At 44.2% G+C, this 288358-nt stretch overlaps 1 protein-coding gene across 1 annotated transcript; it reads left to right on the top strand.

Moving 5' to 3' along the window:
- Positions 1-147909: 147909 nt before the first annotated feature.
- Positions 147910-281045, top strand: KCTD3 (potassium channel tetramerization domain containing 3). The gene is made up of 18 exons (XM_082249836.1): positions 147910-148108; positions 158975-159028; positions 160051-160096; positions 172743-172816; positions 181793-181851; positions 184849-184929; positions 195168-195305; positions 212207-212297; positions 221100-221290; positions 228691-228806; positions 239318-239405; positions 240035-240151; positions 240615-240785; positions 246282-246437; positions 266899-266995; positions 274705-274889; positions 275238-275376; positions 280093-281045. Exons 1-18 carry the CDS (start codon positions 148002-148004, stop codon positions 280643-280645), a joined length of 2463 nt encoding a protein of 820 aa, XP_082105962.1. The 5' UTR covers positions 147910-148001; the 3' UTR covers positions 280646-281045.
- The last annotated feature ends 7313 nt before the right edge of the window (positions 281046-288358 follow it).

Below are 288358 nucleotides of genomic sequence, written 5' to 3'. Positions count from 1 at the left end.
TAGTTAGACCCAGCAGGCTGATTTCAGAGGCGGATTGATACAAAGCCACTCTGCTGCTTCCAAAGCCAACGAGAAAGCATTGTACCCACCCCCTTCCTCAGCCTGCCTGACTTCTAAGCTAAGCTGTATCAGGAGGAGGTGCTGGCAGATTTATAGGAGGGGACAGGAGAGGAGTGGAGAGAACACAGCCTGCTATGGAGGATGGATTACAAGAGGCAGACAGATCATTTCTCAGCCTCTGCAGTGAGCCCCTGAGTCTAAAGAAACAGCTTCTGCCAGCAATGAGAGAGCAGAGGCTTTTATTCACAGTGTGTGATACAGAAAGTTAGAAGAGCAGCACCAGGACAGGATGTCTGTGTGTCCTATACCTCCAGCCATCCATCCATTCCTCTATCCATCCCTTCCTTCACATATCCCTCTCTCCATCCATCCCTGCCCCCTTCCCTCCTTCCATTTCTTCTTCCATCCATCCTTCCCTCCTTCTATCCCTCCCATCATCCATTCATCCCTCCTTCCATCCATCAATCCCTCCCTCTATCCATCCTTCTATATAACAATCCCTCACTCTATCCATCCATCCCTCCCTCCCTCTATCCATCAATCCATCTCTCCCTCTATTTAACCATCCCTCAATCTATCCAACCATCCCTCCCTCCATCCATCCATCCCTTCCTCCATCCATCCAACCATCCCTTCCTCCATATATCCCTCTATCTAACCATCCATCCATCCAACTATCCCTCCCTCCATCCGTATTACTATCTATCCCCTCCAACTATCCCTCCCTCATAAATCCCTCCATCCATCCAACCATCCCTCCCTCTATCCATCCCTCTATCCATCCTTCCCTCCATCTATCCCTCCAACCATCCCTCCCTCATCCATCCATCCATCCAAGCATCCCTCCCTCCATCCAACCAGCCCTCCATCCATCCAACCAGCCATATCTTGGTCCATCCATCTAACCATCCCTCCCTCCAACCATCTCTTATTACATCCATCCATCTATCCTTCCCACCATCTATCCCTCCATCCAACCATCCAGGCCATCATGCCAGGACTCTTGCACACAGGTGGCTGAGCCCATTCAGTGTACTTGCAGCCCAGGTACAATGTACAGCCCGTCACTGACATCAATATTTGTACGCTGCTGTATTACAGCCCATTCACACTGATCCGACTTGGACCGCGACTTGTCAGGCTGACAAGTCTCGGTCCGTCGCATCCCATAGTGTAGTACTGGAACGGTTCTAATAGGAGTGACACAAGTCGCTCCGACTTAGAAAAAGGGTCCTGTACTACTTCGGGGCGACCTGGAGCGACTTGCATAGATATTCATTTTATGAAGTCTGTGCAAGTCGCGCCAAAGTTGCGCTGCACCCGACTTCACAGGTCGCCCCGAAGTCGGATCCGACATAGTGTAAATGGAGTCTTACTCTACAGTGATCATAAACATGAGTACAGCAGCGTATAACTATTCATGTCAGTAACAGGCTGTACATTGTACCTGGGCTGCAAGTACACTGAATGCCAGAACCCTGAATCTCAATAAAAGTAATGTGGCTTTTCTCTCTGTACTCTCTCTCTCTCTTCTCTTATTAGAGAAAATTACAGTATATCCCATATTGAGTTTGGTGGTCAGTGTCTTCACCAAATGCAATCTTTTCAGGAGAATCAGCTAGTTTGCAACTTTGCACTCTTTGTAGTGCATGCCTGAATGCTACACTCTGTTTATAGCACACGCCTGAACCCCACACTGTGTACATAGTAATATAAATATATATATATATATATATATATATATATATATATATATATATATATATAGCATATATATTTGCAACACAGACCATATTGTAATTGAATGTTATTAAAAATTACCATTTCTTATCAATCTGCAGCTCTGTAATTTTCTGTAAAATGCAATGCAATATGGCTACCTGGAGGAGTTCTGTAGATAGACTGTGTACAGAACACCCCCAGAAACAATTTTACCTGCTTGTGTGATTGGCTCACTGATTTTCCCAGAAGTCTGCAATAAGATACAAGTCAGATTTCAGGCATCCCCTGCAACAAAAATGTCATTTTTGGTGTGGTCCTTCCGATATCTAAAGGGATGCAGGCCCTGCAGCTTTCCTCATTAGAGCCCTGCAGGTGCAGAAGCTAGTTGATAATTATGAAATCATCCCCCATTGGACTCACGCAGCAGAGGGGCACAGAGAAACAATTTCTTCAGAATAACAAAAGGTGAGAATCTGCAACAAAGTTTGTTAAAATCCTTGTAATGTACAGAGATCACCCAGAGAGGAATGTTTTTTTCTCATCAAAAGTGTAGTTACCCTTTAGGTATTAGATGGAGTTTGTCTGTCTGTTCAAAGGTGCTCCCTGTGCTCCTTCATCCAGAGTGGAGGCACTCTAATACTGTACAGGAGGCCTGTTACTGGCCAGATCACCAGGTGAAAACAGAAGAAGAAAAACGAATGCAGCCACCAAACCCAATGACTGGTAAGCTGCAATATATTATGTTTTTGGTTTGGGGTTTAAACAGGCGTGTGCTCCATCGCACCTTTGGTTGATAGAAATTATACTATGATCCATGTTGTCATCAAGAGTACGGTACAACAGGACCAGGTTTGTATTAATATTATGAGGAACAACATTTTTTCTTTTATTTGGGAGATAAGATTACATATAAACTTATCAAAAATGTTAATTTTATTCTGCGATTTTATAAAGGCGTTAAAATATGTTTCTGGTGCAAAGCATGGTGACGTTATATACCAGTGAGATAGAAGAATGTTAACATATTTTGTACAATTTTGTTTTAAATGGTGCTACAAAAACGAATGCAAAGAGTAGAACATAAAAAATTAAACAAAACATAAAATAAAAACCAGTAAAAAAAACTGGAAGTCAGTAAACAAGTTACTGTGAGCTAATAGGCTAGTTAACTAAGGGTTAATAAGAGGAATATTAGGATTATTAAGAATATTAGGAATAATAACATTTCTTTAGAGCTTGTTCACACCAGCAATCGTGCTGATTGCACAGCTGCTGGTGTGTGCTTGGAGAAAACAGTGCCCTTTCCTAGCGCATTTCCCTGTTTTTTTTTTGTTTTGTTTTGTTAGAACTTTATTGAAATGCCACAAGTGCCATTCTATTCAGTTTTATTCACCACAGCAGCGTTGCTGGTTTTGCATGGGGTGCATTTTTTCACAAAGCTCCAATGCAAGTTACCTTGTCCTTGTGTTAGGACTGAGCTGTGCAGGTGTACACAGCCCAGCCCATGCAAATGCTGTAAATGGGCCCTTGGAGTAGAACTATAAGCAAAACTTTTTTAATTTTGTTCAGGGTTTTGCCCAGTTAGTGAAGATGCCTTTCAAAGTGGACTATATTGTCAACAGTATTGGGACACCTGCCTTTACACACACATGAACTTTAATGGCATCCCAGTCGTAGTCCGTAGTCTGCTTCTGTTTAGGCTGCACTGATGAGGCAGCAGGGGAGGACTGGGCCAGGGGGCAGGGGGCAATTGCCCCCCGGGCTGCTCTGATTCCCTGTAAAAAGGCTGCACTACTTCTGCCACAGACACGCCTAAAGGATTCCAGGTGAAAAGAAGTTAAAAGTCCCCACCGCTGGCCTACTGTGTGCGGGATGAAGACAAGGACAGAGCACAGGCCTCCCCCCAGCATGGATGGTGTAAACTGTGTCTGAGCAGAGGCCGGTTCCATGCCCCACTGGAGACTCTTCTCCCCTAGCCCCTAGCTAGCCCCAACTGAGCTGTCACAGCTCCCACAAACCGCCCCCTGCTGGCTAGGTCGGGAACCCGTATTCGGCCGTTAAGTAGAGAGTACCTGGAGTGGAGCTTCAGCCTGGTATGGGGGTCAGGAGGAGGCCGAGAAGAGGGAGAATGGAAGGGGGGCCAAGTCACTGCACAATGGGCCTCTGGTTTGTACTTGCCTCCTGGGCTGAAAGTTGCCAGTCAGCCCCTGTGAAGCAGCATTGGTAGGCACTGACCTGGAGGCACGGATGGGCACTGATAGGCTGCACTGGTGGGCACTGATCAGGTGGCACTGGTCGGTGGCACTGATGATGAGGCATTGACTGGCAGCACTGATAGGTGGCACTGGTGGCACTGATTAGCAGTACTGATGGGCACTAATAGATGGCCTTGATTAGCAGCACCGGTAGGCACTGATTTGCAGCACTGGTGGGCACTGAGGGGGCCGATGTTCATCTAACAAAAGTCGGTTAATGGCTTTCTTTTTTCCAATAACTGGCTTCTGTTTATTTCAGTGATCAGCTGTCAATGGCTGACAGCTGATAACATGGTAAATGGCCCGCTGTAATTGGCCCTGTACCCCGATCTGTAATCAGCCGGGTCCCAAGGACTCTGCGATCACAGAGCGCACCGCCCGTGCTCTGCAGGAGGCGAGGGGGTAGTGCGAGAATGGGAGGAAGTCCTGGCATTTTAAGCCTGCGTTATAAACGTCTTTCGGCTATAGCGTGGGCTCCAAGTGGTAATCATCCCTCTGGTTCCACTTGCCAACCGCCAAGCAGAACACAAATTGGCCTACAAGAATGAAAAATGTTTTACATTTTTTTTTTTGGGAAATGTTGTATAGCAGAATGTGAAAAATATTGTTTTTATTTTCAGAATTGTTGTTTTTTTTTTTTTTTTTGTAGCACTACTCCCTTGGGAGCTGCTGATTATGGGTCCCCCTGGGTTACCATTAGCAACAATATGACAGTCTGACATTTTCCCAAGTGTTTTAGCTCAGTCAGGAAACAGTCCAGTAGCTTTGGTTTTTGTGTTTTTTTTAGAACTTGGATGGGAGAAGGGAATGAGTGGAATACTCCAACTTTATACACTATGCACAATAGGCTGGGACGACTTGAAAATGCTGAGTAGCGCTGAGTAGCGCTGAGTAACGCTGAGTAACGCTGAGTAACGCTGAGTAACGCTAGTCACGGCTAGGCCGCTGTTTCACTTTGCCCTTGGCTTGGAAGTAGAATAATTGAGCTTCCTGAGGTAAACTGTAATCTGAGGTAAACTGTACTGTACTGCAGAACAACTTCAGGGCCCTTCCTGGCACCCCCTTTGTTCCTAATCTTCAGGGTCAACTACACCGCACCCCCTTTACTGATACACTCCTTGTGTGAGCTGGCTCCTTGATCCCCTGACTTCTCTGGAGTGGTCCCCTCTACTAGGCAGACCCATAGTCAGATCTCCTGGTACTCATGATACTGTTTTTCCCAAGATTATTCTGCCAGCAGCTTCATTGGTCAGCACTCTGGATCCTCTGCAGCTCAGCTCCACACCTGGTTCACTAGGCCAACCGCCTGAACCACCTTCCTCACACCTACAGGAGGAGAGACAGCTGTCCACCTCCTCCTGGGACTTTGCTCCCGCCAAAAGACACCCTGTCACATGCTCCCTCAGGATTTAGTGCCAATCCCAGGATGTATTGCAGCAATGCCCACCCACTGAGACAGCCATAAACCCTGATGTGCTACTGGTTAGGTTTCCTCCACTGTCCAACAAGTTCCCTTATTGGATCCAGTGGGGACACTCCCCCAGACCCAGTAAATCACACCTGGAAACAGGCAGAACTAACAGATCAGGCTCCCCTGATAAGCAGAAGGAGCCACTTGATGCTTTTACCTAGCACCTACCTAGGAGGGTGCTACATTTTCTTTATAGCGCAAAAAATAAAAATTGCACAGGTGATCAAATACCACCAAAAGAAAGCTCTATCTATAAATTTTATTTTGATACAGCGTTGCACGACCGCGCAATTTTCCTTTAAAGTAAAGCAGTGCTAAATCGCAAAAATGGCCTGGTCGTTAACTGCTTTAAGACAGCCCGCTGCACATTTACTGCGGCGGGCTGCCTTTCCTGCGTGAGCCGGCGTAGCCCTACGTTGGTTGCGCGCCTGGTGCTGGGGAGCGAGCGCGCGGCGGTGGCGGTGAGCTCCTGCCTCCACTAGGCAGCAGGGATGCTGATGCACATGGCCGGCGCCTGCGATTGCCACCGGGCACCCGCAATCGCTCCCAGCTGTTGTAAACACTTCTATATAGGAACACAGGTCTCTATGATCATTTCACAAGCCCATCCCCCATACAGTTAGAAAACACTCCCCTAGGCTCACATTTAACCCTTTGATCACCCCTAGGTTAACCCCTTTCCCTGCCAGTGTCATTACAGTAACAGTGCATATTTTTAACACTGATTACTATAATAATGTCACTGGTCATCCCAAAAGTGTCAAAAATGTCAGTTAAGGGTCCAATCTGTCCGCCGCAATGTCGCAGTCCCGCTAAAAATCGCAGATTGCTGCTATTACTAGTAAAAAAAAAAATACTAAAAATTACACAAATCTTTCCCCTAGACGTGATAACTTTTGCACAAACCAATCAAAATACACTTATTGTGATTTTTTTTTTTTACCAAAAATATGTAGCAGAATACAAAATTGGCCTAAAAGGATGAAAATTTTTGATTTTTAAATTTTTTTTTTGGAAACGTTATGTGGCAGAATGTGAAAAATAGTGTTTTTTTTTTTTTTTTCAGAGTTGTCACCATTTTTTTGTTTATAGCGCCAAAAAATAAAAATCGCACAGGTGATCAAATACTAATAAAAGAAAGTTCTATTTGTGGGAAAAAAGGGCATCAATTTTATTTTGGTACAGTGACGCACGACCGTGCAAAGTAACGCAGTGCCGAATCACAAAATATGGCCTGGTCATTAAGGGGTGTAGCAATATTTCCAGGCATTGGGCCTGATGTGGGTCTGCCATGGTCACCGGTAACACCAACAGCCCATTTAAGCTGATTTCCCAAGTGTGAGATCTGAGTCAAAGACCAGTCCGGCATCTTTGGTTTGTTTTGTTTATTTTATATAGGGATGGGAGAAGGGAATGAGTGGGATACTCCTCTGGCTCAACTAGGTACAAATTGGGACACTTGAGAGAGAAAAAAGGCCTTTCAGCGCTGACTTGATGCTGGCTGGATGCCGACCAACGCTTGCTGGCGCTTGAAGTCACTGACTTGCTTGTACTTTACTGAAGACTGACTTCTGATACTCTGGTTAGCTGAAAAGTCCTTGACACTGTTTCTCCAGTCCTTCCTGACTGAGGTAGTCTTTTGTAACACTGCTGCTGCTGCAACTCTCAACACTGTACACTTCCACTGTACACTGAATACTTCAGGGCCCAACCACTGGCACCCCCTTTACTCTTCAGGGTCAACACTGGCACCCCCTTTTACTCTTCCTGCACCGGCTAGCTGGCTCCTGGGTCCTGGGTCCCTCTGACCTTCTCCGGAGTGGTCCCCTCTCACTAGGCAGACCCTCAGGGGTAGTTTGCATTACTCACGACTGGGAATGCTTTCCTGAAACTGGACCCCTCTCAGCTCTGCTGGTCCTCAGCACACCGGATTCTCTCTGCAGCTCAGCTCAGCCCTCTGTCCCTTCAGGCAAGCAGCCTGGGACACCCAATTCCTCTGACAGGAGGAGATACAGCCACACTCTCCCTCCTGGGACTCTGCTTCCCGTCAAAGACGCTGTGTAATGTCCTCCCCTCAAACTTATACCCCCTCCCAGAATGCTGTGCGGCAGAATCTGCCTTTCTGGGGTAGATACAAGCCTGGGTGTGCCATTGGCCGGGTTTCCTCCATTGCCCAATGAGAACCCTCATTGAGCACAGTGGGGAGACTCCCCAGTCTCAACAGCCACACCTGGGAACCATGACAACCTAGCTGAAAATCATGGCCCTGCTGATAAGCAGACAAGACCTACTACACTTAGAATATATGACTCCTACGCTTGAGGGGTTATCTTGAAACCGGTATCCTGAGAATGCGATTCAGGTTGAATGGACGTAGTCCCGGCTGTGTTGCCACTCTCAACAGGTCGTGGTAACCCAAACAAACTCTAAAAAAGGAATGGGCAGAGGACGCACCCAGCCTAGCGCATTATCTTTAAAACTATTTATTTAAAAAAAATAGCATACACATTTTACTCACAAAACCAGTTGGAACACCGGCAAACATGTGCAATCAGGGACCACCAAGACTCTCCACTGGGCTTCCTCTACTGATGCAGGCCGTGGTTGGATGTGGACCTCCAAAGAACCGCTTACGCGTTTCGGGGTGTCCCCCCTTCATCAGAGCTCATATCATATCATATCATTCTTTTGCTATTCTGAAGAAATCCTTGTTTGTTCCTCTGTTCTCCTGTGCTGAGTGGGTCTAATGGGAGTGGTTTCATAATTATCAACCAGCTGTGGCAGTTGCAGAGTACTAATGAGGAAATCTGCTGGACCTGCATCCCTTTAGACGTGTTCCTATTGGGAGTATCTCACAAAAAATTACAATTTTGTTGCAGGGGATGCCAGAAATCTGACTTGTATCTTAGTGCAGACTTCTGGGAAAATCAGTAAGCCAATCACATTCTGTGTAAAGAACACCTCCAGGTGGCCATATTGCATTGCATTTTCAGAAAATTACAACGGCAGCAGATTGAAAAGTAAAGGTAATTTTTAATAATATTCAGTTATGACATGATCTGTGTCGCAATTGTATACGCTACATTATTTTTTCTTTATTTGCTATTTTTTCCCCCCATGAAAGTGGAGTTACCCTTTAAGAATGAACTTGTCAGTTTGTTGTGTCCCCCTATAGCCTAATCATTGGCTGGATTAGACCAGGGTGTATTACTCAGCTGCAGTGTAGCCAGAAATGTAGTCCTGAGTCAAGCTGTCCTGTATAGTAGGGGTGATCAGATCACAAGAATGAGCAGAATTATCACTCTTTTGACAGTAATGATGGTTTACATGTATGTCAGCTTTTGTGTTTAGCTAGTTGCTTGATATCAACATATCAACTTGCCTTTTCTTCTTGTACTTCTTTCTGTTTGGAGGAAGAATAAAGATTCCATCACACACATGAATATTATTTTGATATATTAAAGTGGTTGTAAACCCACTTTAGAGACTTTACCTATAGGTAAACCTATATTAAGGCTTACCTATAGGTGCTATAAATATCTCCTAAACTTGCACCGTTTAGGAGATATTTACAGTGCATGCAGCCGATGACATCACCCATGCCGTTCCTTCAGAGCCCTGTGCCGTGAACAGGAAGCAGGAGGGTTGAACATGTCGGCCGTCCTGTCACTGAGCGGGCGGCACTGTGGGGGCTTCGTTTTAAGGTAAGTATTTCATAATGAGCTAGTATGCGATGAATTATGCCTTTGTCTTTACAGGTTTTTTTTTACTCATTTTTTTTTCAGAGGGTTTACTTCCTCTGTAACACATTTATATATTTTAGTTAATCTAGTTTACTGAATGTGAAGAGTGCTGACTACTGTGCAGGGTTAGCGTAGGCGCTCTGATTAACCTGCATACATACGTTCTGCCTCAGAGGAGAAGCGCTAAGTGCCTTGCTTCTAAATAGAAATCCCACAGTAAACGTTCCTTCTGACCTTCTAAAAGTAATTTTATGTACTAGTGCCAGAGGGAATATACTAAACCTGAAAACAGAGACCACCAAAAAAATACAGACACTTCTGTGTGACTAGACTTTGGAAAGCACCAAAAAGCCATATTTTATTGTCCATTACATAGTAAATAATACTTAATCCTTGTCTGGAAAACAAATACATCATTTTTTTTTTTTATTTATTTAAAATTTTGTAATATAACACGTGAGTACCAACAACGGAAAAGGTACAATTAAATATAGATAATATGCATATTGGGTCGCTCAGAAAATGGGTAACCTGAACTGGGGAAGGGCAGGGTAGGAGAGGGGGAGGGGGGTACAGGGTCAAAAAAGCATGGATTCGGATAGGGAATGAGACGTGCGGGGGTGATCTTGGGCGAGTCCTGAAACGTCAACGTGTATTGGTCCACAGAGAGGTCGGTCTTGAGGGAGGAACAATTGAGGTAGGTGTCCCATTTCTGAAGAAAGGCTTTCCGTGAGGATGGGGCTGAAAAGTCCGTGTTAAGGCGGTCGATGGAAAGAAGTGTGGAGAGCTCTGATCTAACCCGGGAAACTAAGGGAGGAGTCGTGGAAATCCAATTGGTCAGGATTGTCCTTCTAGCCACAAGTAAACAGGTTAGGATCCACAGACGATGTGGCGAGGCAGGGGTGCTCGACCACTTTTGAAGGCGTTTGTCCCAGTATCCGAACAGGAGCAATAAGGGGTCTTTGGGTACGCTGAGCTTCGTCACTTCCCTGATGAGAGACAGCACCTGATCCCAGAATAGCGAAATGGAGGAGCAGGGCTAGAACTTGTGGCAGAGAGAGGTCTCTCCGCAGCGCATAATGGACATTTATGAGCATCGGGAATCGTTTTGTCCGAAAGGAACGGGACATAAGCTCGGTGAAAGATTTTTAACTGGGTCTCTTTCCATGTTGAGTTAGGTGTGAGTCCGAGGGTGGTGTTAAGACCACTGATTATGTTGGGTAGTGTATCTTCTCCAGGGAAATCCTTGAGCCAATTAGAAGCCGTTGAGGTGAAAAGCGCCGGGGGACACTGCTTCAGGAGAGGCTTATAGATCGCTGAAATTGTGAAGTTAGCAGTGTCCAATAGAGTATCGATGAGGGATGACTTGAATCGGGCAGCCGGTTTGCCGGCGACAGTAGTGAGGAAATGTAGGCATTGCGCCAAGAAGAAGGTGTCCTTGTCCTGTAGATCAAATTTAGCCTTGATGGTTTGGAGGGGATAGGGAATACCAGATCCCAAATCGCATAGGTGTGCAAAGTTCACCAGACCCTTCCTTTCCCAGAGTTGATATACTGAATGAGCCAGGCCCGGAGGGAAATTGGGATTGCCCCGGATCGGGAGAAACTTGGAGAAATGCAAAGGTAACTTCAGGAGTTAACAAATACATCTTAAAGTGGAACTACAATGGTGTGAGTCAATTTTAGTTAAAATGCTAGTTACCTGCCTAAAATACCAAATTGAAGGGTTTATTCCCTCTTCACAGGGCTCCACTGCCCCTCCATTTATTTGCAGCTTGGGTATGGAGGAGCATGGGACCTTCTCTCCTTTCTCCCAGAATTCAGTGCTCTGGCCTAAGTGACCAATTCATTATTAGGGAGGAGCTTTGAATTCGAGTCGAACGTAAGTTCGACTCGAACAACGGGCATTCTTGTGTTCGCTGAAGTTCGCCTGCCGATGAGCGCCCCATAATGCACTGCGCTGGTGCATTTATTTATCAGTTATTGCAGGATATATATCAAGCAGTGCAGTGTAGTGTAGGGTTGATTCTTATGACATTTAAACTTGCTTGCGGCAGAAATGTATTGTCGGCTCCTGGCAATACAGATAAAAAAACATGTAAAAAAAGGGGTACGGATTTTAAGGGGAACTGGGGGAAAAATGGCATGGGGGTCCCCTGAAAAATCCATACCAGACCCTTATCCAAGCAAGCAGCCTGGCTGGACAGGATAAGGGGGGGGGGGGGTGCTCATACCATACCAGGACACTTGTATGGGGACAAGGCCATGTTGAAGGGCACAAGGGCCTCTTCATGGACAACCGTGGGCTGTGGTTGTTGGGGTCTGCAGTTGGGGGGCGTATCGGAATCTGGAAGCTCCCCTTTAACAAGGGGGCCCACAGATCCCAGCCCCCCCCCCATGTGAATGGATATCGGGTACATCGCACCCCTACCCATTCGCCCAAAAAGTGTACAAAAAAAAATAAAGACAAAAGCCAGTTTTTGACAAGTCCTTTATTAAAAAAATAATAATGATAATAAATCGAGATTGCAATTTTTTTTTTTTTTTTTTTAATGATTAATCGTGCAGCTCTTCTGCTGAACATGACAAAGTTCCCTGGAGAGTCTTAGTATCCTTTTCATCATCACTAAAAGTCCACACCAACATTCTTAAAGCCCTGATGAAGGGGAGCCATGTGGTCCCCAAAATGTGTTGGCTTATTTATTGAACAAAAATTTGAAATAAAATTCAGCTTTTTGAACTCTGAGGGCTCATGTACACAGGCTGCTGCTGCTCTCTGTTCTCTCACAGAATGGCTGAAATAGGTAATAATGTACTTGTTTTTCATGCATTGTGGGCATTTAGGACCTTAAATATTGCTTTTACTTCCTGAGATTTCTATAGAATGTCCTTGGCATATGGAAGGGGCCCACATACCAAGTGATTGCCCAGTTGTCTCACCACCAGTACAGTTTTTATGAAATCAAATTCAAGAAGGTAAGCTCTGTTCACCTAATGTTTCAGTGCCTTCAACCTCTCCAAGTACTTTGTCCTGAAGGGTGGGTTCTTTTTAAAGGCCAATTGAACTTGTAAAATTTAAATTCACTACTTTCAGACTTCCAGTCTGTTTCCTTTAAAGATCCTAAATTCACTACTATCCAGACTTCCAGTCTGTTTCCTTTAAAAACCCTAAATAGAAAAGCCTCTTTCTTGCCAGCCTGCTGCAAAGAAGGACCCTAGCACTTTATGTGAAAGCAGTGGTCTCTCTGCAGAGGTTCAGCATTCCCCTTGCTGAGTTCGAGCTCCAGCCCTCCAAATTGCAGGCAGCTTAAACTTTGCTTATGGTGCTGCATGATAGCCAGATTTGGTAAATCCAACATGCTTATCTATAGAAAGAATCCATGGCAACCGAACATCTTTCATCTGAGCCAGTTCACACATGAATAGCACAGTAACGCGCTGATCCAAGTGCAGTGCGATTTCATCCCATTAATTTAAATTTGGCTGAAATTGCGCTGGACTGAACCAGATGTAGTGCATGCATTGCTTTACAAAAAGCACAGCAAGCAGATCGCATTGTACTGCTGTACCATGCAAGCTGGTGCAGATAAGCGTACTGCATTTGGGGTGTCTTTATGTTAACACTGAGACCCACTGCAGAATGCAAATGCAGTGTGTTTTAAATGTGGTGTGGGAATAGAACGCGGGTTTCCCGCACCTCATTCTGGTGTGAACTGGCCCTCAACGCTCTGAAGGTTCTGAAGAAATCAACATCAAGCTTCACTGGATTCTCCCTCCCAAAATTATTTAATCCTTTAAGAGCAAATCTGTGTCTACATAAATTAATTTTCTGCAGTAAAAATATTGCCAGTATACTTTTATCAGAGCATTTAATAAGATGAATTATCTGCTCTAATTAGGAACCAGAAACCTATTTATTTTTCCAGACTCCAGCAGATTGATCCTCTCCTCAAGCCAAGTGTAAATTCCCTATAATTTTCCAAGAAGACACAGATGGCTCTTTTTTTTTTTAAAGGGAAATAACCATATCTTATAAATTAAAACTCCACTAACACCCTCCACAATGGGCAAGTTTGACAGGTGGCTCCACCTTTTAAACTAAACAAGACATTCTAAATTGGCAAAGCATTGTGGCCACGCATTTATATTACTCCCTCTGGCTGCCTTGTTAGGCTTTTGGTGAGCACTAGCAGCAAAAGAACTGATCATTTTTACTGCCTTTGTAAATGTGGCCTTATATATCATTCTTGCTAATCTAGTTTACTGTTTTTTGATTCTTGTGCCTCACATTGGCTAGCAACATTTATATGCCTGGAAATGGAAATGTATAGCCAGTAAAGGCGCTAAGAGAGCTGCAGGTCTGTAGCAAATATCGGGTTAATGTTTAGTAAATGTGAAAGAATAATATTAAAACCCGCGCTAAATAAATATGTGTAAATACTACCTGCAGTTGCTGTACACTTAGATAAGAACTAAGAAAACAATAGATTGCAATATTAAAACAGCGCTACCAGGTAGATGAGAAAAAATAAATATAAATATAAAGTGCACTAATGTACTCTAAAATGTTAATATAAAGGTGCATCAGTGCTGAGAAAAATTATATGCTCATAAACTCACAAAGATATGTGCTAATAATGTGCCACATATATGGTTAAAAGTCCAGATAAATATGCAATAAATATAAAGTGCCAAGATGTGCAAAAAAGTGCAAAAATGTATATAAAATAAATAAAGTGCAGTCCAAAAAAAGGTGAATAGTCCACTTATAGATAAAGTGCTGAATATCGTGCTCCACACAAGAAAAGTGCCAAGTGCTTCCAACAAGCCCTCTTGGGGATCCACTCACCAGACTTAGGAGAGTCAAGAGCCTTATGTATGACAAGCAAACACCTCCAGATCAGCCTCCAGCCTCAGAAATATGATGCTATAAAGCCTTGGTGTCCCCCAGGATAACAATGGAAATAAGCCTCCAAGGAACCTTCAAATTCCTCCAAGATACCTTTGCACACAGGGTCTCAGACAAAAGAAGGGGAAGGAGCCGAAAATAGTGAAGCCCGTAGGATAATTTTATTATAAAAAGGTATAAAATGTTACTCACAAACATACAAATTTTCTTAGCATTGTAATAATCGGTAGTCACAATCAGCCGATACACTTCCGGGTACGCTGCCGGCGTGCGTTCCACGGTGGTTTGCGGAAGTGACGTGGTGTGACAAGTAGCTAACAGGAAATTACGTCAACCCACTTCGCCCGCCTATCATGTGCGTTGCGTCATCAAGGACATCGATGGTAGCGAATGTTTAGTAAATATTTACTATTTCCTGTAGGCAGATCCCTGCTGGAACTAATAGAATCAGCAGTTTAATAGGGGAAATGCAATTAATGAATCCCATCAGAAGTGAGCAGCTGTGTTAGTTATAAATGAGTGAACTCAACCAGATAGGAAAATGGTTAAGTGAAAATGCAACCAACTAGCCTTTTCATAATAGGAACAGACAACCCTGCCATCATCTTCACCTAGGCAAGAATGGCGAGTAGCCTGCTAGAGAAGGGTAGACTTGTGCCTGGAGGAGAGCGGACCTAGTGCTACATCATCAGGGGCCAGCTGCGAGAACCAGAAAGAGACGGCTGGTTCCTGATGACATCAGAAAGAAAGAAGCTGGCATGAGACCCAGCTTACGGCAGCTGGATCGGTGGATAACAGCAGGATAACTCTAGATTTTCTGGGAGGTGTAAGTTTTATTTTGGATACCCCCAGTGAAAGGACAAAGGTAAGAAACAAGAGACAAATGGGGGTAAAGTTTCTCTTTAAAAGCTAAGTACCTTTTAAAGGAGAAGAATATGTATTTTTCTGTACCTGCAGGGCCTTATGATGCAAAGGTTTATATGTTGCAAAAATGTACTGCCTATGGCTTTTCTTGGCGTAACATACTCGTCATGGACAGCACATTTGTGTGTTATTTTCACTTTAACCACCTCTACACCGGGCCAATTCTGGCACTCCGCTCCTACATGTAAAAATCATCATTTTTTTTTGCTGGGAAATTACTCAGAACCCCCAAACATTATTTATATATTTTTATATATATATATATATATATATATATATATATATATATATATATTAGCAAAGACCTTAGGGAATAAAACGGCTGTGAATGCAAATTTGTTATGTGACACGGTATTTGCGCAACAATTTTTCAAACGCATATTTTTTTAAAAAAGAAAACTGTTTTATGAATTAATAAAAAACAAAACATTAAAGTTAGCTGAATTTTTTTTGTATAATGTGAAAGATGATATTATGCCGAGTAAATGATACTGAATATGTCACGCTTGAAAATTGCACACACTCGTAGAATGGCGCCAAACTTTGGTATTTGAAAATTTTCATAGGCAACGCTTTAAAATTTTTTACAGGTTACCAGTTTAGAGTTACAATGCAGATCTTGGGCTAGAATTGTTGCTCTTGCTCTAACGCTCGCGGCGATACCTCACATGTATGGACTGAACGCCGTTTACATATGTGACCGCGACATAGGTATGCGTTCACTTCTGCGTGCGAGGACGGGGACACTTTATTTTTATTTTTTTTATTGTTTGTTTTATTTTTATTTTTTTATTTTTACACTTTCCCTTGAATTTTTTATTTTTTTATCACTTTTATTCCTATTACAAGGAATGTAAACATCCCTTGTAATAGAAATAGTGCGTGACAGGTCCTCTTTATGGAGCTATATGGGGTCAATAAGACCTCAGATCTCTCCTACAGGCTGAAAAGCCTGAAATACAAAAAAAAAACCTCTCAGCAATGCAGCCAAGATCTCAGCAGTATCGACAACTGCCAGATTATGATGTCACGGCCTCGAAGAGTCAAAGAGACGGCCGGGGACCATCTGGTCCCCAGTAGTCTCTCTATGGTGTACTTCTGCCACCGGCGGATACCTTCTCCGGCTCGCCGATCGCACGGGTGAGTTGGTAGAAGCACCAGAGGGTGGCAGGTGGGGGGATGTCCCCTCCTGCCACCTGTAAGTCCGATCAATCAGCTGAACAGCCGCTATTATTGTTCTTACTGTGCAGGTAATCGCCAGCTAAAAAAAAAATTACATCTGAAAGATGCCTGCAGCTGCAGGCATCATTTAGTTACCCCACTTAAGGCCCAGGACGTCATATGATGAACATATGATGACATCCAGCGGTAAGGAAGTGGTAATAAAGTTGCTGTCAGTACGGGTGTAACCCCCCATGGTAGTCCTGGATCCTCTGCTTTTGCCCTTGGCCCTAGGCGGAACCTCTTTCCTACTGACACCACCAGAATACCCTTGCTGGGGCCTCCCACCAGTTGCTCAAGTAGGGTACACACTGATTGTGGTAAAGCAAACTGGTTGTATTGGCAAAACTAGCATGGCAGGGCAATACAGCGATTCAAAATGTAATTCACAAGGAATCAATAACAATACAATGCAATTAATATTAGCACCTTCAAAATGAGGCTATATATGTACTGCAGTACCCAGAGCGTAATCAATAGCTCTCTTACTGGGAGATAATGCTCTATGTCAGTGTTTCTCAACTCCGGTCCTCAGGGCACACTAACAGGCCAGATTTTAAGTATTACCTTGGTGAGATTCAGACTAGAATACTGCAATCACTGAGCAGCAAATTATATCACCTGTGATGTATTTCAGTTTTCTTGCAAACCTGGCCTGTTATTGTGCCCTGAGGACCGGAGTTGAGAACCACTGCTCTAAGTGACTTGAAATTGCAAACAAAGAGAAAACAGGCTAGTTCACGTAGGAGCTCTCAGGAGAGTCGGGAGAGTCTAGGCTTAGGCCTGAAAAGTCTGTCAAGTCTCCTGCACACAAGTGCTACTACCAGATAGACCTATGGATCTGCCGTCTTAGTTGGGGCCCTTTATGTTGACGCATAAAACAGGGGGATTCGCTTTAAGATATGGAGTCAACAAAGAAGTTCACTTAGTAGTGAAGTTCACTTTAAAATAGTAAGTCAATGGGAAAGCTCCATAAAGAGGGTATATCTTAGTCAGTTGGAATGCCCCTTTATGGCTAAGCAAAGGTAAATGCTGTTGAAGCATGGGGTCTGTTAAGGAATAAAAATGTGAATCAGTTTCAGCTATCCTGGCTCAATGTCAGGTTTAGTGTAAAAGGGCAGCAGCAATAAAATTTGACTCTGATCAAAGACAGTGTGCATAAATGACTATGGTCCAAGTAGGCCTGCGAAATAGCAAGAATTACTTGGTATGAGCAGCAGTGAAGTGTGGGTCAGTGACCCTTTCACCCAGTTCACTTGTGGCAGCCAGGGAGGGATGCAGGTGGTCATGTAGCGAGGGCCCCATAAATGGTGATGCAGCTTTGGTGATCTGCGAGAAGGCTCTTCACAGCAGCTCCAGACAGTGATAATTTTGGCAGCGAATTTTGATTTAGTTTTAGTCATGTCTTTTGACTAAAAAGCCATTTTAGTTTTAGTCGTATTTTGGTCATCTGAAGTGTTTTAGTCATATTTTAGTCAACTAAATTCTCCATTACATGTTAGTCGACTTAAATCTCATACATTTTAGTCAACTACAAATTGATTGGGTTTAGGTAAATTGTAATGCATTATTTAAACATTTCTCTAGAATTTCCAAGCTAATTATATAACCCTGGAGAAAAAAAATTGAATAATATGTTATTATTTATGGTATTAACCACTTCCCGCCCGCAATATAGCAGAATGACGGCCAGAAAGTGGTTAAGTTATCCTGACTGGGCGTCATATGATGTCCAGCAGGAAAAGCCGGTCGTGCGCTCCCGTGAGGGGGCGCAGAGCGGCGATTGGTGGTGCAGTGTGTATCTCTGACACACCGCATCTCTGATATCCGTAAAGAGCCTATGACGTAGACTCTTTACTATGTGATCATCTGTGACCAATCACAGCTGGTCACATCATAACCAGGAAGTGCCGTTGATCAGCTTGCATTGATTATCTGTGCAGACCCACCAGGGATGCCCACTAGACCCCACCAGGGATGTCAATCAGTGCTAATTAACCACTTGCCTACTGTGCACTTAAACACCCTTCCCATTCAGGCCAATTTTCAGCTTTCAGCGCTTGCACACTTTGACTGACAATTGCGCGGTCATGCTACACTGTACCCATATGAAATTTTTATCATTTTTTTCACACAAACAGAGCTTTCTTTTGGTGGTATTTAATCACCTCTGGGTTTTTTATTTTTTACAAAAAAAAAAGAAAAAAGACAGAAAATTTTGAAAAAAAAAAAAAAGTTTTTCTTATTTTCTGCGAGTAAATTTTGAAAATACATTTTTCTCCCTCACTGATGTGCGCAGATGAGGCGGCACTGATAGGCTGCACTGATGGGCACTGATGAGGTGGCACTTATGGGCACTGATGAGGTGGCACTTATGGGCACTGATGAGGTGGCACTTATGGGCACTGATGAGGAGGTACTAATATGCCGCACTGATGAGCACTGATAGGCGCCATTGATAGGCGGCACTGATAGGCGGCACTGATAGGCGGCACTGAGAGGTGGCACTGCTGGGCACTGAGAGGTGGCACTGACGGGCGGCACTGATGGGCACTGATAGGCGGCACTGGCGGATGGCACTGATGGACACTGACGGGTGGCACTGATGAGCACTGATGGGCGGCACTGATGAGCAGCACCATCAGTGCCCACACTCAGTGCCCATAGTGCTGCCAGTCAGTGCTCATCAGTGCCTAGATGAGCAGGCACTGATGGGCACTGACTGGCAGCACTATGGGCACTGATTGTGGGCATTGATGGGGGCACTGATGGCGGGCACTGTGGGCACTGATGGGGGGGAAATGTGTGTGTTTTTTTTACCTTTTAGTAATCAGGGCACTGGTGATCAGTGCCCTGATTACATTCCTGTGTGTCCCCAGCGGCTGTCGGCTCCCCCTCCTTCCTCACACTGCAGTGTCTGTGTGAGGAAGGAGCGCCGGCGATGAGAGATGATCTCATATGTTTACATATGAGATCATCTCTCATTGGATGGCTTGATCACGTGGTGAATGGCCGCTGTGATTGGCCATTCACCAGGATCTGTGATCGGCCGTGTCCAAGGGACACATTCTCCCCGATACGCGTTCGCGGGAGCGCGCGGGGGGCGTGTCACTGGAGGCTGTTTAAAAACGGCCTCCCGAAAATTCAAGTCCGCGCTGCAGCCGTATATAGGCTGTAGCGTGGATGGGAGGGGGTTAAAAATGCCTATGAGTGCCGCCCATCACTATTGCATATAGGTGCCACCTATCAGTGCCGTCTATCAGTGCCCATCACTGTTGCATATAGGTGCCACCTATCAGTGCCGTCTATCAGTGCCCATCAATGTTGCATATTAGAACCATCAGTGCCACCTCATCAGTGACTATCAGTGCCCGTCAGTGCAGCCTCATCAGTGCTCCTCAGTGAAGGAGAAAACTTACTTATTTACAAAACTTTTTTTTTTCTTCAAAATTTTAGGTCTTTTTTTATTTGTTTAGCAAAAAAGAAAAAACCCAGAGGTGATCAAATGCTACCAAAGTTAAGCTCTATTTGTAGGGAAAAAATGATAACAATTTTGTTTGGGCACAGCGTTGCATGACTGCGCAATTATCATTCAAAGCGTGACATCGCTAAAAGCTGAAAATTGGATTGGGCAGGAAGGGGGTGAAAGTGCCCTGTATTGAAGTGGTTAAGGTTTAAACATGCACTACAGACAAAGATTTAGCCCCCGTTCACACTGGGGCGACCTGTCAGGCGACCTGGTCGCCTGACAGGTCGCCGTAGGTCGCCTGCCATACAGAAGCTATGGACCCGTTCTAATAGGAGCGACCCGGAGCGACCTGCATAGACTTCAATGTTATGAAGTCCGTGCCGGCTGCTCCGAGGTCGCGGTGCGAGTAGCGCGCCGCCACCTGTGAGGTCGCCCGGCGAAGTAGCGTCGCCCCAGTGTGAACGGGCCTGAGCAATTGTAATATATAAAGTCTTTATAAATAAACCAAGTTTCAAAAAACAAACAAATATTGCTTTTTGACAAACAAAAGTGCAACTTTAAAATACAAAAAAAAAAAACTTTAAACTCTATTGCTGTAATGTCATTGCACATATTACCTGAATATATTACCAACATTTAAATATTAAGAAAAAATATAAGAAAAGTCTTTGTCTTAATTTTTTCTCTTTCAGCAGCTTAGTAGATGCCCCATACTTATGCTTATGCGGTGGCACAATACATGTTTAAACTTTAATGTGCCATTATTACAGGCTCTGGATGGAATTGTGTTGCTGATTTAGAAATAGCCAGCAATGCAGTGTTAAATTTGATGTAAATTTTCAATTTAGTTTTAGTCATAGTCTTTTGACTAAAATGTTATTTTAGTTTTAGTCATATTTTAGTCGACTAAAATAGTGTTAATTTAGTCAAGGAAAATATTTTAATCTACGAAATTAACACTGGCTCTGGATGATGAAGGATCTCCTTAAACAATCTCTTCAGCTCAGCTCAACAGTTTGCATCTTGGCTCTCCAGCAGCTCTATAAAATGCAGCTTGACCCGGCCCGGTACAGAAAGCACAGCTCGGAAGAATCACAAACACTCCTTTTGGTTGGCAAGTCTCCCCCTAACTGCAACTGCCCGACTCCTTCCTGGGCTTTTCCTTTTTTAATGTCCCTCCCCTTGGCTGGTGCTTGTGTGCTTTGTAGTTGTAACTTCAGCATTACTGTGTAGAAAGTCCTGCTTCCAGACTACATCTCCCAGAATGGAAAGAGGGCACAAGTATTGGTGCCCTCGAACATGGGACTGGGGATGCCAGTATTTAAAAAAAAATAAAACATTTCTTGAGGTGTTTTTTGAGGGTATGCGGCTCCTTTAAGAGCTTAAGCCGCCCCTCACGTGTTTTGTGACGGGAGTTTCAAGTTACATGTGACTCTCCTGAACCTTCCGTACCCCCCTTTATATAAGGGGGTCCGTGAGGTCATCTCCTCAGTTGGCTGGTGACTGCTGGGCGAGCTCCCCCTCCCTCCCACCCGTCGTGGGCACTTTATGTGGTGACGTCACCCTTGAATCAAGGGGGGACTTTGTGGTTGGAAAAATATGGATTTTATTTCGCTTGAGTTCTGGGACTAATGCCCCGTACACACGTGCAGATTATCTGCAGACTTTTGTCTGCAGACTTACCTTTTCTATGTAGTGCAAGGGCCTGCCGGATTGCATACAAATTGAAAGTGTTTAGGTTTGACCTCATATTATATGGTTTTGGTAAGTCTGCAGACAAAAGTCTGCAGATAATCTGCACGTGTGTATGGGGCATAAGCGAGACAGATGTATGTTTTATAATTTTGTTCGGTTTGAAAGATTTTTTGGATGGAATTTTTGAATAAAGAATTTAATTTTTTTATTTAAACCAATAAAGTGCTAAATTACTTATGCCAAAAAGAAATTGTGTTGGATTTTTATTTCTAAGTTAGATATTATACTATCTAAGACAAATGCATCCTTCTGTCCCATGCTCTTTGTAGTTACAGTAGACGTACATGGTTTGATTATCACTGTGTAGTCCAATGGGCATCAGAAACGAACCAGTTCTCAGTAGCACACTTGCTCAGACATATCCCCTCCTCTTCTCTGCAAAACAAGCCTCTGTGAGGACACTTGAAATTGGAAGTTGCTACTCAGCTATGCCAGCACAGCGCACCGCAGGATGAGAGCAGGACGCAGATTCTTCACAAAGAGAAAAAAGTTATTTAAAACCATGTTCAAGCAAACATCAATGTTAAAAAATAACATGCTTACAGGACTATAGAGACCTAAACGGTTTGAGACCCAGGATCTCTGTTGCGTCTGGCAATGGTTCTTCTTACTGTGCCAGTTGAGATGCTGGAAAAGCGCTTCCTTACATTGATAGTCGGTGAATCTCCCTGTCTGATTCCTTGCACAGCCTTACTTTATATATTGTTTCTGGTGAACCTTGAACTGCTTACTCCTCCCATGAACTCCCTTTTTAAGCCATGACTTTTCACTTCATGTTTGCCAGATTATTGTGCTCTTCTCTAGCTAATATCTTGCCCCTTGTGCTCTTGCTGCCATCTGTATCTTCACTACCACCATCAGCTCTGGTGAAGTGCTTAGACCTTGCGCCTCGGGTGAGCCTGCGTCACCCGCCAGGGGGTCCAGCTTGTCTAATTATCCTGTTGGTTTCAGTGTGAACCTTTCTACTGTGGTCTAGCTGCTGGCCTCCTAACCTGATTGTGACAGAACTACTGTATGACTAGTAATGTAAGGGTCAACCAATGTGAGGAAGCACTTCAATTTGGTCAGTGTTTCTTTTATTCATTATCATTTATTTCATTATTATTTCTGCAAATAATGTTGTTGTATTGAGCAGCCCTGGGTGTCAAATTCACCAAACGCCCTATTCTTTGATTTATTAATTTATTCACAACTTACTGTTCACACTAATGTCCTGTTAGTTGTATGTATAAAAACTATTAGCAGGCTATACCTGAGACTGAAACCCTCGCTCACACTGGTGTGATGTGTCATGGAATTTGGCAGTTCCAAATCGCATGACAAGGGGCACCCCATTTTCAATTATGGAACCATTCAAATTGCAATGACTTATGTCGCAACGACTTCGAAAAAGGTTCCTGCACTACTTTTTCCCAATTTCATTGCAACGTGCAGACACTATAAAGTCACAAGCTGCTAGAAAGAGAATTTGAAATGTGTCGGGGGCTTCTCTACCTATAGGATCATCAAGAGGCCATTTATGTGGAAACGGAAAACATGTAATATCTGTGTACAATGGGATTAAGGCATGCCAAAAGTGCATAATATCATTTCTTACATCCATTAACCACTTTACCACCGGAGGATTTTGCTGTCTTACGTCCAGGCCACTTTTTGCGATTCGGCACTGTGCGACTTTAACTGACAATTGCGCGGTCATGCAACGCCGTACCCAAACGAAATTTACGTCCTTTTTTTCCCACAAACAGAGCTTTCTTTTGGTGGTATTTGATCAACTCTGCGCTTTTATTTTTTGCAGTATTAATAAAAATATGCGAAAATTTTGAAAAAATAACAATATTTTTCTAATTTGACAGTTAAAAAATATCTAATATATTACATTTATGTCAATTATTTAGGCCAAAATGTATTTAGCTACATGTCTTTGACAAAAACGCTTTATGGCTGGAAGGTTTTACCCCATTCCTGACCAGGCCATATTTTGCGATTCGGCACTGCATTACTTTAACGGACAATTGCGCGGTCGTGCAACACTGTACCCAAATTAAATTTATGTTCTTTTTTTCCCACAAATAGAGCTTTCTTTTGGTGGTATTTGATCACCTGTGCGATTTTTACTTTTTGCGCTATAAACAAAAAAACAGCGACAATTTTGAAAAAATAACAATATTTTTCACATTTTTTATAAGAAATTCCCCCCCAAAAAAATTTAAAAATCTAAATTTTTTATCATTTTAGGCCAATTTGTTTTCTGCTACATATTTTTGGTAAAAAAAATCGCAATAAGTGTTTGCGCAAAAGTTATCGCGTTTACTAACTAAGGGAAAGATTTCTGTCATTTTTGGTGTTTTTTTAACGAGTAATGGCGGCGATCTGCGTTTTTTTTTTTTGCGGGACTGTGACATTGCGGCGGACAGATCGGACCCTTGGCTGACATTTTTTACACTTTTGGGGGTACCAGTGACATTACTACAGTAATCAATGCTATACATATGCACTGTTACTGTAAAAATGACACTGGCAGGGAAGGGGTTAATTTTTATTGGAGAGGGAGGGGTTAATGTATGCCTGGTGCTTACTAACGTGTGTGGGGGGAGGTGACTGAGTGACACAGGGACAGATTGCAGGTTCAGCTAAGCTGAACCCTGCAATCTGACCCTGCCTGTCACAGAGGAGATCCGCCCGCTTTGTTTACACAAGCGGGCGGATTTCCACACTAGATCCCTGACGATCGGGGAAGAGCGGCGGTGATCACCGCCGCTCCTCCCCTGGCCCAACTCCCGCTGTAACTGAATACAGCGGGAGCAAGCTTCCGGCGGCACGCGAGCGCCGCCGAGAGAGGGGAATGTCTGGTGACGTAGGTCTACGTCGCCAGGCGATAACGAGCCACTTTGCCGCAGTACAGTCAATGTGACTGGTCGGCAAGTGGTTAAAAAATAATAAGCTGCCTGTAACTTATTTTTATAAACTTCCACATTCTTGGTTTTAAAATTGTTGCAATAACAATTGTTTACAAAACTTTTTAAATCAAACAATATGTTGTGTTTACAGTCCCAAAGGAGTACTCTATCCATATATAAAATGTGATAACAGTAGAGATTGGTTTGGGGCTCCCTACCATCAGTTCACATCAAATCCCAGTGTTTGCCAAGTCATTTTTGGGCTACAGGTTTGCCTCCAGAAAAAAAACGAATATCACTGCTGCCTCGATCTGACTGAGTCCCCTGATTGGTTCTCCCCTAGTGTCATCTCCCGACTGCTGGCCAGTCTCAGGGACGGAAACACCGCGGACCCAGAAGGATGCTGAGCTATGAAGATAGACACTTACCTCCATGTACGTTTTTTTTAATATGTTTCAATAAAATTATTTACATCTGCTACACTGAGTGGCGCCTTTCTCTCTTTTCTGCCTGTTCGTGGGACTGTTGCTTTGGCCTAACAAAGAGCTGCCCTCGATGTAAGCAACGCATTTGTGCATCTGTGCCATCCATACCAGTCCAGCTGCACCATATCCATCATGACTGCCTGAACTGAAGCTTTATCCCCAAGCAGGAGCGCCCATCAAATCTTTTTCTTTCTCCAGTATATTTGAATATAGTTGATAATATTGGTTAAATTACAATAGTTAACTTTCATGAGATCCGTCATGTGACGTTCTCTGTGTGGGGTAACCTTTTTTACAGTCTATGGGGGTAACGCAGTTTCAGCTAATGTTAGTGTGTAGCAATACCAGGGAAATGGATTTCTTCTTAATTAACATGTATACATAGACATTTCATGAAACATTAGGTCAGGAATATTTACTTGAAGTCATGGAAAAGTCATGGAATTTTATTGGTAAAAATGTGTATGAACCCTGCCTGTAGGCAAGTGGTAAATTGGCTCCTCTCTAAATTAGCCCTAGTATGTGTATGTATGAATGTGAGTTAGGGACCTTAGATTGTAAGCTCCTTGAGGGCAGGGACTGATGTAAATGCATAATAAATACGTGTAAAGCGCTGCATAGATTGACTGTGCTACATAAGTACCTATAATAAAATAAATATATACATTACATAATGAAATCCATTGATGGATACACATTAGGTGTTCCAGAACAATAGCTATTGGTACTTGTGCCCCATGGCAGTGCCCGGCTCCTCATGCCTTTTGACAACAGCTTTCTTATTAGCCTTACAAATTGAAGGAAAGATTTGCCTCTCCCATACACTTCAATGGAGTTTGAAGCAAATTCACAAACTTTGTGCAAGATTTGTAAAACTTTTGGCCAACCAAACCCAGGCAGATTTGCTCATGCCTACTGATAGCGGTAGAAAGCAGAATGAGAGAGACAAGCTTATCAGTGTGCTGCTTCTTCTTTCATTGTTCAGTCACAGGCTGGGGGAGGGGCAAAACCTGGAAGTGTTATTAAACAGCAGCATAGAAAAAAAATCAGGTATTCTGCCTTGCCAGACAGGGCTGTGCTGTGTGGCGGAGCTGAGTATATCTCAGGACTGGATAGAGAGAAATACAAATCTTTCGCAGCTAAAACAGATCGCATGTATGTTTTTAATCTGGTATTTAGCGGTTTGCCTGGAGTTCCACTTTAAAAATAAAAATGCAGCTAATGTTGAAATGTTCTGCTATACAGACATTAGACAGTTTCTTTGTTTCTTTAATTCCGCAGCAGATGTTTCGAAGTTCTATGGAACACCTGACATTTCTCTCTGCAGCCTTATTAGAGGAAAAAGCGCACAGTATGTTTGTGTTTACCCCGTTTCCTTCACCCCCGATGACACTTTGCTTTCTGTGTATTATGATATTTTCAGAGCTGCTGGAACAAATCATTGCTTACTTGTAACAGAATTATCTGTCATAAGACACATTATGAATTTGTCAGGAGATGACAAAAAAGGAAATAAAGAACGGAGAACATACCATATGGCCCGGATAATAGGAGAACGAAGAGCACAGATGTCTATAAACATATTGCTCATTGCGTGGAACTGTTTATACAATTGCAGGCTTAAAAACAATCACTTGGAAGTTAAGAAAGTTTTTGAGGTTATGATCTGATCATTGTAGGAAATAATATTGGAAAAAAGGACCTGCTGTTCATTCTGGGTAAAAGAACCTTCCTAGCAGTGGCGGCTGGTGCTTAATTTACTTGGGGGGGCAGCCCACAGCCCCCTTATCCAGCCAACCACATAACCCCCCCCAATCGCTTGATCGATCGCCTATTATGCCCCCCGCCAGCCCCTGCACTTACCCCATGCAGGTGGCCTCTTCACCCCTGCATCTCCTCCGGAGTCCTGCCAGTCGATTCTCCTCCCGGCCAATCAGGAGTTAGGACTCGTGGCCAATCTGGTCTTAGGACTCCCGGCCATTCGGGACTCAGGACCCGCTTTCTGATTGGCAGTGAGGAGAAATAGGGAGACATTAGCGAATATTAATTCGCTAATGTCACACAACTGGGTGGGCTTTGGGCGCAGTGCTCTGTACCCTGAGTCCATCCTTTTTTGAATCCTCTGGCTCTAATCGTGTGCTTCTAAAAAAAATAGACCCATTGGAATCCATGCATTCAGCGCCCTGCATGAAGATTAGGGGCCGGGCCCCTGCGCCCTGTATGGAAGGGCCGCCACTGCTTCCTAGCCCGGGCTATTGTTTGTTATCAATAAAGTGATTGTAAACCCCATTCATGAAAGTCTAACTAAGCCCATATACAGTATACTACCAAAAATATTGGGACACCTGCTTTCACACACACACAAACTTTAATGGCATCCCAGTCTTAGTCTGTAGGGTTCAATATTGAGTTGGCCCACCCTTTGCAGCTATAACAGCTTCAACTCTTCTGGGAAGGCTGTACACAAGGTTTAGGAGTGTGTCTATGGGAATGTTTGACCATTCTTCCAAAAGCACATTTGTGGGGTCAGGCACTGATGTTGGAGAAGAAGGCCTGGCTCTCAGTCCCCGCTCTAATGCATTTCAAAGGTGTTCTATTGGGTTGAGGTCAGGACTCTGTGCAGGCCAGTCAACTTCCTCCACCCCAAATACGCTCATCCATGTCTTTATGGACCTTGCTTTGTGCACTGGTGTGCAGTCATGTTGGAACAGGAAGGGGCCATCACCAAACTTTTCCCACAAAGTTGGAAGCATGAAAATGTCCAAAATGTCTTGGTATGCTGACGCCTTAAGACTTCCCTTCATTGGAACTAAGGGGCCAAGCCCAACCCCTAAAAAACAACCCCACACCATAATCCAAATGATTTGATAGACGTTATAAGCAAGCCATAGATTATACAATTTTCTCTCCTGGAAGAGAAGAAAATCGCTTGATTTCCCCATCAGCACATTCGGTGTTGATGGGGAATCCCTCCCGCAGCGCTATTATATTCTGCTGGCAGGGGGACACAGGGAGGCTTCCCTGCCAGCAGAACACAATGATCACTGCTATAGCCACCGGCAGAAATAACATGAAAAAAATCTGACAAGCTGGTTGAACTGAAGTCAATCTTTGGATCGACCAGGCTGCCCATACTAGGTGAAATTTTGCCTTGTCGCTGCTGAACCGGCTGAGATTTAATTAACCTATGACCGGCTTAATGCTGGCCATACACGTATAGAATTTAATTTGGGAATTTTCATTTGATTTTCTAATTGTTAGTGGGGTCAACTAGATGTCCGTTTTCAACTGCAGTGACGGGAAACCTTGAAGGGGCAGAAAGGAAAACTTTTCTCGATCTAACAAATTTTTGGGCAGTGGTATGTGGTTATTACTCAGAATTTACATTCATTTTCAAATTGAATGTTAACCACTTCTGGACCGGAAGGATTTGCCCCCTTAATGACCAGGCCATTTTTTGCGATTCGGCATTGTGTTATTGTAACAGAAAATTGCGTGGTCGTGCAACACTGTACTGAAATAAAATTGATGTCCTTTTTTCCCAACATACAGAGCTTTCTTTTGGTGGTATTTGATCACCTCTTCACTTTTTTTTTTTCCGCTATAAACAAAAAAAAAAGCGACAATTCTGAAAAAAAAAAAAACAATATTTTTCACATTTTGCTATATAACATTCCCAAAATAAAACATTTAAAAATCAAAAATTTTCATCCTTTTAGGCCAATTTGTATTCTGCTACATGTTTTTGGTAAAAAACAATCGCAATAAGCGTATTTTGATTGGTTTGCGCAAAAGTTATCGTGTCCTACTAACTACGGGAAAGATTTATGTCATTTTTAATTTTTTTTTTTTACTAGTAATGGCGGCAATCTGCAATTTTTTTTTTTTTTAGCAGGACTGGGACATTGCGGAGGACAGATCGGACCCTTAACTGACATTTTTTGACACTTTTGGGGGGGACCAGTGACATTACTACAGTAATCAGTGCTAAAAATATGCACTGTTACTGTAATAATGACACTGGCAGGGAAGGGGTTAAGCTAAGGGTGATCAAAGGGTTAATTGTGAGCCTAGGGGAGTGTTTTCTAACTGTATGGGGGAGGGATTTGTGAAATGATCATAGAGACCTGTGATCTTATATAGAAAGATCACAGGCGCTCTGTGATCATTTCAGAGAGAACGGTCAGCTGTGTTTACAACAATTGACCGTCCTTCTCTCTCAGCGGGGAGCGATCGCGGGTGCCTGGCGGCAATCGCGGCCGTCAGTCCCATAGATCTGCATCCCCGCTGTCTAGTGGGGACAGGAGCTCACTCACCCCCCAGCACCACACCGCGACCGACGTACCCCTACGTCGTTTCGCGCAGCTGAGCCAGCCTGCCGCACTAAAACTGCGGCGGGTGGTCGGCAAGTGGTTAAAAGCAAAAGACAATTTTCGAATGCCCAATAAAAATGCTGCAGTGGAGGCTCTCCTCTCACTGCAGTGTCATAGAAGGGGGCATGTGTCTAAAAAGCCCTGCCCTCTTAGCTACAAGGAAAAAACATGGGTTTATGGGTATAAGTTTTACTCATATTCCCATGTTTTCTCATGCAGTTAAGAGGGAGAATCTGCTGAAAAGGTTCTTTTTTATTCAAGCAAAATAATATATTATTATGCTATATGTTATATAACATAATAATTTATTATTTATCTATTTACTGTGAAATTACTGGTTTGAAGTTACAACTTCAAACTTCAGTAATTTGTCCGTTAAGCCACCTGCTTAACAGTTTGAGTACAGTTTTTGAAAATATAGTAAATTACCTTAAAAACAATATATAATAATAATTTGTACATTACTTACTTATGGTAATATACCACTTGCCTCCGAGGCCAATTCAGACACATCTCTCCTACATGTAAAAATCCTAATTTTTGTGCTAGAAAATTACTCAGAACCCTCAAACATTTTATATATATATAAAAATCTATATATTGTTTAGTTGGACTGTTTCACTGTTTTACGGTTTGTTTTAAATTCTCCTGCATTTCACCTTTTAGTAAATAACCCTGAACCCTTTATTGTTGACTTGTTTATTACTCAATATTACTGTTCTATTTCTGGCTTCAGAAAAGAAAGAGACATGTTTTATTTTTTTCTACAATCTTTATTGCCATCTTTCCAGCATCAACAAAAAGAGTGACTGAAAACATCTTAAAGGGACAGCGTTTGTAAATATTTTTTTTAAATGAGTAGAACTGCAATCGCCTACATAATGAGAATCAAATACGTAACTTGTGCATATGTAACCTGTGTGTATCTGGCTCTGATACTAGCCAGTGCCTCACCAGCCACTGACCCCACCGCGTGTCCCAGCACTGCCTGCATTGTACATGAGAGGGGGAGTCTGTGACTGTTGCTTGAAACGCTTTAGAGAGAAGGCTGCAGGTGATTGGTTGCATGGTTTGGGTGACCCTGCCGTAGCCAGGAGTAGGGTAGGTAATATACCTTATCACTGCACCCCTAGTCTAAACTAGCACTTAACCCTTGCAGCAGTGCAGGTGGGCCCACTGCATTGGTATATTTTGTCTCATTTCTGAAGTTTAGCTTTAAAATCCATCAGCAGTCAATGCAGGTGCTCACCAAACACATGTGTAGATTCACTTCTCAACTTAAAGTGATACTAAACACACACTGTTTAATTTACATTGTCCCTTCTATTTCTGTACTTGGATGATGGTAATTATTTTAATTAAAAAAACATCTAAGTAACTTTTTCCTAATTGTTATACAGCTGTCACATGACCAAGATCTTTCCCAGCCTGTCTGCAGGAAAACATAAACAGGAGGAGCTTCTAGTCCTCTGCTGCTGGTCACGTGTCCAAAATAAAAAAACAGCCTTTGGAGTACAGAGTAAAAATAAATAATTAATATAAATAAACTGTTTTAAATCATCATACAAATATATATTTGAAATCAAATCTTAATTAGTTTTGGCAATAACATGGTGTGGGCAGATTTCTGCCAGTCACAGGCCTCCAGCCAGTGTCTTAGAATAGGAGGGAGGTGAAGCCTCCATTATTCTACATGTAATATCCTGCCCCCATTTTGTTTAGCCGGCTAGTGGGCATGGAGGATGGGCTGTCATTTACCACTGTGTATACAACCACATGTGTGATTTCAGAGTAACATGGGCTGCTCAGATGTGATAGGGAGGAAAAGCTCAGCATAGAAACTCACTGAAAACTGAGCATGTGCAGAGTTGCCACCACAGCTGCAAAATCCTTAGCTGAATTGGGACATGGACAGAAGGTGGAGAGAGCAGCAGGATCAACTGAGTTTTTTGCAGAATACAGAAAACGAATCTCATAGTGACTGAGTATGAATAGCATGCAATACACCATTTATTGATAGTTTTTTATGATGTGGGTTTAGTCACACTTTAAGGAATCATCGTAAGGTCTTATGCTCGGTTTGCCTGTTCTTCAATTATTAGTTGGAGACCCTAGCTCACGCCAGTCTCCATGATCACTAAATTGGAACAGCTCTGATTCCAAGCAATTGTCATGCTTTATTTTTAAAGCTTGGCAGCATGTGTGTAATCCTGCTGTGCAGCTGGACTTTTGCTTCTACAATAGTGAAAATGCAGGAAATTAACTGAAAGAGGAAATACTTTGTGTAACGGGTTTATTAAAAGTTACAAATTCAAAATATCCTCAGATGATAAGATAAAAACTAGTAGTACGTACGCGTTTCGTCAGTTTAGCCTGCAAGCAATCCTGTAAGCTGATACCTTTCTGTGATTTCTTTCTGTACTGCATTGTTATCAATTAGCGTTTTTCCTAGTTCTGCCTGTTGACTACAAAACACTTCATCCCTATGAAATGGAGAAGAGGAGGGGGGTGCATTCCAAATACACATCCTCCCTGAGGTTGACAACCCTGCCAGTACGTGGAATGAACATTGTCACCTTAGCACTGGAAGTGTGTTACTGGCAGGATCCCCAGTTGAAAATAAAGGAAAAAATGATAAGCCTGAAAAAGAAAACATAAAGCCACCACATGTAGGGACTGGTGCGTCACAATAGGTTACATCTTTGTTCTTGGGTTTAGATGCATGTTAACGTGTTTAATTATATCTACGCCAGAATAATGATTTGCCAGATTACCTTTCTATCTCAAGGACTGTACAAAGAAGACATGGGGGAAAAAAAAAGATTTTATAAGGAAGAGTTTTTTTACAGTAAGAGTAGTTAAGCCATGGAATGGCAAATACAATAATAGAATATAAAAAAAAATAACCCTTTATTAAATCTCATTTAATAAAACTTTAGCACATTTCCCATCTGTAGAGAGAGTAATGTGGGGTATGACCTGTACCAGTTTTATGCCATGAGAATAAAGCAGGTGACAAAGCTGTAAAATTGTCCACGGCTTTCAAATGAAACGTATAATGGAACAGGTGGCAACGCTTAGCCGGTGAAAACCTTTAATGAGATTTATTATGTCACTTTCACAACTTAGAATAAATGCTCTGGAACCAACGCACTTATAACATGGCGTGATAAGAACTCGCTGGCTGTTTGGGAGCTATTATCAGACGTTTAGAAGAAATCCTGGAGCTTTTCGCCTCTACAATAATAGTGTCAGAGAAAAAGGATACTTCTGATTTATTATTAGCTTTATAATAAGCTACATAGCACTCTGATAAATGAAATCAATATGCACTGTCACCAAATAACAAGAAGGTGTTGGGATGCACCCAACAATCACAGCTGCCCAAATTCTCTGTCATTTGAACTCTTCATAAAAGAGTTATCACGATGTAGACTTTATTTAGAAGGGGCTGTATTAAGTGACCTGCCCCTTTTGTGCACACTATTGTGACATGACTATCCTCAGCAGCTTAACCCCCAGGCCTTTTCAAGGGGACAAATGATGTACATTTTACTGACCATAGGTGACGCTTTAAAAGCCTTTAAAGGGTTACCACTTTAGATTTACACAGTAGGACTGGTGCTAAAATTATTGCCCACGATCTGACATTGGCAGTGATACCTCACATGTGTGGTGCAATTGCTGTTTGCATGCATGCAGGACCGACACATGTGTTCGCCTTTGCGAATGAGCATGAGGGAGAGAACCACTTTAATATTTTTTTTACATTATTATTATTTGTTTTTAATTTTACCCTGTCACTTTTTAATTAATTTTTTTGATCATTTGATCATTTTTATTGCTGTCCCATGGAATGTAAACATCTCTTGTGACAACAATAGGCATGTGACAGGTACTCTTTATGGAGAGATCTGGGGTCTATAAGATCCCAGATCCCTCCTCTGCCCTTAAAAGCATTTGATCACACCAAGATTGGTATGATCAAATGCTTTTTATTTTAAAAAATGGTGCTGTTCACATCCGCCAAAACTGTAAGTGATGTAAGGTTTACAGAGCTGTTCTTTGTTTGTCTCTATGATCAGCCATCTGAAGTGGCATCTGGTCCATTGGGTGTCTGGGTGGGACAGGACAGCCCAGTGAAGCCACAGAAGGCAGGCAGGAGGTTGCTTGTAAAAGCAATCCAGCTAGTTAGCCGCTAGGATTGCGTTTACAAGGGAGCTGACCCTTGGTTCTAAAAAACTGTAGGCTGCAGGCATCATCCCGGTATAATTACTTGAGGTCCAGCGACATACTGGTATGTTGCTGGTCATCAAGTGATTAAAGCCCTTACTCTAAAGCCCTAGTTACCCTCCTCCCACCAGTGTTTTTTTATGCTTTTCTTATACTTTTTGAATTGTTCTGACCAGTCACATGACTCACTGTGGGGGGGGGGGGGGTTACTAAAACAAAATCTGGTGCAGCTATACATTGTAACCGATCAGCTTCCAGGTTTTATTGTCAAAGCTTAATTGAACAAGCTGAAGGTCGAAACTGATTGGTTGATTGGGACAGCTGCACCAGTTTTAGTCTTCTTGAGTCCTCTTTGGTTTTCTTTTCTTGGGCAAGTCTACATAAGGCAGATGGTGGTTCTGATGGAAAATCTGCATCAAACAAGCACACTGTGAATGCAAGATGCCATGGTTAGGAGGCAGGACAATGGCTTTATGCAGTCGCAATTTAGTCCAGGACTGTGCTGATGCCAACCTGTCACCCACCCCCTATTGTGGGTTTCTGTGATCCTGGCAGCCAGGCCACACAGCTTCATTGATTGCTAGAATGCTGGTGGCTGGGCCACACAGTGCCTTTGGTTTCTAGTACTCTGGCAGCTGGCACATTAGTGGTATTGGTTGTTAGGACACTGGTAGCCAGTTTGTGCAGCATCAATGGTTGCTAGGACATAGGCAGCCAGGTTGCATAGTGTCATTGGATGTTATGGTGATTCATCAACAGAGTTTTTGGTTGCTAGGACACAGGCCGCAGTCCCCCTATGTTGTAGGGGCTGCCCCAGCCTGGTCATCTGCATCCTAGTAACCAATGACAGGTGTTGAACATGCAATGGGGGCAGAATGCCTTGTATGGGCACTCCAATCTTACTGCCATCTCCACTGTGCCTTCATGAGTGTTGTTTTCTGCCTCAATTGGTCTCATGCTTGGAAGGGCGCTGGCTTACTCTTCCAGGTGCACTGAATATCAATCAATCTGGAAGACAAGAAGAGATACAGCGGAGGGCCGCTTAGATTTGAAGGTGAACCTTTTAATACCCATGGAGACCATTTGAAAGTGTAGCCCCGAAATTGGGATTTAAAGGGTATTTGCAAGAAATCCTGAAACCTTTATTTGATTGGGGCTCCAAGATACATCACAATAGTAAAAAAAAAAAACTATTTCCACAAATTTAAAGCAATTTTAATATTCATGACTACCTTCTCTGCAGCTTTCAGGTCACATGAGTTGTGGAATAATCGTGTATTCTGTTAGCAGCTCATCTTACCGTCTTGCAATGGAAAGGATCAGTGTCAAATAGTTATGACAATGGAAAAAAAAACAATGGAAGTTAAATCACTGAATTATAACGCATGTGTTGATTTCATTACTGTGTTTTATTACCATATTTTACCATTGCAAGTGATGTTTTCAGTTAACTACGGAGCTTAAATTTAAAAAGTGTGCTAGCAATGGAATTTATTATCATCTTCCAGCTGCCATTACTGCAGTCCCAAGTTTGAAAATAGAACAAGAGTTGTGATTGGCTGCTCTGGGTCCCAAGAAACTTTTTCTGGTTTGCACAGTTTTGCATACTTGCTAATTGATTTTTCTTAACATGCCAGTATTCAGTTATCATTTTTACGCCTTAAGGCTCTCAACAAAGATACATTTACCTCAGTGGGGGCTTCTGTTTGCTAAACAAAATATAATAACAATATAATCTTGTGTATGGTTTATTAATATAATGATTATTAAATTATATATAAGATAGATCAGTGGCACTATGTTTTATAATGTAGTTGCTTGAACATACATATGAGAATGTGTAATAAATGTTATATACAATTAGTTAGTCCAGTTAATTATTGTATACATGTCGAGGACTACTTGATGAACCACACCAGGCGTTACTTCGTAAACTCTTGCTGTTATAAAGGCATATACATTTTGAAGCCAGTTTTCAGCTAAAAACATTCCAGTTGCATCAAAACTAATAGTTTTTAAAGAGGTTGTAAACTCCGCTAAAATTTTTTTTTTTTTTTTTACACCCTGAAAGATAAACACATAATGAGCTAGTATGCATCGCATACTAGCTCATTATGAAATACTTACCTTAGAACAAGCCCTCGTCATGCCGTCCGCTCACCTCTATGACGGGCGACATGTCCAGTCGCCCGTCTTCCGGGATCGCGGCATCCGGCCATCTGATTGGCCGGAGCCGCGGTGACGTCACTCCCGCGCACGCGCGTGGGAGCCGACAGTCACGGCACGGGTCTCTGAAGAAACGGCACCATCGGCCGTTCCTTCAGAGCGCATGCGCCAGTGACGTCACTGGCGGTATGTAAGGTAAATATCTCCTAAACGGTACATGTTTAGGAGATATTTACAGTACCTATAGGTAAGCCTTATTATAGGCTTACCTATAGGTAAAAGTGTCAGAGGAGGGTTTACTTCCTCTTTAAAGTCTTTAGGCTTGGTTCACACTTGGTCACGCTCCATTTAGTGAAATGGAACCGTTGTAATTGGAGCGATTTAAGTAGCTTCAACTTAGAAAAAGGTTCCTGCACTACTTGGGGTGACTTTGGAGTGGCTTGCATTGACTTCTATTAAAGAAGTAATTTGCAAGCTGCGCTGAAGTCCCGCTGTACGGGGCGGCTTTAGAGTCGGGCGACTTTGAAGCTGCCCCAGTGTGAACAGAGCCTTACAGTTTGTTCTGTTTAAAAACAACCACAACATTAAAAACCTGTCCCCTGCCAGCATGCCACAGTAGGACTTTTGCTGCCTGTGTGTAAGCAGTGGTCTCTCTGCAGAGGTCCAGCATGCCCCCTGCTGAGTCAGAACTATAGCTCTGCAATAAGAAAGGTTCATGCTCCTTAAAATACAAATCATAAATCATAATTTGTTTTAAAATCTTTTTATTAATTTTACTTTAGAAAAATAGACATTACAAGACATAACATTCAAAATCACATATAAATGTAATATTCCTAGATTATGCATACTACAAAAAAATATTGGATACCCCTTAATATACATATAGTTCCATAAATCTCTCAGTCCCCACCAAAAAATAAAAAATAAAGGAGGTGGGGGCGGAGATGGGGAAAAAAAAAAGAGTGAAAACAATCTTAATGTAGAAGGGAGGACCTGGAAGGCCCCGACACTGGACATCTCCCCAGGTTCCATCCATCAGAAATACCCATTCCCTCCCCCCTAAAACTCAAACCAGTGAGCCTTTTACAAACAAAAACATTCCCCCTTATTTACCATAAAATAAAAAGCAAATACCCAAAAATTGTGAATTATTTATTTATTTCATAATGAATAAGGGGTGTATCCCGAGATACCTGCATACAGCCATTTCCCTGGTTCTACCCTAATTACCATGTTCCTTTCTTAAATATTGGACAACAATTACACTACTCTGTCCTAGTAAAAAAAAAAGTGGGAAAAAGGGAGGGGGGGGGGGAGAAGTGGTAAGCGATGGGGAGGGGGGCAGGGGCGAGCAGGGGTCACTGATTCCCTACTGATCCTTTCCTTGGTACATCCTAACTACCAGATAAGCGAAAGCCTTCCCTTCTCTTTCCCCATAGACTAGAGACGGTGACGTCATTCAACACACAGCGTGTCGCTAGGGCGATTGGTGCCATTTTTCTGGTAGGAACAGTCACATGATAGCACAGCTTCAGGTCCTGGGCTGCTAATGCAGCTGTGAGGGGGAGATTTCGACAATATCCAAAGCATTGGCACTGGTTGGGTGAAGTAACTGCTGCAGGAATTGAGCATCATTGTCGATTTTCACCAAGCTGCTTAGGACCCAGAATTGTGCGGACACATGACTGCTAGGTGAACATTGGTGGAATAACACGGAGGAGTGCAGGAGCCAAAGGTGTTCGTATATGAGACTATCCATACTGATCTGCTGGTTTTGGAGGGAAGGAAGCCCTAAAGGGATAAATCCATGCAGATTGCTAAATCTGGTAAGAGGCTTGGATCATTTGTTCCTAGCACGTGGTGAGTTATAGCACTGGATGATCTTTTCCACACAGCGATCTATTTTGGGAGTTTATTGCACTAACTTTCATCCGTCTGGTAAGGAGGAAACCCTACAGGTGGTGGGATTCACAGACACTTCTTTTGGAATTGTATTGAGCATCACTTGGTTCCCATCCTGGATCCATCATTAATTTTGCAATATGTACTTTGGATAATATGGATTTATGGACATTAGTCACGTTTTATATGTATTATTGAACATTTTCTTTAAATTTTTTTATTCATCATCACGCCATTTTATATACACACACAGGTTTGTTTGTGTTCACACAAGAGATTCTATTTTTTTTTATAGTGCACCAGACTTTTTATTCATAATCATATCTGCCATGTCTTGCTTTGTGGGAACTTAGTGTTTGTAAATTTTCTGAATATTTTTACATTATTGTTTATTATTATTATTCACTTTTATTGTTCTTAGGTTGTGGAGACTGGGATTTATTTATCCTTTGTATGTCTTCTGACAACATTTTAGCCCCAATTTCTACTTCCTCTTCTCCCATACTGGTCCTATTTTTTGTTTGCTCTACTGGAGGTGAAGTTACCTCTACTTCACTCCCCGCTTTTTGATCTACCTTATCTTGGATCAGGTATGATTTCATAGAATTATGGATTCACACCTTCCACTTGGTGTGTTTTGGCTCCTTTCCTCCCCATTACTCCTTCAAACCGAATAATCAACAACAGCCCGACAGCCGTACAGCTGTCAATGTGCTTGATGTGACCTGTTCGGTTAATAAGTTAATATACTCAGCCAGAGACATCTAGCACAAAAAATGGATCAGGGAGCAGCAGGGCGACAAGGCGCAGAGACCATACAAGCTTAGGAGGAGTATGCAGAGACAATTGTACGAATATGCAGATTACAATAAAAGATCTTACTATTTGGAATCTTTTTTTGGCTTGCTAGTCTTTCTTCTGATTTTCTAAAAGATTACAGCTGAAGAGGACTTACAGGGCAAATAAGCAAAAAAGCAAAGAATCTTTAGGTACTTGGCTGTCCTTGTACTCAGGTATTTTGCCATAATGAATGCACAGCAAAATGTACTTATTTCAAAATTTTGGAGATAAAGACCTCCCAGATAGTCACAGAGGGACACACAGGTTTACAAAAAGGAACTTTATTAAATATAACAATTGAAAAATTCACACCAATATGACCTTCACCAGACAATATAAAAAAAAGAACAACGTTGTCATTAAAAACTAGGATAGGGCAGCTGAGCATACGCTACCCTCCACATTCACACAAACATTCGGCATTAATGGGCTCATATGAGCAGTCCTGTATGGGTGTAATACACCTGTAGAAGTGACCAATGCTGACAAAGGTGAATCCTAACAGACCACTGTGGGTAAAGGCAAGCATGCATGCAGTGAAAATAGGATGGTCCACCCTTAAACTGGCAATAATGGAGCTGAGTTGGCAGTACTAGCCGATAGTCCGGTATAAATCACTGATATAGAGCATAGTTCATATATAGCCTAATAAGGCATGCATTATCAGGGAGATGTTTTGCATAAAAGTTCCAGCAATTAAGTAAGGATGAATATCTCACCATTTGTTAAACATCTCTAACCCCATTAGTTGCTCTTAAGGTTCAGCTTCTCAGCGTTGTGGGGGAGATGTACTGCATAAAATTTCCAGCAGATAAATTGGAATGAATGGCTCACCGTTTATTGAACATCTCTGACCCCACTAGTTGCTCTTAAAGTTTGGCTTCTCAGTGTCTGTATATGCCGCTCCGTTGGGTTGAAAGTCCCGCTACCTCGGTTACTTCATCACCTCAGCCAGCTGAATGGGTGTGAATCCGTCAGGTTCCATCCGGTGTGTCAACGTGTGTTATGAAAGAACGCTGACATGTTTAGTTGGCCAATCGCCAACTTCTTCAGAGCAAGGAGGAATTCACGGGGCCATCTTTATATAGCTTGCTTGTTAATGAGTAACTTTGTTCACAGCTGTGTATATCTCTCCAGACATTTGAGATTAACCCCGCAACTCCGATATGTTTCCACTTTGATCCATGTGTTTCTCTTGAGCATGATGAATCTGGGTACTAAATAGGCTATAGGCAAAATGCAACAAAATAATATAATCTAATATGCAATATATATGTGTTTTTTGGCTACATTATTACCTTCCATATTGAATTGCAGTTGGTGGTATATTTAAATCCTGATGTTTGTGATGTATGTTTCGGGAGGTTATTCACCTACATGAATGTTGTGAGAGACAGATGAGTTTGTGGAAGCTGTGGGGTTAATCTCAAATGTCTGGAGAGATATACACAGCTGTGAACAAAGTTAATCATTAACAAGCAAACTATGTAAAGATGGCCCAGTGAATTCCTCCTTGCTCTGAAGAAGTTGGCAATTGGCCAACAAAACATGTCAGTGTTCTGTCATCAAACACGTTTACCCACCAGATGGGACCTGACGGATGCACACCCATTCAGCTGGCCCAGGTGATGAAGTAACTGAGGTAGCGGGACTTTCAACCCGACGGAGCGGCATGTACAGACACTGAGAAGCCAAACCTTAAGAGCAACTAGTGGTGTCAGAGATGTTCAATAAACGGTGAGCCATTTATCCCAATTTGGTGAAAATACAAGTACGGAATATTAAAAGTTAAGCGAATATGTTTTCATATTTGAAGTGTGATACTTAATAATCTTGCAATTTGAATGTACTCACTTCCATGCCTAACTTTGTTCACATAAAACCAACAAAAATATTGAAAATAAAATACAAATAATGACAACATTAACTGTGACATCACATGGTTTTACTCTGAGAACTATGAAATGAAAGTAAGAGCTATGCTGATTGTAAAGTTATAGGCTTGACTCAGCAGGAGGCATATTGGACCTCTGTAGAAAGACCACTGCCCACCCAAAGCAGGTAAGCTATGCATTTTTCTTCCTTACATTTTCATTCCAATGTCTTAAATCAAGGTCTAAATAAAAAAAAAAAATAATAATTATACACTACTATAATCAAAGAAGAAAATTGTTTAAGCTCTTTGGAAAATCATGAAATCATTTTGACACAATTTCCTATTTTGATCAGTCACAAATTGTTGTTATATTAAAATCCTGATGTTTGTGATGTATGTTTCGGGAGGTTATTCACCTACATGAATGATGTGAGAGACAGATGAGTTTGTGGAAGCTGTGGGGTTAATCTCAAATGTCTGGAGAGATATACACAGCTGTGAACAAAGTTAATCATTAACAAGCAAGCTATATAAAGATGGCCCCGTGAATTCCTCCTTGCTCTGAAGAAGTTGGCGATTGGCCAACGAAACATGTCAGCGTTCTGTCATCAAACACGTTGACCCACCAGATGGGACCTGACGGATGCACACCCATTCAGCTGGCTGAGGTGATGAAGTAACCGAGGTAGCGGGACTTTCAACCCGACGGAGCGGCATATACAGACACTGAGAAGCCAAACTTTAAGAGCAACTAGTGGTGTCAGAGATGTTCAATAAACGGTGAGCCATTCATCCCAATTTATCTGCTGGAACTTTTATGCAGTACATCTCCCCCACAACGCTGAGAAGCTGAACCTTAAGAGCAACTAATGGGGTTAGAGATGTTTAACAAATGGTGAAATATTCATCTTTACTTAATTGCTGGAACTTTTATGCAACACATCTCCCCCATAATGCATGTCCCATAATGCATTCCTTTTTTTAAACCTGTGTGTCCCTCTGTGACTATCTGGGAGGTCTTTATCTCCAATCTTTTTTATACAATTTATTTAGTCACGGGACTGCACCAATTTTCCTTGTGGTGAATTTGGGGATAATGTGCATTAGGGAATGGAAATACCAGGTTTGCTATTTCCAAATTACTGTAGTTGAACGGGTGGAAAATCCCTTCTTTCTTTCTAGAAAATGTACTTATAGTTCAACCAATGGGCCTGGTGCATCTAGTGCACTGTATTCAAGGCTAAAAATGCCAAATTTCTGACTCCATTTACCTTTAAATACCTCTGGAGCAGGAAGAAGCTTGTGGTCTATGGCTCTGACTGAGCCCTCAGTCCGTGGCTCCAGCCGTCCCTGCTGACCCAGCTGCCTCTGCTGTTTCCGTTCCCTCGAGTATCTTCATCCCTGCCCGCACAGCCGCTTCCACTGTTCAGTGCCTTTGGGTATCTTCCGAGGCCCGCATCAAGGCTCACAGCAAATGTGGCTGTTACCTCTGGGCCCGTCACCCGAGCCCTAAACCACTCCGAGTGGCTCAGATTAGCTCATTCTGCTCTCGCCGCTCCGTGATGATCTACCGTTCTGGTCTTAGCAGTCCCAGGCACCTGCATATCTTTCAGACACCTTTTTGGGAGTTCCCAGGGCCCTAGACCACTCGTAAACACTGCTTTTCTCAAGCCACCACCGCTCACACGACTCTTCAGGTTTTAGTCTGACCAAGCTAGGACATACCAGGTAGGTGCAGCTTACTGATGGAAATGAGAATTCGGACCAAGGTTCGTGTAGAAGTTTAGTACACTCCTGGCTTACTCACTCGGAAGAACACACGGAGCTCACAGCTACATGCTAAAATTAGCAAAATGTGTAGTTGAAACACTCTAGTTAAGTTTTTTATTTGCTGGGTAGTTTGAACATGTGCCATAAAATAAAATTAATAAAAATAAAATACAAAACATGACAGCATTAACTGTGAAATCACATGGTTTTACTCTGAGAACTATGAAATGAAAGTAAGAGCTATGCTGATTGTAAAGTTATAGGCTTGACTCAGCGGGGGCATATTGGACCTCTGTAGAAAGACCACTACCCACTCAAAGCAGGTAAGCTATGCATTTTTCTTCCTTACATTTTTATTCCAATGTCTTAAATCAAGGTCTAAATAAAAAAAAAAAAAGTATACACTACTATAATCAAAGAAGAAAATTGTTTAAGCTCTTTGGAAAATCATGAAATCATTTTTACAGAATTTTCTATTTTGTTCAGTCACAAATTGTTTTGGTTTTTGCAATCCTTTGATTACTAAAAAGCAAAACATAGCTTTGTGTGGAGCATTGCAGTGTGTCTTTTGTTTGGGATGGTACCCCATCCAGGATCATCTTTAATGCGGGGCAAAAGGGGGCAGCTGCCCCAGGCCCAGTAATTTTTTTTGGCCCAATGCAGCTGAGCTGCCCCATAAGCCTGCGCTGCCCACAAATAGTTGGTAAGTGGAATTGACTATCACTTAGGAGATAGGGGCACTGGTGATCGGATGGGTGTTATGTCTGCAGCCTATGCGGTGATTGGCCATGGTGAGCGCCTGTCTGCCCCAGGCACAGTCACACTGACTCCTCTCTTTCACCATGTATGACAAGCCACAGACCATTGGCCCGCGGAAGAACTTCTTTGACACTATCAAGGTGGGACTGCCGGTTGAAGGGAGCAATCAGGGGTCTGTGGAAGGAGGGTGTCCTGTGTAATGAAGGGGGTAGTATGGGGGGGATCCTGTATATTGAAGGGGGTAGTATGGGGGAGGGGATCCTGTTTAATGACGGGTCCCTGATCCCTTGGTCTGGCAGGCAGAAGTAACTTGTGAGAGACTAGCTACTCTCGTGACTTGATGAGCAAGTTCTCATGTTTATGATTGTGAGTAGACATCTGTTTGGTTTTAGCAGATATTTAAAAAAAAATTGTTGGATAATGCACTAGGCCAGCACGCCCTCTCTTTTCTTATTTTTCTACAATAGTAATTAATTTACAGGGTGAAGATAAAGCAAACCGGGGAAACCCGCCTGTGGCCACCAGCTTTGGAATCCAGCTGGAGTGAAGCATTAGGTCCACATGTTATGAAATATACTAGACTCTAAACAGGCAACAACGCTTGCTCATAAACTAAACATAACTATTCACTTTATCAGCATAAACCACATTAAGGCATATCACACAAAAATATGTGAAATATTAGTGCAACGCAAAACAGAAAAAAAGAAGAAAAAAAGAAACAATAAAAAATATATATATAATAAATAGTGCCGGTGCCCAGTGCATAAAAAAAGTCCAGTGACAGTAGTCCATATATATACTTCTGTGTCCTATTAGAGAGAGATGCTTTCTCCTCTTGCCGTACTGTATTAGTGCATCCCAAACGTGAATAGGTATAATCAAAAAGAATGACACCCAGTGCGACCAGTGAGTGTAAAATTGCCCACTCACCAAACGTTGTTGATCCTCCTTACCATATGGCAATAGAATCAAAAGAGCTTGGATGGTCTCTTTAACCCGAGTGGGGTATCCCACCGATCTTTCACCTTCTCTTTCTTCCAGTAGATCAGAGCTTCAGGGATGCTTGGCAGGAAACAAAAATACTCCACATCGTGTAAAAAAGTCAGTAACCTTGATTTAAAATACCCCATTGGGCCAAAACATAGGTAAAACTTCTCTCCTGTGCTTATTCCCCCAGTATGGAAAGAGATTAAACTGCCGAACCCGCCAAGGAACGGCGTGCGTTCCAACTGCGGTGTATTGCGTCGCAACGTGCGTTCCAGCTTGACTCGTTTCGTCATCAACCTGACATCTTTAGAAGCTTCACAAGCACATAAAATCCCCCCACCCCCCTGCCAGAGTGAGTGCAATAATTCTAGCACAAGACCTCCTCAGTAACACTAATATGATGACCTATAGAAGCATCACCTATAGAAAATATAAGGTACTGAAGTATGTCGCCATTTCACAGCCACACACACACACACACATATGTTGGGTATCTGTTTACTCAAAGAAAACATTGTCTTTTTTATTTATTTTTTTTAAATGTGGGTAGTTTTTTGTTTTTCTTTGCCCTAGCATTCACTTTAGTGTGTTTTTACTGAAATTATGCATTTCCTAGATGTTTGTGTTACCTTATAAAGGGGGGGGGGGGCACTTCAGAATATTCTGCCATTAGGCTTCTGAAATGTAATTCAGCCCTGGGTAGCAGTTGCATGTTTTGTCTTATGGAAAAAGCACAAAAACGCAAATTGCCAAACACCCATGGCTCAGTGCCAAAAATTGGTACTTGAAATTCCGTGGTGCATTGTTTGCCCAGTAGGCAGCTCATGCCAGTCAATGGGCTTTTGCATGACAAACACACCAAAAACTCGCTAAAATGCACAACACAATACAAAACATGTCGCTCAGGTGTAAATTCAACCTAAAAGAATACTTGCTACACTATGCCAGTGGATTTTTGATACAAAATGATAGATCTGCACACTATTATCCAATTATCCAACTACTGCAATCTGCTCCTGATTATCCCGCACTTGTCTGCAATTCACACAATCCTCTATAGAGAAAAGTAAAATATCTCCAAGCAATAACAAGAAATCATAAGGTTCATAACTGCCTCCAAAAGAAAAGAAATGTGGAAGCACACACTGGAAAGCAACTCAGTTCTAGGTGTTTTATAAAGGATTCAGCTTTGCCACCTCCAAAGCCCTTCCCCGCTAACGCTTTTCACCCACTCAGTCATAGAGGTGGAAATGTCTGGTTTTATGCATCATCAGCCCACTGAACACATAATCAAACTCAGCTGAAACATCAAGAATCGACCAGTCTTTTTGGAGTTGATTTCGGCCAAGACAGGCCCCTGGGAGGGCAGCACCTGGTGGGGTTGGAATCACTGAGTGATCTTGATGAAGCTTGGATCGCCACTTTGGGTTGATCGTGTTTTATCTCATAACTGCCTGTCATTACTTGCATAGGGCTATACCAATATTAAAAGTGTTGCTCAAATCTGTTATTAAAGGACAAGTCCACCCCAAATTGACATTTCACTTACCTGACATTGAGGTCCTGCTGCCTCCTGAATGCCTGTTTTTTTTTTCTTTTTTTGTTGAATGCCACTTTATTATGGGGCTAATGCACCCCAACTGAATGGCTACGTTTGACAGGTGGTGTCCCCGTCAACTTGACCTGTTGTGTTAAATTTGCGGTATTGTGGTCCATGGCATGCAAACAGCCTCCTCTGGCTGTATTTTAGACTTCAGGTGGGCAGCCTCAGGGTGGTAAAACTGAGGCTCAGGTGCCTGTATTTAAAGCCCCCCCGGGTGAAAGAGGCCTTTATCCTGGGCTCAGCCCAACAGGCTTCACCTCTAACCAAAATATCACTTTTGCATGAACTGATCTCTTAATTCTCTTTGTCACTTTATAGAATACAAAATATATTATTCATGACTGAGTAAGTTGTTTTTAGATATGATATTTAAATAATTTAAATAAGAATAGCAATGTTTGTACTAGGCTAGGCATTTATACTCCAATAACATGATTTGGCCTGCAGGAATAGAAACAAGTCATTTTATCTTCCTGTCTAACATAATTTACTGTATTCAGCAGTGTAATTCGTTGAATCTTAAGTTACATTAATGGGCACAGTACAATTAAATACTTCACAATTACATAACGATTTCCTGATTTCACTGAGTTTCCACTGTGGTGCTTTGCACAGAGCATTAAATCAATTTTAATGTGATTATGGCTTAATTGAAAAAAAAAGTCTTGATCAACAGTAATTTCCTTAAAAGCAATATCGATAAATGAGAAGGCAAAAGGCTCATCCTTTACAGAAATGTTCAAAAAGTATAAGAGATCTAAGGTCAATTAATGGAACAATAAAAATCCATTGCCCTAGAAGCCATTAGTGGGCGGATCACCAGTTTTAGGTGCTGTGATTTCAGTGACAGTCCAGATCAGGACAGGACAGTTATGGGAGTTATTGATTAGGTTAGTACGAGCACGGTTCAAAATTTAGGGTTAATGTGCACAAGCCTAAATGAATACATTCTTTACCTATCATTAAAATAAAATATTCCTCAAGATCCAGCCCAGTGACTTTTGCTGCGTAGATGTTATCAGTCTGCTGCAGGCAGGTGGAAGCATTTTCTAAGTCTCCTCCCTGCCAGTGATCAGACTGCAACATTGTAACTTTGAAGTAGCCAAGGGGCTTCTGCAACGGCTGATCTGCACAGAAACCAGAACTAACATCACTGTGTCATCTCTAAGCTGGCATCTCAGTCCGCAAAGTAGATACTTACCTTGGATGATGGGGAAAAAAAAGATGGCACTGTCCTGCTAAAAAAGTAAAGCAGATGCAGTCATTCTCAAGGAGGAGTATTGTGATCTCTAGTGTTATACATTACAAACCATACACATGCTTAACAGGAAAAAAAATTATCTGATGCCATGTCCACTTTCTTTGCCGGAGCCATATTTGTGATTTTGTACACATGTTAAAATGCACATTTTAAACCTGAAGATTAGCTAAGGCCCCTTTCACACTTGTGCGACTTGTCCTGAGATTTGGGACTGCAAGTTAGGATGACAAGTCGTACTCCATGATTTCCAATGAGTACCATTCATATCTGTACGACTTCAAGTCGCAACAACTTTAAAGAAGTCCCTGCACTACTTTGGGACAGTTTTAATGTGTTTTGAGGTCCAAGGATATAGGCATTGCTTCAAGTCCAGTCAAAATCACAGTAAAATGGTGGCAGCAAAATCGTGGTAAAATCGTGCCACTTTTAGGTCACATAAGTGTGAAAGGGGCCTTAAATACCAACACATTATCCACTTGACCTCCGGAAGATTCCCCTTCATAACCAGGCCATTGTTTGCAATACAGCACTGCTTTATTTTAAATGACAATTGCCTGGTCATGTGACGCTGTACCCAAACAAAATTTATGTCTTTTGTTTCCCACAAATAGAGCTTTCTTTTGGTAATATTTGATCACGTATACAGCTTTATTTTTGCCCTATAAACAAATAAGAATGACATTTTGAAAAAAATATATATATTTTTTTTACTTTCTGCTATAAAACATACCCAAAAAATTAAAAAAATCTAATTTCTTCATCAATTTGGGCCAATATGTATTCTGATACATATTTTTGGTAAAAAAAAAAAAATCCCATGAAGCATATATTGATTGATTTGTGCAAACGTTATAGCGTCTACAAACTATGGGATATTTTTTTTTTTTGTACTAGTAATGGCGGCGATCAGCGACTTATAGTAGGACTGCAATTTTGCGGCGGACGGTCGGGACATTAACTGACACTTTTGACACTTTTTGGGGACCAGCGAAACTAATACAGTGATCAGTGCTAAAAATATGCACTGTCATTGTACTAATAACACTGGCTGGGAAGGGGTTAACAATCAGGGGTGATTAAAGGGTTAACTGTGTGCCTAGCCAGTGTTCTCTTAATGTGTGGGAGGTGCTTTTACTAGGGAAAGGGGTGAAACACAGGATCAATGCCTTCCCTACTGACAAAACGGCGATCTACCTTGCTTACATTCAGATTGCTGTTCTGCCTCTGTACTGAATAATCAGCAGGTGCCGGCAGACATTGAGTCCCCAGGACCCACTGATCAGCTCCCGCTGTGTAGAATCACAGTGAGAGCGAATTTCTAGTGGCGTGCACTCATGCCCGATACCCGGAAGTGCAGAATCACGTATATAATCATGATCCTGCACAGTGTGGCCGGGCCGCCCTGGTGCAGTAAAATTGCTATAGGGCAGTCGACAAGTGGCTATATATCATCTGAAAGGCCCAGGAGAAAAAAATGGCAGTAGTTATGTACCAATATTTTAAGTAAAAAATACACTGAAGTTAATTTTAGTGTGCAAAGGCGCAATGTATTACTCAATTATTGGTAAAATATAATTTTGCGTCAAGTAAATAGATACCAAACATGCCAAACCTTAAAGGGATTTTAAAGGCAGAAGGTTTTTTTTTTATCCTAATGCATTCTATGTGTAGCACCCTCCTATGTAGGTGCTAGGAAAACCATAAGGGAAGCCCTGTCTGCTTATCAGGGAGGCCTGATTGTTCAGCTAGGCGGTCATGTGTTCCCAGGTGTGTCTGTTGAGCTTGGGGAGTCTCTCCACTATGTCCAATGAGGGCTCTTATTGGACAGTGGAGGAAACCTGACCAATAGCACACCAGGGCTTGTATCTATCCCAGAGGGCAGAATCTGCCGCAATGCATCCTGGGATGGGGTATAAGTCTGAGGGGGGCACATGACAGAGTGTCTTTTGGTGGGAAGCAGAGTCCCAGGAGGAGGGTGATGGCTGCCTCTCCTCCTGTCAGCACGAGGAAAGTGTCCTGGGCAGTCGGCCTGGAGGACGGAAGGTTAAGCTGAGCTGCAGAGAGGGATTCAGTGTGCTGTGGGCCGAGTGGAGCTGCTGGGCAGAGGTTTCCAGGAAAGCAGTGTCGTGAGTACTGAAAACTGCCCAGGGGTCTGCCTAGGATAGGGGACCACTCCAGAAGGTCAGAAGAATCTGGGAGCCTGCTAACCAGTAGAGAAGGCTTAGAAAAAGGGGGAGCCAGTGTCTAAGCCCTGAAGATAAGTGTGTGAGAGAGGGTGATAGTGCAGGCCCTGAAGCGTACAAGTGTTCAGCAGTGCAGCAGTGATAAAGTAGCTACCTCAGCAAGGAGTGCAAAAGGGAGCTTCAAAAGGACTTTGAGTAACAAGGAGGTGATTGGAAGTCAGTTCAGTGTTAACAACAGGCAGCAGGCCAGCGTTAACCGGCATTGACCGGCATCAAGTCAGCGCCAATAAGCATTTTTCAGTTGTCCCTAGCAAATTGTGCATAGTTGAGCCAAAGGAGTATCCCACTCATTCCTTCTCCTATCCAAGTTCTCAATAAATATAAAAACCCAAAGATACTGGACTGGTTATTGTCTCAGTGCTCACACTTGGAGAACATGCCTAAATGTGCTGTTGTTGTTAGCGGTAACACAGGCGGACTCACAGCCAGCAAAATGGCTGGGAATCTTGCTACATATGCATTAGGATAAAAAATCTTCTATGTGCAGCAGGATCTGGGCCACTCTGCAAAACCAACTGCACAGAGCATATAACACGTTTGTTATTTTTTTGTTTTGATTGTGGAACTTGGATGGGAGAAGGGAATAGTGGTAGGGATACTCCAACTGAACTTTTCACAGTTGATAAGGACAACTCTCACTTGGGCTCACCAGAATATTTATGGAAGCAGACACACTGCTTTGTCCATACTTCCACTTGTATGGAAGAATCAAGTCTTCTTGCTCTCTTTAGCAGCAGACTTGATATAACTACTTTAACTTCAGTACACTTTCTAACATCCCCTTGACTGACACCCGTCCACTGACACTTCGACCTGAAGGGATGGCCCTCACATTAAAGGCCCCATGACACAGATCTGTATTCACTGTAGGCAGAATCAGATCCCTTTCAGTGTCTCCCTTCCAGTCAGCTCTGCAGGACATCTGGGTTCAGCTCCTATCTGTCTTTCAGGCCCTCTGGTCGACTACCCAAGGCCACATGGCAGCTTCTACAGAGGAGGGGCAGCTGCCCCCTCCCTCCGGGACGCGGCTCTCAAGCCGAAGACCACGAGCACTTGTGCCTTTGGCATTTATACAGTATCCCAGCATGCAATGAGGCACTTTCCTCTGTCAATCACCAGGGCTGCAGTATATGCCCGTGCCCTCATTTGTCAGGTTTCCTCCCTCTGTCCAATACTGTATACTGCCCCATTGGACCAGTGGGAAACATTCAGACAAGCTGAGCTGCACCTGAGCACCATGAGCAGACCCTACCAATGGATCCTGCTCTCTGGTAGGCAGAGAACACTATAAATTTACCTGGCAATCTTCCAAGTAAGCAGAAAGACCCAAAAACTATACTCTCTTCTAGCACCTACCTAGGAGAGTGCTACATTACAATCACTTTAAAACTACACACCCCTTTCAAACAGAGGCAAACTTCAAGTGTAACTCCACTTTTGTTGAGAAAAAAACATTCCCCTCTGGGTGATCTCTGTACATTACAAGGATTTTAACAAACTTTGTTTTAGATTCCTCCCTTTTGTTATTCTGAAGAAATCCCTGTGTGTTGTCCGTAACCGTAATGTGGGAAAGTGAGTCTAATGGGAGTGGTCTCATAATTATCAATCAGCTGTGCACCTACAGGGCCCTAATGAGGAAAGCTGCCTTTAGATGTGATTTCTTATTGGGAGTATGTCACCAAAAATGACATTTTTGTTGCAGGGGATGCTAGAAATCTGACTTGTATCTTAGGCAGACTTCTAGGCAAATCGGTGAGCCAATCACACAAGCAGGAAATGTTTCTGGGGTGTGGTCAGTATACATGTATACTGTGTACAGAACACCTCAAGGTAGCCATATTGCATTGCATTTTCAGAAAATGACAGAGCTGGAGATTGAAAAGGAAAGGTCATTTTTAATAACATTCAATTACAATATGATTTGTGTCGCAATTTTATATGCTATATTATTTTTTCTTTATTTGCTATTTTTTTTCCCCACGAAAGTGAAGTTACCCTTTCAGTACACAAGTTTCCATAGACAACACTTTAAAAGCCTTTACAAGTAATCAGTTTAGAACTATAAATGATTGGCCTGGGATTGTTTCACCCACTCCGACATGTGTGGTAATACCTAACAATCAATGTTTCCATACATAGGCGTCTGTGTTTGTATGGACCAACAACTGAATGAGCTATTGTAAAAATAAAAAGAAAGAGAGAAAAGTTCCACTACCTAAGTGTAGCATTTATTAAAACATATTTATGAAATAAAAAAAATAATAAATATGCAGTCACATTTACAAGATATTAAAAAGCGCTTTGATAAGCCTCCAGAAGGTGTCGCCCTTGCAGATGGGCAATGGTGAGTCAGCCCCTCCGGGTGGATATATATGATGTAAGGTTCCTGGAATCAGGCGGTAAAAAAGGAACACCAGGATGTTCCAACAGAAGCAGCAGACTGTCAATTGTATATCACATAGATGAAATCCACTGTGGACCGCCAGGAAGTGTTTTAGGCCCACAAGATAACTGGCATTATGTCATGTGTCATAAATGAGCGTAAATATGCATTTTGGGGCCTGGCCAGTGACCTCATTGGTGCCTTTTTTATGAATCATTTCCACAACAGCCAGGACTCGGGAGGACTGGATGGGGAGGTGGGAGAGCCATCTGCCGGCGTTGGGAGTTTCTCAGAGTCTGTCAGTGGCAGTACCAGGCATGAAGAACTACATGCTGCTGCAGAGGAAAGGAGGCACAGGCATGGCAGCCAGGCAAAGGCAGTGGTTACTGACTGGTGGTGAGCTTTTACCCGTATCATGTTCGCAGCCTCTAACCATCTCCTGTACCATACTCGCAGCCTCTAACCATCTCCTGTGCCATATCTGCAGCCTCAAACCATCTCCTGGACCATGTCCACAGCCTCTAACCATCCCCTGTATCATGTCCGTAGTTTCTAGCCCTCTCCTGTACCATGTCCGGGACCTCTAACCATCTCCTGTACCATGTCTTCAGCCTCTAATTATCTCCTGTACCATGTCCGCAGCCTCTTACCATCTCCTGTACCATGTTCGCAGCCTCTTACCATCTCCTGTACCATGTTCGCAGCCTCTAACCATCTCTTGCATCATGTCTGCAGTCTCTAACCATCCCCCTTACCATGTCTGCAGCCTCTAACCATCTCCTGTACCATACCCACGGCCTCTAACCATCTCCAGTTCCATGTCCGCAGCCTTTAACCATCTCCTGTACAATGTCCGCAGCCTCTAACCATCCCCTGTATCATGTCTATAGCCTTTAATCAGCTCCTGTATCATGTCCACAGTCTCTAACCCTCTCCTGTATCATCTTTACAGCCTCTAACAGGGACACCTGTTGGAGGACCCTAAGGACCAGTTAGTGCAATAGGGTGCATTTTTTGTTTTAAGGCGTGGATATGTTTTAATTAATATCTATATCAGAAAGATTGTTACTTTAACTTTAAAGTAAAGTATTAAACCCAAAAACAAAAATGTGTTGCACCAATTTATACATGTATAACTGCATTGTTTTTCTTTTTTAAGGTTTTTTTCTTTTATTTTCACTTGGTGATCCTGCCAGTAAGACTGCTATTTTTTCAACTTCCTTTAACAGACGAAGCTGTCCAGCAAAGGTGACAATGGAGCTGCAGTTAAGCTTTAATTTGTTAGTCAAGTCCATCTAAAACTTCCAGTGCATTGGTGTCCGATCTGCGGCCCGGGGGCCACATGTGGCTATTTGGCGCATTTTGTGATGCCGTCTGGGTCCCTCCAGACCTTTTTTGTTTTCCCTATTGCTCAGTTATCATGATGTCTAATTATCTTATGCAATGTGTCTCCATTCTATTGCTGTCTCTGCAAGCATGTTCCCTGTCTACAACAATCCTTAAATCATGTTCACAGTGTTTGACAGTCTCCTGCAGCACATATGCAGTATTTGACTATGTCTTGCATCATGCTCATAATTTCTGACCATCTTTTATCTTGCCTGTAGTCTCTCACCATTTTTTTGTAGCATGCCTATAGTCCCGACCATTTCTTGTATGATGTCTACAGTCTCTGACCATCGTATGTTTCATATCCACAGTCTCCAACCATCTCTTGTATCATTTCCACAGTGGTTGATCATCTCTTGTATCATATCCACAGTCTCCGACCATTTCTTGGATCATATCCACAGTCTTTGACCATCTTTTATCATACCCAAAGTCTTGGACTTTATCCTGTTGAATGTCTTCTGTCTCTGGGACTTAAAATGTACTTAATTTATTGTGTGGCCCTTTGATGATGTTGACACCACACTTAAGGTGCCCCATATCAAGAATTTTGACCACCACTGATCTAACACTACCCTCTCCGCAGTGGACAATGCTGCTGTCCAAGAGTGACTCCGTTGCTCCTCCTACCAGAGTGGAAACACCCTAAGACAAGAAATGTATAATTGGATGGATCACCAGATGAAGATAAAGGGGAAAAAAAAGACTGAAAAAGAAAACCAATGCAGTCACCACATCTAAGGATATTAGAAGATATCTGTAAGATATTACATTTTTGTTTTTGAGTTTATTACCACAATTATATTTGATTATCGGTCTTCCTTATTCTTATTTCTCTCTGTCATATCACCTGTTTTAGATTGCTCTATCTTTGTATTTGTTCCTGGAAGGGATCAATTTAGTTTCCAGCGTCTCATTTTCTCTGCTGGCACTTTGTAATGTAATGCCTGGACAGTAAACAAATACAGAAAATAGTCAGATCACGACAAGCCAGCATGTGCTCCAGCAGTTGCTAGTCTGCAAATACCTTGTGAAATTTTACAGGAAAGTGTGATGGAAGTTGCATAACAAGTGCATCTGTCACCACTGGGGGGCATGCTGAAAACAGGACATGAAAGATGATAACACAACATACTCTTAGTAACTGTGTAGGTGATAGAATAGCGTGGATTACCCATGGAGTGCAAAAGCCTTTGGTGACAAGTCAGTCAGTGCATATCAGTATTAAAATAAACTCCTGCTTTGTTGAGAGAAAATAAAATAAAACAAAACCAAAAAAACTTCAGGTCAGCTATGCACAGTTACTAACCCTTTGTACAGGAAATACACCGATCAGCCATAACTCTATGGCCACAGACAGGTTGGGCGTGTAAGAATTTGAGGGACTTTTACAAGGGCTAAATTGTAATGACTAGACTACTGGGTCAGAGCACCTGCAAAACTGCAGCTTTTGTGGGATGTTCCCAGTCTGCAGTGGTCAGGACCTACCAGAAGAGGGCCAAGAAAGGAATACTGATGAACCGGTGTTTTGCCGAAAACTCCAACAACGTGGCTTCCAATTATTCACCAGGAATAATTGGGGATTTCGGCCACTTGGTGTTTTCACAGAACACCAGCAGTCTTTACACTCCGGTAATTAGTAGAGATTGTTAGTCCGCCCGCTAGTAACCAAAAATATGGCCGCCTCCAAGGCGGCGACAACTAGTGGGCAGACAAACAATCTTCACTAATTATAGCATGTACCAGACTGTAAAGGCTGCCGGTGTCATGTGAAAACACATAGTGGTCAAAATCTCCAATTATTCCTGGTGTACACGCACCAGAAGTAACGTCGTTGGAGAATTCGGCAAGTTGGAGTTTTCGGCAGGACACCGGCAACAGGGTGGCCAAGACTCATTGATGCAAACCTCCCAACTTTTTCATTTGGGAGCAAGGGACACCTATTAACAAAAGTATGTAGGCATAGGACACACACCCCTGCCACACCCCGTTAAAGGAGAATTTTACAAAAACATTATTAGTTAAACCCACAGGTGCTTTTTTACTACCATTACTATTTCTTTACAAAACCAGCAATATAGAAATTGGATGAAAGGTTTAGCACTGGCAAACACTTTTTGAAAGATAAATAGCGCATTTTTTATTTACAGCTATACAGATCGTACCAAAATGAGGGACAAGTGAGGAGGAAAGAGGGACAGAGGGACTGTTTTCCAAATCAGGGATAGTCCCTCAAAATCAGGGACAGTTGGGAGCTATGTTGATGAACACATTGAATGAAGGCTGGCCCGTCTTCTCTGATCGAACAAAAGAGCTACTGTAGCTCAAACTGCCAAAAAAGTTAATACTGGTTCTGATAGAATGGTGTCAGAACACCCAACGTGCATTGCAGTTTTTTGTGTATGGGGCTGCCTAGCTGCAGACTGGTCAGGTTGCCCATGCTGGCCCGTGTCCACAGCCAAAAGTGCTCATAATGGGCACATGAGCATCAGTCTTAGACCATGGACAAATTATACAAGATGGTCTGGTCTGATGAATTCAATAATGGTTTCAGGAACACAAGAATTCAAGGTGTTGACTTGACCTCCGAATTTTTCTCATCTCAACCCTGTCAGAACTATTGGGGCTAAAAGGAATCATATAAGGCCCATACATATTATTTTATACATATTGTTATATTGGCATCCTGGCAGCCATTTTGTCATGAGGTGAATGTAAGTTCATTGTCCTTGGGTAAACATTCTTACAGAAAATCTTAGAGTCTCAGCAAAGACCTTCTCAAGCAATAAATTAAAGGGGCCCAGACAACATGCCAAGATAAGGGCTAGCCATGGTGCCAGGCTAGGTTATAATGAGAGTGATGCCATTCTTGTCTGGATTTCAACAATGAACAAGATATCAGAATGTTTAATTTTTTTAGGGCTCATTTAAAAATCTGGTTGAGGAAACATTATCATCATTTGTAGTAATTGTATTAGCATCATTATTATTATGTTGCTGTATTATATAAAGCATATACATAGTAGGGATGTAACGATATCAAAATCTCACGGTACGATACAATTTCGATATTGACCTCACGGTACGATATTTATTGCGATATTGTGGAAAAGCTCACGGTATTGTTAAATAGCTCATGATAGTGTTTGTGATGATAATAGCGAAAAAATACCGACATTTATTCTGCTATTGCCAGTCAACAGGCAATTTATTGTTGTATTTATGGATCCATGACAACATAAAACACTGATCACATAGTGCTTTTAAAGTGCAAGTCGTAGTCAGGAACATCAATATTCTGTATAGTAATATTTGGTTGCATAACTGATTCTTCTGTGCAATGTTCAAGTTAAGAAGCAGCTAGAACAATTGTAAACAAACAATAGGCAATTCCCTTTAAGTGCAAACAAAGATCAAGTTAAGTCAGGTTTAAATGTGCAAGGCAAATAAAGGCAGCCTTTTAAAACTGGTATTTAGGAACATAACTTAAAACTTAAAAAAAAAATAGTCAGTCAAAAAGCCTTTAAAAAAAACACTGACCTATCATTTAGCTTATGTTCACGTTTTTCATCAGAAAGAATAAAATATCTACATTGCAAGAAAAAAAAAAAAAAAAAAAAACAGTAAAAAAAAATCCTTAAACTCTGGTCTATGTAGTTAACAATGATTTGTTCCGTGGGACTGTGTTTATTCCTCTTGCTTTTTGACGGACACCTGTCCTTTTAATATTGTAACCCAACCACGACGATATCGAGACACGACCACGACGATATCGAGACGACCACGACGATACGATATCGCGATATCTTCGATATCGTTACATCCCTAATACATAGGCCTACTTAATTGAATACGTTCTAGGAACGTTTTATGAATATTTACTTTTATAATATTCAACTGATATTCATTATACATTGGGGAGAGGTACTCCATGAATTATATGTGTATTATCATTGATAGTGTAGGTATAAGCTTCAAATATATAGAATAGGGTGATATGTATACCATTATTTATTTATTTATTTATTTTTTTTGTAAAGAGCTAATCCCACTTAAGTTATTTCAATTGCTCACTTACAAGGAATGTTAATTGCAGTGGTTTTAAAATCCTATAAAGGCAATATAAATCCTACAAGGTAGACGCTATTCTTGACAGTAAAGTGACATGGGGGGTAAACATACTAGGATTTAAGTTTTTCTTCAAGGCTTAGGTCAGAAGGTTATCTTTGAGAAAATAGTTGAATTAAAACCATTTTCCCCAAATTGTTATATAGACAAACAGTGCTCCCTATTGATAATGCAAGTTAGAGCCAGATAGAGGATGAGCCCCTATCTGGTATATTTTCATGGGGAAAACAATATCCACGCCCACATTCTGATAGGATAAATGTTTAGTGTAAGTGAGAGATGGGGGAGGATTGAAAAGATCAGGTAGGAAGTAAGATGCTCTGATGAGGTTCTGACACACTGATGGGAGAGATTGAAAACTAAGGCAGGCTATCCAATAGTGCCACCCCAGACAACAGACATAGAAGTCTTTGGTAAAGTATACATTTCTATATTTTCTATAGGCAATTTGCTTGCCATATACATCTGACTGAACCATTATTATCCTTATAGCATTAAGATTTGATTTCAGATCATTCTAACTGCAGTATGATCTGTCTATTTTCCAATCTTGGGGTAATTATTCAATTTTAGGTAGGGTGTATGTAGTTCCGCGCTTAGGATGAGGGGTATATATGTACAATAGAACACCGCACCTAGCTGCTGCCCACTTCAAAAATGCGACCCTAAAAGGGGAGCACTTGAAGAAATAAAAGGGGAAGGGAAGTGATTGGCGCTGCCTGGTGGGATGTTATGGGAATGTATATGTAGGATACTATACTTCTAGTAAGATATCCTATAGAGACATGTGTAGTGATTTGATATTGGAATCAGTGACTCATCAACTTAAAGTCTGATAAATGACAAACCTGTGTAAAACCAAAGTGGGTCTATGTATAAAAAATAATATAATAAAACCCTATATACATAACATCAATAAATAAATTTCATACGTACAATAATGTGCAAAGAGAAGTGCAAAAAGTGAATCAAAAAGTGAAGTGCTAAAAAAATAAATAAAATTAATCCAATGAAATCCAGTGGTAAATATGTGACCATAAAATAACAATAGGTAAGTATGCTATAAAAATTCTTAATAAATATAAGTAAAGTAATAAATAGCGTATATATGACCCTAAAATGACAATCGATGGGTATGCTCTTAAAGTGCCAGTAAATACGAGTAGAAAAAAAAGGATAAATAATTCTCAATAAATAAATAAATAGGTGCAAACGGTGCAAAAGGTGGACCAATTAATTGGTGAAAATATCCGTGCCGAACTAGCGGTACATAAATGAAAAAATGCAGACTAAAAAGTCAATACAAATAATCCCACAAATAAATCCAAGTAAATGTGCGGCACATTTACTTGGATTCATTTGTGGGATTATTTGTATTGACTTTTTAGTCTGCATTTTTTCATTTATGTACCGCTAGTTCGGCACGGATATTTTCACCAATTAATTGGTCCACCTTTTGCACCGTTTGCACCTATTTATTTATTTATTGAGAATTATTTATCCTTTTTTTTCTACTCGTATTTACTGGCACTTTAAGAGCATACCCATCGATTGTCATTTTAGGGTCATATATACGCTATTTATTACTTTACTTATATTTATTAAGAATTTTTATAGCATACTTACCTATTGTTATTTTATGGTCACATATTTACCACTGGATTTCATTGGATTAATTTTATTTATTTTTTTAGCACTTCACTTTTTGATTCACTTTTTGCACTTCTCTTTGCACATTATTGTACGTATGAAATTTATTTATTGATGTTATGTATATAGGGTTTTATTATATTATTTTTTATACATAGACCCACTTTGGTTTTACACAGGTTTGTCATTTATCAGACTTTAAGTTGATGAGTCACTGATTCCAATATCAAATCACTACACATGTCTCTATAGGATATCTTACTAGAAGTATAGTATCCTACATATACATTCCCATAACATCCCACCAGGCAGCGCCAATCACTTCCCTTCCCCTTTTAATTATTCAATTTTATGTATAGATCCCCTTTAGGCTGATTTCAGTATTGTGTAAGTGGGGCAGTTGTGATGTATTCTTAAAATAAATTAACTTAATAGTTTATTTTACCAAAAACTATCTAGACTATCTGGTCTTCTAGCAAGTCTTGGTGCATGGTATAACAATTTTTTTCCATGCATTTTTTTTTAAACATTGAGTTGTGAACATCTGTTGGCTGAGAGAGGCCACGTGCCAAATCTGTCAAATTTTGTTTCCATATTTTGTGAGCTCATGAGAAGCTATTAGTCACATTCCAGAAGTTATGGGTTTTGGTTACCTTGATATTTTGTAATAATATCCTTTGATTAAATTTCTCACATTACCTGTGTGATACATTTTATTGAATTTTGTTCTGCATTTTGTGTTTATTACCTATTATATTTTTTTACATTCTGCACTGATTTTATTTAATAAAAATATATATTTTTGCACAAAATTGTATTCCTCTTATCTTCAAGTTAGCGCCAACAAGCGATCTCGAGTTTTTGTTGATTTATGGAAATAAGTTGAGAATCTCCTTACTTATAGATCCTTGCTTATTTGCATAAATAGACACTGTTTATCAGAGCAGTATAAACATTCTGACAACCCAATCAAGCATGGGATGTGCTGAAAAAACAAGTCTGATCTATGGAAGCCCCACCTCACAACTTACAGGACTTAAAGGATCTGCTACTGTAGGCTTGGTGCCAGATAACACAGCATACATTCAGAGGTAGTGGAGTCCTTGCCTTGATAGGTTATCGTTGGTGGTCATAATGTTATGGCTGGGCAGTGTATAATGTAGAGGTAGGTCATGCCACTGTAGAAGTATTAGTTGTAAGATGGATCTGCTATTTTATTCACATAATCTCTTTTGCAAAAAGATATCGATAAGATAGTTTAACCTCTTAACACCAGTACCTTCTGGCCTTTAAATGGTTTCTGATGTCAGGAGGCAGGGCAGGGTTTCTGATCATGTGACCGCTGTGATTGGATGTCACAGTGGTCACATGATTGGAAAGTTCCCAATCGCAAGCAGAGATTGGGAGCTTTCGGTTGCTCGCTACTAAATGTGCCGGCAGTGCGCAGAGCGCACCCTCTCAGCACAGCTCTTTTAACATTCTGGTACACATATATATATTGCCATAGAGGGATAAATCATATCAGAAGAGACATAGGGATCGATGCATAAAACATTTCCTGTGTGGATATTTTAATCATTTGCAAAGGGACCATGAATGTTTGCAGTATTGTTTGTAAGAAGATCTCCTACGATCTAGTGGCCATAGTGCTATATAATCCAGTGGTTGCCACTGCACACCTATCAGAGAGAAAATGGGTCTGGGTTCACAGCACAGCCTGTAGTATATATAGCCCAAAAAAGAGAGTGGCACTCACGGGTTTTAAGAGGTGAACGCACAGTGAAGATTTTATTTCAACATTTCAACTAGGCACAAGCTCATCCTTCTCAGGACCATAATACAGTCAATTTTTTGATTCAGGTAATTCAGAAAAATACAGCAATATGGCCACTAGATGGAGCTTTCAATTATAGGGGATAATCACATTACAAACAATATACCAAACATTTGTGGTGCCTAAGACATCCGAACAGCCAGTGTTTTGTACCATAGACGCTTTACTGTGTACAGTCTGCAGAAATAAAGAAAAAGGGGGGGGGGCATTCTGTTGTAGTTGCTTGAACCAGAGCGGTGCATGATGACATAACAAGAGGGCTGGCTATTGTTATTTTTTTTAATAATTTGTATTTCTATAGTACTTTTCTCCCTGGGGACCTGACTTAAAGTGCTTCACCTTCTGTTGAGGCATCCATCTTGGACACACTCAGAAAAACATCATACTAGGGCCAATTAACCCACAAGCATGTCTTCAGAGTGTGAAAGAAAACTTACACAAGCACGGGAGAGCTTGCAAATACCATGCAGATAGTGTCCTGACCAGGACTCAAACTGAGGACCCTAGTGCTAAAATGCAGGGGTTCCAGCCACTAAGCCACTGTGCTGTCTAATGTCCTCAGCTACTGATAGCACACTATCTTTCTTTCAATTGTTTTTTATTGAAGATTAACAGTTGTCAAGGTACAGAAAGCATCTTACATCTTCAAAATATTGATAATAGCAGAGTGGTCATTCAAGTTGTATTGAAAATACAAAAAAACTTATGTGGTATGGATATGCCTACATAGTACTTGTCAGCGAATAAGTAAGACTTGTCATTTAGTTAAAGTTTAGGAAAGGTTGGTTTTTATATTTTTATATAGACAGAGAGGTGCAAACTTAGGGGTTTAACAGAGAAGCCAGAACCAGAGAAACAAAAACATAAATATATATATATATATATATATATATATATATATATATATTCAAAAGGTTGGTGAGCAGCACAACAGCAATGGTTTGTTGAGGTCGTGTGCAAAGCAATCAAGCCATCCCACAGGCTATATATATAAGAAAAAAAGTCCACAGGGATTGCTGCACAATTCTTTCTTTATTGGAAAGATATCCAAAGTACATACCAGTACAATATCATAGTATTTCAATCGTAACGTTTCGGACTCAAAGGTTAACGTCCTTCCTCATACAGAAATACATCTAAATCTCTATACAAGTACAAAAGCTTATATATGTTCAAGCATCAATTAAGAATCCACGAGTCGTCAATCATTGATTAATTCACACAGTGGTCTCCAATGTATCATTAGGAGGACTGAGACAAAGTTACAAAACACAGATCCTTCTCTATATGCAATTAGTCATATCCAGTGTTATCCTAATGATAAAGGAATAAAAAAATATTTGTCAATAAAAAAGACTCTACAAGAAACATATATTTCGATCGATGAAATATCATAATCAACTATATGTTGCGGTGTTGAATCAGTGTTATCCTAATGATAAAGGAATAAAAAAATATTTGTCAATAAAAATATATATGCTATTACTACCATTGTTTTTGTTGTAAGTTGTCATTAAGCATTATACTGAGCTGGAAGTGAGTGTTTTACAGAGAGGTTTCTGGAAATTTGAATACCTATAGTTGCCATCTAAGAATTGGGGAATTGAGTTGGAGGATATGCAAAAAAGATTTTTTAGAGATGTTGGGCATTGATTCTACCTATCACTTCTGATACATTGGGTGCATTGGAGGCCCTCCAGTTTGAGATAATGGTTAGGCGGGCTGCTATAAGGATATGGGTGACTACGCATCTATATTGTATAGATATATTTTTGATATATAAATTTAGCAGGGCTAGTGATGGTTCAGGAGGGGAAATATCTCCAGTGACTGATGCCATCAGGGAGGACACTGATTTCCAGAACTCCTCAGGCATTTGCATTCCCACATTAGATGTATTAGTGTACCTTTGGAGCCACATTCTGTCCAGCAAAGATTAGGTGCGTCTCTAAAGATGTGTGATAATTTTACAGGGATAATTTTACAGGACGGTATTTACCATTGCCCTGGTGTCACAAACTCTAAATGAGTGGGCTAAGCTCCTACGCTGTGACCTGGAGGGAGAACAGCTCCCTCCCTGCCTTTGCTGAACCAATTGGTCCAGGGGCAGCAGTTTATCTGTGATGCCTCTTTGGATGTGGCTCTTCTGATGGCTTGCCTTTGTTTTGGTGGTGCTCCTTTGGCATGTCTTTTGGCTCAAATTCTGGTTTGGGGAACAGACTTCTAAAAAAGGCCTTGACTGATCTTCCCTTTCAAGGAGATCACCTGTTTGGAGCTACTCTGGATGACATCATTAAAGGTCTCACAGGGGGGGAAGAGCAAGGAACCTCGTCTTAGACATGGACCTTCCTTCTTGGCTCATAAGAAGTTTTTTCGTCCCTCAGGAGCGACTGACTAGAGCTCGAAGCCTTTCAGGGCCTCCTCTGGTGGATCCAAACGAACCTGGTCTGGCAAGCTGAGAGCGGGCTTCTCCAGACCCACGGTCAAGGCTTCTTCTGCATGAAGGTGCACCCTCACCTATATCATGGGTGAGGGACAAATTCGCTGGTTTCCAGAACCGTGGACTTCCCGGGTGCAAGACAAGTGGGTCCACAAAGTCATTCGGTCCGGCTACAAGATCGAGTTTCGCTCTTGTCCACTGGCAAGGTTTTTTTACTTCCAACCTGCACCTGTCCCCAGACCGGTTACAGGGTCTGTTTGGAGCAGTACAAGACCTGTTCCTTAAAGAGGGGATTGTCCCGGTTCCGACTTTGGAACGTTTTCAGAGTTTTTACTCAAACCTGTTCACAGTCCCCAGGAAAGAAGGTAAGGCGCGTCCAATCCTGGACCTCAAGGCACTAAACTGCTTTGTGTGGGTACAGAAGTTCAGAATGGAGTCCATTCGAACATTGGTGGCATCCCTGCATCAGGGGAATTTTCTCATCTTTGTGGATATCAAGGATGCCTATCCTCAGATTCCAATATTTGCCAGTCACCAGTGTTTTCTCCACTTTGCTGTGAGAGAGGAGGATTATCAGTTTGTGGCGCTACCCTTTGGTCTTGCCTCCGCTCCTCGGGTCTTCAGAAAAGGGTTGTCTCCGATGCCAGCCTTGCTAGGCCAAAAATGGATTGCGGTACTGGACGATCTCCTTCTGCGAGCGGAGTCTTCCTCTGCTCTAGTGGAGAACGTGGAGATCACAATATGAACTCTGCGGGAGTTCGGCTGGATTCTGAATTTTCAGAAGTCTGCCCTTGTTTCGTCCAGAAAGCTGGACTATTTGGGCAAGACCCTGGACTCGGCTATAGCCAGAGTGCTCCTTCCTCTGGACAAACTCCAGAAATTGCAGACTGCAATTCGCTTCTGCTGTCCAACAAATAGTCATCCCTCCGGGACTTACATGCGGGTGCTGGGCCTGATGGTATCTACCTTGGAGGCTGTTCCGTTTGTACAGTTCCATACGAGGTCCCTGCAAAGGGAGATTCTGATCAAGTGGGACAAGACTCTGCAGTCTCTGCACAATCAAATCCAGCTGAGCTCTCCGGCGCTTCAGCTGGGAAAACCTTTTCTCCCCCTGTATTGGACAGCGGTCATCAAGAATTCCACTCAGGGGATCTGGACACTTGGAAGAGTCCAGACTACTGATCAAGGTCCTGGAACTCTGAGCAATCAGACTGATCGTCTTCAGGGATGCCCAGTGCGCATTTAATTGGACAATGCCCCATTCATGGCTTATGTCAATCACCAAGGGGGCACAAGAAGTGCCCTGGTGGCTCTGGAGGTAGCCGGCATTCAAGGTGAGGAGAACGGTTCGTTCTAGCCCTCTCCGCTGTACACATTCCTGGGGTGGAAAATTGGCAGGCGGATTACTTCAGTCAGCAGGTGTTGGACCACGGGGAGTGGTCCCTTCATCTAGAGGTGTTTCATCAGCTGTGTCTCTGGTGGGGCACCCCTAAGGTGGATCTGCTGGCATCTCGACTCAACAGAAAGGTGCAGAGGTTTGTGGCTCAGTCAAGGGATCCACTAGAGGACGCGCTGGTGGCCCTGTGGGGTCAGTATCCTCTGATCTATGCCTTCCCTCCTCTCAAGCTTCTGCACAGACTCCTACGCAGGATTGAGGCAGAAGGGATTCCGGTCATTTTAGTGGCCCCAGACTGACTTTCGTACGCCGATTTGGTGCGGCTGTTTGCCAACATTCCTTGGAAGCTTCCTCTCAGGGAGGATCTGCTGTCCCAAGGACATGATCGACCGACGACCGATATAGTTTTTTAGTACCGATACCGATATTTTGGTCATCTGATATCGGTATCAGGCGATATTGGCCAATATTTTCGGACATTTAAAAAAAAAAATTTTTTTATTTTTCACAGGTACTCTGGTGGAGGGATCTGGGGGTCTAACAGACCCCAAACCCCTCCTCTGCACTTAAAAGCATTCAAAACGCCAAGTTTGGCTGTTTTGAATGCTCACATTTTTTTTAATATTGCCGCCGAGTACCCGGAAGTGATGTCATGACATCATTTCCGTTTTTTTTATATGGAGACCCAATCAGAACCTAATGCGGCTTTGATCGGGTCTTCTCTTCGGCGGCCGTGCAAGTAGGATGGCCGGGTCTCCCGGTGGGACGGGAAACCTGGGCGAGCCGCGGGAGGGGGCAGACGTCCCCTCCCACTCCTTGTAATGACAGCCGAGAGGCTTCTCAGCCGCATCGGTTATCATTACAAGACAGCCGACTGTTGGCTATGGATGCCGGTACTGGGGTGATGCCTCTAGCTGCAGGCATCACTCCGGTACAGCACTTTACCAAAATATCGGCAATATCGGTAACCTCAAGGGCTGATTCCGATATATCGTGGAAAGTGCATATTGGTCCCCGATATATCGGCATTGCCGATAATCGGTCGATCCCTAGTTCTAACCTTTCCCCACTCGGTCTGAAAATTAAATAAAGTTTTTCCTGGAGTTCAGCCTTGACCTTCTTCTGTAAAATTAAGCACAGAATAGAAAACTTGCTGTACTAAGCATCACAAAAAGAACAGTGTATGCAGGTCTATATCCACCCCATGAGACACACATGTAATAATGTCCTAGAAAGCAAACTTTGCTGATCAGCCACATTCATTATTAAAGCGGGGCCTTAAGTAATAAAATATGTGCGCTTAACATGTGAAAGATTACAAGCTTGTTTAGCTTGGAAAATATTTTTCAGAAGTAAATCATGACCTGGGGAAATACTGAAGCTAGCATCATTGACCTCTCCTTCTAAAAAGCTCCCTGTCTGGCTGTTACTGCAATCCAATGACTTCAATACATCTGCTGTATAAGTCCCACCAAAAAATATGCAGATTTGAGTTTTGTCTTTACATACGGCTTGCTGCTTATTCGGTGATTCAGAATATTAATAATATACAGGACTTATATAGCGCCAACAGTGTACGCAGCGCTTTACAAACATCAGCTGTTCCTGTGTTCACTGAACACACAAACAAATGGGGCACTCAATGGAAAGTTCCCCCGCCGATGGGCGCCCCATAATGCACTGTGCTGTTGCAGTGCATTGATTGCTGTTGATTGGCCAAAGCATGCACCTGATCTGTATGCTTTGGCCAATCACAGCACAATGTACTGTGAAAGCCATGAATGTCCAAAGGCAGAGCGCCTTTGGCCAATCATGGCTCAGGGGATAAGTCCACTCCCCACATGGTATAAGGCTGCTGCTTACACGGCAGCCGTGTACAGTGTGTGACAAAAAAGATTAGGCAGGTAGTTAGTAGATAGTGTGTTCAGTCTGTTTAGGGCAGTCAGTGTAGTGTTCAGGCTATACCCCACTTTTAAAATGTATAGATATGTTGTAGTCCTGGGTCCCCTCTCGGTGGTCCCCAAGTTTTGTGTCCCTGTCACTTATGGTTCGTGAGCAGAGCCTTGTCAAGCTGACCAATATTTCCCATAGATGCCAATGAGCACTGAAAGGTGAAAATTGAAAACTGAAAAAAAGGGGTGAAAGTGCCCTGTGTATAAGTGGTTAAGGTTTAACCCTCTGACAGAATTTTTTTTTTAAAAAACGACGTGGACCCCCCCCCCCAAAAAAAATCTATAAAAGGGTATGTGGTTGTATATATTTTAAGGGGAACTCCACACCAAAATTTTTAAAAAACGAATGATCATACCAGGGCACTTGCCCTCAACATGGTGGGTGCTTTGGGGTGCTCCTCAAAGCACCTTGCCCCCATGTTGATGGGGAAAAGGGCCTCTTCCCGACAATCCTAGGCTGTGGTTGTTGGGGTCTGCGGGTGAGGAGCTTATCAGAATCTGGAAATCTCCTTTAACAAGGGGGCCCACAGATCATGTCCCCCCCCCTATGTGAATGGGTATCGGGTACATAGTACCCCTATTCATTCACCAAAAAAGTGTAAAAATTTAAAAACCGCAGGAAACCGTTTTGGACAAGTCCTTTATTAAAAAGAAAAAAATAGGTGTCCCTAGATGTAAATCTTTTGTCAATCACTGTATGGACATAACCCTCTCTAACGGGATTTTTTAGGGTATAAATAACAACGTGTACAATAAAACAGTAGTAACTTTATTTACATATACTGCATATATGAAAAACACATGACAAACCATGAGTATGAATCAAAATATCAATGCGGTTGACAGTGGTAATACTGTTGTAGGATACACAAATGTAACCACGTCCAAAACAGAGGTGTGGATCCAAAGCGTTTTAAAAAACCAATAGTTTCGAAAAACCAATAGTTTCTTCTTCACGGGTATGTGGTTACAATATCAGAATTTTCTAAAATATGAGAAAAAAAAAGGGTACAGTTAAATTGTGGTGTTCACTACGTGTATGTGTACATACTGACTCAAAAAAGCCTTTGGGTCTAGTGAGATGGTTTGCAGCTCCCTGTCCAAATGGTCCTAAGGTAACTGGCAACAGCAAACAATCTTTGTGTGTTTTTAAAGGAATGCGGTTTTCTACTACTGTTGTGAGGCCTTATTGGGTCAGTATGTACATATACATGTTGTGAACACCACGTATTAATGGATGTATAAGGAATTTACCTGTACCCCTCCTTTTTCTCATATTTTAGAAAATTATTTTATTGTAACCACATACTCCGGAAGAAGAAACTATCAATTTTTCAAAAAAGCGTTGAGTCCACACCTCTGTTTTATACAGATAGACATGGTTAAGTTTGTGTATCCTACAACAGTATTACCATTGTCAACCGCACTGATATTTAATTCCAATTCATGGTTTGTCGTGTGTTTTTCACATATATATATATATATATATATATATATATATATATTGTGACAGGAAGTCAGGTAAATCTGTGGATGTAGTCACAGACAGGAGATACATTTCCACCTGGTTTAGAAAATTCACCAATTACTATAGGGTGTCGGCTGAAAAGGTAGCCAGGACGGCTTAAGGAAGTTGAAAGGCCTTCAGCTGTTCCCGAATGAGGAAGTTAAGGCCTCTATAATTTGTCCAAAAGAAGTCTATTGATTGCTGCCTCCTGACGCTGTGTGAGCTGGGGAGAGGAGGACAGTCAGATGTGTGCCTCCCGACGCTGTGTGAAGCATGGGAGAAGGATTGCTGCCTCCTGACGCTGTGTGAGCTGGGGAGAGGAGGACAGTCAGGTGTGTGCCTCCCGACGCTGTGTGAGCATGGGAGAAGGGCTGCCTCCTGACGCTGTGTGAGCTGGGGAGAGGAGGACAGTCAGATGTGTGCCCCCTGAAGCTGTGTGAGCATGGGGAAGACCTCCTGAAGCGATGTGCGCTGAGGAGGGTAAAAAGTGTGAAGACTACTCAAGGTGAGGTCTTGGACTATTTCTATGTGGAAAGAAATAAATGCACTGTTTGCTATGTGAAGAGACAAGCAAAGGAATGGTTGCTATGTGAAGAGACAAGCAAAGGAATGTATTCTATGTGAAGAGAAAAGGGACATGTTCAATGGACATTTGTTGTGTGAAGAGAAAATAAATGGACTATTGAGTGTCTGCTGTAGGATCAGCAAAGTTTGCCCAACAGTAGGTTGGAGACAGACTCCGTAGGTAGGTTCCTGTATGTGAGAAGGTAGCCGCCCACAGTGGCAAGGATTTATTTTGTGTTTTATTTTTATTTTGATGTTTTTGAGGCTTGCACTTGTGTGAAGTAAATTGCAAGAATAAACCAAACTGTTGTTTGCAACCACTTCTCGGCTATCTCCCTGTGTAAACGCACCCCCCCAAGGGGTCATCCACACCGCCACCGAGCTAATCCCCTCACAATATATATATATATATATACACACACACATATATATATATACTATCACGTACCTGGAGATGAGCCTGACACTGTGAGGAAGGCCTCCCTTGCGCCTCCGACTCGGGACCCCTGATAGTGCAAACAGGGGACACCGGAGTGTAGAGTAGCACGTGCGCCTGGAGTCTTGCTTGAAGCGGACGATGGCTACTGGTGAAGGTTGCCAGAGAAGTCCGATGAGCAGGGTGTTGTGCAGGCAGCAGGTGCTGGAAGCAGGGTTTCCTGGATAACAGGAGGAGCTTCCTAGGCAGGATGGACGGATCTGGGAATGACAGAAGCGTAGTAAGACAAGCCGGGTCAGGAGCCAATCGGTAACGTATAAGCCAGTAGGAGCAGACAGGAAGAGTGGTCACGGGACAAGCCAAGGTCGGTGCAGGTGGAGATCAGAGAATCGTCAGGACAAGCCGGGTCTGGAACTAGGAACAAGTGCAGGTAACAGGTATCCAAGGCTGAAGACAAAGCAGCACTGAACCTGTGTGCTGATCCAGCTTAAATAGTGCTCTTCCTTGATGAGAAGGGTGGAGCCAGGATTAGGCTGTGGGTTTAACTCATCCTCTGCCAGAGCCTTCCTGACATGGCCCCCCCAATGGGCGGCCTCCGGATGCCCAACTGGGCCATTCTTGCTGGGTGGGCCCGGTTGAAAGCCTGTATGAGTCTTTTGGCATGGATGTTTTCTTCAGGTTCCCAGGAATTGTCTTCAGGACCATACCCCTTCCATTTAATCAGGTACTGTACCTGATTCCTCCTTTTCCTGCAACCCACAATTGCTTCGACCTCAAATTCCTCTTCACTGTCCACAATTACTGGCTCGGGGGGACCTGTATTTCGCTCCGGAAAAGGATCAGGGATGGCAGGTTTTAGCAGGGTAACATGGAAAACCGGGTGGATTTTAAAGGAAGCTGGTAGTTCCAATTCATAAGAGACGTCATTGATTCTTCTTTTAATAGGAAAGGGACCCAAAAATTTAGGTCCAAGTTTTCTTGAGGGACAGGTAAGCTTCAAATTGGTTGTGGCCAACCATACCTGATCACCAGGTTCCAATATCAGCTCTCTCCTTCTTTTCCTGTCAAATAATTTTTTATTATTTTCCTGAGCCTTAGCCATGGTTTCCTGAAGTAACTCAGAGTTGGATGCAAAAAAGTTTACTGTATCCTGGACAGCAGGGACAGGACATTCAGGTACTGTGGTGATCAGAAAAGAAGGATGGTAACCATAATTGGCAAAGAATGGAGTCTGCTTGGTAGCCGAATGTTCAGAGTTGTTATATGCGAACTCCGCTAGTGGCAATAGCGTCACCCAATCATCCTGGGAAAAGGACGAAAAACAGCGTAGATACTGTTCCAGTGTCTGATTGGTCCTTTCCATTTGACCGTTGGTCTGTGGGTGATATGCTGAAGAAAAGGACAGTTCAATATCCAATTTCTCACAAAGGGATTTCCAAAATCTGGAGGTGAACTGGACTCCGCGGTTGGATACTATGTTGGCAGGAACTCCATGCAGTCTCACAATTTTTTTGATGAACAACTTGGCTGTATCCATGGCCGAGGGAGTGCCCTTCATGGGTAAGAAATGCGCCATCTTGGATAGCCGGTCTACCACCACGAAGATGGTAGTGTAGCCTTCAGATGGCAGGAGTTCAACGATAAAGTCCATTGAAATCATTTTCCATGCTCTGTCAGGGACTGGTAAGGGTTTGAGCAAGCCCCAAGATTTAGACCTGGGGGTCTTGTTCCGGATACATGTAACACAGGTTTCAATGTACCTTTTACAATCCTTCTGTAGATCATGCCACCAAAAGGTGCGTTGAAGTAGCTCAGAGGACTTATGGACTCCAAAATGTCCTGCAAGGGAATGGTCATGGCAGAGACCCAAGACAGGGACCCGCAATCTCTCAGGTACAAATATTTTGTTATTATGCCATAAAAGTCCGTCCTTAACCTGTAAGGAAACTCCGGGAAGTGGGGAAATATCCTTAGAGGCCTGTTTGAGCTGTAGCAGTAAGTCGTCTTGCAGTAACAGGAAGTTTCCTGACGACAGAATTGTATCTGGGACTGCAGATCTCTCAGCATCAGAAAACATACGGGATAATGCATCCGGTTTTGTGTTCTTTGATCCCGGCCTGTAAGTGACATGAAAGGAAAATCTGGAGAAAAAGAGAGCCCACCTGGCCTGGCGGGGTTTTAAGCGTCTAGCTGCTTGCAAGTATTCTAGATTCTTGTGGTCTGTGTACACTAGAATTGGATGGGCTGCCCCTTCTAAGAGATATCTCCATTCTTCCAAGGCAGCTTTAATTGCCAAGAGCTCTCGATCACCGACGTCATAATTTCTCTCTGCCGAAGATAACTTGCGTGAGAAGAAGGCAACGGGGTGTAACAGAGCTTTGGCTCCTGCCCGCTGCGACAATACTGCTCCTACGGCCGATTCAGATGCGTCTACTTCTAGGACGTAAGGCAGGCCAGGATCTGGGTGTTGAAGGACTGGTGCAGAGGTGAAGAAATCCTTTAGGGTTTCAAATGCGGTCTGCGCCTCAGGAGTCCACAGGAAACGGATACCTTGTCTGGGTAACTGAGTGATGGGGGAGATGATTGCGGAGAAATTCTTGATAAACTTCCGATAAAAGTTTGAGAACCCTACGAACCGTTGCACCCCTTTTTTATCAGAGGGAACCGGCCAGTGTAAAATAGCAGAAACCTTTTGAGGATCCATTTTAATACCTTCTGTGGAAAGAATCAGACCCAGGAATTGGATACTCTGTCGACTGAACTCACACTTCTCAGGTTTTGCGTATAAGCCATGCTGTCTGAGACGGGTAAGGACATTTCTTACGTGTTCATGATGGTCTTCTATGGTGGAGGAAAATATCAAAATATCATCAAGATAAACAATAACAAACAAGTCCAGAAAATCTCGGAAAATGTCATTAACAAAGTGCTGGAAGGTGGCTGCGGCGTTGCAAAGCCCAAAGGGCATCACTAGGTACTCATAGTGCCCGAAACGGGTGCGAAATGCTGTTTTCCACTCGTCACCTTCCCTGATTCGCACTAGGTTATATGCCCCCCGTAAGTCCAATTTAGTAAAAATGGTGGCACAGTGGAGTCTCTGGAATAGTTCCGGCACTAATGGTAACGGGTAACGATTCTTAATCGTCATTTTATTTAGATCACGATAGTCCACGCAGGGGCGGAGCGAGTGGTCTTTTTTTTCTACAAAGAAAATCCCAGCTCCTGCCGGGGATGTGGAAGGGCGGATAAACCCCTTTCTCAGGCTATCATCAAGGTATTCCTTTAGTGCGGAAAGTTCAAGTTCAGTGAGTGGGAAAATCCGTCCGAAGGGTATTTCGGCTCCGGGAAGAAGCTCGATAGGGCAATCGTAAGGTCTGTGAGGGGGAAGAGTCTCTGCTCCCTTCTTGCTGAAGACGTCTAAGAAATCGTGGTAGATTGCAGGCACAGAAGAGCACGATTCGGTATCAGAGTCCATACACAGTAATGAGGACAGGGGGTCTTGTGGTTGGAAGAGGCAGAGTTGTTGACAGTAAGAGGACTGAAATTTAATCTCTCCCGTTTTCCAATTAATGCAGGGATTGTGTGCCTGCAGCCAAGGCATGCGCAGAATGATGGGGAACAGTGGTGAGGTGATAACATCTAGGCGTAGTAACTCTTTGTGGTTACCCGATATGGTAGCATGCAAGGGAAGAGTCTCTTGTGTGACAGGTCCAGATCTGATACGAGATCCGTCAGCCAAATGGATAGTCAGTCCCTGTGATCTGGGCCTTAGCGGAACCTTTAGCTGAGTCGCAAATTTCAGGTCAATAAAACAGCTACAGGCTCCTGAATCAATAATGGCGGGTGCCTGGATAGCCCCTTCTGGAAGCTGTAATGAAATAAGCACAGTCAGGTGAGATGAATTGTGGAGGCTCAACCCTTGGTTGGTAGAAGAAAGGGTTAGACACTTACGGCTTTTAGCTGGACAAGACCTCACATAGTGTCCATCTTCTCCACAGTACAGGCACAAGTTATTCAGTCGCCGGCGTTGACGTTCTTCCGGGGTGAGGGAAGGACGGATTATGCCAAGCTGCATTGGTTCAGAAGAGTCAGTGGTGGGAGGAGCGGATGCTGGGAATGTCGGACCAGAAGGTCTGAAGACTCGAGGCATCATCCATACGGGTCGGGATTGACAAGATGATCTTTCTGCACGACGCTCTCTTAGGCGTCTATCGATCTGGATTGCCAGCTGTATCAGGGCTTCCAGAGTATCTGGCACCCCTACACGGGCCAATTCGTCTTTCAGAGAGTCAGATAGTCCCATACGAAATTGGTGGCGGAGGGCAGCATCATTCCAGTTAGTATCACCACTCCACCTTCTAAAGTCAGTTACATAGTCCTCTGCTGCTCTGCGGCCTTGCTGAAGGGTGTAGAGGGCCGCCTCAGCGGTAGTGGATTTCTGGGGGTCCTCATATAACTGGGCCATAGCTCCAAAGAACAAGTTTAAACTGGATAAGCAGGGATCCTTTTGTTCAAGTAAACGGTGGGCCCAGGACTGGGGTTCGCCTTGTAGAAGGGAAATGACGAAGCCTACTTTAGTGGCCTCGAGTGAAAAAGTCCGGGGTTGTAATGCAAAATAAAGTTCGCAGGCATTATGGAAGGACCTAAACTTGCTGCGATCTCCAGAGAACTTTTCCGGAGTAGGTACACGAGGTTCTGGAGGCAAAACCATGACTGTAGGTGCAGCAGGAGATCCCCCCTGGGCGTTTGGAGAGGAGGCTGGCGGGGTAAGTAACTGGACCCGTTCCTCAAGTCGGTTATAGCCTTCTTGTAAGTCTTTGACTGATCGGGTCAGTGCCGCCAGGTGATGACATAACTCGTCCATAGGGGAGGTTCCTCGGTCAGGCTCAGACATCTGGCTGCTTTGTACTATCACGTACCTGGAGATGAGCCTGACACTGTGAGGAAGGCCTCCCTTGCGCCTCCGACTCGGGACCCCTGATAGTGCAAACAGGGGACACCGGAGTGTAGAGTAGCACGAGCGCCTGGAGTCTTGCTTGAAGCGGACGATGGCTACTGGTGAAGGTTGCCAGAGAAGTCCGATGAGCAGGGTGTTGTGCAGGCAGCAGGTGCTGGAAGCAGGGTTTCCTGGATAACAGGAGGAGCTTCCTAGGCAGGATGGACGGATCTGGGAATGACAGAAGCATAGTAAGACAAGCCGGGTCAGGAGCCAATCGGTAACGTATAAGCCAGTAGGAGCAGACAGGAAGAGTGGTCACGGGACAAGCCAAGGTCGGTGCAGGTGGAGATCAGAGAATCGTCAGGACAAGCCAGGTCTGGAACTAGGAACAAGTGCAGGTAACAGGTATCCAAGGCTGAAGACAAAGCAGCACTGAACCTGTGTGCTGATCCAGCTTAAATAGTGCTCTTCCTTGATGAGAAGGGTGGAGCCAGGATTAGGCTGTGGGTTTAACTCATCCTCTGCCAGAGCCTTCCTGACATATACACACACACACACACACGCATATATATATATATATATATATATATATATATATATATATATATATATATATATATATATATTTATATATTTATAAATAAAGTTACTGTTTTATTGTACACATTGTTAATATTTATGCCCTAAAAAATCTGGTTAGAGGGGGTTGTGTCCATACAGTCTAGTCATTAGGGATGTGGGCATTAGTTTCCACTATACCGCAGTCTATCTTATATTTTTTATCTATTGTAAATCACAACGCCCGCCCGCACGTGATGTCAAAAGGGCAGTGCCACCGGGTGACATAGACGGGTGGCCCCGCCCCTTGCTTGTGAAAGAACTGTCAAAGCTGAAGATCAGGCATACAGTGGGTAGCCTCTTAAGAGGCGAAGAGTTTTTAAATATTTTTTCTATTTTTCGGGTCCGACGGGCGTCGTGATTGAAGATGGAATTAAATCGAGGGACACTATTTTTTTCTTTTTATTAAAGGAAACTGTTTACTGTGGTTTTTACTTTTTACACTTTTTTTTTGGTGAATGGGTACCCGATACCCATTCATATGGGGGGGGGGGGGCTGGATCTGTTAAAGGGGACTTCCATATTCCGATAAGCCCCACACCCGAAGACCCCCACAACCACAACCAAGGGTTGTCGGGAAGAGGCCCTTGCCCCCATCAACATGGGGACAAGGTACTTTGGGATGGGGGCAGAGCCCCCCCCCCATCCCAAAGCACCCACCCCTCCATGTTGAGGGCATGTGGCCTGGTATGTTTCAGGAGGAGGGGAACTCGCTCCCCCTTTTCCTGACCTGACAGGCTGCATGCTCGGATAAGGGTCTGGTATGGATTTTGGGGGGGACCCCACGTCTTTTATTTTTTTAATTTTGGCGTGGGATTCCTCTTAAAATCCATAACAGATTAGAAGGGCCTGGTATGGACTGGGGGGGGGGGGGAACCTACACCATTTTTTCCTTTTTTTTCCCCCTGTATCGCTGGGAGCCGGCAATAAAATACAGCCGCGATCAAGTTTAAATTACATTTTTTCCTTTAGAAATGTCAGTATTGCGGCAGCAGGCTCCATACATCGTACAGATACGCCACTTTACAGGCACAGGGGACCCCCAGGCACAATATTTAAAGGAATTCGATCGTTTTAGACCAATTGTATACCCGGCTTAGTGATTTTTACCTACAGATTAGCCTATAATAAGACATACCTGTTGGTAAAATTAATCTCCCCCAAACCTGCACGATTTAGGAGATATTCACCCTGCCTCTGGTGTGGGGAATGAGCTGATGGAAGAGGTAAAAGATTGATGTGATAGGCTTCCCTGAAGAGATGAGTTTTCAGGGATCGCCTGAAGGCAGCTAGAGAAGGAGAAAGCAGGACAGGGTGAGGTAGAGCATTCCAGAGGATGGGAGAGGCTCTGGAGAAATCCTGGAGGTGACTATGGGAGGAGGAGACATGGGAGCTTGAGAGTAGGAGGTCTTGAGAGGAGCGGAGAGGGTGGTTTGGGTGGTATTTGGAGACAAGATTGGTGATGTAGCTTGGGCACAGTTGTGAATGGCTTTGTATGTTGTGGTAAGTGTTTTGAATTTAATTCGATGGGCGATCAGAAGCCAGTGTAGGGATTGGCGGAGAGGGGTGGCCGGGGAGGGGGGGTTACAACTTAGTGGGGACCAGTGAGGGCTTTTTAAGTATGGGAGTGATCTGCGCATGCTGCTTTAGAGGGGAGGGGAAGGTGCCACAAGATAGAAAGTGATTGAAGATGTGAGTGAGGGAGCAAAGGATAGAATAAGAGGGTGACTTCAGTAGTTGTGAGGGAAGAGGATCCAGGGGACAAATTGTTAGGTGGGCGTCTGAGAACTTTTGTAACCTCTTCAGTAGTAGCCAGTTCAAAAGAGGAGAGTGTTGACTGTTCTGTTAGGCAAGGTATGTTGAGTGGGGAAGATGACGCACAGTGGAGGTGTCCTCACGTATTGCATCAATCTTGTCTTAGAAATGATTGGCAATCTCTTGGGCAGCGAGTGAGTTAGTGGGTAGAGGGGGTGGGGGACGAAGCAGAGAGTTAAAGGTTGAGAAGAGCCCACTGAGGCTGGGTGACAAGGTATTATTGAGAGAGAAAAAGTAGGCTTGTTTGGCAGCATAGAGGCAGGAATTGTATTTTAGGAGGGCAGATTTATATAGGGTGAGGTCCTGCAGGCATTTGGTTTTATGCCACAGTCATTCAAGAACATGGCAATGTCTCTTGAGATTTCTACTGTTATCAGTTGGTCAGGGTTGCAATGGTCCGGGTGTAATTCTGTGGGTAGTTAGAGGAGCAAGTTCATCCAGTGATGATGAGAGTGAACTGTTGTAAACAGAGGTGGCCAGATCAGGACAGGGGAGAGATTATGTCATATAGGTGGTTAGTAGCAGAATAGAGAAGAGAAGGGTTAAAGTGACGAAGGTTCCTACAAGTATTCATTTGCTGCTTAGAGGGATGGGTGGTTAGAGGCAAGAATACAGTGATCAGAGAGAGGAAAGGGGGTTTTGGTGAGGTTGCCAGGAGTGCAGAGATGGGAGAATACAAGTTTGAGGGTATTACCATTGGAGTGAGTGGAAGTGTGTGTCTATTGGGTTACAGTAGGTCAAAAGATGAGGTTAAGTTGAGAAGTTGAGCTCTATCTGGGCTGTTTACATTGACAGGGATGTTGAAGTCACATTGAATGATAGTGGGTATTTCAGATAAGAGAAAGTAGAATAGCCAGGCAGCGAAGTAAAAAAATGCAATACTGGTCCAGGAGGCTGATAAATTGCTGCAATCCTTAGAGAAAACAGACTAATACAATGCATCTCGAAAGAAGAGAGGGAGGGATAGGAAGGACTTGGAAGGTGCTTTGTGAGGATAGAAGGAATCCAACTCCACCCCCTTTCTGTTCGTTGGGTCTGGGGGAGTGAGTCCAGTGGAGGCCACCATAAGAGAGGGCAGCAGGAGAAGCCGACTCAAACGTTTGAAGCCAGGTTTCAGTTATGGCAAGTATGAGAGATTAAAAGGTCATGCATAGATGTCAGCTTGTTACAGATGGAGTGGGCATTCCAAAGGGTGCATGAGATTGGGGGCTGGTTTTAGGAAGCAGGGGGATAGAAATTAAACTGAGTAGATTGTGGCTGTTGGCAGAGGAGGAGGGGTGCCAGATATGTGGTTTGCAGTTAGAAAATGGAGGACCAGGATTTGCCAAAATGTCCCCTGAGGCTAGGAGAAGGAGGGTGAGAACGGTAAGATAGGAGTGGGATGCGTATGAGCGCACATGTCTGACTGCCCTGGTGTTTAGGCCAGCATGTGGGTTCAGCAACTGCAGGAGGTGATGAGTACAGTAGTAGGTAGAGGGTAGGAATGAGGGTGATATGTGTATGCTGTGGGGTAGAGAGGAGGGATAAAGTAAGGATAATTTGAGGATAGGAGACACCGGTGTGAGAAGGAACAGTAGTAGGAGCATGTTAGTGGATAGAGAGTGGGAATTGGACTCCAAATAAATGAAATGTTGAATGCTGGTTTGTTTGCCGTCTTAACAGAGTGGAGCAGAATAATACTTGCTAAAAAAAAAAACAAAATAGGAATAAATATGCTAGAAAAAAATAAGATCTACAGGGTTGTGGTCAACATGGTGACTCATTACACCTTTGGTGATCCAGCCAGAAGCTGGTTGGATTTTCATTCAGAATGTTTGGCCTCCTTCAAGATCTGTTTCAGGTAGTAGTCCAAAGGGACCCGCAGGTGGTCCTCCTCCACCACACCAGTCCATGATTCCTTTCCTTTCAATAGAAATTGGTTACTTATTTGTTTTTGGCTGCTAAATAAATGATAGTCAAAGCCTGGAAGAATCCTAATGTTCCTCTTCCAGAAATTAAGAAGTAAAGGAAAGTGTATAGTATTTTTAAGGACTCGCAAGCAAAATTTCCTTAAATATGGGAACCATAGTATACTTATGCCTTTCCATCTTCGAACTCTTCTTGTCTGAGTTATTTATAGTTCTATATTTTTTGCTTAAATAAGAAGTTTGGGAATATAAAAAAAAAATGTTGTACTCATCTAGGTGAGTATAAATCGAGGGGCATCTGTCCCCCACGCCTCTACACCGAGAACTGAGAGATCAAAGACTGCCGATCGCTAACTTTTCTGTCTTCACTGAGCAGAGAACCGCTTCTGTGGTCTGCCCCTCCAGCATTCACTGGCGTTCCGGCCTGTGGAGGGGGTGGCACCGGCTGGCTTAGTCTCCCAGTGGCTCACTGAAAGATTGAGCAAGCTGCCGGTCCAGACATCTGGATGGATCCCAGCATTAAAGTCTGGATCTCTCCAGAGCCTGGACCAGCTGAGTGATGTCAGCCGACAGTAGACCTTAGGCCACTCTCAGCTGAATATGGGTCACAGTAATGCAGGACAAAGTGCACTCTTGTGATCCCGAGGAAAAGTAGGACCACTTGGTCCTACGCTTTGGTCATACTTCTCCTTTAAACTTGGCCTGTGGGCAAGGAAATTTGTGTGTCTCTCTTCCTCTATCCACCCCCTTCCAAACCATCACTATGCTGAAGATAATTCTTAATGACATTGGCTGTATGTTTGGGGTCACTGTTCAGCTGCAGAATAAATTTGGGGCCAATCACACACCTCCCTGATGATATGGCATGATAGATAAATATCTGCCTGTATTTCTCAACACTGAGGACACCATCATCCTGATCAAACATCCAACTCTGTGTTCAGAAATCCAGCCCCAAAATTACAAGGAACCTCCACTATGCTTCACTGTTGGCTGCAGACACTCATTATTGTACCGCTTACCAGCCCTTCGGCAAACCAGCTGCCTCCTGGTACAGCCAAATATTTCAAATTTTGATTTATTCTAGAGCAGCTGCTGCCATTTTCTGCACCCCAGTGCCTATGTTTCTATGCATAGGCCATGGGCACAAGGCTAAAGCAGGCCATAGACGATTCGAATTTCGTTCGAAAATCGTAAATGGCAGTGTTATCGAACGATTTTCGTATCGTTAGTGTGGTATGTAAAACGTTCGATTTTCGTACGACAGCAAAAATTCACATATCCAACATGTTGGTTTTTTTTGCGAAAATCGGCCGAATTTCGTATCATTAGTGGGGGAGTTGTATGATTTCGCCTCACAAAACACAGAACAGTAGGGAGTGTGTCCGGTAGAGGTGTGGTTAAAAGGCACAAAAAATAGTGTTTTGTCGTACGATTTTCGGCTCACATTGATGGTACACTCGATGATGTGCACGAGTGCCGCTTTCGTTTATCGAACGATAAATCGCACGAAATTCGAATCGTCTATGGCCTGCTTAAGCAACTCAACTATAAATGAAAACATAGATTTTTTTTAATGTATTAACTTGTTTTCACTCTTTTTTTTTTTTTAACTGGAATCTTACACTGATGTTGACAGCGTGTGGTGTGCTTTTAGTTTGCTGTGTGCGTTAAATATCTAAATAATGCTGTTTTTGTGCCTACTGTGATGATAAGATGCACTAAAGAATGCACGTGTCAACATTTTACCTTATCTTAAAAAATAGTAAAGAGAGACTAATGTGATCTGCTCGCTAAGCAACGAAATGCACTGTCAAAGTATGAAAGGAGAATGTATGAGTAATTATCATTGGAAACCTGTTTAGAGGCAGCAGTGTATGATATAATTTAGGGGTGCTGGTCATGGTAACAGCAGGCATAGCTGTGCATGCGCACTTTGATACCCCATGTGTCAACACACTACAAAGCATGAAAAACTAGACCTGCGGCATTTGCAGCAAAATACTGTACAAATAAATATATTTTATATAAAGAATAAACATTACACATTCCCTTTAAGAAAAAAACAATGTCAAGAACAAAAAGAAATAAATACATTCGTAAGCCTAAAGGATCTCCCCCTCTCCCTTCTACAAGCTGTCAGTTTAAAAGAAAAAAAAGGGAATCTATAGGAACGTAGACCCCGTACAGTGAAAATTAGGGCATTAGAACACCGGCATGTATGTGAGATTATGAAGCGTGCCTTAACCATGGAGGAAGCTGTGAGTGAAAATCCGGTTTGATCTTCAAGATGCCAGCATGCTACTTTAGTAATTCCCGCAGGTACCTGGCTGCCGGAGAAAAGAGAAAAATGACTAAAAGTATCTGACCTGCGAACTTCGACTCCCACAGTCTTAGTTCTGCCTCACTGTCACGCTATATAACGATCGAGATAATATATTGTGCACGAAAGATGGAATAACCAAAAGCAGGTGAAAAATTATTTCCCTTAAGTGAATTTGTGATGATATAAATATGAAGGCTCTTGTTCCTTACATTTACTTTTGAAAATGTTTTTTTCCTGACTGTCATGCTCATTCATTGGGTTTAGTGCTTTTTGAGTCACTGGCCTGAGACAAATATGCAAATTGGGATCCCCAACTTCAATCACTGCATACTTGTTGTAGCTTAGTCCAGCCAGATAACCACCATTTTTAGACAGAAGTCAGTCATGAGTGCATCCTTTAATAAGTGGAGGTAAGCTGGAGGAACCAGTAAGAGCAGCAGGGTACCCAGGAGATACACTCCCTGGAGTGTTGGTCTCCCAGCTAGCTTTGGGGGTCCATTTTTCATTAAAACTGGCTGTACACTTAAAGGGGAGTTCCACCCTAAAAACTATCTTTGCACCTCCGCTAGCTTAGATGAACCTGAAAAAGAATTGGATAATTAAAAATTATTTTTTTTGTTTCACTTACCTTGTTTTTAATGAAAATATACTTACCTTCCTTCCTCTTCCTCCCTCTGCGGCCACGGCCCACGACGTCACTTCCTCCTTGCATTGACTCCTTGGAGATGAGCTTCATCGATCCCAGGAGTCAATGCGCCTGCACCGGAGTCACTTGTCACTTCCGGTGCATGCGCGTCATTCCCTGCTGAACAGCTTCTGGGCATGCCCAGAAGCTGTTCAGGGATGACGCGCCTGCCCCGGAAGTGACAAGCAGGGCATTCTGGGACTCCGACGTCACCGAAGAGGACACGAAGAGGAGGCTCCGGCTTCAGCTGCCCACACCTGAGATGGCAGCGCTGGACAAGACATTTTCAAGGTAAGTATTTCTTCTTACAGGTAAGTGAAACAGGGGACAGTTCAGAGGCTATCATTGCTTAAGTGCAATAGCCCTGACTGTCCCGGGGGTATTTTTAGGTAAAAAATGTTTTCTGCCTAGAACTCCGCTTTAAAGACTTGGCTGAGTGAGAGAAATCTATCCAACGGACGACTCTTACTTCTCTTACTCTTACTCTCTTACTTACTCTTATTCTACTGGTTATTGTATTCTGACAGCTGGCACAAGCCGCACATTGGCCCCGGTTTCGGGATTAAGCTCTGAAGGTCTGGCAAGGTACACCGGAACTTCAGCTAGCATGCGCTGGTGACGTCATGGCTGCATCCAGGGTGAATATCTGCTAAACGGTGAAGGTTTAGGAGATATTCATTTTACCTACAGGTAAGCCATATTATAGGCTTACCTGCAGGTAAAAATCACAAAGCGGGCTTTACTACTGCTTCAATGACCCACCACATCTACCAAACATTGCTGACAAGTTTTTATTTTTTTTTAACAAAAAACACAAAGTAAGGAGAATGTCCACCATGTATTAGATTGTGTTCTTCTGAGTTTACTGCAGTGTCAAATACAGGGCAAGTGTTGGCTTGGGATGTAATGACGTGGTAATGGAGAGCCTGTACGGTCCACCTCCATCAAAGATACAGACACAATACCGGATATTAAAATCAGAAGATGTCAAGATGTTATTAAGTTGCAAGTGACACTTTGATATTTCAGGCAATTACCTGGAGGTAAACATAAGCTCATTTACAAATTCCCGCCTGAAAATGAAGCGATATTTTATGAAACGACGCATGCTGACAGAGTGGTAATGAAATCCTTGTTATTTACACTCAGGAATTGTTCATTTTGCAGCAGCATGATCCCAAGAACAGCTGGAAGATCCATTATTTCGTTATTTATGCTGCAGAAGAGGAAACGGTGATCTGCAGGTCATTCATCAGTCCATCTAAAGGGGCACTTTAGGAAAAAAACATACAGATGCAGTCTGACTTTATTTCCCCGGGCTATCATAAGAAAAATAATTGTGCTGGCTTTCTAATTAGGTTCTGGCAATGTCTTAGATTGCCGGTCGGTGGAGCTGCAATCTCATGTAGATTGCTACCAAGGTTTGCAATCAGGAATATCCCTAAGGTGATTAAATGACAGGTGGCATTAAATATGTTGTGCAGAATTAAAGTGCAGCTCTGGCCAAAGGCTCTTGTTTGTAGTATGGATACAATTGGGAAGGGTTAGAACATCTGTCAGGTTACAAGTGCTAGTTGCTGCCGAACTTGCCTATTTTATTGCATATAAAAATATAAAGTAAATTCAAATTTTCCCACTGTCAAGACAAATACTCCTCCTCTTTTGGTCTATCCATAGTCATAAGCCATCAACATCTACTAATATGAGACTAATAGCCAAAAACAGTAGGTTCCCTAACTGGTATTTTTTGGTGTATGAAGGACTAGACTTTGGCACAAGGGATCCTAACACAGGACCTCTTATGGGCCATACACACTATAAGATTTTCTGAAGACTTTTTCCTTTAGATTTACCAAAACCATATAATATGAGGTCAAACCAAAACACTTTCAATTTGTTTGCAATCTGGCAGACCATTGCACTACATAGAAAAGGTAAATCTGAAGGAAAAAGTCTTCAGAAAATCTTATAGTGTGTATGGCCCTTTACTCTCTCTCAAGTATTGGGACACTTACCTTTTACACTCACATGAACTTTAATTGCATCCTAGTCTTATGGGCTATACACACTATAAGATTTTCTGAAGACTTTTTCCTTTAGACTTACCAAAACCATATAATATGAGGTCAAACCTAAACACTTTCAGTTTGTATGCAATCTGGCAGGCCCTTGCACTACATAGAAAATGTAAATCTAAAGGAAATCTAATCACAAAAGTTGGATAGTGTGTATCCAGCGTTAGTCTGTAGGGTTCAATATTGAGTTGGCCCACCCTTTGCAGCTATAACAGCTTCAACTCTTCTGGGAAGGCTGTCCACAAGGTTTAGGAGTGTCTCTATGGGAATGTTTGACCATTCTTCCAGAAGCGCATTTGTGATGTCAGGCACTGATGTGGACAAGAAGGCCTGGCACGCAGTCTCCACTTTAATTCATCCCAAAGGTGCTCTATTGGGTTGAGGTCAGGACTCGGTGCAGGCCAGTCAAGTTCCTCCACCCCAAAATACGCTCATCCATGTTTTTATGGACCTTGCTTTGTGCATTAGTGAGCAGTCATGTTGGAACAGGAAGGGGCCATCTCCAAACTGTTCCCACAAAGTTGGAAGCATGAAAATGTTCAAATTGTCTTGGTATGCTGACGCCTTAGGAGTTCCCTTCACTGGAACTAAGAGGCCAAGCCCAACCCCTGAAAAACAACCCCACACCATAATCCCCCCTCCACCAAATGATTTGGAGTGTAATAGAGGCTATAAGCAAGCCATAGATTATACAATTTCTCTCCTTTCACCATAGATGGAAGAGAAGAAAATCGCTTGATTGCCCCATCAGCACATTCAGTGTTGATGGGTAAACCCTCCCACAGCACTATTTTATTCTGCTGGCAGGGGGACGCAGGGTGCCTTCCCTGCCAGGAGAACACAATGATTACTGCTATAGCCACCGGCAGTGATAACATGAAAAAAATCTGACAAGCTGGTTGGACTGAAGTCAATCTTTGGATCGACTTCAGTACAACCAACCTGGCCATACTTGGATCGAATCTTGGCTGGTCCCTGTTGAACCGGCTGAGATTTGATTCATCTATGACCGGCTTTATGCTGACCATACACATATAGAATTTAGTTCGGGAATTTTCGTTTTAAGAAAATTTTTTGATTTTCTAATTGTTATTGGGGTCAAATAAATGTCCGTTTTCGACTGCATTGACGGAAAAATTTAAAGGGACAGAAAAGAAAACATTTCTTGATCTAACAAATTGTTGGGCAGTGTATGTGGTTATCACTCAGAAATGACATTCATTTTCAAATTTAATGTTAAAAGCAAAACACAATTTTCAAACAACATTTGTCCATTCAGCGAATGTTCTACAAATATTCTCATCCAAAAATCTATATGTGTATGACCAGCATTAGTCTGTCATCATTGTAATAATTTGGTAAAATGACTGGTTCTCCGATGACTAGGTATGAGCGAACCCAATAAAAAAGTTTGTTTTGCAGGAGGTTCAGCGAGCTCAGCAGATAGTCCGCCAAACCTGAACATATTGCTGAATGTTACTGAAATCTATTGGACTGGAATCTTGCTAGTTGTTTGGCCTTTTTCATGCCAGTTGCAAGCTATTGGTGAAAAAAGTGCATGGATAGCTTGGCACTGGCACCCCCATGCAAATACAAATGTCAATTACAGTATCTCACAAAAGTGAGTACACCCCTCATATTTTTGTAAATATTTTGTCATAACTTTTCATGTGACAACACTGAAGAAATGACACTTTGCTACAATGTAAAGTAGTGAGTGTACAGCTTGTATAACAGTGTAAATTTGCTTTCCCTTCAAAATAACTCAACACACAGCCATTAATGTCTAAACTGCTGGCAACAAAAGCGAGTACACCCCTAAGTGGAAATGTACAAATTGGGCCCAATTAGCCCTTTCCCATCCCCCCTCCCCCGGTGTCATGTGACTCATTAGTTTTGCAAGGTCTAAGGTGTGAATGGGGAGCAGATGTGTTAAATTTGGTGTTATCGCTCTCACTCTTTCATACTGGTCACTGGAAGTTCAACATGGCACCTCATGGCAAAGAACTCTCTAAAGGATCTGAAAAAAAGAATTGTTGCTCTACATAAAGTTGGCCTAGGCTATAAGAAGATTGCCAAGACCCTGAAACTGAGCTGCAGCACAGTGGCCAAGACCATACAGTGCTTTACCAGGGCAGGTTCCACTCAGAACAGGCCTCGCCATGGTCAAACAAAAAAGTTGAGTGCACGTGTTCAGAGTCATATCCGGAGGTTGTCTTTGGGAAAAAGATGTATGAGTGCTGCCAGCATTGCTTCAGATGTTGAAGGGATGGGGGGGTCAGCTTGTAAGTGCTCAGACCATACGCCGCACACTGCATCAAAATTGGTCTGCATGGCTGTCGTTCCAGAAGAAATCCTCTTCTAAAGATGATGCACAAGAAAATCTGCAAACAGTTTGCTGAAGACAAGCAAACTAAGGACATGGATTACTGGAACCATGTCCTGTGGTCTGATAAGACCAAGATAAACTTGTTTGGTTCAGATGGTGTCAAGTGTGTGTGGCGGCAACCAGGTGAGAGTACAAAGACAAGTGTGTCTTGCCTACAGTCAAGCATGGTGGTGGGTGTGTCATGATCTGGGGCTGCATGACTTGCACTAGGGAGCTACAGTTGATTGAGGGAACCAAGAATGCCAATATGTACTGTCAAATACAGAAGCAGAGCATGATCCCCTCCCTTCAGAGACTGGGCCGCAGGGCAGTATTCCAACATGATAATGACCCCAAACTGGGAGCTGGAAAAATAATGGTGGCCACTCAAAAATATTGACACTTTGGGCTCAATTTGGACACTTTACCTTAGGGGTGACAAGAGGGAAGACAGCGCAGCGTCTTCTAAGTGCAGCAAGACATTTATTGAAGTATGTGCAGCAGTATTACACTCACATTTAGTCGGTGAATAAGATGCAGTTAGTCAAGTAATGTTGATCACCAGGAGCATCACTGGAGCGGGTCCTGGTGGTGGAGGCAGTGGATCCCGGTGAGAGCAGCAGGGGGTTCCTCCGTGTGTACAGGGATGGCCTCGGTGGTGTCCGTGGGCTCCTCGTCAACTGGTGGAACGCTGGCACTCGTGGGTCCTGGGATCCTGAAGTCACTCCTGGCGATTATGCGGGATGCTACGGCGACGCGTTATCGGAGCATGCGCTCCTTCCTCAGGCCGTCTTAGGGGTGTACTCACTTTTGTTGCCAGCAGTTTAGACATTAATGGCTATGTGTTGAGTTATTTTGAGGGAACAGCAAATTTACACTGTTATACAAGCCGTACACTCACTACTTTACATTGTAAAAGAGTCTTTTCTTCAGTGTTGTCACATGAAAAGATATAATAAAATATTTACAAAAATGTGAGTGGTGTACTCACTTTTGTGAGATACTGTATTCAGTGGTGTATTTACGTTTTGTGCTGCCCTAGGCCTGACTAAACTTGTGCACCCCCCTAATTGCTGCCTTAGCAGTGCCCATCAGTGCAGCCTCATTACTGCCCATCAGTGCAGCCTCATCAGAGCAGCATATCAGTACAGCCTCATCAGTGGCCACCAGTACAGCCTATCAGTGCCCATCAGTACAGCTTAACAGTGCAGCCCATTAGTGCCCATCAGTGCAACATATCAGGGCACCATATCAGTGCAGCCCCATCAGGGCACCATATCAGTGCTGCCTCGTGCCCATCAGTGCAGCATATCAGTGCTGCCTTATCAATGCAGCCTCATTAGTGCCCATTAGTGCAGTTTATCAGTACCCACCATTGGCAACTCATTAGTGGCCATCAGAGCAGCATATTAGTGCCCATTAGTGCAGCATATTAGCGACCATCAGTGCAGCATATCAGAGCATATCAGTGCCCATCAGTGCTGCCATATCAGTGCAGCTCCATCAGTTCTCTTAAGATATTTGGACTTGTGTTTGCTGCCACTGATTGTAATCATAGAATTATGTCACGTATTTGTATAATAAATAGAAAGTCCATAGTCATTATACAAATAAGTGAAATATTCAGTAGTCCAACTTTTTTGCTGCCCCCCCTACAAAGTGCTGCCCTAGGCCTGGGCCTTGTTGGCCTAGGCCAAGATACAGCACTGACTGTACAGTATTTGCCCAGATTGGGTCTGTATAAATGTTTTACAGCTACAAGCACAATCAGTACAAATTAATGCTATATAAAAATGTTTTACAGTCAAATTATTTTGATTGCCTCTATCATGTCTCAAACAATTCTGCAATTGTTTTCTTCCAATTAATTATTTATATAGTTTTAATTTGGAAATTATATATGAACAGATGCTTTATGCCATCATAGACCCACAGGGGAGAATGCTGTCACATTTGCCTATAGCCCACTAACTAGCAGAGCCCAGGATTATTAAAGAGGAGCCACAGTATGTTTTTAGAAGACACCAAATCCTCCTTCACTGCGCTGGCGCAATCTCAGAATGGTGTCTGACAATAGGGTTTGCAGCACCGTTATAGTTATGACTAACGACACAATGTTTGTGTGGCTTATTACATACATAGGGATTATTGATACATATGGATGTTCATGCAGACTGGGATCAGCAAAGCTCGCAGGGGGTGTTATATCTGTTAAAACATTTCCATAAAACATGCGTTATTGTAGAAAACTGTAAAGCCTGGATTTACCACTCAAAAAATACAGTAGGGCCTTCCACGCAAGAATGCATAAAAATGAATGATGATAAAAGCTTGCAAACAAATATACATTTGGTCCATTGGTAACATTTCTAGCTGTCATTAGAAAATATTTTCCAGAAGTACAAATTTAGCTTCCCAAAATGTGCTGCAGCCTTCGCTTAGAGTTTTCTTTTGGTCCCCCTAAAAAACCTTGTAGTACCTGTTGATCCTATCAGTGAAGTTCACTTAATGGTATTGTATACTTTCAAATGTTTGTAGCGCTACCCTAGGAGCCGCTGGTGAATATGGTTATCTCCCACCCTGCACAGCCAGGCACATTAATTTTCCACACATGCTGAAGTCAGGAATCAGTAATTGCAGCTCTGTTTTTTTTTTTTTTTTTTTTGTATTTTATTAGGGGAGCTGAACTTGGATAGGAAATAGGGTTATTATGGGATGCCCACATGATCAACACAGAATTCTTCAGGGACACAGCTATATATATACAGTATATACACTTCTTCTTTTCTACCTCCAGCACAATCTTGCTTGTAGAACTATGTCTCCCAGGAGTCAGGACCAGCTAGCAATGAAAAGATGATCCAACATAGACCCAGTCAGATCAAGGGCAAGTGCCGTTTGCAGGCAGGGACTGTGGGCCCCTTTGGTAGTTTAGCAGAAAAGAGTTCTTAGTGCTTATCTGTCCTCCTCCTATGGCTAATGATCCCAGTTCCACCTCTTCAGGCACTGCCAGCCCACCTGGCTGCAGCTGCCCCTTTCTCCTGCCCATTCCACCACAGTCCTGACTGACTCTGCACCCACCCCAGACTGCTTTCTCCTTGTCCTCTCAGGCATTTCTCTCAGTCCTCCTGACTGTGTGTCACTCACCAGCCCCCCCTGGCTGTTTTTCTTCCTGGAAATTAACCCAGGAGTGTCCTCCTGCTTTCCTCCCCTTGCTCCCGTGCCTCCTGGTCAGGGTCCCCTTGTGTGTCTTGAAGAGGGGTCCTTTCTGCACCCCAGCCCAGGCCCGAGCTTACCCCCCTCTTACTAGGGGGTCACTCTCAAAGGCCTACGACAACCTAACACTTCATCCCCATCTTCCACCTGAACTCCACTGCCCCCAGCTGGGCTGACCCTGAGTATTTGAGGGGGGCCTGCCCCCTGTCAACCCATCTGTCGGGGAATGGTCAGGGCCCTCATAAATACTCCAGGCAGCTCCTCCTCCCCTCCACTCCCATCCTTTTAGAACCCTCTGTATGTTTCTATAAGTAGGGGGAGGTCTTAGAGATGCTGACTGTGAGAGATACCAGCCTCCCTGAGTCACTCAACTGACCCAGATTAGCTGCCAGCCAAGCCTGAACAATTCACCTACTCTGTACAAAACCTAACACTAGCAATGTTAGGGGGTGCTACATGTTTTTGTTGATTTAACTAGGTATTAGTGTAGTTCTTCTGGTGTTGCTGTTCCCCTCTGTTTGTGTTTTTAGAAATGTTTTTATAGACTTGCTGAAATTTAGGTGATTTTACTGGATGTGCGGCCAACCAGAATTATTTTTGCTCATTGCAATCTGTGAAGAACGGGGCCAGCACCTGGTCTGTGTGTTAGTGGAGGTGGAGATGGGAGACTGACCTATGCTGACCAATGCTGGGTTCTGGCAGCATCATGGGCGACTTCCTGTCTGATGCCAGAACAAAATTAAGTCAGGCTGAGTACTTCTCAGCCATTCAGAGGATACCTTGTATATTTATGTATATTCTAATTTGCCAAGGTGGAAACTGTGACATCATCCACCTGTCTCTTCACCTTGGCCAATCACAGGAAGCCTTACATGCATTCATAAAAATACAAGGCTTCCTCTTAATGGTGCTACATATTGTATGTAGCTTATACTACTACTGGATCATAAAGCGCTGACAACGGCAGAAAAACGTACTCATGTGTAGCGCTACCCCCGAAGGAGCGACTTGGTAATTTGGGTGCTCTTCTCTGCGCCTCCACATCAAGAACAACCTCAGCCCCTTTGAAACACCTGGTTGAATTAAAGTTACTGCAATCACTAATAAGAACACAAGTATAGATACCTTTACCTCAGGTGCGAAGTAACACCAGGAAACAGACACAAGCCTGTTTAGTGGTAAGTTGACTCAATGTATTGGTACTGGTTATATTACAGTAAATAGGTGGTTTGAGCATAAATGAGCACATAGAAGGTAGGTCCAGGTACAGTCTGTTAGACAGGTAAATCACTATGCCAAGGTAAACTAGAATAGAGTTCTGCACCACTAGACTGGAATCAATACATAAATCAACAAAGTCAACAATAAACAGTACATATAAGCATTAACTGCAATATGTATAGTAACACGATAACTAGTCTAGAGTGCACTCTAAAAAAAATGGCTAAGATACGGTGCATAAGCAATAGGTAAAGGTCTCTGTTTAGCAGCTGTAAAGGGACGGTCTTTAGTCCTAACTCTTCAGCCAGCTAGTGTTGGGGCCCAGTTGTACTGTTGCTGTGCATGAGAATAGTCCCAGTCAAGCCTGCAGACAGCATTAAAGCTATTAGATGGCTGCATGGTCAGTTCCCATAGGGCTCAGTCACTCTAGCTGCAGGTATTATATTCCCACAGCAGCAGCTCACCAATCCCAGTGAGCTGCCTATCCAGTCAGACACAGCGATTACCTATGAGATCTCTCAATATATGTCAACTTTTTCCAAACCATAGTGCAGGAGCTACCCTCTTACATGAGGGATTCCTCCTTTCCTATTGATATGCTGACCAATTACACATGGGAATGCTTCTACTGTTGCTAGATGTGACTTCTCTCTACACATACTGTACATCTGACATAACATAGGTCTCAAAGCTGCAGAGTTCTTCCTTTTCCACCATTCCCATATCAACTGCAAACAAGCTAGCTCCATTTTAGAGGCCACTCAATTGTGTGTAGAGCACAATTTTTTCCCTTTTGACAGCCAATTCTATTTACAGACCACTTTACACCATGTTATGCCAATCTCATGATGGGAATGTGGGAACACCAATATGTCCACCGCCATAATCCATTTGCCTCCCATATAATATTTTTTGGGAGGTATATTGGTAATATCATCATCATATGGGATGGCTTCCTTTCCATCATTCCAGATTTTGTTAGGCCATATTAATTATTGTTACAGTGAGTATCATTTACTTATGTTAGTGACACCCAATCCTTCCTTGGTGTTCCTTGATCTCACTTTAAGTCATTCCGGTCTCAATATCTTATCCAAAAAACATTTCTTGCGTCCACTCTAAGAGTTTTCACCACTTGAGGTGGAAGAAGAATATTCCCAGTAGTCAATTCCAGAGATTACGCCGGAATTGTACTCTAGACGCTGACTACCTTTTATAGAGCTGGGTGCTCAAAGATAAGTTCTCAGATAAGGCATACCCATCCAATATTATTGAAGAAGCTTTCACTTCACATCTGGCCAAACAGCACAGTAAAAAAAAAAAAATATCGAACAACAATCAGACGCCGAAACGGTTTATCACACAGTATCACAGCAGATTCCGATTGGAATCTCAGATTGGAAATAATTTTAAATAAACATTGGAATGTCTTGCAAAATGACGCCATACTAGGTCCCCTGATTCACAACAAATCCATGTTCACATACCGGAGAGCCTGCAATTTGAAAAGTTGCATTGCTCCGAGCAAGCTTAAAGAACTATCAAAAAAAAAACCACTACAGAGTCCCTACAATTCCTCTGTAATCTGGTAGGCATGCTCCAATGCCTACAAAGCCTAAGTGCTTAAGGGATTGTAATGTTTTGGGTTTTTTTAGTTAAAAATAACAAACATGTTATACTTACCTGCTCTGTGTAATGGTTCCTCCTCTTTCGGGTCCCTCTTCAGCTTTCCTGGCCCCTCCCTCCTGTTGAGTGCCCCGCCAGCTTGCTATGGGGGCACCACAGCCGAGGCACAGCTCCCTGTCTTAATTCAGACACGGAGCCACGATCAGGCCCAGTCCCCTTATCTTCTCATTGGCTGACTGACTTTGACAGCAGCGGGGCCATGCTGCTGTTTTAATCAATAAAGGGGGGGAGTCCCGGGCAGCCGAGACACTGCTGCAACATCCCTGGATCTAGATGGGACTCAGGTAAGTATCTCAGGGGGGCTGCTACATTAGGATAAAAAAACCTTCTGTCTTTACAATCACTTTAACATGTCAATATGTTGATAAGAAAAAATCCTTCCAGGTGAATGGAAAAGGTTATTCTATTTCCCAAGTTTTTTTTGCTGTTCAACTGAGTTTGTTGTTTTATTGCTTAAAATGTCCATGCGGGTTACTGTATGTTGGACATACCATTAGAGCACTCAGAGCTAGGTTTGGTGAACACCGCCGAGCCATAGAACAAGACTCTACCAACTACAGTGTACCCAGACACTTCAAAGAGGTACATGAGCAATCCACCCAGGATCTTAGATTGTGGGTACTAGAAAGAATTCCATCGACTGTACCAAGGCAGAATGGTTCAATAGGCTTTGTGAATGTGAAACATTCTGGATTTTTACTTTAAACACTCTCAGCCCCCAGGGCCTCAATGAAAAATTAGAACTAAATACAGTAATCTAACCCCCCACTGGAATCTCACTCAATCCTGATCTCATATAAACTTTACCATTTCCCTATAGGTTGCTTCTGACTACCTCCCATACCACACAAAAGTAAATAAACTGTAAACTATCTCTATATCTCCATTATGCAAAATAGCATCTCCACCTTATTTTACATGAAGATTCATATTGTGCCACAATCTGACAAAAAAAAATAAATCAATACCCCACAAGGGTTTTTTTTTTTTTTTGCTGTACTTGAATGTTCCGCACACCATATAAGTATTCTCATTATTTCCACTGTAGTTTACATACAGGTTTCCATTGATCCGCAACTACTCCATTTTCTATATGTTGCACTTGATTGTTCTGCACACTATTGTATAGCTGTTTATTGATGCCAATTTTTGCCATCTAGGCATAGATACATTTATAAGCCTAATCATAAGACTGACCTATTTAGAATTTAATCATCGTTCGAATATGTCTTTTACTTCTAATTTTTTATTTATTTATTCACATTTTTTTTTCTCAGTTTTTTGAATATAGACAGTTTTGCTCGCTCTAGGGTCAATTAACATTAGCCTTATGTATCCCCTATTCCTTCCTTTACATGCAGTGTCTAGCACTAGTTTTCGGTTAAACAAGAGTTAATAGTACTGGCCTTCTACTCCCTCCCCTTACCACACTTCACAGCATATAAAGACTTGTCCATTGGCAAATCTCCTTCTTATGGTTTGATAAAGGGGTCCTCCTGTCTGCCCTGAAACATGTAGCCACATCCCCTCCACTTCCTGTCATCAACCAGCCGAGACAGGTGTTGTTTAGAGCAGCCATCTTGCCATTTCTGGAAACTGCTGATGCTTATGTCCCAGCCTAAAGCCTGACAGCTGCACTTCCATCAAGAATTCTACTTCAACCAGCCACATGTCTGCTGAGCTCTGCTGCCTCAAGGTGATCCTATGGAGGTCTATAAAAAACCTTGATATACTTTTATCTTGTTAGTGAATTTTTATTTATTTATTGTCTTTTATGTTTTTTTTTAAATAATCCCTACACCTAGATGGAGACACCCTCTTGTGTTTGTTTTTTACACACAGGGATTAGTCCACGTCCTGCTCTGCACCCAGGTGACTGGTTGTCGGCACACCTGGACTCAGCAACCTAGATCCCACTCAAGCTGCAATTATGCAGCAGTGGTTGTGCACACTGCAAAGCGATGTGCACTCTCTGGGCTCCCTCATGGCAAGAGCAAACTGTGCCCTGAGATAATGCAGCTCTTTCCCCTTCTCCTGGCAACCCCCCTCTGGGAAATGCAGTTCAAACTCTTGTTAACAGTAGAGTCTCTCTCCTCTGGACAACAGTTCCCACAATGCAGTAGCTGCATGACTCAGTCTATTGAATTCTTCCTGCTTAGTAGCCACCTCCTCCTGCTGATATAACTGTTAACCAGTTATGCACCACAAGGCATAAGCTACAGAGAGCAGCTGCAGCCAGTGTTTTTCTCACTCTCCATTCTTAGCCAAGCACATGGCTACACATGGAAATATTTTTTTGGGGCAAACTTGGCCCAAACAAACTATTTAAAGTAAAAGGAAACCTACATTTAGGCTTAAAAAAAATGTACTGTGATCCACACTAGACAGCCCTATTTAACCACTTTATGACTGGAAGAATTTACCCCCTTAATGACCAGGCCCTATTTTGCGATTCGGCACTGCGTTACTTTAACGGACAATTGCGCGGTCGTGCGATGCTGTACCCAAACAAAATTTACGTCCTTATTTTCCCACAAATAGAGCTTCTTTTTTAAATATTTATTTATTAGTAATTTTCCACATATAAAATTTAATAGAAACATTTCAACTTGAAAATTTTTATCAGATATCCACCCTACCCTTCCTCCCTCCCTCCCTCTTCCCTCCCCTACCCGCCCCATTTCCCTGAATCATTAAATAGTCCCTAGTTTATTTAAATTCTCGCCATTTCTCCCAAATCTCTTCCCTGTCCTCATGTTCCTCTTCCCCCCAGTTTCTTAATGATTCTAATTTTCTCGTTTTTTTCTACCCGTTTAAACCACTCTTTACACGAGGGAGGTTCTTCTTTTTGCCAATTTAAGGGAATTAAACTTTTTGCCGAGTTGTTTAACAGATGAGGAATTAATGTTTTTTATATTGTTTTACCGACATTTTTGTACCATGGAACAAACATATCCAGGGGTCTTCAGGAATAACTATGTTTGTAATTTTTTTAATCCAAAATAATACTTCTCTCCATATGTGTGTTATTGTACCAATTACCGTACATCCCCTCCAACAATATTTCAAACTCTCCAGTTGGTATCTCCCCACTTTATCCGGGGTATTATACCATCTGGAGATGAGTTTGTAATTCATTTCTGCCGTATTTATATCTATTGCTGAGTTGTGTACTAATTTTATACTTTTTTCCCCATTTAAATCCCTCACTACGTACACCCAATTCACTTTCCCATTTTTCTACGAGTGGGGGTCCTGTCTGCTTCATCCCTGCAATCATAATTTTATAGATATTTGATATGTTATTTACTATCTTCTCAGACTTACACATTTGTTCATAAGGCAACAGTTCTTTCATATCTCTTATTGGCTGAGGGAGGGAGGCAACAAAGTGCCTCAGCTGACAGTACCTCCACTCGTTTACATTCCAGTTTATTTTATTTTTTTTTAAATCTGATAACGTGATGATTTTTCCCTTCTTTAATATATCTTTTAACCGTCCGTCTTCCTCTCCCATCCATTTACCATATTCCCTCCCCTGGTGCAAAAAATGTTGTGTTTTGCAGTGGTATCAGTGGTGAATTGTATTTCCATTTTTCTCTAGTGTGTATCATATCCCAAATTTTCAATGCTTGTTGTGTAATTATATGTGTATTAATATTTAACTTTCTATACTTTGATGGAATCCAAATAATTTTTCCTAAATACGTGTCACTCATAGTGTTTTCTATTTTTACCCAATTTTTTCCACTTTCTTTTTTTCCCCATTCTATCACCCATGTGAGAACTGATGCCTGATAATATTTTTTTAAATCGGGTAACGCTAACCCCCCTTGCATTTTACTTTTACTCAATATTGTGTATTTTATCCTTGTTTTTTATTTTTCCATACAAACCTAGTTATCAATGATTTTAATGTCTTAAAAAAGGCCTGTGGGATTGGTATTGGTATCATTTGAAATTTGTACGATATTTTGCCATCTTTATGTTATTGATTCTCCCCATCCATGATAAAGCTCTTGGTATTATTCTATTTATTTCTGTTCTTATTTCATTTAGTAGTGGTAGGAAATTTGCCTTATATAACTTTTCTGGGGTGGATGTTAATTTAATTCGTAGGTATTTTAATTCATCTTTTCTCCACACAAAGGGGAATTCACTTTTTAGCCTATCTCTCTCCTGTTTACTCATATTAATACTTAATATCTCAGATTTTGTTTGGTTATTTTTTGGTTTGAAAGTTCTCCATATTGCTTTAAAATTTTAATTATATTTGGCAAGGTAATCCTTGGGTTTGGAGACACAGAGCAACACGTCATCGGCAAAAGCCGCGACTTCATTTGAGCTTTCTTTTGATGGTATTTAATCACCTGTGTGATTTTTATTTTTTGCGTTATACACAAAAAAAAGATAATTTTGAAAAAAAAATATATATATTTTTTCACTTTCCTGCTATATAACATTCCCCAAAAAAAATTTTAAAAATCAAACTTTAACATTTTAGGCCAATTAGTTTTCTGCTACATATTTTTTGTAAAACAAATTTGCAATAAGCGTATTTTGATTTGTGCAAAAATTATCGCGTCTATTAACTATGGCAAAGATTTATGTAATTTTTATTGTTTTTTTTTTTTTTTACTAGTAATGGCGGCGATCTGCGATTTTTAGCGGGACTGCAACATTGCAGCAGAAAGATCGGACCCCTAACTGACATTTTTGACACTTTTGGGGGGACCAGTGACATTACTACAGTAATCAGTGCTAAAAATATGCATTGTTACTGTAATAATGACATTGGCAGGGAAGGGGTTAACAGTATAGGTGATCAAGGGGTTAAATGTGACCCTAGGGGAGTGATTCTAACTGTGGGGGGGCGTGGCTTCTGAGATGACCACAGAGACCTGTGATCCTACATAACATGAGCTCTGTGATCATTTCAGGGAGAAGGACGGTTGGCTGTGTTTCAAACAGCCGACCATCCTTCTCTCTCTGCGGGGAGCAATCACAGGTGTCAGGCAGCAATCGGAGCCACCTGACACACGCATCGGCTTCCCCGCTGATGATCGGAGCGCTTGCCCCCTAAAGCCTCCCAGGCGAGCGACGTAGACCCACGTCGTTTTGCTTGTAGGAGCCAGCCTGCCGCAGTAAATATAACGTAAGCGGTCAGGAACTGGTTAAAGTCAGTGACTTTTCATTATCACTGGGGCCTCTCTTACACGGTTAAGCCACTAGTATTTTTCAGTTTTTGATAGGTGCTTGAAATCAGGTCATGTGGCGTCTCTCTTATTGTATTTTACTGTATGTTAAATAAATGAACAAATCAATAGGGTTGGAGATCCTGGCAGAGTATGTGACAGGTACACCAGGTGGAACTCATATAATGATATTATCTGTCCATAAGATTCCACAAGAGAATGGAGTCTGTGAGTTAGTTCAGAAAAAGAGAATGAAGTGTGTCACTAACATACAGCAGCAAACTAGAAATGGAAATTTCCATTATCCAGCAACGAGCAGACAGACAGATAGCATTGGATTCCTGGTTGTTTTTCATATTCTGCCAGTTGAATTCCTCACTCAATAATTTTCATTTATATAAATGTGTGTATATACATATATACATATATTTATATATATATATATATATATATATATATATATATATATATATATATATATATATATATATATATATATATAAATATTATTTAAATGTTCCCCATATGGTTGCCCACAATCCATACATATGCATTTATGCAAATATATTGTGACAACACATTGTTGGGCATGTAAACACAGCCCATATGTTTTAATGTTCATTTGGAACTGTAACTAAAATATAAGATGATCCAAGGTAAATATTAGCAAATGAAATTCTGCAAAATTGCATTTTTGGTGCATCTTTATTTTTAAACTGTTAACCATATGGTGTTTAAATTAAATCCTTAAAACATACAAAGTAACCGCTACATCATATTCATTAGTTTAAAAAAAATCTCAACTCCAGGAAAACAGCTAAATACTCAGATAAAATACATAAATATATGTCATTTTACCGCAGCTATCAAATAATTTATATTTCTGTCCATCTATTCCTGAGATTTACATCTTTCTGTCACACAACACTGGTAAGTGAATGACACCACCTCCTCTCTTAGGGCTTTTTCACACCCTGTGTCCGTCAAACGGACTCCGCTTTTCTCAGCCGATCCGCCGATTCTCCACTGAGCAGGAGGATGACAGCTGTGTCTCCATGCTGTGTGCAGGGACACAGCTGTCAGTTCCCCATGCATCTCTATGGGGGAAATCGGATGGGAACGGACCGTCTGTCCATTCTCATCCGATCCGATCCGCTGGATGGATGGAAAATAGGGTTTCCATCCGTCCAGATTTGACGGATCGGATTGGGTCGGATGTCAGCGGACATGTCTCCGCTAACATCCGATGCCCCATAGGAATGCATGGGGGGGCCGTTCAGATCCGCCAAAAAAATGAACAGGCGGATCTGAATGGTCCGCATGTGTGAAAGGGGCCTTAGGCCTCTTTCACACGGTCCGCATTCCGTTGCGGACCGCGCTCTGCTCAGCGGGGATCGATCCGCCGATCCCAGCTGAGCTGGCGGATGACAGCTCCGTCTCCCTACACAGTGCGGAGAGGGAGGTGTCAGAGCTCCGCTGCTCTCTATGGGGAATCGGATGAGAGTGGTCCGCTCTCATCCGATCCCCTGGACGGATGGAAAATAGGTTTTCCATGCGTCCGGATTTCACGGACAGGATCGGATGCGGGTGTCAGCGGACATGTCACCGCTGACATCCGCTGCTCCATAGAGCTGAATGGGGCATCCGATCAGATCCGCCTACAAAACTGACAGGCGGATCTGATCGGAACGCCCGTGTGAAAGTGCCCTAATAGTAAAAGAAATACAAAGATATCATATTCCCAGCTGGATGAGTAGCAGAAGACTGATAAAGGTAATTCCTCTGCTCACTCCGCATTCACCCCCCCCCCCCCCAATCTACATATTCTTTATCAGCAAATGTGCATTCTAAACACCTGGATGGCTACCAGTCCTGCCTTTCCCTTTCCCAGTCTAATCTCTGCTGTACAGGGGATTGGAAGAAGTTGATATCAAGTCAAAAGCACACTGTAAAAAAGTCAATATTTGCATTAAAAACTGAATGTTTTATAAATGATGCCCAGCTGTATTATTTTGTGTCATTTATAGATGCTGGGAGTTCAGCTTTAAACATTACACAAAGAAATAAAAAGTAAGAAATATATATTTGTCACATTATTTGCCTTGCTTGCAAACAAAGTTTTTCTTTAATGTGGAAATGGATATAGGCAGTGGTGTATTTTGGTTTTGTGCTGCCCTAGGCAAGACTAAAATTGGGCGCCCCCCCCCCTCCCCCACCTATGTAACTTTGCCCCACTCCTTTTTTAATGGATGTGGCTCCCTCCAAAATTGAAGGACTTCAAATTTCAGCATGAACCCCTGAGATCTCACGAGAGAGGGGGTGGGTGAGGGAGAGAGAGAGGGGGGTGGATGAGGGGGGATGAGAGAGAGAGGGGGGGTTGAGAGAGAGCGAGAAAGGGGGGATGAGAGAGAGACAGAGAGAGGGGGATGAGAGAGAGAGAGCGAGAGGAGGGGTGAGAGAGAGAGAGAGAGAGGACGGGTGAGAGAGAGAGAGAGAGGACGGGGTGAGAGAGAGAGGGGCGGTGAGAGAGAGGGGGATAAGAGTGAGAGAGAAGGGGGTTTAGAGAGAGGGGGGAATGAGAGAGGCAGCTCTAGCAACCAGTGGCCAATAGAGTCTCAGGTGGAGGGGGGGCGGCTTCTTTGCTGCCCCCCTGCAAAGTGCCGCCCTAGGCCTGGGCCTTGTTGGCCTAGGCCAAAAAACAGCACTGGATATAGGTAAGTCTTTCTTATATATATGTTCAATTACAATGTAAAGATGGCTGCAGTGTTTCCTAATACCAAACAAATCTAATTCACAGCTATTTCAATCCAAATGCTGGATAAAAAGAGAATGGCAGCCTGACCTGACTCCGGGCTGTGTGCAGCTATTGTTTAGTGTTATTTTCTGTATCAAAAGAGGGTTCTAAAGAGCTTCTAATTAAATGAAGGCACATTTTAACCTATTATGACTTCAGATAAGTGGAGCACAGTGACATAGTGGATCTGGCTTTTCCTAACAATAGCATCATCTATGTGTGGATGTGTATTGAGCTGTCTCTTGTGTTATATTTATCTCTAAATTGCGGGAACCTCATCTTAGGTGGCTCTTTGATATCAGATAAAGTCCTTGTCTCACTTCCAAATAGATTGGTAAAGTCTTGCAGACTTTTTATCTTAGACAGAAGTTTATATCTTGGATTCCACTAAAGGCAGTACAGAGAAACAAAATTAGCAACTAGCTCAGTGTTATAACAACCAGTTCTGGACCGGAAGATTTCCCCCTTAATGACCAGGCCATTTTTTGCGTTACTTTAACTGACAATTGCGCGGTCGTGGGAGGCTGTACCCAAATAACATTGATCTCCTTTCTTTCCCACAAATAGAGCTTTCTTTTGGTGGTATTTGATCACCTCTTTGATTGTTATTTTTGCGCTATAAAAAATTAGCGACAATTCTGAAAAAAAAAAACAATTTTTCACTTTCTGTTATATAACATTCCCAATAAAAAAAAATGTAAAAATCTAATTTTTTCATAATTTTAGGCCAATTTTTTTTCTGCCACATTTTTTTGGTAAAAAAAAATCCCAATAAGCGTATTTTGATTGCTTTGCCCAAAAAGTTGACGTGTCTACAAACTAGGGGAAAGATTTATGTAATTATTATTTTTTTTTTTTTTACTAGTAATGGCAGCAATCTGCGATTTTTTAGCAGGACTGCGACATTGCGGCGGACAGATTGGACACCTAACTGACATTTTTGACACTTTGGGGGGACCAGTGACATTACTACAGTAGTAAAACAAATCTCCTCCTGTGCTCGAGTGGAATATGACAGAGGGAAGGGAGATACTTCAGACTCAGGTGGGAAAAGCCTATGGTCTTGCCGCCCCCTCAGGATCAAGGGTATCCAGAACCAACGGAGAAAAAGACAAAAGAAAAGGGGCGCACCGACCTAGCGCATTACCACTAAAACCATTTATTAAAATGTAAAAAGCATGCAATATACCCACAAGGCAGGTGTGACTATACACACATCAACATTGTACATAAAATCTACAAGGTTGCAGCAACTTTTCTGGCTCTGAGGAAGGGGGCTCGCCCCTGAAACGCGTCAGCCCAGCCACAGCAGCCCAATACGGCACACTGCATGCCATTCAGCTTCGTGTGGGACCTTGACTAGCTTGGAGATTTTATGTACAATGTTGATGTGTGTATAGTCACACCTGCCTTGTGAGTATATTGCAAACTTTTTAAATTTTAATAAATGGTTTTAGTGGTAATGCACTAGGTCGGTGCGCCCCTTTTCTTTTGTCTTTTTCACATTACTACAGTAATCAGTGCTAAAAATATGCACTGTTACTGTAATAATGACACTGCAAGGGAAGAGGTTAACCCAGGGGCGATCAAAAGGTTAAGTGTGAGCCTAGGGGATGTTTTCTATCTGTGAGGGGGTGGGCTTATGGAATGAACACAGAGACCTGTGTTCCTAAATAGGAGGAACACAGGAGCTCTGTGTTGATTGCTGAGAGAACAATGGTCTGTTGTGTTTACAACAGCAGACCGCCGTTCTCTCTCCACTGGGAGAGGTCGCGGGTATCCGGCAGCAATCGCTGCCACCGGCCCCGCAGATCAGCTTCCCCGCTGGCAAATGGGCACATGCATGCCCCCAGGATCGCTCCCCCGAACCGCTGTACAGGTACATCGATTTGCAGGAGCCTGCCGACCTGCCGCCATACATCTGCGGTTGCTGGTCAGCAAGTGGTTAAAGCAGAGCTCCACCCAGAAGGGGGAAGTTCCACTTTAAGTATTCCTTTCCCCCTCCTATGCCACATTTGGCATGTAATTTTTTTTGGGGGTACCTGTCAAAACTAGGACCCACTTCTAGTCGGGCCGCCTAGGTGATCAGACCAGAAATTCTCATCTCCCCCTCCCTCCCTGCAATCTTCTGGGACACGTCATACGTCCCAGAAGACTGCCGGACCATTAAGGAGGCACAGCGCGACTCATGCATGTGCAGTGTGCACCCTGCTGTGAAGCCGGAAGCTGTCACAGCCGTGTGCCCACAATTGTAATGCCCACGCCATGGAGAGGGAGAGAAGCGAGAGCTTGGACAGCCAAATCGCTGGATCATGGGACAGGTGAGTGTGTGTTTATTACAAGTTAGCAGATACACTTTTTGTAGCGGCTGACTTTTAATAAACACTAAGATGATTGGAGCTCTGCTTTGGCCCTTTCACATGGGCTGTCCAATCAGGTCCACCTGTCAGTTTTTCTCGGTGGTCACGTGACTCAGAGGGAGAGCTCAGTTCCTTCTGCTGTAGCCCTGGATTGTAATAGTAGAGCGGCCAGGAGTCAGGTGACCGCCCTGAAGCTACAGCACAAAAAGGTATTTAGAGCCTTTGTTTCTAAAAAACACTTATACAGTGCAGGATGGGAGCTTAAAAGAGAGGGGCTGGCAGAAAAATATTATTTAGGGTTACAAACCCTTTAAATATCCACTTGTTACAGCTAAGGTATGCAGAATACCATTTCTGAATGCACAACACATCGAACCTTGAAGAAGATGGGCTACAGCAGCAGAAGACCACACCAGTTGCCAATCCTGTCAGCTAAGAAGAGAAAACTGAGGCTACAATTTGCACAAGCCCACCAAAATTGTACAATAGATAATTGGAAAAATGTTGTCCAATCTCGATTTCAACTGCGACATTCAGATGGTAGGGTCAGAATTTGGCGTAAACTACATGAAAGCATGGATCCATCCTGCCTTATATCAATGGTTCTGGCTGGTGGAGGTGTAATTGAGTGGGGGATATTTTCTTTGCACACTTTGGGCCCCTTAGTACCATTTGAGCATTGCTTAAAGCGGAGTTCCGGGCACAGAAATGATTTTTTGCTGAACATACCCCAGGGACAGTCAGGGCTAGCACATTCCACAATGGCTAGCCTCTGATCTGTCCCGGTTCGCACTTACCTTTTAGAAGAAATACCTACTTAGAAAATTTCTTCCACAGCGTTTCCATCTCTGTTGTGGGCAGCTGAAGCCAGCGCGGTCCTCTTCTCTGTCTTCTTCCGCGTCTTCGTGTCCCAGAATGCACTGCACCAGCCCCTCTCGTCGCTTCCGGTGCGGGGCCGCATTCCTAAACAGCCTCTGGGCATGCCCAGAAGCTGTTTAGCAGGGGAATGCGGCGTCGCCAGGAAATGACGAGCGGGGCCGGTGCCGTCGCATTGATTCCTGGGAGCTATGACGTTTAGCTCCCAGGAATCATCGCGAGGCAGGAAGTGACGGGTTGAGCCTCGGCGCTGGAGGAGGAAGCAGTCATAGGTGAGTATTTACGATCTTCAATAAAAAGGTGAATAAACAAAAAAAATAAAAATAACTATCCAATTCCTTTTCAGGTGAGCTCTACCTAGCGGAGGGGCACAAAAAAAAAAATCGTTTTTGTGCCCGGAACTCCGCTTTAAACACCACGGCCTACCTGAGTATTGTTGCTGACCATGTCCATCCCTTTATGACTACAGTGTACCCATCTTCTGATGGCTTCTTACAGGAGGATAATGCACCACCAATCCTGATCCGAGCAACACAATTAACCACTCCATTTACTACAGTGGAGCCAAAAACTAAATTTATGTAACAGCCTAGCTAGGAAGACACTACATATACTTCCCTATATGTGCATACCGTATGCAAATGTTTTATGGCTATGAATTCATCAGTGCATTGCTGTTTGTTAAACAGCTATGTGTATTGTCCCATAAACAACAATGCACCTGTGTTTAAATCATTAAAAAATGTTGCATGGCTACAAAAGTGGTGTTTTTTTCCACCCTTGTGCAAGAGACCTAAAACTGGTAGAATTACCATCATGACCCTTGACCATCTCAGCAGCACTGATGCAGGTTTGGCCCTCTTGCTGAGATGGACAGACTCTAAAGCCCAGTACACACGCAACGATTATCGGCCGACCGATTGTCCGTCTTTTGTCCAGAGTGGGGTTTTGTTGGTTGGAATGTGCTCTAGACTGCACACGAATTTTCTCGGCCAACAAAATTCTACTTCAGAAGTGATGTCATGTGTTGGTTTGCTTTCTTTGTGTTCTTTCTTTTCTGAGCATGCCCAGACTTGCTCATCAGATTTTTTCCCTGTCGAAATCTGTACTGACTGCACGAAAATCGGCCGTTGTGTTGACGGCCAACAAAAATTTTATAGCATGCACACCAGATTTTTTTTGGCCGAAAAGTCGGAGTTGGTTGCCGGAGCATCATACTAACAAGCCGAAAATCGGCAGATCGGTCGTCGGACGAAAATTCCCTGCCGATTTTCAACGCGTGTGTACGGCGCTTAAGAGTGAGACCCAAGGCTGCTATTTAATTTTTTATCAGTTAGATATTTTTAAAAACCGAAAATTGATTAGTGAGATTAAACGCTAAATTACTACAAGAATTTCTCATAGCCTATGTAGGAGGGTAAACTTACCCAATAGGATCAAGTAGGAGTACACAGTACTTTAGGGGTCTATTTACTAAGGATTTCAACCATTTTTCAAAATCCAATCTTATGTGAATCTTAAATGAAAGTTAAGTTATTTTGGCTGAAAACATTGATAAATTGACCCCTAAGCCACCTGAACAGTCCAACATAAAATGGTAAGCACTTGTAGAAACATCATATTAAAGTTGAATTGCAGGGAAACAGCATAATACTTTATTGACATGTATGAGATCTATTATACCTGCCATAATATTTGGAATTCTGCCTAGCCAGTCTTGAAAGTTACATAACCCTGTTAGGACAGTCATTTTCAACCCTCGGCACTGTCCAACCCAGATCAGAATGGAGCTGGACACTTGGCATTTTCACTTTGGGTTGCAGAGGACATAATCCCAGTTTAGGAGCAGACATTTTATGATGCCTTGTATGCAGCATCAGGTTTTGATTTTTCTTTTTCCGTACCGAATTGCTTTAACACCACCAAAGATTTCATTGCTACTAATGTCAGGATGGAGCAGGAAATTACTGTACAAGTACTCTGGGGATTGCAGAAATTAACTGATAGAATGAATTATCTTGAAGGGTTATGAGCTACTGCATGACAAGGCATTGTTCAAAAAGAAACTCAATAAGGTAAAACGAAGGTCATGGCAATGCATAGAAGCACAAAAGAAAAAAAGAAAAAAAAATAATCAAGATATTCTAGGAAGTATTATTACAATTCAAATACCAACCTACAGACCTTATGGTTTAATAGGCCCTGATTATCATTTTTTCTCTTCTGGAACTTTGTACAAGTCACAGAAACAAGAAATCCATCAGCAGCAGGGAAGCAAGTTGGGTGACAATAGGACTCAAGTTTCCATTTTTAACCACTTTACCACTAGAGCATTTTGCTGTCTTACGTCTGGGCCACTTTTTGCGATTCGGCGCTGTGCGACTTTAACTGACAATTGCGCGGTCGTGCGACGCCGTACCCAAATGAAATTGAGGTCCTTTTTTTCCCATAAACAGAGCTTTCTTTTGGTGGTATTTGATCACCTGTGCGATTTTTACTTTTTGCGCTATAAACAAAAAATGAGCGTTTATTTTGAAAAAAATAACAATATTTTTCACATTTTTTTATATGAAATTCCCCCCAAAAAAGATGTAAAAACCAATTTTTTTTAAAATTTTTGGCCAATTTGTTTTCTGCTACCCATGTTTGGTAAAAAAAATCGCAATAAGCGTATTTTGATTGGTTTGCGCAAAAGTTATTGCGTTTACTAACAAAGGGAAAGATTTATGTCATTTTTGGTGTTTTTTTTTTTTAACGAGTAATGGCGGCGATCTGCAATTTTTTTTGCGGGACTGCGACATTGCGGCGGACAGATCGGACCCTTGACTGACATTTTTACACTTTTGGGGGTACCAGTGACATTACTGCAGTAATCAGTGCTATAAATATGCACTGTTACTGTAAAAATGACACTGGCAGGGAAGGGGTTAATTTTATTGGAGAGGGAGGGGTTAATGTATGCCTGGTGCTTACTGACGTGTGGGGGGGGGGAGGTGACTGTGTGAGACAGGGACAGATCGGATGTCCAGGTATGCTGCACACTCCGATCTGTCACTCCCTGTCACTGAGGAGATCCGCCCGCTTGTGTTTACACAGGCGGGCGGATCTCCACACTAGATCCCCGACGATCGGGGCAGAGCAGCGGCGACCGCCGCTGCTCCTCCCCTGGCCCGACTCCCGCTGTGAATGAAAACAGCGGGAGCACGCCTCCGGCGGCGCGCGAGCGCCGCCTACAGGGGAGGAGTCAGACGGGAACGAGCCACTTTGCCGCAGTACTATTCCAGTACTTAGCGGTAAAGTGGTTAAATTTATTCAGAATGATTTCATTTTTTTACATCTCTGAACCATCTGCTGTATTCCAAATTTCCCTCAATACAAAATACAGCTTGGCGATTTCCCAAATAACTTCTAGTGCAAACATTTAAAACATACCAAATATGGATATTAAAGTATATCTAAAGAGTAAACTTGTTTTTATAGTTTTGGATAGAGAAGAAAATGTATGTGTCCCTTTGTGGACATTTTCATTCTCTTCCTGTCCAGAAGCCACAAAAAGAAGTGAGGGAAAATAGTTTTAAAAGTAAAGGAAACCAGGTGTCCACATAAGAGAGTTCCTCTGTATTCCTGTTGCCATGGCAACTGTAAAATTTTGGATTTCTTATCACTTTCTATCCAATGACAATGGAAGGACAATGGAAGGACACAGGCGGCAATAAAAACCTAAAAGGGGTGAACCAGTGACCATGGGTTTGAAAGGTTTTGGTGTGTAGCGATGGTCAGGCAGCTAATCTTTACTGAAGGTTCTGCACAAAAACATCTGATTAAGCACAAAAAGACAGGGATGGAGCACCACACCCAAATGTAAGACTCAAAATATAAAGTTAACTTCAGTAAAACAGTACAATAAAATGTGGTCAACACATTTCAAAGGTCAAAACCAGTGTTAATGTTGTAGGCAAAAACATTTTAGCCAGTCAGCGGCCTTTTTACGGTGAAGAAAATAAAATGAAAAGTACACCACATTTTCGTCCACTGATGAAAACTATGACGAAAATCAATTCCGTTTTCGTACATGAAAGAAAATGTGGGGGAGGGACGTTTACCCTCGTAAACTTCCAGCTTCTATTGCGCCCCGCTTGTGTAAAACCCGTAAAACAGCTTCACCTCTTCTGGGAAGGCTGTCCACAAGGTTTAGGAGTGTGTCTATGGTAATGTTTGACCATTCTTCCAGAAGCGCATTTGTGAGGTCAGGCACTGATGTTGGAGAGAAGGCCTGGCTCGCAGTCTATGCTCTAATTTATTCCAAAGGTGTTCTTTTGAGGTCAGGACTAGTTCCTCCACCTGAAACTCGCTCATCCATGCCTTTATGGACCTTGCTTTGTGCACTGGTCCAAATCATTTGATGAAAGAGGAGATTATGGTGTGGGGTTGTTTTCAGGGGTTGGCATGCTAGTTCCAGTGAAGGGAACTCTTAAGGTGTCAGCAAACCAAGATATTTTGGATAATTTCATGCTCCCAACTTTGTGGGAACAGTTTGTGGATGGCCCCTTCCTGTTCCAACATGACTGCACACCAGTGCACAAAGCAAGGTCCATAAAGACATGGATGAGTGAGTTTGGGGTGGAGGAACTTGACTGGCCTGCGCAGAATCCTGAGAGTCCTGACCTTAACCTGATAGAACACCTTTAGGAGGAATTAGAGCATAGACTGTGAGCCAGACTTTCTCTCCGACATCAGTGCCTGACCTCACAAATGTGCTTCTGGAAGAATGGTCAAACATTCCCATAGACACACTCCTAAACCTTGTGGACAGCCTTCACAGAAGAGTTGAAGCAGTTAAAGCTGCAAAGGGTGGACCAACTCAATATTGAAACCTACGGACTAAGACTGGGATGCCATTAAAGTTTATGTGCCTGTAAAGGCAGGCGTCCCAATACTTCTGGTAATATAGTGTACATCCACACTAAATCGGATTCTACTTTGGCTGCTTCTCTCTAACTGTATTTGTGATACAAAACTTGGATGTCCCATAATTACCTTCAGTTAAACTGTGACAAGACTGGAATCATGCTTATTGGCACCCCCATCAATATTGTAAGGCCAGTCCTGGTAGCCTATCTATAGATGGCGCTGTACTTGAGCTTCAGTCTAATGTAGCACTGCTCCCTAGAGGGCTGCTGGATATTACACTTTAGGAACTCCCCTGGGTTACCGGTAGCAACTGGATGCAGAAACTTATCACTTTAAGTTCTTGGCTCAGTCAAAGATCAGTCCAGGGGATGTTGTTTTTGTGGTTTTATTGTAATTGGGATGGGAGAAGGGATGAATGGGATACTCCAACTGTTAACTATTCACAATGCTGAGGATGCTAAACCTGAGAATGCGGCAAGGCCACTGCTTCATCCTGCCACTTGAAGGAAGATGAGGTAAGTGCTTCCATTAATATTTCTCTTCAGGGCACTCCCCTAGTACCCCCTTTCTAACTGGGCTAGCTGACACCTGTCCACTGCCTCTACACTCTGGAGTGGTCCCCCTCCTGGGCAGACCCCTGGGCAAGTTCTTCTGTACTCATGGACACTGTTTTTCCAGGTTCTGCTGTGCCCCAACTCCTGTAGTCAGCTTCTCCTGGACCTCTGGGTTCAGTCTCATGCTCCTGGTACACCAGGCTGGCTGCCTGTGACCACCACCCACTGTTGCAGGAGAGGAGGCAGCCGCCACCCTCGTTCTGGGACCTGGCTTCCCGCCCAAAGGCCCCTACCTCATGTGCCCATGGCTTTTTTTATACCCTGTCCCATAATGCACCATTGTCTGTGCCAACCCACTGAGACAGTACCAAAAGCCTGTGTACCATTGGTCAGGTTTCCTCCAACATCCAACGGGCCTCCCCATTGGATCTGCTGAACACAATCCCTGAGGCCAGATGAATACACACTGGGCACACTGATTAGACCTAACTACCATACCTGCTCCCTGATAAGAAGAGTGCAAATAGGTTTTGCCTGTTGCTCTTCTGATAAGCAGACAGAGCCAAAACTACTCTTTCTACCTAGCACCTGACTAGGAGGGTGCTACATCCACCCCCACCAAACAAGCCATGTCCCCATTGGCTCTGGGGCAGCCGCCCCCTACAAAAATTTCCTACCAAAAATTTTGAATGGAGTATCCCACTAACTTAGGAAAAGGTTGAAAAGGGGAAAGAACAAATTTACAGTTAATAAATTAAGTGAAAAAATATATATCTGCTGTACAAAATATAATACACATTTGGTGCATTAGCACATTGCACCCCCCACCAAGCAAAACTCTGTTTTGGTGAGTAAGTATGGCATCCTAACTAACTAGCTACAACTCTATTCCAAACAACCTGCAAATAAAAACAAGTTAGGCACTTCTTTGAATTACACATTTAACCAACCACATTTCCTATCTTAAAGTGGTGAGAAGACCCTCTCTGCAGAGGCGACCTTCTCACCCGACATCCCTGACTATGGAACTTGGCAGATAATCCTTCCAGTAGTCTTGACCCGGCGTTCAGTCTCACTCCTTCAAGTTGATGGCTAAACCCTGTCACTAACTATCTACCACTAGCAACTTTTCATACAGTCACAAAGACATGTGGAGTCCATCAGACTAGTGCTCACAGCGTCCCTCACACCTGCAGCATCGAGGTGCCATGTCTTCTTGAACAGTAGTTTGTTTGCTGGACCTGAGCAACCTGTCCTGACTGGTGATGATCAACAGTCCCTTCGGGGGGCCCTTTGCACCAGGGCAACCCCCACCAAAGAGACTTCGGGTCACTACCAATTCCTGCTAGGTAGCAAACCCACAAAGTTCCACTTCTGGCCCATTGGCCCAACAGGATCTCCACTGAGTGTCCTTTCAATTTCAAGGTGACATTGGATCCTTGCCCAATGGTCCAAAGAATCTCCTGGTTAGCACAGTTGCAGTCTCTCTTTAGTCCTCCTTTAGTAAGTGTCTCTTTGAAAGTTGGAGGGTCGGCCCCCTTTAGTAGAACCACTGAATAGTGGCGACTGTAGATTTCCCAGCCCTTCTCGCAAGGATAAAAGGGGAAAGGATATTGGGAATAGGGCTTGGGCTCTGCCAACAAGTTGAACTGAAACTTCTCCTGTACACTCTACATCTGTGTTATCCAGCTCTTCTTATTTTCAGCACTAAACACACGCAGGCTAGCCAGCCTCAAAATTTTCAGCATCCTGTGTTTTCAGCAACAATAATCCAGGTGGGGAACTCGCACAACGTTCCCCTTTGGATCTCTGACACAGATTAACCAGGCTTGGCCAGATCCACCTGGGCGGGGAACATCTACTCGGTCTATGTAGATAGCCCGCCCAAAGTTCCAGTTTGACTTTACAGACTGGAAGGTCTTCCACAATTCCGGCTTTGACTGGTTGCAGTGGGGTTTCGGGATATATTTGGCCTCAATTTCTAGCATGATCTCCCTTGGAGCATAGGGGTAATCATACCCATATTCTAAGGCCACCTTCCTCTACATCAGCCGTTGCATCCTGGAGAACCTGGGGAGGGTCTGTCTGTCACCTGTCCCAGGTGGGGAATACGGGGTCTTCTCCTTGATGATGAGCTTGTCATAGACCTCATTTAGGTCCCGAGGTCGGGCAAAGTTTTGAGGTGGGGATAGCTCTGGGGCACGGTTAGAGTAGGCCTCACAGAACCCCAGCTTCTTGGTGAACTGTCAACGCACCACTGAATCTCTAGTCTCCTCATCAGGAACACCTGGACTGGCTGAACTGCTCTGATTATCCGACCCTCAGTCCCACTCGGTCTCTTCCTCTGATTTCCATACATCCATCCCATTCCATGCAGCCATGGTCACTGCAGGCCATCTACTCCCCTCTGCCTTGATTAGAGCAGATCTGGTTTCTGCCACTGCAGTTTTCTGTACATCAAGTGGCTGCCCCCCGGCCTGCACTACCTGCATGCACAGACTCGGAAGTTTGGGTTTCTCTCACTTTGCATACTGTAGCACCGGCAGATGGCATAGAGCCCAGTTTCGTCAACACTCTGAGCACGGCCCTTCCTCTGCCCACAAAGAGTCCTGATTCCGCAGCCGACAAGGCATGAGTGACCCCGGTCTCCCATGTCACACTCAGTCTTCTGGGCCAACCTTCACTCCTCTCCACCAGCAGCAGCAGATTGCCGCAGTGCCCGCACTGGCCCCACACTTGCATCCGCATGGTAACATTCAGACACTGACTACATACCAGGCCCAAATGCTTCACGCCTCCTCCGGTGCACAACGCCAGTCTTCCATTGGGCACCAATCGCACCCCTGGGTCGATGTCGGCTTTCCAGTCTGCTCCACAGGATCTCCGCCAACACGTGGGATAGCCTCCGCGCTCCAGCTCACTCCAGTACTCCCCATCTTGGTCCTCCACACATGTGTCTCCCTCTCAGTTCCACCCGAAAGCGGAAGTAATTTATAGGCTCCTCTTTCCGTATTGGCTGTGCATAAGTGGCGTCCCCGCCCATGACTCCAGACTAGCTGATAAATATTTGGCGGTGGCTCCTCCTGCTAGGCAGATTTCTCCAGCACGCATTTTTCCGCGTGGTACGGTAACCCCTTCAATGCCGTTCCATCTCATCTCAGCTAGCATGAAAGTCACTGTAAGGCGAATCGTGCTCTTCAATCTGCACGCATCCGCCATCCTTGTCTGTACCAGGACCTCAGCTACCCAGTGTCGGCAGAACTCATGCAGCCCCAGACCATGACACTCCCACCACCATGCTTGACTGTAGGCAAGACACACTTGTTTTTGTACTCCTCACCTGGTTGCCGCCACACACGCTTGACACCATCTGAACCAAATACGTTTATCTTGGTCTCATCAGACCATAGGACATGGTTCCAGTAATCCATGTCCTTAGTCTGCTTGTCTTCAGCAAACTTTTGTGGGCTTTCTTGTGCATCACCGTTAGAAGAGGCTTCCTTTTGGGATGACAGCCATGCGGATCAATTTGATGCAGTGTGCGGCGTATGGTCTGAGCACTGACAGGCTGACCCCCACCCCTTCAGCAATGTTGGCAGCACTCATACATCTATTTCCCAAAGACAACCTCTGGATATGACTCTGAGCATATGCACTCAACTTCTTTGGTCATCCATAGCGAGGCCTGTTCTGAGTGAAACCTGTCCTGTTAAACCACTTTATGGTCTTTGCCACTGTGCTGCAGCTCAGTTTCAGGGTCTTGGCAATCTTCTTATAGCCTAGGCCATCTTTATGTAGAGCAACAATTCTTTTTTTCAGATCCTCAGAGTTCTTTGCCTTGAGGTGCCATGTTGAACCTCCAGTGACCAGTATGAGAGAGTGAGAGCAATAACCCCAAATTTAACACACCTGCTCCCCATTCACACCTGAGACCTTGTAACACTAACAAGTCACTTGACACTGGGGAGGGAAATGGCTAATTGGGCCCAATTAGGACATTTTCACTTAGGGGTGTACTCATTTTTGTTGCAAGTGGTTTAGATGTTAATGGCTGTGTGTGAGTGTACTCACTTTTGTGAGATACTGTACACTGGGGAGCATCATGTTATCTAACAGAGGGAACTATAGAACGAAAAAAAAAAGTGGCTTTACACTTTAAAGGTGCCATGTAAAATAGTTTATTATTATTATACAATGTACAATGCCTGTTCACTTAAAGGGTTCTTAACATAATCTGCGTTATTGGTGAGTGTGCCACATGACATCCATACAGGATATGAATTCCCATAGCATGCATAACTTTAATCCTTTCCTTTCTATACCACAAGCAGCGCTAATCAGCCACATTAATTTGCAGACATGAACCGGTGAGAAAGAATGACACTCTCCTTATACAGGAATACTGCCTTAATAATCAGAAGGCATTCCATTGGCTGTTTTAATCGGGAAGGATGAAAAGTAAAGTGAGAAATTGCTGACATGGCTGATCACATACAACAGAGAATGCTATATTCTAACAAACAGCGAAGTAAAAGCCTCAAGCGACAGGAACCTAACAAAAGACCTTGTATTAAAGGGTCAGAGAGAGCTTAACCTTTATTATGGGAATCCCCATAGACTGTAGAACCAGAATTAGGTTGTTACATCCATAATGTGCTTATTTACTTCAGCTATCCGGTCAAATTCTCCATTGCATTTGACACTGCTCAGTGCACATACTACAATGTTTAGTTACATGACTAATGAGAATTGGTGTCTGCAATTCCATTGTTTTTTTTTTTTTTGTATACTTGCTATATATATATTTTATGTCTTAAAGGATCACCTTTTCACAAAAAATAATAAATGCACTTTTTTGTGCAGGTTAAAAAAAAAATGTGCATTTATTATTTTTTGTTGCAGGAGCCTGTAAAGCAGGGGTCTCAAACTGGCGGCTCTCTAGCTGTTGCGGAACTACAAGTTCCATCATGCCTCTGCCGATGGGAGTCATGCTTGTAACTGTCAGCCTTGCAATGCCTCATGGGAATTGTAGTTTTGCAACAGCCGGAGGGCCACCAGTTTGAGACCCCTGCTGTAAAGCATTGTACCATCGATCAGCAATACACTGATGCCAAGCAGGTCTCCTGCAGATCTGTTTGTGTATCGGCCTGCTCGTACCCCGAACGGGCAAGGCTATACACCAGTGGCGGCCTGTGCATAGGGGGCGCCAGGGCGCCACCCCCCTAAAAAAAAAGGAAAAAAAAAATTACAAAAAGAACAATAAAGTTTAAAAAAACAAAATTGCGTTCGCCGGCCTATGTGGTGGCTATGGGGGGGGGGGGGGGTTACGACCCAGAAGAGGTGCCGATTGGCTACCTTCTGGGGGCGTAACCTGGGCGCAGGTCATAGCGCTAGGACACCCCCACTTTCATGATATCCTGGCTGTGATTGGTCTAGTCTCCAGCCTGGACCAATCATCATCCAGGACATCCGATTTCTGACCCCGCTGACGTCGCAATGGGTGTGCGGTCACCGCCCGATCTCCTTCCCGCCGCCCGGACCGATCAGAAGACCAGAAGACTGAAGAGGACGAGACGAGCAGCCCTGTGGACGGTTCCCGGAATCCCGCCGCCGTCAGAAGAAGAGGACTCGAGGAGAGGAGCAGCGCCGTGGACGTCTCGCAGGCAGCCCAGGAGGAGAGCAGGTAAGTGATTGAAGCCGACCTGTGCCCTCACATGTACCATGCCGCCTATACCATCACCTGTACCATGCCACCTATACCATCACCTGTACCATGCCGCCTATACCATCACCTGTACCATGCCGCCTATACCATCACCTGTGCCATGCCGCCTATACCATCACCTGTGCCATGCCTATACCATCACCTGTGCCATGCCTGTACCATGCCTATACCATCACCTGTGCCATGCCTATACCATCACCTGTGCCATGCCTGTACCATCACCTGTGCCATGCCTATACCATCACCTGTGCCATGCCTATACCATCACCTGTGCCATGCCTGTACCATGACCTCAAAATCACGCAATTTTTTTACCGCGTTTTTTGCCGCAAAGCAATACCTATTACATTTTTCTTTTTGCGCCCCCCGACAAAAAAATTTTGAGCACCAGCCGCCACTGCTATACACTCTGACTGGTAGACTCAATGAACTACGCACAACGCAGTGGTTGTTCATTGAAAACTACAAGCCGACAGCTACAAAGGCTGCCGGACCTTGTAGTTTACCATTCACAGGACACTGTGAATGAACGACGCACCCTGCATATGGGTGTTTCATAACATGTTCCGAAAGGTGAACTTATCCTTTAACCACTTCAACTCTGGAAGATTTACACCCCTTCATGACCAGGCCATATATTGCAATATGGCTCTGCATTACTTTAATTGACAATTGTTTTTTTCCCACAATGAGAGATTTTTTTTGGTGGTATTTGATCACCTCTATGTTTTTTTATTTTTTGCACTCTAAACAAAAAAAAATAAATAAAGTAAATTAAAAAAAAAAAAAAAAGCAACATGTTTTACCTTCTGCTATAAAACACATCCAATAAAAAAATGTAAAAATATCACATTTCTTCTTCAATTTAGGCCAATATGTATTCTTCTCCATATTTTTGGTAAAACAAATTCCTATGAGCGTATATTGATTGATTTGTGCAAAAGGTATAGCGTCTACAAACTATGGGACATTTTTATTTATTTTTTATTACTAGTAATGGCAGCAATCAGCAACTTATAGTGGGACTGCAATATTGCGACAGATAATTGGACACTACCTGACACTTTTTTTTGGGAACCAGTGAAACTAATACAGTAATCAGTGCTAAAAAATCTGCACTCACTGTACTAATGACACTGGCAGGGAAGGGGTTAACATCAGGAGCCAGGGCGCCTCCCCTACCCCTGTGTGCGGATCATGTACTAGGTATGTGATCCCGGAGCAGAGAGGCCACCCTGCCGCAGTACATGTGCAATGAGCAGTCATAAAGTGGTTTAAGTATTTGTAAGGCCAATCACTAAAAACTCATAGAAGCTTTAACATTTAAAAGATTTGCTAAATCTTCAGTTCTTATGAAAAAAAACCTGGTGGTCCTGCCATGAAGGTACTTGTTCAGGCACTTATTGTTAAAAGGTGACAACACTCTGCCCTTGTCTCTGGATTGTGCTTCTGCACTTTGACCCTGTCACACAGGTTTCTGATGTCTACTCATTACACAGACATTGTCCACTGTTCCATGCCACTGTCACCATCTAGAAGCTCACCCTGAGAAATGCCAGGCAACCACTGGGATGCATCTAGTCAGGAAGTATCTACAAAGAGGCTGCTGGAAATCAGCAAAAAAAAAGGAGGAATGTGATGTAGCCCCCTCCTCCACAAGTTATGTCAGTAGGTAGTCAGTGGAGCAGAGATCTATTGTTTCTGTCTGGTCAGGGCTTCCTAAGCTGGGTATTTGATTTCTCCTTCCTGCTGCTGGGAGAAGCTTTCAGAATATATAGGCAGGGAGAGTCAAATATCCAGTTATGAATATTTATCATGTCTCAGCCAATCCCCGAAAGAGGGAGTCCAGAAGTTGGAAAGGTGATTGGGGAGGACTGGGCAGAGTGTTCCTCCTCTGCTAGGAAGGTTCCAGTTTACCTGGAGATGCAGTTAAGGGGAGGATGCTATACTGATTCAATATTTGCAGTATTGACCTCAGCAGGTGCTAAGCTGAAGGACTGAAGGAGATTACTAACAGATTTTTGCTGGAGGCTGGAGGGCACTGTCCTGAAGTCCTGGTCTGGAGAATGATCTTCTTATCTCCCTCACTAGTGAACTACCTATGGGCTTCCTAAGTTGGGTATTTGATTTCTCCTACCTGCTTCTGGGAAAAGCTTCCAGAATATATAGGCTGAGAGAGTCAAATATCCAGTTATGAATATTAATCATGTGTCAGCCAATCCCTGAAAGGGGGAGTCCAGAAGGTGGTTAGGAAGGCGATAAATGTTTGGAAGGCCTGGGCAGAGTGTTCCTCCTCTGCTAGGAAAGTTCCAGTTTCCCTGGGGATGCTGTCCCAGGGAGGATGCTATACTGATTCAAAAATTGCAGTATTGACCTCAGCAGGTGCTAAGCTGAGGGACTGAAGGTGATTACTAAAGGATTTTTGCTGGAGGGCATTATCCTGAAGTCCTGGTCTGGAGAAGGATCTTTTTATCTCTCTGACTGGGGAACTACCTGTGGCAGTTTGGTGGCAGTTAGTGCCTGGGAAATTGTGAGTAAGACCTACTGTGAGACATTCATGTGTGTCTCCAGCTATAAGGAGTTGTGCTAGAAGTCTGTCCTCTCCTATTGATTGTTTAGGAGTATCCTAAGCCCCCCGATCCCCTCTCCTGTTTCCAGTAATTTAGCACTAAATTATAAAAAAAAGGCATTCCCTACATTGAGCCTGGGTTGTCAATATGCATGGAACTGTGCTTTTTGGCAGGTAGCCTCTGTACTGGCAAAGGAGACCTGGGGTAATCTACAGTTGCACCGCCAGGGGTGAGCATTACAGTAAAAACAAGTTATTTATGATAAACAGTGCTTTATCTAGCTATATTTCAGTCAAGTAGGGTTTGCATTTATTTTAACCCAGATAGAAACAATAACATTTTTGGTTAACATATAGATATAATGTACACTGCCCCAGGAAGACGTCAAGTGACAGAACGTGCGTGGGGTGGAGATTTGATGTGCTGTCATCACGTTATGCAGGGTTTGAGCTTGTGGCGATAGCACTGTCGGAGCGCACCCAGCTTAGTTTTATGCGTGAATACTGGTTTTCAGGGGAGACACCGCTATATGTGAGTGCACTGTCATTTAATAAAGTTGAAGTTGTTTTAATGTTTTTACACTATGCAAAGTCTTCTCTTTTATATTTCAATATTGGGCATCTGAGGATTTGACAGATCTTTGGCACCGGCAAGAGACTGCATGTGTATGGTCTCTGCAGAGGATTGCCTTATAAAGAGAATGCCCTTTTTGCTGGTCATACCAGCAGGAATATCTCGTGTGTCATTTTGGACATAAGAGGTGGTGAATTTGCATGAAAGTCGTAGAATCAACATTAGAAGAGATTGTTTAAAGTTGAAGATATGACATTGTTTGACTATATTACACATAGAAGAGCCTTTGTGCTTTGGGACTTTTTTTCTAATCAGTGACATATGAACACTTTCTGCACAATATATTTTTCGATACACAATATACATATCTTTGATACTAAATAATTTTTGATACATAAGTCTTTCGTTGGAAAGATGTAAATGAGCATTGTAAAAAATTGTTTGCGCTAGAATATAATAATACTTATAGGGCATTTAGCACTGTTTTTACGTGTATTAGGGTCTATAGCACATGAATATATTGTTTAACCACTTGCCTACAGTGCACTTTCACCCCCTTCCTGCCCAGACCGATTTTCAGCTTTCAGCGCTCTCACACTTTGACTGAGAATTACTCAGTCATGCAACACTGTACCCATACAAAAATTGTGTCCTTTTTTTCACACAAATAGAGCTTTCTTTTGATGGTATTTGATCAATACTGGGTTTTTTATTTTTTGTGCTATAAATAAAAAAAGACTGAAAATATCGTGAAAAAACGCATTTTTCTTTGTTTCTGTCATAAAATTTTGCAAATTAGTCATTTTTCTTCACAAATTTTGGCCAAAATGTATACTGCTACTTATCTTTGGTAAAAAAAACCCCAAATAAGTGTATATTATTTGGTCTTTGTGAAAGTTATAGAGTCCACAAGCTATGGTGCGAATCATTGAAAATTGATCACACTTGATTACACCTGATGTACTGAAGGCCTATCTCATTTCTTGAGACACTAAAAGGTCAGGAAAGTACAAATACCCCCCAAATGACCCCTTTTTGGAAAGTAGACATTCCAAGGTATTTAATAAGGGGCATGATGAGTTTTTTGAAGTTGTAATTTTTTCCCACAATGCTTTGCAAAATGAAGATTTATTTTTTTTTATTTTTTTTTTTTTACAAATTGCTGTATTAACAGGTTATTTCTCTCACACAGCACATGTATACTTGCAACTACACCCCAAAACACATTCTACTACTCCTCCTGAGTATGGCGATACCACATGTGTGAGACTTTTTCACAGCCTGGCCACATACAGAGGCCTAACATCCAAGAAGCAGCGTCCGGCATTCTAGGAGCATAAATTACACATATAATTTCCTGACAACCTATCGCACTTTTGAAGGCCCTGGAGCACCAGGACAATGGAAACCCCCATAAAATGACCCCATTTTGGAAAGCAAACAGCCCAACGTATAATTTTTGAGGCATAATGAGTCTTTTGAATATGTCATTTTTTTCCACAAGTTTTTGGAAAATGTGGAAAGAAAATGAAAACACATTTTTTTTACACAAAGCTGACCATTTATGCAATATTTCTAACACATCGCATGTACATAGCAAAACTTGCACCCCAAAATACATTCTGCTATTCCTCCTGAGTATGGCGATACCACATGTGTAACACTTTTTCACAGTCTGGCCACATACATAGGCCTAACATCCAAGTAGCGCTTTACACAAAGTTGTCCATTTATCCACTTTAAGACTGGGCCTATTTTTGACACTTGGTGTTTACAAGCTAAAATCATTTTTTTTTGCTAGAAAACTACTTTGAACCCCCAAACATTATATATTTTTTTTTAGCAGAGAACCTAGAGAATGAAATGGAGATCGTTGCAATATTTTTTTATCACACCATATTTGCGCAGCAGTCTTCCAAATGCGATTTTTTTGAAAAAAATTCACTTTTTTGAACTAAAAAATAAGAAAACAGTAAATTTAGCCCAATTTTTTTCCATAATGTGAAAGATAATGTTACACCGAGTAATTTGATACCCAACATGTCATGCTTCAAAATTGCGCATGCTCACAGAATGGCGCCAAACATTGGTACTTAAAAATCCCCATAGGCAACATTTTAAAAATTTCTGCAGGTTACTAGCTTAGAGTTACAGAGGAGGTCTAGGGCTCAAATTATTGCACTCGCTCTAACGATCGCGGCGATACCTCACATGTATGGTTTGAACACCGTTTACATATGTGGGCGGGACTTGCGTATGCGTTTGCTTCTGCGCGCGAGCTAACGGGGACAGGGCGCTTTAATTTTTTTTTTTTTTTTTTTTCCTATTTATTTTATTTATTATTTTTTTATTTTTACACAGTTTAAAAAAAAAAAATGTTTTGATCATTTTTATTCCTATTACAAGGAATATAAACATACCTTGTAATAGAAATAGGCATGACAGGTCCTCTTTATTGTGAGATCTGGGGTCAAAAAGACCTCACACCTCACAACTACACTAAAAAAGAAAAAAAAAAAAAAAATTGTTGAAAGAGGAAAAAAAAAAAAGCAAAAAAAAAAAGCGGCCCTTTAAACCGGTTGCTAGGCAACGTCTTTTGACGTAGCTCCGGTCTTCCAAGACCATAGAGTTGAATGAGGGCCATCTTGCCCTCACTCGACTTCCTGTCTCTGAGGATCCGGGATCGGATAGTTTTCCCCGCTGCCGGCTGGTCCGGTAAGCTGGGAAAACTTCTGGGACGTGGCAGGAGGGGGGGGGGGCACCTCTTCCCCTGCACCGTAAGGGTAATTCCGCGGCGAATCCGCCACTGGGACCACCCTTATCTGAAAGCCGACCGCCCGCCGTTTCAAAAAATACCGGGGTTATGGGGGCTATCTGCTGCCATAACCCCAGTATTTAGCTTTTAATGGCCGACGCATATAGTCGTTAGGCGGTCAGTAAGTGATTGCATGTATATGGCAAACAGGTGACGATGACTGATGGGGTGACAGGTGACGATGACTGATGGGGTGACAGGTGACGATGACTGACGGGGTGACAGGTGATGATGACTGATGGGGTGACAGGTGACGATGATTGATGAGGTGACAGGTGATGATGATTGATGAGGTGACAGGTGACGATGATTGATGGGGTGACAGGTGACGATGATTGATGGGGTGACAGATGACAATCACTGACAGGGTGACATGTGACGATGATTGATGGGGTGACAAGTGACGATCACTGATGGGGTGTCAAGTGACGATGACTGATGGGGTGACAGGTGACGATGACTGATGGGGTGACAGTGATTGATGGGGTGACAGGTGACGGGCGATGGTCACTGATGGGTGACAGGTGACGGGCGTTGGTGCACGGCGGTACTGATGGCAGTCTCTGGTGACCGGTGAATTTTAGGCTACGTTCACATGTGAGCGTAGCGATCGCAGGCAGAATCACTGCAATTCTGCCCGTGATCCAGAAATCATTGCAAATTGCGGGGCGCCTGTGCGTTGCCCGTGATTTGCAATAGCACCCCAAACGCTGTGCGATGTTGCTGCGATTTCCGCCTGCCGAATCGCGGTAACATCGCGCAAACAACGCATGACGCTCCAAAGAAACTCTTGTACCTTTTTTGGGGAGTCATGCGATGTTTGGCGATGTTACCGCGATTCGGCAGGCGGAAATGGCGGCAACATCGCACAGCGTTTGGGGTGCTATTGCAAATCAGGGGCAGCGCACAGGCGTCCCGCAATTTGCAATGATTTCCGGATCGCGGGCAGAATCGCAGTGATTCTGCCTGCGATCGCTACGCTCACATGTGAACGTTATGGGTGTCAATTTCTGGGCACTGATGAGGTGACTGTTGGGTGACAGGGGACATTGGGGGGGGGCTGAGGACTGTGTGGGGACCTTTATTAGTGTGATTTTTACTTTGTAACATGTGTACAGAGCAGTAACTCACTATTTCTAGCTCTTCTCCCCTCATACTGGAAACTGTATGAGGAGAGAAGAGCTAGTAACACTGAGTTACTGCTCTTTGTTTACATTTTCTGATCGGCTGTGAATGGATTCACAGCCGATCACATAGTAAACAGTCACTGTCAGTGACTGTTTACTACCGCCGGTGACAGCTGTGTTCCTACGGAACACAGTGCCACCGACATGACCGCGCTGCGCGCTCCCGATCGCGCATGCGCGGTCATCTTGTGGGCGCCTTCATTGTGATCGGCTGTGTCATTGGAACACAGCCGATCACGTGGGAAACAGCCACGCCCATTGGCTGTTTCCCCCCTGCCGGTGACGGGGGCTGTCCCGGGGACACCCCGACATCGGCAGTGCACGGCGGCGCGCACGCGATCGCGCGCCTGCCCTGCTTAAAGTGCCGCCGTCATATGACAGCGGCCCAGGATAATGGTCGCACCGCTCCGCCGTCATATGACGGCGGGCGGGCGGCAAGCGGTTAATAAATGTGTTTATTTATGTATTTCATTGATCGATTTAAATAGAAACATTATTGTAATAGCGCGTCAGCACTTTGGTGGTTTATGCACCATATTACAAAATGTATTGGGGCACCTGCCTTTACATGAACTTTAATGGGATCCCAGTCTTAGTCCGTAGGGTTCAATATTGAATTGGCCCACCCTTTGCACCTATAACAGCTTCAACTCTTCTGGGAAGGCAGCAGAGGCCAATTACTAACTCTTCACCAGATGGCATTACACACCAGCCACGTTGCACTCAATGTTTTCCTCACAATCTACCCTATGCTGGAGAAACTGTGGGCACAGAGCCATTCATGCCCACATCTGGTGGTCATGCCCATCTATACACCCCTTTTGGAGACAGGTTCTCCAATATATACCCTGAGTGACTGGAATTCATGTCCTCTATAACCCATGGCAAGTCCTATTCCACTGCACTCCCGAAGCAGTCGGCCCATATAAACGATCTATCATTCCCTATCTCTTAAACGCTGCCAAAGCCCTTATACCTGCATGCTGGGGACAACAGGAGACTCACTCCCTGTCTTATTGGATACAGGGTAGACTCTTTATATTTCCTGGAAGAATTACCATACATATCCAAGGGGAAATCTCACCAACACACAAAAATATGGTTCAAATTTAAAAAATTCAACCCTTTACAGGGAAAGCCTTTTGGATTTTCCAGATCTTCAGTCCTAGCCTTGTCAGGTTCACTTACCATTATATGTTTTGTACAATATACCATTTATTTGATTCCTGGTCTGTGTAAACCCGCTAACTGATGTAACTATTGAAAAAACAATTGTAAATTTTCAAATTCTGTTGATTAGGTTTATGATTGTTGTTTACAGTATCTCAAAAAAGTGAGTACACCCCTCACATTTTTGTAAATATTTTATTAAATCTTTTCATGTGACAACACTGAAGAAATTACACTTTGCTACAATGTAAAGTAGTGAGTGTACAGCTTGTATAACAGTGTAAATTTGCTGTCCCCTCAAAATAACTCAACACACAGTCATTAATGTCTAAACCACTGGCAACAAAATTGAGTACACCCCTAAGTGAAAATGTCCAAACTGGGCCCAATTAGCCATTTTCCCTCCCTGGTGTCATGTGACTCCTTAGTCTTACAAGGTCTCATGTGTGAATGGGGAGCAGGTGTGTTAAATTTGGCATTATCGCTCGCACTCTCTCAGACTGTTCACTTACAATTCAACATGGCACCTCATGGCAAAGAACTCTCTGAGGATCTGAAAAGAAGAAGATTGCCAAGACCCTGAAACTGAGCTGCAGCATGGTGGCCAAGTCCATACAGTGGTTTAACAGGGCAGGTTCCACTCAGAACAGGCATTACCATGGTCAACCAAAGTAGTTGAGTGCACATGCTCAGCGTCATATAAAGAGGTTGTCTTTGGGAAATTGACGTATGAGTGCTGCCAGCATTGCTGCAGAGGTTGAAGGGGTGGGGGGTCAGCCTGTCAGTGCTCAGACCATACGCCGCACACTGCATCAAATTGGTCTGCATGGCTATCGTCCCAGAAGGAAGTCTCTTCTAAAGATGATGCACAAGAAAGCCAGCAAACAGTTTGCTGAAGACAAGCAGACTAAGGACATGGATTACTGGAACCATGTCCTGTGGTCTGATGAGACCAGGATAAACGTATTTGGTTCAGATGGTGTCAAGCGTGTGTGGCAGCAACCAGGTGAGCAGTACAAAGACAAGTGTGTTTTGCCTACAGTCAAACATGGTGGTGGAAGTGTGATGGTCTGGGGCTGCATAAGTGCTGCCGGCACTGGGGAGCTACAGTTCATTAAGGGAACCATGAATTCCAACATGTACTGTGACATACTGAAGCAGAGCATGATCCCCTCCCTTCAGAGACTGGGCGGCAGGGCAGTATTCCAACATGATAACGACCCCAAACACACCTCCAAGAAGACCATTGTCTAGCTAAAGAAGCTGAGGGTAAAGGTGATGGACTGGCCTAGAATATATCTCCACACCTAAACCCTATTGAGCATCTGTGGGGCATCCTCAAATGGAAGGTGAAGGAGCGCAAGGTCTCTAACATTTATCAGCTCAGTGATGTCGCCATGGAGGAGTGTAAGAGGACTCCAGTGACAACCTGTGAAGCTCTGGTGAACTCCATGCCCAAGAGGGTTAAGGCAGTGCTGGAAAATATTGGTGGCCAAACAAAATATTGACACTTTGGGCCCAGTTTGGACATTGTCACTAAGGGGTGTATTCACTTTTGTTGCCAGCAGTTTAGACATTAATGGCTGTTATTTTGAGGGGACAGCAAATTTACACTGTTATACAAGCTGTACACTCACTACTTTACATTGTAGCAAAGAGTAATTTCTTCAGTGTTGTCACATGAAAAGGTATAATAAAATATTTAAAAAAAATTCAGGGGTGTGCTCACTTTTGTGAGATACTGTAAATTCTAAAGCTGGTTATATATTATACAATTTTCTTATTCAATTTCCTTTAGATTTACCTTCAACTATGTGGTGCAAGGGCCTGCCCGATTACATACAAATGTAAAGTGTTTAGGTTTGACCTCATATTATATAGTTTTGGTAAATCTAAAGGTAAAGCTGGATACACACTATACAACTGTCTTTAGATTTTTTCCTTTAGATCTACTAAAACCATATAATATGGGGGTCAAACCTAAACACTTTCAATTTGTATGCAATCAACCCTTGTACTACATAGTTGAAGGTAAATCTAAAGAAAATTGAACAACAAAAGTTGTATAGTGTGTATCCAGCTTAATGGGCCATACACACTATACAATTGTCTTTAGATTTTTTTCCTTCAGATTTACCAAAACCATATAATATTAGGTCAAATCTAAACATTTTTAATTTGTATGCAATCAGGCAGGCCCTTGCACTACATAGTTGAAGGTAAATCTAAAGAAAATCTGACCACAAAAGCTGTATAGTGTGTATCCAACTTTAGTTTTACAAGACAATTGTTCAATGTATGACCAGCCTTTTGAAGAGAGTCTGTTTAAAATGTTCCATCTGTATGCAGGTTTTCAATTTAGCAGTGATAGGATACGAGGAAGAGCCAGATGTAAAGGCATAACGTTAGGCCACATTCACACCTGCAAAAGGGCCTGACACCAATTACATGTGAGAATCCCAACAGGGGTAGTCACCGATTAGCTCCAAGGAATTAACCCCTTTGACAACAATGAGAGCATTAGGCTCCTGCAGCTAATCAGGTGCTCAGGTGCTCATATGTATTTGCTCATGTAGCGATCACCTGAAGGTGATCAGCCCATGGACACAGATGGTTTGTATGTATAGCCGATCACTCGCAGGGGATCGCTACATGTGCGATTACATAGGAGGGATAGCGATTACATAAGAGGGCTTAGCGATTAGCAGCTAATCGCGGAGAACCCCCACTGGCTTGTTTGTCATTAGCAACATATAAAAGCAAAGGGAAGAGCTGCATTGACCACAAAGCACTCATGGGCAGCAGTTGGAGAGAGCAGCAACAAATCTTAAGTCCCCGTTCACACTAAGGCGACCTGTGAGGCGACCTGGTCGCCTCACAGGTCGCCGTAAGTTGCCTTCCATAGGGAAGCTGCGGACCCGTTCTAATAGGAGCGACACAAGTCGCTCCGACCTAGAAAAAGGGTCCGGAGCTTCTTTGGGGCGACCAGGAGGCGACCGCCATAGACTTCAATGTTATGAAGTCCGTGCCGGCCGCTCCGAGGTCGCCCCTGGAAGTAGCGTCGCTCTTATGTGAACGGGGCCTAAAACTTTCAAACTGTGATAACTTTGTTTGTAACTTTTTTCTCCACTTCTGGCCACCTATGGACATTTATTAAATACATTCATTAAACAAATACAAAAAAAAAAAAAAAAGAAAACTATATGTTCAGGGGGTGTTGAGTTGAGTCCTAAGTTTCTCTATAGTTTATGGAATACTCTTTTATTTTCATGCAGGAAAAAGGTCCCTGCTCCATTTTTAAACCGAAGCTGGAGGATAACTGCAACTTAAAATGAGAGCAGTGCGGTTTGGCTGCGGGTGGTTAAGGGTGCAGGAACAGGTGCAATTTATCCACTTTCCTGCACCAACAACCACACAAGCAAGAGTAAACCTAGCTTTAGGGATCAGGTTTGTTGTGACTTATAGGAGCTCTGCAATGCCTGTACAATATACAGAAGTTTTCCATTATCAGATCATGTGACTTAGCGCTGCCAAAAAGTGATGGCAAAGCAGGGTACATCTGTGATGTACAAACCCTGGACACTAAGTCGACAAAATGAACATCTTTAACAATGCTGCTGTTGATGTACAAACATTTTCTGTCCAATGTCTAATCCACGTGAATTATTCAGTATGGTGCAGGACACATGAGTGCATAAACAGAATAGCTAATAGTGCCAGGTCATAATGATCTTGCGGTATTTTATTCATGTCAAGCATGTATTCATGTAACCTTTCTACAACATAGGCAAGTACAGCCTGCCATAACACAAATCAGCTTTCCACACAGAATTATACAAGTGTGCCTTTTTGGCAAATGATTAGCAGCATAACATTTTTGATTGCACAGAGCACTGAAATAGTCTTCTTTTCAGATTAGATCTAATTGAGTTCATACAGCATGTGATATAAGATGATCAAGCTTCACTACCATGGCTAATAAATGAGCTTTAAAGCCAATTAAATGTTTCGTTTATGAGTTATTTCATTCCAGGTGCATGAACATAAAAAGTGTGCAAAGTCTTATGCCCTGTACACACGTGCAGATTGTCGGCCGAAAAGATTCGGCCGACGACCGATCGGCCGATTGTAGGCTTGTTAGTATGATGCTTCCGACAGCCGACAGCGCACTTTCGGCCGAACAGAATATGTCGTGCAAGCATTAAAATTTTTGTATGCCGACACCAGAACGGCCGATTGTTCGCCAGTCAGTACAGAATTCGGCCGACAGACAGCAGATTTGCAAGACTGGGCATGCTCAGAAAAGAAAAAAGACAAGGAAAGTAAACCATCACATGACATCACTTCTGCAGTCGGCTGTTGTTGGCCGACAATATTCGTGTGCAGTCTTTTGCAGTTTTCAACTGACACGACAGACCTTGGACAAAAGACGGCCGATCGTTCGGCCCACAATCTGCACGTGTGTACGAGGCATTATGGTTTATATTTGAAAGCAGCCACAGGGTGAATCAAAAAGCCTCCCTCCTGCCAGCATGTTGCAGAGAAGGACCCTTTCTCTCTGGAACTATTTACAGTTACATGAATACAATACAAGACATGCAGAGTGCTACAAATATGCATACATTTACACATGTACACGCTGCAATAGGGATATTCTAAAAATCACTTAGATTCTATTATAGCTGGTCTACAGTTTTTGTAGCAAACAGGACTCTAGGCATGTCAAGTGATTGCAGGAAAAAAGACTCTCGGTCTTTGCAATCTTTCTCTCTCTTGCATTGTGGCTTCTAGTGCTTTCTCTTGGCAGAGTCCTTCCTTCCACTTGTGCTGCTGGCCTTTGATCTTGAAAGCTTTGGTAGCCATTCCCACATGTATGTAGCTCATTCAGATTGGATTCCCACATCAGTTTCTATGGGAGGGCGCATTTCTGTCTACAAACTCCATATGGAAGAACAGTACTGTGAATGCCATTGATCGAACATGTCAACAGATCAGATATTGTTGAATCAACTAGAATTAAAGTGGTTATAAAGACTTGTAGCACCCTTCTAGGTACGTGTCAGTGAGAAAGTAAAGTTTGAACCTTGTCTGCTTACTAGCAGGGCTGCAGCCTGCAGGTAAATCTATATTGTTCTTTGCTTACCAGAGAGCAGGATCGGTTAGTAAGGTCTGCTCATTGTGCTTAATATGCAATTCATTGTGTCTAGAGAGAGTTTCACACTGGTCCAATAGGGAGGCATGTTGGACAGCGGGAAGAAACCTGACAAATGGATGCATAGGCTTTGATACAGTCCTGGTGATTGGCAGAGGGCAGGTTGCCTCAGTTCTGGGATACTGTATAAAAGCCAGGAGCACATGCGCTGCAGGGTCTTTGGCTGGACAGCAGAATCCCGGAGGAAGGGGGCGGTTGCCTGCTCCTCTGTAGCATTGGCATGCGGTCGCAGGAGGACATCTTGAGGGTCAGAGGAACGGATGAGAGGAGCTGAACCCAGAGGTCCAGGAGAGCTGACTGGGGGGAGACACTGGAGACCTTGGGACCACAGTATCGTGAGTACAGGGACTTGTGTCAAAGGGCCTGACCTGAGGGGGGCCACCCCATGTGTAAAATAGTCAGTGGACGGGTGTCAGCAATGAAGAGAAAGAGGATACCAGTGAGAGTGTCCTGAAGATAATTGCTAAGCCACCAAGTCGTCTTAGGAAAAGAGATTTAATTCCCAAATTCACCCATAGTGGTGGGGTGAATGAAAAGCCTGACTGTACCTGAAGATAGGAGTCCTCAACCACTTGTGCATAGTTAGTTTGGAGTATCCCACTATTCCCTTCTCCTATCCCTAATTTATAATAAACATAAAACAACCAAAATACCCCAGGACTGATTATTGGAGCGAGCCAAGGAAGGAGAAAGTAAGGACTTGAAACTGTCATTTTTGTATGCTGGTAACTCAGGGGAACCCGAAAATGTGAAATCTGGCAGTCCTTACGGGGGCAGTGCTACAAACTAAATGGTTTTTTTTGTAACCTTAATGGATTCTTTGCATTAAAGTGGTTGTAAACCATTCCATATAGGTAAAAATAGCTCTTTTGCTATTTGTCTAAAAGGTTCTTGTTTTGCAGGAGCCAGTGAAAAAAAAACAAAAAACATTCCATATACACAGAGATTAAACAAATCCTCCTAAATAGTTTGTACCTGCTTATCTGCAGATCTCAGTGAGGAGAGCTCTGAGAGCTGATTGGAGGGAAGGGACACACCCCTCTTCACACAGCACACAAGAATAGAGCTGAGGCTGTCAATCTGCTGGAGATCCCTCCCCTGTCACTATTTTTCTCTATGTGTCAGGAAAAATTGTCAGAAGTGACTCACGCTGATAGCAGATAGCAGCAGACAGAAATTACACTTAGTGATTTTAATTGAGGCAAGTACACACTATAAAGGGATACACTTTCTTCACATTTCATGTCTGAGGTTTTTCAATCACTTTACCCACTTCAGCTCCGGAAAGGTTTTACCCTCTTCCTGACCAGGCCATTTTGTGCAACACGGCACTGTGTTACTTTAACTGACAATGGTGTGGTCTTCCGATGCTGTACCTAAATAGAATGTATGTCTTTTTTTCCCACAAATAGAGCTTTCTTTTGGTGGTATTTGATCACCTCTGTGGTTTTTATTTTTTGCGCAATAAACAAAAAAAAAACTGACAATTTTGAAAAAAAAAAAAAAATTTTTTTACTTTTTGCTATAAGGATAACCTGAACTAATGAGGATTGTAAAAGGTAATCATAAAGCTTTGCCCAATTCAAAACTTAACAAATACACATAAGATTCCTGAACTCAGACAGGAACATGACACATTAACAAGTATATATTTGGATGAGAAATGTCATACTAAATGAATTAAGGTCATACATGACCACACTAGCACATATAGAAGGGAAGATAGCTGTCAGATATTCCCTGGTGACAGGTTTTTCTGAGCTATCCTGTGTTTAGTATCCCTGGAATGGGAGATTCAATGCTGAACCATAATCGATCAGTTTCAAGAATGTAACCAGTACATATTGGAAGATATGAATAGTGGTATAAAACTGTCTATAGAGGAGGGACCTGATATTGTTATAAATTCAAGACAGCCCATGGCCATTCCGTTTTATTGGTCAGGGGCATCTATCAACACCCCTTTGATCCCGGAAAAAAAGAGAGATCCCTAACGAGTTGGGAGTTCTCTTGGTACCATCAAAGCAGGAACAACTGTCAAGTTTGAGAACCGATAACACCCAGGGCATTGAAGCAAGTCTTCCACAGTTCTACCTTATTTTGATATTGCTGAATTATGTCTCTATTTCTTTGCAACACCCTTTTCTGTAAATATTTTATTTGCACCAACTTTGATCTTTCCATTATTAAAACCTTATTTTGAAAAGTGTTAACCTTGTCTCTGAGCTCTCAATGCAAGCTAACAAAGAACCTGTCTTTACTGTATAGAATAAATCCTCTGAACATACCTGTCTGTGGTGACAGTGTGTGTTACAGATGATTGTTCCAAAATCCTAATTGGTATTTCTAAAATTAGGAGTTTCCCCGAGTAGGTGGTGGCAGTTAAAGGGTTGATTGCTTAATTAACCCAGTGACAATCGCTCTCAGCCTGCTCGCACCTAGGTTGTGATCCCGTGAGCTGTAAATTCTTTGTGCAGGGTGCAGCTGAGAGTGGCACTGTTACATACATGACCGCGTGGTGTGAAATTGGCCCGTCCTTTGTCACGAGTTAGTGACAGATCTCTGTCTTCCTTACAAGCAGAACGGCAATCTGCCTTGTTTACATAGGTAGACCGTCTTTCTGCCTCTTTCCAATAGATAGCCGGGTTCCAGGCGGACATCGGGTCTGCCGGACCCGTGAATTGGCTCCTGCTGTGTCCATGTGATTTTGCGGTTAAGGGCCCCCCTGCCGCAGTATATGTGCGTGGTGCGGTTAAGGTAAAAAACACCCCACTAACTGTTACCCCCTCATCCCTAAACACTTACCTGACTCCTCTCATTGCTCCAGTGTCATCACGGCTGCAGCGAGGACTTAACCCTTGGGTGGTTCAGTGGATATGCAGTTGGCTAAAGGATAGATACAGAGTGTGGTTGTAAATGAGGTTCATTCAGAACAGAGACCAGTCACTAGTGCTGTACCACAAGGCTCTGGGTCCTGTTCTATTTAATCTATATGTATTCTATATGTAACTCCACTTTCGTGGGGGAAAAAAAATAGCAAATAAAGAAAACACAATATAGCATATACAATTGTGACCCAAATCATATTGTAATTGAATGTTATTAAAAATTACCTTTACTTTTTAATCTGCAGCTGTTGTAATTTTCTGAAAATGCAATGCAATATGGCTACCTGGAGCTGTACCATAAACATAATTTCCTGCTTGTGTAATTGGCTCACCAATTTTCCCAAAGTCTGCCTAAGTCAGATTTCTGGCATCCCCTGGAACAAAAATGTCATTTTTGGTGAGATGCTCCCAATAGGAACACGTCTACAGGGATGCAGGCACAGCAGCTTTTCTCATTAGTGCCCTGCAACTGCACAGCTGGTTGATACTGTAATTATGAATCCACTCCCATTAGACCCACTCAGCACAGGAGAAGAAAGGAACAAACATGGATTTCTTCAGAATAACAAAAGGTAGGAATCTGCAACAAAGTTTGTTAAAATCCTTGTAATGTACATAGATCCATCACCCAGAGGGGAATGTTTTTTTCTCAACACAGGTGGAGTTACTCTTTAAGCTGGAACCATCAATCTGTACTTTGTAGCATAAGCTGTCTCCTATAGCAACAACCCTTAATTTACAGAAGGTACAGGAACTCTCTGGATGATTTCATCTTGATGCTTTCCCAGGCTCCCCATACATCCCCAGTCCATGTAAGAATACAAAGATCACCTGACTTCCTCTAAATAAATACCTTCTCCCAGCATGCTCAGCGACCAGTATGATTGGCTGAGAAATGTATATATCCTTAACCTTGACTCACTGTAATTTATCACACTAGAGCCTAAGGTAACAGTGCCACATACTGACAAAAGGGAGAGACCACAGCTAAACCAGGCTTAGGAGTAAAAGACAATGATTACAAAGATTTATAGGTCCACAGCCTATTGCATTAAGGTGTGCACCCCAAAGCTCAAACACACACGCCTTTCTCTGCAGCCTCAGCTGCACTGGAGAGTGAATGAATGGGAAGTGCTCTGTGCTGAGCGGCTTCCTGTTCATTCACAAACTGAAGCATAGTACACACAGTTTTCTATGCTTCAGTCACAGTATGAATGAACACAGTGAGTGAGTGTGTTCACTGTGTTCATTTAGAAAAGGAAGGGGCTGGTAAATTACATAATGACTATCCCTTTCCTCCACTCTCCATCCTAAAACATCCCCCGCAGCAGCTGAGGGGGGAGGAGAGAAGAGGAGGGAAGCCAGCAGCCCAGGTAGTAGGGGGAGTCAGCACGGCACAGAGTGATTAGGGTGTGCCCAAGCACACCTGGAACAACCCCTGTGCATGCCTATGCAAAGACGACAAATTAGCCAGGCTAGCTACCACCTAGTACAGCTACATTTATTAGCAGCCCTGTTTAGGACAAGGGTGCTACATAAGTGATATAACTAAAGGTTTGTTGGGCAAGGTATGTCTTTTGGCTGATGACACAAAGATGTGTAATAAGGTTGATATCCCTGGAGGTGTCTGTAACATGGAAAAATGAGTTGGTATTACTAGAAGATTGGTCAAAGCAGTGGAGACTGCACTTCAATGTTTCTAAATGTAAATTAATGCACCTCGGGGAAAAGAATCCCCTGATAGAGTACAATATTGGGGGCACAGTGTTGGCCAACACTACAGAGGAAAAAGATTTGGGAGTACTTATTTCACAGGATTGCAAAATGAGGAAGGAGGTACTGATTCCTCTATATAGATCTTTATTGAGACCTCATTTAGGCCCCTTTCACACATACGGTCCGTTCAGTTCATCAGTTCAGTCACGTCAAAATGTATCAGTTTTTCATCCATTTTTTCATCCGTTTGTCGTCCGTTTTTCGTCCGTTTTTTCATCCATTTTTCATCCGTTTTTCATCCATTTTTCATCTGTTTTTTTACATCCCCTACCAATACAAAAACGGATGAAAAACGGACCGTTTGTCCTTTTACATCCATTTTTCGTCCCATCTGTTTTTTTGACGGATGAAAAATAGGACATTTATCCGTTCAAAAAAATGGACATTGACGGAAGCGGATGAAAATGGATGTTAACCGATGATCATCCGTTGTCATCCGTTTTTACATAGAGATGCATTGATGTCACTTTTTCATCCGTCAACGGATGGATGAAAAACGGACAAATGTACCTATGTGTGAAAGGGGTCTTACTGTGTCCAGTACAGAAAGATATTGACAAGATAGACTGATTCCAGAGATAGGTATCAAAAATGGTGAAAGGTCTGGGGAATAAAACATATTGAGAGTGACTTCGGGAACTTAATATGTACAGTATGGAGGAAAGAAGGGAAAGGGGAGACATGATTGAAACCTTTAAATATATCAAGAGGGTGAATAAGGTTCAGGGGGGCAGTTTTTTCATTATGAAACCAAAATCAAAAACACGGGGACATGACTTCAAACTAACTGGGGGAAAGCTCAAAACGAATCTTAAAAAGTATTATTTTATTGAAAGGGTAGTTGATGCTTGGAATAAACTACTAGCAGAGGTAGTGAGACAGTCAACAGTAAATGGCTTCAAACATGCTTGGGACAAACAGAGATCTATACTATACTATACAAAAAAGTTAACAAAAAAGAAATGGGCAGACTTGATGGACCACTCTGTCTTTTATCTGCCGTCTCCTTTTTTTTTTCTATGTTCTGTTTCTCAGGTGCGAAGAATGAAGCTCTCAGTTCAGGAAACAATCAAAACAATCAATCACTGCTCCACTCACTATAGTGTAGCCAAAAACTAAATTGACGTAAAACAATTGGCGCTAACCAAAAAAGACCTGCGCGAATGGAGTGATATTTGACAACACAAATGTGAATAAATATGTGTAAATATATATATATTATGGGAATTGCTTCCACACTGCGAGCCGCAATAATAAACGTAAAACGTGAACTGTGATAACAAAGGGTGAAAATTGCGCTCAGCAGTCACTGAAAAAAGTGCTTTAGTGCATAAATATTAGATATTAAAATGCAAATGAGATATTGTTTAACACAATAAATAATAAACGAACATTGGTGACTCATGTGGTTCAAAAAAGTCCTTAAGGTGCTCAGTGCAAACTGTGTCTTCAGCAGCAAGATTAGGTAATATGGGAACCTTCACCAAAAACACCTCCACCCAGTGGTAAGACAATATACCTCTTACCAGACAACGATGACCCCTTAATTATAGGGGGTCAAAAACCGGCATTAATCTCCACATAGGCTCAAAATGTTCCTCAGCGCTGTCTCTGCTTAGAGGATATTGGTCCAGATGCCTTTAAGAAGCTTCGGATCTCCGAGCATCATAATGTAAAAGAACAAGGAAAACTCCAATGGTGTAATAACGTCATATATTGGGGTTTAATGATAGAATTGCACTTACATCAAAAGCAGTTTTTCAACGCCTGGAAGTACAATAAAGCTGATCGGGTGGATGGGACGCCGCTTCCGCATCTGCGCGCCACCTCACCGGAACTCTACGGTCTCAGGGACACGTGAGACCGTAGAGTTCCGGTGAGGTGGCGCGCAGATGCGGAAGCGGCGTCCCATCCACCCGATCAGCTTTATTGTACTTCCAGGCGTTGAAAAACTGCTTTTGATGTAAGTGCAATTCTATCATTAAACCCCAATATATGACGTTATTACACCATTGGAGTTTTCCTTGTTCTTTTACATTATGATGCTCGGAGATCCGAAGCTTCTTAAAGGCATCTGGACCAATATCCTCTAAGCAGAGACAGCGCTGAGGAACATTTTGAGCCTATGTGGAGATTAATGCCGGTTTTTGACCCCCTATAATTAAGGGGTCATCGTTGTCTGGTAAGAGGTATATTGTCTTACCACTGGGTGGAGGTGTTTTTGGTGAAGGTTCCCATATTACCTAATCTTGCTGCTGAAGACACAGTTTGCACTGAGCACCTTAAGGACTTTTTTGAACCACATGAGTCACCAATGTTCGTTTATTATTTATTGTGTTAAACAATATCTCATTTGCATTTTAATATCTAATATTTATGCACTAAAGCACTTTTTTCAGTGACTGCTGAGCGCAATTTTCACCCTTTGTTATCACAAAAACTAAATTGAACCTAGCAGCCAAACTAGAGGAGTTCGCTATACCCCCAATATATAGATGTAACGTAACATGTTTTTTTTTTGATCCAACAAACTCTTTTTTAGATATAAAAGAGGTCTACAAAGGTTAGGAGCTATACAATAAACTCCAATAAACAGTGTTACAAACAACTGTTGTCATATCAAACGTTTACGCATATCAAGAAATGAAGAAAAATACATTTACAGTCAGAGAGGCTCTAAGCGCCGGTTCACATACACGCGACGCTACTTCCCGGGGGGCGACCTTCAAGATCGCGGTGCGAGCAGCGTGCTGTGACCTCGGAGCGGCCGCCATGGACTTTATAACATTGAAGTCTATGGCGGTCGCCTCCTGGTCGCCCCAAAGAAGCTCCGGACCCTTTTTCTAAGTCGGAGCGACTTGTGTCGCTCCTATTAGAACGGGTCTGCAGCTTTCCTATGGGAGGCGACCTGCGGCGACCTGTGAGGTCGCCTCACAGGTCGCCTTAGTGTGAACGGGGGCTAAGGCTCCGTTCACATCTAGGCGTTTTGGGGCGTTTTTCTGCTCTAGGATCAGCTCTCAAAACGCCCAACAAGACAAATCCTATTCATTTCAATGGCCCCTGTTCACATCTGAGCGTTTTGACGCTGTAAGCAAAACGCCCAACGCTCAAAAAAGTACATGAGCTTCTTTTTGGGCAGATTACAGGCGTTTTCCATTGGTATCTATTCAATCAAAAAACGCCTGCACAAAAAACGCCTGTAAATCGCGGTAAAAATCTAGGTAAAATCGCGGTAAAAATCGCTGTAAAATCGCAGTAAAAAAACGTGCGAAAACGCTACGCTCAGGTGTGAATGTAGCCTTAGGAAAATCTTGCAGGTGTGCAAATATATGCGTAGCCGGGTACATAGGAAACAGTCAGGAGTAATACAGGCTCGCTATTGGCATATAAGCATAAACAGAGGAAACCTTAGCCATTTTGTAGTACTCAATCAGTTGCTGGTTCTTTCTTCTGTGGAGGTGAATGCCAAGTCTATCCAACGATCCCATATTTTATGGTATTTAACGGGCATTTTCTGTGTGTATAAATTACCTTTTTAAAGGGCAAGGACATGTTGACTGCCGCCATTCATTCCCGAAGTGTGGGTGGGGAGGCCTGAAGCCACACTCTCGCTATTAATAATCTAGCCATAAACAACATTTCCTGTAGGAAAATATGTTGATGCCTATTACTTTCCTGCTCAGGGAGTAACCCCAGCAAACACTGTTTAGGGCACAAGGTCAATAGGGAGCCTATTCGTTCATGTCAAAACCGGACATCCTGTTCCCAATATCTCTGAATGGCAGGTCCACAGTAGATGGTAGAAGGAGCTGTTGGGTTCCTCGCATCTAAGACAAGAAGGGTCGTAGTGGTTTTTACACCTGGATAGGCAGATAGGGGCCATATAGGATCTGTGTAAACATAACATGTTACAAAAGGTGAACCTATCCTTTAAGCCTAGGTCAAGTGTTTGGCAATAGGAATAGCTAATAATGTGTACTTGGCCAATAGTTTTCATTGCCTACAACACTATTCTTGTGCAAACACTACTTCATTTAACAATGTTGCATGTTTCAGAGATGTTTTCATAAGAAAACTGATGTTTGTTAAGTGAACTGAACCTTGTCACATTTTCCTGACTATGTACAGTATCTATATATTTATATATACTGTATATATTGGTGTACCATAGTTTTTACAGTATTATACTTATTGTAAAATGTGCTATTTAATCCATAAAGTGCAAGGTAGGGGAAGATTTCATATGTGCCCTAACGCCTGCAATTTTTTTTTATCACTTTGGATAAGAATGGGAAATAGTTAAAATTCCTGTCTTGTTTAACCAGTTGCCGACCGCTCACATTGAGCGTACTGCGGCAAAGTGGTTCGTTATCGTCCAGCGACGTAGACCTACGTCGCTGGACTCCTCCCCCTGTAGGCGGCGCTCCCGCTGTTTTCAGTCACAGCGGGAGTCGGGCCTAGGGAGGGGCGGTGGCGATCGCCGCTGCTCTTCCCCGATCGTCGGGGAATTGAGTTTGGAGATCCGCCTGCTTGTGTAAACAGAGCGGGCGGATCTCCTAAGTGACAGGGAGTGACAGATCGCAGTGTTCAGAATAGTTGAACATCCGATCTGTCCCTGACTCACTCAGTCACCTCCCCCCACACATGTCAGTAAGCACCAGGCATACATTAACCCCTCCCTCTCCAATAAAATTAACCCCTTCCCTGCCAGTGTCATTTTTACAGTAACAGTGCATATATATAGCACTGATTACTGTAGTAATGTCACTGGTACCCCCAAAAGTGTCAAAAATGTCAGTCAAGGGTCCGATCTGTCCGCCACAATGTCGCAGTCCTGCAAAAAAAATCGCAGATCGCCGCCATTACTCGTTAAAAAAAAAAAAAAACACCAAAAATGACAAAATCTTTCCCTTAGTTAGTAAACGCAATAACTTTTGCGCAAACCAATCAAAATACGCTTATTGTGATTTTTTTTTACCAAACATAGGTAGCAGAAAACAAATTGGCCAAAAATGTAAAAAAAATGTGATTTTTACATTTTTTGGGGGGGGATTTCATATAAAAAAATATTGTTATTTTTTTCAAAATAAACGCTCTTTTTTTGTTTATAGCGCAAAAAGTAAAAATCGCACAGGTGATCAAATACCACCAAAAGAAAGCTCTGTTTGTGGGAAAAAAAGGACGTAAATTTCGTTTGGGTACAGCATTGCACGACCGCGCAATTGTCAGTTAAATTCGCACAGCGCCGAATCGCAAAAAGTGGCCCAGACGTAAGACAGCAAAATCCTCCGGTGGTAAAGTGGTTAACTCATAAAAAAAAAACAATATAGATTTTACTTGTGCTGACCAACTGTCCCTGATTTTGAGGGACTGTCCCTGATTTGGAACAAAGTGCCTCTGTCCTACTTTCCTCCTCATGTTTCCCTAATTTTGGTCTGTATCTGTATAGTTGTATATAAAATGCACTTTTTATCTTTCCAAAAGTGTTTCCCAGTGCTAAACCTTTTATCCAATTTTTAAATTGCTGCATTTGTAAATTTCAAATGCCAATATAAAAGAAAAGTAGTGGTAAAAAAAAAAAATCACTTTTTGGGTTTAACTAATTCATTTTTTGTATAATTCTTTATTAGGGGGCGTGGCAGGGGTGTGTCCTATACCTACATATTGTTGCTTTTTAGGTGTCCCTCTTTCCCATCTCAAAAAGTTGTGAGGGATGCATAAGTACCAATAAAGTTATTGTGAAATCAACAGGCCCATAAATAAAATGTTAATATTATTTGGTCCATAAAGATGATATGGTTAAATGAACAGACCATTTTTTTTTGACAAAATCTTTTCAGCCCCCCTCTCTTACCCCTAAACTTACACTTTTTCCTTTAGGCCCCTTTCACACATACGGTACACAAACTGTATGGCTGAATTCGCATCGCACATACATCACATGTGATTTGCAGAGCAGTGCGCTCCGAATCACATGCAATGTCTGTCATCACAGATATGAGAATCGGCTATGAGCTAAAAACGTTTTGGATTTACAAAATCAGTTGAGCTCCATTTCATTTATTACATTTGAGCGCCATCTAGTGGTTCAATTGCACAAGTTCTTACATGTTCATGTTCAGTGATTACCTTGAGTTATAAAAGGAGAGATCCAGACGTTTTTGTGTTTATTAAAAGTCAGCAGCTACAAAAAGTGTAGCTGCTGACTTTTAATAAACACATACTCACTTGTCCTATGATTCAGCGATGCGGCCGCCCGTAGCCTCAATCCTCTTCTTCTCTCCGAGGCGCCAGCATCACTAGTGTGGGCACCAGTGGCGGCCAGACAGACAGAGTACTGCGCCCTGACCCACCCAGTTGTGTGACAATAGTGAATGAATATTCACTATTGTCACAAGGATCCTCCTCCTGGCCAATCAGGAAGCGGGTCCCAAGGAGGGAGGGAAGGGAACTCACGCAAATATATTGCATTAGCATTTGTCATATGTATCAGGCACAATATTTTACATATGGGGAAATTGCAGATCAATGCTTTAAAGTCCAACTCCAGGATTTTTTTTTAAAGGTCCCCCAGGAGGTTAAAACACACTATAATATCAAAAGTATTGGGACGCCTGCCTTTACACACACATGAACTTTAATGGCATCCCAGTCTTAGTCCATAGGGTTCAATATTGAGTTGGCCCACCCTTTGCAGCTATAACAGCTTCAACTCTTCTGGGAAGGCTGTACACAAGGTTTAGGAATGTGTCTATGGGAATGTTTGATCATTCTTCCAGAAGCGCATTTTTGAGGTCAGGCACTGATGTGGACAAAAAGGCCTGGCTCTCAGTCTCCATTCTAATTCATCCCAAAGGTGTTCTATTGGGTTGAGGTCAGGACTCTGTGCAGGCCAGTCAAGTTCATCCACCCCAAACTTGCTCATCCATGTCTTTATGGACCTTGCATTGTGCATTGGTGTGCAGTCATGTTGGAACAGGAAGGGGCCATCCCCAAACTGTTCCCACAAAGTTGGGAGCATGAAATTGTCCAAAATGTCTTGGTATGCTGACGCCTTAGAAGTTTCCCTCACTGGAACTAAGGAGCCAACCCCTGAAAAACAACCCCACACCATCACCTCCCCTCCACCAAATGATTTGGACCAGTGCACAAAGCAAGGTCCATAAAGACATGGCTGAGCGAGTTTGGGGTGGAGGAACTTGACTGGCCTGCACAGAGTCCTGACCTCAACTTGATAGAACACCTTTGGAATGAATTAGAGTGGAAACTGCGAGCCAGCCCTTCTCGTCCAACATCAGTGTCTGACCTCACAATTGTGGTTCTGGAAGAATGGTAAAACATTCCAATAGATACACTCCTAAACCTTGTGGACAGCCTTCCCAGAAGAGTTGAATATAGTATAGCTGCAAAGGGTGGGCCAACTCAATATTGAACCCTACGGACTAAGCATAGGTTTGCACAGCCCATTGCAATAGGGTGTGCACCCCAAAGCCACAGTGAATGGTCGGTGTGATCATTTTCTGTTTTCAGTGGGAGGGGCCTAGAGGACGTGGTTAAATAAAATAAAAGCCTTTCTGTACCCATAAAATTTGCTTTTGGTCTTCCCTCCCCGCAGGAGGGTGCATTCACACTGATGTCATATGGTTTACATGGATCCAGTGCAGTGTACCTGCAGTTTTTGTGTGGGTTTGTTGCACTTTGCTATAGACTTCTATTAAATCCCGCAGTTTTGGTGCGCTTTCTGAAAACAAAAACTGAAAGGGCAGTTTTGGTGCACTTTCAAAAAGGGCATCAAAACATGGAACATAATAGAAGTCTATGGCAAAGGGCAGCTAACCCACACAAAAACCTTGGGAACACTGCTCTGCATTCATGGTGTAGAAAAACTGCACTGACAGGTGGCTTGTGCTGAGGAATTATTTCTGGTCAGTTGTAGGATGCATGGGGACCCGAAACAAGGCTGCTTGTAGCTGGATTCTGGTTCTTTTTTTTACAGGAGCTTATTGATGGGGGAAGGGTTTCACTGCATTATGTACCATAGCAAGTTGGGACCATAAAATGTAACCTGCCTATATTTTGCCTTCCCTGGTTCTTGCCCTCTCTCAACAAAATGATAGTGAAATTGTAAAATTCTTAAATAAAACATTTCTGTTTTCATTACACACTAGTACTACTACTCTACTTACCTTTTTTTATCACCTGTCCGACTCCCCAGGCAAGGTTTTCCTGCTGCCAGCACCACAGACCATCATGTGACGACACCACACTTCATGCTCTATCTCTGGCCTCTCCAGGCTCTCCCCCTAATTCTTGCTGAATGCTGATGCAGAATTGCTGACTGTCTGGTCCTCCTCATCGCGCCGGCTTGCTCGTTCTCTGCTGCCTCCTCCTGCCTGGTTCTCTCCCGCGCTGACTGCACTGGGTGGCCGCCGCACAGGCAGTCCCTTCCCCAGACAGTCCCTCTCCGCACCGCACACCTGTCTCCCCCACCACTCCACAGTGGGCGGCGCTGGCTCAGATTCGGTCTGGAGCTGAGCAGCGCCAAGCCGAGTAGTGAGCCAGCCCAGGGGCAGAGCAGACTCAGCGGCGGGCCGGCGGCCATGGTGGAACCTGCAAGGAAGGACCGCAGGGCATGAGGGTGATTAGGGTGTGCCTGGACACACCCGGCACACTCCGTGCGCACGCCTATGGGACTAAGACTGGGATGCTATTAAAGTTCATGTGGGTGTAAAGGTAGCCGTCCCAATACTTTTGACAATATAGGGTATCTCCTTTCCAGCTCTGTCCCCTGCAGTAATCTCTTTCTACCACTAGATATCCCCAGTCTCAGTTTTCCAGAAGACTTAGGACATACTGTACTGGGAGGACATACTATGATGAGCCACTGGCCTGTCGTTGAGGCGGTGTCACCAGTGGTGTATTTTGGTTTTGTGCTGCCCTAGGCCTGACTAAACTTGTGCAAACCCTAATTTACATATGACCCACCCCTTCCTGTAAAGACCACGCCCTTTACTGTTTACAACCCGCCCTGTCATCTGTGAACCACAGACCACAAGTCTATCAGTGCCCATCAGCGTAGCCTCATCAGTGCCCATCTGTGCAGCCTCATCACTGACCGCTTTATGGGGTTGCCAGACTGATTTGCCTCCTGGACTCTGCCCTCTGGCCCAATTAACGCCATAAGACTGGCACTATATTAAAAGTGTAGCGCAAGCCGACGAAGACCCTTTTCGTGCGGGCCCGGGAGGAGGCTGTTTTTTATTCGTGCAGGGTGCAGCTTTTTTGCTGCCCCCCTGCAAAGTGCCGCCCTAGGCCTGGGCCTTGTTGGCCTAGGCCAAGATACAGCACTGGGTGTCACCAGTAATGCTCTCTGCATAATAGAGAACTGTCCAACACCAGGAGAAAAACAGAACTCTGTGGGGTTGATTTACTAAAACTGGAGAGTGCAAAAACTGGTACAGCTTTTCATAGAAACCAATTAGCTTCCAGGTTTTACAGTCAAAACTTAATTAAACAAACTAAAGTTAGAAGCTGATTGGCTACCATGCCAAGCTGCACCAGATTCTGACTACTCCAGTTTTAGTAAATCAGCCCCCATGTGTCATGTGATTGGCCTGAAAGCTTACGAAAATGTTATAAATCCCTATAGGGGGAGGAGAGCCAATTAAGGGGCTGGGGGCCCAAGCAGAGTCCAGATTTGCGATTTAAGAATGCAGCACTTTTTTTTAACATATTCCGAAGCAGCACATTGGTGTGCACAGTTTCTGAGCGCCTTTTCTCATGCACACAGATTTAGCCTGTGCTAAAAAGAAGGCAGCAAAGTATATGACAGCTTACCTCGTATTAACGAGTCCTAAAATATGGAGGTTTTCCACACTGGCTGGGAAAATGCTCTAAAATACAGAAAAACCCCAAATTTCAAAACACAAATTCATGAGATTCCAAATTGACATCAGAACATGAAAAGTCGCCAGCCGTCTTTTAATAATGTAAAGGGAATTTATTAAAGAATCACAAGATTACAATGTTTGGAACCAGATAGGGTGCCTCGATTGGTATAAATGTAATATACATTATGTATAGTATGGAATTACAATTGTATGAACAATATATATGCACAAAATACTACTTTATATTAGAAATCCCCAATATTGCCTATTGAGTGACATCTAGTGGAAACATTTAATATTGCAGTTCATATAGTAAATTCAAGATACTGTATTGTGCCAGCTGGGCACAGTTACTGTTTATGTGTATAATTAATATCTGTTTTAACTACTTCAGCTCCGGAAGGTTTAACCCCCTGCATGACCAGGCCATTTTTTTCTGTTCGGCACTGCACTTATGCAATGCTGTACCCTTACAAAATTTATATCACTTTTTTTTTCCAAACAAATAGAGCGTTCTTTTGATGGTATTTGATCACCACTGTTTTTTTTTTTTTTTTTGTTATATAAACAAAAAAGACTGGCAATTAAAAAAAAAAAAAACAATATTTTTTTAACTTTCTGCTATAAAACATTACTCATAAAAAAATAAAGAATATCAAATCTCTAAATAAACTTTGGCCAAAATGTATTCTGCTACATGTCTTTGGTAACAAACAAAATCCCAATAAGTGTCTATTGATTGGTTTGCGTGAAAGTTATAGTGTCTACAAACTATGAGATAGATATTGGAATTTTTATTTATTTTTATACTAGTAATGGCGGCGATCAGCGGCTTATAACAGGACTGTGATACTTCGGTGGGCAATCTGACACTAACTGATGCTGGGGAAAACTAACTAACTGCCACTGACATCCCCAGTACCATTATTACAGTGATCGGTATTAATAATATGCACTGTGACTGTACGAATGACATTGGGCAGGAAGGGGTTAAGATCTAGGGCGATCAAAGGGTTAAATGTGTGCCTAATAAGTGTTTATGTGTGTACCCTGTGCTGCTTTTACTGGGGATCTAGATCTGGAGATCCACTGTCACTGAACACAGCTCTGTGTAGTTTTAAAAAAGTGGCCTTTTTTTTTTTTTTTTTGTTTTTCAGAAAAATGTGAAAAAAAAAAAAGAATTGTGGAATATGTTATTTTACAGTAATATATCTATGGACCGGGGGTGGGGGGATTTGGGCATTGCTTGGCATTTGTAGCCTGCCACCTTAAGATGATGGGGCAGAGTGCTGCCTGGGTCTCACCAGTACTCTATGAGATCCTGTAAATGTAGTAGTAGTAGTAGATATAGGAAATATAAGTGTATCTTTAAAAGTTTAACTTTGCATAGTCTGAGTGCAGCAGCTGATCTATCCAGAAACAATCAACAGAGTCCAGCATGAAAAAGATACTCTGCCGGTTGTAATTAATTGAAAAGAACAGAATAAACAGAGTATAAAATAAACACGTCCGTTTTTTTTTTTAGCAGAGAGCGGTCTGAAGTCTATTCTCTGCTGATGTCACAGATGTCAGTCCAGGAACTGCGTCATCGTGACCACAGAGTCAGGATCCACCAGGTGCCTTCATTGATACCCAGCTCAGCCTCTCAAGGAGCTGCTGAGAGCCTAAGCCAGCCAGCTACCCCCCTATACAGCCAGGGCCAGCGCTACCTGTAAGGCGCAATTTAGCAAGGGGTGCTGGCATGCATCCTGCACCTGGAATCAGTAATGGACTAGCCGCTGGCCGGTTGGCCCGTTGTGGCACTCCTCATGAATGAATAATACTTTCCTTTGGAGAGGTCAAATGCGCGCGTGTGGCCAGTGCCACGAATGCGCATTAGGTTTCCCCAGGCGGCTGACGTCGGCGGGGGAGGATAGTAGGCGGAGCCTGACCCAGCGCCGCGGTAAGTCATTGAAGGGGTTTTAACCCCTTCAGCAACTTGGGATGGGGGGTGGGAGGGGCACTACAGGGTCCTGCAGTTGTGGGCCGAGCATATGGGGGGGGGGGGTGGAAATTTTTATTTTGCCTAGGGCGGCAAAAATCCTTGCACCGGCCCTGTCCACAGCCCAGCACTCCAATGAGCGAGGCGAGGAGAGAGCAGAGCAGAGAGCGGTGACAGTCAGCAGTTCTCTGCTGGGGGAGCTGTCAGAACTGAGCGATCAGCGGTGTTCAATCGCTCTGTTCTTAGTGTAGAGGCACTGGAAGACAGATACTGCATCCACCTAGGTAAGTATAATTCTTGAAAAAAGCATTCCCATAAATCTCTTTTAAAGTGGTTGTAAATCCACTTTAATGACTTTTACCTATAGGTAGGCCTATAATAAGACTTACCTATAGGTGCTGTAAATATCTCCTAAACTTGCACCGTTTAGGAGATATTTAGAGTGAATGCAGTCAATTACGTCATCGGCGCATGTGCTCTGAAGAGCCCTGTGCCGTGACTGGCGGCTCCTGCGCGCATGCACGGGAGTGACGTCCATGGGCGTAGGAACCGGGGGGGGATGGGGGGACACATCCCCCCCAGGAAATAATGCGGGGGGGAGGGGTATGGTGAAATCCCCCCCCCGGTTTCGCAGTGGCTGAATCCCTCTGCGCGTCCGAGCGCAGTACAATTGAATGTCCCGCGCTCGGACCGCGCAGCCGCAGACGTGGCGGCCAGGGAGCAGCAGTGCGCCCCGACCCGCCCATTCTGTGACAATAGCGAATGAGAATTCACTACTGTCACACGGATCCTCCTCCCGGCCAATCAGGGAGCGGGTCCTCCCGCTTCCTGATTGGCCGAAAGGCAAACACCGTGCCATTGGACGAGGAGGAGGCGCCGCGGGAGGACTGAAGACTCGGAGACGCGGGGAGCCGGGGACTGCAGAGAAGCAGCGAGACCGTCCGTGAGGTAAGTGCGGGGGGGTCGCTGGCACTCTGCAATCATTAGGGGCAATGCTGTGGCTGGCACTCTGCAATCATTGGGGGCAATGCTGTGGCTGGCACTCTGAAATCATTGGGGGCAATGCTGTGGCTGGCACTCTGCAATCATTAGGGGCAATGCTGTGGCTGGCACTCTGCAATCATTGGGGGCAATGCTGTGGCTGGCACTCTGCAATCATTGGGGGCAATGCTGTGGCTGGCACTCTGCAATCATTGGGGGCAATGCTGTGGCTGGCACTCTGCAATCATTGAGGGCAATGCTGTGGCTGGCACTCTGCAATCATTGGGCATTGGGGGCAATGCTGTGGCTGGCACTCTGCAATCATTGAGGGCAATGCTGTGGCTGGCACTCTGCAATCATTGGGCATTGGGGGCAATGCTGTGGCTGGCACTCTGCAATCATTAGGGGCACTGCTGTGGCTGGCACTCTGCAATCATTGGGGGCAATGCTGGGGCTGGCACTCTGCAATCATTAGGGTCACTGCTGTGGCTGGCACTCTGCAATCATTGGGGGCACTGCTGTGGCTGGCACTCTGCAATCATTGGGGGCAATGCTGTGGCTGGCACTCTGCAATCATTAGGGGCAATGCTGTGGCTGGCACTCTGCAATCATTGAGGGCAATGCTGTGGCTGGCACTCTGCAATCATTGGGGGCAATGCTGTGGCTGGCACTCTGCAATCATTGGGGGCAATGCTGTGGCTGGCACTCTGCAATCATTAGAGGCAATGCTGTGGCTGGCACTCTGCAATCATTGGACATTGGGGGCAATGCTGTGGCTGGCACTCTGCAATCATTGAGGGCAATGCTGTGGCTGGCACTCTGCAATCATTGGGCATTGGGGGCAATGCAGTGGCTGGCACTCTGCAATCATTGGGGGCAATGCTGTGGCTGGCACTCTGCAATCATTGGGGGCAATGCTGTGGCTGGCACTGTGCAATCATTGGGCATTGGGGGCAATGCTGTGGCTGGCACTCTGCAATCATTGGGCATTGGGGGCAATGCTGTGGCTGGCACTCTGCAATCATTGGGGGCAATGCTGTGGCTGGCACTCTGCAATCATTGGGGGCAATGCTGTGGCTGGCACTCTGAAATCATTGGGCATTGGGGGCAATGCTGTGGCTGGCACTCTGCAATCATTGAGGGCAATGCTGTGGCTGGCACTCTGCAATCATTGGGCATTGGGGGCAATGCTGTGGCTGGCACTCTGCAATCATTGGGGGCAATGCTGTGGCTGGCACTCTGCAATCATTGAGGGCAATGCTGTGGCTGGCACTCTGCAATCATTGGGGGCAATGCTGTGGCTGGCACTCTGCAATCATTGGGGGCAATGTTGTGGCTGGCACTCTGCAATCATTGGGGGCAATGCTGTGGCTGGCACTCTGCAATCATTGGGGGCAATGCTGTGGCTGGCACTCTGCAATCATTAGGGGCAATGCTGTGGCTGGCACTCTGCAATCATTGGGGGCAATGCTGTGGCTGGCACTCTGCAATCATTGGGGGCAATGCTGTGGCTGGCACTCTGCAATCATTAGGGGCAATGCTGTGGCTGGCACTCTGCAATCATTAGGGGCAATGCTGTGGCTGGCACTCTGCAATCATTGGGGGCAATGCTGTGGCTGGCACTCTGCAATCATTAGGGGCAATGCTGTGGCTGGCACTCTGCAATCATTAGGGGCAATGCTGTGGCTGGCACTCTGCAATCATTGGGGGTCCTGTCCTGTCCTTAGGGGTCCTTTCCTGTTCCTTGGGGGGTCCTGTCCTTGGGGGTCCTGTCCTGTCCTTGGTGGTCCTGTTCCTTTGGGGGGTCCTGTCTTATCCTGAGGGGTCCTTTCCTGTCTTTGGGGGGTCCTGTCTTGCCCTGGGGGGTCCTGTTCTATCCTACAAACACAGGCTGGCAGGCGGGTGGAGGGGGGCGTGCACAGCGGAGTGGCATCATGCGAGACGTCTCACCAGCATAGGGAGAGTGGGCAGTGCGCACCAAGCACCCAGCCTAGGCGGCCAGGCCTAAAGCGCATGCGGGAGTGGCGTCACATGGACAGTACTGACTGACTACCTAGCAGTCTGTCCACTGTGTGTCGGGGACCGGGACCGGACAGTGAGGAGGTTCCGGCGGCAGCGCAAGGCAAGGCACTGGCAGCAAGCATATGCCAGCCCAGCCAGCAAGCCAAGCAGCAGCACCAGCACTAATTTTGATTAATGCCATGGGATTAATTTGGGGGTTCATTTTTATTAATGCTATGTGGGTTAATTTTTATTAATGCTATGTGGGTTAATTTTTATTAATGCTATGTGGGTTATGTGGGATATAATAAACAAATTCGATGAATAAATTGTATTGCACACACACACACACTCTCTCTCTCGCAGTTTACTGAAAAAGCATATACCTGGCGAGTAAAAATGCTGTCCCCCCCCAGATTTGTGTGGGTTCCTACACCCTTGGTGACGTCATGTGGCTCCAGCCAGTAATACTGCTGGAGTCCGCAAACCCGGAAGAAGATGGGTGAACATGGATGCGGCCAGCAGCGGGGATAACGCGGACTTCGTTGCAGGTGTCACATAATGTGCTAGTATGCGATGCATACTAGCACATTATGCCTTTACTTTGCATGGAAAAAAAAAAAAGAAAACATTTTTGGAAGAGTTTACTTCCTCTTTTTTGCACATGGTTTATAATTGTGGAGAAGAATTGATGGTGTGATGTCACTTTATATTTTTAATTTTTGTGGGGTGAGCACATTATAAAATATATGTATTATATATTTTTTGTTTTGCACTGAAATGAGTACATCTATTGAGAGAAACGCCTCACTTCATTCCTTCCCATGTGTTCAGCTCCTGTCACTGTAAAGTAAACAGTGCTGCTCTAGCAGTATTTTGATGTATTCTCCCCCCGTGACTTCTGCGCATGCCCGGCAGTTGTGGGGCTAGTTCAGCTCCTCCCCCCCGCTACACCGCGATCTCTTGATTGTAAGTGCCTGGATCGGTGCATGCGCAGACGGTACGGGAGTGGGGAGCAGAATTTCATGGGATGCGGAGCCGGCCTCCCTGAGCCCGATCCCGGGAGCGCGCTGTAATGCAGCCCGGGGATTCCAGGCCGCAGCCCAACATGGCCGGGAACTGCAGCAGCATCAACTCGCCTGGCACCGGGGAGATCATCCAGCTGAATGTGGGGGGCACCAGGTAGGTGGTGAGCTGTAGTAGGTAGGTAGGAGGTGAGCTGTCATTCATAGCAGAGCCAGGCTCAGAACTGGGGGGGATCCTCCATGTCTTCTATATTATTATTATTATCTATGGGCCTCATTCACATCTGTGTGACTCTGAAACGTGTGAAAAATCCGTGTTACCCTGTGGTATCGCTGACGCCCCGATCGCACTGCGTTTTATCTGAGTGTGCGGAAATGCGTAATTTGACGCAGGTTTTAGAAGCGCACTATAAAGGCATGTTGCGCCCCAAACGCGGTTAGCAGAAGGTGCGAGAGCGTCTTTGGCACGCTTGTTGCGAATGGGGCGGTCCTATGTGCGACACGTGAAAACGCATTAAAAAAACGCAATTGGGAATGCACGTTCTCGCTGTGTGAACGGGGCCTAATTCATCATGGTAACCGAAACGCTGCCAGCAGATGTGCGCTTTTACACGCTACAAAATACTGAAAGCGCAGCGCCTGAAGGCCTCATTCACACCTGCCTGTTCTGGGAATGCATAAGATAACGTGAGTCGCGCTTCTGGTGCTATTCGTTCTTCACCACTTCCCACCCACCCTCATATGAAGGCGGAGCGGTGCGGCTCTCGTTCTCGGACGATGTCCTATGACGGTGCACCAGAATGGCTGCTATCACGCCCTAGGAACACGGCACGAACCCAATCTCGATAAAGAGCTGATGCTCTTTACACATGTGATCGGCTGTGTCCAATCACAGCTAGTTACATGTAAATGCAGTAGTGCCGTTTATCGGCACACCTCTTCTCACGTTGTCAGTGTCATCTCCTCGAAGGGATGACCAGGACAGGTAATGAGGGCACTGATCATCAGTGCTCTGATTACAGTAAGGCCCCAGCAGTCCTGCCTATCAGTGCCCATTAGTAGTGCCCAACGGTGGGTCCTCATTAGTGCCCATCGGTGGGTCCTCATTAGTGCCCATCGGTGGGTCCTCATTAGTGCCCATCGGTGGGTCCTCATTAGTGCCGATCGGTGGGTCCTCATTAGTGCCGATCGGTGGGTCCTCATTAGTGCCGATCGGTGGGTCCTCATTAGTGCCGATCGGTGGGTCCTCATTAGTGCCGATCGGTGGGTCCTCATTAGTGCCGATCGGTGGGTCCTCATTAGTGCCGATCGGTGGGTCCTCATTAGTGCCGATCGGTGGGTCCTCATTAGTGCCGATCGGTGGGTCCTCATTAGTGCCGATCGGTGGGTCCTCATTAGTGCCGATCGGTGGGTCCTCATTAGTGCCGATCGGTGGGTCCTCATTAGTGCCGATCGGTGGGTCCTCATTAGTGCCCATCGGTGCGTCCTCATTAGTGCCCATCGGTGCGTCCTCATTAGTGCCCATCGGTGCGTCCTCGTCAGCACACATCAGTGAAGGAGAAAAATTACTTATTTAAAAAATTTACTGACAGAAACAAAAAAAAAAACATTTTTTTTTTTTTTTTTTTTCAAAAAACGCACCTCCCTGTTGAAATGGCATCAATAAGGCCCCTGTGTTACTTTTTGATGCGGTTTTTGAGTGAAATACACACCATAAGCATGGTAAAATCGCGTGCATTTTCATTGCCAATATCGGCACTTTTTTCTCTTATCAGCAAAATCTCGATAACATCATGTTTCGGACACCACTATTTCGGTGCATCTCTAGTTAGATCTCTCTGTGACTCTAAAAAAGGTTCTTTTTTTTTTTTTTCTGATTTCATTACGAATTGCATAGACTTCTGGTAAATGGAAGTCACAAGCTACAATGAAATCGGAGGTGTAAATCGGGCTGAAGTAGCACGATTTCAAAGCTTTGGTACAATGAACTGCAAACAGATTTCGTATCTTAATTAAATACAACATTGAGTGGCTTAACAGTTGAAATATTGAAAACGTGATTGATCGATTTAGAACTGTTCACGTCATCGATATACCAGGGCTCAAAATTTAAAGTCCTGAGCTACTAGCCAGGCCTTAAGGGTTACTTGCCACCAGTTGCCCCACCCAACTTCTACCCTGCCCCGCCCCTAATTCCGCCCATAAACACCCTCCTAAATGATCTCATAAAATTACACTGTTAAATGTTTTTGCATTAATGCAGAAGTTACAAAAATATTAACGTTGTCAGTGCCCATTAGTGCAGCCACATCACTGCCGCTCAAGGGTCTGGAGGGCTGGGGGCTGAAGAGCACTAAGGGGGCTGGAGGGCTGGGGGCTGAAGAGCACTAAGGGGGCTGGAGGGGGTGGCTGAAGAGCACTAAGGGGGCTGGAGGGGGGGGGGCTGAAGAGCACTAAGGGGCTGAAAAGGGGGGGGGGGCTGAAGAGCACGAAGGGGCTGGAGGGGGAGCTGAAGAGCACTGGGGGAGGCTGAAGAGCACTGGGGGGCTGGAGGGGGGGTGCTGAAGAGTACTAAGGGGCTGGAAAATGGGGGGGCTGTACAGCACTGGGGGGGCCAGCAAAGGAAAAAAAAGAAGTTGGATAGGAGGAGCGGTGGGGCGGCTGCATATAGAGGAATTGATCTTTTAATATTCCTCGAATGCCTGCAGAAAGGAGAATCAGGCATCCAGTGGCTGCAGGAGGAATATGGAAAGATCAATTCCTCTATATGAAGCCGCCCTACCGCTCCTCCTATACAGTCACACAGGGAGGCTGCTCAATCCTTGGGCACTCGCCTTCTTCCAGCCCCCGCGAGCAGCGCAGCACAGACCGAGGGAGCAGCTGCCTTAAGATGAGGAGATGATCGGCGCGAGTACCGGCTTGACACCCCCATTGGTATGCCACTGCTGGCCGGATAATGTCAGAGCGCTGATCATCCAACTGTAACAGCTTTAATTGTAATTGCTGGGCGCTCGGTCACACACACAGTCCCGCCTCCTAGCCCGGCTTCTTTGATAGACGTCACACGTCCTGGTTGGCCAGGTGTTCTGTCCATCAAAGAAGCCGGGCTAAGAGGCGGGACTGTGTGTGTCAGCGACCGCCCGGCAATTACAATTTAAAGCTGTTACAGTGGGATGATCAGCGCTCTGACATTATCCAGTCTGTCGGCTGGCCAGCTTTCCTCTCCTCTCGCTCCCGGAGCTCACCCTACATAATTTTCCATTCGCAAAATTCGAGCAGGCAAGTGGAAAATTTGAGGGCTGGATATACAATACAATCATCACACACACACACAGATATTTATGTGAGCGATCAACGAAATTCCACCGCAGCCGATGGACGTGACGTTGACCATGGACTAGCTAAATCGATGGAACGCTGAGGTCTCTGATTTGCAGACTTAATCGCACAGAGCCATTCATTGGATGATCACATTGATAGGTGTGTGGCTGCCATTATCTTATCACTGGTCGTTCATTATAATTTGTTTGACCTCTTTGAGCCAACACCTCCTGGACCTTGAAGAGGTTTAGGATTCTGGGGGGGTGGGGTTTATGATCATGTGACCGCCATGATTGGCTGTTGTGGCAGTCAAGTGATCGGAAAGCTCCTGATCGCAACCAGTGATCGTAAACTTTCAGTTAGCTGTCAGCAACTGTGCGGGGGGGGGGGCGCACACCCTCAGCACAGGTGTATACCACCAATTCACGCAAATGTGTGGCCACTCGGCGCCAAGGCCCACCCACCGAGAGGTTTGCATTCAGCCGGCGCCAATGGGTTAGAGAGGAGGTTCCAGTCTACTGTGTAAAAAAAAAAAAAAAAAAAAAACCCTGTAGCTACTGGCTTTAAACCACTTGACGACCGCCAACTGCAGATTTACTGTGGCAGGCGGCCGCTCCTGGGCAAACCGACGTAGAACTATGTCGCTTGCTCAGGAGACTCTAGGGGGCTCCCGCCCCTGCTCGTCAGCTGGGGAGCCAGTGCGTGTGACATGCGGCTCCGATGGCTGCCGGCCACTCGCGATCTCCCCCCCTGCTGACAGAGGACGGACGGCTGATGTAAACACAGCCGTCTGAAGTGATCACAGAGGCTATGCGATCCTGCTACATAGGATAACATGTCTCTGTGATGATCTCACAAGCCATGCCAGTTAGAATCACTCCCCTAGGCTTACATTTAACCCCTTGATCACTAATAGTATTAACCCCTTCCCTGCCAATGGCATTATTACAGTAACAGTGTATTTTTAGCACTGATTACTGTAGTAATGTCACTGGTCCCCCCAAAAGTGTCAAAAATGTCAGTTAGGGGTCTGATCTGTCGCAGTCCGCAAAAAATCACAGATCGCCGCCATTACTAGTAAAAAAACAATAAAAATTACATAAATCTTTCCCGTAGTTAGTAGACACAATAACGTTTGCGTAAACCAATCAAAATACGCCTATTGCGATATTTTTGGTTAAAAAAAAAAAAAATGTAGCAGAAAACAAATTGGCCTAAAATTTTTAAAAAATTTAGATTTTTAAAATTTTTTTGGGAATGTTCTATAGCAGAATGTAAAAAATATTGTTTTTTTTTTTTTTTTTGTTTTTTTTTTTTTTCAAAATGGTCGCTCCTTTTTTTATTTTTTTGTTTATAGCGCAAAAAATAAAAATCGCACAGGTGATCAAATGCCACCAAAAGAAAGCTCTATTTGTGGGGAAAAAAAAAGATGTCAATTTTATTTGGGTACAGCATCGCACGACTGCGCAATTGTCCGTTAAAGTAACGCAGTGCCGAATCGCAAAATAAATTAATAAATAAACACACTCCCCTGTCCCACGATCCAGCGATAGGCTCACCCCAGCTGTTCTGACATCTCATCTTCTGTCTTTCACGCCGGCATCTTAAGTGTGGGCACCCAGCTGTTACAACTTGCGGCTTCACAGCCGGATGGCTACCGCACATGCGCGAGTCACGAGAACCCGTAGCATGTCCCAGAAGACGGGAGGGAGGGAGGGGGGAGAACTTCCAAGGAGCGATCGAGCAGGAGTGGGTGCCTGTCAAAATTGGGTAACCCCCTCCCCAAAAGTGCCATTTCTGTAAGAGGTGGGGGGATGAGGTATTTAAAGTGTAAGTCCAGGCAAAAACTAACTCTAAACCTGCTCTGTGCCAAATTCCTAAACCTACTCTGTCTAACCCTATACAGCACAAATCGCTGTACTTAACTATTCTGCAGCCAATCCAGTCCGGTTTCCAGCAGCAGAAGCTGTGTGCAGGAGAGGACCATTAATGGCTGGGAAGTGACGTCACCCATAGACTTACTATGGGGCTCCCGTTGTCGGCTGCCTCTCCTGCACCCGCCGCCACTGACAGCTCAGCGTGGTACTGGACTGGCTCGGCTGCAGATGAGGTAAGTAAAGCATTTTTGCTTTACAGGGTTAGATTTAGAATGTGGCAGGTTTAGCGTTAGTTAGATATTTCCTAAACTTCCACTTTAAAGCGGAACTCCACCCAAAAGGGGACTTTGGCTTTAAAGTGTAACTTCACTTTCGTAGGGGGGAAAAAAAATAGCAAATAAAGAAAAACAATATAGTGTATATACAACTGCGACACAAATTTTATTGTAATTGAATGTTATTAAAAATGACCTTTCCTTTTCGATCTGCAGCTGTTGTAGTTTTCTGACAATGCAATACAATATGGCTACCTGGAGCTGTTCTGTACATAGAATGTGTACTGACCACACCCCAGAAACATCATTTCCTGCTTGTGTGATTGGAAGTCTGTGCTAAGATACAAGTCAGATTTCTGGCATCCCCTGCTACAGAAAATTTAATTTTTGATGAGATACTCCCAATAGGAACACGTCTAAAGGGATTGCAGACCCAGCAGCTCCTCATTAGAGCCCTGCAGCTGATTGATAATTATGAAACCACTCCCATTAGACCCACTCAGTACAGGAGCAAACTGATTTCTTCAGAAAAACAAAAGGTAGGAATCTGAAACAAAGTTTGTTAAAATCCTTGTAATGTACAGAGATCACCCAGAGGGGAATGTGTTTTTTTTTTTTTTTTTTTTTCTCGCTACTTTTATACTTAGAACCCACCTGAGCTATCATACCAGGAAGCTGCCCATGCCGACAGCCAATCTTAGGTTGTGCAAATATCAAGTTCAACCACCTGCAGTAAATATTCTGCGAATGGGCAGCAAGTGAAGGCACAATCGCACATATGCACTGCTCGGCCGCCTACTTGGTTTGGGGTGCGTCCAATGCTTGTGTAAGTAAGCCCTAAAGCTGGATACTCATTATACAACTTTTGTTGTTTGATTTCCTTTAGATTTACCTTCAACTATGTAGTGCAAGGGCCTGCCTGATTGCATACAAATTGAAAGTGTTTAGGTCTGACTTCATGGTGCGGCCATATACTGGTGTCACCGCTACCCTATTGAATTGCTCTCTCTCTCCAGCTATACTGGAACCTGGGGTGTTTCTTTTCTTTATGGTTCCTGCTTGGGTCAATTTTTCGATCTTTGATAATTAAACCATATGTATTTGTTTCAATATGGATAGCATTTTTCATTTTTTTCTTTTTACCTCACCTACCTTGTTCAATCACCTCTAAATTAGACCCACTGATGGCGGGTATCGGTGGCTTCTCCTTGGTTTTAATGAATATTGACATGCTCATGGACATATACAGTGGATAAAAAAAGTCTATACACCCCAGTTTAAATGTCGGGTTTCTGTGATGTAAAAAAAGAGACAAAGATAAATCAATCCAGAACTTTTTCACCTTTAGAGCCCATTCAGACAGGGGTGACACAACTTGCTGGGGCGACCTGTGAAGTTGCGGTGCACAGCGTGCACCGCGACCTCAGCGCGACATGCACAGACTTCATATAATTGAAGTCAATGCAAGTCGCCTCCAGGTCGCCCCGAAGTAGTACAGGACCCTTTTTCTAAGTCGGAGCGACTTGTGTCGCTCCTATTAGAACCGGTCCTGTACTAATCTATGGCAGGCGACCGAGCACGACTTGTCAGGCGACCAAGTCGCCTGACAAGTCGCGCTAGTGTGAATGGACCCTTAATGTGACCTATAAACTGTACAACTCAATTGAAAAACAAACTGAAATCTTTTAGGGGGGGGAATAAAAAAAATAAATAATGTGGTTGCATAAGTGTGCACATCCTCTTATAACTGGGGATGTAGCTGTGTTTAGAATTAAGCAATCTCATTCAAACTCATGTTAAATAGGAGTCAGCACATACCTACCATCATGTAACTACTTCAGCCCCGTCCACTGTACATTTACTGCGGCACTCTGCCGCTGCTGGGCAAAGCGACATAGCCCTACGTCGCTCGCTCAGGAGACTCTAGGGGGGGCGGACGCACGGCGGCGCTCTCCCGCCCCTGCTTGTTAGCTTGGGAGCCAGCAGAGAGAGAAGGACAGACGGCTGATGTAAACACAGCCATCTGTTATTCTCCCTGAAGTGACCTCAGAGGCTATGTGATCCTGCTATATAGGATCGCATGTCTCTGTGATTACTTCACTAGCCACGCCCCCCTGACAGTTAGAATCACGCCCCTAGGGACACATTTAACCCCTTGATCACCAGTACAGTTAACCCCTTCCCTGCCAGTGTCATTTTTACAGTAACAGTGCATATTATTAGCACTGATTACTGTAGTAATGTCACTGGTACCCCCAAAAGTGTCTAAAATGTCTGGGGTCCGATCTGTCTGTCGCAGTCCCGCAAAAAAAAAATCGCAGATCGCCGCCATTACTAGTAAAAAAAAACAAAAAAAAAAAAACAATAAAAAACTTTTGCGCAAACCAATCAAAATCGATTATGGCGATTTTTTTTTTCTTTTTGGTAAAAAAAAAAAAAAAAAAAAATGTAGTAGAAAACAAATTGGCCTAAAATGTTAAAAAATTTAGATTTTTACATTTTTTTTTTTTTTTGAGAATTTCATATAAAAAAATGTAAAAAATATTTTTTCAAAATTGTCGCTCTTTTTTTTTGTTTATAGCGCAAAAAATAAAAATCGCACAGGTGATCAAATACCACCAAAAGAAAGCTCGGTTTGTGGGAAGAAAAGGATGTCAATTTCGTTTGGGTACAGCGTCGCACGACCGCACAATTGTCCATTAAAATCACGCAGTGCCGAATCGCAAAATAGGACCTGGTCATTGAGCAGCCAAATCCTCCGGGGTTAAAGTGCCTCTGATTAACCCAAATAAAGTTCAGCTGTTCTTGTTGGTCTTTCCTAACATTTTCTTAGTTGCATCCTACAGCAAAAGCCATGGTCCGCAGAGAGCTTCCAAAGCATGTTAAAAGGTATCATTCGGGAGAAGGGTACAAAATAATTTCCAAGGCATTAGATATACCATAAAACACAGTGAAGACAGTCATCATCAAGTGGGGAAAATATGGCACAACAGTGACATCACCAAGAACTGGACATCTCTCCAAAATTGATGAAAAGACGAGAAGAAAACTGGTCAGGGAGACTGCCAAGAGGCCTACAGCAACATTAAAGGAGCTGCAGGAATATCTGGCAAGTAATGGCTGTGTGGTACAGGTGACCACAACCTCCCATATTCTTCAAATGTCTGGGTTATGGGGTAGAGTGGCAAGATGGAAGCCTTTTCTTACAAAGAAAAACGTCCAAACCCGGCTAAATTTTGCAAAAACATCTATAGTCTCTCAAAAGCATGTGGGAAAATGTGTTCTGGTCTGATGAAACCAAGGTTAAACTTTTTGGCCATAATTCCAAAAGATATGTTTGATGCAAAAACAACACTGCACATCACCAAAGGAACACCATACCCACTGTGAAGCATGGTGGTGGCAGCATCATGCTTTGGGGCTGTTTTTCTTCAGCTGGAACAGGGGCCTTAGTCAAGATGGAGGGAATTATGAACAGTTACAAATATCAGTCAATATTGGCACAAACACTTCAGGCTTCTGCTACAAAGCTGAACATGAAGAGAAACTTCATCTTTCAGCATAACTACCTAAAGCATACATCCAAATTTAACAAAGGAATGACTTCACCAGAAGAAGATTAAAGTTTTGGGATGGCCCAGTGGGAGCCCAGACCTGAATCCAATTGAAAATCGGTTGGGTGATCTGGAGAGGGCTGTGGACAGGAGATGTCCTCGCAATCTGACAGATTTGGAGAGTTTTTACAAAGAAGAGTGGGCAAATATTGCCAAGTCAAGATGTGCCATGCTGATAGACTCATACCTAAAAAGACTGCTGTATTAAAATCAAAGGTGCTTCAACAAAGTATTTAGTTTAAGGGAGTGCACACTTATGCAACCATATCATTTTAGTTTTTTACTTTTACTTCTCCTAAAAGATTTCATTTTTTTTGTTCAACTGAGTTGTACAGTTTATAGGTGATATTAAAGGTGGAAAAAGTTCTGAAATGGTTTCTTTGTCTCACGTTTTTACATCACAGAAACCTGACATTTTTAACGGGTGTGTTAACTTTCTATATACACTGTACTTTCCTGTTTGATTGTGGATATATATGGCTTGATGTACTGGCTATATTGTTGTGGTCAACATCTCAGTCATTTAACTTATCAGTATTGAAACTTGGATCCTGGAGAAGCCCTTCATTTGGGCGAAACGCGTCGATCCATAGATGTCAGATCCATATGCACCAAGACCACGCATTGATTGCACGGAATGGTCATTACATGTTGATTTAATGTTTCAATAATACATATTTTTTTAACTAATATATTTTTGTATAAATCACCTCTTTGTGGAGACTTACCCTTTGACTATTTTTTTTGTATAGGGGATAGTGCCAGGTTTTTGATGGGTCCCCCCCCCCCCAGCTAATCATATTTATATGGTTTTAGTAAATCTAAAGGAAAAAAATCTTAAAATTGTATAGTGTGTAGCCAGCTTTGGGCCCCAATTACATTTGCAAATGGGGATGTGTGATTACATGCAGAAACCCCAGCAAGGGTTAATCTGCCCAGGGCCAATCACTCAGAGGTAATTGCCACTTGAACGATTACATGCAAGCAGCTGTGGGAGCTGTCGGCATCCCATTGCCTTCAATGGGGCTTTCTCCTGCAGCTGATTGCCGGAAACGCCCCCGCTGGAATTCTCGCATGTAATTGCACATGGCCTCATTTACAGGTGTGATGGGGCCCAGATTGTACAACTAAACTCAGGTGTGATTGTGTGGTTAGCTTACATGGCAACTACACTTGCAGTTGCATATAATGAAGTCTCTTGTTTTAAAAATAAAATAAAAAATAACAGACATGTTATACCTACCTCCTCTGTGCAGTGAATTTTCACTGGGCAGCCCGGATCCTCCTCTTCTCAGGTCCCTCTTTGCTGCTCCTGGCCCCTCCCTGATGAGTGCCCCCACAGCAAGCAGCTTGCTATGGGGTCACCCGAGCCGAGGCTCCGTGTGTCTATTCAGACACAAAGCTGCAGTTCGGCCCCTCCCCCCTCTCTCTCCTGATTGGCTTATTGACTTTGACAGCTGCAGCAGCCAATGGTGCTTCTGCTGTGTCTCAGCCAATCAGGGAGAGTCCCAGACGGCCAAGGGACTTGTGGACATCGCTGGACAGAGATGGGGCTCAGGTAAGTATTAGGGGGTGCTGGGGAGGCTGCTTCACACAGAAGACTTTTTATGTTAACGCATGGAATGCATCAAGATAAAAAATGCTTCTGCCTTTACAACTCCTTTAACCTGTACCCAATCCAGCGAGTTATCGGCGTTGTTCAGCTGCTTGTCAAAATCTTCCCGGCTTACACTCCAGATCTCTCTTTAGGATTGAATGAGAGCACAGGTTCTGTTCCTATGCAGGCAACAGAACAAATATGAATTTCTTTTTATTTATTTTTTGTCAAACCTTTTTTGTTTTTTATATCTGTGAAGTTTGATATCTAGATGGCTGCCGAAATAGGATTTGTCATTCATAATTCTGTTATTAATTTGCTTTTTTTATTTCTCTCCAGATTTAGTACATCAAGACAAACACTCATGTGGATCCCAGACTCCTTTTTTTCCAGGTATGTATCATTGCTGCCTTTATGCTGCTTGTAGATACAGTTCTGTCAAGGGTGGAAATGTGCTATTTTAATCTTGCATGGTTTCTTTATTGTGCACTGTTGTACAGGTTTTATACGCCCCCCCCCCCCCCCCTCGTTGTATTTTAACCATTTTGGACCAGAAGGATTTGCCCCCATAATGACCAGGCCATGTTTTTGCGATTCGGCACTACATTACTTAATGTAATATTGCGCTGTCGTGCGACGCTTTACTCAAATAAAATTGATGTCCTTTTTTTCCCACAAATAGAGCTTTTTTTGGTGGCATTTTATTACCTCTGTGGTTTTATTTTTTTATTTTTTACGTGACTGCGTCATTGCAGCAGACAGATCGGACCCCTAACTGACCTTTTTTCCACTTTTGGGGGGGACCAGTGACATTACTACAGTAATTATTGCTAAAAATATGCATGGTTACTGTAATAATGAGACTGGCAGGGAAGGGGTTAACCTAGTGGGTGATCAAAGGGTTAAATGTGAGCCTAGGGGAGTGTTTACTAATTGTGGGGGCAGGGGCTTGTGAAATGACCATAGAGACCTGTGATCCCATATAGAAGGATCACATGAGCTCTGTGATCATTTCAGAGAGAACAACGGTCTGCTGTGTTTACAACAGCTGGCCATTCTTCTCTCTCAGCGGGGAGTGATCGTGGGTGGCCGGCAGCAATCGCTGCCGCCCGCCCCATGCATCGGCATTCCCCGCTGCCTAGTGGTGGTGGGTGCGTGAGCGCGGTGGCGCACACTCGCTCCCCAGCACCACACACGCGACTGATGTAGTACGCCGTCGGTTCGCACAGCCGAGCCAGCCTGCCGCAGTAAGTGGTTAAATGCAATGATGGGTTCACATTACATATTTAACTTGTCCTCCAACCACTGTAATTGCACTCAACCTGCAGATTTTTGAGTGCATTGATCACTAATATCTGTTTTTTGCTGCATGGGGTGTATTATTCCAGAAATGATAAAGTCTGTTTATTTTACAGTCTGCTAAGTGGGAGAATCTCAACACTACGTGATGAAACTGGAGCTGTAAGTAATGTGCGCTGAAAAGCCTTGAAGACTGAAAAAAAAAAGTGGCAGAACTGAGATTGTTGCCTCTAGGAACTAGTTGAACTTTTATTGCCCATTCACGCAGGTACACTGATCAGAACACCCGTGCACAGGGCCATGTTTACCGACTCAGGAGGCACAGGTGGCCCGTGCAGTCAGTATGCCCGAATTTTACACATTCTGTGGTCATTTAGAGGTTCTTTTGTCTGAGAGGCTTATGCATATATTACGATACCCAAATTTTACCATCTGTGTGTTTTAATATTGTTGGGTTTATATGTATTGATTTATTTATACAGTTCTCTGATTAGATTAAGACACATGACATTTGGATTTTAATAGGCTGCTGGTTGATTCACTGTGGTCAGGGGGTATAGCGGCGAGGATGTGGATCTTGGTCATTTCACTAATGATTTTCAGCTGCTATTCCACTTTATTAGCAGTTTTTCCATTCAGCCTTTTTGTGGTTATGAGTAAGCGAGTGTAAACTCGGGAAACGCGTCGACCTTTGTCCTTATCCGTGCTATTTTGATGTCCAGTTTTGGATCTACAGTGGTGAACTTCACATGATAACTTACATTGGTGTGCAGTCATCACTTTGGGTTTAAAGATACTGCTGGAGACTACGGATCTGACCTGCACCTGATAATAGATCCTCACCCGAGCGGCCCATCTGCATTTGTCTCAGTATGCCCGAATTAAAGACCGGCAGACAGCTACATGGCTTCATGCACATGCCTTCTTGTACATCCATGTGCCACTGTACCTGTGCATATGGCGGTGCTTTTGTAAACACAAGTACATCATATGGAAAAATAAAAAAATCTTTCAAATTCTTCTTCTACTGAAATGTATTGAAATTTTTTATTCAACACGAGAAGTAAAAGCGATACATAAAGCTGGCAGATGAGGTTTAATGTTGAAAAATGTAAAGTAATGCACTTGGGTGCCAGAAACCAGAAAGCAAGCTACTCACTGGGGGGGAACCTCTGGGTGAGTCTAGGATGGAAAAGGACCTGGGGGTACTGGTAGACAACAGGCTTGGCAGTGGCATGCAATGCCAAGCCGCTGCAAGCAAAGCCAACAGAATACTGGGATGTATAAAAAATGGGATTCACTCCAGAAATAAAGAGATTATTCTCCCTCTCTACAAGACTCTGGTCCGGCCACATCTGGAGTATGCTGTCCAGTTCTGGGCACCGGTCCTCAGGAAGGATGTGCTGGAACTGGAGAGAGTCCAGAGAAGGGCAACAAAAATAATTAGGGGAATGGAGGACATCGGCTACGAGGAAAGACTACAAGCACTGAACTTATTCTTTCTGGAGAAGAGACGATTGAGGGGGGATATGATATCAATGTACAAATACTGTACTGGTGACCCTAGCATATGGAAAAACATATTCAGAGAATGGAAATGCAATAAGACGCGTGGCCACTCACTAAAACTAGAGGAAAGGCGGTTTAACCTTAAAATACGCAGGGGGTTCTTCACTGTAAGAGCAGTAAGGATGTGGAATTCTCTTCCGCAAACAGTGGTATCGGAAGGGAGCATCAATAGTTTCAAAAAACAATTAGATGGGCACCTTAAAGACCACAACATACAGGGGTATACAATGTACGGTTAACAGCAAACACACACACACACACATCATAGGTTGAAATGGATGGACTGATGTCTTTTTTCAACCTCACTAACTATGTAAAAATTAGGCGGAAACATGAAGTATTAATTCACTTTGTACAAATATTGCTCCCCAAATGCAAACTAAGAGCTGCAATAGCCTTATAGTGTGAAATGACATAGAGATGCTTAATTTGCTCTCACAAATGTGTATTCTGTAAGTCTTGCTTTACCTAACCTAAAGATTATTTGTTCACAAGAGTTGCTCAAAAGACAACATCCAGGCAACCGAATCAATATCATGCAGCCCAAAGCACTGGTATCCTAATGATTCTATGACCCTGGCACAAAAATAAAAGTGGGGGGTTCGAGGAATAATCTACCACTGCCTGGGCTGTTCATCCAGAGCCTACAGGAGCTCAACAAAGAGGGGAGGCAGCAAGAGGATAAGAGAGAGAGGGGAGAGAAATGGAGAAGGAATGGAATCGCGCACCCTAGGTGTTTTAAGCTGTACTTTCACAGTTCGCGGGATCAGGAGGTCATTTGAGAAGGTGGGAAGCAGTCTATCCCTGGTTGCCAAGTCAGATGAAATTTGTCATACTTGTCCTCAAGGATCGTCAACAATCTTTCTTGATAAGAATGCCGTGAACCTGGTTTTTAACCTCTTCAAAGCTGACAATTGGTGTTTTCCATGCCCGCACTATAGTTTTGCTTTGTCGCCATAAATCTGTGAGTAATTAGGGTACGTTCCTGACGGGTAAAATCTGCTAAAGGTTTATGTAAAAGTGCTTCCCATGGGTCTCTCCATAAATTTATATGAAGAACCATATCGACCAGTGTGTATACCCTAATCCATAACCTCCGGACTTTAGGACAGGTCCATCATATGTGTTTTTTAGTGCCCAAATCTGGGCAACCTCGAAAGCAGTTGGATAGGTTATGATGGTAGACATTAAGCAATCCTAGCTGCCTAGCTGGGGTAAAGTACAAACGGGGCATGACTTTGAAAGAATTTTCAAGAGCCAGGACCTTTGCGAGAAGATTTAAACCTGGGCCTCCCACATTTTACGCCAGTCGCCTGGCTGTGTAGCAGAACCAAGGTCATTTTCCCATTTGTCACAGTACAGGGGGGTTTGCGATCCAGTATTCAATATAGAGGAATATAACAAAGATCAGACCCTGGGTAGTAGGGTTGGTTCGACATCTGGTCTCGAAGGTGGTGGACAATAATGGGTGTTCGTGATGATTAGTTAGAGACTGCAAAAGGTGACCAACTTGTACATATCGATAACCTTCTGATTCAGGGATCTCGTCAGAGTCCTGTTGATATTGGTACGAACAGATTCCGCTGGCCGTAAGCAAAGATCAAACCATAGTGAAACCCAGGTGGGAACAAAGAACAGTTGATCAGTGGTAAAATGCAGAGTATTTAATGGAATCCCAGACCGACAGGGTATAGGTCACATCAGGTTTAGGGCGATGTACAGGAGGAATCTATGGAATCTTTCAAATTCTTGTACGTTGTACTCTTGTTTCTGCTAGCACAGCCGTATACATGAGCACAGTGGCACACACCCATTCACAATTGCATGCTTTACGCTGTGCCTGGGTGAAGGAAAAAAGTCTGCAGATATGCTAAAGGTGCTCAGCCAGTCCTTGTTAAGGCATTAGTGTCGAGTCCTTAGTTATCACAGGAACAAGTGTCCCCAATGTAAGATTTCCCCATTTTTTCCTGTTCTGGTGACTAATCATAATTTTAGATTTACCCTCACTTTCATTTGTGGTGACGTTTTGGCAATGGGGACAATCGTGGATAGTGAATCTTTATTACGGGGACCAAGACAGCAATAAAAAAAATTGATGTTTTAACCCCTCACCATTCGCCAAAATAAGTTATGCCTTTTTAGGAAAATCTTGAAGGGGAAGATTCTCTGTAAAAGTGTTATGCTTCCATCTAGTGGTGTTTATTGGTATTGCTGTACATACTGTCAGTTACAAAAACGTGTGTGTATTTATAAAGAGAGAAAACATACATATACATTTTTTATTAATACAACACTGCTTTAAACTTGCTTCTGATCTGTAAGCCTGTATTGTCTTGTGTTTTGCCATTGCAATAATAATATGCACTTTAACGCATTTTAATTTTGTGCATTGAAGTATGTATGATGGAAAACCTTAAAGTGGTTTTAAAGGCAGAAGATTTTTTACCTTAATATATTCTCTGCCTTCAAGGTAAAAAAACCTTGTGCAGGCAGCTCTCTCCTCCACTTACCTGGGCCCTATCTCGATGCATCAATGGCTTGCTCTATCCTCATTAGATCAGACACAGTAGCGGGAGCCGTTGGCCCTGCTGCTGTAAATCAGTCAGTAAGGAGGGAGCATGGGGAAGGGGCCATGCCGTGCTCTGTGTCTTATGGACCCCCAGAGTAGGCACTGGAGTGAGCATGCACGAGTGCTTCCTCAGCAAGTGGCTTGCTATAGGGGCACTTGACGTTGGGGTGAGGGTCCAGGAGCGCTGGTGGGGGACCCAAGAAGACAAGGATTGGGGCTGCGCTGTGCAAAACCATCACAAAGCAGGTAAGTATAACCTGTTTGTTTAAAGAAAAATTAAAAATAACATTTTATTCTTTAAACCTTTTACCAAGTATGGGTAGTTCAATACTGTATCAAGTGTGGATAGTTCAGACTGAGCATATGGTGAAATGTGTTGGATACTACCTTTAGTGGAAACCACATTAGATCTAGAGGGATTTGCCTGTCTCCCTGGATCTACTGGCTATTTTGATATGCTGATTTCAGGTAAGGTAACCTCTGTCTACACCTTTTATAATGTGTTCAGTTTGAATTGCACAGGTGTATGGCAGGGTTTCTTTAATGCTGAACTCCAGCCTAACCTTACTTATTTAGCTGATTGTTATCTTTGCCGGTCAAATTACAGTAACTCCTGCATTCTCTTTGTACTGTGGTAAGCTTACAGTCAGCAGTATAAGTGCCTTTTTCGTAAGTAAAGCAATTCCTGGACAGATGACAACTAGCCTCATCCAGCCCTATCCTCCTGAAGCTGCCTGTCAGCTGTCTGCTAATACTAGATCAGGGAATTGCAAACTGTGGCTCTACAACTGTTGCAAAACTACAAGTCCCGTCATGCTTGTGGCTGTCAGTCTTGCTATGCCTCATGGGACTTGTAGTTTTGCAACATCTGAAGGGCCACATTTTGCATATCCCTGCACTAGATGATTGGACAGCTGTGATGTCATGTAAAGCAGCCGTGCACCACGTGCGGGCATGCCAACAGTGGTCTGTATGTATGTGTGTGTGTGTGTATATATATATATATATATATATATATATATATATATATATATATATATATATATATATATATATATATATATATATGCTGCTTTAACGGGGTAACTGGAACAATTGAATTAGTCATTTGCAAGGACTTGAGTTCTGCTTTAACCCTTTCACTGCCCTGGATGTAAATCTTATGTTAGCAGTGGTGATATTTACACTTACCTGACTGCTATAGATTACATTTCTTAAGCCAGTTTCCTGTGCAAGCGATTTGGGCAGATATAAAGCTTCAACAACCACTGGAAACATGTTTTTTTCTTTCGTTCATTGTAGGACACCGCTCCTGATCATCTTAACCATTGGGTTATACTACCCCCCTACAGGAGTAGGACACTAGGCAGAAAAAAAGACTGACTACGCCCATGGGCAGTCCCAGGGGGTATACTCCCTCTCTCTGCTATAGGTACTCAGTTTTTTTTTTTCTGACTAGTCAGGAGTAATGACCTAGTTCCTTTCTGGGATCTGTGGTCCTGGCAATGTTTTCCCTTTTTTAGATAGATTTTTTTTCTATTTTTTTTTCCCCTGCAAGATCCACAATCAACTGCTGGGACTGGGTGACGGGCTGGATAATCCAGATCCATTGGTCACCCCAATCTGGCTAGCGAGTGTGGGCAGACCTCAGCTCCGTGCTAGGTCAGCCGTGACATAGCCCCACCGAACGGGGGCTGGCCTACGAGTTAAATTCCCTCTATTTTGATGGAGAGGAGGTTCTGTCTGGAGCGGTGCCCGTCTGGTTCCTGTTATGGTAAGTAGTAGAGCTGCACGATTATTCGTTAAAATATTGCAATCTCGATTCACCCCACCCTCACGATCTTAAAACGGCATTTCCTCGATTCTTACAGAGCTGTTCTCTGCTCACTCACAGCTGTAAAAAAAAAAAAAAAATGGGGGCGGGGGTGCGCCGCTGGGGGGGCTGTACCTGGTGGGGGCTCCTGCCAGGGCCCCTTTCTTGCCTGTTTCTGAGGCCTAGGGATCCCTACTGGGTTCCTGGGAGCCTTGTGGGGCAGCCATTTTCTTGTAGTCTGTGTGCTGTAATACACGGCGGGCATTGGAATAGCAGCGGCCATAACAGTGGAGCCTTTCTGGGCGGCAGTTTCAGCTGTGGGAGCTCCTCCTTATCCCCTGGTGCTGACTCCTGGATCTTTTCATTCCCTGGATGCCGCACATGGAGTGCAGATTATCCTCGTGCTGCTGATGCTTGTTCTGTGGGGTGGTGAATCTGGTGGGGTCCTCCCTCTCTGCTGCAGGATCGATTGGTGCTCTTACTGGCAAATGGGTGGTGCTAAAAGAGTGGTGAGGGTGTCCCTTAGCAGTGTTTGCACTTTTTGTGGTGGTCCCCCTATTGACTCATGAAGTCTTTGGAGCACATTTCTCCACCTAACCCCCTCTCAGAAGCTGCGGGGCTCTCCGGGTCCCAACCATCCATTGATGCACTGACGGCGGTCCTGGAGTCCTTTGTGCTCCGGGTGGAGATGGTTTTTGGGTGGCAGGCTAGCAAAAGGCACCCCCCGTGTTCCCCCTTCCTTACCTGTCTCCTCAGATCCTGAATCTGATTCGGCTGCCGCAGACATGGGTCACTCTGCTGCTTCTGCGACTATCTGAATTCTCAGATAGTGAGGATAATTTCTTTACACCCGTAGCTGTGCATGAAAAGGCACTGATGGGCGCACTGATTGTGTCTGTGTGTGAGACTTTAAAGATGGAGGATGCAGCTTAAGTTGTGGCGGAAGCTTTGGTTTTCTTTGGCACTCGCAAATCGTCCACAGCGGCAAAGGTGTTTCCTTTTCCCTCCTATTTTGACAGGATTGTTGCTAAAGAGTGGGGATGGCCAAAACTTCCCCTTGTGGTCCCTAAGTGATTTGCTATGCATTACCCCTTTTAGGCGTTCCTTTCTTAAAAAGTGGATATTTCCACCGGTGGTGAACCCTCCAGTTTCCAGATTGAACAAGGCAACCATGATTCCGGTTGAAGAGTCTCCGGCCTTAAAGGATCCAGCTGACAGGAAGGCGGAGGCTGCGGCCTGCAATATGTACACTGTGGCTGGTTCGGCACTTAGGCCGGTGTTCACCATTGCCCTGGTGTCAAACTCTGATAGGGTGGGCTAAATTTCTATGCCGTTAACCGGAGGGGGAGCTGCTTCCCCCCCCCCCCCTGCCTTTGCTGAGCTAGCGGACCAGTTGGTCCAGGGGCTGCACTTTATCTGTGATGCCTCTTTGGATGCAGCTCCCCTGCTTGCTAGGCTCTCTGTTTTGGCAGTGGTCCTTAAACATGTTTTTTAGCTCAAATGTTGGTCTCTGGACCAGACTTAAAAAAAAAAAAAAAAAAAAAAAGGCCTTAACTGATCTTACTTTTCACGGAGATTGCCTGTTTGGAGCTACCCTGGATGACATTATTTAGGGTCTCACGAGGGGGAAAAGTACTTTTTTTTTCCGCAGGCTAGTAAGGGCAAGGATCCTCATCGTAGACGTGGGCTGTCCTTCTTCTCGGCTCACAAAAAGTTTTTTCGTCCCTACGGGTTGAATGACAAGGGATCAAAGCCTTTCAAGGTCTCCTCGGGAGGATCCAAGTGACCTTGGTCTGGCAAGTTGAGAGTGGGCTTCTCCAGACCTGCAGACAAGGCTTCTCACCCGTATCTGGGGTGGGGGATCTTCGCTGGTTCCTGGACCCGTGGACTTCATTGGATCCACAAAGTCATATGGTCCGGATACAAGATCGAGTTTCATTCTTACCCCGCGGAAAGGTTCTTTCCTTCCAACATGTGCCTGTCCCAGGACCGCTTACAGGCTCTTTGGGGTGGTGCAAGACCTGGTACTTCAAAGGGTGATTGTTCTGACTTTGCAACGTTGTCAGGGAGTTTATTCAAACCTGTTTACAGCTCCCAGGAAGGAGGGCAAGGTGCGTCCAATGCTGGACCTCAAGGCACTGAACTGCTTTGTGCGGGTACAGAAGTTCAGAATAGTCCAGTTTCACAGTGATGTCATCCCTGCAATGGGCATCCTAGCCTCTATTGACATAAGGACACTTACCTACACATTCCAATATGTGTCGGTCACCAGCGCTTCCTCCGCTTTGCTGTGGGAGAGGAGCATTATCAGTTTGTGACATTACCCTTTGGTCTCGGCCTCTGCTCCTCGGGTCTTCACAAAAGTGTTGGCCCTGGTGCTGGCATTGTTATGTCAATGGGGGATTGCGGTAGTGGGCTACTTGGACGACCACCTCCTTTGAGCGGAGTCTCCTACTGCTCTGATGGACAACATGGAGATCTCTATAATGACTCTGAGGGAGTTTGGCTGGATTCTGAATTTTCTGAATTTTCCTTGGGCGCTCAGGGCCTCGTGGGCCTTCCCTCATCAGGCATCAGTGACGCAAGTTTGCAAGACGGCCACCTGGTCGTCGGTGCACACTTTCACAAGATTTTATAAAGTGAATGTGTTGGCATCTGCGGATGCTTCTTTTGTCTGCAAGGTTTTGCAGGCTGTTAGAGGACCTAGTCCTCTTTGAGGGCGTAATGCTTTTCAGTTGTTTTTGGTTGAGCTCCTGTTACCTGGTTGGCTAATCTTTAGCCTTGGGGAATTTTTTTTTTTTCTCGCTGTTCCCGCCCCTCATGTTTGACACTGCTTTGGGATGTCCAGTGTTTACGGTAAAGTCCCGTATGCTTACCGTAAAATCCATTACTCTGATTTTCATTGACGGACACAGCACCCAACCCTCTGTGGAGTTGACACTGCTTGTAACAAAACTACGTACCTATAGCAGAGAAGGGGAGTATACCCCCTGGGACTGCCCATAGGTATAGTAGCCAGTCCTTTTTTTTTTTTCTGCCAAGTCTCCTTCTCCTGTGGAGGGCAGTACAACCCAATGGTTAAGAAGATCAGCAACTGTGTCCATCATCAATGAAAATCAGAGAAATTGATTTTTCTGGAAGTAAAAAATCCCATCCAACCCCTCCCATCCAGGCTTCTGTATCTCACTTGCAGCCCCGGGATAGATATGGCATGTGTCGCTGGGTAGGGTGGAGGGAGCTTGGCGAACGTCTGTTCACTGATCTGGTAGGGACATATATCTTGTCGCTTCCTGGTTCAGAACTGTCATTCCCGTGCTGCTGTGGCCAAAGATGGAACCTATTAGACTTCTGAGTTCTCCTTAACTACTTCAATACCGGGCACTTTCACCCTCTTCTTGTCCATGCCAATTTTCAACTTTCAGCGATGTTGAACTTTGAATGACAATTGCTCGGTCATTCAACACTGTACCCATATGAAGTTTTTATTTTTTTCACACAGAGCTTTCTTTCGGTGATATTTTAATCACCACTGGGTTTTTTTATTGTTCGCTAAATAAACAAAAAAAGACAGAAAATTTGGAGAAAAAAAAAAAAGTTTTTGTTCGTTTATGAAAGTTTGCAAATATTCTTCATAGATTTAGATCAAACTGTATTAGGCTACATTTCTTTGGTGACAGTACCCCAAATGTTTAGTCTGTAGGAAAGTTAGAGTCCACAAACTATGGTATACAGTATATGGAAATTGATCAATCCTGATGTACTGGCATCTCATTTCTTGAGGCCATGCCTCAACATGTGTTCCCCGGGCTTCAATCAAACAAGGCCGCCGCCCGTATCTGTGACAGATCGGCTGACCAAGCTGGTCATAGGGAGAGAGTGAACCCCGAGCTGATCACCATCCGAGCAGCGTGTCTGTTTGATTAAAGCCTGGGGAACAAATGCCGTTTTAACCTACTATTGGGAGGGATCCCTGACTTAAGACTGCATGACTTCTATGTGTTTACTATAGTGCTAATACAGTGACTTAGTTGGTGGTGACATCTACCAATATTGCAGCATGCATATCCATCTGATGCCTTTTGGAACCTATATCACCATGGCTGCTACACACCTCTATTGACTCTCTGCAACACCCTGTGAGGAAGGAATACACGCTTGTATTGACTCTCAGCAACACTGCGAGGATGGAATACCTTTGTGTTCAGTTGGTTACAATACCCACAATGTGGCTATTCAAGTTTGTGACCCTCTGGGGAAGTATTAAGCCTGCATCGATGGCTCTAGTTCTTTCATTTTAAGCACCCTCTGCTCATTAATGATCAATCATATCAAAAATTGTATTTTATATCTACTTGTTTGTTTTTTGAAGAGCGTGTGGTTGAGGTCACTATCACGCCACCTATGTCAGGGCTGGCCCAAGACATCGTGCTGCCTGGGTCCAAAATTAAATGCTGCCCCCCCCCCCCCCCCCCAAAAAAAAAAAAAAAAATCACGCCCACTAAAAGGCCTACACATTTTTTATTTTATATCATGATAATGAAAACTCAATTTAAATGTATGGGGCACTCAGATTTATATGCAACAGCACCTTGTCTACATGCACAGTTATATGACATACCATTATATTAAATTCCAAACCACAAACTCCACTATTATTTTGTTTGTCTGAATGTCTGATGTCACAACACAATCACATGATGAAAGTTCCCCGGAGGAGACACTCCGCCTCCTCATACCCATCAGTTTGCACTATGGGCGGCAGTATGAGATGGGGAAATGCCACCCGTAACGCGCCCCAAACTGATGACACACAAAACTGCTGGGAAAAAAAATCTTGGGCATCAATTTGCTGCCCCTCTCAAAGTGCTGCCTGGGTCCAATGGACCCAGTGGGACCCATGGAAGGGCCGGCCCTGACCTATGTGGTCCCACTTTATAACCTCACTCTCTGTCCCGGTGACAACTGGCTTTTAAAAATGTGGGGTTGTTGTGGAAATAAAGATTGCTGATATTGTTGTTCCCCCCCCCCCCCCCAACTTTCATGCCACCCTGTGTGATGACCCATATTGTAGTTTTATATAATAAAGGCTTTTTAAAGCTCGGACTATGAACAATTTTGGGTATCAAAATGTGTTGTTTAATGGGGGCTCAATCCTAAGACTCAAAGTGGTTCTAAAGGCAAAAGGTTTTTTTTATCTTAATACATTTTCTGTATTAGGCCTTATTAACACTGCAGCTTGAAAAAGCTCAGTACAGCTTTTTTTTTTTTTTTTTTTTTTACTGAGCTAAAATGCAGCCCAATAATTGTAATGTGCCTATGAACAGAGGTGCATAAACGAGCGCCGTTCATTCTTCAGTGAAGAAAAAAAACTTTTTTGGTCAGTAATTTATGCCTAATGCTCACAAATATGCACAAATGGGCTCAAATGCCCATTTACATATTGTGCAGAACGTGAGAATGTTTTTGCGCGAATGCATATTCACGAAAATGCATGTAAATACTACATACAAAAAAAGGTCTGGAAAAAGTAGAAACTCAAACAGGAGTATCATGTGCAGGAGGCCTTTGGATAAAAAAACCTTCAGTGTGCAGCTCCCCCCTCAGCCCCCTAATACTTACCTGAGCTCCATCTCGATCCAGTGATGTGCAAAAATGCCTCAGCCATCCGGGATTCACCTTCCTTATTGGCTGAGACACAGCAGAGGGGTCATTGGCTCCAGCTGCTGTCAGCCAATGAGGAGAGAAAGGGGGCAGGGCCAAACCACAGCTCTGTGTCTGAATGAATACACAGAGCTGCAGCTTGACTTGGGTGCCCCCATAGCAAGCTGCTTGCTGTGGGGGAACTCGACAGGAGGGAGGGGCCAGGAGCGCCAAAGAGAGACCCGAGAGGAGGAGGAGGATCCGGGCCACTCTGTGGAAAACCAACTGTACAGAACGGGTAAGTATAACATTTGTTATTTTTAAAGGGGGGAAAAAAATTAGTTTGGTATCACTTTAACATGTTTGGTATGTGTTTTACTTGAGATTTGAGAAACCGCTGCGCCAATGTCATGTGACATAAAACATTACAACTGCTACCATTTTATTCTCCAGGGTCTCTTATTTTAGTAAATGCATTACATGCATTTTAGCGCTTAAGCATGAAATTGTGTTAGTGAAAGGGTTAAAGGCGCCTGGTTAACTTGCTTATTTAGGGAAAAGTACCAGCGTCTGTGTAACCCTCCCCCAATCACTTTTTTATTAGACTCTTCAGTGTACCGCCTTTTACTTCTTTCTATCTAATCCGCCACCAAAATATCTGGTGTGGGCTTTTGTCAGAGCTCAAAGGGAGTGTTATGAGACTGTCTAGTGATTGTTTGCTAGGCTTCAGCGCTGCATCATGGGGCGGAGGGCACATGTTTACCCCATGCACAGATGCTTTGGGTATTTTGCAGTGGAGGCACAGAAAAAGAAGAAATGTTCGGGGAGTACCGGAGAGGTGATTATAAATTGGTCAGGAGGGATTTACACAGACGCGGTCACTTTACCCTGAATGAGCCAAGGTGACAGATCCTCTTTAATCCAGCACCAGTCTCTGCATTGTGCAGTGTAAGGTAAAAAGCTTCTAATGGTACAGTAGTAGTCTTGAAATATATTGCCTTTTAGTTAAAAATTCTATTCTAAGTGTTTTTGCCATGAATATGTTAGAAGGTCTATTAACTTTACTGGCCTCTATAAAAAGTATATGCAGAAAAAGGAAGGCTTAATTTTTTGGTATTAGGCTAATAGCATACTATTAAAATGAACAATTGTACTGGTAATTTCTGGCTATTTATTATGTTTTTTTTTTTTGTATTTTTTTTTTTTTTTTTTTAAAGATATTTATTGATCGAGATCCAACTGCTTTTGCACCTATTTTGAATTTTCTTCGTACAAAGGAACTTGACTTAAGGTAGGAGATTTATTCTTGTATGTGTTTTTATTTTAAATGTGTAATTAAAGACGGTTCTACTAATATTTAAAGCCTTGTTCAATTGTTACGTCAATGGTTCAGGAACCTATGTCTTGTGCTATCGTGCTGCCTTGTATCCTAACAGGGAAGTTCCTCCTCCCCTACCTACCCCAAAACACAGACCTATTTTAGGGCCCTGGTCCCTAAAAATAGGTCTTTGGTTTAGTATGTGTGGCCCTTTGGTTTAGTATGTGTAGCCCTTGGACCCCAACAGTCTGTATTCCAGCAGTCTGTATTGGGAAAATTGATTAGGGTGATAGTATTGATCTTTTCTACCCTCATGTAAAACATTCCCAGTTTGGTATTTGTCTTCAGTTTATCATCAGTCACAAATATATCCTGTCCAAACTCTCTGACCCTCATTTCCTTTATTAGGTCTGCAGTTTCTGACATTCCTCTCAAGCATTACATGTTCTATTGTGTGGTCCTTTGGGGATGTCAGGAGCCAGATTTGAGGCCCCCTTTATCTTATAAGATGACCACCACTGCCTTAGAGGCACATGCTTTCTGTTGTACGCTTTTACAGTGAGGGGGAAAAAGTATTTGATCCCCTGCTGATTTTGTACGTTTGCCCACTGACAAAGAAACGATCAGTCTATAATTTTAATGTTAGGTTTATTTTAACAGTGAGAGACAGAATAACAAAAATATCCAGGAAAACGCATTTCAAAAAAGATATAAATTGATTTGCATTTTTTAGAGCCGGCGGTTATCTCATTGAGCGAGAGGGGAGGTGTCGGCTTCGTTCGCGACTCCAACCAGCCGGCTGGTTGCTCGGGTCTCCCCGCGCAGATTTCAGCGTTTTTAATACTTTGAAGTGCAGTCGAGGGGTTTGGGGTCTTTAAAAACCCCAGATTCCTCCATAAAGGGTACCTGTCACCAGGGCTGTGGAGTCGGTAGATAAATGTTCCGACTCCGACGAAGGAAAGAAAGGCAACATACATGTCATTACCACAGGACTACTGGCTGAGAAGCCAACAGTCTACTGTATTGAACAGTTTAAGCAAGACAAACACAATGAAAACAAAGTTTTTTTATAATTTTTTTTTTTATTAATTAATCAAGTGGCTGGATAGTAGCAGCAGGCATTAACATCAGGAACTTTACCAGTTCAAAAATACAAACCACATTATTTGGTTGTTTTAGAACAAAAACAAAGCTTATCTATAGGAACCAAAAACAAAATCTGTAAAACCTAGAAATGGTTTATATTATTCTTGAAATGTAGTTATAGGCTTAGCAAATGCAAATCAATTCAATGTAGAGTTCTAAGGAAGAGAATTGTCTCTGGCAGATCCTCTTTCATAGAGGCTCTTAAGTCAGATTTATTATTTTTAGGGCTGAAAATAATCTTTCGACACTGACTTGGGTGGGTGGTATTGCAGTAACTATTCTGGCCACATCACTAACGATCTCTGGATAAACAAGGATGGCTTCTTCAACGGTAAGTTTTGATGAGCGATCATACTTCAACTTCTTTTAGTGCTTTATAAAACTCCTGTTGGATTTTTTTTATTTGGACATTTACTGGTTCTGTAACGCTTATGTGACGTCGCTTTCCTTTAGCAACTTCCAATTTGTCTAAGAAGGAATCAGTCTAATTCTTTGTTTGAAGAAGATGATCCTGAGTTACCACTATTGCTTAAAAGAACTTCATCCTGTGGAGGTATTTCAGGCCGTAATCCCTTCATGCGAACTGCTACATCATAGAGGGCCTTTTTCCCAGTAGCAGTCTGTTCACTGTTCAACAAAAGTCGGCTCATTGGGTCGACATAAATAGCCGCTATCAAGATTTCATTTTCCAGCAAAAGACTCTCTCTTTTCATCATTGAAGATGCAATGCCCTCAGCTATTAACCCTCTATTTTTGTTCAGCCGATACAACAGGCTCTTCCATTCCAAGAGGAATTTACCCGGGGTTAGATCGTCACAGTGCAACCTCTTGGTGACAGTGAAGGGGTGACAAAGAAGGTTCTCCAGCTCTTTTGTTTGTGTCCACTGGCTTTCAGTTAATGCAAGATTTTCATTGTCCATTTCTTCTATGAAGTCTTTAATTTCAAGCAAACGCTTCACCATTAAATAAGTGCTTCCCCAGCGAGTTGTTTGATTCAAAATGGCTCCTTTTCCTGCACGTCTTTTCAAAATTGCATCTGTTTTCAGGGCCCTGGCTGCAACAGTTACTTGCCATAATTTGCCAATTAGTGTAGCTGCATGGCGATCTTTTAATCAATCTCTTATTGCAAGTTGCAGTGTATGAACAGCACATCGCATATTATGAATAGTAGCAAGCTTCAATGCTTCTTCAACAAAGTTGTCTAAAAAAAATGTCAGCATTCTCTTCAGTTTCTAAACTTTCTCCAATACTTGCAGAGCTGTCTTCCTCTAACTTTAATATCCGTTTGTTACCTTCTTCATCTGCGTTCATCTTCTCAATTGTGCTCAACATGTTAGAAGCGTTATCTGTCACAACACATAAAATCTGTTCCTTTTGTAATTTCAAAATCTTCTAGAACACCCTCCACTAACTTCTAAAGGTAATCACTGGTGTAATGTGCCTGAGTGTCCTTTAATCCGAGGGTCCGTGTTTTGTTTTGTTATTTTCATCCACAAATCTAACATTAATAGCAAAATAATTGACTCTGTGACGTGTGCATGCATCCATTTTAAGGAAGACAAAACGTCCTTTCAGAACTTTCTGTAGTTCTTCCTTTTTACATTTGGCCTCCTCAGTTATAAGTTTCCTTATACTAAGTCATTAATTATAACTTTTTGTGAATTGGGACATTTAAACTTGCTTTTTTTTTTTTAATTCCAATCTAAATTTAGTAGGAGTCGGTGCATTGTTTGCCGACTCAGACTCCGACTCCAGGTACCCAAAATTTCCTCCGACTCCACAGCCCTGCCTGTCACTGCCTATTACTCTCACAAGGGATGTTTACATTCCTTGTGACTGCAATAGAAGTGATTCGATTTTTTTTTTTTTTTTTTTTTTTTAAACCGTGTTTAAAAAATAAATTAAATTGGAAAAAAAAAGTATTTTTTTTAAATGGTCCAGAGAGCTCGCGCACAAAATAAACGTAAGTCGCTGCCGCAAATGAAAACGGTGTTCAAATCACATGTGCGGTATCACCACGGTCAGAGCGAGAGCAATAATTCTAGCAAAAGACCTCCTCTGTAACTCTAAACTGTTAACCGTTAACATTTTTAAAGAGTTGCCTATGGAGATTTTTAAGTACCGTAGTTTGTCACCATTCCACGAGTGGAATTTGAAATCATAACATCTTGGGTATCTATTTTTACTTGGCGTGACCTCCTCTTCTTTTACAATATACAAAAAAAAAAAATTGGGCTAACTTTTACTATTTGAGTTTTTTTTTTTTTTTATTCAGTGAATTGTATTTTTTCCAAAAAAATTGCGTTTGAAAGACCGCTGCGCAAATACCGCATGACAAAAAAATATTGCAACGACCGCCATTTTATTCTCCAGAGTCTTTGCAAAAAAAAAAAAAAAAATATATATATATATATATATATATATATATATATATATATATATATATATATATATATATATATATATATATAATGTTTGGGGGTTCGAAGTTATTTTCTAGCAAGAAATACTGATTTTACCTTGTAAACAACATGTCCGAAAAAGGCTTGGTCCTTAAGTGGATAATGAGTGAAATAAGTATTGTACCCCTTTGCAACACATGACTTAGTACCTGGTGGCAAGAAACAAACAAAGGTAAAATTCCCAGTTCAATCTGCTAGCCAGTCTGCTTACCAACCAAATTAACCTGTCTAACAGTTTGCGTCAAAACATGGGTTTAGTTGTTTCGTTAACACACATTTGCAAACGCATGTGAAAGCTGCAGGGCCACTCCACGGCTCCCTGTATTACCTGCAGTCCTACTCTAATGAATTTATAAGAGCCTTCACAGTGGAAGCACATGCAAGCGAATGGATAGATATGGGGCAGGTGAGCCTGGAGGTGGCCCATCCCTCCTCTGAAAGGTAATTGGGGGCATAATGGAAGCCCAGCTGATAGTTTTACAAAACCCTTGTTGGAAATCAGAGGTAAGACGTTTCTTGTAGTTGGCCACCAGGTTTGCACACATCTCAGGAGGGATTTTGTCCCACTCCTCTTTGCAGATCCTCTCTAAGTCATTAAGGTTTCAGGGCTGACATTTGGTAATATGAACCTTCAGCTCCCTCCACATATTTTCTTTGGGATAAGGGTCTAGAGACCTGCTAGGCCACTCCAGGACCTTTTAACGTGCTGCTTCTTAAACAACTCCTTTGTTGCCTTGGCCGTGTGTTTTGGGTCATTGTGGAATACCCATCCCCGGCCCATTTTCGATGCTCTGGCTTAAGGGAAGGAGGGACTCATCCAAGATTTGACGGTACGTGGCCCCGTCCATTGTGCCTTTTTAATGCGGTGAAGTTATCCTGTGCCCTTTGCAGAAAAACACCCCCAAAGCATGTTTCCACCACCATATTTAACAGTGGGGATGGTGTTTTTGGGGTCATAGGCAGCATTCCTCTTCCTCCAAACATGGCGAGTTGAGTTGATACCAAAGGGCTTGATTTTTGATCTCATCCGCCCACAACACTTTTACCCAGTTCTCCTCTGAATTGTTCAGATGTTCATTGGCACACTTCAGACGGGCCTGTACAAGTGTTTTCTTGAGCAGGGGAACCTTGTGGGCGCTGCTGGATTTCAGTCCTTCATGATGTAGTGTGTTACCATTTGTTTTCTTGGTTAATATGGTCCCAGCTGCCTTGAGATCATTGACCAGGTTCTCCCCTGTAGTTCTGTTTTGACTCCTCACCGTTCTCATGATCATTGAAACTCCACAAGGTGAGATCTTGCATGGAGCCCCAGACCGAGGGAGATTGACAGTTATTTTGGGTTTCTTCCATTTGTAAATAATTGCACCAGCTGTTGTCCCCCTCTCACCAAGCTGCTTGGCATTGATCTTGTAGCCCATTCCAGCCTTGTGTAGGTCTACAATCTTGTCTCTGACATCCTTGGACAGCTCTTGGGTCTTGGCCATGGTGGCGAGATAGGAATCAGATAGCTTCTGCGGAGAGGTGTCTTTTTTGCAGGTAACAAGCTGAGATTAGGAGCACCCTCTTTAAGAGAGTACTCCTAATCTCAGCTTGTTACCTGTATAGAAGACACCTGGGAGCCAGAAATCTTGCTGATTGATAGGAGATCAAATACTTATTTCACTCATTAAAATGCAATAACTTTTTTGAAATGCGTTTTTCTGGATGTTTTGTTGTTGTTCGGTCTCTCACTGTTAAAATAAACCTACCATTAAAATTATAGACTGATCATTTCTTTGTCAGTGGGCAAACGTACAAAATCAGCAGGGGATCAAATACTTTTTTCCTCTCGCTGTGTAGGAAGTTGGAATTTCAGCTGTGTCTGTTTTTAAGCCTTCTGCTGCTAGCATTAGTTATTGAGAGGAAAGTATATTATGTGTACTTGTTTGAAACCTTTTTATATTTCTTTAGTTGCTTCCTGGTTTCTGGCCTAGGCCAAAATGATGTCGTAACATCCCAGGAGCTATAATGAGCTCTTTTTTTTTTTTTTTTTTTCCTTTCATCTGGAGGAGGGGCTTTATTAGCTAAGCACACACTCCTATCTGCATGTATGAGCTAAGAAAGTGAATGCTGCATGAATGATCTGCCTTCACTCTGGATGGCTGTAGCTAGAAATGCTATGGGGGTGTCTTTCAAAGTGATTTCTCAACATATTAAATCACGGAGAAATTAATAAATGGGGGAATTTGCTTTAAATATTAAGCATTAATTAACAGTTTGCCGATCGTATACTATACATAAATGGCACCAAAGCAGCTCCCCTATGCAGAATCGCGTACCTGTATGTGATTCTGCACTTCCGGGTTTGGGGTGCGCCGCCAGCGACTCCCACTATGATTGTACACAGTGAGAGCCAATCAGTGGGACCCGCCGATCGTTCCGGAGACAGGCAGAATGGCAGTCTGCCTATGTAAACAAGGCAGATTGCCGTCCTGTGACAAGGAAAGGCTGTGATTCTTCTAAGCAGGAACACAGATCTCTTCCTTTCAACAGTACAAGCACCCCCCACGCAGTGTCATTTGTACAGTGACAGTGCATGTATATATAGTGTTGGTCACTGTATAAGTGTAGTGTCACTTAGTGTCCAATTTGTTCGCTGCAATGTTGAGTCCCGCTATAAGTCACTGAATGGCACCATTACTAGTTTTAAAAAAATAAAAATCCCATAAATCTATCCCATAGTTTGTAGACGCTATATTTTTTTGCACAAACCAATCAATATACGCTTATTAGGATTTGTTTTACCACAAAGGTAGCAGAATACATATTGGCCAAAACTGATGAAGAAATTCAAATTTATTGATTTTTTTTTTCCAAAATTGTCGGCCTTTTTATGTTTCTAGCGTAAAAAATAAAAACCGCAGATGTAACCAAATACCACCAAAAGAAAGCTCTATTTGTAGGGGAAAAAAGACAAACATAGAAACATAGAATGTGTCGGCAGATAAGAACCATTTGGCCCATCTAGTCTGCCCAATATATCTGAATCCTATGAATAGTCCCTGGCCCTATCTTATATGAAGGATAGCCTTATGCCTATCCCATGCATGCTTAAACTCCTTCACTGTATTTGCAGCTACCACTTCTGTAGGAAGGTTATTCCATGCATCCACTACTCTCTCAGTAAAGTAATACTTCCTCATATTACTTTTAAACCTTTGCCCCTCTAATTTAAAACTGTGTCCTCTTGTGGTAGTTTTTCTTCTTTTAAATATGCTCTCCTCCTTTACCGAGTTGATTCCCTTTATGTATTTAAAAGTTTCTATCATATCCCCTCTGTCTCTTCTTTCTTCCAAGCTATACATGTTAAGGTCCTTTTAACCTTTCCTGGTAAGTTTTTTTTTCCTGCAATCCATGTACTAGTTTAGTAGCTCTTCTCTGGACTCTCTCTAGAGTATCTATATCCTTCTGGAGATATGGCCTCCAGTACTGCACACAATACTCCAAGTGAGGTCTCACCAGTGTTCTGTACAGCGGCATAAGCACTTCTCTCTTTCTACTGCTTATACCTCTCCCTATACATCCAAGCATTCTGCTGGCATTTCGTGCTGCTCTATTACATTGTCTTCCCACCTTTAAGTCTTCTGAAATAATTACTCCTAAATCCCTTTCCTCAGATACTGAGGTCAGGACTGTGTCAAATATTCTATATTCTGCCCTTGGGTTTTTACGCCCCAGGTGCATTATCTTGCACTTATCCACATATCCACATTAAATTTCAGTTTCCAGAGTTCTGACCATTCTTCTAGTTTTCCTAAATCCTTTTCCATTTGGCGTTTCCCTCCAGGAACATCAACCCTGTTACATATCTTTGTGTCATCAGCAAAAAGACAAACCTTACCTTCGAGGCCTTTTGCAATATCACTTATGAAGATATTAAACAAAATTGGTCCCAGTACAAAATTGTGTTTGGGCACAGCGTTGCACAACTGTGTGATTGTCACCGCGCGATTGTCAGTAACGCAGTGCCATATCGCAAAAAATGGCCGGGTCATGAAGGGGGGGCGGTAAACCTTTCCAGAATGCAAGTGGTTAAATAGCGTTTTTTGGGTTGCAGTGCTCAGATACAGTTGAGTTCTGCTTTACCTTCTGTTGTTTTTGAACACCTTAGCTTGACTACGAATGGGACTCTAACATTTTTTTTTTTTCCTTTCATAGGGAACCTAAAATTATTAAAGCATCTGTTATAATAATTTAATCAGTAAAACATATAATAGGAAGAAATAAGATGACTTTCAGTACAAGTAGTGCCTCTTTGACATGTGTGGGACAAGAGCATTTTGTACTCTATGCCAGGGCTCGACAAACCCCGGGCGCCGGGTCGCATTTGCGACTAGAATTAGCGACCTGGTGCCTGGGGTGCCCTGCAGGAGGTGTCCTGTCCCTTTTGCGCCCCCACCTCCTCCTCGAGTGCACGGACTTCCGCGCCGTCCAAAAATTGAGGCCCTGGCTTTTCGGCCTTCTTCTGTGAGATGAGAGGCTAGGGGAACTGGCGCCCTCTTGTGGTGGCCGGGAGTAATGCATGTTCTCAATGCCTTCCCATCTCCTTCCAAAGAGGAGAGGGAAATTTTTTAAGGCTTCATCTCTCTGTCCTTTGCTTAAAGGTAAGTGGACAGGTAGTGTGGTTATTATTATTAATTTATTTTTTAAATGTAAAAAAATAAATAATAATTTTTTTCTTAATTATTATAAAAAAGTTTTCTTTTTTTTTTTCCAATTCTTATTATTAAAAAATTTTTTATATATATATATATATATATATATATATATATATATATATATATATATATATATATATATATATATATATATATATATATATATAATTTTTTTTTTTCCTCATCGCCGTGCCACAGCCGAAGGCCCCTTTCACATGGGCTGTCTGATCAGGTCCGCCTGTCAGTTTTTCAGGCAGACCTGATCGGACCCTTCATTCTCCTCTATGGAGCAGTAATCTGCCGCCATCTGATCCTGTCTGCCAAAAACAGACGGATGGTGGTTCTATTTTCTATCCATCCCGTGGATTGGATCAGATGGCATCGGATGGAAAGAGACAGACAGTCTGTTTCCATCCAATTGCGCTATAGAGGAGGTTCTAGTCTTAGTTATGTGTAAATTTAGTATCCGTTTTATTAAATAAAACTTGGTTGTTTAAAAAAAAAAAAAAAAAAAACTGGCTCCTAACTTTTTTAGCTTGCTCCTAGATTTCAGGCAAATTTGTCAAGCCCTGCTCTATGCAGTGTGTTTTCCTGTCTCTGTAGACCAGTGTAACTTTTTTTTTTTCTTCTCTTGTTTCTTTTAGGGGAGTGAGCCTTAATGTTCTGCGCCATGAAGCTGAATTCTATGGAATCACCCCTCTGGGTATGTTTGCAGTATGGTTTCATAAAGCTATCTGTAATTATTACAGTTTGGCTGGGTTCACGTATGTGTAAATTGGATGGGAGTTTCCCTGCATCCAATTCGCATCACAGGGGAGTGTGACCTGCTTTCAATGAAGCTGGTTTAAACAGGTCCAGGGCGGCCGCCGTCCGGATTGCAGAAGGGTCCTGTGCGTCTTTGGGTCCGGTTCAGGCGCCAATTCAGGCAAAAAATCCGACCTGAATTGCATCTGAACTGGTGAACCGACACGCACCGGATCCCAGGCACCAACCCAGGGCCGCACAATGTGAACCCGGCCTTTGCTCCAGTACCCCCTTGATATTTAAATCAACCAAGGCTGAACTAAATTATTTTTAGACGTCTCTTACTTCATCTTCTATACTATATGGTTAAAACTTTGTAAACACTTAAAATCGCTTCTACTCTGTATGGCCTAAAGAAGGGGGTGTCCAACCTTTAGACCTTGCAGTGGCACATTGGAAGAGGAGAAATTGTCTTGGGCCACACACAATATACACTAAAAAGAAGGATAGCTGTTGAGCAGAAAAAGTCAGGCTGATCATGAGTTTAAGTGAGACTAAGGGCTCTTTCACACGGGCGTTCCGATCAGATCCGTCTGTCAGTTTTTTAGGCGGATCTGATCGGATGCCCCATTCAGCCCTATGGAGCAGCGGATGTCAGCGGGAACTTGTCCGCTGCCATCCGCATCCGATCCTGTCCGTGAGATCCGGACGGATGGAAACCCTATTTTCCATCCGTCCAGGGGATCGGATTGGATGAGAGCGGACAGGCGGTCCGCTCTCATCCGATTCCCCATAGAGGGCAGCGGGGCTCTGACACCTCCCTCTCCGCACACAGTGCGGAGACGGAGCTGTCATCCGCCGGCTCAGCGTGGATCGGTGTGAAAGAGAACGGAATGCAGACTGTGTGAAAGAGCCCTTAGGGCTCTTTCACACAAGGGGACTGTTCAGATCTGCCTGTCCGTTTTTTTGGCGGATCTGAACGGTCCCCCCATGCATCCCTATGGGGCATCGGATGTCAGCGGAGACATGTCCGCTGACATCTGATCCATCAAATTTGGACAGATGGAAACCCTATTTTCCATCCGTCCAGCGGATCGGATGAGAACGGACCGATGGTCCGTTCCCATCCGATTCCCCCATGGAGATGCATGGGGAACTGACAGCTGTGTCTCCGCACACAGCGTGAAGAACAGCTGTCATCCTCCTGCTCAGTGAGGGATCGGCGGATCGATCGCCAGCTGAGAAAAACTGAGACCGTCCGACGGATGCAGTGTGTGAAAGAGGCCTAAAACTAAGAACGTTTTTTACTTTAATGCATTCTTTGCCCCAAGGTAAAAAAACATTTTCTTTTTCTCTGGTTGTGCCCCTGTATAAAAGGCCAGCTCCATACCAGCATAGTTTGGTGAGGAGGAACACCCAAACACCTGTCCTCAACCCTACCGATCACCTCTGGGATGAATTAATAGAGGCTTTCTCTGGTTAACCGCCTCCTGACTGCGGTATAGATAAATGACGGTTCTTGGTCCGGGACAACGTTTTATATAATCGCAGCCCAGTTTAGCCGTGATTGCAGGTTGCGGTGGGTACAGTGCGACCCCCGATCTCAGCAAAGAGCTGCGACTCTTTAACCATGTGATCGGCTGTGTGCAATCACAGCCGATCACGTATAAATAAGGAGACGCCATTTATCGGCTCACCCCACCTCACACTTGAAAGAGTCATCTCCCCTCCCATGATCAGCGGCATCTCCTCACAGAGGAAATGTGTAAAGGTAATCGGGGCACTGGTTATCGGGGGCCCATATTGCAATGCAGCCCCAACAGTGATACCACTTTATGCCCATCAGTGACACCAGTTTTTGCCAATCAGTGCTGCCTATCAGTTCTGCATATTAGTGCCCATCAGTGAAGGAGAAAAATTACCTATTTACACAATTTTTCCTACAGAAACTAAGAAAAACTTTCATTTCTTTTTTTGCTAAAAAAAAAAAAAAAACTGCGATTAACTACCACCAGAAGAAAGCTCTATTTGTGTGAAGAAATTGATTTATTTGGGTACAGTTTTGCATGACCACGCAATTGTCAAAGTGCGACAGCACCAAAAGCTGAAGATTTGCCTGGGTAGGAAGGGAGTGAAAGTGACCAGTATTGAGGTGCTTAAAGTGGTTGTAAAGCCCCTTTTGTGAAGTACATACAATCCCCTCTGTTAGGAAATGTTCTATGCTCCAGTGTATGTTCTTTGTAAAAAAAATATGCAGATTTCTACTGTATTTCATGGCACTGCTCGCTGCTCCCTCTTCCAATCTGCCAACTACAGCGGGAGGGGCCAAGAATCTCCCGCCTTACGTCAGTCAGGGAGTAGAGGAGGAGAGCACGTAACCACGAGGGGCGCTATGAAATAAGGTAGAAATCTGCATTTTTTTTTTTTTTTTTTTTTTTTTTTTTTTTTACAAAGAACATATATACTAGGAGCATAGAGCGTTTTCTAACAGGGGTTTGTGTATGTACTTTACACTGTTATTTCAGCAGCAGGAGGGGAGGGGCGAGCACTGTCACTAGCTGACAGGAGGGGGGGGGGGTGAGAGAGCTGCGGATGTTGGAGGCACATAAACTGACCACGGTGTTAGGGCTCAGCAATGCCTGCACGACAGATTCTGTTCGGCCGAAAATGCGCTGTCGGAAGCATCATACTGACAAGCCGACAATCGGCCAATCGGTCGTCGGCCGAATATTTACGGACGACAATCGGTACGTGTGTACAGGGCTTTACTAATAAAGTTGTAAGCTCTCGTTCCTGAGTGGGGCTGAATGGTAATTTTGTAATCTAATCCAATATTCAGTGTGAAGTGATACTGTGGGGTACAAGGGGCTGTGGTTGCATTTGGCTGGCATTCTTGTTTCAGTTTCTAGAAGGTTATAATGTCTCTTCTGACTTTGGTTTCTCACTTTGTTCCCAGTAAGAAGATTGTTATTATGTGAAGAACTGGAACGCTCATCTTGTGGCTGTGTCTTATTTCATGGCTATTTACCTCCTCCAGGTAACTTTTTCTTTATACTTTGTTTTAATTGTCTTAAAACCCAGTTTTGAACTCTTAATGTAAATAAATGAAATACATTTCAGGTGCTTTAAAAAAAGAGAGGTTTTCAAGGTCTTATAGTTTTGTTTTATTTGTAAATCAGCCACAGTCCGAGTAAAAAAGTCTGTCTCCTGGCAGCATGCTGCACAGCAGGATTCTTGCTTTCTATGTTGGAGCCAGTGTTCTCTTCAGAGGTCTAAGATGCTCTGTATTGAGTCAGACCAATAGCTATGCAATCAGCAATGCTCCCTGCTTATTGGAGAGCTGTAGTTCTTACTCAATAGGGAGCGTATATGACCTCTGCAGAGAGATAGTTGCTTCCACACAACAAGCAAGGGTCCCATTCTTCAGTGTGCTGGCAGGGGAAAAGCTTTTCTACTTGTGCTGTGGCTGATTTCTTAAAGGAAACAAAACTGACATGGGGTGAACTCTGTTCTGATCAGCAGGGGATCCACTCACAGATTCCCTCATGATCAGAGCGGACAGATGACCGATCCTTGACCGCTCAGTTTATGCAGAGTGGACACACAGAGCCTGCTCTGCTCTATGGGCAGTTGGGTGTAAATAGACTCCACTGTCCATTTAAACCCGACTACCTCCGATTTGCCTACTTGGAGGAGAACAGACTCCTATTCCCTTTTTATTTATTTATTTATTTTTTGCAGGTCAGATTCAGACCCCGTTCACACTGGGGCGACTTGTCAGGCGACCTGGTCGCCTGACAAGTCTCTGTGGGTCGCCTGCCATAGATTAGCACAGGACCCGTTCTAATAGGAGCGACATAAGTCGCTCCGACTTAGAAAAAGGGTCCTGTACTACTTTGGGGTGACCTGGAGCGACCTGCATTGACTTCAATGATATGAAGTCCGTGCATGCCGCTCCGAAGTCGCGGTGCGAGCTGTGCACCGCGACTTCACAGGTCGCCCCGGCAAGTCGGGTCGCGCCTATGTGAACCGGCTCTAAAGGTAGGCGGTTTACATACGCTGGTTTATAGGGATGAATGGAGTGGAGGACCTGATGGAAACGGTCGTGTGAAAGGGGCCTAAGACATTGGACACCTTCTGTTTTGATGCACCTGGAATGTATTTAGCTGTGGGTTCAGTTGGGCTTTAAGATAAGTTTGTAACGTTGCCGGTAATAAAATTTGTAATAGTGATTTAGAAAGCAAAGTTTGGAAATTGATTTGTCTTGGTTTTTTAAATTCTATCGGATACCTTTTTTGACCATCTTTTCCATTGTGATTTTACCCCTTCTCATTCAGTAGCCCACTCTTAAAATAGATGGTGTCACTTTTAAAACCAATCTTGGGGGTTTATTTCTTATGTTTATAGAGCCATACAAATCATTCCTTGGACCTAAGCCCCGGTTCACACTTGTGCGAGTGCCGGGTTCGCATGTAATGTCGGAGCGCACTGCTCCTTCATTACATGCGATCGGCTGTGCGGTGCGAGTTTAGCCATACACTTTGTATGGCTAAATTTGCACCGCAGCCGCAGCAAACACGCACAGGGACCCTTTTTGGAAGCCGCATCAGGATCGGATCGCACAGCGGTTCACACTTGTGCGATCCGATCCTGTGCGAACTGCACGATCGCACTGCGATATGCGATCAAACTGGGGGTGTCGTTAAGATTACATTGACACCCCCAACGTATCGCATATGGCAGTGTGAACTGCCGGGGGTGCGTGTGCGATGCGGGAACAGACTGCGGATTCGCAGCCTTCCCGCACTCGCATAAGTGTGAACCGGGGCTTACTGTACACGCAAAACAGTTATTCATAGCCCATTGGCTAACTGGCTCACCTTTCTTTTCCCAAAATTTTACAAAGTGTTATCCGATTTAAAGATTTTGTCAAAGCATTTTGCTAAATCTTTGTAGATCAGTACTGCTTGGATCAAATGAAGGGGATAGATCTCCCAAAAACTGGTCCAGAAACATTGCCCGTTAGCGCAAATTTAGGAAAAAGTATACCCTACCGTACTCACAGCAGGACCCCAATCTGCTTGCTAGGGTATGAGAAGGAAAGTTTCATGTCTACACAACTAAGCAGATATCGGCTATTAGATATGACATTTTACAGGGATCTAACATAGTCCAGCCCTCGCTTTTTAGCATTAATTCAGTAATTAATGAAATGAAAAAGTGCAAAGTGACTTTTCTACTCGTATATTGGAGAGGCATGTCCTCCTTTTTAAAAGGTTATTATTTCAGTAAGTGCCGAATTAATAATGTGAATTAAAATAATGACTTTAATGGTTGGAGTCTTTTCCTATTAAGTGGACTGTAAAGCAGTTTTTTTTATATTTTCTGGGCTTTTCAGTTTCATTGGAGATCTCTTCAGTTTTACTTGCTGCAATTACATTTTTCCTGACTTTTAAAATAATGATTACACCATTTTACACCAGAGTGTGCCAAATAAGTACTGTATGTGACGCTTTTAAGCAGCAAATTAGATTACAGGCGGTCCCCGAGTTACAAACATCCAACTTACAAATGACTCCTACTTACAAATGGAGGGGGACAACAGGAAGTGAGGAGAAATCTCCCCCTAGGAAGGGAAATTCACTCCTGGAAGACTTCTCATGGGAAAAAGGTGTCTCCACTGAAGCTTTATCACTAATCCTTGTTTCTACAACAACCCAAAATTTTCAAAAACAATTGTTTTAGGGACAGAAAGTGGGGTGAAATCTTCTGAACAGGGGTACCGACAGAAAAACAAATGGTACAGGGGTGTTAACCCTTCCCTGTACTATCCCAAAACCTTAAAAATTATTTTGGCAGGGGCTAAACTTAAAAAATGTAGCTGTTCCTACTTGCAAACAAATTTGACTTAAGAACAAACCTACAGTCCCTATCTTGTTTGTAACCTGGGGACTGCCTGTACAACTCTTCACCCAGCGAATCTACACTGGTCACATGCTGGCCATACACGGTTAGAAAATTGTTCGGGGAAAAAAAATGGTCGGATTTCTAAAGATCTGTCGAACGTGCATGCGATAACGTCGCTATTGTATCAGTAGATGTTGCCCAATTATCGGCATGATATTAATCGATAACACGATAAACGGTAGATTTTTCGTTGACGATAACATGATCCGGGGTTACATTTTAACAAGTGCATGCGCTGTAGTTTTGTTTGAACTGTTTTTGATCGATTCCACTACTAATGTTTCAAAAATCGCTCATTTTGGCGCAAAAAATCCCACATGTTTGTTCGCTTTTTTGCATTTGAAAAATTGAAATTCGTACAATCCGTCGTATCGATCGCTTTTTGAACGGTTTTCTAACCATGTATGGTTAGCATTAGATGAGTGATTGTGAATCAGTCCAATTGATTTCTGATTATGCCATTAATTGAGATCACATACCAGCTCACCTGTCATTGTCCCTCACAGGCTGCAGCTGGAAGTGTCAGCTTTTTAGGTTTTAGGTGGATTGACTCTTTAAATAAGGTATTTGCATTCTGTATAGCAAAAGGAACCGAAAATCTAGAACGATCCTTAAAGCTCGGTTCACACTGCCGTGACTTGGGAACCGACTTGTGAGGCCCCAAGTCGAATGGCATGTGAAATCCCATGTTAGCCAATGAGAGCTGTCTTAATTAGCACTACTAAAGTTGCTCCGACTTTAGAAAAGGTTCCTGTACTGCTTCAAGGCGACTTCTATCTGACTTGTGCCCATAGACTTTAATGGAAGTCGCCTACAAGTAGGATCCTCCTCTATATTAATGTGAATTGGATCCGACATTACAGGAAGATTACCCAGGCACATGGCATCTTCCTGCATGCTGTTATCCCTGCATACCTGCACAAGACAAAGTCACATACTCAAGTCTCCAGCAAATTGCCAGGAAGTCACCTGGCAAAGTTGCACCGTAAGTTGTGCGACTTTCTGGTTGCAGAAGTGTTAACTGAGCCTTAATGTAATTTGTCATAAATGGCTAAAATCTAGCCCAAAGATACGAATGCCTTTTCCCCCAGTAGAAGGAATGCCTTTTCCCCCAGTAGAAGGAATGCCTTTTCCCCCAGTAGAAGGAATGCCTTTTCCCCCAGTAGAAGGAATGCCTTTTCCCCCAGTAGAAGGAATGCCTTTTCCCCCAGTAGAAGGAATGCCTTTTCCCCCAGTAGAAGGAATGCCTTTTCCCCCAGTAGAAGGAATGCCTTTCCCCCCCAGTAGAAGGAATGCCTTTCCCCCCCAATAGAAGGAATGCCTTTCCCCCCCAATAGAAGGAATGCCTTTCCCCCCCAATAGAAGGAATGCCTTTCCCCCCCAATAGAAGGAATGCCTTTCCCCCCCAATAGAAGGAATGCCTTTCCCCCCCAATAGAAGGAATGCCTCCCCCCCCCCCAGTAGTAGGAATGCCTTTTCCCCCTCAGTACAAGGAATGCCTCCCCCCCCCCCCCCCAGTAGAAGGATCCTGGTTGGGGAGGGAAGATGGTTCCCTCCACTCTGGCTGCTTGTTGGGGAGGGAGGACAACAACCTCCTCTCTCTTCTCCCCTTGGATCCTGATCTGCTGCTGGGAAGTGACCGTCTCCTTTTTACCCTGGGCCCCTGGAACTGCCACAGGTGTGGGGCAGAGGTCTTGGACCCTCTGTCCAGTTGTCCTACGCTTCAGCTTTAGGGATGGCAATCTCTGCAGCTTCCACTGCTGATTCTGGGGCATGCTGCTAAACGTGTTCTAGCAGTTCCCTGTATGCCCTTTTCCCGGTGCTGTTCTTTCTTTAAGCTCTGAGACTCCTGAGAGACCGAGCATAGCCTCTCTGTATTCTCACAGGTCCTCAAGGATAGGTTCCACTTCATTGCCAAACACATTTGTAAGGCTCTACCACCAGCAGTCCAGGGCCGCAAAAGTCCTATCCCTCCGGTGAGCATTCTGTTTTCTCCCCTAAATATTCCTGCTCTGCGTGCCATTGCAGAGCCCGATATTGATTGTCCAGCTCTATCTCCTGCTGGACCTGCCTGTCCAACTGGGACACCCATTGCTTCTGCGGCCGCTCTCCCAGGAATGGCATCCGCAACTCCCGTTGATCACTGACCCATTGCCCTGGGGTTGGAAAGCACCTGCGCTGGTGTGCACCTGCGCTGGTGTATACCATCGACCTGGAGGGCTTCATTTCAGACCTCCACCTGAATCTGCTGCTTGATCTTCAGGTATTGGTCCGCAGACACAGTCCTGGGGGATTACTGCGAAGGCGATCCACAACAGTTCACAGGAAGGAAGCACTATCCCACCGCTTGCCACCAATGTGACAGAACCGACCCACACTGTGCTTGAGTGCTTCTGTCAGTATACCGCTTCCTCGAGTCTTGAACATAGATATCCGATATTATAGCCGCAATATACAAGACTAACCAACAATAGCTTGTATAAAACTGGAACCTTTATTTGACAAACTCACACAGAATATACAGTATCTTACAAAAGAGTACACCCCTCGCATTTTTGCAAATATTTTATTATATCTTTTCATGTGACACTGACAACACTGAAAAAATGACACTTTGCTACAATGTAAAGTAGTAAGTGTACAGCTTGTTTAACAGTGTAAATTTGCTGCCCCCTCAAAATAACTCAACACACAGCCATTAATGTCTAAACCACTGGCAACAAAAGTGAGTACACCCCTAAGTGAAAATGTCCAAATTGGGCCCAATTAGCCATTTTCCCTCCCCGGTGTCATGTGACTTGTTAGTGTTACAAGATCTCAGGTGTGAATGGGGAGCAGGTGTTTTAAATTTGGTGTAATCGTTCTCACTCTCTCTTACTGGTCACTGGAAGTTCAACATGGCACCTCATGGCAAAGAACTCTCTGAGGATCTGAAAAAAAAAATGTTGCTCTACATAAAGATGGCCTAGGCTATAAGAAGATTGCCAAGACTCTGAAACTGAGCTGCAGCAGGGTGGCCAAGACCATACAGCGTTATGGTCGACCAAAGAAATTGAGTTCACGTGCTTGGTGTCCTATCCAGATGTTGTCTTTGGGAAGTAGACGTATGAGTGCAGCCAGCATTGCTGCAGAGGTTGAAGGGGTGGTGGGGGGCAACCTGTCAGTGCTCAGACCATACGCTGCATCAAATTGGTCTGCATGGCTGTCGCCCCAAAATAAATCCTCTTCTAAAGATGATGCACAAGAAAGCCCGCAAGCGGTTTCCTGAAGACAAGCAGACTAAGGACATGGATTACTGGAACCATGTCCTGTGGTCTGATGAGACCAAGATAAACTTATTTGGTTCAGATGGTGTCAAGCGTGTGTGGCGGCAACCAGGTGAGGAGTACAAAGCCAAGTGTGCCCAAAGCATAGTGGTGGGTGTGTCATGGTCTGGGGCTGCATGAGTGCTGCCAGCACTGGGGAGCTACAGTTCATTGAGGGAACCATGAATTCCAACATGTACTGTGACATACTGAAGCAGAGCATAATTCCCCTTCAGAGACTGGGCCACAGGGCAGTGTTCCAACAGAACAACTCCAAACTCAACTCCAAGATGACCACTGCCTTGCTAAAGAAGCTGAAGGTAAAGGTGATGGACTGGCCAAGCATGTCTCCAGACCTAAACCCTATTGAGCAAAGTCTCTAACATCCACCAGCTCCGTGATGTCGTCATGGAAGAGTGGAAGAGGACTCCAGTGGCAACCTGTGAAGCTCTGGTGAACTCCATGCCCAAGAGGGTTATGCAGTGCTGGAAAATAATGGTGGCCACACAAAATATTGACACTTGGGGCCCAGTTTGAACATTTTCATTTAGGGGTGTACTCACTTTTGTTGCCAGCGGTTTAGACATTAATGGCTGTGTGTTGAGTTATTTTGAGGGGACAGCAAATTTACACTGTTATACAAGCTGTACGCTCACTACTTTACATTGTAGCAAAGTGTAATTTCTTCAGTGTTGTCACATGAAAAGATATAATATAATTACAAAAATGGAAGAGGTGTACTCACTTTTGTGAGATACTGTATATCACACAGGAGGACTTCCCCCTGATGATCAGATTACCCTAACAAAACAAACTACACACATGAATATAACAACCATAGCTAAACATTAAGTTAATTAAACTAGTCACCTAGACAATCAGGGATCTTATTCCAGGTCAGACTTGCCAGCATCAAACTCCTAAAGAACAATACACATTATCTTAAGTATAAACATAGAAATCCTTCCGACAATAGCAGGAGACCCCAGTAGCAGACTGTCTGGCTCCTACCTACAATAGCTGAGGTGTAGGGGGCTAGCGCTTAGGATCACTTAATTCAGTAAATTATTTGTGAAAAATCAATAAATATTAAGTAAAAAATATTACCACTAAAAATATATATATAATAAATAAGCTGCTCCTGGTAAAAATGGGGGGTGCCTTTCAAACAGTAAATCATAAAGTACCTGCGCTGCTTATAACCGAAAAACTATATCAACAACAAAGAGTATATACTTGACAGTGATATACTTAAAGTGCTTGTGCAAAAAATAGTGTCTCATATATTCATAATACAAACATTGTACATTCATATATAGTGCAATTAAACTAAATACAATTAATTAAATAATCTGTGAAATAACTAATAAAGTTCATAAATCCTCTTCCAATATTATAAAAGTGAAAGTCTCTGTGCTCATATAGGTGCCTCGTGCTAATTCAAAGTGCCAGTGCTCAGTCCTTGTGAGTAGGTGCTCCCCTCTCAGTTCCCCACTCACCAGAAGCTGAGTAATAAACCGCCTTATAAGTGGTCCTGAGTATTGGACACCTCTATAGATCGCCAATCATGGAGTAGTATCGATCCTCTGCCGCTTCCTATATCCAGATATTGCTCCCCAATTTCATGCAAAGAAAAGGGCTTTCATCGTGTAGTATTTAAAACAATTTATTGTACACGCAAATAAAAATTACACTTACAGTGTTCAAGGAAAAAGTCCGCCTATGCAATCCCACGGGCCGCCAAACAAATGGCAGTGCGATGCACCCGTGTACCGGAAACCGGAAGTCGGATGTGGCCGGACGTGACGTAGTACGTATTCGGACGGCTTGACGCGTTTCGCTCCGCCAATCAGAGCGTTATCATAGCTTTTGATAACGCTCTGATTGGCGAAGCGAAACGCGTCAAGCCGTCCGAATACGTACTACGTCGCGTCTGGCCACATCCGGCTTCCGGTACACGGGTGCACCACACGGCCATTTGTTTGGCGGCCCGTGGGATTGCATAGGCGGACTTTTTCCTTGAACACTGTAAGTGTAATTTTTATTTGCGTGTACAATAAATTGTTTTAAATACTACACGATGAAAGCCCTTTTCTTTGCATGAAATTGGGGAGCAATATCTGGATATAGTGAGCGGCAGAGGATCGATACTACTCCATGATTGGCGATCTTTAGAGGTGTCCAATACTTAGGACCACTTATAAGGCGGTTTATTACTCAGCTTCTGGTGAGTGGGGAACTGAGAGGGGAGCACCTACTCACAAGGACTGAGCACTGGCACTTTGAATTAGCACGAGGCACCTATATGAGCACAGAGACTTTCACTTTTATAATATTGGAAGAGGATTTATGAACTTTATTCGTTATTTCACAGATTATTTAATTAATTGTATTTAGTTTAATTGCACTATATATGAATGTACAATGTTTGTATTATGAATATATGAGACACTATTTTTTGCACAAGCACTTTAAGTATATCACTGTCAAGTATATACTTTTTGTTGTTGATATAGTTTTTCGGTTATAAGCAGCGCAGGTACTTTATGATTTCCTACCTACAATAGTCTATGATGCAAAGCTCATACAATGTTCCATCATTCTGATAAAGTGGAATTAATGTATCATAGATTTGACTGTCCCATTTTGACGTCATCCAAACCATATTCTCCATGTCCATTAAGTAGTTGTCCATTTTCTCGGTCATCCTGTGCCCCTAATAGACACAGGGTGACTTGCACATAAGAGGGAGCTGAGAGAGGAATATCCCAACCTCTCAAAGGTAAGCTGGGTTCCACGGGCCCCTCAACCAAAGCGACACCCTTCACAGAATGATTGAGCTGTACCATCAACTTAAAGTGGCTGTAAAGTTGCTGAGCATTATTACTGGTATCCCCTCTGTTATAGCAATATATACAGTGCAGTGTCTGTTTTTTAAAATTATGCAGCTAAATACCTTTCACAGTGCCGCTGTGTGTTCATGTGACCTCCTGGAGCTCTCCCCGATCTAAGGACTACAGATAGAGGGGCTGAGATTCCCCTCTGACAGCCGGGAGGTTACGTGACTGCACAGCGGCACTGTGAAATAAGGTATTTCGCTGCATAATTAAGAAAAAAAAAACACACACTTCACTGTATATTTTGATTTACAGAGGGGATACCAGTATTAATGCTCAGTGACTTTACAGCCACAGCGGAATAGTGGCAGGAGGGGCAGGGAGGTGAACTCACACTTCTGACCACGTTATCCTGGATCAGCAGCCATGATTACCGTGGTCAGCACACTTCTTCTTTCTTCTTCTTCCTTCTCTTTATTGGCTCCTAGTGTGAGTGCAGCAGTACAGGTAATGTAAGCATGCAGATATTCAGACTGATTCAAATCCTTAGTTGTATGTAAAAATATGATTGGTGATTACAGGCATACACATCTGCTTTAACCACTTGCCTACTTTCACCCCCTTCCTGCTCAGGCCAAATATCAGATTTCAGTGCTCTCACACTTTGAATGACATTTTCGCGGTCATGCAACACTGTGCCCAAAAATTTTTAGAATTTTTTTTTGAGACCGTTTTCTTTTGGTGGTACCTTATCACCACTGGGTTTTTGATGAGGCTGCACTGATGGGCACTGATAGACGGCACTGGCGGGCATCATTGATGAGCATTAATTGGCAGCACTGGTGGGCACTGTTGGGGCTGTATTGATAATCGGGGCACTGATTATCGGTGAAGATGTCCCCTGTGTGGGTTTGCCGGTTATCGACTCGACTCTCCTCGCACGCTGTCAGCTTGATGAGAGGACTGCCGATAACCGGCAAATACCGTTTGATTGGACACAGCTGGTCACATGGTAAAGAGCTGCTGGGTATTGGCTCTTTACATCGATGTGTGATCACAAATCCCCGCCAATGCACGCAGCTGCTGGAAATTTAGCTTTAAAATAACCTTGTGGCTTAGATAAGGATGTGTGAATTTTTATATTCCGTGGATTTGTATTTTTACAGCTATTCCCAGTCGCAAGCTGACATGTGAAGCGTCATCCTCTGCAGAGACTAAAGCCAGCCAGAGACCATGTGAAGGAGCAGCTCAGAGCAGCACCCTGCAGCCTACACTCTGTGCTATAGAGGGCATAGCTAAACTCGGTAAGTGTTCTCTTGGCTTTCAAGAAAAGCTTTGCTATGTGGAAGACTTAATTCACCCATTGTAAGGTAATGGAAGAGAAAGCGGGTGCATTTTTAAGGAAATATTTGCAGGGAAAAGAGCCAAAGGTATACCTGATCAGAAATCCGTTTAACTTGTGAGTTCCTGTGCGCTGCACTGTTATCCAAAGCAGTATTATTAGCCCTGCCTAAAGCCTAGTACACACTATTCAAGTCCATTCACACTTGTGTGACTTGTATTCCATTGCAACTTTACAATGCGGCTTGATGCTATTTTGATGCAACTTTGGCTTTGACCAGTGTGATTTTTTTGTGCTCTACAAAGTCACACACGAGTTGCATGTATTATCATGCAGATTCGACATTCATGCAACTTATGAAGGTTTACATTTAAGTCTGACCCTCAATTTGCATGAAAGTCCAACCAAAGTAGTGCAGGAGTTACTAAAGTTGCTGCGCCTAAGTCGCACAGCACTCATTGAGAAAATGGGGTGCGACTTAGGCGCAGCAACTTTAGTAACTCCAAAGTCGCATGAGAAGTCACACAAGTGTAAATGGGGCATTTTTTTTTTTTTTTTTTGGCCAACCCAGTGGGCTGAACAAAAAAAAAAAAATGGAAGAACTCGGGAGGAGCCGCTATACTAACTATGCTATGTTAGTACAGCGATCGCCCCGCTAAAATATTGTGTTGAGACAGGGGGACAGCCCCCGCCAGACCACACAGGTGCTGATCGGATGCCAGTGGGCAGACCTTTTTTGGTCATGCCCCTTCAACAGAAGGCAGGTGTTCGGTCACCTTCTGTCGGACCAGCTGCTGTACACACCTGCTGATGCCGCCCTATATTCGGCCCATGTGTGCGGCCCTTAAGTCACTTATGGGAACTACAAAACTACTTCTGCTATGCTGTGGAGAAGAGGGTGTGGGAAGTCTTAACACTCTTCCTGTGTGAGTGTTGTCTTTCAAGGCAAGACTTGTAAGTTGCAGTTCTGCCTTCTTCTGAATGCTTGTTAACACTCATAGGTAATGCAAAAATGCCTGTTTGTACAAGGCCTTGACCTTTTTTGTGAATGAGCATGGAGCGCCGTGTACAGAACATACCTGTGTTCGGTACACTTCAGGGCTGCAGGGGAGACTGAGGATTCCCTATCCTCAATCTCTTCCTCTAAATCGAAAGTGAAATATCAGGGGTTGTTTAGGCCCCTGATATTTCCCCAAATTTCCTATCCTGATTAATAGAAATAAAAATAAAGGAATAATCCTTCCCCCATTCACGAAGGATGAGCCCCATTGGCTGCAGACACTGATTGGTGTATCCTGATAATGTTCAGCTTGTAAGTGGGGGGGGGGGGGGGGTGGCGGGGTTCGATGCCTTCGTTAACCACTTCTGGACCAGAAGGATTTGCCCCCATAATGACCAGGCCATTTTTTGCGTTTTGGCACTGCGTTGCTTTAATGAAAAATTGCACAATTGTATAACACAGTACCGAAATAAAATGTATGTCCTTTTTTCCCACAAATAGCTTTCTTTTGGTGGTATTTGATCACCTCTGCCTTTTTTTACTTTTTGCGCCATAAACAAAAAAGCCACAATTCTGAAAAAAATAAATAAATAAATAAATAAAAAAAAAATTATATATATATATATATATATATATATATATATATATATATATATATATATAATTTTTTTTTATTTTTTTTTTTCACATTATGCTATATAACATTCCCAAAACAAAATGTAAAAAGAAAAAATTTTCATCCTTTCAGGCCAATTTGTATTCTGCTACATATTTTTTGAAAAAAAAAATTGCAATAAGCGTATTTTGATTGGTTTGCGCAAAAATTATCGTGTCTACAAACTAGGGGAACTAGCAATGGTGGCGATCTGCATTTTTTAGCAGGACTGCGACATTGCGGCGGACAGATCGGACGCCTAACTGACATTTTTGACACTTTTGTTGGGACCAGTGGCATTACTACAGTTATCAGTGCTAAAAAATATGCACTGTTACTGTAATAATGACACTGGTGGGGAAGGGGTTCACCTAGGGGTGATCAAAGGGTTAATTGTGAGCCTAGGGGAGTCTTTTCTAACTGTGGGGGATGGGCTTGTGAAATGATCATAGAGACCTGTGATCCTATATAGAAGGATCACAGGCGTTCTGTGATGATTTCAGAGAGAACAGTCAGCTGTGCTTAAAAGAGCTGACTGTCCTCTCTCAGCTGGGAGCGATCGCGGGTGCCCGGCCCGGGTCTCGTGGATCGGCATCCCCGCTGCCTAGTGGGGGCGGGAGCACGCTGGCGGCGCCGCACGCTCGCTCGCCCCCAGGAGCGCTCCCGTGAACCGATGTACCCCTACGATGTTTCACGCGGCCGAGCCAGCCTGCCGTAGTAAAAACTGCAGCGGGCGGTTGGCAAACTGGTTAACTGTGTGGGTGTGTGGGAATCGGCTTAGTTTTTTTGCACTATTTTTATGTGCCTTATGTGCATGCTGGTGTGCATTGTGCACATCTGCTGCAGTGCACAACAGTGATTACAGTGCCCTTTACTTTAAATTACAAATAAACTGTATTCAGGGTAGTGCTCTGTGATGCATTATCACACATTGTAACTGCACAATGCTGTATTAAAAAAAATGAATGCCAACATCATTTTATTGTAAAGCACACTAACGCAGTCCACATACGGCATTGTGGATCGGGCAATATGATAACGCAGGTGTGAGGCCAATTTCCAGATTTTTAGTTCTATTTATAGTTTGTGATCCCTTCAAACTTTGCAAAAAGTTGAATTTAAACTTACAAATATTTTGTTAGAATTAGTAGGAATTTTGTAAGCTTGGCTGTGTTTGTGTCCTCTGATAACGATTTTTATTATCATTATCATTTTGACTAACCTTTTCTAAACCATTGTGGGACCTAAAAAAAAAAAAAAAAGTGTTTTATTTTTATTTTTTTATATTCTACTGGTCCGTACACTTTCAGAAAATATATTATTTGTGTATTAAAATAAACTTAAAATAGAATTGGCTATATTGAATATCAACATCGATCTTTACCCTCATAACTATAGACAAATGGTAACCCACATATTGCTAGCAGCCAAGACCCTGATTCTCCGTAAGTGGAGATCTAATACTGCTCCTAATTTGTCTGAGGTGATTGCGCTCGTGAATGATAACTATCTCTTAGAGAAATCTCTGGCAATCCACTCCCTGACATATAAAAGATTCCAAAAGTCCTGGGAATGCTGGCCCTATCTGAAACAAACACTAAGACTCTCTTGACATAATTGTAACTTCCTTTTGACCCGAGCGAGGGGGAGGGAGCTCCCTCAAACCGGACCTGGTGACATTGTTCCTTAGGGTTCCTGTGTTCTGTGAAAAAACCATACCCGTGAGAAAACCATACCCTCGTCACTTCCGGAGGGTATGGATTTCTCACGGCAGTGTGTTTAACGTTATACTTGCCGCCGTTACATTAAAACAGCTCCTCTGCACTATGAGTGATCTCCGCTCCTCTCCCTGTCACTTCCCTGATCTGGGGTAATAAATATAAAAGCGGATCACGGAGCCGACATTTACATCTCATACACCCGCCGCCGCTTTCATATTTATTAGCCGACATCAGGAAAGTTACAAGGATAGGAGCGGAGATGTCTCATAGTGCAGCCGCGCTGTTTTATGTAACCGCCGCAAGTTTAACATTACTTTCACTACCGTAATTATTTCATACCTTCTGAGCATGCGCACTTGTCATCTTCTCTGCTCTTCCATGTTGTTTCCGGCTCTCTGAGCATGCGCACTCCTTCGCTGCTCAGCTGTTTCTCACAGGAAGTGACGAGGGTATGGTTTCTCCACGGGGTATGGTTTTCTAACGTTACACCGGGTTCGGAATGGATGGATCTCTTGCTCCCGTATTACATCCTCACACGGATATTTACATTACTATTATTTACATTATTATTACTATACTGCATTGTGCCATCTTCCTACTTTTTTGTCATACCGTTGTATGCCTGTGAAGTTTTGAATACTTCCTGATATTTCTGATAATTCTGATTGTTTGACTATTTTTGCACCATTCATTTGTTACTCTTATTATATGGCTGTGTACATGCATTGGAACCTGTTGAATATTCCAAATTTCTGTTTTATTTGTTTCATATATATATTCTCTTATGTTAAACTCAATAAAAATGTATTGAATGAAAAAATAAACTTAAAATGTATACTAAATGATGTAGCGCTGTTTTTGTAAATAAATGTTCTCTTTCATTCGTCATCGATGGACTCAGCTCCATATCTTCTTTGACTCCTGGGTTATGCTGCTCTCCATAGGAGTGAGACACTAGACAGAAAAAAATTGACTACGCCCATAGGGCAGTCCTAGGGGGTATACTCCCACTTCCTGCTATAGGACTTCAGTTTTTTTCTGCCTAGTCAGGAGTAAGGACCTAGTTCCTTCCTGGGATCTCTGGTCCTGGCATTTTTTAAACCAAATTTTTTTCTTTTATTTACTGAACTACAATCAAGTCTGTTCCAGTGCAACTACAATCAGCTGCTGGATTGGGCGATGCACTGGATATCCTAGATCCTTACGGTCCTCCCCAGTCCTGCCAGTGAGCGTGACCTGACCGCAGCTCCGTGCTAAGTCAGCCGTGACATAGCCCCACTGGACTGGGGCTGGCCGACAAGTTAAATGTCTCGCGAGGACGCATAGCCCTGGTTATGACCTGTGTAGCAGCGTACCTCCTGGCTTGCAGCACCCCCATTCCAAGGTGGTGCGGTTATCTGCCCGGAGTGGTGCCCGATCGGTTCCAAGGTGTGGTGAGTAGTGTCCCCCCTCTCCTCTGGTGAATTCTCCGGGTGGACGTGGGCTCCTCCCCAGGTTGGTGGGCCCCCATGTGTCCTTCCTTCCCAAATGGTGCCCCCCCTAATGGTGTCCCCCTGCACACAAACACCCTCACCACACCCCCTTTAGCCCACCCCCATCTCTTCTCCCCCCCCCCCCCCCGGGGGTGGCCAGACTATTTACATGTTTGGGGGGTTAAGTGTTGATGGGGCTGGAGGAGGGAGGGAGCTTGCTGCCGGCTGCTCAGTTAGCGATTTTCTGGGAACTTTGTCCTGGTGGTGGTCCCTACCGGGGCCCCCTTGCTGGCTCATGTACCTGAGGGTCCATTGGGCCGTTTTGCTGGAAATGGCTGCTATTGATCTCGGTGTCCATGTTTGTGTAGCTCGGCGGCCATGTTTTGGCAGTTCCCCATTGAAATCAATGCGGCGGCCATTTTTTTTTGTAGCCTGGAGAGCGGTGATTCGGCGATGGGCCTCTAGTGGCAGTGCCTGACCTTCCTCTCTGATCGCCGCACGGCAGGCAGTTTGGCGGTCTGTGTCCCTTCTGAGTCCTTGGTGAGTTCCTGCGGGTGTAAAGCTCCCTCTTTCTGCTATGCGCTTTTGGTGCGCTGGAACCCGTGGGGGATTTTTTACAGCAATTTTCCCCCCAGATTTTGCTGGCGGTCTCCAGGCTAACCATGGAGTCCCTGGACCTGGAGCACGTGCCACCACCTGACCCACTCTTAGAAGCTGGGTCTCAGTCCGCCCTGGCGGCCATGATGGCGGTCCTGCAGTCACTGGTGTCAAAAGTTGATATGGCTTTTGAACATAGGCCTAGCAAAAAGTGTCCCCCGCCTTCACCTGCATAATCTGTCTCCTCAGATTCTGACTCGCGTCACCCTATTGGGTTTGCGTCCACGCACCCTGAGTGCTCTGATAGTGAGGATAAACCCTCTTCCGCTACAGCCGCGGATGAAAAGGCGCTTGTGGAGGCACTGATTGTATCAGTGAGGGAAACGTTAAAGTTGGAGGACTCCGCTAATGCTGCGTCGGCCGCACTGGTGCAATTTAGTAGCCTCAGACCATCCAAGGCGACTATGGTATTACCCTTTCCCGCCTATTTCAACGATATTGTTGCAAGTCAGTGGGGTTCCCCAAAACGCATGGTCGGGATACTTAAGCGCTTCGCTGGGAGGTATCCTTTTGAAGTGTTCCTATTAAAGAAACTGACAGTTCTGCCGGTGGTGGATTCTCAGGTTTCCAGGTTAAATAAAGCCATGCTGCTGCTGGTGGAGGAGGACTCTCCATCCTTTAAAGACTCGGTGGAAAGAGAGCAGAGTCTCTAGTTCGATGCCTTTTTACCATGGCCGGTTTAATTTTGAGGCCGGTGTTTGCCATAACCTTGGTCTCCCAGACCTTAACAGAATGGGCAAAGCTTCTGTGCCAGGATTTGGAAGGGGGTCAGCATTCTCCTGAGCTGATGGAGCTGGCGGATCAGGTGGTACAGGGGTTACAGTATATCTGTGATGCCTCTCTGGATGCGGCCCCTTTAGCCTGCAGAGTGTCTGTCGACAGCTGTGACTCTTCGCCGTATGATTTTGCTGAAATGCTTGCCTGTGGACCAGGCTTCCAAAAGGGTTCTGACTGATCTCCCCTTTGTAGGAGACCACCTGTTCGGAGCTTCTATGGAAGAGATCACTATAGGTCTTATGGAAGGTAAGAGTACCCTGCTTCCACAGGTCAACAAGAGCAAAGAGCCTTGTCGCAAGTGTGGTCCTTTCTTCTCGGCTCACAAACGGGCCTTTCATCCAGCGGGATCGCAGGACAAGGGATCAAAATTTGCCTGTAACTTCACAGAAGGTTCTAAGAGACCCTGGTCTGGCAAGTCAAAAGCGGGTTCCGCTGGTCTTGCAGACAAGTCCACCTCTGCCTGAAGGGGCGCCCTCACTGGTACTTGGGGTGGGGGGACATCTTTGCTTCTTTCCAAACCCATTAAAAAGTCTTTTATTCAAGACAAATGGGTCCACGAGTTGATTCAGTCCGGTTACAAGATCGAGTCTCGGTCATTGCCTCCTGCAAGGTTCTTCCCTTCCAACTCGTTTGTCCCCAGATCGTCTGCAAGGCCTTCTCGGGGCGGTACAGGATCTGCTATCGCAAGGTGTCATTGTACCAGTTCCAGAGTCAGAATGTTTTCAATGTTTTATTCAAACCTATTTACTGTCCCTAGGAAGGAGGGTCCATCCAATCTTGGATCTCAAGGCCCTGAACCACTTTGTGTGGGTTCAGAATTTTCGGATGGAGTCCATTTGCACAGTAGTGGCATCCCTTTATTAAATTGCGTTGTGTTCCCTGGATGTAGATTGGGCTATTCGGGTGTACCTGGCAGCTACGGAGTCTTTTAGGAAGTCTGACTCCCTATTTGTGCTTACGGATGGGCCTGAAAAGAAAATAACTATTTGCCTCTTCTGCAACCATTTCTCGATTCATCAAACGGACGGTGACTTCGATTAAGGGTCAGGTTCCTACTTTTCCTACGCGAGCACTCAGTTCTTCTTGGGTCTTCCGTCATCAGGCGTCCTTAACGCAGGTATGCAAGGCGGCTACTTGGTCGTCAGTGTACACTTTCACAGAATTTTTTATAAAGTGGATGTGTTGGCCTCTGCGAATGCCTCTTTTAGCCGCAAGGTTTTTGCATGCTGCTGCTTAGAGGGCTTGTTCCCTCTTTGGGAGTGTAATGTTTTTTTAATGTGGGCTCCAGTTGTTTTTGGTTGAGCTCATGTTACCTAGTTGGCTACAACTTTAGCCTTGGGAATTTTTTCCTTCTGTTCCCACCCCTCATGTTTGAAACTGCTTTGGGACATCCCAATGGTCAAGAAGATCAGGAGCTGTGTCCCTCAATGAACAAAAGAGAAAATGGGATTTTTGTCTTGCTGTAAAAATTCATTTCTCTGATGTTCATTGATGGGCGCAGCACCCGCCCCTCTATGGAGTTGTATTACATCTGACACTGCTTGTAACAAAACTGAGTACCTATAGCAGAGAGGGGAAGTATACCTCCTGGGACTGCCCATAGGCATAGTCAAGTTATTTTTCTGCCTAGTGTCCTATTCCTGTAGGGGGCAGTATAACCAATGGTCAAGAAGATGAGGCGCTGTGTCTGTCCATGAACATCAGAGAAATGGATTTTACAGTATGTCAAAAATCCCATTTTTGTTGCTTTGCAGACTGAAATGTAGGCACAGTTTTTGTTTTTATCCAGCTGTATTTACTCAGTGCAACTTATAATATCCAAGTGAAAGATGTAACACCAACATGTCAGAAAAAAAAATAATTAAAAAACAAAATCCCTGAGTTAGAAAAAGGATCACCCCTGCTCCTAAAAATGACTTGTAAACTCAATCAGGTGTAGCTAATCACCTTCTCTATGGCACACAAAGCCCCTTAAATATCAACGGTGATCCGCTGTGGTCATTTTGATTTGCTCAGCATGAAAAGAGCTTTCCTGGAGCAATTCAGTCCCTGGTAGTGCAGCTGAAACAAACGATCAACTATGGGTGGCAAAGCACTGTCAAAAGATCTCCGGTATAAAGTTGTGGACAGGCACAAGTCAGGAGATGGATACAAAAAAAATGTCAAAGGCTATCAATGCCTAGAAGCACAGTGAAGCCTATTTATTAAGAAGTGGAAGGTATTTGGTACAAAACAGACCCTCTCGGAATCAGAATGTCACTCCAAACTGGATGAAAGAGCCAGGAGGAAACTGGTCTGAGAGGCTACGAAGAGGCCTACAGTAACACTGAAGCAGTTGCAGGAATTTATGACAGAGTGGTGATTGTGTGCATGTGACAACAATATCACAAATTCTCCACAAATGTGGCTTATATTGGAGGGTTACAAGAAATAAGCCACTAAAGAAAGGCCACATGCAGTCATGACTGAGCTTTGCCAAAGCACACCTTGAAGATTCTGAGGCCACATGTAACAAGGTGTTCTGGTCAGATGAGACTAAAATTGAATTATTTGTCTTCAACACCAAACGATATGTCTGGTGGAAATCCAGTACAGCTCACCATCCTAATACATTTCTACAGTAAAGCATGGAGGTGGTAATGTTATGGGGGTGTTTCTCTGCAGCAGGGATTTGAGCATTTTTGGTTGGGGCAAAATACAATCAAATTCTTGAGGAAAATCTGCTGCCCTCTGCCAGAAAGTTTACCTTCCAACATGACAATGACCTAAAGCACAAATGCAAAAATGACCACACAGTGGTTGAAGGAGAAAAATGTGAATGGCCTTACATGGCCTAGTCAGAGGCCAGACTTAATCATCATTAAAAATCTGTGGAACAACTTGAAGACTGCAGTCCATAAACTGTCACCTTCAAATTTAACTGAACTTGATCAGTTTTGCAAAGAAGAGTGGGCAATTATTGCAAAGTCTAGATGTGCAACGTTAGTAAAGACATATCCCAACAGACTAAAGGCTGTTCAACAAAATAGTGACACAAGGGGGTGATCCTTTTTTCCAACTCAGTAATTTTGTTTTTCAGTTATTTTAATTTTTTTTCTGACATGTTGGTGTTTTAAGTTGCACTTAGTAAATACAGCTGAATAAAACAAAAACCGTGTCTGCCTTCATTTCAGGCTGCAAAGCAACAAAATGTGATTATTTTAAAGGGGTGTGATTCTTTTCTATGTTGGGTGGGGGGAAGGTAGTTGGAATTGGCCCTACCTTTTATGTGAATCGTACCAACAGTGTATCCAAAACCATGAATCAAAACGTGCAGTTAAAAGTGCCAGTGCAAATATGTGCAGATAAATAAAATCGTGCAGATATAAATTGTATAGTGTATGGCTGGATAAAAACAATTTCCAAAGTGTTGGTGAATTTATTTAATGTGGTAAACAAGTGTATAAAATCAATATTTAAGAAACATAAAAAGACAAACTGCAGACCGGAAGTGACGTTCGACGTATGGTACCGCCCAACGTCACTTCCGGTCTGCCGTGTGTGGAACGCGGAAGTTCACCGGCGCTGCGAACACGTTCTGAGTTGATCAGCTACAGCCGAACTGTGAGTCACTACTGCTCCCTTGTGTAATGTACATATTACATACTACGCTATGAGGTCTTTTTGTTTGAATACCCAGATGGGACCTTCTTGTCCGTTAGGATTATTGGTGCTAGATCTGGGGAATCTTCTTTTGTTTTACCCTGTGCAGCCAGGAGTGATACCTTTGCTGTGGTTTTTTGGGACTTCAAGCACTCAGTTTTTCACTATCACGATTGAGATACTTTTTAAATATATAATATTTATTCACCATTCATTCGTTTTGCGTTTTTATGTTTCTTAAATATTGATTTTATACACTTGTTTACCACATTAAATAAATTCACCAACACTTTGGAAATTGTTTTTATCCAGCCATAGACTATACAATTTATATCTGCACGATTTTATTTATCTGCACATATTTGCACTGGCACTTTTAACTGCACGTTTTGATTCATGGTTTTGGATACACTGTTGGTACGATTCACATAAAAGGTAGCGCCAATTCCAACTACCTTCCCCCCACCCAACATTTGTGACCCCTAATTCTTAGGGGTTGGTTGGAGGCTGCAACCTATTCTTTCCTAAATTAATCTCTGAGAATTCATCCATAGCGCTGGTCTTTTGTTTTATTTGTACATTGATTCTTTTCTATATACCCACTGTATCTGTTTTTTATAAGGAACAGTTCTTCTTATAAGTACCTTAAAACCCAACATGTAAAGACTTAAAGCCAAACTCCAGCATCCATTTATATTTCTCAAATAGACCCCCACCCTCCTCTCTATTTAATATTTAACAAAAAAAAAATTCAACCAGCACTTACCCGCATCACACATTCTCCTTTGTGGCCCTATACCAGCTTTCTTCCAGGTCCTAGCTGAGCTTCACGGTCTGAGTCTGGGGTGTCTAGGACCTGGGCGTGTCATCAGTCTACCCTAGACTCCAAATTCTATACAGAGCAATGCCACGTCATTACATGGTGCTAATCCATGCAGTATTCAACTGAAGGAGAAAGAGAACGCGTGGTGTCAATCAGATTACAACTGTCATGGCTTTCTAGTACAGGTTTGAAAAAGAGAAAACCTCTGATTGGTCGACATGAAGTAGTATCTCAATTGTTCCTTTCCTCCTTTATCCACAATAAACTGCTTATTGCAATTCCCTTAACTGTTCCCAAGACCTTATCATGTGATTTACCATAAACAGATCTTTAAAGTGACTGTAATGCCTTACTGCCCTGCTGGGTCTGCAAACGGGCTTGTTCAAAGAACATATGTACAGAAGAAGCCAATGAACCATTTGTATACATGGCACAAAGCTGTGCTTATGCTGCCTCCCTCATCAAACTCTTACCTCCAAGAGGGAGATCAACGATCACTCCATGAGACTGCTGACTACCGCAGACAAAGACTCTTAAATCTGCACATTGCACTTCTGACTTGTAATAACAATTCTTTCTAGCAAAATGTACCTACTGTTGGAAGCAACTGGGGAGGCCATTGTGCTCCTAATGAAGAGATCATGTTCTCGCTGGCATTTTAACATCTCTGTCACTTCGACGAGAGAATTCTGTTTTTTTTTTTTATTCTTTTAAACCGCAGTTACGGCAGAGAATAAATATAGAATCAATGTCTGTACATGTAGACATTGGCTGTGTTGAGCAAAACTCTTGTTATTAAGTATGGCTGGCAGTTTCTCCTTAAGAGACTTATGATTTAGTGAGCGTGTCATTTTCAATAGCCCCATTCCACTGGAGGACAGTCTCATGAGCTCAGATTTGAGAAGCCGTGATGGATCCGTGATGGTGATGCAATTACGGGACTTGCCAGGCGCGTACCTGACCTGTTAGATAAATGGAAGCACTACGTACACACGCACAACCCCCACCTCCGCTTCGAGCCAAGGTTGCATTCATTCCAAAGAAGTGTCCAGACATCAGTCTTCTTTGGGGATCCAATTTCATTTTCTTATTGGGGGCTTTCAAGAATGGTGAAAGCTTCCTAAAATTTTACTATAAGTGGAACTACAATTTTACACCCTAAATTGTAGAAAAATAAAAAAAATAAAGTTTCTCACTTTCATGCAATGATATAAACTTTAAAGATCTTTCTTCTTTGCCCATGCAGGGAAAACCTACCAACAGAACTACTTTATTGCCCCCTCCTCATATCTATGCTGTCTTTGCCCCGACCCCTTACTTTGGCTACTGAAATCCAGGGAAAGCCACCTTGTTTAAGCAAGATATTGTTGAAATCATGTAGCTGGTCTACTCTATAACTACTAACCTGTCTCCAATCCAGCAAGATGTGAAGCAAAGTTATATGAGCCAGCCCCACACATGCATGGTACACTCTCCATTCAGTCCTGCTGAGTATGAACTCTCCATGTAGAGTGCATCTGGCTTAGAAGATTTTGCCAAACTGCTCTGTGGCATCATGGTTATATCTTGCTGGATCAGAGACAGGTGAATATAAGACTTTCTGGGGGTAGGTGAACTTTACTGTAATAATACAATACGTGGTAATATGCATAACCTGTGGTCACTTGACATTTCCAGTCCGGCAGCAGGCATATGCAGCAGACACCTAGAAGTGCCTCCATATACTTTCATCTACCCTTCAGAGCCCTTCTGAAGCCTTAAAACGTAGGGTCTTCATTCATACCAGTCCTAACCGCTTTCAGTGGTCGAACTCGGGCCTGCCCTCTCTTGCGCCTTTAGTATTTCTCAGTGAAGCCATCCATCATCATTCAAGACCAGAGTACAGAAAGTTGTTTTTCTAAAACCAAGTACTCTGGATGTTGGACATGACTTCTGCAGGGCAAGTGACCGCATGTAATCATTCTAGAGTTTTAAGAGAACGCACGTTTACTTTAATTTAAAAAAAACATATACCTTGTTTCTGAGTTTAGTTTTGTAATATGTATGTGTGGGTATAGCCCTCTTTCCCATTATACATATGACCATTGCATGCAGTTTCTCAATCTGATGGTTTACAAATGTCTGTGTGGTAACGTTAAAGTATTTTAGATTTCCCTCTTAAGGCTGCTGTCCGTTGCACTATACTATACTGACTGGCATTCAGGCTAGGTCAGTGATGGTGAACCTTGGCGCCCCAGATGTTTTGGAACTACATTTCCCATGATGCTCCATTACACTGCTGAGTGCATGAGCATCATGGGAAATGTAGTTTCAAAACATGGGGGGGCGCAAAGGTTCCCCTGGGCTAGGTGATTCCAGTTGCCGGGTACAGATCATGCATGCCACATAATAACATTGAGTGAGCAAGTCCAGAAGTAAAATAAAGAAAACGAGGTGCTCAAATTCTTGTTTTGCAACACTAAAATCCTTGGGGCGCTCTTTGCATGACTTGAGTATGTTCTTACCGTATTTGCATGGATTTCCTTTGGGTGCTGTAATCTGTATCCATGCTGGTATGCTTTTTCATGAATGAATGTGGCAGCGGTGTGCATGAGTATGAAGAGGAGACAGGTATAACCTTGCTGGAGGAAGCAAGTATTACCTGGGAGTTGGCTCCCCTCAGACCATCTGACCTTTGCCTGCTAGTAGCTGTCCAGGTTTCATTAGTACTTGAGCGTCTTACATTGAGCATGTACATTGCCTTTCTACACAACAGCAAAGGACAGACAAAGCCGATTTACCAGGTGCACCACCTCACTTTCTGCTATTGGCTCCAGAACTGCTGGCAGCATGCCTACTGATGGTGCTCGTGCATTTTGGAAGCCTCTTTGGCTTCATGCTTAAATCATGCTTCCTTCTGAGAAGTCTGTCTTCTGTATTATAAAATTTAAAGAGACCACATCAGCTCTTATATTCTAATACTTTGTGTAGATTGGAAGCGCCCTGTTAAGTTTCCCCCCTTCCCTCCACATCCAACACTTGTTAGAATGTTATGTATTTGAGAGGATATTGTTCAAAATGGTCCATTCCTACTTTGGATCCAGTTGTGTCTTGTGCTAACAGACGATGCCGGTGGAGAGATGCAGCAGTCTTTCAGGTCACCCACTGTTAATTTGTAGGAAGCTCTTTCCAAGGCTCTGTTCTCACTGGTGGGTGCTACTCTATACCTTATCCTGGCTGTGACTTAAATTTATTAAACCATGTCTGACTTGTTTAAAATTCTAAGAAGATCTAGCCCTTGTTGAAGTCGAACACTTGCTTAGGGACATGTATAGAATATGGCTGTAGCAATAACTTTTAGCTGTGAAAATTTGCTGGAAACCTCCCATCTCGTTTTTCACACGTGCCTCATCTTCGTGCATATGAATAGGGCACTTTGGCTAAAGTGCCAGAATGCAAAACCTTTGCACTAAAAAAGAGTTTGATTTACATTGCCTTCGAGAGACAGCATCTCTGATAACCAACTCTTGTTAACATAAGGAAAGAATGCTGCCAGTGGCAAGAGCACCGGTCTTCCTCAATCCAATAAAGCCTAAGGAGCAGATTGTTAAAGGGTAACTCCACTTTCGTGGGGAATAAAAATAGCAAATAAAGAAAAAACAATATAATGTATACAATTGCCACACAAAACATATTGTAATTGAATGTTATTAAAAATGACCTTTCCTTTTCAATCGGCAGCTGTTGTATTTTCTGAAATTGCAATTCAATATGGCTACCTGGAGCTGTTCTGTACACAGAATCTGTACTGACCACACCCCAGAAACATAATTTCCTGCTTGTGTGATTGGCTCACCAATTTTCCCAGGAGTCCGCTTTAGCTACAAGTCAGATTTCTGTCATCCCCTGCAATGAAAATGTCATTTTTGGTGAGATACACCTACACGTCTAAAGGGTCGCAGGCCCAGCAGATTTCCTTATTAGTGCTCTGCAGCTGCACAGCTGATAGATAATTATGAAACCACTCCCATTTGACCCACTTAGCACAGGGGCACAGAAGAACAAACAATGATTTCTTCAGAAGAACAAAAGGTAGGAATCTGCAACAGTTTGTTAAAATCCTTGTAATATACAGAGATCACCCAGAGGGGAATGTTTTTTTCCTCAACAAAAGTGGAGTTGCGCTTTTAAGCTTCCACCCTTTTTTGACTGTCAAGAAGCATCCCCTTTGTTTGTTCACTCCAATGTTTTGACTCAAAATCGACCCACAAAGTATGGTATTCCAATTTTGCCATATTTCCAGGCAAGCCTTCCTCTGCATGAAGGTGCATCCCTGTTTTCCAGAGTGGAGCTTGTCTGTTAATCCTTAGCCAACTTTCCCCTCTCTCTTTTTCCCACTTTCAACCTATCAACCCAAAGTGTCTTCACAGACTTGCAGGTATTCATCAATCCCTCTTGTTGTTCTTGATCAAGATGTAATTGCCCAGTAGCAGAATTGTTCTACGAGTTTTACTTGAATCTGTTTCCTGTTTCAAATCAAAAGGGCTTCATCTTAGATCTCAAAGCTCTGAATTTTTACATTGGAGTCCAGAAGTTCTAAATGCCATCCATTACATCCGTTCCTGCCTCCCTCCACTGGGGATACTTCCTTGGCTCTTTGAACATCAAAGGAGCCAAGGTGTGCCCACCTTTCCAGCACATCAGCGATATCTACTTTTTGCAGGACCACCATTTTGTGGGCCTGCCTTTCAGCCTCTCCTCCATACTTCGGCTCCTAATCAAGGTGCTGGCTCCAGTTCTAGCCCTGTTTTCCAATTGATTCCCAGTTATGTGATACTTAACCTCCTGTTGAAAGAACAGTTAATGAGGGCTCTGTTAGACAATGCATCTCTAACTGTCAAGATGTTGCACAGGTTTAGTTGGATCCTGATTCATTGGATCAGACTGATCACTTGGAGTTTCTGGGTCTGATCTTGGAAATGTCTCAGGTTAGTGTCATCCTTCCCTAGGTGAAACTTTAAATTCTCCAGTCCAAGGTCCAAACTTTTCAGTCTAGAAGCCAACTGATTCTTAAATTCTGCATGAGTGTTGGAGTCGATGATGGCCTCCTTTTTGAGGTAGTCAGTTTTGCCCAATTTCACTCCAGAAATTGGAAACGCAACATTCGTGTCTTGGGACAAGCCAATCATGTCTCTCGACTAGCCAATTCGGTTGACCATGATGACCAGGCTTTCCCTGGCTTGGTGACTTGGGAATGGGAATGCTTCCTGGGCATGTTGTCAGTATGGGGGACATGGTTATTTGAGGAATATTGTCTCTTCCCTATAAACATCCTGGAGCTTCAGGCTATTTGGCTCTCCATTCAGTGTTTTACCACCCTGTTGTAGACTCTGAATTCAGACTGACAACGCCAAATTGCCAGTATGTACCAACCATCAGGAAGGAACCAGAAGTCCCACAGAGATAAAGCAGATCCTACCCTGAGCAGAACTTCACATACCAGCCAGTTCAGCTGTGTACATTTCATGAGTGGGCAGTTAGCATGCAGATTTCCTCAGTTAGCAGCGCATGGACCCAAGAGGACCCTGCATCTCAAAAGGGGCACACAGGATGTAGACCTCCAAATTCAACAGCAAACTGTTCGTTTGTATGCAGGTACAGAGTTCCCTTGGCGGAAGCAGTGGATGCTCTTGTGGAATCATTACTCCTTGATCTATACTTTTCCACTCCTGAAACGACTTCCTCGTCTGCTCTGTAGCTAGGAGATGGAGGCATTCAGGTGACCCTCTTTTGATGTAGCCCCGGCAGTATATCAACCTGGTAAGACTTGGGGCAGACGCTTTGTTGGAACTACCAGATCTTTTTGTCCAATGGATTGTTTTGCTGTCAGGATCAACAGGCATTTTCTTTAAATTTCTCAGACCGCTATAACAAAACCCTTTCAATTGTATATTTAAAAGAGCAAATTGAAGAAATTCATAATTAAGGGTTTACATACTCTTAGCAAGGTGCTAATGCTGTCATTTGACTTTTGTGGTAAGTGTGACTCTGTATTTTTTTCTTTCAAGTTTGTTGAGGCATTCCTGCCAAGAGCTACAGCATTAATTACATATATATTTTCCCCTTGTATTTTGCAGGAATCCCTGTGGATCCACGGAAAGTACTCATCGTAGCAGGCCATCACAACTGGATTGTTGCTGCCTACGCTCATTTTGTGGTTTGCTACAGGTATGAATTATTCATCCATCTGGGTCTTCTTTGTGTATTTAATATTTTTCCTAAGGTCCTGATTGTTTTTGTCCCAGAATGAATTTTGCACTGGTCCACACAAGCCATTTCTCTTCTGAAATTAGCTCCTTGGCTGTGATCACTATGAACATAAAATAAGATTAGGATCATCTGTTCAACAACTTTTATATTAGGTTGTAAAGAAGGCAGTACTTTAAAATCTATCAGCAGGTAGAGATGTGTGTGTCTTTTCCAGTTAATAATGTCATTGCCTTCAGATGAGGAACTAAGAAGCAGAGAGATTCAATACAGGAGGATCTGAGTATTGGTCCTAAATTTTTTATTAAATAAAACCTGTCAAAAGAGGAACGTGGAGGCTGCCATTTTCAACTTCTCCTACTGAAAAAAAGTTAGTTCTCTGGCTCAATCCTGTTGTTTTACCTTTTATGCATTTCTTAGTCACTGACCAGGAACAAGTGTAGAATTCAAAGTAGTGATCGACCGATAACGTTTTTTCGTTGCTAATACCGATATTTTGGTCAATGCATATCGGTATGATAAAATGTATAAATATTGCTAAATATAAAGTTGCGCTCAACCAAATTCCACTAAATATATAAATATAAAGTGCATAAGTGAATTAAATAAATTTGCAAATATAGTGCAAATAAATATATAAATATAGGTGACTTGCGCTAATTACGTGATCCACAATAAGGGTATATGTTATAAAAAATCTATATAATATACAATCAAAATATATAAATTTTAAATGTGACTTATAATCCACAGCAATTTTGAATGAAGGAATGAAACCTGGAAACCAGTCCCCAGGTTAAGTACGGTAGTAAAGATTAGTCCATGGGATGAATCCAATGCCGGGTGATTATGGATCAATAATATCAAACCAAAGTGAACAAAATGTGGATCTCCAATACCTCCACCAGATAGACAAAAAACACACCGGGTGCACACCAAAGGCTTACCAGATGTCGCAGACCCCTTGATTATAGGGGGTCAATGCAGGCAGGAAAACCACAGACCAACGGTACCAGGCTTAAAGATTGGTAGTTCCCATACACCTCCAGATCGACCTCCTTATCGCCAATGATGATTGCTCAAACACCATACCCAGGGGAACCAATAAGGACTCTCATAGTGAAGTATGCATTAGGAACCCAAATTTTATTTTTAATCAGATGCACTTACATTAAAAGACTTGTCAGGCATATCAGATAAGAAGTCGCAGTCTCCGCGTGAAGCGCTGCTTCCGCGTTCCACCTGCGCTTCAACGGGACCTGGAAGTAACGACTCGTTTCGTCGGCGCGTAACTGACGTCATCAGGGGCATGTGACCGCAACCACATCTGATGGTATTTATGCTACCAAGCCTCGATTTCGTAACCAATCGGCCTCCATCGCTCGGACACCTCCCACCCAGGAGTAGGTGCCAATGTTTACATGAAGGACTTTTTTGCCAATAAAAGAATGGAGTATAACTATATACTACTGGCATATTTTAAACCGTATTTTATACGACTGAAAACTAAATGTAGACTCAGAACGGGGCAAAAGACCCAATTTGGCCATTTAGAGGCTTGGGACATAATAAATTAAAAAATGAACAAACAATATATATATATATATATATATATATATATATATATATATACACACTATATACACATTGTATTTCTGCACATATTAAATAAACACTGTAAAATACTATATAAATAGATTCCTTATATTAAGAGCAAATTATTCATATATAAAATTAATGGTGATTAATATTATTTTCGTAATGCCTAAAATAATGGATTAATAAGGCTATTTTAAACTTAATAATATATTTTATATTATGAATATAGTAAAGTTTAAAATCCATTGAAAATTTAAAATTCATTATTTATTTATAATTTATTGGGGAATTTTAATATATTAGGTAGAAGGTAGTAGTATCAAATTAAAGCTAAAATTCCTTCATACTAATATTTTGAAATTATTTAAAAATATTATAAAAATATTTTAACTATAAAATATTACACATTGTATATATTAGTATTTCACACAAGGCCTAAACCTAAGAATGTTGACATAGGATGAATTGCTAGAGATACAACCTCCGACATTCAGGGATATCAATAATTAGATATGAAGCAATTCAAATCTATATCGATATTTAAACCTAAAGGTTGTAAGGTTCTTAACCGATAAATCTATTCGGTTTCATTCATGGATATTTTTTGTGTCAAGTTACCCCCTCTACAATGGGGCTCCACCTATGCCACATTTCTTCACAAAAAATTACAGTTTTATATCTTTATGTTTGAAGCCTGAAATGTGGCAAAAGGTCGCAAAGTTCAAGGGGGCCGAATACTTTCGCAAGGCACTGTATCGATCCCTAACCTAAAGTGTGCCTTTTAGTCTGCATGAATAAATTCCTGACATTTCACAATATAGAGCAACATTTTTAAAAACATTTTTGCTTTTGCTCTTTTAAAAGGTAATTCTTGAGCTCCTGTCCTGTTACTTTACTTAGTCTGAAATGATTCCTTTAGTCTGCTGCTGGCAAGCTCATATGTTTTATGAGGGGGGGAGGTATTTGGCCTACCAAAGAGTTTGTTTTGGTAAAAAGCTGGGCGACCGCCTCAGTTTTCAATTGGAAATTACTGCAAAACTGCATTGATACTTTTTGTCAACTTCATGCTGCAAAGCTAATGAAACTGACCCAGTAGTAGTAGTGTGCTTTTAGTAAACAGGAATGCTTCTATACAAACTAGATACACAGTACAAGACAGTGCTACAAATATGCATACAACACACATGCATGTGCTACCTATTATCATTTTCTAGCAAATGAACATTGATGACCTGTATGATGTAGGGATACACTTAAATGTCACTTGGCTTCCATTATAGCTGGTCCGCAATTTCTGTAGCAAACAGGCCTTTAAAGTGATTGCAGGAAAATGGGTTCCTAATCTTGGCAGCATTGTTTCTCTCTTGTAGTGTGGCTTGAAGTTTTGTCGCCTGGGGTTCTTCTGGAGCCCTCCTTTCAGCTTGTGCTGCTGGCCAATTATCTTGGAAAGTTTAGCATCTATTCCTACATGGATATAACCCTTTTTCTACATAAGGCATTTTACAACAGACTGCGAACAAGCAGGTTATCATTACAGAAGAGACATGCAATAATAATCAGTTTTATGGTTACATCGTTTCACGCTGTCCAGTGGAGATGCCCAAAGACTGGTACCAGGGAGAAGATGCTCTTGAGGGACCTGGGCCATTCAAGCGGAGGAAAGTGCCTTTAGCTCTGCTTCTTCATCATTTTCTGTGAGGGAATAATTTCTAAATCCAAACTCTAGATGGAAGTACTATAGGGTGCCATAGGTCAAATATTTCAAAAGGTCAGGCTCTTGTCCAAAGCAAAGTGTTTTAACACATGGACTGCTGAAAAGGTAAGTATATTGCCTCTTCTTTTTACAGGGTTTCCAATAGCACCTCCCAATGGCTCCCATAGAACAGGACTGGGATTAGGAGTCGGAGAAAAGAGAAAGCTATTAGCCTCAGTTCACACTATGAATCGCACAGGAACCGCACCGCATTTCTGTACAATTCACATGCGAATCAGTGCAGCGTGCAATTAGAGGCGTTCATTTTGAATTACTCAAATCGCACCGCATTTGCACCAAAGTTGTGCATGCAGCAATTTTAGAAACGTACTGCAACCGGATTTCGTGGCGGTTTTTGTACCATGCGATCCAGTGCTGGCAAACACCTGCGTTTGGGGTTTTAGGTTTGCACTGAAACCCACTGCGGAACACAAGGGCAGTGCAATTTGAATGCGGTGCAGGAAATGCTCATGGTTTGCGGGTTTCCCACACCGCATTTTAGTGTGAACCGAGGCTTAAACTATTTTATATTATGCCCAGATTTAGGTCCCTTTCACCCGGGCGCTCCGTATGTCCGCAAATCATCCTATTTTTTTGCGGATGATTTACGGACATAATGTAAGTCAATGGCGTTGCGGATGTCAGCGGAATACCATCCGCTGACATCTGATTTTCTTCCTTTCAGTTCTGTTCCATTTTTTGGAACGGAACAGAACCCTATTTTTCCTCGGTTCAAAAAACGGAAAGGAAGCAAAATCGGATGTCAGCGGTGTCATCCGCTGACATCCGCAATGCACATGGACTTACATTATGTCCGTATATCATCCGCAAACGGATGGGATGATATGCGGACATACGGAGCGGATGACACAAGTGTCATCCGCTCCGTGAAAAAAAAAGTGCAGGAGCGGATCGCAATGCGGTCTGCTCCGTGTGAAAGAGCCCTTAATGTTTTTCAGTTTTTAGTATTTTATGTTTTGACTGAAGACCAATAGTAGGATACTATATTCATCACTACCCTTTAAATTATAATCCAAAACATGTAATTTGATCACTTTAGAACTTGTTAAAGACCACTGGTTGCGACTTTCCCTTATTTCTAACTGTGATAGAGTGAACACAGTGAGGGGTGTATTGAAATTTGTCAAAAATCTTGCTCTAACGCTTTTCAAATAGATTGCCTGTCTGTCCGCACCCGCAGTTTCAAATTGTTTCAGTCACAGTCAGGCACACTTGTGGTGACTCAAAGAAAAATAGAAAGCTTGGCACCTGACAGAACTTTTATTAATGACAGGAAGAGCGTAGAGACTAATGCTGCTTCTCCATCTTTCTCTCCCTCCTCATATTCCAGACAAAAGTGGAGAAATTGAGACACATTTGATTTGTGGCTACAGAGCAACAATGTGGATGTTGTGAATTATGTTGTATTAAAAAAAACAAAGTACAAAACACCAGGAACAGAAGAAAAGATGATCATCAGCAGCGTTATTGAGTAGCAAAGAGTTTTTTTCTGAAATTTAGTTTGTTGTTTAAGGTACACCTGTTAGAGTGACAGCCATGCTAAAATGAATAAAGGATAAGTTCATCTTTTAAAAAAAAAAAATGCACATTTTTACATTGATTATTTTTATTTTTTCCTAAGGAGTCTGCAGAGCATTGCACTCGCGATCAGCAGATAGGTGTAATCTCAAGCTCCTGCAGACTCTCAGCATAGCTGACTGCTCCTCCCTCATATGGGCAGGCAGCTACCTAAGAGCAGGACTGCGAGAGCACTCACCAGCACCCTCGTAGTTAATTGACAACTGCAAGTTGGCTTCCGCAATGGCTGACAGTATTTGTAGGCCCTGGGATGTGGGGTACTCTAAAATGCAGATACCATCAGTTGGCGAAGTTGCTGGCAGGTCTGATTCCTGCCACACTTCTCTTTCGGTCAGTGAGGAAACTCATCACACTAATGAGCCAGTAGGAAAGTATAATAGGGCAAAGGTCAGACTTTGCATACTAGATTATACTGGGTTCTCTACTTGTTCATTGCGGTCTCTGAAGGTTTGTGCAGGTGCCTCTAGGTCCCTGGTGCCTTACCTATGGCCCTTTTTGACATTTATAATGCAGCCCTTGGGAGTACCCGGCTTCCAATAGTCTTTTATCGAGGTCAGGCCAATGAAGGGAAAATGTTGTTCAGATTAGGTTTTATTAGTTAAATGGTTCACATTCTAGGATTAAATAAACCGTGTGACCACTTTTCCTTAGGCTTAATTCACGTGGATTGCAAACACAGGCTTTTATTCTATATTTTTACAGCTCATCTAAAATCTAACGTGGCAGCCAGAGGGGTTTGTAGTGTACACATGGCATGAAGCTTTGCTCCGCAACAGTTAACTCGGCTTTCCTATTGAAATCTAGCTAGCTCAATTCAGATCCTCAACTCGCAGTGACACTGCAGTATTTATATTCAAAATCCCAAGTTTGACTGTGAACATAAAATGGTCAAGAAAAATGTATTCAGGAAGCGGCAGTGTCACCTCTTGAAAGCTTGAAAACCTCTTCAAAACCTCCTAACATGGTTGCCTGTGTGAAAAGGGCTTGACGGAGGTTATGTGAACCTGTTGGCCTCTTGTCTCAATAGGAAGGTGCAGAGGTTCGTAGCAAGGTCTCGGGATCCTCTGCCTGATGCCAAAGACGCTCTGGTGGCCCATTGGGGCCAGTATCGCCTGGTATACGCATTGCCTCCGAAAACTCTTTTACCGGGACTCCTGCAAAGAATCGAGGCAGAAGGGATTCCGGTCATCCTTGAGGGCCTTGCAGGTCTCGGTACGCAGACCTAGTACAGCTTGTCGCCGATGTCCCTTGGCGACTCCCTCTCAGAGAAGATCTGTTAGCCCAAGGGCCGATCTTCTATCCTGCTTTACAGTCGCTGGCTTTGAAGGCTTGGCTGTTGAAAGTCAGGTGCTAAAGGCTAGAGGGGTGTCTGAATTAAGGATTCCTATGCTGTTAAAAGCTCGGAAATCTACTTCTAGGAAGATTTATCATCGAGTCTTTAAGGCGTACATTACTTGGTGTGAATCTCAGGGGGGAGGGGTCTTCCTCCATTGCTTTTCGGTGTCTCGTGTTTTGAAGTTTCTCCAAAGAGGTGTAGACCAGCATTTGGCCTTGGGTACCATCAAAGGCCAGATTTGGGACCTGGCGACTTTCTTTCAGGGCCCGTTGGCCACGAATTCCTTGGTTCAGACATTTGTTCAGGGGGTCTGCCACCTGGCTTCCACGGTGAGATTTCCGTTCTGTGGGACCTCAATTTGGTGCTGTTGGTTCTTCAGAAACCGCCTTCTGAATACATTTGTGAGGTTTCTCTGCTTACTAGTACTGGTAGCTGGCGCTTTATAAAGAGCCCTAGATTCTGGTGCTGGCAGTTGGGAGTAGCCATATAAGCAGCCCTAACTGCTGGTATTTGGAGCAGCCATATAAAGAACCCTGAATGCTGCCATTTGGAGCCATATGGAGAGCCCTTGGTGCTGGTACTGATAGTTGGAGCCATAAAGAGAGCACTTGGTGCTTGTACTGGTAGCTGGAGCCCTATAAAGAGCCCTTGATGCTGGTGCTGGCAGTTGGGGCAGCCATATAGAGAGCCCTTGGTGTTGGTACTGATAGTTGGAGCCATATAGAGAGCCCTTGGTACTGGTACTGATAGATGTATAACAAATGACCGTGCCTAGGTGATAATTTTTACCGGATACTGCTGCTATCTTATTGAGAATGTCTCAATCCCAAATATAGGCAAAAAATGACAGCGCTGTATACAGGTGTATCCAAATAAATACATACTTTTACAATCCTTCAAAGTGCATAAATCCTACGATGTGAAAGAAAAATGATTGCTAAATTGATATTGTATCAAAGAAAAAATGTTTGAAAAAGTGTTCTGGTGCTTTCATAAATACCCACATATAAATGTGTTAAGTAATTCAGCAAACATATAACAAATGTAACAGAAAAAATTTACAATGTTTCAAAGAAATATCCACAAGTGCATACATCAATAATTAGTGTTCATAATCCATTGAAACAGTTCCTTTGAAATAATGTGAATAAAGTGTCCAAAAATAGTGCCAAAATAAAACTAAAAATAAATGATTGTGTGTTCCTCTTGTCTTCTTATAATAATGCCGCATCAAGAAAAAATGTAATCCACCACCTCTTATAAGGAATTCACTCAGCAGATAATATGATAAACCAACATACAAGCTTTTTCTTTTGTAGGGAGTGACAGTCTGCAGCCCTCTGGATCAATCTTTTAAAACTCTCCTTTCTCACTCTCGATGGATATCTCGGGCAAGGAGGAAATCAATGGAAAAGAAAAGAACTCCCACATCGCATAAGATCCTTTAAAAATATTCCCACTTTATTAAAAACAGTTTAAACTCACAATTAAAAAGTGTCTCCACTGACACTAGCGTAAACGGCATTGGTTAATGCGCGGGCTGGCTCCCAATGTCTCAGCTGCTCCGAGCAGACCTGACTCAAAGTGATGGCAATCTCTCCAGCTCACACCGGACGTACGTTTCGTCGTTGGACATCTTCACAGGGCAGTACTGATAGTTGGAGCCATGTAGAGAGCCCTTGGTACTGGTACTGATAGTTGGCGCCATTAAGAGAGCCCCTTGTTCTGATAGTTGCCATATAGAAAGCCCTTGGTACTGGTAGTTGGCACCATATAGCGAGCCCTTGGTACTGATAGTTGGAGCCGTATAGAGAGCCCTTGGTATTAGTACTGATAGTTGGAGCCATATAGAGAGCCTTTGGTACTGGTTCTGATAGATGGAACCATATAGAGAGCCCTTGGTACTGGTACGAATAGTTGGAGCTATATAGAGAGCTCTTGGTACTGATAGTAGGAGCCATTTAGTGTTTGGTAGATGCTGGTACTGGTAGTTAGAGCCATATAGACAGCCCTAGATAATGGTACAGGTAAGTTGGAGTCATATGGATGGTCCTTGATGTTGGTACTGGTGATTAGAACCATTTAAAGATCGCTTAATGCTGTTAAGGAAGATGGACCCATTGTCATATAGAAAGCCCTATTGATGCTTGGGAGCCATATATAGAATGCTACATGTGTATACTGTTGATTGGAACCATATAGAGTGTTGTGTGCTTCTACTTGAAGTGGGAGTCATATAGCGAATGCATTAGATAGATGTTGTAACTGGTTGGAGCCTTCTAGAAAGCATTTGATGCTATTACTGGCACTTGGCGCTTCTAGACAGTCCTAAATGCTCCTTTTTTTTTTCTTTTTTAAATTGTATAAACAGTGTTAGAAGCTAGAGTATTATAATTGGTATGCATTTGACAGAACTAATATATTTTAGCTGCTCACTGTTTGATCCTTTTCATATTTCATTTGTGCTTTCTCACAGGATAAAGGAATCCTCTGGCTGGCAGCAAGTTTTCTCAAGCCCCTATCTAGACTGGACCATTGAAAGGGTGGCCCTCAATGCAAAGGTAGTTGGAGGGCCACATGGAGATAAAGACAAGATGGTGGCGGTTGCATCAGAAAGCAGCATAATTCTTTGGAGCATACAGGATGGAAGCAGTGGCAGTGAAATTGGTAAACCGCCTCTCTTTATCAGAACTGTAGAAATCTTCTTCTTTTCCAATAAGTAGTAGCCATCTTATGATAGGCTATCAAAGTATTTAATAAAATGACAAAAAACATGTTAAAGCATTGTTAACCTATCTTTAGAAGTGTTCTTAGACCAACCAGGTGTTAACCGCAGATGTCATATCACTGTTCCCAAAAATCGTCGTTCCCCACATAGCCTCTTTTAGATATTTGTACAAAATTCTGGTCTCAGGAATGGGGTGGGTGTTCCACAGTTTTTGACAGAAACATTTTTAAGACTTTATTTCCAATTCACACCTAGGTGCAGACTACAATGTTTTGGTGAGACAAACGTTTAAATCTTGGCTTGCCTAAAGAAAATACCTTGCCACAACATTTGGAATACAGGCTCCTAAATGGTTACTGTATTTAAAATGATCCTGTGCCTAATCATGCACGTTAAAGTATTTACAAATTCTGGACAAGCAATAGAAGCATTTTAAAACAAGCCCCCATTCTCCTCTGTATCTATAATCTTTGTGGAGAAATTACTTTTCAAAGTTCACAATACAGGCACTATGGAGTGTATTTATTAACTAGGAGTAGATGCCGCCAGGGCTGTTGGTGCTTAGGGGAGTTTTTGCCCCTTTAGTTCTCCTTTAAGGGCTTATTCACACTGTGTGCAGTGGTTGGCAGCCTTCCGGCGCTGCAAGGATACATAAATATAAAAAACAAATATTTTCTGTGACCCCCCCCCCCCATTCACATGAAAACATTGGAGTGATGTGCATTTTATTGCAGAAAAATGGTTCACTGGATGGCACCACATGTGTTGCGTTGCGATCAAGTGTAGTGACCACACGTTGCTGTGTGAAGATATGAAGTATCGCTTTGTGACCTAATAATTAAAGAAAAAAAAGGAAAACCGTTTGCTGTGCTGAAACCAACATCACACCCCCCCCTCTACAGAACTCTACAGGGTAAAAAAGTGACAGAGCATTTAGCATGCAAGCAGTGCAAATAAATGCTTAGGGGAGGTTTAAAGTGGTTGTAAAGTCACATGTATTACTTTGATTCTCTCTCTCTTTTAGGTCCCTGTTCAGTACAGCGTGTGTTTTTCTAAAATAATATTGCTAAATACCACCTTTGCAGAGCTCTGCTGTGCTATCATGGGACCTCCCTCTGCTTTCTTTTCCAACCTAAGTAAGTACAGGAGGAGGGGCTCCCTCTGAATGCAAGCTGGCAGAGGGAGGTCACATGACTGCACAGCAGGGCTCTGCTAAGACAGTATTTAACATTATAATTTTAGGAAAACACACTCGGTTATGAACAGGGACCTAAAACAGAGAGGATCAAAGTAATTCATACATCTTTCTTTACTTTACAAGCACTGGAGCAGCTGCAGGGAATACAAATTCCACAGGCATGAGGGGGGAGGAACACGATCGGGTCACACACAGACTATAGAACTGACAGGAAGGGGAGAAATGCAGAGACACTGAGGAGAGAGCTGGATGACGGGTACTTCGCAGCTTTACCTGTGTGTTTGGAGGGGGTTGGCTGCGCTTTCCCATAGAGTAATATTGTGTTCCACAGTTTTACTCTGTCAAAACATTTATTGTTGCGCACCACTCACCTTTTACTTTTGTGGTCTTGGAGATTCTGCCAGTAACAGCACTTCCTTCTGCAGGCTGACAAAACTAAGTCATCCTCTGGAAATTAGCAGCAGCATTGTTATCCCTGCAGATAACTGAAGTAGGGCGCACAACAGTCCAATAATGGCGCTTTTCCACTGCATGGAACCGTACCGGTTCGGCCCGCTTTTGTGCTTTTCCACTGCGGTACCGCATGGTATAGGGTCGGAACGGTTCGGTACGGTATAGGTTTGCTTTTCCACTGCATGGAACCGAACGGTACGGTACGGCTCTGAAAAAACAGTACCTACTCGATTGTGGTTCCAACAGGTACCAAACTGGTACCATATCCCACAATCCTTTGCATGCAGTCACTACTAGCCACTGATTGGTCAGAGAATCACACCCACCCCGTTGTTATCCCACCCACTTAACTTTAGTACTACTTTAGTGGAAAAGCAAACCTATACCATACCGTACCGTACCGAACCGTTCCGACACTATACCATGCGGTACCGCAGTGGAAAAGCAAAGCGGGCCAAGCAGGGCCGAGTAGAGCCGAGCCGGTACTAGCCGGTACTTGCAGTGGAAAAGTGCCATAACACTGTCTGTTTGCAAGACAATGGCTTAGCGTTGGAGTCCGAGTCGAGGAGTCGGAGGAAATTTTGGGTAACTGGAGTCAGAGTCGGCAAACAATGCACCGACTCCGACTCCTACTAAATTTAGATTGGAATTAAAAAAAAAAAAAAAGCAAGTTTAAATGTCCCAATTCACAAAAAGTTATAATTAATGACTTGGTATAAGGAAACTTATAATTGAGGAGGCCAAATGTAAAAAGGAAGAACTACAGAAAGTTCTGAAAGGACGTTTTGTCTTCCTTAAAATGGATGCATGCACACGTCAGAGTCAATTATTTTGCTATTAATGTTAGATTTGTGGATAAAAATAACAAAACAATAACACGGACCCTCGGATTAAAGGACACTCAGGCACATTACACCAGTGATTACCTTCAGAAGTTAGTGGAGGGTGTTCTAGAAGATTTTGAAATTACAAAGGAACAGATTTTATGTGTTGTGACAGATAACGCTTCTAACATGTTGAGCACAATTGAGAAGACGAACGCAGATGAAGAAGGTAACAAACAGATATTACAGTTAGAGGAAGACAGCTCTGCAAGTATTGGAGAAAGTTTAGAAACTGAAGAGAATGCTGACATTTTTTTTAGACAACTTTGTTGAAGAAGCATTGAAGCTTGCTACTATTCATCATATGCGATGTGCTGTTCATACACTGCAACTTGCCATAAGAGATGGATTAAAAGATCGCCATGCAGCTACACTAATTGGCAAGTAACTGTTGCAGCCAGGGCCCCGAAAACAGATGCAATTTTGAAAAGACGTGCAGGAAAAGGAGCCATTTTGGATTAAACAACTCGCTGGGGAAGCACTTATTTAATGGTGAAGCGTTTGCTTGAAATTAAAGACTTCATAGAAGAAATGGACAATGAAAATCTTGCATTAACTGAAAGCCAGTGGACACAAACAAAAGAGCTGGAGAACCTTCTTTCTCACCCCTTCACTGTCACCAAGAGGTTGCAATGGAACGATCTAACCCCGGGTAAATTCCTCTTGGAATGGAGGAGCCTGTTATATCGCCTGAACAAAAATGGAGGGTTAATAGCTGAGGGCATTGCATCTTCAATGATGAAAATAGAGAGTCTTTTGCTGGAAAATGAAATCTTGTTAGCGGCTATTTATGTCGACCCAATTAGCCGACTTTTGTTGAACAGTGAACAGACTGCTACTGGGAAAAGGGCCCTCTATGGTGTAGCAGTTCGCATGAAGGGATTACGACCTGAAATACCTCCACAGGATGAAGTTCTTTAAAGCAATAGTGGTAACTCAGGATCATCTTCTTCAAACGAAGAATTAGGCTTTGATTCATTCTTAGACAAAATGGAAGTTGCTAAAGGAAAGTGACGTTGCATAAGCGTCAGAACCAGTAAATGTCCAAATAAAAAAAATTCCAACAGGAGTTTTATAAAGCACTAAAAGAAGTTGAAAAGTATGATCGCTCATCAAAATTTACTTTTGAAGAAGCCATCCTTGTTTATCCAGAGATCGTTAGTGATGTGGCCAGAACAGTTACTGCAATACCACCCACCCAAGTCAGTGTCGAAAGATTAATACATATTAATACAGAGCAGTCGAGTCAGAACATTTATCTACCGACTCCACAGCCCTGGTTGTCAACTTGCCAAAGGAAGTGCTGTTAGTGGTAGGATCTCCAGAAAGGAAACTTTGTGTTAGCATCACACTATATTTTTGCTTAAGGTGGTTATAAAGTCAGAAGTTTTTTTTAATCTTGATGCATTCTATGCATTAAGATAAAAAAAAAACCTTCTGTGTGCAGCAGCCACCGTAATACTTACCTGAGCCCCATCTCCATCCATTGATGTTGCAGGAGAGTCTCGGCTGCCAGAGACTCACCCTCCTCATTGGCTGAGACAGCAGCGGGGCGCTATTGGCTCCCGCTGCAGTCAGTGAGCCAATGAGGAGTGAGAGGGGGTGGAACCAAGCCGCGGCTGTGTTTTTGAATGGACACGCAGCAGCTCAGCTTGGGTGCATGCTGTGGTGGCACTCGTCAGGAGGGAGGGACCCTATAAGAGTAGGATCCTGGCTGCTCTGTGCAAAACCACTGCACAGAGCAGGTAAGTATAACAAGTATGTTATTTTTAAATGAAAAAGAACTAGACTTTAGTATCACTTTGAGAAAACCGCATTGAGGCATGATAGCAAACTTATTAAAAAATAGATTTTGGGTTTACATACACTTTAAAATATTGCTTGCTGAGCAGACCCTGATTTGCTAGAAGTTGTTGTTTTTCTTTAGTAGGTGTAACCAATCCGGGTGGGCTGCAAAGCCTTGTCATCTTAAATAAGAGCTCTGGTACTAAAACAGGCGGCTGAACAGCTCGGCTGGCACGCAGCAATAGGGAAAGTCCCTTCAATATCCAGCCATGCATAAAGAAGAAATTGATAATCTGGTTTAATATCAGGTCCATTTCTCAGGGCTGTAGAGGGGAATAAAGTTCGGAGAAGCTGGCAGTACAATCAGAACCTGCGGGCACCAGGGCGAGATGCCGGCAAATTGCTAACATCCACCTCAATTAGAGTTCCATTTTATTTTATAATGAAGTGCCTTTCCACTTGGTTCAGATTGTGATGGTGGGGAACGGCACTTTCGGATTGCATAGAGAAGACTGCAGAGGTACGGTTTGTTCAGACTTTGTAAAAGAAACAATTTGTTTTTGGATCTCTCCAAACCTTGCTAAAACCATCGAAAGAAAATTACAAAGGTTGGCATGTCTATGATAAAGCTGTCCCCCAGGCAGCCTGGCCTTCAGTATTACTTACTGGAGACACCACAAGCAGATTGCTGCCATAAGCGGTATTTTTCGCAGAGGGCCCCTTAAGACAGGGACGTGTCATTATTTGTACCATCTTCGTCCCTGCGGAGAGCAGTCGTCATGCCTGAGTCTAAGCAGGAGTGACACTTCAAATTCCTTCAGACCATTCAAGCTGTCTCTCTTGATTTCCCTGAACCTCCAGGTCCTCTGGAGTAATCAGTTCTACTTGTTTCTCTGTTTTTATTTTTATTGCTTGCATCTCAGCACCACACATCTCTTAACGCATCACTAAAGATTTTGGGGGACCTTAAAAAAAGACATTGTTTTAATTGAATTGTTTCTGAGGTTATATAACAACTGCATGTAGATTTTAAAGAAAACAAATCATATATAGCTTCTAGGGTTCCAAATAGAACCTAATAATTATTTATATATTCTTTTTCTTAAGATGGGAAGGTTGCTATTAGGCAAATTAGGTTATCTGACAAAGAAGATGCCCAAAATTTGCATTTGCTTGTCGTGATTTTGAAGGGTTATTCCATATCCTATGTTTGTTTTCACTACAAAATTGGTGCACTAGCACTTTAAAAATTATTTTAAAGTCCAAATATGTTATATATATATATATATATATATATATATATATATATAAATGTACAGTGCCTTGCGAAAGTATTCGGCCCCCTTGAACTTTGCGACCTTTTGCCACATTTCAGGCTTCAAACATAAAGATATAAAACTGTAATTTTTTGTGAAGAATCAACAACAAGTGGGACACCATCATGAAGTGGAACGAAATTTATTGGATATTTCAAACTTTGTTACCAAATAAAAAACTGAAAAATTGGGCGTGCAAAATTATTCAGCCCCTTTACTTTCAGTGCAGCAAACTCTCTCCAGAAGTTCAGTGAGGATTCCTGAATGATCCAATGTTGACCTAAATGACTAATGATGATAAATAGAATCCACCTGTGTGTAATCAAGTCTCCGTATAAATGCACCTGCACTGTGATAGTCTCAGAGGTCAGTTTAAAGCGCAGAGAGCATCATGAAGAACAAGGAACACACCAGGCAGGTCCGAGATACTGTTGTGGAGAAGTTTAAAACCGGATTTGGATACAAAAAGATTTCCCAAGCTTTAAACATCCCAAGGAGCAACTGTGCAAGTGATAATATTGAAATGGAAGGAGTATCAGACCACTGCAAATCTACGAAGACCTGGCTGTCCCTCTAAACTTTCAGCTCATACAAGGAGAAGACTGATCAGAGATGCAGCCAAGAGGCCCATGATCACTCTGGATGAACTTCAGAGATCTACAGCTGAGGTGGGAGACTCTGTCCATAGGACAACAATCAGTCGTATACTGCACAAATCTGGCATTTATGGAAGAGTGGCAAGAAGAAAGCCATTTCTTAAAGATATCCATAAAAAGTGTCGTTTAAAGTTTGCCACAAGCCACCTGGGAGACACACCAAACATGTGGAAGAAGGTGCTCTGGTCAGATGAAACCAAAAATCAAACTTTTTGGCAACAATGCAAAACTTTGTTTGGCATAAAAGCAACACAGCTCATCACCCTGAACACACCATCCCCACTGTCAAACATGGTGGTGGCAGCATCATGGTTTGAGCTTTTCTTCAGCAGGGGCAGGGAAGATGGTTAAAATTGATGGGAAGAAGGATGGAGCCAAATACAGGACCATTCTGGAAGAAAACCTGATGGAGTCTGCAAAAGACCTGAGACTGGGATGGAGATTTGTCTTGCAACAAGACAATGATCCAAAACATAAGCAAAATCTACAATGGAATGGTTCACAAATAAACATATCCAGGTGTTAGAATGGCCAAGTCAAAGTCCAGTCCTGAATCTAATCGAGAATCTGTGGAAAGAACTGAAAACTGCTGTTCACAAACGCTCCCCATCCAACCTCACTGAGCTCGAGCTGTTTTGCAAGGAGGAATGGGCAAAAATTTCAGTCTCTCGATGTGCAAAACTGATAGAGACATACCCCAAGCGACTTACAGCTGTAATCGCAGCAAAAGGTGGCGCTACAAAGTATTAACTTAAGGGGGCTGAATAATTTTGCACGCCCAATTTTTCAGTTTTTTATTTGTTAAAGTTTGAAATATCCAATAAATTTTGTTCCACTTCATGATTGTGTCCCACTTGTTGTTGATTCTTCACAAAAAAATAGTTTTATATATTTGTTTGAAGCCTGAAATGTGGCAAAAGGTCGAAAAGTTCAAGGGGGCCGAATACTTTTGCAAAGCACTGTACATATAAAACCACAACCATAGGTAATTTTAACAAAGATAGATCAGTGACTTATAAACTGTCCCTTTTTGTGCTTGTGGTCTAGGTGTGTTCAGTCTTGGTGTACCAGTGGATGCGTTGTTTTTCATCGGTAACCAGCTGGTCGCTACAAGCCACACAGGAAAAGTTGGAGTGTGGAATGCCGTCACTCAGCACTGGCAGGTAGGTCCTGACCAAGTACAGGAACTGTGATTTAAATATACTCTATGTATGACCTCCCGCGCTACACAAATATATGACAAAAAAAAAAATTGGCTCATAAACACATGGCGGTTAATCTAAAGAGGAGTGCTACTAAAGAGCAATATGTGTAATCACTTCACATAAATCCTAAAATTAACCAAAAAGTATTGTGCAGTGCTCCCTTTAAGCAATATATGACAAACTTATAACTAAACAAAACATATAAATACTGTCATGCATTTTGAAACCATATATAGCAAGTGATAAGTAAATCAGTATAATCTTTCAAAATTTAAACAAAGTCCCATTCATCAGAAAACATTTGCTTTTAAGGACTCTTTTATACTGATGAATGGGTTCACATGGTGCTGATTTGACATTGAAGCCTATTGTTAACAACTGCACCGTCCGAATTAATGCGACGCAGACTTTGCGTCGCTGCACCTATTCCCAAAAGTAGTTTCTGCATTACTTTTGGTGACTTCAGGGGCGATTTCAATAGGCCTCCTGTGCAGAAACCCGCACAGATGTCTGTCAAATCACCCCCAACCTCGCACTGACATGCTGGTTTGAGGGCAGGTTTGAAATATTTGCATGATTTCAGTGTGAACCTAGGCTAAATGTTGAAAGATTATACTGATTTACTTATCACTTGCTATATACGGTTTCAAAATCCATGACCATATTATTTATATAATGTTTTGTTTAGTCATAAGTTTTTGTCATATATTGCTTCAAGAGAGAGCTCCTCCAAACTTTTTAGTAACTAGGGATGATTTAGGCCCCTTTTCACACTTGTGTGACTTGGGACTGCAAAGTCACATGACAAGTCGTACTCCATAATTTCCATGGAGTACGACTTCATATTTGTGTGACTTGAAGTCGCAACTACTTCAAAGTAGTCCCTGAAATACTTTGGTCCAACTTTGATGCCTTTTGAGGTCCATAGACAAAGGCACTGCTTCAAGTCCAGTCAAAATCGTGGTAAAAAATGTGAAAGGAGCCTTACTAAAATTGAAGAGTGCAAAATCTGGTGCAGCTCTGCATAGAAACCAATCGGCTTCCAGATTTTTTTTTTTGCCAAAGCTTAATTGAACAAGCTGAAGTTAGACGCTGATTGGCTACCATGCACAGCTGCATTGGATTAAGAGTGCACTCGTTTTATTAAATTACCCCTGTGTGAATACAATTCTAATTTGCATAGGTAGTCTACAGGGCTAAATGGCAGATCAGTCGGGGAATTTCAGTTCATAGAGCCTCTGTGTACAACAGACAGCAAACTGGGGGAGGGAGGGGGTAATTAGGCTTTCTTTTTTTATACTTATTTTATAAAGTTGACAAGCTTTTAGTTTTTTTTTTTTTTATATATATATATATATGCTTTATATACACTGTGTGTTCGTATGAATATTCATATAAGATAAACACTGTAAAAAAAAAAAATATATACTTTTTTTCTCTTACGTCCTCCGACAGTCGCCGCCACTTCATATTCATCACTAATGGGGGGTTATTGACCTTTGCTCCGCAGGAGTAGCTAGGCAACAAAATTTATTAATATCAAAGCTTTTAGCATATCACACCCCTAGGGGGTGGTCCCCTCAGTCAATACCTCCCTGCTTCCTGCATTCCCAACTCAGTTTTCTAATGCCTAGCTTAGGAGTAGGCTGGCTGTTCCTGTGCTGGGGCTCTCAGTCTCAGCCTTTATTCTCTTTTTGGTTTTATTTTGAGTCTTTTTCTCTTTCTTTTACTTAGCTGTTAATTTTCAGCATTAGTTAGATTCTTCGGATGAAGATGATCATGCGGAGCTGGGTCTCGGACTGGCCACCCTGGATCCCAGGGTTCAGGGCCAGGGGCTTCCCAGCCTGCCATCGAGCGTTCAGCGCAGGTTTTCCCTGGCATATTGAACGACCCATCCCTGTTCGCTGCAGGGATGCTATCTGTGAGGTGGCTACCTCACTGGACGCCATTGCGGTTTCGCACCGCATTTCCACTGCGTCCTGGCTGCGACACTCCCTGTCCTCAGTGCAGCGGTTTGGTCGCTGGAGAAGGCTCCCCACGCCATCCGGACTGGTAAGTGTAAATCTATGTGGGGACCTGTCTATTTGGGTGTCAGTCTGGGACTGTGTGACCCTGCATGTCTGTGTAAATGCTGAGCTCCCTGTCAGATTCCTGTGTGGAATAGCTGCCTGTCTGTGGGCTGCGAGGGGGGGGGCTCTCCCGCTCTGCTGTGTGAATGCATGAAGAAGTCTGGGCTTGGGCATGCTGTGCGGCGATCGCTGCTGCGATCCGCCAATTTTTTTCGGCAAGTTTATGGTGACCGGTCCTGTGTGGTACGGTGCAGCGTTTTGGCGCCAAACGCCGCCGTTTTGGCGCCAAACGCCGCCATTTTGTCGGCGATCGATCAGGCCACATGTCGGCGCCATTTTCTCTTTGCCTAAGGAATCCTCAGCCGAGCGGCCATGTTTGTGTAGCCTTACATAGGCTTTATAGGGCGGTCAGTCATTGCATCACTTCCTTTTGCTCTGGGACAGCGATCGGTAGCAGCAGCCTGTGTGATCTCTCCAGGTTTTTTCCTTTCCTTTTCCTGTATTCCTTGCCCAGTGTTATTATCCCCGTGGGGGTCGGTGTATTCAGTAGGGTGCGGTGGGCTACGCTCGTCGCGGTCTTAAAGGGGCGGTACTCCTTTTTTTCTACTTTTGCTGGGGCATGGATTCTCAGGATTGCAAGTTTCCTCCCACCTTGGTGGGGGGTCAAGGGACTGCTGCATCCCCCGAGGGGGCTGATCTGGCTACTATTGTGGCAAACTTGGCTGCTCAGGTGCAGATGCTGGTGGCTGATCGATCCACCAAACGGCCCAGAGTGTCTATTTCCTCTGATTCAGAGGGCGATGGTGCTGCTATGGCTGGAGTGCCCTTCTCAGGGTCTCGCTCATCTCTAGACCTTGTGGGGTCTGAGGGGGGAGGCTGAGGTAGAAGGGGTTGATAATTCTCCCCCTGGCTCGTCTGAAGAGCTTGCACTCATGGGTGAGTTGGTTGCTTCTATCAAGCAAACGCTGCATTTGCAGGATGAACCATGTCCTCCTGCTTTGATGTCCTCTTATGGGACGCAAAGGAAACGCAAAACATCACAGGTTTTTCCTTGCTCTGCGGAATTTCAGCGCGTGGTTGATGAGCAATGGCGCAATTTAAAGAAGCCTTTTGCTGTGCCGAGTAGGTTCAAGCTGCGTTATCCATTTACACCCGCCACTGATGAGCGTTGGTGTGTGCCGCCTCAGGTGGATCATGCAGTGGCGATTTTAAATAAATCTACTGCGATTCCTGCTGAGGATACCCCGGTGTTCCGGGACCCTACGGACAGGAGTTTGGAGTCTCTGGCCCGTCATGCTTATACGGTTGCTGGTTCTATGCTGAAGCCTATTTTTGCTTCCATTATGGCAGCCCAGGCTATTGCGGATTGGACGCAGGTGCTCAGGCGCACCCTGGTGGCTGACTCTGCCCCGCCGACTACCTTGGCTATGGTGGATCAAATTCATCAGGCTGTCATGTATCTATGTGATGCAGACTTAGGTTTAGTCCCTTTGGCTGCGCGTCTTTCAAGTGTGGCGGTATTAAACCGTCGCCTGATATGGCTGAAATGTTGGTCTGTTGACCAATCCTCTCGCAAGACTTTAGCTAATTTGCCCTACGCGGGATCCCGCCTTTTTGGCGAATCTTTGGATACTCTGATAAAGGGAATTTCTGGGGGTAAGAGCACTCTCTTGCCCCAAACTCACAAGAATAAGTTTGTTAGTGGTAAGAAGAATACCTCGTTTAGGCCCTCTCAGGGGTCCTTTCATGCCTTTCGGTCGCACTATAAGGGCAAGCCCTGCAAGGGCCAAGGCTCCCAGAAGAAGCCGTGGACAGGTAAGCAGAAGTCCGGCCAGTCCGGGTCCGCTGCCCATACCAATACGGCCTGAAGGGACGCCCTCACCCAGTTCTGGGGTGGGGGACGTTTGCTCGGTTTTCTTCAACCCTGGCTGGACCGCATTCGGGACAGGTGGGTTCAGGAAATCGTTCGATCTGGATACAAGATCGAGTTTCTCTCTCGGCCGGCGGGCAGATTTTTCCCCTCAAACCTTCAACTGACTCCGGAGCGCTTGCAGGATCTGCACCTGGCGGTGCGGGACCTGCGGGCCCAGGGAGTGGTGGTTCCGGTGCCTCATCGGGACAGATTTCGGGGGTTCTATTCCAATCTGTTCACTGTGCCCAGAAAGGAGGGCAAGGTACGTCCGATTCTGGACTTGAAAGCTCTGAACCGCTTTGTGCGGGTTCGCAAGTTCCGCATGGAATCCCTGCGCTCGGTGGTGGCTGCCCTGGTTCCGGGGGAATTCATGGCCTCCATCGATTTGAAGGATGCGTATCTTCACATTCCCATTTTCGAGGGTCACCAGAGGTACCTTCGATTCGCCATTGCGGAGGATCATTACCAATTCGTGGCGTTGCCCTTTGGTCTCGCTTCGGCTCCGCGGGTTTTCACCAAGGTGCTTGCGCCGGTTCTGGCCTTGTTGAGAGCCCAGGGCATTTCTGTCCTGGGGTATCTGGACGATATCCTGATTCGGTCTGCGACCAGTCAGGGCCTGGTGAACGATCTGTCCATCACGATGCAGACTCTGCAGGAGTTCGGGTGGACGATAAATTTTCCAAAGTCAACTCTGTGTCCGTCGGTTCGTCTTCCCTACCTGGGAATGATCCTGGACTCTGTTCAAGCGAAGGTCTTCCTGCCGGAAGACGAGCTCCGGACGCTTCAGGACGCGGTCAAGTCCCTCAGGGACAATCAGTACTCGTCCCTCTGAACGTGTATGAGGTGTCTGGGATTGATGGTCTCGGCCTTCGAGGCGATCCCTTTTGCCCAGTTTCACATGCGGGGTCTCCAGGCGGAGATTCTGGCCGAGTGGGACGGGCGACCGCAATCTCTGGATCTACGGATCTCGTTGAGTCATCATACCAGAAGGGATCTTCTGTGGTGGCTCCGGTCCCCGGCGGTGTCGGGGGGGCAAGTCTTTTCGCCCTTTCTCGTGGACGGTGATCACCACGGATGCCAGCCTGTCGGGCTAGGGTGGTGTTCTGGGTGTTCTGTCCGCCCAGGGAACTTGGTCGGAGGAGGAATCCTCCCTTCCGATCAACATTCTGGAATTGCGAGCGATATCTCTCTGCCTTCTGCAGTGGACGGACAGGCTACAGGGCCGTCCGGTTCGGATGCAGACGGACAATGCCACAGCGGTGGCCTACATCAACCACCAAGGGGGCACCAGGAGTGCCCGCGCGGCTCGGGAAGTGGCCGACATTCTGTCTTGGGCCGAGGCACACGTCCCGGCGATAACGGCAGTTCACATTCCGCGGGTGGTGAACTGGCAGGCGGACTATCTGAGTCGCCAGACCCTGGACCAGGGAGAATGGTCCCTTCACCCGGATGTCTTTCAGATGCTGTGCGCAAAGTGGGGTTCCCCAGATGTGGACCTGTTCGCGTCTCGTCTAAACAACAAGGTGGAAAGGTTCGTGGCAAGGACGCGCGATCCTCGAGCAGACGCCTCAGACGCGTTAGTGGCGCCCTGGCATCAGTATCGTCTGATGTATGCCTTTCCACCGATTCAGCTGCTGTCCAGGCTCCTTCGCAGGTTGGCCTCGGAACCACACATGGTGATTCTGGTGGCGCCGGACTGGCCTCGCCGGTCTTGGTACGCAGACCTCGTGAATCTGGTGGTCGACGCTCCGTGGCATCTGCCTCTTCGAGAAGATCTCCTGTCTCAAGGACCGATATTCCATCCTGCTTTACAGTCACTGGCTTTAACGGCCTGGCTGTTGAAAGCCAGGTCCTGAAGGATAGGGGTCTTTCCCCCGAGGTCATTCCCACTTTGATCAAGGCTAGGAAGGCCTCTTCGGGGAAGATTTACTACCGTACTTGGAAGGCGTATTTTGCCTGGTGTGAGTCCAGGGGGTACTCCCCTCGCTCGTACTCGGTATCGAGAGTGTTGGCTTTCCTTCAAACGGGCGTGGACCAGCGTTTGGCGTTGGCCACGATTAAGGGTCAGATTTCTGCGCTGGCTGTTCTCTTTCAACGCCCTGTGGCGTCTAACTCTTTGGTTAGCACCTTTGTTCAAGGGGTGCGACACCTGGTCCCTCCTAGGAGGGAGCCTTTGCCTCCATGGGACTTGAACCTTGTTCTGTCCGTGTTGCAACATGCTCCTTTTGAAAAGATCAGGGAGATCTCGTTACCTCTGTTGTCCAAGAAGGTTGCCTTTTTGGTGGCGATCACTTCGGCTCGCAGAGTGTCGGAGCTGGCGGCCTTGTCCTGCAACTCTCCGTATTTGGTGATTCACTTGGATAAGGTGGTCTTGCGACCTAACCCGTCTTTTCTTCCGAAGAGGATTTCGGAATTTCACCTCTTTGCGCGAGGCCAAAACATCCGAAGGAGGTGGCTTTACATTCCTTGGATGTTGTTCGGGCGATCAGGGTTTACCTGTTGTCGACTAAATCTTTTTGCAGGTCGGATTCCTTATTCGTCCTTCCTGAGGGACCTCGGAAGGGCATGGCGGCGTCAGCTTCTACCATCGCCAAATGGATCAGGCAGACCATTGAGCAGGCCTATGCTTTGAGGGGGAAGGTTCCTCCCGTGCCTGTGAAGTCGCACTCTACCAGATCTCTGAGTACGTCTTGGGCCTGTCATCATCAGGCTTCTGTGGCCCAGGTGTGTAAGGCGGCGACTTGGTCGTCAGTTCACACCTTCTCCAAATTCTACAAGGTGGATGTTCAGGCATTGGCGGATGCTTCCTTTGGCCGCAAAGTTCTTAGTGCGGCAGTGCCTTAGGGTCCCTTGTTTTGGGTCCTTGGCTGTTGGGATGTCTTTATCCCTGGGTTCAGGGCCAGATTAACGTAGGGGCTATTGGAGCTGCAGCTCCAGGCCCCTACCTTTTTTATATAGGCCCCGGGTTGGCCATATTCACTGTTACCGCTCTTCTGTCACTTGTAAACACATAAGTCTGGCTTCTATGCTCGCTTCCCCAGGCAGCACCCTCAGAACCTCCCCACACAGCGCGAAGGCCGGACAAGGAGGGACAGTTGCCGATGCATGGATGTGTTTATGGGCTTCAGAGACAGCATCCCATGTTGAATTAGGCATGCATGGCTGCACCCTTCCTCCTCTGGGTGCATGCCAAGGCACGGCCCTTAAGGCCCTTCAAAATCCTCAGCACCAAGCCCATGATGCTCTTAATCCGGCCCTGCCTGGGTTACTTGTTTTCCTGGGTTGCTGCTCCTGTTGAGCACGTTTTCATGTTGCCCAGTTGGTTCTCTTACTTTGGTAAGGTTCCTTTTTCTCTGATGTGGGTACTGCATTGCTTTAGTCGCGGCTGCGTTTTTTCCCACCCCTCATGTCTACACTGCTATGGGACGTCCCCATTAGTGATGAATATGAAGTGGCGGCGACTGTCGGACGTAAGAGAAAACTGAATTTTTGTAAAATCTTACCTGTAAAATTCCTTTCTCTGAGTCCTCCGACAGTCGCCGCCCCCGCCCCTCTTTTGGGGTTTGTTTATGTACTCTACTGCTATGCTACTGAAACTGAGTTGGGAATGCAGGAAGCAGGGAGGTATTGACTGAGGGGACCACCCCCTAGGGGTGGGATATGCTAAAAGCTTTGATATTAATACATTTTGTTGCCTAGCTACTCCTGCGGAGCAAAGGTCAATAACCCCCCATTAGTGATGAATATGAAGTGGCGTTGACTGTCGGAGGACTCAGAGAAAGGAATTTTACAGGTAAGATTTTACAAAAATTCCGTTTTTTTTTTTTTTTTTTTTTATACATTACAAGGGATTGCCAAAACACTATGGGTTAGCTCTATTTCTGAAAGGAGCCTAAAGCTCCACTTGCTGGCTGGAACAGAGAATGCAAAACATTAAAGCTAAGTTCAGGTTTGATTTTTATTACCCAGCTTGCTAGGACCAATGTAAGTATACATATTCCATACCTGTGTGATCCCTGTGGAAGCAGATAATCACAGTAGTAGTCAGTGATTGCTGCAATTTTCCAGGTTCCTGTGCTGAATGGCTGCCCTTTTGTATAGGAAACATGGGTTTGCTTGCTCCGCATTTACAGAACACCTTGTCATGTTTTCAATAATAGTCTGTGTTCTCTAAATGGATGAAATGGAGGTTGTGACATCCCCGCCCTAGCTTTCCACTTCTTCCAGTCTCATAGCACCTTCTATGCATTGAACAAAATGGTGAATGGTGGCCCTGCTGAGTGAATGACCCCCTGTGGTTACAACACCGCCACAGGAATTGGAAGACCATGGAAATTACTGTAGTACCTGTGACTGCTACAGTTCCATAGTTGGCGGGGTTGAAAAGACACAAGTCCATCCAGTTCAACCTATGATGTGTGATTCTCCTCTTCAACAGCAGGCCCACAGGTGTGAAATATGTATATTTACATGGATCAAAGCTGGACCAATGTAACTATACTTTAAAAAACCTACCTGGAGGTCAGATTTATTATGCATTGTTTCATACTAATCAGCCTAAAAGAAAAAACAAGTGGGGGTTGTTTACTAAAACTGGAGAGAGTGCAAAATCTGGTGCAACTATCAGTTTCCAGGTTTTTTTTGTCAAAGCTTAATGCCCCTTTCACACAGGCGGACCGTTCAGATCCCCATGTCCATTTTTTTGTCGGATCTGAACGGTCCCCCCATTCACCTCTACGGGGCATCGGATGTCAGCGGAGACATGTCCGCTGACATCTGATCCGTCAAATCTGGACGGATGGAAACCCTATTTTCCATCCGTCCAGGGGATCGGATCGGATGAGAACAGACCGACGGTTCGTTCCCATCCGATTCCCCCATAGAGTTGAATGGGGGAACTGGGACAATATCCCCCCCCCCCCCTGGACAATATCCCCCCCTGGACAATATCCCCCCCCGGACAATATTCCCCCCCTGGACAATATTCCCCCCGGACAATATAACCCCCCCCCCCCCCCACCCCAGACAATATCCCCCCCCCGGACAATATCCTCCCTGGATAATATCCCCCCGAGAACAGCTGTCATTCTCCTGCTCAGCAGGGGATCGGCGGATCGATCCCCGCTGAGAAAAACGGAGTCCGTCCAACGGACAGTGTGTGTGAAAGAGCCCTAAAGGACATGTAAACTCAGTACAAGCACAGTTCATTTTAATGTAGGAAATGACATGTAAAAACCATAATCAAATGCAGCTGTGTGAAGGATAAACGTTTTGTACCTTTTTATGAGGTTTTATCCTGTGATCACGTGACTGCATTATCCTCTTCCAGTTTTCTCTCCATCTAGAGGGGGCGTGTCTCACTAGTAAATGGACAGGCAGCGTCTGATGTCACACACAGCAGGGATGTACATTCCCAGTCTCCTAGCTATATTATACATAGCATGCAGCTCTCCTCCCCCTTTGTAATCACTTGCTGGCCAGCTCCTCTCTCCTATCCTGCTGCCAATCTCCACTATCACACAGTGTCCCAAAATATACTGGATTCCGATAATAGTCTGCAGCCCTCCCCATCTCCAATCACCTGCAGTTTAGCTCTTTCTTCAACTCCTGCAGATGATCTTCACCTCACACAGTGCCCTAAATACACTGAATACAGCTGAGAGTCCGGCCAGTATGCAGTCCTCTCTAATCTGTTACAACGGCTTCAATCTCTTCCTGCAGCCGTTCTCACACACACAGTATAGACAAACTTTCTTCACTTTACAACTGCTTCTTTACTGGTCCTAATCCATCTGGGGGGGATGTGTGATTAGGGGCTGACGGATCAGACACAGAGGGGAAGAACATTCCCCGTGTAGGCAGCGAGTCTCCGCTGTCTATGTAAGCAGAGCTGGGAAGGGGCGGGCACTACACAGACTACAGCATATAGAGGATGCCAAGCGTAGGTTCAGCCCCTCTATATCTCCTAGCAGGCATGCAAGGGACGCAAACTGACCACGTTATGAGGGGTCTGTCATCAGTGATAATGTGGTCAGTTTGAAACCGGAACTCGTGGAACTGTCAGTATGAGCAGGTATTTTTCAACAACCTGCTCAATAAAAAAAGTTACAGACAACACTTGCTAATCAATAGGCAAATTAGAAAGCATATATGGGTTTTTCCTTTTTAGGGGTTACAAATGCTTTAATAGAACAAGCTGAAGTTAGAAGCTGATTGGCTACCATGCAGGGCTGCACCAGATTTGAGTTCTCCAGTTTTAGTAAATCTCCCCCACCGATCTTTGTGGAAGTTAAAAATACTTGGAAAGCATTACACTGACACGGTACATAGCATATGCATGCACTTAACCTGAAAAACTATATTGGATACTGCGTTCGTTTTTTTTTTTTTTATCACACTGGTTATCTGAATTTATTTTTAGACTGACTTGCTTTGGCAAAATAAGCTCTGCGTTCAGAATGTGAATAGATCTTGCTGTGTCTCCTCAGGTACAGGACGTTGTTCCTATCACTAGCTATGATACAGCAGGCTCCTTCCTGCTTTTGGGGTGCAACAATGGATCCATTTATTATATAGGTAAGATACGTGTTTGCTGATGAAAACGGGAATTGTAAAGCATTTGCTGTGAAAGACCACAAACATCTTTCATCTTTTAAAACAGTTCTTTACTGCATCCGATCACCACAAACCAAAAATGCTATTTAATTCATTTTTAATAATCAAAGCAAACTGCCCCACCCACCCATTTCTCCATGCTTTATTTTGTTGAGAAATCACTTTGCAATACCCCCCCCCCCCCCCCAGCTTTTCTGGTCGTGGCCATCTTTTAAGGGCATTGATTCATGTAGCGTTTACTTCCTGGAATCCATCTGCCCTTAGCTCAAATATGCATGCAGGAGAGTGTGCTTAGCTGAGAAAACCTCTCCTCTCATCCTAACAACTCCTGGGATATATGACATCATTTGCCTTGGCAAGAAAATAGAAAGTAACTGAAGAAATGTAAAACAAAAAAAAGTTTAAAACAAGTATATTTGATCTACTTTCCTATCTATTTACTAATGCTAGCTGCATAATGATTAAAAATAATCAATGTTGATTGGGAGAGTGAAGTTTCACCTTAATATCTTTTCATTATGTCTTACCATCCAGCATGTGGTCATCAGATTCAGGGTTGATGATGATGTTGGCTTTGTTTCTTATTCCAGATATGCAGAAGTTTCCACTGCGCATGAAAGATAATGATCTGCTAGTGACGGAATTGTATCATGATCCCTCCAATGATGCCATCACTGCCCTGAGTGTCTACCTCACACCCAAAACCAGTGAGTGATACAGGGATCCTGTCTGTAAATGGGTTTATTTTAAGGCCAGGTTCACACTAGCTGCGGCCGTGGCTCACAGCAGGGGGTCCAGTGCGTCCCTGTTCTCCATTTCGGGTTCAAATCGGGTCCGAATTTTTGCCAGTATTTGGACCTTAAATTGAACCAAAGTCTCACTGGAACCTTTTCCAGTATGGACTGTGGCTGCCCCAGAGGTGTGTGAACCGTCTCCATTGAGAGCCAGTCACAGTCTCCTGTCATGCAGGGAAACCCACATCCAATTTGCAGAAGTGTGAACCCAGAGTTAAGTAATTGTCACTAAAATGGTGTCCAAAGGAGTGTCAAATTCCTGGTCCCCAGCTGCACTGATGTCTGTGTTAAGACTGTGTACTGTAGTGACACTTTTAGATAATAAATGCCTTCATGTGTGCCATCACCTTACCCGCCCATTGTGTTGTGTTTGCAGGTGTCAGTGGAAACTGGATTGAGATTGCTTATGGCACAAGCTCGGGAGCAGTGAGGGTGATCGTGCAACATCCGGAGACAGTGGGTTCCGGGCCTCAACTCTTCCAAACGTTTACAGTACACCGAAGCCCGGTGACAAAGATTATGCTGTCAGAGAAACATCTCGTATCAGGTACATGTGGAGATGGGCTGTTGCTAGTGTAAAGTATTCTGCTGAATTTATCTGCATCAGATATAGATAATCCAAAATTCTAAAACAATACATGCTAAGTTATTGGTCTGGTTATATGTTGGTTTTTGGTTACATGTGGCATTTTTAGCTTGCCCATCTCCACGTTGGGCAGACAGCCCTGCTCCCTTGAAGACAGAATCCCCCCCAGGTGCTCTTCTACAGTTGACAGGCCCACAGTAGAATTCCTGATTAAGACCAGCTTTAACGATGTCCCCTCACCCCGACTCCTTCCACTTGTGTTAACAAACCTGTGTAAAATTTTTTAAAAAAAATGTATAGAAAAATGTGTATACTTGCCTGTTTTCAGCCCGCTCTGGTCCTGACACGTGATCCCCTGTGCCAGTGAGCAGCAGCTCCAAGGGAGTGGAAAGGGTGCTCAAAAAAAGCTAGCAAATTCCAAGAGTGGTGACTTCACCCATAGGCTCCCATGTCCCAGCTGGTACCAGTGCTCCCTCCTCTCCCCTGCATCACGTAACCAGACCAGAGCAGCTAATAATAGGTAAGTTTTCACTTCACCTGCATCATTGAGCTGCAGGGACGAGGGGTATACTTTTGTATATAATAATTGAATTGGATGGAACTTTAGGTCGATATCCCCTATTAACCACTTTCTGACCAGCGACCTACCTGAATGTCGCTAGACTTCAAGTAGTTATACCGGGATGATACCTGCCTAACTAGCCGCTGGATTACTTTTACAAGAAGTGGGAGGGGACGTGTGTGTTTCTCATCCCACACATGTGAGGTAAAACTACGTACGTCAGATCACGAGCAGTAATTCTAGCATTAGACCTCCTCTATAAATCTAAAATGGAAACCTTTACCACTTGCTGACCGCGCAATATTCCGAATGACTGCTACAGTTCTGGGAGACCGTCATATGTCGGTCTCCCGTGATCGCGCCCGCCGCAGCACGCTCTGGGATCAGTGTCCTTCAGACACTGCTGATCACAGGTTGAAGTAAAGAGCAAATCAGTGGCTCTTTACCCTTGGAACAGCTGTGTCCAGTCACAGAAGTCGATGATCAGCTTTCCTTTCCTCACACTGACAGTGTGAGGAAAGGAGAAGAGCACCGATAACCGACTTCTGTAAAACAGACGTGATTACCAGTGTCCTGGTTATCAGTGCAGTCCCAACAGTGCCCATTAGTGCAGCATCATCAATGCACATCAGTAAAGGAGAAAAATTACCCGTTTGCAAAATTTTATAACAAACAGAGCATTCTTTTGGCGGTATTTAATTACCACTGTTTTTTTTTTTTTCGATCGGTTTTCATTTATTTAGCAAAAAAAAAAGCAAAAACAGTGGTAATTAAATACCGCCAAAAGAATGCTCTGTTTGTGTGAAAAAAATTATAAAAATTTAGTTTGGGTACAGTGTTGCATGATCGAGCAGTTGTCATTTAAAGTGCGACAGCGTTGAAATTTGGCCTGGGCAGGAAGAGGGCAAAAGTGCCCAGGAGGCAAGCGGGCTATGGATAGCAAAAATTACATTGTTAGTCACCATTGCATGGGCCGGCACAATTTTAAAGTGTGACATGTTTGGTATTTATTTACTCTGCGTAACCTCAACTTTTTATATTTGACAAAAAAATTGGGTTATGTACTCTTTTTTTGCATTTAAATTTGAAAATGCATTTTTTCCGAAAAACTTGTGTTTAAAAAAACGCAGCGCAAATACCGTGTGACATAAAAAAATTGCAAAATCCACCAATTTTATTCTCTAGGGCCTCTCCTTTTAAAAAAAAAATATAAAATGTTTGGGGGTTTTAAGCATATTTCTAGAAAAAATACTGTTACATGTAAACAAAAAGTGCCAGAAAAGGCCTGGAGCTCAAGTGGTTGAATAATAGTGGGGAGCATTAAATCTTTACATAGTAAAGCTGTTGGAAAGTCAGAAGGTTTTTTTTATCCTAATGCATTCTATGCATTAAGTTAAAAAACCTATCTGCAGTAGCCCCCCTAATACTTATCTGAGCCTATCTCTATTCAGCAGTGTTTCAGGAGAGACTCGGCTTCGCGGGACTCTCCCTCCTCATTGGCCGAGACAGCAGTGGAGCGCCATTGGTTCCTACTGCTAACAATCAAAGTCAGTGAGCCAATGAGGAGAGCGTCCTCCTTTGTCTGAATGGACACACAGCTGCTGCTTGGCTCAGGAGGGAGGGGTCAGGAGCAACGAAGAGGGACCCGAGAAGATGAGGATCTGGGCTGCCCTGTGCAAAACCACTTTACAGGTAAGTATAACATGTTTGTTATTTTTAAGCAAAAAAAAACAAGACTAGTCTTTAAGGAGTCGATCCAACTGAGGGTAATTTAAAGTGGTATTAAAGTCAGAGTTTGAAAAACGAATGCTAGGCAGTGTTTTTGTAACAGAAGAGACCCTAATGGTCTCTTTTGTCATAAATTTCCTCTTCTGCCCTGTCAGCGGTAATATAATCTGAGCTGCACATGCGCTGCTCAGACCACAGTTAACAGGACTCCCATGTGTCTGGCTGGGAGTGACGTCATCACTGCTTGGCCATTCAAGCGGCTGTCTGTGTCCCTGTTGACAAGATATTCGATCGCTTGAGAAATCTCTACATTAAAAGCAGCAGTAAAAACCTGACAGATGTTCTATCCCTTCAAACTCCTTGCAAAGTTGAAAATAATGCTTTCTCTTTCGTTCATTGACCGAAAACCGCTCCTGATCTTCTTAACCATTGGGATATACTGCCACCTACAGGAGTAGGACACTAGGCAGAAAACAAGTCTGGCTATGCCTATGGGCAGTCCCAGGGGCTATACTCCCTCTCTCTTACTATAGGTACTCAGTTTTTTTCTGCCTAGTCAGGGGTAGGAACCTAGTTCTTGCTGGGAAATTTTTCTCCTGTAAGATCTGCAATCAGCTGCCGGACTGGGCGACGGGCTGGATAATCTAGATCCAGTGGTCACCCAAGTCTGGCCAGTGAGTGCGCAGACCTAAGCTCCATGCTAGGTTGGCTGCAATATAGCCCCACCAGACGGGGGCTGGCCTGCGAGTTAACAGCCTAGCGAGGTCGCATATGCCCGGGTCTCGGCCTGAGTCTAAATGTTCCTCCTGGCCGACAGCCACCCATTTCGATGGCGAGGGGTTCTGTCTGGAACGGTGTCTGCCTGGTTCCTGATATGGTGAGTAGCTGTCCCCCCTCTCCCCCTGGAGGGTTTTGAGGTGGATGTGGCCCCCTCCCTGGGACAGTCGGACCCTTTGGCACACCCCCCTTTCATCTGTCCCCCCTCCTTCCACCTGGTGGGGGCTCCTTCCAGGGCCCCGTCCTGCCTGGGCCTGTCCTTGAGGCCTAGGGATCCCTCCTGGGTCCCTGGGAGCCTCGTGGTGCTGCCATTTTGTTGTAGCCTGTGTGCTCAATGCACTGCGTCATGTTTGTGTAGTCCAGTGGCCATTTTACGGTGGTTTGCCATTGAAAATAGCGGCGGCCATGACTGTGGAGCCCTGTGGGCGGCTATTTTGCCGGTGGAAACCCCTCCTCATCTCCTGGTCCTGACTCCTGGATCTTTTCACTTCCTGGTCACCGCACAGGGAGTGCAGATTATCCTGGTGGCTGCGGGTGCCTGTTTCTACCGGGTGGTGAGTCTGGTGGGGTCCTCTCCCTCCCTGCTGAGGATCGCTTGGTGCTTTGTGCCTGGCAACCAGGTGGTGCTGCCAGCGCCGTGGGGGGCTGTCCCTTTGCAGTGTTTTACACTTTTTGTGGGGTTCCCCTGGTGACTCATGGAGGATCTGTTGTCCCAAGGGGCCAATCTTACATCCTGCTTTACATTTGCTGGCTTTGAAGGTTTGGTTGTTGAAAGCCAGGTGATTCCGACGGAAGTCCGAGTAAGTCTACCTCTAAGAAGATCTACTACCATATGTGGAAAGTGTACATTTCTTGGTGTGAGTCGCTTGGTGTTTACCCTCTCTCTTCTCGGTGGCTTGGGTCTTGACCTTCCTTCAACGGGGTTGAGCAGAAGTTGATCTTGAATACAGTCAAGGCCAGGTGTCAGCTTTAGCTGTCTTTTTCAACAGCCCTTGGCCACCCACTCCCTGTTGCGCACCTCTATTCAAGGGGTTCGACATTTTTGACTCCACCGGTGCGGTCTCCTCCACTGCCTTGTGATCCGAACTTGGTGCTTTCAGTTCTCCAGAAGCCTCCCTTTGAAAATAGTCAGGAGATTCCCCTGCTTACATTGTCCCAGAAGGTGGCCTTTTTGGTGGCTATCACCTCTGCTCGCAGGGTTTCTGAATTGGCAGCGTTATCTTGTCCCACCCCTTACTGGTGGTCCACAAAGATAAGGTGGTTCTGCGCCCCTGTCCATCCTTCCTTCCTAAAGTAGTCTCTGATTTCCTTTTGAATGAAGACATTGGGTTCCCTTCCTTGTGTCTCAGGCCTAAACATCCTAAGGAAATTGCCTTGCATGCCCTGGATGTGGTTCGGGTGTACCTGGTAGCTACGAAGTCTTTTCGGAAGTAAGACTTCCTATTTGTGCTCACGGATTGGCCAAGAAAATGACTGTCCACTTCTTCTGCGACCATTTAAACATTGATCAGACAGATGGTGACTCAGGCCTATTCAATCAAGGGTCAGTTTCCTCCTTTCCCTGTCACGGCTCATTCTACTCGGGGGCTTAGTGCTTCTTGGGCCTTCCGTCATCAGGCGTCAGTGACACAGGTTTGCAAGGCGGCCACTTTCAATTCTATAAAATGAACGTGTTGGCATCTGTGGATGCTTTCTTTGGCCGCAGGCTTATGCAGGCTGCTGTTTAGAGGGTCTGTTTCCTCTTTGGTGGACTATTGTTCAGATGGGCTCCAGTTGTTTTTTGTTGAGCTCCTGTTTTCTGGTTGGCTAATCTTTAGCCTTGTGAATTATTTTGCTGTTCCCACCCCTCGTGTTTGACACTGCTTTGGGATGTCCCAATGGTCAACAATCCTAAGGAGCTGTGTCCATCAATGAACGAAAGGGAAAATGGGATTTTTGGCTTACCATAAAATCTATTTCTCTTTGTTCATTGATGGGCAAAGCACCCGCCACTCTATGGAGTTGTAATACTTCTGACACTGCTTGTAACAAAATTGAGTACCTATAGCATAGAGGGGGAGTATACCTCCTGGGACTGCCCATAGGCGTAGTCAAGTGCTTTTTCTGCCTAGTGTCCTACTCCTGTAGGGGGCAGTATAACCCAACGATCAAGAATCCTAAGGAGCTGTGTGCGTCAATGAACACACACAGAAATGGATTTGTGGTAAATCGAAATTCCCATTTTTTAGGATGGGTATGATTAAACTAAGCTGTAGGTGTAATTGTGGTGGTTGTGCCTGTGAACTCTTTAGGCATGGCAAAGTGCTGCATACATTTTTGTAACAAGGAATCCTCATATTGCTGCTAATGCAAGTAAGGTTTAATCTGTTGTCTTGTTTTCTTTCTTCTAGTTTGTGCTGATAATAATCATGTCCGAACTTGGACTGTAACTCGCTTTAGAGGGATGATCTCCACACAACCGGGATCAACCCCACTCGCCTCCTTTAAAATCCTGTCCCTGGAGGAAACAGAGAGCCACGGGAGCTACTCTTCAGGCAATGACATAGGTACCTTCTCCTCTCTTACATTGGCATTGAAGGTGTTCGTTGTATTCCACCCCGGTGGCTATGTAAAAGTCTCTCCAGAGGCATACATTTTTATATATATATATATAATATGAACCAGAACTTTGAGAGCATTATCTGATATCCCTGCGACCGGTGGTATTCAGCAAGAGTATGTTTTAAAGCACTCAAGTGACCGTTAAGTGCATAATAATTTATATATTCGGGTTGAAAAAGACACAAACCCATCTAGTTCAACCAAAAAAAGGGGTGTAAAAAAAGAAAAAAAAAAAAAGATAAACCCAATCCTATACTCACAGACGATCCAGAAGAAGGCAAAAAAACAGCAAAGCATGATCCAGTTTGCTCAAGCAGGAAAAAACATTCCTTATCTCCCAAAAGGCAATGGGTTATTGTCTGGATCAACTTTACCTATAAATGTTAGTATCCAGTTATATTCTGTACATTTTAGGAAAGAATCCAGGCCTTTTTTAAAGCAATCTACTGATCTGGACAGAACCAGTGTCTTCCCAACTATAGAAATTAAACGAACATATCTATAGTTACTTGGTAAAGTCTTTGATCCCTTTTAAATATAGGCACCACATTGGCCTTACGCCAATCCAGTGGTACTATTCCAGTCTTAAAGAGTCCCTAAAAATTAGAAACAATGGCTTTAAAAAGACAGAGCTCAATTCTTTGTGGATTCGTGGGTGTATGACCTCTTGTCCGGATGCTTTATTTTTAGTCTGTCTAAATATTTCTGGACCATATAAATTTTTAGCCATTATGGATCATTTGGGCTGTTTCAATACCATCCCCATTATGAATATGAGCTCCCCCATGCTCCTTTGTATACACAGAGCTGAAGAAGGTATTTTATAAATCGATCTTTTTTGGTCCTCTGTCACCCACTCCAGATTATTTTCTTAAGGGCCTACATGCTCAGACCTCACCTTTTTACTAATAATATATTTGAAGAATTTTTTTTTTTTTTTTTATCCTACTCTTTTTTCTATCGTTCATCGACAGACGCAGCTCCATCTAGTCAGTGACTATAGGGTTATGCTCCTTCTCTCAGGAATAGGCACTAGGCAGGAAAAAAGCTTAACCACACCTATGGGGGCTGTCCCTGCAGACATAACCCCACACACCCTGCTATCAAGCAGTTTGTTTCTGCCTAGTTTAAGGAATAGGACCTAGCTTCCTGCTGTGACTTCGGTCTTGGCTATTATGTGAAAGTCTGTTAGTTTGTGTTTTTTTTTTTTTTTTTTTCGCTAGTTAGTTCCTGAGGACCAAGATCCAGAGGAACTACAAGCAACAGCCGGCTGAGGTTTCCCACTGGATAATCTAGATCCTTAAGATCTCCCAGCCTGGCCAGCGAGCGTGAGCAGGTTGTAGTCCAGAACTATGTCTCGCCGCGACAGTACCCCAAGGGATGGGGGACGAGCCTGCGAGTGGACTGCCTTGCTGCGACCCACACGACCTGGAACGCCCTGAGTCGCAGCTTCCCCTTGGCTGACAGCACCCCCATCCCGGGTGGGAGGTGATCTGTTTCGGAATGGCGCCCACCTGGTACCGTGTTATGGTGAGTAAATTGTCCCCCCAAAAAAACCCTGGCCGTCTCGGGGCGGATGTGGGCCCTTCCCTGGAATAGTCGGACCTTAGGGGCTCCCTCGGTTCCCCTGGCACCCGGAGGACTAGTCCTGTGTACCCCTCGGCATTTCCCTACCCCTAGCAGGCTTTTACCTTGGGGGGGGGGGGGGGGTCGATAATAAGGCGGCCGCTGTGGTGCTTATTTGAGGGGGGTGACTTGTCCTGTATGGGTCCCTAGTCAGGGAGCTTCCGATGCCTATTTTTCTTGGGGGTCCTGGAGACCGCATGGCACGCCTTGGGGGCCGCCATTTTGCTGTGGATGATTTCTATATTCCCATTAGATTATATGGGCAGCCATTTTCTATGATTCCCCATTGAGAATGCATGAGCGGCCATTTTCCTGAGGTCCATAGGCTGAACAAACATGCGGGAGGGCTTTTTATATATAGAGGCTGAGTTTTCTCTTCCTCTTTCTGTACAGTCCAGGTCAGTTTCGTTTTTGCACAGATCGTGCTGGAAGTCTCTGTGGTCTGGTAACGTTTTCCTGGGGTTTCCTGTGGGTTTTTCTTCATTCATTCTGCTATTATCTTATAATAACCAGGGATTGTGAGCCCCCACTTATAGCGATGGGACCGCGTTTTTGGCGCTCTTAAAGAGACCATGCCCAAATATTTTAAAAAGTTTAACATTCAGTCCCCGGATAATATTTCACCTGCAGACCCCCTGGGAGCGATTGCAGGACCTTCTGGTTCACAGTCTCTTTTTTGCAAAATCTGATGTCTAAGGAAGATTTTGTCATTGCTAGAGCTGCCAGCTGCAACTGCCCCCCGCCCTTACCTCCCATCAGCAGGGTCTTCGGACTCTGAGATAGACATGGCCGGCGCAGATGCAGACCACCCTGAGGGGTCAGTGTCGTTGCATTCTGTCGGTGAAGAGGATCCGTCCTCATCAGCCGCCGCGCTTTGGTGGAAGCTCTGATAGTTTCAGTGCGGGAAACGTTCAAATTGGCTGATGAACCCACATCGTCGGGTACGCAGGTGTCTTTTGCCTCCCGCAAATCCCGGAAATCGGGCAAGGTGTTCCCTTGTCCAGAATTTGTTTCATACTATTGTGGATGAATAATGGCAGCGCATTAAGCACATGTTAGTGGTGCCTAAGCGTTTTGCACGCCGTTATCCCTTTGCGGAGGCAGTGACCACTAGGTGGACTGTACCACCAAAAGTGGATCCCCCGGTGTCCAGGTTGAATAAAGCGACTCTGGTACCGGTGGAAGAGTCTCCAACTTTTGTGAACCCCGTGGATAGACAGTTGGAATCCTTGTCCCACCATTTACACGTGGTAGCAGGTCACATTTTAAAGACTACCTTTGTGAATTAAAAATTTACTTAAAAGTAACTTGGAAGCTGAATGGCTCCCCCTGCGGTGTTGGAACTACTGGACCAGTTGGCTCAAGCCCTGGTGTTCATGTGGGATACATCCCTGGATTCAGCCCCGTTGGTGGCCAGGGTGTCGGCAGTGGGGATTGCTATTGGGCGCATGGTGTGCCTAAAAAAGCTGGTCGAAGCTTCTAAAAAGGCCTTGACTGATCTTCTTTTCTCAGGGGAGAGGCTGTTTGGATCCTCTCTGGAAGAGTTGATCAAAGGTATCATGGGGGCGTAAGAGCACACATCTCCCCCAATCCTCTAAGGGCAAGGCGCAACGTCCTAGGCAGGGGCCTTCCTTTAATGCTCATGAACGTCTTTTTTCGTGCCTCCGGGTCGCAAGAAAAAGGTAAATCATTCAGGTCTTCTGAGGGTTCCAAGAAGCTGTGGCCGGGGAAAGCAAAGACCGGCTAGTCTGGACCTGCAGGCAAGTCCTCGTCTGCATGAAGGGGTGCCCTCACCCTATTCTGGGGTGGGGGGACGTCTTTTCTTTCTGGAACCCTGGACCTCCTTGATTCAGGACAAATGGGTCACGAGTGATCCGATCTGGGTACGAGATCGAATTCCAGTCTTGTTCGTCAGACAAGTTCTCCCCATCCAATCTTCGCCTATCCCCAGTCTGGTTAAGGGACTTGCAAGGGGCAGTATACAAGGAGTGATTGTACCAGCTTCTTTTCAGGAAAGGTTTCAAAGGTTTTTATTCAAACCTCTTCACCGTGCCCAGGAAAGAAGGCAAGGTGCTTCCCATCCTGGATCTCAAGGCCCTTAACCGCTTTGTGCGGGTACAGAAGTTTTGGATGGAATCCATCCGCACGGTAGTGGCGTCCCTACACCAGGGAGATTTCTTAGCCTCTGTAGATATCAAGGACTCATATCTACACATCCCTATTTACGCTGGACACCAGCGGTTTCTTCGCTTTGAGGTCACAGAGGAGCATTATCAATTTGTGACGTTACCCTTTGGCCTCGCCTTAGCTCCCAGAGTGTTTACTAAGGTCTTAGCACCAGTATTGGCATTGCTGTGCCAGCGGGGGATTGTGGTACTAGAGTACCTAGTCGATCTCCTGTTGAGAGCGGACTCTCCTTCAGGCTTACAGTGTTTATGGGACGTAGGATCGTGATCGCGCTACCATGTCACTTCCGGCTCCTGGAGGAACGCAGGTGGAACACGGAAGCGGCGTTCCTTATCCGGAGACCGCGGCTGTGCTTTCGATATGCCCTTTTAATACCTGTACCATATAAGTGCATCAACCATTATTAAATTACAATTTTTGTACGTATATCACTATCTGAGTCCTCTTGTTCCTTTCTGGGTACGCTATATGGGAGTCCATCCCCAGCCTTAGTGAAATCAAAGGAGGATCTGTTCGGAGTATATTGGAAGTGATGCCTGTCCTGGTATTGGGTGTCTATATCTCTGGTGTCCTGAGTCTGCTTTCATTGACCCCCTGTAATTTAAGGGGTCCATTTCAACCGGTAAGCCTTGATTGCACACCGGGTGTTCCTGTGTATTTGTTGGAGGTGTATACAATTTATCAAGTGTTGCCATTATTGCCACCATCAAATTTCCTATTTATATTGGACATTCATTGCTATCACTATGGACTATATACTTATTTAATGTATTCATTTTGCATTGTATGTTTAGTCCACTTTATAATGGACCTATGATTGCACATGATTATTCACTATTTTGTATGTTGTATGCTTATTGTTGCACTATAATATGCACCTTATTTTTACCTTTATATAAAGTCTTTATTTCTCTTACGTCCTCCGACAGTCGCCACCCACTCATACAGTCTTCACCAATGGGTATTGACTTCCTCTCCACAGGAGTAGCTAGGCATAAGACTTGTTAAAAACAAAAGCATTTAACATAGACACACTCATGGGGGCTGTCCCACTGGTCAATACCCCCCTGCAGTAAGTCATCCCAACTCAGTTTGTCTTCTGCCTAGCGTTAGGAGTAGATAGGCTTCCCTGTGCTGGGGCTACAGTCTCAGCCTTCTAATCTTTTTTATGATTTTTATTTGCAAGAATGTCATTTTTTCTTTGCTTTCCTAGCTGTTTATTTTGTCAGCTTTAGTTTAGTCGGATCTTCGGACGAAGATGGATTTTGCGGAGCTGGGAATCTGACTGGTCGCCCTGGTTCTCCAGGGCAGAGGGTCAGATGGATCCCCAGCCCGCCATTGAGCGGTTCAGCCATGTGTTCACCCTGGCATTACGAATGACCCATCCCTGTTCGCAGGGATGCAGCCTGTCAGGTGGCTACCTCACTGGACACATCTGCGCTTTATATCGTATGTTGCAGTGTCCTGCGTTTTGGCTGACGGCATTCCTTGCCATCTGAGGGCAGCGGCTTTCCTTTTATGAGAGGCACCCCACGCCATCCGGTACAGGTAAGTACTCTCTGTGTGGGGCCTCTGTCTGGGGCTGGCAGTCCTGTGTGCTGTGGTATCCCCTCATGTCTGTGCCTTTTGTGGGGCTCCCTGATGCGATCCCTGCGGGGGTCTTTTAATTTGCATTACTGGCGCTGTGTGTGTTTGGGGGCCCCTCTCCTGTGTCTCTTTGGTGTTTGGAGGTGCAGACTGTGTGTGCGGCGGTCGCTGTAGGGTAAAAACCGCGCGGTCCGCCATTTTCAGTGTCGGCAGCATGTCTGGCTTCACTATGGGCTTTTTACACAACTTCTATGTAGTGAACACACAAGATGGCGCACTCCGGCGCCATCTTGTGTGTGGCAACAGATCGTTCTGTGCACATGTCGGCGGCCATCTTGCCGAAGCCTCCCATTACTTCCTATGGGCAGCCATTTTCCCTTAGCCTGCAGCAAATATTTCAGTCTCTGGTGACCTCACTTCCTTTTCCTCTGGAGCAGCGATCTGTGTGGTAACAGTCTGTGGGGCTCTGCATACTGTCCCTTCCATTTTCCTCTGTTTTTTTCTTTCTGGCTCAGTTTGTCCCTGCGGGGGGGTCTGTGTACACAGTCTATTTAGCGGTGTGCTGCGGGGTCCGCGGCGCTCTTAAAGGGCCAGTACCTTGGGAAAATTATTATTTTTCTGCAATGGAATCTCAGGACAGCAAATTCCCCCCCAGCCTTGGTGGGGGACCCCAGTTCTGCTGAATCCCCCGTCGTGACTAATTTGGCTGCTGTGGTGGCAACTTTAGTGTCCAACATGGAGGTGCTGATGACTGAATGGGCTGCTAGGAAAAGGCTTAGGACCTCTTTCTCTTCTGATTCAGAGGGGGTGTGGTTGCTGTGGGTGGCGTGCCCCTTTATGCTAAAGCATAAGATGCCACGCGTATAGGGAACGGAGACCTAGACGGACGAGCGGCGATCCACCAGCACGGCTCCTGACAGCTACTGTTTTTGGCGTGTACGGTCCGCACAAGCCCATTGTGCCGATTCATGTGAGTGCAATTCTAATTTGAATGTGAATCAATTAAAGGATAATAGCAGTGTACACTTAGATGTCTCATTATCTTTATTCACATATCATGTCCATGGGATTGTGAGAGATCGATCCAGGAAGTGGCATTTTTTATTGAGGATTCAATGCTGGTTTAATGCTTCAGTGAGATCGATCCAGGAAGTGGCACTTTTTATTGAGGATTCAATGCTGGTTTAATGCTTCAGTGAGGTGAGAGGCCATCTGGTGGCTAAATGGTGGTGGTGTCACTTGCACTTTTATATGGAAACATCTATCAAGCACTTTATTGAATTTTAAACCACGGTTCTATTTATATTTTAGTGGACTCCTATGCACTTTACTTTGAATGCACTTTATGGACATTATATATTGCACCTAAGAGGAATATATATTGCACTGTAAGCGAGTTTATTGATTTATATGATGCACATTGTCACTTTATTTGATTTTATATAGCGCTGTATACATATTTGTCTACCTTTCAGGGTCTCACTCTTCTCAGGACCCGCTAGGGTCTGAGTGGGAGGTGGAGGGGGTGGATGATTCTCCCCCTGGGTCGCCTGAAGAACGCGCAGCTATGGATGCGTTAATTTCTTCTGTAAAAGAAACACTACATTTGGAGGATGAGCCCAATCCTCCGGGCATTGTGTCCTCTTTTGGTACACATAGGACCCGCAAGTCGGCGCAGGTTTTTCCCTGCCCCGCTGAGTTTCATCACACGGTGAATGAACAATGGCGCAGCTTGAAACGCCCCTTCATGGTGCCAAAACGGTTTCAACTACTTTACCCCTTTGCGTCTTCTACGGATCCGCGCTGGTGTGTGACTCTCCAGGTGGATCACACTGTGGCCGTGTTAAACAAGGCTACCCTGGTTCCCACTGAGGATACCCCGGTGTTCCGGGATCCTACGGACAGGAGGTTGGAGTCTCTTGCCCGCCATGCTTATATGGTGGCAGGTTCCATGCTAAAACCTATTTTCGCCTCTGTCATGGTGGCTCAGGCGGTGGCGGATTGGTCTAAGGTGCTTAGACGCACTCTGGTGACTGATTCTGCCCCCCCTGCTACGCTGGAGATGGTGGACCAAATTCATCAAGGGGTCATGTATTTGTGCGATGCGGCCTTAAATGAGGCCCCTTTGGCTGCGCGCCTGTCTAGTGTCATGGTACTTAACCGTCGACTGATCTGGTTGAAGAGCTGGTTGGCTTACCAGACATCATGGAAAACGGTGGCTGATTTTCCTTATGCGGGGTCTCGCCTTTTTGGTGAGACCCTGGATACTTTGGTTAAAGGAGTCACTGGCGGGAGGAGCATTTTGTTGTCCCAGAATCCGAAAAACAAATCTTCCTGCGGTAAGCGGGGTCCCGCCTTTAAACCCAATCAGGGTTCCTTTCGTGCCTTCAAGGCACAGAACAAGGGAAAACCTTTCAAGGGCTAAGGTGGCCAGAGAAAGCCAAACAAGAGTCTGGCCACGCCGGTGCGGCGGCTCAGTCCGCCTCTGCCTGAAGGGGCACCCTCACCAGTTTCAGGGGTGGGGGGACGTTTGCGCAGTTTCCTCCAACATTGGCTGCTCCGAATCCCGGACAGGTGGGTTCAGGAAATCATTCGATCAGGATACAAGATCGAATTCCTTTCACGGCCGGCGGACAGATTCTTTCCCTCAAATCTTCATTTCACCCCAGAGCGTTTGAGACCTGCATCGGGCGATGCAGGACCTCCTTGCCCAGGGGGTGGTTGTCCCGGTGCCTCATCGGGACAGATTTGGGGGGTTCTACTCGAATCTGTTCACTGTGCCCAGAAAGGAGGGCAAGGTGCATCCGATTCTGGACTTGAAAGCTCTGAACCGCTTTGTGCGAGTTTGAATGTTCCGCATGGAGTCTCTCCGTTCGGTGGTGGCCTCCCTGAGTCCAGGGGAATTACTGGCCTCCATCGACCTGAAAGATGCATACCTGCACATCCCCATTTTCAAGGGTCATCAGAGGTACCTCCGATTCGCCATAGTGGAGGACCACTATCAGTTCGTAGTGTTACCTTTCGGTCTCGCTTCAGCTCCAAGGGTCTTTACCAAAGTGCTGGTGCCTGTTCTGGGCCTGTTGCGGGCACAGGGTATTGCGGTCTTGGGCTATCTGGAGGTGTTTCTGCCGGAGGACAAGCTCCGGATCCTACAGAACGAGATCAGGTCCCTCAGGGACAACAAAGTCTCGTCACTCAGGACCTGCATTCGGTCCCTGGGGTTGATGGTGTCGGCCTTTGAGGCGATACCATTTGCTCAGTTTCACACACGATCTCTCCAAGCGGAGATCCTGGCCAGGTGGGACAGACTGCCTCAGTCCTCGTATCTGAGTGTCTTGTTGAGTCGCCAGACCAGAATGGATCTTCTGTGGTGGCTTCAGTCCCCGGCTGTGTCGGAAGGGGGAAATCCTTCCGACCGTTACTGTGGACAGTAATTACCACGGATGCCAGCCTGTCGGGCTGGGGTGGCGTCCTGGGCAACCTGTCTGCCCAGGGGACTTGGTCAGAGGAGGAGTCCCCCCTTCCGATCGACATATTGGAATTGAGAGCGATCAAACTGTGTCTCTTCCAGTGGTCGGATCGACTTCAGGGCCGTCCTGTATGGGTACAGACGGACAATGCTACCACGGTGGCTTACATCAACCACCAAGGGGGCACCAGGAGTGCCCGGGCGGCCCGGAAGGTGACCGGCATTCTGTCTTGGGCCGAGACTCATGTCCCGGCGATTTCGACAGTTCACATTCCGGGTGTGGAGAATTGGCAGGCCGATTATCTGAGCCGCCAGACCCTGGACCAGGGGGAATGGTCCCTACACCTGGAGGTCTTTCAAATACTGTGTGCGAAGTGGGGATCTCCAAATGTGGATCTGTTCGCGTCTCGGCTAAACAACAAGGTGGAAAGGTTCGTGGCAAGAACGCGCGATCCTCTGGCGGAAGCCTCGGATGCGCTGGTGGCACCTTGGCATCCGTATCGTCTGATGTATGCCTTTCCTCCGATGCAGTTGTTATCCTGGTTCCTTCGCAGATTGGCTTCGGAACCAACGTTGGTGATTCTGGTGCCACCGGACTGGCCACGCCAGTCCTGGTATGCAGACATCGTTCACCTAGCTGTCGAGCCCCCCTGGCGGCTCCCAATGCGGAAGATCTTCTGTCTCAGGGACCGATCTTCCATCCTGCTTTACAGTTGCTGGCTTTAACGGCGTGGCTGTTTGAAAGCCAGGTCCTGAGGGACAGGGGTCTCTCTTCAGAGGTCATTTCTACTTTAATCAAGGCTAGGAAAGCCTCGTCTGGTAAGATTTCTTACCGTACATGGAAAGCTTATTTTGCCTGGTGTGAGTCCAGGGGCTTCTCTCCTCGTTCATACTCGGTGGCGAGAGTGTTGGCTTTCCTCCAGTCTGGTGTGGACCAGCGCCTTGCGCTGGCCACGATTAAGGGCCAGGTGTCTGCACTGGCGGTCCTTTTTCAACGCCCTGTGGTGTCTCATTCCTTAATTCGCACTTTCATTCAAGGCGCCTTTACCTCCATGGGACTGAACTTGGTTCTGTCCGTGTTGCAGCGTCCTCCCTTTGAGGACATTGGGTATTTATTGGTATCATTTGAAATTTATATGATATTTTTGGTATGATATTCTTCCCATCCGTGATATAGCTCTTGATATTAATCTATTTATTTCTGTTTTTATTTCATTCAATAGGGGTAGGAAGTTTGCCTTGTATAACTTTTCTGGGCATGGTGTTAGTTTAATTCCTAGATATTGTAATTCTTCTCTTCTCCATACAAAGGGGAATTCACTTTTTAGCCTATTCCTCTCGTGTATACTCATTTTGATACTTAAAGCGGAGTTCCACCCTGGATTTTTTTTTTTTTTTTTTAAAATACCCCCGGGACTGTCAGGGCTAGTGCATTCCACAATGGCTAGCCTCTGATCTGTCCCGGGTTGCACTTACCTGTTAGGACAAATACTTACCTTGAAAACGTCTTGTCCAGCGCTGCCATCTCAGATGTGGGCAGCTTGAAGCCAGCGAGATCCTCTTCGGCGTCCTCTTCCGCCTTCTTCGGTCCCTCGATGCCCTGCGCCGGCCCGGCCGTCACTTCCGGTGCGCGTGCGTCATCCCTCCACAGCTTCTGGGCATGCCCAGAAGCTGTTTAGAAGGGGATGACGCGCGCGCCCGGAACTGACGTCGGGGCCTGTGCAGGCGCAATGATTCCTGGGAGCTATGACGTTCAGCTCCCAAGAATCATTGCAGAGCCAGGAAGTGACGACGGGCCGAGGAAGGAGGAAGAAGGAAGTAAGGTAAGTATATTTCTCTGTCGCTCATTGACAGGCGTAGTCCTCGTTGATTAATAACAACTCGGGTTATACTGCCCTCTACAGGAGTAGGACTAGACAGGAAAGAAAACATTCTGGCCACACCTTAGGGGCAGTCCCAGAGGGTATATCCTCTCTCTCTCTGCTACAGCAAATCAGTTTTTTTCTGTCTAGTTAGGAGTAAGGACCTAGATGCCTTGATAGGATCTTCAGTCCTGGCAGGAATTTTTCTTAGATTTTTTTTTAGACAGCTTTTTTTCCAGTTTCCTGGAGATCTTCAAGCAAGCTGTAACTGGGCGACGGGCTGGATGTTGAGATCCAGTGGTCACCCCAGTTCAGCCTACGAGCGCGTGCAGGCCATAGCTCCGCGCTGGGTCGGCCGCGACATAGTCCCACTGGACGGGGACTGACCCTGCGAGTTAAACGTCTCGCCTGAACGCCAATGACCAACAGAGTCACGGCGTCCGTATTGGTCGACAGCCCCCCCACCCTGGTGGAGAGGGGTTCTATCAGGAGTGGCGCCCGCCTGGTTCCGGTATGGTGAGTAGTATGTTCCCCCTCCCCCCCCCTGTCGGGTTTGTGGTGGACGCGGGCCCCTCTCTGGAATGGTAGGATGGGTCTCCCCTCTATCCTATAACAGGTCACAGATCCCCCAATTTGAGTGTGATTTTTTGTGAACAGAAACCAGGAGGCTTGGTTTGGGAGCTGACTATCTAAGGTCATTGCAAAACTGTAAGGGTGACTGAAGTCAGTGGCAGTACTATAAGGGGCATTACTATTGAAGTAAAGGTATCCTACCTGTCAGAGGTGTACACAGGCCGATGCCTATGCCTGAGTCACTGCAGTCCAGATCGCCATTCCTCCAGCAAACGGTCACTTCGGAAGGACAGAGGGCTGCCTCCCGACGGCCCACGGACCGCATGCGGCCCGCCAGGGTCCTGTACCGCCGGTGTTCCGTGAGAATTACCTACCCGTGAGAAAAACCTACCCCTCGTCACTTCCGGTACTCGGCACTGTATGTAACGCAGCGGGTACATTAAAACAGCTGTGCTGAAATAGGAGTGATCTCCGCTCCTGTCCCGGTCACTTCCCTGCTCTCGGATAGTAAATATAAAAGCGGCGGCGGCTGTATGAAAACATAAATCACGGAGCCAAAAGCCGCTTTTATATTTACTTGCCGAGAGCAGGGAAGTGACCGGGACAGGAGCGGAGATGACTCGTATTTCTGCACAGCTGTTTTATGTAAGCGCCGCGTCGGTAGGTTTTTTTCACGGTACACCGTGATCTCTTCATACTAGTGCGCATGCGCACTAGTAAGCTCCTCTGTTCTTCCTTTAGGTATCCGGGGCTCTGAGCATGCGCACTGCTGCGCTGCTCAGCTGTTTCTGGCCGGAAGTGACGAGGGGTAGGTAATTCTCACGGGGTAGGTAATTCTCACGTTACACCGGCCAGGCTTATCACCATTCAGGGTGAAAGTTGTGGGGCCGAGACACTCCCGCAGGCCGCCAGGCCGAATATGGACATCCCGCAGGCCGCTGCTAGCCCTACACAGGCCGCCGCCATTGTCTTGCAGATCGCACGAGGCCGCCATATTGGCGTAGCCTCGTGTCTCCAGCATGGGGGCGGCCATGTTTGAGGTGACCAAACACCTCGAGGAGCTATGGGGAGGCGCCGGAAGACGTGTAAAGGGGCGGAGCTGCCTCCTTTTACCCGGCGTAGCCTCGTGTCTCCAGCATGGGGGCGGCCATGTTTGAGGTGACCAAACACCTCGAGGAGCTAGGGGGAGGCGCCGGAAGGCGTGCAAAGGGGGGGAGCCGCCTCCTTTTACCCGGGAAAAGCCAGCCAAAGACTTCCTGTCTGTAATAGACAGTGCTGGAACAGGTTGTATTGAAACTTCTGAGCATCAAGTGGTGAGCCTTGGGGTCTCTCTCTCTCTCTCTCTCTGTAGGGGTCCCTAAGCAGGTAACACTGAGGGGGCGCTGGGGGTCTAAAGGAAAAAAAAAAAAAAAAGTTTTTTATTTTTTTTTGGCAAATTAATTTTTTCCGGCAAGTGTCTGGAATAATCATGGACCCTGCCACACAGGTACCTCCACCTGATCCCCTCGAGGTGGCCGCAGGACCCTCCAGTTCAGAGTATTGATGCATTCACAGCAGTTTTGGAGTCTTTGGTGTCTCGGGTGGAGATGGCCTGTCAGGGACGGGGGTCAAGAAAGCGACCCCCGCCTACCCCTATTTCATCTGATGCTTCAGATTCTGAGATGGTCATTGCAGCTGCAGGTCCCTCTGCAGGGGCTGTTGTCTCAGGTAAAGTTCCCTCAGACAGTGAGGAGGATGTTCCTGCCTCCGCCATAGCACAAGAAGAAGCATTGGTGGACGCACTAGTTGTGGCGGTCCGGGAAACCTTAAGACTTGAGGTTTAACCGGCAGAGGCAACCGAGATGGAACTTCCCTTTGGTACTAGTAAACCGACCAAGATGGCGAAGGTTTTTCCCTTACCCAAATGGTTTGGTAATAACATTAAAGAGGAATGGGATCATTTAAAACGTACCTTTACTGTTTCCAAGCGCATTGCTAGACGCTATCCGTTTGAGGAATCCCTCATTAAGAAATGGACGGTACCACCAGTGGTGGATCCACCTATTTCCAGACTGAATAAAGCCACTGTTATCCCGTTGGAGGACGCTCCGTCCTTTAAGGATCCGGTGGATCGGAAGATGGAAGCGGAGTCCCGCACTATTTTTTCCCTGATAGGGTCAGCCTTTAGACCAGTGATTGTCATTGGTTTAGTTTCACAGACATTAACGGAATGGGCAAGATTGGTACGCCATGACCTAAAGGGGAAAGGTATCCCCCAGGCAGCATCTGATTTGATGGAACAAATTATACAAGGACTGCAGTTCGTCTGTGATGCAGCCCTGGATGCCACCCCCTTGTTAGGGCATGCATCGATGTCAGCGGTAATCCTCAGACGTGTGCTGTGGTTAAAATGCTGGTCGGCGGATCTAGGTTCCAAAAAAGCCTTGGCGAATCTCCCCTTTCAGGGGAATCGCCTATTTGGGGCCACCTTAGATGAGATCATTAAGGATGTCACTGGGGGCAAGAGCACTTTTTTGCTGCAGGCTGCTAAAGCTAAAGGACCACTGATCACTGCTACCGGTGCGATTCTTCCCTTCCAACATTTAGATGCTACAGGGAGCGGTAGTTCCCGTTCCCTGAACAGATCATTTTCTTTACCTTTTCCAAAGATTAGTCTCAGTTCCCTACAGGAATCGGATCCGGTTGAGCAAACAGACCAAGGAGCCTCTAGCCTGGTGACTTCTGTCTCTAATGCTCAACCAGGAGAAATCATCACTCCTGATAAGAAGCAAGTTTCTGATAAATGTGTGGGAACAGAGAGCGATCAGACTTTGTCGGATTGCCTGGACCAAGCAGCTCTAGGGCAGCCTGGTTCGGATCCAGTCAGACAATATCAGGGTGATGACTTGGGTCGATCACCAAGGATTTCACCATCTGTGTCTTCATCAGAGCATCCCGGAGGTGGATCTTTTGGCATATCGGCTCAACGGGATGGCGCGGAGGTTGGTAACGCGCGCCCGCGATCCTCTAGTGGACGCAGCAAACGCGCTGAATGGCCTAATAAGGCAGTATCAGCTACTATACGTCTTCCCCCTTCTCAAGTTGCTGCCGAGATTCTCCGCAGGATAGAGATGGAGGGAACTCCAGTTATCCTGGAAATTCTAGACTAGCCTCGTCAGGCCGACTTGGACATGCTAGTCGCGGACGCTCCTTGGAGACTTCTTCTCAGGGAGGATCTGCGGTCTCAAGGACCGATCTTCCATCGTGCTTTACAGTTGCTGGTTTTAATGGCCTGGCCATTGAGACCCAGGTACTGAAGGGCAGAGGGTTGTCAGCTTCAGTTATTCCTACTCTAATTAAAGCAAGGAAAGCGACTTCCAGCAAAGTCTATTATCGCACATGGAAGACTTATATTGCGTGGTGTGAATCTTTGGGATTTCCCCCACGTACCTATTCGGTGACCCGAATCTTGGCTTTTCTGCAAAAGGGGGTTGAGCACAAACTATCCTTGAGCACCATCAAGGGTCAGGTTTCAGCATTAGCAATCTTCTTTCAGAAGCCTTTGGCTACTCATTCCTTGGTGTGGAATTTCATCCAGGGGGTGCGGGACTTGGCTCCGCCAGTCCGCGCGCCCTTACCACCTTGGGATCTTAATTTGGTTTTGTCGGTTCTGCAGAAACCTCCCTTTGAAAATATCAGGGAGATTCCCTTGCTTACATTATCCCAGAAGGTGGCCTTCTTGGTGGCTATCACTTCTGCACGCAGGGTGTCAGAACTGGCTGCATTATCATGCCATTCCCCATATCTAGTGGTTCATAGGGATAAGGTAGTTCTTCATCCGAAGCCATCCTTTCTTCCTAAGGTGGTTTCAGACTTTCATCTGAATGAAGATATTGTGCTACCTTCCTTGTGTCCTCAGCCCAATCATCCTCGGGAATATGCGTTGCATTCCTTGGATGTGGTTCGGGCAATCAGGGTATACCTGAAGGCTACGGAAACGTTCCGTAAGACGGATTCACTTTTTGTGATCACGGATGGCCCCAGAAAGGGGTCGCCTGCATCTGCCACGACTATCTCCAAATGGATTAGACAGACGGTGGTACAGGCTTATTCTATTAAGGGTCGGAATCCTCCGTTCCCTGTTAAGGCGCACTCCACTCGAGCGCTCAGTACTTCCTGGGCTTACCGCCCAGGAAGTACTGTGATGGCATCGGCGGATGCCTCATTTGGCCGCAAGGTTTTGCAGGCCGCAATTTGAGGAGACCGGTGGTCTACCTCGAGGGTTTTTTTCGGTTGGAATTTCAGTTGAGTCTCATCGTGTGATTGATGAGCCTTTAAAACTTCTAGTTGGCACCGGTTGGGCCTTCTAGATTGGATTTTGATTTCCATTTTCCCACCCCTCATTTGTGGTACTGCTTTGGGACGTCCCGAGTTGTTATTAATCAACGAGGACTACGTCTGTCAATGAGCGACAGAGAAAAATGGATTTTTGTAAGATCTTACCGTAAAATCCTTTTCTCTTAAGCTCATTGACAGACGTAGTACCCGCCCCTCTGTTTTTGAGTTGGGTTGGGTTAAATTCTCTAAACACTGCTTTGTGACATAACTGATTAGCTGTAGCAGAGAGAGAGAGGATATACCCTGTGGGACTGCCCCTAAGGTGTGGCCAGAATGTTTTCTTTCCTGTCTAGTCCTACTCCTGTAGAGGGCAGTATAACCCGAGTTGTTGTTAATCAACGAGGACTACGTCTGTCAATGAGCTTAAGAGAAAAGGATTTTACGGTAAGATCTTACAAAAATCCATTTTTTCTTCGCTACGAGGTAAGTAAAAAAAATAAATGCGATTATCCATTTCTTTTTCAGGTGACCCGGAGCGAGAAGATGGAGGTAAGTATAAAATTAGGGTGGAACTCCACTTTAATATCTCCGATTTTGTTTGGTTGATTTTTAAGTTTGAGAGTTCTCCATATTGCTTCAGAAATCTAATTATGTTTGGCAAGGAAATTCTAGGGTTGGAGACGTAGAGCAGCAAGTCATCGGCAAAAGCCGCGACCTTATGCTCTGCCTCCCCAACTTCTATCCCTTTGACGTCCGTACATCATCTTATTGTTGCAAGTAGTGGTTCTAAAGAGATGACAAACAGCATTGGGGACAGGGGACATCCCTGTCTCGTTCCATTGTACGTTTCAAATGAATCAGACAATGTCCCATTTATTTTTATTTTTGCTGAGGGTTGGCTATACAATGTCTTAATCCATGCCACCATTCTTGGCCCTAAACCCAGTTCCTCTAGTGTTCTTATCATAAACTCCCAATTGACCCTGTCAAATGCTTTCTCAGCATCTATTGACAGTATCACACTTGGGGTCTTGTTTTTAAGCATTTGTTTCATCAAGAGGATCATTCTAATACCGTTGTTTCTGCCTTGCCTTCCAGGTATAAAACCCACCTGGTCATTATGGATCCACTCATTCATCAACCCTTTCATTCTTGTTGCTAGTATTTTTGTAAATAATTTGGTATCTGCGTTTAAAAGCGAGATCGGTCTGTAACTAGAACACAGCGTTGGATCTTTTTCTTCTTTTAAGATGATTGTGATAGATGCCAAAAGGGCTTCTTTACTCATATTAAATTGGGTACCTAGTCCATTCATGTACCCCTCTAGCCTTGTGACAAGGAGCTCCTTGTATTGTTTATAATAACTAATGGTGAACCCATCCGGTCCTGGGCTTTTCCCTGCAGTAGTTTCTTTTAAAGCTCTTAATATCTCCTGTTCTGTAATTGGAGCCTCAAGTAATGTTAATTTTTCCTTTTCTATTTTTTTCATTTTTGCGTTTTCTAAATATGCTTTGATCTTCTCTCCTCTATCAGAACCATTATCTTGTTTATCCTCACCTCTTACCGCATATAAGCTACCGTAGTATTTTTGAAATTCCCTTGCTATTTCGGTAGTTGAGTGGACCAGTTCCCCACTTTTATTTTTAATCTTATCTATGTAATTCATTGCTTTATTTTTTTTTTTAAGAATTCTTGCCAGGTTTTTCCCAATTTTATTACCTTCCACATATTTCTCTCTTGGCACCCTATTGAAATCTTGTCTAATTTCCTGTTCTAGTAGATCTTTTAATTCCTCTTTTTTCCTCTAATAGGGGGTCAGTTCTTCCTTATTTGTTTAGATCTGCTGTCTCAAGGTCCGATCTTCCTTCCTGCTTTACAGTCGCTGGCTTTAAAAGCTTGGCCGTTGAAATCCAGGTGTTGCAAGATAGAGGTCTTTCTGACTCTAATTCCTACGCTATTGAAGGCTAGGAAGTCAACTTCTAGGAAGATAGACCCTGATCGCCTGATGATATATCTGGAGACCACTGTGTCTTTTAGAAAATCAGACACCCTTTTTCTCCTTACCGAAGGATCTCTTAAGGGATTGGCTGCGTCTGCGGCGACCATATCTAGATATATCAGGCAGAGGGTAGTTCAGGCTTATTCACTGAAGGGTCAGGTTCCTCCTTTCCCAGTTAAGGCACATTCTACAAGAGCGCTGAGTGCCTCTTGGGCTTTTCACCATCAGGCGTCGGTGCTCCAAGTTTGCAAGGCGGCAACTTGGTCGTCTGTGCATACGTTTACAAAATTCTACAAATTAGATGTGTTGGCATCTTCAGATGCTTCCTTTGGCCGCACGGTTTTGCAGGCTGCTGTTTAAAGAGAACTGTTTTTTTTTTTTCTTTTTGAGGGTGTATTGTGTTTTCAGGGTGAGCTCCAGTTGTTCCTGGTTGAGCTCCATGTTACCTGGTTGGCTAAGTTTAGCCTTTGGGGAGTTAAGTTTCCCTTTGCGTTGTCTTCCCACCCCTCATGAATACACTACTTTGGGACATGCCTATAGTCTATGACTAGATGGAGCTGCGTCTGTCCCTCTAATTCTGAGTGAATGGGGTTTTTTCTATTGTAAACACTGCTTGCAACTAAACTGCTTGATTATAGCAGGGTGTGTGGGGATATGCCTGCAGGGACAGCCCCCATAGGTGTGGCTAAGCTTTTTTCCTGCCTAGTGCGAATTCCTGATAGTGTTGCCAACCTAACAGACTAATATTCACTGACACGATACTCTAAATTTACTGGCACAGCCAAGTTTTTACGAGTGCCTCTGATTTTAAAATAGCGCCAGGCAGCGCCATTACGTAACTGCACATGGGCCCGCCTGGCCGGAGTCGTATGAGTTTTCCAGAGCCGGGCAGGCATCGGAACGGCGCATGCGCTATGATGTCGGCCCGCAATCATTTTTTTTACAGGCTCTGGCTGCCCGCAACGGGCATTTACGGCAACCCGAAAATGGGCTGAAATTTACGGGCTGCCCGTAAATTAAACGGGCGGTTGGCAACACTGTCCTGATAGGAGCATAACCCTATAGTCTCTGACTAGATGGAGCTGCATCTGTCAATGAACTTCAGAGAAAAGGATTTTACGATCGTAAAATCTGTCAGCTGTTTTCGGCGTTTTGCATACATGGAAGTGTAGTGGAGGGGTCTAGGGTCTTTTAGACCCTCGATCCCTCCATAAAGAGTACCTGTCACTGCATATTGGTGTCACAAGGGATGTTTACATTGCTTGTGACAGCATTAAAAGTGATCAGATTTTTTTTTTTAAAAAAACCTGTAATAAAGTTAAAAAAAATAAATAAATAAATAGGAAAAAAAAATAAAAAATTTATCCGCCCCCGTCACCGTTAGCTCGTGCAAAAAAAAAAATGTATACGGAAGTCGAGCCGCGAATGAAATCGCTGTTCAAACCACACATGTGAGGTATCGCCGCGATCGCCAGAGCGTGGGCAATAATAAACTGGTAAACGTTAGTAAAATTTAAAGCGTCGCCTATTGAGATCTCTATTGACCGTAGTTTGTCGCCATCCCACGGGGGGGTGCAATTTTAAACCGTAACATGTTGGGTATCTATTTACTCGGCGTGACATCATCTTTCACAATATACAAAAAAAAATGGGCTAACTTTACTGTTTAGTATTTTTTAAATGCAGTGAAATGTGATTTTTCAAAATTTTTCCAAAAAAATGGCGTTTTAAAGACCACGGCGCAAATACTTTGTGACAAAAAATATTGTAATGACCGACATTTTATTCTCCAGAGTCTTTGCTAAAAAATATATACATAATGTTTGGGGGTTCTAAGTAGTTTTCTAGGAAAAAATACTGGTTTTAACTTGTAAACAAAAAGTGTCCGAAATAGGGCTGGGGCTTAAGTGGTTAAGTGGTACGCTATGAGGAAGGCTTAGGCCGGAAGGCCTTAGCATTTCCAAGATGTTGTAACTGCTTCAGTGCAAAATAAATTCCATAGGAAGGAGTGATCATGTGCCAGCTTTTGATTTCTATGCATATGCAAGTCGCCGGCCACATATGTAAAAGTGTTCAAACCACACATGTGAGGTATCGCCACGATCATTAGAGTGAGAGCAATAATTCTAGCACTAGACCTCCTCTGTAACTAAACAGGTAACTGTTACCATTTTCTAAAACTTCGCCTATGGAGATTTTTAAGTACTGTAGTGTGTCACCATTCCACGAGTGTGCGCTATTTTAAAGAGTGACTTGTTGGGTATCTATTTACTTAGCGTAACAGAATCTTTCCCATTTTATATAAAACAATTGGGCTAACTTTACTGTTTTTTTTTTTTTTTTGTTTTTAGTTCATGGGTGTATTGCTTTCAAAAAAATTGCATTTGAAAGACCGCTGCACAAATACCGTGTGACATAAAATATTGCGATGATCGCCATTGTATTCTCCAGGGTCTCTGCTAAAAATATATATATAATGTTTGGGGGCTGCAAGTAATTTTCTAGCAAAAAATACTGATTTTAACTTGTAAGCAACAAATGTCAGAAAAAGGCTTAGGCATGAAGGGGTTAAATCTTGTTATGGTCACTGCTACCAAGATGTTCAGCTTTGCATGGTTTGAGATTAGCAGGTCCAGCAGAGCATCATTCCTACTCGGGGCCTCAATGAACTGGACCATAAAGTTGTCTTGTAGTAGGTTAATATATTTTTTTATAGCTGGCAGCAATCTTTTTACAGTACCGAGTCACTCACGTGTTGAATTTTTTGTTAATTTATGTGCCTACAGGACCTTTCGGAGAGAGAGACGATCAACAGGTGTTTATCCAGAAGGTGGTTCCCATTACTAACAAGCTGTTTGTGAGACTTTCTTCAACTGGAAAAAGGTAACTGTAATCCTGATGCAACCCCGGGTAAGCTTTGGTGTTCATGTCGGAGCTTGACCCCCCCACATGGCTGTTACATGGTGGAGGTCACATGCTCCTCAGTACCGAGAAGTCCCACTCCAATAGGGCAATGGCTTGCAGAGACAGGAGGGTAGGTCAGCCAGTATGTATCTTGCTAGGTAAGGAGGGGGGGGGGGGGTAGGCTATTGGCATTTACTGTCAATTCTAACGACCTGGGCATAAGTACATTGTCTCTTTAACATGGCCACACACTGTGCTTGCACTTTCTATTTAGTTATGTAGTGAGAGGGTCAACCTAAACACCCCATTTAATGTCTACCTAATGGGAAACCTGATACTATGATGTTCACAGAATATTTTGTAAACCGTTTGTATATATTTAACCAGCCTAATATGTATAAGCACCATCTGAATGGGAAAAGTAAAAGTTCCCTATAGCAGCAGCTTTAATTTCTCTTACGTCCTCCGACAGTCGCCGCCACTTCATAATCTTCACTAATGGGGTAATTGACCTTTGCTCCGCAGGAGTAGCTAGGCAACAAGATTTGTTAATATCAAAGCTTTTAGCATATCACACCCCTAGGGGGTGTCCCCCTCAGTCAATACCTCCCTGCTTCCTGCATTCTCAACTCAGTTTCTAATGCCTAGCTTAGGAGTAGCTGGCTGATCCTGTGCTGGGGCTTTCAGTCTCAGCCTTCTATCCTCTTTTTGATTTTATTTTGAGTATTTTTCTCTTTCTTTTACTTAGCTGTTCTTTTTCTCAGCATTAGTTTAGTTTCTTCGGATGAAGATGATCATGCGGAGCTGGGTCTTGGACTGGCCACCCTGGATCCCAGGGTTCAGAGCCAGGGGCTTCCCAGCCTGCCATCGAGCGTTCAGCTCAGGTTTCCCTGGCATATTGAATGACCCATCCCTGTTCGCTGCAGGGATGCTGCCTGTGAGGTGGCTACCTCACCGGACGCCATTTGCGGTTTCGCACCGCAGTTCCACTGCATCCTGGCTGCGACACTCCCTGTCCTCAGTGCAGCGGTTTGGTCGCTGGAGAAGGCTCCCCACGCCATCTGGACTGGTAAGTGCAATTCTATGTGGGGACCTGTCTGTTTTGGGTGTCAGTCTGTGACTGTGCGACCCTGCATGTCTGTGTATGTGCTGAGCTCCCTGTCAGATTCCTGTGTGGAATAGCTGCCTTTCTGTGGGCTGCGGGGGGGGGCTCTCCCGCTCTGCTATGTGAGGGTATGGGGCAGACTGGGCTTAGACATGCTGTGCGGCGGACGCTACTGCGGCCCGCCATTTTTTTGCGGCAAATTATGGTGACCGACCCCGTGTGGTACGGCGCGGTGTTTTGGCGCCAAACGCCGCCGTTTTGGCGGCGATCGATCATACAGCCACATGTCGGCGCCATCTTCTCATTGCCTAAAATGCCTCAGCCGAGCGGCCATGTTTGTGTAGCCTGCATAGGCTTTATAGGGCGGTCAGTCATTGCATCACTTCCTTTTGCTCTGGAACAGCGATCGTTGGCAGCAGCCTGTGTGGTCTCTCCAGGTTTTTACCTTTTCCTGTATTTCCTTGCTCAGTGTCCTTATCCCTGTGGGGGTCGGTACGTACAGTAGTGTGCGGTGGGCTACGTTTGCCGCGGTCTTAAAGGGGCAGTGCTCTTTTTTTCAATTATTGCTGGGGCATGGATTCTCAGGATTGCAAGTTTCCTCCCACCTTGGTGGGGGGCCAAGGGGCTGCTGCATCCCCCGAGGGGGCTGATCTGGCTGCTATTGTGGCGAACTTGGCTTCTCAGGTGCAGATGCTAATGGCTGATCGATCCGCAAAACGGCCCAGATTGTCTATTTCCTCTGATTCAGGGGGCAATGGGGCTGCTATGGCTGGAGTGCCCTTCTCAGGGTCTCGCTCATCTCTGGACCTTGGGGGGTCTGAGGGGGAGGCTGAGGTAGAAGGGGTTGATAATTCTCCCCCTGGCTCGCCTGAAGAGCTTGCACTCATGGATGAGTTGGTTGCTTCTATCAAGGAAACGCTGCGTTTGCAGGATGAACCATGTCCTCCTGCTTTGATGTCCTCCTGCTTTGATGTCCTCCTGCTTTGATGTCCTCTTATGGGACGCAAAGGAAACGCAAAACAGCGCAGGTTTTTCCCTGCCCTGCGGAATTTCAGCGCGCTGTTGATGAGCAATGGCGCAATTTAAAGAAGCCTTTTACTGTGCCAAGTAAGTTCAAGCTGCGTTATCCCTTTACACCCACCACTGATGAGCGTTGGTGTGTGCCGCCTCAGGTGGATCACGCGGTGGCGGTTTTGAATAAATCTACTGCGATCCCTGCTGAGGATACCCCGGTGTTCCGGGACCCTACGGACAGGAGATTGGAGTCTCTTGCCTGTCATGCTTATACGGTTGCTGGTTCTATGCTGAAGCCTATTTTTGCTTCCATTTTGGCAGCCCAGGCTATTGCGGATTGGGCGCAGGTGCTCAGGCGCACCCTGGTGGCTGACTCTGCTCCACCGACAACATTGGCTATGGTGGATCAAATTCAGCAGGGTGTCATGTATTTGTGTGATGCAGACTTTGATTTAGTCCCTTTGGCTGCAAGCCTCTCAAGTGTGGCGGTATTGAACCGTCGCCTGATATGGCTGAAATGTTGGTCGGTTGACCAATCATCTCGCAAGACTTTAGCTAATTTGCCCTACGCGGGATCTCGCCTTTTTGGCGAGTCTTTGGATACTCTGATAAAGGGAATTTCCGGGGGTAAGAGCACTCTCTTACCCCAAACTCACAAGAATAAGTTTGTTCGCGGTAAGAAGAATACCTCATTTAGGCCCTCTCAGGGGTCCTTTCGTGCCTTTCGGTCGCAATATAAGGGCACGCCCTTCAAGGGCCAAGGCTCCCAGAAGAAGCCGTGGGCGGGTAAGCAGAAGTCCGGCCAGTCCGGGTCCGCTGCCCATACCAATTCGGCCTGAAGGGGCGCCCTCACCCGGTTCTGGGGTGGGGGGACGTTTGCTCGGTTTTCTTCAACCCTGGCTGGCCCGCATTCGGGACAGGTGGGTTCAGGAAATCGTTCGATCTGGATACAAGATCGAGTTTCTCTCTTGGCCGGCGAGCAGATTTTTTCCCTCAAATCTTCAGCTGTCTCCGGAGTGCTCGCAGGATCTGCACCTGGCGGTGCGAGGACCTGCGGGCCCAGGGAGTGGTGGTTCCGGTGCCTCATCGGGACAGATTTCGGTGGTTCTATTCCAATCTGTTCACTGTGCCCAGAAAGGAGGGCAAGGTACGTCCGATTTTGGACTTAAAAGCTCTGAACCGCTTTGTGCGGGTTCGCAAGTTCCGCATGGAATCCCTGCGCTCAGTGGTGGCTGCCCTGGTTCCGGGGGAATTCATGGCCTCCATCGACTTGAAGGATGCGTACCTTAACATCCCCATTTTCGAGGGTCACCAGAGGTACCTTCGATTTGCCATTGCGGAGGATCATTACCAATTCGTGGCGTTACCCTTTGGTCTCGCAAGGTGCTTGCGCCGGTCCTGGCTTTATTGAGAGCCCAGGGCATCTCTGTCTTGGGGTATCTGGATGATATCTTGATTCGGTCTGCGACCAGTCAGGGCCTGGTGAACGACCTGTCCATCACGATGCAGACTCTGCAAGAGTTCGGTTGGACGATAAATTTTCCAAAGTCGACGCTGTGTCCGTCGGTTCGTCTTCCCTACCTGGGGATGATCCTGGACTCTGTTCAAGCGAAGGTCTTCCTGCCGGAAGACAAGTTCCGGACACTTCAGGGCGAAGTCAGGTCCCTTAGGGACAATCAGTGCTCGTCCCTCCGGACGTGTATGAGGTGTCTGGGATTGATGGTCTCGGCTTTCGAGGCGATTCCCTTCGCCCAGTTTCACACACGGGATCTTCAGGCGGAGATCCTGGCCAAGTGGGATGGGCGCCCGCAATCTCTGGATCTGCGGATTTTGTTGAGCCGCCTCACCCGAAGGGGTCTTTTGTGGTGGCTCCAGTCCCCGGCGGTGTCGGGGGGCAAGTCCTTTCGTCCTTTGTCGTGGACGGTGATCACCACGGATGCCAGCCTGTCGGGCTGGGGTGGTGTTCTGGGCGTTCTGTCCGCCCAGGGAACTTAGTCGGAGGAGGAATCCTCCCTTCCGATCAACATTCTGGAATTGCGAGCGATAAATCTCTGCCTGCGTTGGACGGACAGGCTTCAGGGCCGTCCGGTTCAGGTGCAGACGGACAATGCCACAGCGGTGGCCTACATCAACCACCAAGGGGGCACCAGGAGTGCCCGAGCGGCTCGGGAAGTAGCCGACATTCTGTCTTGGGCCGAGATGCACGTCCCGGCGATATCTGCAGTACACATTCCGGGGGTGGAGAACTGGCAGGCAGATTATCTGAGTCGCCAGACCCTGGACCAGGGGGAATGGTCCCTTCACCCGGATGTTTTTCAGATGTTGTGCGCGAAGTGGGGTTCCCCAGATGTGGACCTGTTCGCGTCTCGTCTAAACAACAAGGTGGAAAGGTTCGTAGCAAGGACGCGCGATCCTCGGGCAGACGCCTCAGACGCGTTAGTGGCGCCCTGGCACCAGTATCGTCTGATGTATGCCTTTCCACCGATTCAGCTGCTGTCCAGGCTCCTTCGCAGGTTGGCCTCGGAACCGCACACGGTGATTCTGGTGGCGCCAGACTGGCCTCGCTGGTCTTGGTACGCAGACCTCGTGAATCTGGCGGTCGACGCTCCGTGGTGTCTACCTCTTCGAGGAGATCTCCTGTCTCAAGGACCGATATTCCATCCTGCTTTACAGTCGCTGGCTTTAACGGCCTGGCTGTTGAAAGCCAGGTCCTGAAGGATAGCGGTCTCTCCCCTGAGGTCATTCCCACTTTGATCAAGACTAGAAAAGCCTCTTCGGGGAAGATTTACTACCGTACTTGGAAGGCGTATTTTGCCTGGTGTGAGTCCAGGGGGTATTCCCCTCGCTCATACTCTGTATCGAGAGTGTTGGCTTTCCTTCAAACGGGCGTGGACCAGCGTTTGGCGTTGGCCACGATTAAGGGTCTGATTTCTGCGCTGGCCGTTCTCTTTCAACGTCCTGTGGCGTCTAATTCTTTGGTTAGAACCTTTGTTCAAGGGGTGCGACACTTGGCCCCTCCTCGGAGGGACCCTTTACCTCCATGGGACTTGAACCTTGTTCTGTCCGTGTTGCAACATGCTCCCTTTGAGAAGATCAGGGAGATCTCGTTGTCTCTGTTGTCCAAGAAGGTTGCCTTTTTGGTGGCGATCACTTCGGCTCGCAGGGTATCGGAGCTGGCGGCCTTGTCTTGCAGCTCTCCCTACTTGGTGATTCACTTGGATAAGGTGGTCTTACGACCTAACCCTTCTTTTCTTCCGAAGAGGATCTCGGAATTTCACCTCAATGAGGACATTGTCTTACCTTCGCTTTGCGCGAAGCCTAAGCATCCAAAGGAGGTGGCTTTGCATTCCTTGGATGTTGTTCGGGCGATCAGAGTTTACTTGTCATCGTCGAAATCCTTTCGCAAGTCGGATTCTCTATTTGTCCTTCCAGAGGGTCCTCGGAAGGGCATGGCGGCGTCGGCTGCGACCATCGCCAAATGGATCAGACAGACCATTGTGCAAGCCTATGCTTTGAAGGGGAAGGTTCCTCCTTTCCCTGTGAAGGCGCACTCTACCAGGTCTCTGAGTACGTCTTGGGCCTATCGTCATCAGGCTTCTGTGGCCCAGGTGTGTAAGGCGGCGACTTGGTCGTCCGTTCACACCTTCTAAAAATTTTACAAGGTGGATGTTCAGGCATCGGCAGATGCTTCCTTTGGCCGTAAAGTTCTTAGTGCGGCAGTGCCTTAGGGTCCCTTGTTTGGGTCCTTGGCTGTTGGGGTGTTTTTACCCCCTAGGTTACTTGTTCTTTCCTGGGTTGTTGCTCCTGTTGAGCACGTTTTTTCCTGTTGCCCAGTTGGTTCTCTTACTTTGGTAAGTTTCCTTTTTCTGATGTGGGTACTGCGTTGCTTTAGGCGCGGCTGCGTTGTTCCCACCCCTCATGTCTACACTGCTCTGGGACGTCCCCATTAGTGAAGATTATGAAGTGGCGGCGACTGTCGGAGGACGTAAGAGAAAACGGAATTTTTGTAAAATCTTACCGTAAAATTCCTTTCTCTGAGTCCTCCGACAGTCGCCGCCCCCGCCCCTCTTTTGGGGTTTATGTACTCTACTGCTACGCTACTGAAACTGAGTTGAGAATGCAGGAAGCAGGGAGGTATTGACTGAGGGGACCACCCCCTAGGGGTGTGATATGCTAAAAGCTTTGATATTAACAAATCTCGTTGCCTAGCTAATCCTGCGGAGCAAAGGTCAATTACCCCATTAGTGAAGATTATGAAGTGGCGGCGACTGTCGGAGGACTCAGAGAGGAATTTTACGGTAAGATTTTACAAAAATTCAGTTTTTTGGCTAGCACTAAAAGATTACCAGTTTGTAGAAATATGTCCTGATGAAAGGACAGCTCAGTTGATCAGGCTTTGCCAAGTCATGCCATTTCTTTAATTGGTTTATTCTAGAAAATATCTTAAATTACACCTGACCATGCCGCCTCCTTTCCCTGTCCAGTGGGAATGCCTTCATTTAAGTGTCATCAGCCAGGGTTGAAGCAGGTGGTAAAGGTTTAGCTTTGAATTCAGTTAATCCCTTCACACCAAATTGGAACCAGGGTCAAGAGGGTGAACAAAATATGTTCTTAACCAATTGCCAAATGCCCTATAGCCGTATATACACGTGTCTAGGGCCGAATCGACTAAATCGATAATAATCAATAATGAAAATCGTTGTCAACGATTTTCTTTATCGATTAGTTGCTCCGTCGATTAGTTGGTCTGCGTACAGGACTTTTCTCCCTGCCTGTCAGTGCCCTCCCCTCTGTACAAGCCGCTGTGTGAATACACTCACTGTTTCAGAGCGTCGCTCAGCACGCACGTGAGCGCCCCCTCTTTCCTCCTTTCCTCTCCGCCTTCTTGCTGACGTTAGTGAGGGATTCTTAGCCCTGCAGTCAATCAGATCGAGGGAGGAGAGAAGCAGCAGCTGATCACGTGAGTCCCGAGCTGCGCTATAATATACAGTATTAAATAAAGAGCGCCAAACAGCCTAAGAAATATATGCTTATCCGAATAAAATAGTTAATATTCCTTATAAGGTGCAATATTATAATAGAAAAATAAGTGAATAAAAACGTCAGCCAGAGATATGCAAAGGATGTGAAAAATTATAATAGTGCAATTCCAATAACTGAATAAAAACGTCCTTATAGCACATGTAGTGGGTCTTTCTATGCACCCTATTATTATGGAGTGAAGTCTCATTTTATTAGTGAAATTGTACTATTATAATTTATCACATCCTTTTTATAACTCTGGCTGACATTTTCATTCACTTATTTTTCTATTATAATATTGCACCTTATAAGGAATAGTAACTATTTTATCCGGATAAGCATATATTTCTTAGGCTTTTGGCTCTGCATTGATTCTTTAATTTTGGTTTGTGGTTAGTGAAAGGCACTTTATGTAAGCTGCCATTAGGGTTTACACAATTCACTGCAATATATTGTTTATTTCTGATTGCGCCGATTTATTGTTATCATATTATACAGTATATAGCAGCTTAATTAAAAACACTTGCGGACCATTTTTCTTGCGCAGAATCTGTGAAATCCAGGCCGTAGACTGCACTACCATCACATGCTTTACTGTACGGGAATGTGAAGGATCTAGTCGTATGGGCTCCAGGCCTCGGCGCTACCTCTTTACTGGACATTCCAATGGCAGCATTCAAATGTGGGACCTGACCACCGCCATGGACATGGTTTTAAAGATAGAGGACAAAGGTAAGTGACAGTCAGGGGGGAGGGGATGTGGATAGCAATTGTAGTATTCCTGATTTGATGAGCATCTGGTTTCAGCTTTTTGGTCGTTGGATTGGCAGCATGGCAGCTGTAATATATTGTTACTTTTTCCAACAGCCTGTCACTGGTGTATGCTGAAAACATTACAGAAACTCTTAAGTGCTCTCCGTATGCACAGTGGCAATACAGTCATTTGCTGCTCCCTCTGCTCCACCAGCTGTGGTAAAGATGGGAACTGTGCAGTTGAATTTGAATGTGAAGCATCAAATGAAGCCCCTGCTTGATCCAGGAACACCACCGATTAGAATATATCTGCTTTGGTTTTTCCAGATGCTGGTGGCCCGACAGAAGAGGAGCTGTTGAAGTTACTGGATCAGTGTGACCTTAGTGCTTCACGATGTGCTACGCCAAACATCAGCCCAGCCACCTCTGTGGTTTACCAAAGTCGCCTTCGTGATTCCAGTTCCAGGTAAACTAGAACAACTCTGTTACACTCCATTCCCTTATAGTTGTGTGTACTTGTAAGTATTATTTAAGATTCACTTTATGCTGGAGTGCAAAATGTGAATTGGCCCATGCTTAAACTTCCCCCTGCACATAAAGTTTACACACACCTACCTTTTTTTCCAGGGGTGTGGTAACAGACCTCACGTAATAATGTGCACCAGCATTTTAGTGCTGTAGCACTATGAGCACAGACTGCCATGATGACACACCCCAGGGGCAGTGTCCATGACAGCTGGAGCTCATTAAAAGCGAGTTCAATGACACTAGTTGTCATTCAATCTAGAAGACTGGCAACTTCTAGTGGCAGAAATAAATGACTGCAGTAAAAGCTATAAATTGAAAGGGGGTGTGGCAGCAAAAGTGTTTTCTCTTTTGTTCATCAACGGACACAGTGCTCCATAAATCCTAACTAGTGGGTTATATTGCCGCCTCCAGGAGTAGGACTAGGCAAAATAAAAACACCTAGCTTTGCCCTTGGGCCTTCCTCAGCTGGTATATAACCATAGTCTAGTCAGCGTTAAGGACCTAGGCTCCCAGCTGGGATCTCTGGTCCTAGCAACTTTCTCCTTCCTTACACCTTTTTTTGTTTTTTCTCTCAAGAGATCTACAATCAACTGCCGGGCTGGGCGACTGGTTGGATAATCTAGATCCTGTGGTCCCCCCAGCCCAGCCAGCGAGCATGTGCAGACCACAGCTACGCGTTAGGTCGGCCGCGACATAGCCCCACAGACAGAGGCTGGCACGCAAATTAAACCTCTCGCAAGGGTCGCATACGACTGTGGTTGGGTCGGAGTTGCAGTGGCCCCTTGGCCACCAGCTCCCCTACTGGTTGCGAGGAGTTTTGTCTGGAGCGCTGCCCGCACCATGAAAGGGTAAGTACAGTCCCCCCTCTCCCCTTCCCCCACTCCCTTCCCCCCTGTCTTTGACCTGGAGTCTGGTGGGGGTCGCAGGGCAGAGAATGCAGCAGAGACCCCTTGGGTCTCTCCCCCCCCCCCCCCCATCCCCACTGTGTAAGGGTCCTGGGATAGTGTGTATCCCGCCCTGGAAGTCTGGAGGGGTTCCAGTGTAGGAGACCCCTAGGTGCATGCCCTACTGTTTGCAGTGCTGGTATAGTGCAGGGGGGTCCCAGTGCAGGGACCTGTGCAGAGTGTGTAGCAGAGTCTCCCCTAATGTCCTACCTTCACGGGGGGAGGGGTCCCTTGCAGAGGGTGTAGCATTGCAGAGGGCACAGGAAACATCCTGGCAGCATGCTTCAGTGTAGCTGATGGTGGCCGTTTTCCCTTCGTCTAGCCGGTCTCCGGTTGGCGGCCATGTTTGTGTAGCCGAATGATGTCACGGGGGTCATTTTCCTTTTAGTCTAGCTGGTCTCTGGTTGGCAGCCATGTTTGTGTAGTGGATGATGTCACGGTGATGCTGGAGGACTGTGGCCTCATGGAGATGCCGAAGCTTTTCCTCTTCCTCCTTAGTTTCCTCTTCCTATGCCTGGGACATGTGAACAGGGATAGCATCCCTGATGATGCTGGGTTTGAATTCTCGGTGCTCCTCCGGTCGGTAGGGTGAGTCTTTGGGGGGTCCCTGTTATCTCTCTCAGCTGATAGGTACCCTGAGCCTTGGTGGGGGATCCTTTAGTGGTGCCAAAAAGATAGTTTTCTCGATCGTCCATTGACAGACGCAGCCTCATCTTCATGAGCTGTGTGAGTTATGCTGCCACCTGCAGTAGTCTAGGCTGTACGTTAGTACAAAGTTTTAGCATATACACGCCCACGGGGCTGTTCCTCTAGACATAACCCTTACAGACACATCCCAGCACATCAGTTTGTTTGTGCCTAGAGAAGGAGTAGGATTTGCTGGGACTCCGGTCTCAGTTTTTTTATTCTTTTCAGAATATTTTCTTTTATTTCTCTTTACTCACTTGCTAGCTAGTGTTCAGGGAAGAATTTCCTGGTGATCTACAAGCAACAATGCCGGCTGGGACTTCCCACTGGATAATCTAGATCCTTATGGTCCCCACAGCCTGGCCTACGAACGTGAGCCGGTTATAGTCCCGCACTAGGCCCAGCCACTGTGCAGCGTGACCTTACATTCAGGCGAGATCACTTCCTGTGCTCTGCTTTCTGCTGCTGGCCGAGGTCATTTCCTGTTTCTCCATGCTGCTGGGATCGATCAGGAGGTCTTTTTTCTGAGGTGGTACAGTACTAGGGTCCTTGCGGACATATCCTTTCACACTCGGCTGTTAGTGTAGTTTAAAGAGGGACTCTGCAGACCGCTGCGATTGGCGGTGGGAACTGTGATCAGCGCTTTCCTAAAGCAACAGGACTTTTGTAACATGGAGTCCCAGACTCTGAACTCACCCTCAGACCCACTTTGTGCGACTCACGGACAGTCCGGATCACAGTCGCTGGCCCGATTTCAGCAGCTCTGGAAAGCCTGGCGACAAAAGTTGATTTAGTCATGAAAAAGGTGGTTAGCTGGAAACGGCCGCTGCCTTCTTCATCTTTGGGGGTGTCCTCTGTTTCAGAGGTTGATGAGGTTGCCCCGGATGCTCCCCTACCTAAGGGTCACTGTCCTCGCAGTCAGATGGTGAAGAGGACCTGTCCTCTTCAGCTGCAGCACGGGAATGCGCTTTAGTGAAAGCCCTGATTATTTCAGTGAGGGAAACTTTAAAATTGGCTGATGAGCCCACACAGGCAGGGACGCGGGTTTCTTTTGGCTCCCAAAAGTCTCAGAAACCTGGCAAGGTTTTCCCTTGTCCCGACACTTTTCACGATATTGCAAATGACCAATGGCGGCGCGTGAAGCATGTGTTAGTAGTGCCAAAATGCTTTAAAAGCCGGTATCCTTTTGCTGAAATGGTTTTGAACCGTTGGACGGTGCCACCTAAAGTGGACCATCCTGTCTCCAGATTAAACAAACCTACTCTTGTGCCTGTGGAAGATTCCCCGGTCTTTACGGATCAGGTGGACAGGCGGGTGGAATCCCTTTCTTCACGTGTTGGTGGGTTCCGTTTTGAAACCGGTGTTTGTGTCTGTTTTAGTCTAACAAGCGGTGACAAACTGGATTAGGGGTTTGCAGGGGTCTTTGGACCCTGAAACTGTTCCCCCAGAACAGCTGGAACTTTTGGACAAGGTAATCCAGGAACTGGTGTTCTGTGTGTAGCTTGTCCCCAGTTAGAGGAAATCCTGGAGGTGGGTTGCCAACATCCCAAAGGACTGTAACAAGACAAAATGTTCCCCCTGGGGGTGGGACTTTAACGGAAATCACACTTCCAAAAAAGAGTAAAATAGATTATTTATAGCAAGATAAAATAGATCATGAGATCAATCAATATACAATTAACAAAACAACATTTACAAAGGTGTGTATACCATGGATATGAAGCCATGTGTGAGATGTAAGGAGTACATATACTGTGGGGTATATGATGAAAGATGAGGAAATCCTCCAACCGACGTGTTTCAGACGAGAGTGCCTTTCTTCAGGGGTATGCAGATGGAGAACATTGATTTCCGAATGATTATAGAGGGCGACAAGGGAGTCGCAGCAGGTAAAATTAAGAAGAATGGTTGTAGATCTGCTGTAGAAGATGGTGTGTGTGTGGAAGGAGCTAGGCTGCCAAGAAACACCTTCCCCAGGGGAGTTTTAACGAGGATGCCAGTACAAAAGGCCGCTGTGGCGTCCCTTACACGTGTGACAGATCTGTGCGGGTGGGTCAAAGGGTGAGAAGAATCTCCAGATATTTTGTCATAAAGTACCAACAGGGTCTTCTGTGACCAATGTAAGAAAAGATGGGGCTTTGCGGGCCAATGGGAGGAGGAGGATCAAATATATTAATATATAAATATTATTTATCCCTTCGATCATATAGGGATAAAAGGGTCCAAGTACCCGATCTGGGTAGAGATGTCGAGAGGTGTCCCCGGTCCTTGTCCTGTAACTGACAGCCCGCTGATGGGATGACGGGTTCCCCCCACCTCCTCCCCTCAGATCCGGCCTTCCCCCCGCCTCCTTCCCTCGGATCCGGCCTCCCCCCCCCCCGCCTCCTCCCCTAGGATCCGGCCTCCTCCCCTCTGATCCGGCCTTCCCTCCCGCCCCCCCCCCGCCCTCCTCCCCTCGGATCCGGCCTTCCCCTGCCTCCTCCCCTCTGATCCGGCCTTCCCCTGCCTACTCCCCTCAGATCCGGCATTCCCAAGCCTCCTCCCCTTGGATCTGGCCTTTCCCCGCCTCTCACCTCCAGCCAATGCTACCTGCTGTACCACCAGCTGTTTCTCTGCCTCCTGCCCCTCCAGTGGTAGCATCACTCCTAAGCTGGAGCATGCTGACCACCGGAGAGGCGTTATCACTGGTGGTTATATCAGTGGGTGGTTAAGGAGGCCCACGGGTTCGGACTCCTTAACAACCACCCGGGTCCCAATGATGTACTTAACAACCAGCTATTCATGGCTTTATGTGCTGCATGCAATGCATTTAAAGCATACAATGTGTTTTGTGGTGTAAAAATACATGAGCTGCAGTGTGAAAGCCGCTTTAGGTGGAGTCTGCAGGTCCTGCAAAGTAATGTCACTTGACTAAATTCTGTGTAATCTTACAGTATAGCAAGGTTGGTGTGGATAATTGTTAGTGTAATAGTCTTGTGTATTTGTTTGGTGTAGCTCTTTTAATCTTCTGTCATTCCTTACAGTTTACAACTCCACCATGAAACAATACACGAAGCTGCCACATATGGCTCAGTGAGGCCTTATCGTGAGAGCCCCCTCTTAGCACGGGCCCGGCGCACCGAGAGCTTCCATGGTTACCGTGATTTCCAATCATTCACTTTCAACAAAAGCAACTCAGAAAAAGTTAGCCTGGAAACTGGGAGTTTGATGGTGAAAAGTGACCCAAAACCAAATGACCAGGAAAGCTGCTCTGCTGAAAAAACACCCACAATTGCTCTAAAAGGAAGCAAGGGTGCTGAGGCTATTTTTGATTCCTGCAGTTTGCCTGATAATGCTGATGTCAGGAAGAGGATCATAGAGGAGGAAAACGAGACCAAGCCAGAGACAAAGCGGAGAAGTGGCTTTGAAGGAGCCTTTCTTGGCAGACGTAAAGTATCACAAGTACCTCATTTAAGCTCCTCACCTGGGGATGGTGGAAGTGAATCTTCTGGTACAGCGTCGCCGTCACCTACAAAGTCCAACACTTCACCACGGCGCAAAAAAAGTGATTCCTCCTGCCAGGACTATGCATTGTGAAATTAATAGTTGGGAGGGAGTCTTCACTGTCCAAGCATGACTACAGAAAAAAGCATACCGAGGCTTATTTATTAACACTACAGCAGTGTTTCCCAAAGTGTGAGATGGGTATCAGTTGTGGTATTTTCCCTCGGTATGACTGTGTGGAAGGGTATGCTCGCTGTATTATCACTTGTATGACAGGTGGACCAGGGAGCATGCTTGGAAGTAGGGTACTGGATGTTTGTACTCCTAGGGGCTCCGCGGCCATATTGAAGGAGATAGTATACAGTGCAGAGGAGCGGAGAAAAAAATAAATTAAGGGAAGACACTTAAAGGCTGTTCAGGGAGGCAAGAAAAAAAGAAGTGTTATGGACCATTTCCTGCATCACTAATGACCAATACTACTACTGTAGCTGGGTGCTGTACATAGAAGTATTTAAAAGTTTTATTTTTCATGCTTTCTTTTGTATCATTATGTGACAGTCGCTTTAAATATCATATCTTATGTTGCCTGTGCTGCAGTTCTATGTTGTAATCAAGAGACAACAACTAAAATTATCTTCAGCATCTGGCACACTTCCAAATGTGTCGTATGCCTGGTCCTCAGCTATGAGTACTGTGGTTTCTTTATCTGGTCCATACGTCACTGCTGTGTCTCACAGGAACCACAGAGCTCAGAAATGGACCACCCTTCCAGAAACATTAGCTGTGAAGATTGGTCAGTCATCAGCATCTCTTGAATACAGGGGTGAACTGCTAAAGGCAGATGGGCAGGTATTTAAAACTTTACGTACGGTATTTATTTTAATTTTTTTCAGGGTGACACTGTCTCTAAATAGCGCACACTTAAAAACACCTATGCTTATTCAACCACTTCCTGCAAACCGATGTACCTGTACGTCTGCTTGCAGAAGTAGTTGTACCAGGAGGATGCCTACAGCTGCAGGCATCAACACGGTACCGTTTTCTTAGAGCCGGTGGTCGGCTTCCAGGAGATAACAGCCGATGCGGCTCAGCAGCTGTTCGGCCGTTATCCCAGTGAGCCGCCTTCCGTGGCTCTGCCTGGGAGACCCAAGCAACCAGCCGACACATCCGCCGACTGATTGGAGTCCTGAACGAAGCCGGATTCGGCTTTGATCGGGTCTTAGATGTAGTAACCCGGAAGCGAAAAAAAAAAAAGACCTTCTCTGTAACTCTAAACTGGTAACCGATAAAAATTTTTAAAGCCTCGCCTATGGAGATTTTTAGGTACCGTCGTTTGTCACCATTCCACGAGTGCGTGAAATTTTAAACCGTAACACATTGGGTATCTATTTACACGGCCTGACATCTTTCACAATATACAAAAAAATTGGGAAAACTTTACTGTTTTGTTTTTTTAAAATGCAGTGAAATGTATTTTTTCAGTTTGAAAGACCGCTGCGCAAATACCGCGTGACAAAAAATATTGCAACGACCGCCATTTTATTCTCCAGAGTCTTTGCATATATATATATATAATGTTTGGGGGTTCTAAGTAATTTTCTAGCAAAAAATTCTGATTTTAACTTGTAAACAACGTGTCAGAAATAGGTTTGGTCCTTAAGTGGGAATGTATCTCTGTAAAGCAAACAAGTTTGCAAAAACAAGTTTTTTGCTTTCTCATTCTGTCCCCTTTAGACTGCATTCACACCTGAGCATTTTGTAGCTCGAAGTTGATGCTCAACCAGCACAAACCCATTCATTTCAATGGTGTGAATGCATCCTTAGAAATACACTGGAAACCTGAGACTTCCTATTTCCTCCTATCTTATAGTTTAAAACAAATCTGTCATACAATATGATGGCTTATAAAACTGACAAAAACAAACACTGCCAGGCTTTTTTTTTTTTTGTACACTTGGTGCCCCTGGAGAAAGGTGGCAGAACCCCACTGTTGAAGTATCTTCCCTCCCCTAGCCCTGCGTTCTTCGGTGCTGAGTGGAAAGACTTAGGCAGCCATAGACCGCTCAAATCTTAGCCGGTTCAGTAGGAACCGGTCAAGATTCAAACTATGTATGAGCAGGCTGAATTTACCAGGTTGATTGGTCAATCAACTTTGGTACAACCAGCCTGCCGGATTTTTCATGTGGTTATATTGTTAGTGTCTAGTATAGCCGCTAGCAATAATCACTGGCTTCCCCCGCCGGGAGAATACAATAGCTTCAACAGGTGGTTGCAGAAAAGATATTTGCTCCGTGTATGGGCTGCAACTAGTCAAGAAGTACAAAATGCAGAGGCTGGGATGTTGGAGCTCTTATTCAGCACCATAGGTTCAGTGGCTACCAGCGCACTCAGGAAAACATGGTACATGGGTACATGCAGCCTTCTGCTCAGGTTTGCATTTTACAATTTTTGTAAAGTTTACTGTCAGATATGATGGGTTTACTATCTTCAAGACATAGTAGTTTTATCAATGAAGATGTCCATGTACCGTTTTGCAGTAATCACCTATAGAAAGGAGAAAGCAAGATTACAGGAATGCCGGGGACACTTAAAGCAGCAAAGGAAACACTTCTCCCCCCCCCCCATGGGATTCCTTCTTTTTTTTTAAGGCTTAGAATCTTGCTTCTGTTTTACAGAGCATATTCAGATTACAGAACTAATACTTTCCACTAGCTGCTAAGAATGACTAGTGATAGTGAGATGTGACTAGCCATAGTTTGAAAACACTGCATTAAAGAAAAAGTGGAAGTGTATTGACCATTGCAGCTAATCCAATTCTAGCTGGCATTTTCCAGTGTGGTGTAAAGTGACTCTGACTACAAAAAGTGGAAACAAATACCAGCTTATCCCCCCCCATACTGGAGTCCGTTCCTTGGATCTTTAGCAAGAGCTACAGCCTCCCAACAGGAGCTTTACATCTGACAATTCTGAGTGTGTTGGATGCCTAGGTCTTCCACCGCAGATTGTGGTCCCATCTGCCAGCACATACAACCAGTGTGAATCAGGAGACGAGATATCGGACATGCTTAAAATGCGTCAGCTCTACCAGAAACTGAAGAGCCGTGGAACTGGTACTGGAATAGGTTGGAGGAAATGAATACCCTGTTTTATACTCGTCTATCCTGAAGTATGTTCAAGAGCTGCAGCCCCAACAGAATCACTTGTTTTGCAGGGTATTTTTATTTATTTATTTTTTTTTCTTGTAGTGGAAGAGTTGGTTTAAGAAATCCAGCCTGATTGGTTACTATGGTCAGCATCCCTAGTTTTCTTTCTGTGAATGGGACCCATTGTGTTCTCACTAGCCCTCATTTCTCAGTGTGTCTGAGGGAAGAACTGTCTGTCTGCGTTGTCCACAGAAACCAATCACTGTTTACTTTTCTGTCTCCTAGAGCTCAGTGGTTGAGTGATATGAACATTTTTGTTGCAATGGGTAACAGACTGAAACAATTCTCCCTGCTGATACAGTAGTAAATAGAGCCAGCCGTGCTTGATCTTACTTTGTCTTGCTGTTAAAGCTTGCTAAGGGTAATTCCATCTCTATTTATTAATTTTTTTTTTTTGTCTTGGAAATATATTTTTACGATTTGTTCTATTCTGGTGTTGTACACAAGACTTGTAAAATGTTACCTAGCAAGTCTTTTGGCTACTTTGATATATATATATATGTATATCCTAATTCTAGGTAAGAAGATGACGCTAAGGATTTGTTCAGAGGAGTGTGTGGTGTGGCTACCCCAAAACTACATTTGTAATACAGCAACCCTAAACTGTAATGACTTGATATCTAAATAATAATAGCTGCAATTTAATACAGGTTTTCCTGTTTAAATAATTAATGTACAGGACCTTCCATAATAGATGCACCCTATTTTATTTATTTTCTGTTGATCACAATGGGGCTTGCTAGACATGCTGGCTACCTTAGGAATGACCCCCTTTTCCCACTGCCATCAAAGGCTCAGATGACTATACATATGCCTTTTGCACAGTTCTAGTTGCACTAAGGTAGACCCCCATGTGCTTTAACACCACATGTTTGTTCATGTGCAATAAGGGCATTTACTAGGCCCTGGGTGCTATTCACCTTGGGGGCCAGCTTTCTTGAATTCAATTTTGGGAACCACCAATACCCCAGCAAGGATGGGGGACAGGTTCTTGAAAATGGAGTAAGGGACACTTTGTTAGGGGTAGAGACTACTAGTTGTATAGGCACTTTCTCCCTGTTTAAATTATTATTTTTTACAGTTCTTCAAGAAGATCCTCTGTGGTCATCATTCTTTCTACAAATGTAGTCAGAAGTATAGTATCCGCCAATGCAACCTCTTTTTGACTATTAACCCTATACCAAACTTATGTTTACTGTGTAGATTTATTGGGCCAGTTCAGTGAGCAAATTTGTTTTTCTTGGATCCTTTTAAGACTTGTGTCACCAAATGCAAGAGGGATTCTGCTTCTACTTTTTATATTCCGTAAAATATATTGGGTAATTGGACAGCAAAAAAGTGTTGCATTGCTTTGGCCAAGTCAGTGAGAAGATCTGAGACTCTGAAAGAGGTAATCACCAGAGAGATCAAGTATATTTGCTTTACCATTGCATCAGAAAGACCCAAACATGGCAAGGGGGACCGCACTGCACAACTGTCTGTACAAATCCACAATTATGCACACATAATTTATTGAATGACACATAATTATTTATCCTAATCTCTAAAAACACTGACACAGTACATTTAGCCAAATATTTAATTTATATTACTTTTTTTGTTCATAGAAATAGAGCATATTTTGCACGAGACGCAATAGTCCTTTTATATTTCAATGGCGTTTGCAAAGCGTGACTTATATACAGCAATATTGCACTTCGGTGTTTACACACCAACTTCTTGAATGCAGCATTTGTCTAACTCCAGTTTAGATTTTTTTTTTTTTTGTCAGTATTTAAAGTTCCAGAAATCTTGTAACATTAACTGAGCTGGAAAAAAAAAAAGACAGACCAATGTAAAATGTTTTCTTTAGCCTTCATTAAGGGACACAGGAATTCAGAGTCCTATTGCCACCTAGAGGAGAATTTGGACACTAGCAAACGAAATGACAGTGACCAGCGTGGTATAACCCCTCCCAGTCTCTGCATGCCTCAGTTTTACATTAGTGTTCTAGCAGGATGATTGCCTTTTCTCTCCTGTGCTGAGAAGTGTCTAACCTTTCTTTTTGCTATTTTATTTTAACAATCAAGATTTCTCTTCAACCTACTGAGCTGGTCTCTTTATGAAGTTATACTGATCAACAGATCCTCAGCACTAGCTTTCAAGACTGTACCCACACCCTGCTGGACAAGTGAGAAGCTAGCCCGAAATGTGACCTTCAGGCAATGGGCTCTGTGTTTGCCACTTTCCATAACTGAGTGTACTGGTTAGTTAGCCGCAAAGCTCTTTCCTGTTCCAGAGCCATGGTACATACCCAAGTGTAACCCTGTCTTTGAAGATTTAATTTGCGATATGGCTGTGTGGACTGAGCATCTTCTTTAATAGAACTGCTGTGCACCATTTGTTTTTCCCACTTCTCATTCGTTCATCTTAGAAAGGGTTAACACTGAGGGTCGACATAATCCACTGGATGGAGTGCTGTTCGCACTCGCGATTTCATTTTTTTGTGGAGAAAGCACCTCACCTATGCTGCAGGCTGCCAGTGACACGTTGATCTATCCTTGGTTTGTCTATGCTGCCCACCATGTCACTTTTTGGCCCCTGAACCCCTCCTGCTTCCAGCAGTGGCTTTGTGAATATTCAGGGCTTGGCCTTAAGCTGCATTACTATCTGCCTTGCAGTACAACCTGTTGCATCATCAATGCATGGGGAAAAGTCCCAATGCCCCAGGTGCCTCTAACTATTGATCTGCTGACAGGCCCAATGCTTCTTGCTGTGCACTCCCTAGGCCATGATGCAGACAGCCTGAACGTCTGTCCTCTTTTAGTCTATGCCATCCTTGGATTTTTCCTTGGCTCTGTTCGCCATGACTCTTTCCCAGGAGGATTTCACCACAGTCCTTCCAAGATTTTATGGGCTAATTTGCAATTGTAATTGCTGACTCTGACCGCAGAGGCTTTAATCATGCTTCCATGCCTTCCCCTGCTAAATCCTCATCTGCTCTGCCAGTGGCTTTAGCAGCCTCTGATCCTTCACCTGCTGGGACTCTCTCAGGCGCCTAGTCTCATGTCTTTAATGAATGATGTTGCTCCTGATGAGTCTTAGGATGCCACTGTTATCACTCCCAGTCTTTAAAGAACCAGCAGTGATTCTCATTGTTGTGGTTTGTACCCCTTTAAAACTTTGGAATTATGTGGCTTCTGTCAGTGCGGTTTACAGCCTATACTCTTTCAGGGTCCCCAAGACTGTTAAGACCTTACTAATGCACCTGTTATTTCCTGTCAGCCTTTATGGAGATTAGAAGAACCCTGACAAGGTGTTCATTCCTCCCAATCCCGTACCTATCAGGAGGACTTTGTTAAAAAGTGGGCAGCCCCTGCTGTGGATCTGGCAGTTTTCTGCATTAACAGAGCGTTTCTCTGGCTGGCCCTACTTTGCAACTTAGGCTGACACTAACTTTAGTCTCCTAAACTTAACCGATTAGGCTAGGGCCATCAGCAGATATTGGTTTGCCATTCATACTGGTCCTTTAAGTATGAAGCAGGTGGAGTTTGTGCCTGCAGCTTGTAGGTAGGTTGTTAGAGGTCTTCCATCTTATTTCTCATATGAGTCTCCTGTCTGGGAACCTATCAAAAATCCTTTTGAACCCAGTGCTGAGCTGCACAACATGCATTTAAAAAAGACTATTTGACACTAGGAGTCCAAAGGAGGGCTAAGCAGGACCTAACCCCACCAATGCCCCTGTTGGTATATCACATGATCACTTTTCATTAGAAGTCACTAAGGCATGGATTGTCCCTCTCCAAGGCAATGTAGATTGCAACCAGTCAGGCTGGTAGTGAAACCTTAGCCTATAGTACTGGTGCAGCCACACAGAAATACAGAGCACAGAAGGGGCTGATGGCTCAGGATTTTAGGCCTGGAGTTGAAAAAGTTTTTGCTTTCTATGTCCTAAAAGATCTTCACAATGGATGCTTTTCTGGCAGGCTAGGTAGGAGTCCTGGACAATTTGTTGGTGCATGGGGACTTGGACATGGAGGAATCTTGTCTCCTGATCAACATTTTGGAGCTTTAGGGGATTGGTTGTCTTTTTAATGCTGGACTCCCCAACTTGAGGGTCATCCAATTGGGAATTAGTCAGACAACACCACAGCAGGGGCGACCATTAAACACCGGCAAAAGCTAGAAATAATTATATAACTTTATTTTATAGCTTTATCTGCCATGTACATTCAATGTGTGAACAGTTGGCAGGAGGACTTCCTAAGACTGCAGTGTTTAAACACTGGGGTGTGGTTCCTACACCAACAGTTGTTCTAGGCTCACTCTACTAGATCTGTGAGTGCCTCCTGGGCATTTTGGCATCAAGCTACTGTTCCAGATTTGCAAAGCCGCCACCTGGTCTTCTGTTCGCATGTTCTATCTGGTGGATATTCAGGTGTCTTCTGACATCAGTTTAGGACATAAGGTTCTTCAGGTGGCTCTGAGTTGCAAGAAGTCCTTTAGTTATCTTGGTGTTTTGCTCCCCCCTCAGTTGGACTGCTTTTTGGATGTCCCAACTGCCTATACATTCCTGTGCGCCTCAGTGAGTGCTAAAGAAAAAAATGTTTTACTTGCTGTAAAA

This window comes from Pelophylax lessonae, assembly GCF_965119305.1.
Source record: "Pelophylax lessonae genome assembly, chromosome: 3".
NCBI classification, from domain to species: domain Eukaryota; kingdom Metazoa; phylum Chordata; class Amphibia; order Anura; family Ranidae; genus Pelophylax; species Pelophylax lessonae.
This window is presented reverse-complemented; position numbering and strand designations above follow the sequence as displayed.

What these genes read in the sequence shown, in the direction of transcription:
- KCTD3 (XM_082249836.1), top strand. Translation starts at nt 148,002, where the DNA reads ATGCAGCCCGGGGATTCCAGGCCGCAGCCCAACATGGCCGGGAACTGC. An exon ending in CTACCTCACACCCAAAACCA is followed by an intron (nt 240,152 to 240,614) that starts GTGAGTGATACA and finishes TTGTGTTTGCAG; the next exon opens with GTGTCAGTGGAAACTGGATT. An exon ending in AGAGAAACATCTCGTATCAG is followed by an intron (nt 240,786 to 246,281) that starts GTACATGTGGAG and finishes TCTTTCTTCTAG; the next exon opens with TTTGTGCTGATAATAATCAT.